The sequence below is a fragment of the Cibotium barometz genome, chromosome 9 (genome assembly GCF_041138505.1).
Source record: "Cibotium barometz isolate CiBa-2024 chromosome 9, ASM4113850v1, whole genome shotgun sequence".
Classification (NCBI taxonomy): domain Eukaryota; kingdom Viridiplantae; phylum Streptophyta; class Polypodiopsida; order Cyatheales; family Cibotiaceae; genus Cibotium; species Cibotium barometz.
The window spans coordinates 34,391,699-34,680,056 of record NC_141054.1 but is presented as its reverse complement, the minus strand read 5'-3'; the positions used below and the strand labels follow the sequence as shown (position 1 = coordinate 34,680,056).

General features: G+C 43.7%; 2 protein-coding genes across 6 annotated transcripts; one reads left to right on the top strand and one right to left on the bottom strand.

Moving 5' to 3' along the window:
• Positions 1-88,555: 88,555 nt before the first annotated feature.
• On the bottom strand, positions 88,556-230,646 carry LOC147635513 (uncharacterized). Of its 5 annotated transcripts, XM_086802814.1 has the most exons (22): positions 230,376-230,646; positions 229,975-230,026; positions 229,790-229,873; positions 229,233-229,330; positions 200,635-200,706; positions 200,423-200,503; positions 200,248-200,343; positions 187,949-188,077; positions 187,678-187,767; positions 181,604-181,756; positions 179,358-179,441; positions 157,478-157,681; positions 146,458-146,538; positions 132,507-132,707; positions 97,990-98,190; positions 97,603-97,875; positions 97,224-97,517; positions 96,304-96,422; positions 95,970-96,180; positions 94,556-94,871; positions 90,003-90,268; positions 88,556-89,613 (listed from the first exon to the last, which is right to left on the bottom strand). In XM_086802814.1, exons 1-22 carry the CDS (start codon positions 230,406-230,408, stop codon positions 89,158-89,160), a joined length of 3,594 nt encoding a protein of 1,197 aa, XP_086658940.1. In that variant the 5' UTR covers positions 230,409-230,646; the 3' UTR covers positions 88,556-89,157. The 5 variants fall into 5 exon arrangements, with proteins under 5 accessions (XP_086658940.1, XP_086658943.1, XP_086658941.1 ...); XM_086802817.1 differs by lacking the exon at positions 90,003-90,268; XM_086802815.1 differs by lacking the exon at positions 179,358-179,441.
• A 41,084-nt stretch (positions 230,647-271,730) lies between these two features.
• On the top strand, positions 271,731-287,275 carry LOC147635512 (mannose-P-dolichol utilization defect 1 protein homolog 2-like). The gene is made up of 8 exons (XM_086802813.1): positions 271,731-272,011; positions 285,179-285,332; positions 285,457-285,529; positions 286,002-286,068; positions 286,192-286,251; positions 286,634-286,694; positions 286,901-286,942; positions 287,046-287,275. The coding sequence occupies exons 1-8, from the start codon at positions 271,859-271,861 to the stop codon at positions 287,141-287,143; spliced, it is 708 nt and encodes a 235-aa protein (XP_086658939.1). The 5' UTR covers positions 271,731-271,858; the 3' UTR covers positions 287,144-287,275.
• Positions 287,276-288,358: the final 1,083 nt, after the last annotated feature.

Here is a 288,358-nt window from a genome sequence, read left to right as displayed (position 1 = left end):
CATTTGCAGGGAAAGCTATATACTCTATGGGTGATCTGTATTCGGGATATGATCAGTTCCAGCTGGATATACAAAGCAGGGACTTGACCACAATGAGAACTCCTTTGGGATTAGTAAGGATGTGTACCTTACCACAGGGAGCCACTAACTCAGTGGCACATATGATGAATGGAATGAATAAAGTCTTACGGGACTTCATACCATAAAAAACTATGCCATTTTTGGATGATGTGCCAATAAAGGGCTGTGATGAGAAAGACAGAGATGGGAATTTGGATTCAAAAGGGTGCCGCAAGTTTGTGGCAGATCATATAAAGGATTGTGACATGATTCTATCCAGGCTTGAAGAAGTGAATCTTACTTTATCTGGGCAGAAATCAGTGTTTGGGGTTGGTGAAGTGCTAATAGTGGGACATCTTTGTAGTACTAGTGGACGCCGTCCTTGTCCAGCCAAGATAGACGCAATACAAAGAATGAAGGAAATATGCATTAATGTTACAGAGCTGAGGAGATTTCTTGGAGCATGCGTCTTTTATGTTATTTGGATCCCACACTATGCACATGTTGCAGATCCTCTTTATCAGCTTTTGAGGAAAAATCAAAAATTTTTGTGGAGTGCAGTACATATTAAAGCTATGCGGAAGCTAAAATATTTGCTCCAATCATCACCCATTTTGAGAAAGGCAGATTATGAGTGTGGCAGGCCTGTGATTGTTACAGTTGATACTAGTCCTACTGGGATAGGATGGGCAGTAGGGCAAGATGATGAGGATGATCATAGGTATGTAATTAGATTTGGAGCAAAGGTATTAAGCTTTCGGCAGCGAAAGTATCCACAGATCAAGAGAGAATTATGGGGGATAGTCACTGCTCTAAAATGTGAAAAAGAATATCTTATTGGGGCATCTGTACTTGTGGAGACTGGTTGCTTGCCACTTCTTGGGATGATAGCAAGTTGTGCCACTCCAGATATTGCTATGCTTAGGTGGATTGCTTATATCAAGTCACTAAATCCTGAGTTTGAGCATATTGCGGGAAAAGATAATCCAGTTGCAGATATGCTATCACGAGCCAGGTATGAAGATGAGGAAGAGATGATTAGTGACATTGATGATGTGGGTACAAAGTTCTATACTACAGCATATGCAAAGGGGGATCATATTTGCCTATCAAATGCACTTGAGTCTTTTATTGAGGAAATATATGAAGGAGATTGGTTGCTTATTGGTCAATATTTGAGCACTCTAACAAGGCAAGAAAATTGGTCTGACTCAGAATTTAAGAGGATCCGCAGAAAAGCATATGGTTACTTTCTAAAGGATGGATATCTCTGGAAGCATCCTAAACAGAGAAATGCTATGCCACAGAGAGTCATATGTGATAAAGAGACTCAAGGAAAGCTTGTGAAAGAATTCCATGAGAGTCTCTGGGCTGGGCATAGAAGTGTGTGGGCCACCTTTACCAAAATAAAGGAAAAATATTGGTGGAGAGGAATGTACAAGGATATTTCCCAATATGTGGAAACATGCATAGTATGCCAAATGTACTCAAATGTGCGGCATCATGATGGCTTGCAACCAACCTACCCACCTGCCATGCACTACAAATGGGTAGTGGATCTAGTTACAATGCCTTTGGGAATTTGGCAGATGCGGTATATAGCACTTGCAAGAGAAGATTTGACAAATCAGGTAGAAGGGCGTGCTCTTAGAACAAAGAGTACGGAAACAGTATGCAAATTTCTCTTGGAAGATGTGATCTGCCGATATGGTTGTGTTGGGAAAATAACAGCTGATAGGGGTGAGCTAGATGTTGAAGAAGCAAGGGAATTCTTCTCTAGAATTGGTATCAAACTGTCTCTAACATGTGCTTACAATCCTGAAGGCAATGGGAAAAGTGAGCGAGGACATCCTCCAATCATTAAAGCTTTGGCTAAGGCATGCAGAGAAAGGATGAGAGAGTGGCCAAAGTTGCTACCATATGCCTTGTGGGCTGACCGTACAACTCATAGCTCAGTGACAGGATACATGCCTGCAGAATTAATGTATGGTCAGAAGCCGGTGATGCCAGTTGAAGAAGTAATTCTAACTTGGAATGTATTGCCCTGGGTGGAAGGATTGAGCAGAGATGACCTCCTTGCATTGCGAATAAGACAGTTGGAGAGGAGGCCTGAAGATGTAGAGCTTGCTAAAGCTCGCCTGAAAGATGCAAGGTTGAAAAATAAAGAAAGATTTGATAGTAGACACAGACTCCGGCCAAAGCCTATTGAAGAAGGTGATTGGGTTCTAATGTATGATAGTAGCCTTGACAACCAATTCACTGTTCAAAGAAAATTTGCAAAAAGATGGTTTGGCCCTTGCATTGTCAGGCATGTGCATGGAAATGCCACGTACACTCTGTGTGAGCTTGATGGAACAGAAGTAAAGAATCTTGTGGCTGGCAAAAGAATCAAGATATTTAAAAGAAGGCATGATGGTGATCCTTTTGATTCACAAGAGATTCAGGATGAGAGGCTTGACAGTGGTAGTATGGATATGGTTGAAGAGGAAGAGGATGATTTTCCTGACAATGCAGATGATGAAAACGACATCCAGCTATATGTAGATCTTGATGATGATTTGGCACATACCAGAGGATGTGCAGGTTTAGAGGGGGTGGATGTCGTGCCATGGCACGTCTATGATATGAAACCGTGCATATGAGGCCGTCAAATACACATCCAGATGCATGGGTTAAGTGCCATGACGAGTCATTATATGATACCATGTACATATGTTCATATTGTATATGAGGTTCAATAAGACAAGCTGAGGCTGAGTCAGATTTAGGAGTTTTTTGTATATGAGTATGGAGGATGATGTTTTTGCTGTTACTCAGAGTTCATGGGCAAGTTAGAAGCATCCAGATATATATGATGGCATGAGGGCATACCAATGCACAAAGGAATGCATTTATAAAGGCATGAAGAAATACTTGAATGGGCAATTGGGGATTTTATAAATCACATGGGCCGATATGATGACTTATAAACTATGAAGGTATCACAGTGCTGAAGAGTTCATTGAATGTTGGGGAAATGTGGCGATAGAAAACTGCACTTGGACTTCATGGATCATCATGTAGAAGCATATGTATCTTACGTATATCTAATGTGGAGAGTGGAGATAGGAAACATGGAGCTAGTAAGCATGTTTTCATAGAGGTGCTAATGCCTTGGGAATCTTGTGGTTAAGACTTAAAACATGGTGCTAATGCCTTGGGAGTCTTGTGGTTAAGACTTGCTACCTTAATGCTAAGGTTTAATGCTACTAGCAATACGTGGCTAGTAGCATACGTGGAAAAGGGGAAAAAATTCATTTATTTAGAATTTTCTGGAGCTTGGTAGCGCAGCCTTTGTAATGGAAACTCCGCATTAATAGTGGGAAAAAGAGGGTGTGGGCACCGAGATCGCCGCGGGGAAAAGAGGAAAACGACCGGAGAGAGACGGCGATTGCACAGTGGAAAGATTTTTTCTGCAGCGTTGGAGAACAGTGTCAAAAAGACCAGACGTTTTTATTTCAAATATATATAGTTTGTGTGTGCTTTGTAGGTGCTAGAATTAGAGAGTAATTCTAGTACAACATAACGATGTAATTATTGAAAAAGCCATTTTCTAAACCAACACTCAGCGATGCTGCTCCAGTTAATTCACCCTCGCATAATCGACATGAAGCTTATGGTTGGTGGAGTTCCACGCATGCAATTCAACAGCTAAGTTTTTTTTTTTTTTATTCTCTTAAAAGTTACTCTCATTCCATACGAATTGAGAGAATCGTTTAACCCATATATATCAAAAGAAGTTTGGAAATGAATAGAAGGATTTTTGGGGAAAAAGCTAAGGAATTTGGAGCTCGGTGAATTATGAAAAATGCATTGAAGTTGAGGGTAATTTGCCTTACTTTCTTCTCATATGGATTTTGGAAATTATGAGTATGTTAAAGCTATGCCAAATGCTATATTTTGCTTGTGAGAAGTTAGGACATTAAGGCAGGTTTTCAGGTGATAAAGTACATCTCGAAATAACGGTTTTGAGGGCACTGGATGTAATGGATGTAGCTGGCCACATGTATATTGGAAAAATTGGAAAGCTTTGTTATGCCCACATGTGAATGGTTCAAAGGATTTCATGCAATTCTGTGCATTCACCTGGAGGAATTCAAGGATGTATTGAGACAAGTTGACACATGTATTTGTCAATGGAAATAGTGATGTTCAATACTCCTTGGGAAATTTTGTGTGTGAGTTTCCTTGTTAGGTTTGACATCAACTCTCACAGCTAGAAGTTTCGTACTTTCCTGGCTACTCCGCACACTTCACGACAGCGTCATCACCTTGAAACAAACTCCCAATATCCTTTTCCCATGAGGAAGTACCTCATCTTGAACTTCCATGCTTAGTAGTTGTTTTTGTCCATCTTGTTACTCATACTAAGGGATAGATTATCAAACATGATTACTTATAGTAACTTACCAAATAGTGATTGCTAAAACATTATACACTTAGCATTAACATGTAATCTACAACATAGTCATCTCTTACAGTAGTGTAAACCTATTATGTATATAACCACATTGATATGAACCAATCACATAACATACATCCACCAATAGCATGTAATCTCAAATTCTTTGCATACACTATCTTGCAACCAAATTTATGTTGCAACTATGTACTGAACTAGAAATTGGACATAAACAATCAAAATTGACACTCTTACAGATTACCTATTATTGCAAAAAAACTTATGAAGCCAAAATGAGGCCTAAAATGGCCTCTAATCCAAATTTTGAAATCGCATATTGTGATGTCTCTCTGCTTCACCATGAAGGGCCACTTAAGATGATGTGGCAATGCACCTTCCTATTGTTCATGTGTTTGTGTAGAACCTCTACTCCTATATATTTATTGAGGATGATTTACTCCCCAACATTCATCTCTTCAATGATCAAAAGGGCTATAAGGTTTTCAAAGTTTGGAAAGTCTTTCTAAGTTCAGAAAGATGTCTAAAACTGATCCAATAGTCTTTGCCAAGCCCTTTCAATAATGTGATTGATACCAAGTCGTCTTGTCGTCAACTAGAGATCTAATAGAGGCAAGGGCACGTGCAAGCTCTTTTCATTTCAATTAGTAATCACTGATATTCATCTTGTTCCTTTACACATTATGCAACTCTTGCTTTAACTAGATATTTCTTGGTATACTTGTGCTATACAAATTAACCAAGGTATTACATGCATCCTATATTATGGCAAATCATAACATCCTACCCACTAACATATAACTAGTAGATCACTTTGTTGGATTTGTCAAGTGACAAGCCTTAAAGGCTTACGCTTGTCGATGCATAATATTATGCTTGTCGATGCATAATATTTCTTCCAGAATCTTTGACTCCTCATCACCTTGAAATAGACTCCCAATATCGTTTTCCCATGAGAAAGTATCTCATCTTGAACTTCTATTCTTAGTAGTTGTTTTTGTCCATCTTCTTACTCATAATAAAGGATAGACTATCAAACATGATTACTCATAGTAACTTACCAAATAGTGATTGCTAAAACATTATACACTTACAGTTAACCTGTAATCTCCAACATAGTCATCTCTTACGGTAGTGTAAACCTATTATGTATATGAACATGTTGATATGAACCAATCACATAAACATACATCCACCAATAACCTATAATCTAAAATTCTTTTCATCTTGCAACCAAATTTATGTCGCAACTATGTACCGAACTAGAAATTAGACATAAATAATTAGAATTGACACTTTCACAGATTACCTATTATTGCAAAAAAATTACGGAGCCAAAATGAGGCCTAAAAGGGCCTCGAATCCAAATTTTGAAATCACATACTGTAATGTCTCTTTGCTTCACCATAAAGGGCCGCTTAAGATGTTATAGTGCACCTTCCTATTGTGCATGTGTCTATTTAGAAGGTCTACTCCTATATATTTATTGAAGGTGATTTACTCCCCTATATTCATCTCCTCAATGATCAAGAGCTATAAGGTTTTCAAAGTTCGGAAAGCCTTTCTAAGTTCAGATAGACGTCTAGAAAACTGTTCATAGTCTTTGCCAAGCCCATTTAATGTGAGTGATACGAAGTAATCTCATCAAGAGCTATATGGTTTTCAAAGTTCGGAAAGCCTTTCTAAGTTCAGATAGACGTCTAGAAAACTATTCATAGTCTTTGCCAAGCCCATTTAATGTGAGTGATACGAAGTAATCTCATCATCAACTAGAGATCCAATAGGCTTTTGCAATCCCATTCAACTAGAGATCCAATAGGCTTTTGCAATCCCATTCAACTAGAGATCCAATAGGCTTTTGCAATGTGACCGATATACCAACTCATCTCGTCATCAACTAGAGATCCAATAGACTTTTGCAATCCCATTCAATGTGACCGATATACCAACTCATCTCGTCATCAACTAGAGATGAAATAGAGGCAAGGGCATCTACGAGATCTTTTCATTTCAATTAGTAATCTCATTGATATTCATCTTGTTCCTTTACACATTATGAAACTCTTACTTTAGCTATTTATTTCTTGGTATGGCACCTATGCTATACAAAATAACCAAGGTATTACATGCATCCTGTATTATGGCCAATCCTGACATCCTACCCCCACTAACATGTAGCTAGTAGATCACTTTATCGGATTTGTCATGAGGTGACAATCCTTAAAGGATTATGCCTATCAAGGAATAATATTTTCTTCCAGAATCTATCACTCCTCATCACCTTGAAACAAACTCCCGATATCATTTTCCCATGAGGAAGTATCTCATCTTGAACTTCCATGCTTAGTAGTTGTTTTTGTCTATCTTCTTACTCATAATAAAGGATAGACTATCAAACATGATTACTTGTAGTAACTTACCAGTCATTGCTAAAAAATTATACAATTATAGTTAACCTGTAATATCCAACATAGTCATCTCTTACACTAGTGTAAACCTACTATGTATATAAACATGTTGATATGAACCAATCATATAAACATACAACCACCAATAGCCTGTAATCTCAAATTCCTTGCATATACTATTTGCAACCAAATTTATGTCACAACTATGTACTCAACTAGAAATTAGACATAAATAATCAAAATTGACACTCTCACAGATTACCTATTATTGCAAAAAACTTATGGAGCCGAAATGAGGCCTAATTTGCCCTCAATTCCAAATTTTGAAATCACACACTATAATGTCTCTTTGCTTCACCATAAAGGGCCACTTAAGATGTGACAGTGCACCTTTCTATTGTGCCTGTGTACGTGTAGAAGGTCTACTCCTATATATTTATTGAAGATGACTTACTCCCTAACATTCATCTCTTCAATAATGATCAAAAGGGCTATAAGGTTTTCAAAGTTTCGAAAGTCTTTCTAAGTTTGGATAGATGTCTAAAAAACTGATCATAGTCTTTTCCAAGCCCGTTCAATGTGACCAATACCAAGTCATCTCATCATCATCTAGAGATCCAATAGTCTTTCCCAAGCCCATTCAATGTGACTGATACCAAGTCATCTCATCATCAATTAGAGATCCAATAGTCTTTGCCAAGCCCATTCAATGTGACCGATACCAAGTCATCTCGTCATCAACTAGAGATCCAATAGAGGCAAGGGCATCTCCAAGCTCTTTCCATTTCAATTAGTAATCATCACTGATATTCATCTTGTTCCTTTGCACACTATGCAACTCTTACTTTAACTAGTTCTTTATTGGTATGGTATTTGTGCTATAAAAATTAACCAAGGTATTGCATGCATCCTGTATTATGGCCAATCATAAAATCCTACCCACTAACATATAACTAGTAGATCATTTTGTGGCATTTGTCATATGACAAGCCTTAAAGTCTTACGCTTGTCGAGGAGGAATAATATTTTCTTCCAGAATCTCTGACTCCTCATCACCTTGAAACAAAATCCCAATGTCCTTTTCCCATGAGGAAGTACCTCATCTTGAACTTCCATGCTTAGTAGTTGTTTTTGTCCATCTTCTTACTCATAATAAGGGATAAACTATCAAAAACATGATTACTTATAGTAACTTACCATGCTTAGTAGTTGTTTTTGTCCATCTTCTTACTCATAATAAGGGATAGACTATCAAAAACATGATTACTTATAGTAACTTACCAAAATAGTGATTGCTAAAAAATTATACACTTACAGTTAACCTCTTATCTCCAACATAGTCATCTCTTATGGTAGTGTAAACCTATTATGTATATAAACATGTTGATATAAAACAATCATATAAACATACATCCACCAATAGCCTGTAATCTCAAATTCTTTGCATACACTATCTTGCAACCAAATTTATGTCGCAACTATGTACTGAACTAGAAATTGGATATAAACAATCAAAATTGACACTCTCACAGATTTACCTATTCTTTAAAAAAACTTACGGAGCTAAAATGAGGCCTAAAATGAGGCCTAAAATGACATCAAATCCAAATTTTGAAATGATAGATTCTAATGTCTCTTTGCTTCACCATGAAGGGCTGCTTAAGATGTGACAGTGCATCTTTCTATTATGCATGTGTCCATGTAAAAGGTCTACTCCTATATATTCATCAAAGATGATTTACTCCCCAACATTCATCTCTTCAATGATCAAAAGGGCTATAAGGTTTTCAATGTTTGGAAAGTCTTTTTAAGTTCGGATAGATGTCTAAAACTGATCCAATAGTTTTTGCCAAGCCCATTCAATGTGACCGATACCAAGTCATCTTGTCATCAACTATAGATCCAATAGAGGCAAGGGCATCTACAAGCTCTTTTTATTTCAATTAGTAATCACTGATATTCATCTTGTGCCTTTAGACATTATGAAACACTTACTTTAACTAGATATTTCTTGGGATTGTTGAATTTGCAGTAATGTGATGAGCTATGGTGGATTAAATGCAAGAATCAACATGATTAGCAAGTAATTAGAAAGTTATTAAGATAAGATTAGTGTACAATTAATCTAATAGTATAATGTAGGCATGGATACTCAAAAACCAACAAACTCTCATTAGGCCAATAGCTCAATTTATAGCTTTTACATCCACAAGGTGCCAAGCACCCACTCCCACTGATTTCTCCTTGATTTGTGCCACTGCCCTTGCCACTACCCTTACATCTGGGGGCACCTTTTCCTAGAATCTTTCCACACCCCTATATTCACTCATGCTACCCTTGATTCTCTCATCCAGTAGATTCTTCTCACCAGTAGATTCTTCTCATCTTTTCACTGCTACCCACTCAATTATGGACTCCCTTTTACAATCTCTAGCTAAGAGCTAGTTCCCACACACACCCCATTCACTTGCATATTTCAACACCTCCCCTCAAGTGAATAATTATAGCACACCTAGACCCTATAACAATTTTTCCTCTTACTTGGTAGCCCGCAACAGTTCCTCAAGTCCCTAACTCATATTCCTTGACCCTCTCTCTCTATTTATCGAAGGCTACTACAAGTGCCCATAACTTTAACTAAAGTGCTCACACATACATCTACCACATGGCCTACATCAGCGGTGGCTCAGAGGTGGTTTTACTCTATTGGGGCAGGCTACATTGGGTTGTGGGGTTTCTCTCTCTCTCTCTCTCTCTCTCTCTCTCTCTCTCTCTCTCTCTCTCTCTCTCTCTCTCTCTCTCATAGAAGATATTCTGACTCCTCTACCCTAGGAGTCTCCATGAAGTTTGCCGATATGCCGATCCTTCTTCATTTGGTTTGTTTTAGACTCTAGCCATGTATCTTGGCTTTCCACAGTTGTGGCAAGTGAAGATCCTTGCTCCTCTCCTGCCTCTTCCTCTTCCTCGTCCTCATCCTTGTGCGAGGCCTCCTCGGGTGGTGTAGAGTGCTTTCTCCTCTCTTGTTGTTGGGTCCAATCCTTTCTTCTCTTTGACCTTGTTCTCTTGCTCTAGTAGAGCTCCTTCTATCTCATGCAACTTCAAATCTGGTACATTCTTTAAGGTTGCCACAATGTTCTCATACTCTCCCTTGTCCACACTCTTTAGAAGCATTACTAGTGCCTCGTCATCTTCTACTTTCTTCCTAATGGCTGCAAGTTGTTGTTTGATGATTTTGTATTTGTTCAAGTGTTTGGTTAGAGGTTCACTTTCCTTCATGTCAAGTTTGTAGAATTGCATTAGCAAATTTATCTTTGAATTCTTTGCTTGAGTGCCAAATAATTTATTAAGTTCATCCCATGCATCTTTAGCTTGTTGCATCCCTCTGCAATGTGGTGAATGATTTCATCATTTAAGCTAAGTGCAATGAGTCCTAATGCTTTCTCATTTATTCTCTTCCACTCATTCTCCCCATTCTCCATTGGACATTCATCTCTTCCCTTAACTAGCCCCCATAGATTCTTCCTCATGAGCAAATACATGGTTTTTGTTTGCTATGTATGGAATTGCTATGTATGGAATTGCTCCCCATTGAACTTAGCTACTTCTTGTGCAATGCTCATGCTCATATGAAGGGGGTCTTACCTCTTGATCCAATTCAAGATTCAAGGGTAGTGTCTATCCTTTTACAGCTCCAATTTGGTGTTAATGATAATTACAACAAGTTTACAAGCATGAATACACCAAAATTTGCATAAAGCCAAGGATAGTTGGCTTGTACTGGATGGTTGGGATATCAAACCAACTTCAAATTGTAATCTAAAGTGATAGAGATCTATATTAGATACCCAATGGTAAGTTTGGACCATCAATTGCACTAAAAATAGTGATTAGTACTAATTAATCACTAATTAGTGAGATTAATCCCATGTTTTTTGTGCAAAAAATAGAGTGTACAAGGAGGCTAGCTTTATCCCACTAATACTAATAGGGACCCGGGCGCTTACAGTATTAACTAAAAATGCTACCACAATCGATGAAGACGCTATAACCTACTACCCCCAAACTTCCTAGTAGAATACCCATTCACGACCTTCGGCGGATGATTTTGTTGTGTATGATTTTGCGGTTCATGGATTAATTTGTTACTAACCTGTGAAGGGTATAGCAAAGCATGGTTCTGTCCCCCTTCGAGTACATCTGGGGTGGTCATTTGGTGTCTTAGAATTCAAATGAGCTCAAATCCTTTCAAGGACATCAATAGTAGTTAGTCTAGTAGAATTCAAATGAGCTCAAATCCTTTCAAGGGCATCAATAGCAATTAGTCTAGTAGATGATCAATACCAAAAAAATAATATTTGACCAAATATTAAATGCTTAATCTCTGTTTTACCAAGGTCACTCAGATTTGATCTAGAGCTTGATGCCACTTCTCCTTGATTAATTTCCCAAATATGAAATCATAGGCGTGTAGAGAACCCTTGAAAACCCTTGGGGATGAGAGGAATTCGGTTAATTCCATTTGTGGAAGAGTAGATCTACAATTTTCTCTAGAAAAAAGGTGCCTCCAAATCGATGAAAATCAGCAACATATCTTAGTGATTTGACAAATTGTTGTAGTAGGCCGATGCATGGGGATGCTACCTAGATGTGGCTTAGAGATTTTAAGCTAATTTAAAGGCTTGAGGGAGATCAAGCCCCTCCACTAGCTGGGGGTGCAAAAGATTAGTTGAAAAGGACTAAAACAAGGATTAACTCCTAATCTATGATTAATAGGATGATTAGACTTAAAAATTAGTTGAATCCTAAGCTTGGCTCTGATACCATGTTGAATTTTTAGCAATGTGATGAGCTATAGTGGATCAAATGCAACAATCAACATGATTAGTAAGTAATTAAAAAGTGATTAAGATAAGATTAGTGCACAATTTATCTAATAGTATAATGTAGGCATGGATACTCAAAAACCAGTAAATTTGTTGAAATGTCAAGCTGGTATACAGCTGGAGGATAGCACATGGGTGCTAACAGAGTGACAGTATGGTAGATGGATATCGTGTGGTGTGTTTATGACCGCGTCCAGCTGGTCATGTGTGGTGTGGACATTACATTAGGTTTACTTTGTAGTGTGGACATAACACTATGTTGTGTTCTCTTTTGAGTTAGTGAGAGAGATGATGACTATGGATTCTCTCCTTCTTTATGATTGATGAATATGGATTAGGGTTTGCTTCTCTTTGTGTGTGCTCCCTCCTTCTTCTGTTTTTTATCATGGTATCAGAGCCTAGAGCTCATTAGTTGTGTTGTGAGAGTGAGTGAGAGAAGAGGGAAGAAGAAGAAGAAGCTGTGAAGATTTCCATTGAAGCTGTGGAGCAAAAGAAATCTGTGGAGCTCACCTCGGTTACAGATCTGAAGCTTGGCCTAACGGGTAAGAGTAGCAAAACTCCCTTGAGCGGATTGCAGGTGCCAAAGAGCAGGTTCAATGAAGATGGAAGTGCATAAAGCAAGTGAAAATTTCTGGTTTTTCTCTAAGCTTTCATGGAAAGCTTGAAGTGAATATACTCTTGGCAAATGTATACACAAAGGCATGTGTATTTGAGCTTGCACATGTATTAGCAAAGTGGGCATAAGCAACATACAAAATCTTGAAGCAGATTGATGCATACAGATTTGAGCAAAATCAAGTGGAAGTGAATTTATGCAAAAGTTTCTGGTTTTTCACAAAAGCAGAAAACATACCCCCCGTGGAGGATGATTGCAGGAGTTAGAGCAAGAATTGAGCCAAACACTTCAAGCACAAGGTATATTAGGTCATTGCTAAGAACCCTATCAACTCAAATGTGAAATGCCCCTCTTCTACAGCCCTCTGGAGCAAGCGGCACTTTTCTGAGTAGAATTCTAGACAGGTTCATCAAATATCATGCCATTCACTCATTCTTACACCATTTGATGCCATTCAAAGCTTGGGGAGTTAAGCAAAGGCATTGCTAAGGCATTGTGAAGCTTGGTTGCAGCTCATTTGATGTATTTGGAGCTCATTGAAGCCAATTATCAGAGATTTACAGGTTTGCAGAAGTTCTATCCAGAAATAGAGCATCACTAATCAAGGCATTAATCCTTGTCTATATCAAATTGGACAAATTCCTTTGGTACAAGCAAAGTCCCAAGATTTTCTAAGCTATTGGTTCAAGAATTTTTGGATTTGGATTAGAATTGAAGGAGATAGAGCATTTTTAGTGAGAGGTGGTACCTGACATTTGCAGAAAACAGCATTACAGAGAGTTGCAAAATTTGGTGGTTCTCACTCAACTTGAAGAATTTGATCAAACCCTTCTAGGATATGTTGGATCAATGTGTTATGAAGCCAATGAATGCATAAACATCAAATTTGAACAAGATTTGAAGGAATTAGAGCAAGATCTTTGACTGGTTCTCTGGCGAGAAAAAAAAACTAGAAAATTTTTTCTTGAAGAAGTATCTCATGTTTTCAACTTTGATCAAGTACACATTGTTGATGAAGCATTGTGGGATGTAAAAGCACATATATTGCAATCATTTGATGTGATTTGGAGAGATTTGGAGCATTACAGGTATTTCATACATTGTGTTCAAAGGGGTGCATCTACTACTTTGCAAACATGGGAGATGGTCCGGTCCAAATTGTTGGAGAGAAGCTTGACAGAACTAACTTTCAAGTGTGGAAGTTTCGAATGAAGAGTTTTTTGAAAGGCAAAGGTTTATGGAGTCTCGTGTTGGATGAAGACCCGGAGCCATTTCTACCTCCTCAACCAAATAATGCTCAGTTGGTGGCTCACAAGCAATGGGTAGAGCGGTCTTCGAAAGTGTTGCATTATTTTTCAATATGTGTAAAAGATGCCTTGCTTATTCACATCCAAGATGCAAATACACCGAAAGAAGCATGGGATATATTGTGCCGAATGTATGAGACAGACACTGGTGCAAGGAAGATACAACTAAAGCAACAGATTCACAGTGTAACACGAAGGAATAGGAGTATACATGAGTATGTTCACGAAATCAAGGGTTATGCAGATTCACTATCATCAATTCATGCTCCAATGGATGATGATGATTTGGTTGCTCTCACATTGCGTGGTTTAGGTCGGGAGTACAAATCTTTTGATACTTCCATCTCAGTAAGGTTGGGAGGAATGCTAGACTTTAATGAGCTTGTGTCATTGCTCATTGTGGAAGAATTAAAGCTTGGACTTGGTGGTATGAATATTACAAATGGTGCATCCTCATCCAGTAATGATGAGCATGCAAGGAATCAGGCTTTTTACTCATCTAGAGGCTCTCGAGACAAGGGGAGATTTGCCCCTCGAGGCCGTGGAGGCCGTGGTTGGAATGACAGGTCTACTCAACCACAATCAAATCAGAATTTTCAGAATTCATAGTCATCATTTGGACCACGTGGAGGTCGTGGATTTCAATCCCATAGGGGGAGAGTTGGAACAGGTGCTCGTGGTAGAGGACGATGGCAAGGTCCTCAACAAAATTTGAATGGGATTGAATGTCACTATTGTGGCAAACTTGGACATATGGCAAAAGATTGTTACAAAAAGCAGAATGATGTCAGGAATGGAAGACCACAACATGGAAATTATGCATCTACTAGTAACAATGATGGGAGTTCAAATCATCTTTTTGCAATGAAGCACATTATGGGGACAATGGATTCTCAGAATGCTGGAGATGAGTCATGGTATATGGATTCGGGTGCCTCAAACCACATGACATGTCATGGTGAGTGGTTTGAAAAGATGCAACCATTGGGTACAAATGGTTATGTGGTCACAAGAGATGATACTCAGCATCTTATAACACATGTTGGCAGTGTGCCTTTGAGGATGCATGATGGAAATGTGAAGAATATGTCAGAAGTGCTATATGTACCATCCATTACAAAGAATTTGGCATCAGTAGGCCAAATGGTTGAGTAGGGACTACAAGTAAGATTCAATGAGAATGGTTGTTTTGTGGAAGACTTTAAGCATGGCTGTAGATTGATTGCCAAGGGCAAGAAGGAAGGAAGGTTGTTCAAATTGGATGCAGGCATACCAGAGTTGAACTCAGCCATGTTTTCTAAAAGCAATGGGATTGTGCAAGACATTGATATGTGGCACAAAAGGATTAGACATGTCAATATACAGAGATTAAAGAACATGCAAACAAGAGGCATTGTTAGTGGATTGCCTAGATTCAAATATGATGGACATATGCATATTTGTGAAGCCTATCAGTTTGGAAAGCAGGAAAGGTTGAGGTTTCCTAGAGAAGGAAATATGAGTAACATGCCACTTGAGATAGTACACAGTGATGTATGGGATCCTGCACAAAACCCATCTATCAAAGGCAGTCTATACTATGTGACATTTATAGATGATTTCAGCAGGATGACATGGATATACTTTCTGAGAGAGAAGAGGGAAGTGTTGGAAAAGGTCATGGATTTCAAAGCTCTTGCAGAAAAGCAATATGGCTGTTGGATTAAATGTTTGAGAACAGATGGAGGTGGTGAATACACCTCAAAAGCTTTTGAGCATTTCTTGAGGAAGCATGGAATAAGAAGACAGTTGACTTGCAGGTATACACCTCAGCAGAATGGTGTGGCTGAGAGAAAGAATAGAGTCATATGTGAAGTGGCAAGGGAAATGCTCAATGAAAAGAGCATGCCAGATTACTATTGGGCAGAAGCATGTGCTACTGCAGTGTATATACTGAACAAAACACCTACAACAGCCATTCATGGAAGCACGCCAGAGATGCGGCTTACAGGTTACAGGCCAGACATTGGACATCTCAAAGTTTTTGGATGCATAGCTTATGTACATGTGCCTGATGAAAGAAGAAGGAAGTTGGATCCTAAGGCAGAGAAATGTGTATTTGTTGGATATGCACAGGATCGAAAGGCATACAAATGTTATAACCCTCAAACTAGACAAGTGGTCATTTCACGAGATGTGGTGTTTGATGAGCTTGCTAGTTGGTACAAAGCAAAAGATGAGGGAGTCATTGAGTCACTTGAGACAGATGTGCCTGTGAACTTGCCACAAGCAAGTTCTAGTTCTACTACTATGTCTGGGCCAGCACAGCAGAAGCTGAGAGTAGCAGTGTACGTCCATGGTCAGGACGTTTGAGGTATGAGAGTGTGAGCACTGGTGGGAGTAGTGCTATGGATAAAGGAAAGAAGAAGGTCGAAGGAATTGGAATCACAGCCTACAGGTTATGAGTCATCTAGTTCAGAGAGTTTGGATAAGGAGCTTGGCATACCTGTTTTACGCACACCTGGTGCTAGGCAGGACAGATATGTGCCACCACATGCTAGAGTTACAGGTGTATAGAGTGACCCGCATGCATTGCGGAGATCCCAGAGAGTCAGATATCTAGTTGACAGATTGACATATCGAGATTTTGCTATGCACTATGCATACATGACATCTATGGTGAAGCATGTGGAACCTACATGCTATACAAAGGCTATTGGAGAGCATGTATGGGAGAAAGCCATGGATGAAGAGATGGATGCTTTGGACAAAAATGATACATGGAAATTGGTTGAGTTACTGAAAGGAAAGAATGCAATTGGTTGCAAATCGGTGTATAAGGTAAAGTGCAAGTCAGATGGCAGCTTAGAGAGACATAAAGCAAGGCTGGTCGCTAAAGGATATGCACAAACTTATGGTCTTGATTATGATGAAACTTTCAGCCCAGTGGCTAAGATGGCTACTGTGAGGTCTATCATTACACTAGCAGCACAAAAAGGTTGGGCTTTACATCAAATGGATGTAAAAAATGCTTTCTTGAATGGTGAACTACAAGAAGAGGTGTACATGGAACAGCCAGAAGGATATGTACATCCAGAATATCCTACTTTTGTTTGCAGGTTAAAGAAAGCAATATATGGTTTGAAGCAAGCACCTCGTGCTTGGAGTGACAAGATCAGCAGATATCTTGTCAGTATTGGATTTAAGGTTGGAAATGCACACTCTTCACTTTATGTGAAGAAGACACATGATGGTATCGTGATGATAGTCATTTATGTTGATGATTTGATTATCACAGGTGATTGTGGAAAAGGCATTGATGAGGTTAAGGCATCTTTATGCAAAGAGTTTGATATGAAAGACCTTGGTGATTTAAGGTTATTTCTTGGCACTGAGGTGATAAGAACAAGCAAGGGTATATGGCTGGTGCAAAGGCAATATGCACTTGACATGCTGGCAAAGTATGGTATGACAGCATGCAAACCAATGTTGACACCATTAGAGCAAAACATGAAGCTTAGGGCTGATTTGGGTGATGAGCTTGATGATATCACCATGTACAGAAAAATGGTTGGTAGCCTTATCTACATGACCATTACGAGGCCAGATCTCAGCTATGCAGTTGGTCTGGTAAGTCAGTTTATGCAGAGTCCTCGTAAACCTCACTTGGATGCTGTGAGACGTATTCGAGATACGTCAAAACTACCGTGCATTATGGTCTTTTCTATGAGGCAGGAAAAGACATGCATGTCTATGGATATACAGATGCAGATTGGGCCGGTAGTGCATATGACAGGAGGTCTACCAGTGGCTGTTTTCAGCCTTGGTAGTGGAGCTGTGAGTTGGAGCAGTAAAAAGCAACCTACAGTTGCTTTATCTACCACAGAGGCCGAGTATCATGGAGCAGCCATAGCTGCATGTGAGGCTATGTGGTTGAAGAAGTTGCTAGACGATGTCAGGTTACAGAGTGATATGAGAGTTGTCATTCATTGTGACAACATGAGTAGTATTCAGCTTGCTAGCAACCCAATTTATCATGCCAGGACCAAACATATTGAAGTCCACTATCATTTCATCAGAGAGAAAGTGCTAGATGGGCATGTTGATTTGACATATGTACAGACAGATGAGCAGGTTGCAGATGTCTTTACCAAAGCACTTGGTAAGGATAAGTTCGAGTATTTCTGTACTAGATTGGGAGTCCTAGAGATGGACATGTCGAGCTTGAGGGGGAGTGTTGTTGAAATGTCAAGCTCGTATACAGATGGAGGATAGCACATGGGTGCTGACAGAGTGACAGTATGGTAGATGGATATCGTGTGGTGTGTTTATGACCGCGTCCAACTGGTCATGTGTGGTGTGGACATTACATTAGGTTTACTTTGTTGAAATATACAAGTGAATAGGGTGTGTGTGGGAACAAGCTCTTGGATAGAGGCTGTAAAAGAGGAGATGTAATTGTGAAAGAACCTGTGAAAAGGTTAGAGGAATCTACTGGGAGAGAATAATGGGTAGCATGAGGGAATTTAGGAGTGTGGAGTTATTCTGGGAGATAATCAGGGAAAAGAGAAGAGGTGGAGAGAATCAGGCAAAAGGTGGAGATATTCAGGGAGTGAATCATGGAGAAATCAATGGGATTTGATGCTTGATGTAAACTCTATAAATTGAGGCATAGCCCTAATGAGAATTTGCTGGTTTTTGAGTATCCATGCCTACATTAATCTATGTGCTAATTATTCACTAATTACGTCTTAATCACTTGCTAATCACTTTGTTAATTATGCTGATTCTAGTGTTTGATCCACCATAGCTCATCATTTAGATCAAATTTCAACATGGTATCAGAGCCATACCTAGAATCAACCAGATTTATGAGCCCATTAGTGAATTAATCAAGATTAGTAAGTAATTAGCAAAAAAAATCAATTTTTAGTGAGTTTTTCATCTTCCCCTTCACCCCCAGCCAGTGGAGGGTCTCTAGCATCTAGCACACTCAAAATTAGTGCAAGAACTTCTAGCACATATTAGCTAACATCCCTAGCTTCAAGCCCATCTACTCCACGCAGCAAACCGTCGACGGAAGCAGCGAATTTTCGCTAATTAGCAGGCGCCGTTTTTTTGAAGCAGTTTGAAGATTTCTACTTGCTCAGTTCAAATGTCTTCAATTCCTCTTAGCACAAAGGGTAATCAAGCATGCTCTACAAGCTGGTGAAGACAGAAATCAATTTCATCAAGTCTACAGTGAGATCCAAGCTCTTCATCAAATCTGCAGGTGACTTTGGTAAAACAGAGATTAAGCTTTCATTATTTGGTCAAATCTTGTGTTTCTTGGCTTAATCCTCTACTAGACTCATTGCTATTGATGCCTTTGAAAGCATTTGAGCTCATTTGAAGTGGAAGGCACCAGATCTGAGCTCCCCGCATACTCTGTTTTCTGCACACAAACCAGAGCATTAATTTGCTAATCAGTGATTAATCAGTGCTAATCACTATACTTTGGTGCAATTGAGGGTTCAAATTAACCATTAGGTATCTGATACAGATCCTTATAACTTCAGATTTCAAATCGGAGTTGGTTTGATACTCCAACCATCCCATACAAATTGGTTACCCTTAATTTAGTGTAATTTCTGGGAAAATTGTGCTGATAAAATTGTGAAAATCATCATTTTGCATTTAACCCTTGGTTAATGCCTGTAAATCTCACTCAAATTCAAGATTATTCACAGCCAGAATTGCATTTGGAATGTGCATGAGAATGAATGCTATACGCATTATGTATTGGGCACATTTTATCAGTGTAAAAATGGGAACAGACACTGCCCTTGTCCAGATTAAGGCAAGAGGTAAGACCTCCCGCATAAATTTGGGTTTGCATTGCAGAATGATACAAAATAAACATAAAAAGCCCAAAGGAACTGTCAGCAAAACATTGAAACATGTTGCTCACATGGAGCAAAATGACCTGACGGACGAGCTCATGGCCCCAGCCATGAAAGAAGAAGAATATCTCTTCCCAAGAAGAGGATCCACACCGAGAAGAATACCTGAAGGAAGACATGGACACGAGAAGAGAAGCTGCCACAAGAAGAGAAGCTGCCCCAAGAAGACTGAAAGAAGAGACGGACGCGTGGAGAGATGCTGCCACGAGAAGAAGACTGAAGACAAGAGAAGATGTGAGGCTCCAAAGAGTGAGGAGCCATGTGAAAATCTCTGAGAGAGAGAGAGAGAGAGAACCCACAACCCAATGTAACCTGCCCCAATAAAGTAAAACCACCTCTGAGCCACCGATGATGTAGGCCATGTGGTAGATGTATGTGTGAGCACTTTAGTCAAGGTTGCGGGCACTTATAGTAGCCTTGGACACATAGAGAGAGAGAGTGTCAAGGACTATGGAGTTTAGGGACTTGAGGCACTGGTCGCAGACTGTCAAGTAAGAAAGAAACTTGATACAGGGTCCAGGTGTGCTGAGATAACTTGAGGGGAGGAGTAGACACTGGTCGCGGACTACCAAGTAAGGGGAGGCAAACTTGGTATAGGGTCTAGGTGTGCTAGGATTATTCACTTGAGGGGAGGTGTTGAAATATACAAGTGAATAGGGTGTGTGTGGGAACAAGCTCTTGGATAGAGGCTGTAAAAGAGGAGATGTAATTGTGAAAGAACCTGTGAAAAGGTTAGAGGAATCTACTGGTGGGAGAGAATAATGGGTAGCATGAGGGAATTTAGGAGTGTGGAGTTATTCTGGGAGATAATCAGGGAAAAGAGAAGAGGTGGAGAGAATCAGGCAAAAGGTGGAGATATTCAGGGAGTGAATCATGGAGAAATCAATGGGATTTGATGCTTGATGTAAACTCTATAAATTGAGGCATAGCCCTAATGAGAATTTGCTGGTTTTTGAGTATCCATGCCTACATTAATCTATGTGCTAATTATTCACTAATTACATCTTAATCACTTGCTAATCACTTTGTTAATTATGCTGATTCTAGTGTTTGATCCACCATAGCTCATCATTTAGCTCAAATTTCAACATACTTTGTAGTGTGGACATAACACTATGTTGTGTTCTCTTTTGAGTTAGTGAGAGAGATGATTACTATGGCTTCTCTCCTTCTTTATGATTGATGAATATGGATTAGGGTCTGCTTCTCTTTGTGTGTGCTCCCTCCTTCTTCTGTTTTTTATCAAAATTCTCATTAGGCCAATGCCTCAATTTATAGCTTTTACATCCACAAGGAGCCAAGCACCCACTCCCACTGATTTCTCCTTGATTTGTGCCCCCTCCTGGGGACACCTTTTCCTAGAATCTTTCCACACCCCTTTATTCACTCATGCTACCCTTGATTCTCTCATCCACCAATAGATTCTTCTCACCTTTTCACTGCTACTCACTCAATTATGGACTCCCTTTTAAAATCTCTAGCTAAGAGCTAGTTCCCACACACACCCCATGCATTTGCATATTTGAGCAGCAGCAGGTATGGTGGTACTTGTGCTATACAAATTAACCAAGGTATTACATGCATCCTGTATTATGGCCAATCATAACATCCTACCCCCACTAACATATAGCTAGTAGATCACTTTGTTGGATTTGTCATGTCATAAGCTTTAAAGGCTTACGCTTGTTGAGAAATAATATTTTCTTCTAGAATCTCTCACTCCTCACATCACCTTGAAACAAACTCCCAATATCCTTTTTTCCATGAGAAAGTATCTCATCTTGAACTTCCATGATTAGTAGTTGTTTTTGTCCATCTTCTTACTCAGAATAAAGGATAGACTATCAAACATGATTACTTATAGTAACTTACCAAATAGTGATTGCTAAAAATTTATACACTTACAACAGTTAACTTGTAATCTCCAACATAGTCATCTCTTATGGTAGTGTAAACCTATTATGTATATAAACATGTTGATATGAACCAATCACATAAACATACATCCACAAATAACGTGTAATCTCAAATTCTTTGCATAGACTATCTTGGAACCAAATTTATGTCACAACTATGTACTGAACAAGAAATTGGACATAAACAATCAAAATTGACACTCTCACAGATTACCTATTATTGCAAAAAACTTATGGAGCCAAAATGAGGCCTAAAATGGCCTCGAATCCAAATTTTGAAATCACATACTATAATGTCTCTCTCCTTCACCATCAAGGGCCGCTTAAGATGTGACAATGTACCTTCCTATTATGCTTGTGTCCATGTAGAAGGTCTACTCCTATATATTTATTGAGGATGATTTAATCCCCAACATTCATCTCTTCAATGATCAAAAGGGCTATAAGGTTTTCAAAGTTTGGAAAGTATTTCTAAGTTTCGACAAATGTCTAAAATTGATCCAATAGTCTTTGCCAAGCCTATTCAATGTGACCGATACCCAGTCATCTTGTCATCAACTAGAAATCCAATAGTCTTTGCCAAGCCCATTCAATGTGAACGATACCAAGTCATCTCATCATCAACTAGAGATTCAATAGAGGCAAGTATCTCATCTTGAACTTCCATGCTTAGTAGTTGTTTTTGTCCATCTTCTTACTCATAATAAAGGATAGACTATCAAACATGATTACTTTTAGTAACTTACCAAATAGTGATTGCTAAAAAAAATATACACTTACAGTTAACCTGTAATCTCTAACATAGTCATCTCCTATGTGAGTAAACCTATTATGTATATAAACATGTTGATATGAACTAATCACATAAACATACATTCACCCAATAAGCTATAATCTCAAATTCTTTGCATAGACTTTCTTGCAACCAAATTTATGTCACAACTATGTACTGAACTAGAAATTGGACATAAACAAACAAAATTGACACTCTCAGAGATTACTTATTATTGCAAAAACCTTATGGAGCCAAAATGAGGCCTAAAATGGCTCGCGAATCCAAATTTTGAAATCACATACTGTAATGTCTCTTTGCTTCACCATCAAGGGCCGCTTAAGATGTGACAGTGCACCTTCCTATTGTGCCTGTGTCCGTGTGTAGAAGGTCTACTCCTATATATTTACTGAAGATGATTTACTCTCCCCAACATTCATCTCTTCAATGATCAAAAGGGCTATAAGGTTTTCAATGTTTGAAAAGTATTTCTAAGTTTAGATAGATGTCTAAAACTAATCCAATAGTCTTTGCCAAGCCCATTCAATGTACTGATATACCACATCATCTCATCATCAGCTAGAGATCTAATAGAGGTAAGGGCATGTGCAAGATCTTTTCATTTCAATTAGTAATCATCACTGATATTCATCTTGTGCCTTTACACATTATGCAAATCTTACTTCTTTAACTAGATATTTCTTGGTATGGTACTTGTGCTATAAAAAGTAACCAAGGTATTACATGCATCCTGTATTTTATGTGGTCAATCATAACATCCTACCCACTAACATATAACTAGTAGATCACTTTGTTGGATTTTTCATGTGACAAGCCTTAAAGGCTTACGCTTGTCGAGGAATAATATTTTCTTCTAGAATCTCTAACTCCTCATCACCTTCAAACAGACTCCCAATACCCTTTTCCCATGAGGAAGTATCTGATCTTGAACTTCCATGCTTAGTAGTTGTTTTTTTCCACCTTCTTACTCATAATAAAGGATAGACTATCAAACATGATTACTCGTAGTAACTTACCAAATAGTGATCATTATACACTTACAGTTAACCAATAATCTCCAACATAGTCATCTCTTATGGTAGTGTAAACCTATTATGTATATAAACATGTTACCTATTATTGTAAAAAACTTACGGAGCCAAAATGAGGCCTAAAATGGCCTCGAATCCAAATTTTGAAATCACATACTGTAATGTCTCTTTTTTTCATTGTGAAGGCTCACTTAAGTTGTGATAGTGCACCTTCCTATTGTGCTTGTGTGTGTTTCTCTTGACTAGTATTACCTGCAAAGATTTTCTTCTAAATTAAAGGAAAAGAGATGGAGTTATCCTTACCAATGTATTGCTTCCTTTGATTTCCTCTTAATCTCTTCACGTGAGCTAACACTCTGATATCATGAAAAGAATATGGGAAAGGGGGTGAGCTTGAGCTCCTTTTACAAGCAAACACACACACAAGAGTAGACAAGCACACACAAGAGAGATGGACAAGCACACACAAGAGAGATGGATGGTTGAATTTTCCTCTATTCTCTTCTCTTCTCTACAATCATAACATAAAGATAAGAGTACATATTATAAGGAAAAGTGATCTCCTACTAAAATATAAAAAGGTTGGTGTGAACCCGATTATGTGAGATGGAGCTATAACTTTACCATAAAAGAATATGAACTAGCACTCTGATACCATGAAAAGAATATGGGGAAGAGGCTGAGCTTGAGCTCCTTTTACAAGCAAACACACACACGAGTAGATAAGCACACACAAGAGAGATGGATGGCTGCATTCTCCTCTATTCTCTTCTCTTATCTATAATCATAACATAAAGATAAGAGTACATAATATAAGGAAAAGTAATCTCCTACTAAAATATAAAAAGGCCGGTGTCCGATTATATGAGATGGTGCTATAACTTTGCCATATCTCTAGTAAACTTGACTACATAAGTTGGCACTATAACTATGCCATATCTCTAGTGAACTAAAGTGGCTATCATGCATCCTATAAACTAATGGCATCATATCACCCATAATCTTACCAACCATGCTAGTGGTATAAGGATAGAGTTATTATCATGGCATGCCACACCCATATGTGCACTAGTTGAGCTCAATGTCTTGAAATTGAGATCCAAGTTTGCAATTCAATCTTTAAGTTTGTGAACACGTCCTTTCAGCCATGTGATTTACTCTAGCAAATAGGTGATTATCTCATTTGGATGAGAGAGAGAGAGAGAGAGAGAGAGAGAGAGAGAGAGAGAGAGAGAGAGAGATTTGTGACTCTAAACAAAAGAGAAAGTATAAGCTATGATTATCTTTGAAGGAGAGCCATGTAGCAACAACTAAAAACCATCATAAAAATAGAGAAATTAAATCTTATGGTTACAATTTTGACAAGTGGATAAGCTTGAAGAGACCATAAGAAGCACATTCTTATACATTTGGTACATAGATAGTGGTGCTTTCAAGGAACATGACTCCATGAAACGAATATTTTAACAGTCTTCAATAATGATGCATCACATATCAAAGGCAAAGACTTTCTGCCAAATAGAAAATTGTAACATTTTAATGAGCTATTATTTGTTCTTATCTTAAAAAAGAAACAAAATTTAGTGCCTACTCTTTATAAATCAAGGTCTTGTTGTTCCTATAACTTGTACACAATGCAAAATTTAATATTTAAAGCATGGTACATTATTAGTGCTTATGGAAAGTCTTGTTTTATCAACTTGAAACATAATAAAGTTATTAATGTGCATGTTCATTTAAAATGGTGAAACCTCCTAAATTTAAAGTAACCATTTTCATAACATGAGGATTACTATTGGAGATTAGGCTCTTCATATAATGATGTGGTGTTGTTAATGGAGATGCTATTGAGAGCCTTGATGAATTGTTTCTTAATGTTATTGCTGAGGTTTTGAATATTATATCTACTTTTGGTGTCAAGAGTGTTATATAGAAATGTTGATCTCATAGGCCTTCTAGTTAGATTTATGTGCAAGTGAGACTTGCCTCATTAGCTCTGAGGTTTTTGTATTTAGATAATCTCAATGGTCCAGAGTGAGAGTGGCACACTCATCAATCCTCCTACTAGGTCAGGATGTACATACTCCTCATGAGCTAACTGTATCATGGTTATTAGTTAATACATAAATCTATATTATAAAAGAAATCATGGTAATTAGTTAATGCACAAATCCATATTATAAATAGAAAACATGAGTGTTACATTTTAGGTAAGCTCCATAGGATATCATTTCGAAAAAAGGTTTTGTAAGAGCGATAAAGCCACTTCAACTTATTCATAGAAGTGATTCCTAAAGGATGATTTTGCTTGTGAATCTACATAAGTTAGAATTTTGTATTTTTTGGATTTGGAAAAAAAATTAAGTTGAGAGACAAGAACTTCAAACTCTATTGGCATGTTTTTTAATACTATTGCAATATCATATGTGACTTGAAAATGATTCCATGAATTCCATTTTTAATCCAAAGAATTAAAATTTCAAGGATTCAGCCATGGCACCAAACACTTTTTCTAATGAGCCACGTGTCCCATGTGATCTTTCCATTGCACAAGTTCCTCTAAAAAAAGCCCTAGTGTGCAATGATGGAAAATGACTTCTTGTCCAATGTGATCCATGCACCCTTTGTTATATATGAGGCAATTTTATCTCTCCTATCCACAATTCCCCATAGACCCTACCTGACATGTAAGAATTAGTCAAAGTGTGAAATCTCTCCTAGTAGCTAAAATTTGTTGATTTAGCCATGGGTCACAAGTGCACATGTTAAGCTTGTGTTACACATTTTGTTTTGTAAGATTGATGTTTAAGCCTTAGGCTTGTGACTCCCACTTTATGAAAGTATTAAATTACATTAGATTAGACCTTAGGTGAGCTTGGAAAGGAGACAAATCGATAAGATTTTTCTTGTTGGATTTCTTATAGCTCATTGAGTATAAGAGGCAAAGGTTTGCAGCCACCTCAAAGGAGACGAGGGCGACACAACACTTAGAGTCACTCTCGATCACACAAAAATAGCTTATGTGATTATGGATATCCAAAATTCTAACAATTTCAGTGCGTAGGAGAATTTGCCTAGGCCATAAAATATTGTGCTAGTCTTCTTCCGTTAAAGAAAAAAAAATTGATTTCTTGAAGTTTATAAATAGTGGGCTATAGTCTCTCACCAAATAGTTCTAGAACTTGAATAAATATGCATAGATCATTTTGATTATTTCTCAAAAACAAGGAGGATTCATTAGGAAATGCAACCAAGACACAACCATGTGGCAATTACAAACCATATAGAAGTCCATCGTTAGTAAATTTATCCATATAAAGTAATAATGGATGAGTTTCTATCACATATAACAAGAAACTCAAAGGGAATCCTTGCCTAATTGTTAAAAATATGGCAAACACCTCATTAGAAATGTTGTATGGGGCACATACCTTGTACATGCACTATCCACATAAAACCACACAAATGTCATAGATATATGGGCAAATGTGTTCAAAGGTTATTGTCTGTCATTAAAATTATGTAAAAGGTTCGATTGGTAGCTCAAATTCAGCCAAAAAAGGTCATGGGTTCATCAGTAGGTGTGATTAGATCAGTCAACTTGAATATAGGAAGGCAGGTCACTTTTAGGTCCATGAATAAAGAAGGGAAGGTGGAGATGATTTAGATCAAGGTTTAACACCTAATTGCAACTTAATATCATGTAATCTAGCCTATATAAGAGGCTCATATCTAATGTAATTGATCAAGCTTCTACGCCTCCAATTATGCTGTAATTATTATGAGCATCATTAGGTAATCATTTTTTATTAGTGTGTTTAATACTTGTGCTTAGCATCATTTCCATTCAACCATGTGTTTAATCACCATATTTGATCCTCCATAGCAAATTTCAACTTCGTATTAGAGCCTAGGTTGATGGTCTCACCTTAGTATTACTTATCTTGCATTAAAGAATAGTATAGGATTAGCATTAATCGAGTTTTTAATCACTTTTTAGTGATTTTTTGCATAGTTGAAAATAGCCCTCTGTTAGAGCTTCAATATCTCTCCATTCCTTTCACCATTGCCCAATCCCTTTTAGGGAATGCTTTAGCAACTCAAGGCGCAGTTCTAGCTCAAGGGGTTTAGCAAAATTCACTACCAGTAGCTTGAAATCGCCTTTTTTGCAGGCGCCAATATTTCTAAGCAAAACCTAGATCTCAACTTGGATATTAAGGTTTTTGGTGATCCCTTCTGGTCTTGGGGGTTTTTCAACGTGCTCAATCCAATGGTGATGTCATTTGGTTCCTCCTTTGCTTCCCACAAATCACTAAGCACATGTTAATCACTTGATTTAGTCTTGGGGGTTTTTCGACGTGCTCAATCCAATGGTGATGTCAATTTTGTCATTTGGTTCCTCCTTTGCTTCCCACAAATCACTAAGCACATGTTAATCACTTGATTTAGCACCAATCTTTGGCTTTGATCTCTCTTGTAAAAGGGTAGACACTGCCTCAAACACCAGAGGTAAGACCCCCTTCATCCCAAATCCAAATGGCCACCAAAGATTCACCGTCTATGTGCTTCAAAGGTCATGGGTTTCACACTTGGCAAACCCAACTCATGAAGAAGGGGCTCTTCTCAACATTGTCAACGGGAAGGAGAAGAAACCAAGGAATGTTGCTGAAGCACCTGCATGGGAAGTTTGAGACAACAAAGCTCGGGTCATCACCACATTAGAGCTTGATGATACATATATTCATCATGTGGATGGATGTGAAACTTCCAAGGAAGTTTGGGACCAACTCATAACTCTTTTTGGTGCTCACTCTCTCTAAAAGTTCAAAGTTTGGCTTGCTCATTGAATTTTTTAAGCTAGACATGAAGCCTGGCATATCTCTAGCCTTACACTTGAACTGCATGAAATGTCTCCTAACATAACTTGTAGGGATAGATCTCAAGATGGATGAAGACATATCCATCAATGTATTACTCAAGTCTTTACCTGAAGAATATGATCATGGAGTCACAACCTTGACTAACATGCCTACCTCAAAGCTTGTGGACATTGAAGCTTCTCTTCTTAAGGAAGAGAGAAAACTAAAGACCAAGTAAATGGAGTCTTCATCATCTACTTTGCCTACTGAACATGCTCTTTATGCAGGATCTAACAAGAAAGGTAAATACAAAGGCAACTCTCACAAGGGGTACAATAACTCTCTTGTTTTGGACTTTTATCACAAGCGTGGCCATGAAGAGAAGAACTATTTTGGTAAGAAGAAGATGCAACGAGCCTATCTCATGATGGAAGAGATGCAACTAAATGAAGACCAAGAGGGAAACAAGGATGAAGACAAGGGCCCCCATCATGAGGCCCTATCTATGACCTTTTTTGAACATTTATTCTAAAGTGCTATTGTAAGCCACTACCCTATACACATGAGTTTCCTCTTCACTCATACATGTAGCCATGTCATTGTTGTCACACTCTTCTAAAGTCATCCCATACCTCTTTTGTACACATGACTAAAGCCTCTGAGTTCACATTGGCATAACCTTGTATGGCATTGTCAGTTAGACCACGTTCATGCATGTTATCATTGAGCACTGGGTAGTTAATTAGGGTCATGAGAGTCAGCATGACCAACTACATCATTGGGTGAATTTAGTGTTTGAGGAGGGGTGTTAAAAATATGGCAAACACCTCATTAGAAATGTTGTATGGGGCACATACCTTGTACATGCACTATCCACATAAAACCACACAAATGTCATAGATATATGGGCAAATGTGTTCAAAGGTTGTTGTCCGTCATTACCATTATGTAAAAGGGTCAACTGGTAGCTCAAAATCAGCCAAAAGAGTTTGTGGGTTCATCAGTAGGTGTGATTAGATCAGTCAGCTTGAATATAGGAAGGCAGGTCACTTTTAGGTCTATGAATAAAGGAGGGAAGGTGGAGATGATTTAGATCAAGTTTTACCACCTAATTGTAGCTTAATATCATGTAATCTAGCGTATATAAGAGGTTCACATCTAATGGAATTGATCAAGTTTCTTCGCCTCTAATTATGCTATCATTATGAGCATCATTAAGGTAATAATTTTTTATTAGTGTTTAATACTTGTGCTTAGCATAATTTCCATTCAATCATGTGTTTAATCACCATATTTGATCCTCCATAGCAAATTTCAACTCCTGACTGATTTTCCCAACTACCAGAATGGATGAGTGGCTATTGCATATAACAAGAAACTTAAAGGGCATCCCTTCTTGGACTGATTTTCCCAACTGCTAGAATACATCTTGCCATGCTACCTTTGTATATCCAATAAATGACATTACACATTTTTTCTCCAAGTCCAAGCTTTTCCATTATTGTTGTAATATAATCCTAGTGTGAACATTATCAAAAGCTTTTACCACTTCAACTTGTAGTAACAATACATCCTGTTCTATGTATTTTGCATATTCTATCCCCACATATACATTGCAAATATTGTCTGGGATTTATCTTCTAGGTACAAAACCATATTGTGCCGAATGAAGACCCATATTCAAGATATTTTTGATTCTATGGGTGATCGTTTGTAGAACACCCTCATCAATGTAATGTGTCTCCAATTTGTAATATTTTGACATATTTATTTTTTTAGCACCAACTTAACCAATAATTCCATGTACCCATGATTGATTAATCATAAGCAAGAAAAATTATTTAAGTATATATCTCAGAACCACAGATGGAATTCAACAATTAAGCTTTCCCATCATGGGGATTTCTATTTACCCAAAGAATTAACCGCATTGTCAAGCTCCAATTCCTCCAATTCCAAAAAAGGAAGTTCAAGGTCTTGCACATCCATAATTCCTGTCACATCGGAGAGTAGATTAGCATGAGCAATAGAACATTTAACTATATTGTCAAGCATTAATTCAAAAAAATTAAGTTCAAGGTCTTGTGCTTCTTGTGCATCCATAATTCATGTCACATGAGAGAGTCGATCATTATACGAGTAGTAGAAAGCAATGTTTGTTAATGGAGAAAGTTTTGCAAAAGCATGTTGGAAAAGAGACACTGTACATTGTTGTTCTAACTGCATGATATTATGTGTCCATTCACCATTTCTCATTTGTAGTCATGAAATGCATTGCTTTTGCCTTCATGTGTGCAAACTTTTAAAGAAATCTTTTGAAGAGTATCCCTTATCTAATAACAAATTTTGTCACGATTGGATCTGCCACTTTTCCAACTTTCTTTGATCATTTCTTTCTAGCTCATGCCTAACATAATACATTCTTTATTCTTCTTTATGATAACATACAAATATGGGTGAGGGATAATATAATGCATTCTTTCTCCTTCTTGAGGGATAACATACAAATATGGGTGAGTTCTTCAAGAACTTGCGGTTGTCTTTTCAACCTAGAAACTCTCTCTTTATTCCTCTAAGTACCATTTTTCATAATCACTTATAATTCCTTGCATGGAAACAACAAAATCGTACCAAGCAACATCAATATCCTCACAAATCTTTGCATTCAGATCAACAATAATATCACCCCACCATATCTTGAAATAGAGGATGAGTGAGATAGCTATTATTTCAAACATAGCCTCTTTACTAGTAGTTGCTCATCATCAACAAAATAGAGACCCATCCATAGAGGAGCATGATCTGAGAGTCCTGGTGAATAATCAACCCACATACAACACGTAATAGGATCAAAGTGATTAACATTCAAAGAGTACCAAAAATCTAATCTAGCATAATATTCAATAAAAGAATTATGATAGAATGTAAAGCCTTTCCTATTTGCACATGTTTCTTTCCACATATCCATGACATTCAGTTGACACATTACATTTTTCCATGACACCTTTTTAGCTTCACTCATATGCAAAACACCTTTGATGTTATCATCTGGTGATGGTGAGTTATTAAAATCTCCCCATAGAAATGTATTTGCCAACCATGAATACTGTAATATTTTATGCCAGCTGTTCGTGCTAAAATTGAGCATAAACCGATCTAAATTCATGTTGAGATATTGAGCTTAACTATTGCTGCGGGCGGACATTGATGACCCGCCTGGGTGATAGCTTTCGCATCTACACCACTAGCATGGTTGGTGAGATTATGGGTGATATGCAGCTAGTGGGATGACAGGCTGTGTGACAACCATTTTGGATTACTAGAGACTGGCATAGTTATAGCACCAACTCATTTAGTCGGGTTCACATTATGGAACAACCCTTATATGTTATATAGTAGTTGAGTACTAACCCATATAGTGTGTACTCTTATCTTTATGTTATGTTGGTTGAGTAGAGAAGAAGAAGATAGAAAAAAATTCACCTATCCATTTCTCTCTTGTGTCTTGCTCTCTCTTGTGTGTGTGTGTGTTTACTTGCTAGGGTTCGAAGCTCTCCCTCTCCCCCACATTCTCTTTATGGTATCAGAGCCTGGTTCGTGTGAGAGCGAAGGAGGCAAGCAAGGAAGGAAGCAGTACTACATGGGTAAGAGCACCATCATCTCTTTCCCCTTCTTGGTTTAGGTACAACACCCCCTCAGTAGATCTGGGAGCTACACATCTCCGATTGAGGAGCTGTCTTCATAGGAGCGAAGCTACAGAGGGTAAGTATATTGTCTTATTAGATAATGATTTTTTAGCCAGATTCGTGTTTCGGGTGCATTACAGGCCCCATTTCATCACTGCAGGGTATTTTCGGTAGTTTTTTGGAAGTTCTGGTAGAGAACTATTTCTGCTCGAAATTTGATTATTGCAGTGCAGCAGTGCATTTTGGAAGTGCAGACAGGGTTTGCACATGTATTGTTGATATTGGGTGTATGTACATATACTCTGGTGTCACACAGGCTATGCTAAAGTACCGCTACTACTGCTGCAACAGCTACATGAGATATTGCTGTATTACAAGTTGCTGTATTACATTTGGTGACACATATGCTATGCTAAAGTACCGCTACTACTGCAACAGTTACATGAGATATTGCTGTATTACAAGTTGCATACAGAAGTTGTATGTTTGCAAGTTATTTGATTGCTGCAAGAAAACATGTCTGATGGAATTAATCATATTGTTAGTGAGAAGCTGGATAAGAATAACTTCCATGCCTAGAAGTTCAGAATGACCAATTTCCTAATGGGTAAAGGATTTTAGGATTATGTAGAAGGAGAAAAGGAGACAATGAGGAGCCTCTAGAGTTATCTGAGGAGAATGTCACTCCTCTAGATATAAAGGCATTCAAGGATTGGAATCAAGGTGGAAGAAAAGTCATGTACTAGCTTTCAACTAGTGTCATAGACACGATGATAAGACACATACAGGATGCAAACACTCCAGCAATTGCATGGCAGAATCTCGTTCAGATGTTCCAAACTAACACAAAGGCAAGGAAGTTGCAGTTAAAGCAAGAGTTGCATACTGTGGGGAAAAAAAAGCATGTCCATCATTGAATATGCCTTAAAGATCAAGAGAATTATTGAATCCCTTGGGTCTATCAATGTATCAGTGGAGGATGATGATTTGGTGAGTATCTGTTTGAATGGGCTTGGCAAAGAGTATAAGCCATTCAAGATCTCCATTACAGTTAGGGAGAATATTCCCAAGTTTTGGGACTTGATATCTATGCTGATCATAGAAGAAAAGGCTTTAGGTGAGGATTCTTCTTCACAAAACAAGAACACATCGGAACAGATCTTCTACTCTAATTCAAGTAGAGGCAGAGGTAGAGGCCGTGGCGGCCAAGGTGGTGGCCGACAAGGAAATCAGAATTCTGGACAACAACAATCCAATGATTTACAACAGCAATCATACACGGGTGGAAGAGGCTAGTCTAGAGGCATGGGGAGCCAAAGAGGCCAAGGTGGTTGGCAAAGAAATCAAAATGCAAATAGCATAGAGTGCTATTACTGTGGCAAACTATGACGCATGACAAAGGACTACTACAAAAAGCATAATGACATTAAAAGTGGAAAGTTGCAACAATGCAACTATGCATCATCTAGCAAACATGGAGGTGATAACGGAACTGAGTAACTGTTTATGATGTAGCACATGCTTAGTTCCATAACATGGGATGTGTCAGGATCTCAAGATATATGGTATGTGGATTCTGGTGCCTCTAACTACATGACCAGTCATGCTGAGTGGTTTAGAGATATGTAAAAAATGAAAAAACTAGGTTATTTAGAAACAGGTGATGATACTATGCATCCCATTGCACATGTTGGTAAAGTGCCATTGTCTATGCAAGATGGAAAAATGAAGTACTTGGTTGATGTACTTCATGTTCCGAATATTACAAAGAATACGGTTTCTGTTGGACAGATGGTTGAGCAGGGTCTACAAGTGAGGTTAATCCTCAAGGATGTTTTCTAGAAGACTTCAAAAATAAGTGTCACTTGGTTGCAAAGGGTAACGTAAATGGTAGGATGTTTACTTTGGATGTGACATGCCTGAGATAAAGGTAGCCATGTTTGCACATGGAACATGTGTCATTGCAGATATTGACATATGGCACAAGCGCATTGGTCATGTGAATGTATAGCGACTGAAGTCTATGCAGGCCCAAAGTATTATTGCAGGTTTACCAAAGTTTTAAGGTTGACGGTATGCATAAGGTATGTGAAGCATGCCAACTTGGTAAGTAGGCCAAACATGCTTTCCCACATGAAAAGCATGTCAGTGCAAGGCCATTGGATGTCATACATTCAGATGTATGGGGAGGATTGACCAAGACTGACAATTGCAGGTTGTAGATACTATGTTACATTTGTTGATGACCACACTAGGAAAGTGTGGATTTATTTCATGAAGGAGAAAAGTGAGGTGTTTGCTCACTTTCAGAGATTTAAAGCCCTGGTTGAGAAGGAAAAAGGCATGCAAATAAAATGCCTAAGATCAGATGGTGGGGGAGAATATTTCTCCAATGAGTTCAACGATTTTCTAAGAAAGTAGGGAATCAAGAGGCAGTTTACATGTAGGTACACTCTGCAACAGAATGGTGTTGCAGAAACGAAAAACAGGCACATTGCAGAAGTGGTTGCAGAAGTGGCACGTGCCTTGATGGCTGAAAAAAATATGCCACATTACTTTTGGGCAGAAGCAGTAGCAACTGATGTGTACATTATGAAAGGACACTCACTACAGCTATTCATGGTATGACTCCTGAACAAAAGTTTATAGGCATAAGACCGGATGTGTCTCACTTGAAAGTGTTTGGGTGTATTGCATATGTACATGTTCTTGATGAAGTGAGAACCAAGTTGGATCCAAAGGCAGAGAAATGCATCTTCATTGGTTATGCTACGGAGCAAAAAGGTTAAAGATGCTAGTGAGATACGAGTAAGCAGAGATGTTGTCTACGATGAGATGAGTAGCCTAGTATGCACCAGTAGTGAAGGCAACAAAAGATGCAGATCTAAGAAGTGTTGATGTTGCACCACATGTAGAGCAGCAATCACAGGTGCTGAGTGGACCTGGGTAGTCCTCGAGCAGTGAATCCAATGTTAGCCCATGGTCAGGCAAGTTGAGAAATGATATCAACAGCAGCAGGTACACATGTATCATGGAAAGGGAAGGAAAAGGTAAATCAACCTTTTGTGCTTGATCTATCAGCAGGTCACTCATATGTGGATGGTGACTCTAGTGGCTCTGAGTAGAGCCTTGATGAGGAGCTTGGCATTCCGTCTGTGGTTACTCCTAATGTAAGGAGAACCAGGGCTATTTTGAGGACACTTGATGAGGAGCTTGGCATTCCGTCTGTGGTTACTCCTAATGTAAGGAGAACCACCAGGGCTATTTTGAGGACACTTGGCAATGATCCAGGTGTACGCAGGTCTATGAGGGCTATATACCCTGTTAACAGGTTGAGATATGATGGATATACAACCCATCATTATGCTTAAATGGTAAAAGCAATACAAGAGGTTGAGCCCACTTGCTTTGAGCAAGCAATTGGGAAATAAAAAATGGAAAGATGCCATGGATGAGGAGATGACAGCATTGGATGTAAATGCAACATGGGAGTTAGTGCCTTTGCCTAAGGAAAAGAAGGCAATTGGATGTAAGTGGGTGTATAAAGTCAAGCACAATGCTCATGGTTCAGTGAGCAGGTACAAGGCAAGATTGGTTGCTTATGGCATAGACTATGCGGAGACATTTAGCCTAGTTGCAATGAAAGATCCATGTCCCCACCGCTCAATGAATTCAGGGGTGCTAGCAGCAGAAGTAGCACTTCTTGCGCAGGGCAGGGTCCCTCACTCGGGGCCTCGCCCATGGATATCCGGACAAGAGACTAATCCCTCGGTTCTTCCAAAACCGAACCCGAAAAAACTTCCCTCGCCCGAAAAGCACGGGCGATTCCTCCAGGATAATTTTACTCTAACATAGTCAAAAGTCTTAACTAACTGAACTGATCTAACAAAACCCGTAAGTCCCATAGTCAGATCAAGGAAAAGATTGCACTTGGATCATAGAGACCAACGCTTTTTTCCTCATTGAGAGGGACAGTCGTTGATTCTTTTCCATAGAATAATTTTTGTCCGGGATTTACTTCATCTATCATACCATAACAGAATTAAGTCTCATTTTAGGGATCCATCAGTCCAGCCTAACCCTATCTAGTCCCGTGGGTTAGCCAACTACCCAACTACTGTAGTGATGGGATCCATTTAAGAATTTGGTTAGGTTTTGTCTCGGGTAGCAAGGAAAAGAGTTCCTAGGCTCCCTAGCCGGATATTCATGCAGACTTAAAACTAGTCACACCACTTACACACCCAATATGAAATTGCCTTTTTCACAGGATCAGCTGCCTTTAAAACAATCAATAAATGAAACCATAGTGTCACACCACTTACACACCCAATATGAAATTGCCTTTTTCACTACATCAGCTACCTTTAAAAGAATCATTTAATGAAACCATAGTGTCACTGATCACAATCCTCCAAAATATCCGGTTGAATCCTAATTTCCAATTTTTTCTTCATCGATGTACCTATGGCATCATTGGCAACTAGAACGCTCACCACCTATCCACTCAAGGGCCTTCTCGATAGTTCCTAGCTCATAGTAACCGGTAATATTTTCACTTATAAAAATCAAAATGGAATCTCTGTTGAAGATGAGCAAGATCAACCAACAGATCCATATAAAAGAGCCATGGACTCATCCGTTGGAGGAGGACCAGCAAGGTCAATCAACCAGATCCATGCTCGAATTCAGAAAACAACTCTTACTCCTTGTTCTAATATCTTCCACGACGCACGTGTGGGTACCTTCGGCGACCCAGAGCTCGAGCACCGTATGGTCAGCACCGTCTAGGATCCTTCGCAGGTCACCTAGCGCTTCACTCTCATAGGCTGCTTCCTTGGTCCCTCATCCACCTTACCCCGGAAGCTCACCATTTAAATCGAATCGAGGTTGGTCAAGACCTCGGCCGACCTTGCTATGCGAGACGTCCTCCATTGACTCTCCGTCAGCTATTGCAACTTTATCAGATTAGGTCTCCACGACCTCATTCACAAGACGATCAAAATGCTTTCCCAGCATTCTTGACATAAAACAATCATTTTGAAAACAGGTCATAAATACAGTTTCTATAGGGAACTCTTGTCTTTCCACATTGTTGCACATCAATCCACCTGATTTAAATCACATCTATTTCATATGTATTTCCATTCTCATCCAATCACATCATTTCATATGTATTTCCATTCTCATCCAATCACATCATTTCATATGTATTCCCATTCTCATCCAATTGCATCATTTTCATCTCATCACATCTTTCCTCATTTATCCTTATAAGATCTCATCCACTCGCATCTACCCATCTCCACATCTCATCCATTCATAACTACCCCAATCCACATCACATCACATCACATCCATTTCACCTCACATCACATTCATTCACATCACATCCATTTCACTTCACATCTCATCCATTCACATCCCAATTCACATCACATTCATTTATATCCATCACATTCATTCTCATCACCATCCCATCACATACATAACATCACATCACATCTATTCACATCATATCTCATTCATACACATCTCATCTCATTCATCCACATCTATCCGATCGTTCACATGTATGACTACCCACATCTATTCATACATTCATATCTATCACTTCACATCCACATATATTCATGTCACATCACATCTCTTTATGTCACATCACATTCTTTCACATACACATCCACATCCATTGTTTCACATACATCCACATCTATTCATACATTCATATCTATCACTTCACGTCCACATATATTCATGTCACATCACATTCTTTCACATACACATCCACATCTATATCCACATCCATTGTTTCACATACATCCACATCCATTCTTTCCCATACATATCCACATCACATTCTTTCACATACACATCCACATCGATATCCACATCCATTCTTTCACATACATCCACATCCATTCTTTCACATACATATCCACATCCATTCCTTCACATACATCCACATCCATTCTTTCACATACACATCCATATCGATATCCACATCCATTCTTTCACATACATATCCACATCCATTCCTTCACATACATCCACATCCATTCTTTCACATACACATCCACATCGATATCCACATCCATTCTTTCACATACATATCCACATCCATTCCTTCACATACATCCACATCCATTCTTTCACATACATCCACATCCATTCTTCACATACATAACCACATCCATTCTTTCACATACACATTTGCATCCATTCTTCACATATACATAACCACATACATTCTTTCACATACACATTCGCATCCATTCTTCACATATACATTCACATCCATTCTTCACATATACATTCACATCCATTTTCATCACATATCATCCACTCATATCCCATATCATTCATTTACATCCTGATTCACATGACATCACATCTCATCCATTCATTCACATCTATCTGATTCACATCACATCTCATCACATCTATTCACCTCACATCTCATCACCTCTATTCACATTACATCCATCCATTCATTCACACCTATCTGATTCTCATCACATCTCATCCATCCATCCATCCATTCATTCACACCTATCTGATTCTCATCACATCTCATTACATCTATTCACCTCACATCTCATCACCTCTATTCACCTCACATCTCATCACCTCTATTCACATCACATCCATCCATCCTTTCATTCACACCTATCTGATTCTCATCACATCTCATTACCTCTATTCACCTCACATCTCATCACCTCTATTCACATCTCATCACATCTCATCACCTCTATTCATCTCACATCTCATCACCTCTATTCACATCACATCCATCCATCCATTCATTCACACCTATCTGATTCTCATCACATCTCATTACATCTATTCACCTCACATCTCATCACCTCTATTCTCATCGCATCCATCCATCCATTCATTCACACCTATCTGATTCTCATCACATCTCATTACATCTATTCATAGAATTTAAACATAGAATTTAAGAGAATTCTAATTTTGATATAAAGATTCTTTACGCATCTATTTATGCATAAAAATCAACTTCAGTGGGAATAACACTTTTATAAAAAATCCTTTATGCATCTATTTATGCATAAAATCAACTTTAATGAGAATAACACTTTTGAAATAAAAATAAATCCTTTATGCATCTCTCTATGCATAAAATCAATTTTAATGAGAATAACACTTTTGAAATAAAAATAAATCCTTTATGCCTCTCTCTATGCATAAAATCAATTTTAATGAGAATAACACTTTTGAAATAAAAATAAATCCTTTATGCCTCTCTCTATGCATAAAATCAATTTTAATGAGAATAACACTTTTGAAATAAAAATAAATCCTTTATGCCTCTCTCTATGCATAAAATCAATTTTAATGAGAATAACACTTTTGAAATAAAAATAAATCCTTTATGCCTCTCTCTATGCATAAAATCAATTTTAATGAGAATAACACTTTTGAACTAAAAATAACTCATTTATGTCTCTTTCTATGTATAAAATAAATTTTAATGAGAATAACACTTTTGAAATAAAAATAAATCCTTTATGCATCTTTCTATGCATAAAATCAATTTTAATGAGAATAACACTTTTGAAATAAAAATAAATCCTTTATGCATCTTTTTATGCATAAAATCATTTTAATATATAATATCAGTGATATCCATGCATATTCATAGTAGGTTAATATGTATATGGAGTAATTAGAATATTTCTTTTAGAATGCACAAACAGTGGGAATTACTCTTTGGAATAATATAAAAACAAACTTTCTTTTTCACAAAATTCTGGAAAATTTTACCATAACCTCCTTTACATGGCTCACCATTTCTCATTTTTCTCATTCTAATTTCAACTTAAATTAACCCAATTTAGATGTATATGACTCTAATCTACTCAATTTTTAGAAATCAAGAGAGTAAATAATAAGATAAGTTTAATTAATTATTTAACTAATCTTTCTAAGATTAAGAAAGACTGAATTATAAAGAAGAGAAGGGGGTGGTCTTTTCATCAAGGCATAGTATTAGAATTTACTTCAATCAACTATAAAACAAGAAAATCAAGAAAACTATAGATTTAAAATTAAAAAGTAAGAAAATTTAGCTTACATGGAGTTGTAAGCTTTTCTTTAGCTTGAGGGATTGAGGGTTCTACTCTTGTGAAGCAAGAGTGGCCACCAATTATGTTGGAGAGGATTAAGCCAAAAACAATTGAATTATCAAGAAATTCAATGTAAATGGCTCAGGACAGGAGCAGAGTAACAGTGTATAAACACCATTAAACTTTTACAAAAGGGGGAGGCTTCTATTTATAGGAAAACGTGAGCCTCTAACTGAAACGGGACCCTTTAATCTTCTTGAAGGGAATAATCAAAAACTCATAAATTAAATCAAATATCAAAACAACTACTTGAATTAAATTAAAAATTAAGCATATAATAAAACATAAGATAAGAGAAAGAAAAACATCACCATCAACACCATGCTGGGTGCAATCTTCCCCCCCTTGTGCGTGGCCTTCCCCCACACAAGAGTATTTTTATTAGCTTTCTTTTCACCAAAAATAGGCCATAGCCCCAAAATATACAAAATGTGCTTTTAGAGAGCACAGCACTCTTCTTTTACAAAAATAGAGTGTCAAATATTGGGACTAGGGTAAAGCGTTAGGCTTTAATAAATTCCACATTTTAAATGTATCTTTCCTAAAGTTCAAAATGGAAAAATCATTTGCTAAGGTTACAAGCTATGCTTGTAAAAATAAATGGGATGCACATAAGAAACATTCTCCTCAACATTATTTATCAATCCTCGTAATCTTTTAGATCCAATTACTAACTTATGAATTTCAATCTGAGTATCAATTTGTATGAATTTCAGTCTGAATACCAATTTGTATGAATTTCATCACATAATTACAACCTTTTACTGCTACTTCATAAATTTTTGACATTTTTGGCTTCTCGGTTGATCCACATTAGCCAAATTTGCTCTGATACTAGTTGAAAGAGCCCTGTCCCCACCACGCAACAAATTCAGGGATGCTAGCACTTCTTACACACGGGGCAGGGTCCCTCACTCGGGGCCTTGCCCACGGATATGCGGACAAGAGATAATCCCTCGGTTCTTCCAAAACCGAACCCGGAAAAACTTCCCTCACCCGGAAAGCACGAGCAATTCCTCCAGGATAATTTTACTCTAACGTAGTCAAAAGTCTTAACTAACTGAACTGATCTGACCGAACTTGTAAGTCCCATAGTGAGATCAAGGAAAAGATTGCACTTGGATCATAGAGACCAACGCTTTTTTCCTTATTAAGAGGCACAGCCGTTGATTCTTTTCCATAGAACAATTTTTATCCAGGATTTACTTTATCTATCGTACCATAACAGAATTGAGTCTCATTTTAGGAATCCATCAGTCTCGTGGGGGTTAGCCAACCGCCCAACCATTGTAGTGATGGGATCCATTTAAGAATTTGGTTAGGTTTTGTCCTGGGTACTAAGGAAAAGAGTTCCCAGGCCCCCTAGCCAGATATTCATGCACACTTAAAACTAGTCACACCACTTACACACCCAGTATGAAGTTGCCTTTTTCACAAAATCAACTGCCTTTAAAATAATCATTTAATGAAACCATAGTGTCACTGATCATAATCCTCCAAAATATCCAGTTGAATCCTAATTTTCAATTTTTCCTTCATCAATGTACCTATGGCATCATTGGCAACCAGAACGCTCACCACCTCTCCACTTAGGGGCCTTTTCGATAGTCCCTAGCTCATAGTAACCGGCAACACTTTCACTTATAAAAATCAAAATGGAATCTCCATTGAAGATCAGCAAGATCAACTAACAGATTCATATAAAAGAGCCATGGACTCATCCGTTGAGGACCAGCAAGGTCAATCAACCAGATCCATGCCCGAATTCAAAAAACAACTCTTACTCCTTGTTCTAATATCTTCCATGATGTAGGTATGGGTATCTTCGGTGACCCAGAGCCCGAGCACCGTATGGTCCAGCACCCTCTAGGATCCTTCGCAGCAGAGCAGGTCACCTAGCACTTCACTCATAGGCCGCTTCCTTGGTCCCTCATCCACCGTACCGGAAGCTCACCATTTAAATCAAACCGAGGTGGCTGGTCTCGGCTCACCTTGTTACGCGAGACGTCCTCCATTGACTCATCGTCAGCTATTGCAACTTTATCAGATTAGGTCTCCACGACCTCATTCACAAGACGGTCAAAATGCTTTCCCAGTATTCTTGACATAAAACAGTCATTTTAAAAACAGGTCATAAATACAGTTTCTATAGCAAACTCTCGTCTTTCCACATTGTTCCACATCAATCCACCTGATTTAAATCACATCCATTTCATATGTATTCCCATTCTCATCCAATCGCATCCATTTCATATGTATTCCCATTCTCATCCAATCGCATCATTTTTATCTCATCACATCTTTCCTCATTTATTCTTATCAGATCTCATCCACCACTCGCATCTACCCATCTCCACATCTCATCACATCACATTCATTCACATCTCATCCATTCATAACTATCCCGATCCATATCACATCCATTTCACCTCACATCACATTCATTCACATCTATCCCGATTCACATCACATCCATTTCACTTCACATCTCATCCATTCACATCACATTCACTTATATCCATCACATTCATTCTCATCATCACCATCCCATCACATACATAACATCACATCACATCTATCCACATCATATCTCATTCATATACATCTCATCTCATTCATCCATATCTATCCAATCGTTCATATGTACGACTACCCACATCTATTCATACATTCATATCTATCACTTCACATCCACATATATTCATGTCACATCACATTCTTTCACATACACATCCACATCACATTCTTTCACATACATCCACATCCATTCTTTCACATACATATCCATATCACATTCTTTCACATACATCCACATCCATTCTTTCACATACATCCACATCCATTCTTCACATACATAACCACATCCATTCTTTCACACACATTCGCATCTATTCTTCACATATATATTCACATCCATAACCACATCCATTCTTTTACACACACATTCTCATCCACTCTTCACATATACATTCACATCCATTTTCATCACATATCATCCACTCATATCCCATATCATTCATTTACATCTTGATTCACATGACATCACACCTCATCCATTCATTCGCATCTATTCTTCACATATACATTCACATCCATTCTTCACATACATAACCACATCCATTCTTCACATATACATCCATTCTTCACATATACATATTTTTATGATTTTTAATCTACTTAAAAATACGGTTAATTCATTTAAGCTTATTTTTATGTTAAGAAAATTCATATTTATTCATTTTAAGATGAAAGAGAACTTAGGATAACATTCTTATAATTATTTTCATAAGGAAGCTATATTTGGGTATTTGTTTTTAAATAAACAAGATGCTTAGATGCAATTGTGCTTAGGTTTATGCATAAATAATTTTTATATTAAAAATAAAAGTTTCACCATATTTTTATGTAATTATGTTTATGGATAAATTTAATAATGCAAAAAGAGAAATTTTCATGATATTCTATCCATAAACATTTTAAATGCTAAAAGAAGGATTTTTGTTACATTTTTGAATATACATTTATAGTATGTATGCATAAATGTCCAAATGATAAAAAGAGAAATTTTTGTTATATTTTAAAATGTATATTCATGGTATGTATATACATGGGTATTTTTACTTATCAAAAGAGAAATTTTCATCGTATCTTTAAATAGGAAAATGTATAATTAATTTTGATATCAAAAAGAGAAAATTTTATCATATTTCCATGTAGATAATTATGGCATGTTGATGCCTAGGTTCAAATGGAGAAGAGAATATTTAAGAATATTTCTATGTGAATATTTTAATAAAATGATGTATGCATATTTACTAAAGGATCATTTAGAAAAAGAAATATCCTTGTTAAATTTTATTATTTACGAGTATAATTTTTTATAATTCTTTTTAGAATGAATTTTGATATTATTGGATGTTTTAGAAATCAATGTTATTTTATGAGATAAATGGAGAAATATCTTTAGGAAATAAATGGTCTAGCAAGTAATTCTGTGCTAGACCATGACTACATGAGAAAGGTGGGGTGGGTAAGTAAGATGCTTGCCCATCTCTTGAATCATAAATTAAGCCAAGACTTGTGACCATTTCCATTTCTTCAATACTAAGAAGGGATAACTATCTAATTTAGATAATTTTTCCTAAGACCTAAAATCGTCTAGAAATTCATTTTAAATTGTAATTAATGAAAAAATCTTACTTACATAGAAACTTTATTTTTGTAAAGGACTGTCTTACGCTAGAATGTTGGAAGAAGCATTTGGTTTATTATTTAAAGCAAGAGAGTTTACGTTGCAACAGCTGGCAGGGAGTCATCAAAGGACGTCTCTCGCAAAACAAAGCCTGCCAAGGTCTTGAGACCAGCCTTGGTATGGTTAAAAATGGTACGCTTCCGGTACCATGGACGAGGGCCGACGAAGCAGTCCCTGAGAAGTGCTAGGACACCTAAGGAGGATCCCAGTGCAGTTGCAAGGACACCCATGCGTATGTCGAGGTAGATATTCGTGGATTGGTGAGAAATTATTTAAGTGAACTAGAAACTATGAAATTAGATCTCGTTGGTTATAACTAGTTGGTCGTTAACAATGGAGAGTCTGGATAATATTTGATTGTAAAACAATGGAAATGGAATAATGAGGATTATGATGGAAACACTATGGCTTTATTGCAGTTTTGTCTTAAAAAGAGATTAATCTAAAAAAATGCAATTTCATATTGGGTGTGTAAATGGTGTGTCTATTTAATATATTTGCATGAGTGTCGGCTAGGGGGACTGGGAACTCTTTTCTCTGGTACCCGGGAACAAAACATAACCAAATTTTTATAAAGAGGGATCCCACCAATACAGTGGTTGGGCGGTTGGCTAACCCATGGTCCAGTTGGGGTAGGCTAGATCGGTGGATTCCTACAATAAAGTTCAGTTATGTTCAAGTTACGATAGTTAAAGTAAGTCACCGGGTAATTCTTGTTCTATGGGAAGGAATCAATGGTTGTGCCTCACTTCAGGGGAAAAAAGCGATGATCTCTATGAACCAAGTGCAAGTCCCTCCTTGATTCGGCCATGTGACCCGCAGGTTCGGTCGGATTACAAAGGATAGTTAAGGCTCTTGACCCCGTTAAAAGATTTTCCTAAAGGAATCACCTGTGCTTTCTGGGCAAGGAAAGTTTTTTCGGTCCCAATTTCGGAAGAACCGCCGGACTAGTCTCTTGCCCGGACATTCGTGGACGAGACCCCAAGTGGGAAGCTCTGCCCTGTGGCGCAAGAGGTTGCTACTTTTGCTGCTAGCACTCTGGAGTTTAATGTAAGGTTCCTTCTCAACCTGTAAAGATGTATCAGTTCTCATTTCAGTCCCTTGTAATCATCCCCTATTTCAGAATGCAAGAAAACATTGTTTTTCTTTGTTTTTGACCTAGAGAGAAAATATTCTAGAGAGAGGTAATATAGTTTTGAGATATTTTTTAAAATAAAGTTATCCTTTAAATTTAAGATGAATTCTCCTTAAACAGAAGTTTAAAAAGAGTTTTCCAATATGCATTAAAAATTACTTGAATATGTGCATTGGACACCTTAGCCTAAGGGTACCCATTTTTAGAAAATTATGGATTAAGGTCCAAAGAGTGTTTTAATGGGCCAATGTGATTAATCCAAGTGTTTGAATAAGAAAAATACAAGAATAAAAGAAAATCTACCAAAAAGGAGTAAATTCTCACATAAGATGAAGAGTTGACTAGTATTAGGACTTAATAGTAAAAAAATGAAAATTTTGACACCTCAAGAGAGGATGAGTGGAGCTCATGAAGAAGGTTCCTAGAATCTCATCATTTTTTCTAATTTTTAATTTAAAAAAAAGAGATATTTTATCTCTTCTCTCTCCTCTTTCAAACTAGATTGGAAAAGTAAGCCTAACTGGTCCAAAACTTGTCCAAATCGGATCAAACTGAAGTTAGAAGCCTCTAGATCCCAGTTGGACGTAGATGGTGGCCTCCCTCTCCTATAACTAGAACCCCATTCCTTTGTATTTTTATCTTAGTGTATTTACATGCTAGTGTAATTTTTAATTTAGTGTAATTCCATTATCCCTCTACCTTGCCTCTCCATTGTGAAGATTTGGAGCTTCACTAATCCTCTTCTTCTCTTGGAGATTACCCTCTTCTTCTTGGTGGCCAAGCTTCTTCTTTGAGGGCTATAAAGAATCAAGCCAAAACCAAGGGTAAGCCTTAAAAAATGATGTTTTACTCTCTTCTGGGATGGTAATCTTCTTCCCAACCTCTCTACATGCTTGGGAAGCATTCTAATTCATGGTTTTTTCTTAAAACCATGCCCTTATTGATTTATGTTGTTTTGATGAATTAATGTTAATCTCTTATGCTTAAATGTATTGTTTTTGATTTGTAATCTCTCTTTTTGAGATAATACTTACTTTTATTGTTAAATCCTTCTTGGAAGGATAAGCTTTAATACTAATCTCATTTTCTTACCTAAAACTCTAGGCCTAAAAGGCTAGAGATGCTAGAGATGGAGATTAAATATTTTTATGATTTTTAATCTACTTAAAAATGAGGTTAATTCATTTAAGTTTGTTTTTATGTTAAGAAAATTCATATTTATTCATTTTAAGATGAAAGAGAGCTTAGGATAACATTCTCATAATTATTTTCATAAGGAAGTCATATTTGGGTATTTTTTTAATAAGGAAGTTATTTTCATAAGGAAGTTATATTTGGGTATTTTTTTAAATAAATAAGATGCTTAGATGTAATTATGTTTATATTTATGCCTAGGTTTATGCATAAAGAAATTATATATTAAAAGAGGAAGTCCTACCATATTTTTATGTAATTATGTTTATGCATGAATTTAATAATGCAAAAAGAAAAATTTTCATGATATTCTACGCATAAACATTTTAAATACTAAAAGAAGGATTTTTATTACATTTTTGAATATACATTTATAGTATGTATGCATAAATGTCCAAATGATAAAAAGAGAAATTTTTGTTCTATTTGAAAATGTATATTCATGGTATGTATATACATGGGTATTTCTATTTATCAAAAGAGAAATTTTCATTGTATTTTAAATTAAAAAAATGCATAATTAATTTTGGTATCAAAAAGAGAAAGTTTCATCATATTTCCAGGTAGATAATTATGGCATGTTGATGCCTAGGTTCAAATGGAGAAGAGAATATTTAAGAATATTTCTATGTGAATATTTTAATAAAATGATGTATGCATATTTACTAAAGGATCATTTAGGAAAAGAAATATCCTTATTAAATTCCATTATTCACGAGTAGAATTATTTATAGTTCTTTTTAGAATGAATTTTCTTATTATTGGATATTTACCCTTACAATTAGAAATCACAGTTATTTTATGAGATAAATGGAGAAATATCTTTAGGAAATAAATCTAGAAATAAACTCAAGTAATTATGTGCTAGACCATGACCACGTGAGAAAGGTAGGTAAGTAAGATGCCTGCCCATCTCTTGAATCGTAAATTAAGTCAAGACTTGTGACCATTCCCATTTCTTATGTACAAAGAAGGGATAGCTGTTTGATTTAGAGAATTTCTCCTAAGACTTGAAATCGTCTAGAAATACGTTAGAAATTCGTTTTAAATTGTAATTGATGGATGGATCACCGAGGTACGAGATTCGTGATTTTCATTGAGAAATTTTGGTTTTGAAAAAAGGGTCTTGTGAAATCAACACTAGAGATGTTTTCTCATGAAATGGCTTTTCGTGAGAGGAAATCAAACTCAATGGAAAAATCTTACTTGCATAGAAACTTTGTTTTTGTAAAGGACTGTCTTACACCAGAATGCTGGAGGAAGCATTTAGTTTATTGTTTAAAGGAGAGATTAAATTGCAACAATTGGTGGGGAGTCATCGAAGGATGTCTTTCGCGAGACAAAGCCTGCCAAGGTCTTGACTAGCCTCGGTACGGTTAAAAATGGTACACTTCTGGTATACGCTTCTGGTATACGATGGACGAGGGCCGAGGAAGCGGTCCCTGAGTGAAGTGCTAGGACACCCAAGGAGGATCCTAGAGGTTTCTGACCAGCCAATGCATGGGCTCGCGGTTGCAAGGACACCCATGCGTATGTCGAGGGAGATATTCATGGTTTTGGAGAAATTATTTAAGTGAACTGGAAACTATGAAATTAGATCTTGTTAGTTGACTAGCTGGTCTTCAACGGAGAGTCTGGATAACATTTAATTGTAAAACAATGGAAATGGAATACTGAGGATTATGATGGAAACACTGTGGCTTTATTGCAGTTTTGTCTTGAAAATAGATGAATATGAAAAAATACAATTTCATATTAGGTGTGTAAGTGGTGTGTCTATTTAATATATTTGTATGACTACCGACTAGGGGGCCTGGGAACTCTTTTCCTTGCTACCCGGGACAAAACACAACCAAATTTTTATAAAGAGAGATCCCACCAATACAGTGGTTGGGCGATTGGCTAACCCATATGGTTGGGGTTGCTGGATCGGTGGATTTCTATAATAAAGTTTAGTTATGTTCAAGTTACGATAGTTAAAGTAAGTCACGGGATAATTCTTGTTCTATGGGAAAGAATCAACGGCTGTGCTAGTGATGATCTCTATGAACCAAGTGCAAGTCTCTCCTTGATTCGGCCATGTGACCGGCGGGTTCAGTTGGATTACAAAGGATTGTTAAGGCTCTTGACCCGTTAGAAGATTTTCCTGGAGGAATCACCTGTGCTTTCTGGGTGAGGACGGTTTTCCGGTTTTGGTTTTGGAAGAACCGCCGGACTAGTCCCTTGCCTAGACATGTGGGCGAGGCCCCGAGTAGGAAGCTCTGCTCTATGCAAGAGGTTGCTACTTCTGCTTTGCTGCTAGCACTCTGGAGTTTGATGCACAGAGAGGGCAGGGGTCTCACACCTTATATGTTGTAGTAGCTCAGTACTAACCCATATAGTGTGTACTCTTATCTTTATGTTATGTTGGTTGAGTAGAGAAGAAGAAGATAGAAGAAAATTTACCTATCCATCTCTCTTGTGTCTTGCTCTCTCTTGTGTGTGTGTTTGCTTGCTAGGATTTGAATCTCTCCCTCTCCCCTACATTCCCTTTAATTCATAAACTATTCCATTCAACAAGCACTGTACAATGATAAGACAACCATTGGCTATAGTTCATGTCTCACACGTACATAAATCCTAGAAAAAGTATCGATTCTTACATAATGTATGTCATAACCATGGAAAAAATCCATTTGCTTAGCTAGAGCATGCTGATTATGTTTTTACAAACACTCTATATATGGTTTCATTCTATAATACCAAACAAGTCTCCAAGTTCTTGGATTATTCAAACGTTGTACATTATATGACATGCATTACATTGTGACATTCACTATGATGATGAAGAGAGCAGATATTTGAGCATGTCAAGTGTTGGTCATATCAATATTATCATGCAAATTCTGCAATTTTAGCATTCCTCCTTTAACCACTCGAGTCCAAAAACCTCCCCTCTCATCATTTTTAGAAGTAGAATCTCTACTCTGAGGTGTTGTCGATTGTGTCCATGTTCAACAATGCAATGGTGTTGTCGATTGTGTCCATGTTCAACAATGCAATGGTCGAGGTTTAACAATGACTACTTTACATGCATTTGAAGTTTGCCATCCATCTGCATCTGGCACATTTTTATCCTTAGAGGATTTTTTAGTTAATTGAGGTTGAGTGTTCAATTGTTGTACAGCTTTGTCTTGAGTCTCTAGAACTGTGCTTATTTATAGTAGGACTTAACACAAGATTAGGCATCTTATTAGGAGGAGGAGGCTTTTGGGTAACTATATTTTTCCCCAAAACAAGAAGGATAGCATTAACAATTGGTTGTAGTTTCAAGGTTGGACATTCCGTGGGGTTAGGTGTCCAAACTTGTGACATGTGTAGCATGCTCCTACAAAGACATCCCATTTGAGCTCAAAACATTTCTCACCCATATGCACATTCTCTATTTTCACACATATAGAATCTGGGATGGGTTTATCAATGTCCCATAGTATGCAAAATCTATTACGGTTTCCCATTATATGTGGGGGGCATATCACTGGCAAAGCATCATTAAAAACTACTGAAAAGTCCACCACTTTTACCCATATAGGGAAATGATGCTTAATCAATGCCTAATAATCCACAGTGGGAGTCGAAGGAAGCACGTGAACCATCTACATGCTATAAAATAAATGGGACTCTTCCAACAACAAATATTTTTTATGTATCATGTCAGGTAACACAGCCTCCAAAAAGCCCCTAGTAGCATAATACACACTCTCAACAAAGCAACCTCCCAACAGATTTTTCAGCCATTGAGCGACATCATTTGCAAAGGGCATTCTGACAGGAAAGAAAAGTATCACCGCTCCCTCTGAAAATTTATTGAACTTGGGCAAAATCATTTGCACCGGAATTATGCATTTTGAAGTGGGTTTAGGCTTATCCCATGTAGGTGGATTTTCTTGAAATTTCTTATGTAAAACATCATACAAAAATTATGCATCAAGATCAACATGATGAGTACCAAATTGTAATGTCTCTTTCATTCTCTTCAAATCTTAAGCATCAGGTGCTTTTTCTATTCTTCTTGAATAAACATTATTAGGAGACTCCATGAAAAAAACACAGAACAATGACACACACAGAGACTTTTCTATAAACAGAATTGGTGAAAAGGCCAGCAACAACAAACAACATGCGAGAAGGGGGAGATTAGCAGAAGAAGTAGACGGGTAGCTCTAGAGCAGACGGTCAATAATTGGTAGAAGTTGAGAGAATCGACAAGAGCTGAGATAAGAGAAGAAGTACATGATGAAATCAATGAGGCCTGACACCACCAAAGGCAGGAACTGAAGATAGAAGAGCGGTAGCATAGTTAAAGGTAGGATCACAGGATGGCAACATCCACACAAAGCACCAACATCAACAACAACACACGACGATCGTAGTGATCTTATAAGCGTGCACACACACACCATCTCTCTCACACACACAAACCCCATCTCTCTCTCTCTCTCTCTCTCACTCACACACATGCACGCACGCACAGACATGTATACACACACACTCCCCACACTTTTTTTTTGTGAAAGCATTGATTTGTTTATTAATTAAATGTACAAAGGAGTGTGTCTCACTGCAAGACACACACTACTTAGAAAAAATGATAAAAACACCTCTAACTGATTGTAAGGAAGCTCTCCAAGACCATGGCAATCTTGAAGTGATAGAAGAAGAGATCTCTTGAAGTAAGTGAAGCAAGAGAAATCAGCAGTATGAAAGATAAGATGATTCCGGGCCGTGTAGATGGTCCACAAAGCCAAGAATCTCATCCAAGTAAAAAAGGGTGTATAATCTAGTAATGGTGGTGAAACTATGGAAAACAGCCAGACGTCTCGACTGAATCTTTGACCTGAAAATCTGATGCATAAACGTGTCGAGAGATTGTCAAAGGAACTGACGACCAGAAGGAAAAAACCATAGCAGTGGGGGACTATTTCCTGTGTTCAAGAGCATCTTATACAATCCAATGATGCAATGCACCTATGGGCTGAGAAAACCCCAACTCGCAATGCTCCCACCACACATCTCCATAGAAAGACCTTTTTCTTAAGAGAGATTACTTTTCCAAATACGTGAGAGCAAATCATGCCACCACCTTTGAGGCTTGTTTAGATGCCATAAGCAATTGCCATGTTGCTGAATCCATGGTTGGGGGGGTGACAAGTGATATGCTTTCGCAACAAAAAGAAAAGGCATAGGAAAATGGTGGAGTTGAGGCCTCAGGAGGCACAGGCTGTAATGGGGCAAGCAATTCCACTAGTGTATTCCAAATCTACTTATGATGCATACCCAATCCAAGTCGTTGCCTCACTTTAGGGAAGGAAAGTAGCATGCCATGCATATCAACCACTTCATCTATGATGTGGAATCCATGTGCGTAAAGGAAGTAAGATCTGCAAGGCTCTAGAGTAGCCAAAGGCTCTTGAAACACCCTGATCCAATGAATGTTTTCGAGGTGTAAGGAATTATTGATTGATTGTTGCTGCCCATTCCAATGTAGGTATTCTAGAATAACTTGCCTATCTTGAATCAACCCGGTGATATATGGGCAACCTTAGATTCGTCCTCTAAACTTTCCAAAAACTATCCCTTTGTAAGAAGTAGACCAATGCCCAAAAGCTTTGGTTTTCATGACTGTCACCAAGTGAGAAAGCATGATGGCCCAAGGTTGCCATTTGACGTAGAAATTCCAATATAAGGGTGCTTTTAGAGCAATGAGATGGTAGATGAATACCAAGGTATGTTGAGTCCACCATGCATTTTTGGAGTGCAAACCAATTCCTTTTTGAGAAGACAGAGAGGTTTTCGATCTATACTTGTGCACCAAAGACAATCTAAGGCCTTTGACATAAACACATCCAAATCTAATTTTATCCAAGGAAATAATGGCAAGTGAAACTGAAAATATGCAATGCGAATGGATTGTACAATTCTCAGACGCACATGCAAGGGCCACATGTAGATAGCTTCTAGTAGTCGAGAATCTGTCTGAGTTTTTGGAGCACCCATTGCCTTTATTGCTTAAGGAAAACATGCCAACCAATAGGATATCCCAAGTGTTACAATTTCTGTGGGTGGGAAAATCTGTCATGGCCATAGAACACTATGTCAGTCACAGTAGTTCAGGGGAAAGATCTTGGATTTCTAAAAATTCACAAAAAGGCCAGCAGCCAATCCATATAGATGCAAGGCATCCACGATATTTTGAAGATATGTTGGTGTGTTTTTGGGAAAGAAGGAGTCATCGGCATACGCACTGGCAAAGTCTCTTCCTCCAGGTATGGTGATACCATCATGTAAGTTGCCATTCTCTACCAGCTTATCTATGTATAATAGTATTGGGTGCCTTGCAATAGCATAAATAAGAGCTCTAAGTGGATCGCCTTGTCTAATAGAACGATCCATCTTCCAGGGCATAGATAGACCATTCTTGATGATGCATTGTACTTGGCCATCCTCATAAAGCTACTATAGATGACATTCTTCATTTTATTGCTAAACCCCATCCTTTCCATGACCAAGGCTAAAAAATCCCAATGGATTCTATCAGAAGCCTTTTCAATATCAATCTGCATGATAAGCACATCTTGGTTTGTATATTTAGCATACTCAATAACCACATAAGCATTTGCAATGTTATGCATAATTTGTTGGCGTGGCACAAAGCCATATTGCCTCAGGTGAAAACCATAAAAAAGAACGTCTTTGATGCAGTTGACAATCATTTTGGCTACCAATTTGTAGATCATAGGCATGAGTGAGATTGAGCACCAGTCTGATAAGCGATCACATAACTGCTTCTTAGGCAATAGACGCAACAAGCCGTCCTTCTAGCATGAAGGGAGATGACCAGTAACCCGAGACCGATTGATCATAAATAACAGTTGATTTTTTAAGAGATCCCAATAAGCCACAAAGAATTCCACATTGAGACCATCCCAACCTGGGGATTTCCATTTAGCAAGAGAACGCAATGCAAAATCCAATTCCTCCATGGTAAAAGAGGACTCCATTTATTGTGGTTGGCAAGCAATCCATAATCGGATTAACATGATCAAGCATGGCATTTCGAGCATCCACGACTTGTTGATTTGGTGAACTGGGTGTAGCAAAGAGGCTTTAAAAGTGACTATGGACTTCATTTTATAGCTCAAGAGAGTCTTGAGTCCATTGATGATTAGATTTCTTTAGCCTATGGAGAGAATGCATTCTTTGTGAAGTGTGAAGGCTTTTGAAAGAGAAACCTTTATCCACCATCAGAGACTTTTGTCTAGATCTAGCTTGCCATTTAAGCAATTTTCTTTTATCATTACTCTAAATAAAAAGTTGAGCTCTTGTCAATGCATCAATCTCATGAGGAGCAAGCCCTCGAATAATACGACTCACTACTGATAAAACTTGCAAAGTGTGCTTTGCATCAGCCAACTGATTGACTTTGTACACTCATAAAATGACGTCCATAATCTCACATGATATACTGCATGTGGATGACAAAACATCACCATTCCATATCAGTGTCTACCAGCATGCATTTGTAAAGACTCAATCCCTACAACAACCATACAACTGAAATCATCATACGAAAGATAAACATTATTCACCAGCAAGAGTCTTTTGCATGGTAGTGGCCAAACATTAACATTCATTTCAAAATACATATTCATACACAATGGATAGTGATCAGATAGGTAGAGAGAGAAATCAATGGACATGTTATAGGTGAAAGCATCAAATTGAGTGGCATTAAGCATATACCATTAGTCTAGTCTAACCCAGTAATCCAATGCATTATTCTTATATGTAAATCAAGGAGCCCAAGGCATTAGGTACTTCCACAAGTCACTAGCATTCATGAAGGCCATTGCATTTACTCCATCACGTTTTTCAGTAGCAATCAGTGCATATGGTGAGAAGTGCTATCACCAAAGGCCAAAGAATTATTGAATTCCCCACACAAAAAGGCATTTGCAATCCACGAATAAGCAGCCAGTGACCTCCACATGATTGCTCGTTCCATAGAGTTTTGTGAGGCATATAAGGATGCAAATTTGTAAATCTCACCATTTAGCATACATTGTATGACTAACCATCTACCAGTGAGATCATTGAAGGCCATAATTGACTGAAGCTCATGTCTTAGTAGCATAACAACACCCAAAAATGAACCTTGTCCAACATTTAATGTATGGTAGCCTGCAAAGAAGCCTTGTCTACCAGCAAAAGCATTCTGGTTGTGCTCTTGAAGACAAACAATATGCGGTTTGGTTTTTTTCACATAATCCCAAATAAGCCTTCATTTATTGGCATCTTAGAGGCCACACACATTATAGGAAACATGCTTGATTGGTATATACATATTTACATCAGAGATGTTGATGAAAACAAGCGTGAAAATCAGATGACCATCTGAACATCTACCAATCCATCTTCACGAGTGCGGGACGATTCTGTAGGGGAATCATTTTACATCTCATTTAGAGAAAACTGATTGGTAGGAGCATCAACATCAATACCATAATACATGTGAATTGATTTCCCATGTAATACAGTTGTCCACATTTTGGCTACACCAGCAACTCCTCTAACCACATCCGAGAAAGAGGCAGAAGTGTTTGACCCATTTTTAGAAACATTTTCAATCCAATTCCTTTGGACTACTGGTCGAGGTTTAATAACTTTTTTAGGTGTTTGCCAGGTATTCAATTCATGAGCTTCCTTATGTTTATCCTTGGACACTAATGGTGCATTATTCACCTTGGCTTTGACCTTTTCCATGCACATAATTACCCTATAACATAGCTTTGAGCCACGAACCAACATCGAGCGTAGCTAGCATACGACCTAGGAAGAACAAGGCAACCGCCTTCTCAGCCAAATCTAGAATTGGAGCGATCAAAGCCTCGCTAGGAATATTGATTGTGAAAGATGGTAGCGAATTGTTTGCCCATGCACGATTAATCTCTGAGAAACCTTCCTGTAAAGTGTTCACAAAAAATGCTGCACAGTTGAATCATCATAGGTATGATTGCTAAGGTCTAAGTCGAGACACCTGAAGCTTTCATCTTCTTAGATCATAAACATGAAGAACTTCAAAGGAACCACCAAGAAGATTCTGCGCGCATAGGATTCCATTCTAAGCTTCACTATACACAGACCCTCTCTCTCTCTCTCTCTCTCACACACACTTTTTTTTTTAGTGGAATCATAAGTATATTAGATTTACAAGATGACTATCCAAAGTAGATAGTCCCAAAGTACATCAACTGAAGATGTCAATATAAGACATATATACATCATGATCTATTTGGTCAACTTGCATGCAATCGAAGAAAGATTGATGCAGGGAGTACCAAAAAAAAGAAAAAGCAGAAAAAACCGCATCACCGAAAACTGTATGGTTGCGAACTTTCCATAGTGTCCATAAAGCCCAGTAGCGCACCCATGAGAAGAAAAGAGAGAACTCTGGTCTGGGCAAATGAAGACCAAATAGCCAGAAAAACTTTCCAAATATCATATTTGGAAATCTAGCCCGCATAAGCTGGATGAGAGGAAGAAAAAACTGACGAGAAGAAGGACAGCTCCAAAAAATATAAAGAATGACTGTCTCCCTGGAAGCAGAGCATCTATGGCAAGTGGATGAGGATATATGTCTGCATGCCAGAAACTGTCTTGAGGGAATAACAGCCAAAAGAACGCGCCATAAAAAGAGCTGTTGTCGAAGAGGAAGCTTCGACTGCCAAAGAGATCGCAATCGTCTTTTCCACCACCAAGATGACCGATGTATATGCCAGAAGAGATTTGCCCGTTTAGAAACCCAAGGCAATGGCAACAAATGTTTATACAGACCAGCAACTGTAATATCAGATAGCCTCAAGGGATGGCATGAAGAATCAAAAGAGGAGATAGTCCAATCCTGCAGGCGATCTCGAATTTCCAACAGTGGAATCGGCAAAAAAGGTTGAAGCATCTGAATTATATCACGCCAAAGACGACGATAATGAGGTCCCAAGCCATAATGTGTAGCAGCCTGTGGAAAAGAAAGAGGGGAGCCATCAGGATGGATGACCTCCCACAAAGGTAACACCCTTTGAGTGGAGAAAATATGAACGCCAGGGTTCTTGCACCGCCAAGGGAACTGAAAATGCTTTGGACCAGTGGATGCTCTCAGCACGGAGAGAGTTGCCTTGTAAGGAGTCGCGACCATTCCATTTTCAATTTGAAAGGACAAGCTTCCAATCAGCAAGTAAGCTAGAAATGAGAGGACAGCCCTTAATTTTGTCAGTAATGTAACCAAGAATAAAATCCCAATGAGTAGGTTGCTAATGGCCAAAAGCCGAAGTCGTCAGATGAAGTAACAAATGACGGATCATCGCTGTCCAAAGCTGAGTGCCTTCCAGAAATTGAAGCATCAGTTTACCTCTGTGGGCAAGAATATGCACTTGTAAATTAAGGATATTTAAGCCTCCATGCATTTTAGGGGTGCACAAACGATTTGCCGAAAGCAAACGTACACTCTTTTTCCACTGCTTCGACCTCCAGAATATCTCAAAGATGGTGGACATAAATAATTTCAGCTCCCCCTTAGAAAACCTGATGAGAGGAAGGTAGAACTGAATATAGGCAACTAAGATGGATTGGAGAATCTGTAAACGAACATGAAATGGCCATGTTGCAAGTTTCCAGTATTCCAACTTTTTCTTGAGCTTTGCCAAGACCCAATCTGTTTGTTGACGGCGAGTGACTGACCATCCCAAAGGATATCCCAAATGCCGAATCAAATGAGTGGAGTGAATTATTTCTCCTAGCCATAGCAAATTATGCCACTGTTTTGAATGCAGAGGCAACAATTTAGATTTCTGAAAATTGATTTCTAGGCCAGCCGCAAGGGCAAACAAAGAAAGAGCCTGCATCAAAGTAGAGAGATCCTGATGTGTGTTTCGAGGAAGAAAAAAAGAATCGTCAGCATATGCCTGAGCAACCAACTGACGTCTATTCTGAATGTCCAATCCATGAAGACTGCCAGTATCAACCAAATGATCTATATAAAGAAGCATGTGATGCGTCGCTATAGCATACAAAAGAGCACTTAAAGGGCATCCCTGCCTAACTGAACGATGCAAAGTCCATGATTCTAAGAGATCTCCTGACAATATACAAGCCGCCTGGCTATCAGCATAAAGCCAGTAAATGATATTCTGCATTTTTTCTCCAAATCCCAGGGCACGCATGGTTTCTTGAATGAAACCCCATTTAATAGTATCAAAAGCCTTAGCAATATCCACTTGCAATAATAAGACATCCTGCTGCGTATATTTGGCATATTCAATGCCAATATAAGCATTTTCAATGTTATCTGTAATGTGCCTGCGAGGAATAAATCCATACTGTGCAGGATGGAGTCCATCATTCAAGCAACCCTTAATGCGATTGACAACCATTTTACTGATAATCTTGTATATCACCGGCATAAGGGTAATTGGTCTCCAATCTGCCAAAGACTGACATAAGTGTTTTTTAGGCAACAGCTTCACTAATCCTTTTTTCCAGGAAGCTGGCATTTGCCTTGTCTCCCAGGCAATGTTTACCATACGCAGCAAAGGTAATTTGAGGGTGTCCCAATATGCAAGAAAAAATTCAACTGTAAGGCCATCCCATCCTGGAGCTTTCCATCGGCCACAAGACCTGATTGCATCAGACAGTTCTTGTTCAGAGAATTTTGTTTCTAGTTGTTGCGCCTGAGTAGCAGAAAGGATGGGGGATACATGCTGTAATAACCGATGACGTGCATCACACACTTCCATGGTGTGAGAATCGTCTTCACCAAATTGAGAGGAGAAATGGGTAACACAAGTCGCAGCCAATTGTGCTCGGGTGGAGGTCCACGTGTCATCTGAAATTAAAGTGCGACATATAGATGCAGCTTGTTTTCTGGAATGTAAACTCTTGAAATTTTTTTTGGAAGAGCAGCCTTTGTCCAAAAGCGCCTGTTGTCGTGCCCGTATCTCCCATTTGACAAGCTTCCGGTGATCATTTACCTAAATACAGTGACGAGCTTGACATAAAGAAGTGGCTTCAGCCAAAGTTAGGGAGCGAAGATGACTAAGCTCGATTAACGATTGGCATGTTTGCTTAGCATAAGCAACAGTCTGTCTCCAACCTTCCAGATACTATTTACCATAATCACGGATGACTGATTGCATGAGAGCAATAAAAGCTATCCATGCATAACCCAAGTCAATGAAAGATTGAGGAAAGAGTGGCTGACAGGCCTCAAGTATCAGTGCTTTGAATGCATCATGCTCCAAGTAACTATTATTGATGATAAGCAACCTTTGAAGTGGCAATTTGTCATCAGGCATGTCGTGCAGATGAACTCTGAGGCATGTCGTGCAGATGATCTGAATATGTAAATGTATAATCCACCCACAATTTGGTCGTGAGAGTATCATAATGAAACGGATCAAGCTGATACCATCGATCCAGGCGAGCTTTGTAAGTGGATTGTGCATTATGTTGGAAGGTATACCCAGGCATCAAGGGCTGAGATTCTTTCCAAAGATCAATCAGATTAAGCGTTGCTACAAAATCTGCCCACGAAGACGTCTCAGTAGCAAGCATATGTGTACGACCGGATGTATTATTACCAGGTTGAGGGGCATTATTGAAATCTCCATATATGAATGCTTTCTGTCTCCAAGGGTACAATTTCATTTGTTGCCATATCTGTCCTCTAGCCTGAGAGGATTGAGGTGCATATATTGATGCGAATTCAAAGATTTCACCCTGAATAAAGCACTGCATAACCATCCATCTGCCTTGGAGGTCATTAAATGCCATGACTGGCTGTAAATGATGTTTCACAAGAAAAAGTACACCCGAAAAGGCATAGTGGCCTACATAAAAAATATCATAACCAGCATAATGGCCTTGCTATCCAGCGTAGTGATGTTGATTGTGTTCTTGAAGAGCAACGATATCTGGCTGCATACGCTTCAAATATGCCCAAACCATCTTCCACTTTTTAGGGTCACACAAACCCTGTACATTGAGAGTCAAAACTGTGATATATGACATCATATTTATAGTGTATATACAGTATGAACAAAAAAGTAGCTCAAGCTTGCATTTCCTCCACAGGGTCTGCACCCCGATCAGGAAGAGGAATATCTATGAGACGGGTGGCTAGCAAGCTAGCAACCTCTTCTTCGGGAAACAGAGTACGACCTGCACTTACAATAGCCCAGGTGATGCCAATTCCAGAATTTTCTTCTGGGGTATGCCCACTAGAGGAGGCTCCATTCCAAGTTCTAGAAGGCAAAGGACGCCTGGGGATAATTGTCCTGCGCGGTGGCTGAGATGTTTCTTGAAGTGTCTTTTCTTTTCCTTTTGGTGAAGAAGTAGAGGGATTAGCCACAGCTACATTCATATTAGAAGAGACTGGCATTTTGCCTTTTTCTTGAGGCATAACAGGAGTCTTTAGACTTTTGTTTTTAACCCCTGAAGGACCAGGAGTGTCCTTATTCTGCATTAGGATGGGCAAGGCATCAGGCAGCATCTTATGGAGGACCAGAGGACATTGAGATGCCATATGTCCAAACTTTTTGCACTCAAAGCATGCGCCTGCAAAAAGACCCCATTTGAGTCTGAAAAAAGCACTCCCCATGGAAACGTTATTTATGGTAACAGCATAAGATTTCGGAGTGGGCTGATCCGTGTCCCATAAAATACAGAATCGATTTGAGTTGCCATTTGGTCTAGGAGGGCATACAACCTTTCCTAGAGATGTTGCAATTTTAGGTAACAAGGAGGCCAAACATTGGGGGAAGTCCACCACTTCTACCCAAACAGGATAGCGATGCTTAATCAAAGCCTGATAGTCTCTGGTGGGGGACCATGGCAATACATGAACCATCTGTTGTCCATAGAAGAGAGGGGAGTGCTCTAAAAGCGTTTGCTTATGGTGCTCATCCACCATAATGATTTCAAAGAAACCTCTTGCCACATAGTGGACTTTGCGAACAAAACAACCACCCACCAATGTCCGTGTCAACCAATTCCCGACATCAGCAGCAACAGGCATCCTACCTGGAAAAAAAATAATCACAGCATGCTTCGCGTATTCTCGAATGGGATCTATGATTTCATCCACATCCACTGCAGGTCCCACCATAGGAACAGGATCTTTCCAATTCTTGCGTGTGTCCTGAAATCCTTCATGCATTACCTCATAGATCAGCCCAGCCTCGGGCGTTTCATGCACAGGGTCATCCTGACCTACAGCCTGCTTTTGTTTTTTATGAGCATAATATTTTGTAGGAGAAGCCGTGATGAGATAATAGGCACTAGGTAAAGTCGGTGCAGAAAGGCGATATCAGGACAGCTGGACAGAGAATCGAGGGCGCTGCAAAGGCACCAGCGAATAGTCGCAGTGGACCCACGAGTAGGGACGGGCACTCCAGAAGCAGAATCCGACGGCGACCAAAATACAGAACTGGGTGATTGGGATAATGGCGAGGCAGTCTGCTGAGCAATTTTGGCGACAAATTGAAGCTGCGAGGGACCAGGTGCTCACGGGAGCAGCAAACGATGGAGTCGAGTCGAGGCTGATGGACCACGCAGGGTCTCTCTCTCACAGTATACACACACCCACGCACGCGTACACGCGCGCGCGCGCACACACACACACACTCACACTCCACACACACACACTCTCTCTCACACACACACACGCGTGCGTGCGTACGCGCACACACACACTCACAAAGGGTTGTATAGAGAAGAGGATAAAAAAACAAAAATTGGGTGGAGGAAAAACAACACTAAAAAAGTATGATAGCTAGAGGAGTCAACAAGCAATAGGTTGCAAGCAAGCGACGAGCAACAGTAAGTGGCTAGCGTTGCAAAGGCAACGAAGGGCAACCACGCATCCAAGTGTGCTGATATATACCAGATCTACATCTCCTGCTAGAACCCTTTCTCTCACAAAGTGATAATGCACCTCAATGTGCTTTGTTCTAGCATGATATACTGGGTTACTGGCCAACTGTATGCTGCTCATGTTGTCACAATATATGACAACTGTCCTATCCACGGGCTCTCCCATGTCACCAAGTAGCTTCTAAAACCAAGCTACCTCACAAGCCGCTATAGCAGCACCCCTGTGCTCTACCTCAATACTCGACAAGGCAATTGTTGGTGGCTGCTTCTTATTTCTCCAACTCATAGCAGCACTCCTAAATGAGAACATAAAACCACTAGTAGATCTCCTATCTGTAATACTACCAACCCAATCAGCATCTGTGTACACATCCATGCAACTGTATCTCTGTACTAGCCTCATAGAAAAGTCCATAATCAACTGTGGGACTTTATGTACCTGAGGATCCGTCTAGCTGCATCCAAGTGTGGCTTCCTAGCAGCCTGCATAAACTGGCTCACAAGTCCAACAGCATAGCTCAAGTCTGGCCTTGTAATGGTTATGTAGATCAAACTACCCACTATGCACTTGTATGTAGTGGGGTCCTCCAAAAGCTCACCTGTATCTACGGAAAGCTTTGTGATCTGCTCCAATGGCATTGAAATAGGCTTATAGCCTGTCATACCATACTTGGACAAAATGTCCAAGCCATACTGCCTCTGTAATAGCAAAATGCCACGAGGTGATCTCACCACCTCTATGCCCAAGAAATATTATAGCTCACCCAAATCCTTCATCTCAAACTTCTACTTCAAAAGTATCCTGACATCATGTATGTCTACATCACTATCACCAGTGATAATCAAGTCATCCACATAGATGACTAATAGCATGATCCCTCTATTTGTCTTTTTCACATATAGTGAAAAATCTACATTGGATATCTGAAATCCAAAGGTAACAAGATACTCCCGATCTTGTTTGACCATGCTCTGGATGCCTGCTTCAAGCCATACAAGGCTTTGCGTAATCTGCACATAAAATTAGGATGTGCATCACTCTCATAACCTGGTGGCTACATCATGTACACTTCTTCTTGCAAATCACCATGCAAGAAAGCATTCTTTACATCCATTTGATGTAAAGACCAACCCTTTGCTATAGCCATAGCAATGACAACTCTCACAGTTGCCATTCTTGCAATCGGGCTGAATGTCTCCTCATAGTCTATGCCATAAGTATGTGCATAGCCATTGGCAACCAATCTTGCCTTGTACCTACTCATTGAACCATTTGACTTTATACACCCACTTACATCCAATTGCCTTCTTTTCCTTAGGCAAAGGTACTAACTCCCATGTTGCATTTGCATCCAATGCTGCCATCTCCTCATCCATGGCATCTTCCCATTTCTTATTTCCAATTGCCTACTCAAAGCAAGTGGACTCAACCTCTTGTATTTCTTTTACCATGTAAGCATAATGATGGGCTATATATCCATCATATCTCAACAGGATATCTAACCCTTGTAGACCTATATACACTTTGATCACTGCCAGGTGTCCTCAAAACAGCCCTGGTTCTCCTTACACCAGGAGTAACCATAGATAGAATGCCAAGCTCCTCATTAAGGATCTTCTGAGAGCCACTAGAGTCACCATCCACATATGAGTGACCTGCTCACACAGATCAGGCACAAAAGGTTGATCTACCTTTTCCTTCCCTTTTAGTGATACATGTGTACCTACATCATTCCTTAACCTGCTTGACCATGGGCTAACATTGGATCCACTGCTCGAGGACTCCCCAGGTCTGCTTAGCACCTGTGATTGCTACTCTACATGTGGTGCAACATCAGCACTTCTTACATTTGCATCTTTTGTTGCCTTCACTACTGGTGCATACCAGCTACTCATCTCATCCAAGACATCCTTTCTTACTTGCATCTCACGAGTGGTAGGGTTATCGCATCTATAACCTTTTTGCTCCATAGCATAACCAATGAAGATGCATTTCTCTGCCTTTGGATCCAACTTGGTTCTCACTAAGAACATGTACATATGCAATACACCCAAACACTTTCAAGTGAGACACATCCGGTCTTATGCCTGTAAACTTCTAGTCAGGAGTCATACTATGAACAGCTGCAGTGAGTGTCCTGTTCATAATGTACACAACAATTGCTACTGCTTCTACCCAAAAGTAATGTGGCATATTCTTTTCAGCCACCATCAAGGCACGTACTACTTCTGCAATGTGCTTGTTTTTTCTCTCTACAACACCATTCTGTTGTGGAGTGTACTTGCACGTAAACTGTCTCTTGATTCCCTGCTTTCTCAAGAAATCGTTGAACTCATTGGAAAAATATTTTCCCCCACCATCTAATCTTAGACATTTTATTTGCATACCTTTTTCCTTCTCGACCAAGGCTTTAAATCTCTGAAAGTGAACAAACACCTCACTTTTCTCCTTCATGAAATAAACCCACACTTTCCTAGTGTGGTCATCAATGAATGTAACATAGTACCTACAACCTGCAATTGTTGCAGTCTTGTTCAGTCCCCATACATCTAAATGTATGGCATCCAATGGCCTTGCACTGACATGCTTTTCATGTGGGTAAGCATGTTTGGTCTGCTTACCAAGTTGGCATGCTTCACATAACTTATGCATACCGTCAACCTTAAACTTTGGCAAACCTAACAATATTTTGGGTCTCCATAGACTTCAGTCTCACTGTACATTCACATGACCAATGTGCTTGTGCTATATGTCAATATCTGCAATGACACATGTTCCATGCGTAAACATGGTTGTCTTTAGCTTAGGCATGTTCACATCCAAAGTAAACATCCTGTCATTTCTCTTACCCTTTGTAACCAAGTGACACTTATTTTTGAAGTCTTCCACAAAACATCCTTGAGGATTAAACCTCACTTATAGACCCTACTCAACCATGTGTCCAACAGAAACCAGGTTCTTTGTAATATTCGAAACATGAAAATCAGCCAAGTACTTCATTTTTCCATCCTGCATAGACAATGGCACTTTACCAACATGCGTAATAATGGGATACGCAGTATCATCACTTGTTTTTACATAACCTAGTTTTTTTATTTTTTACATATCTCTAAACCACTTAGCATGACGGGTCATGTGGTTAGAGGCGCCAAAATCCACATACCATATATCTTGAGAGGTTTGCCACAGTAATAGCACTCTGCTATTTTCATTTTGATTTCTTTGCCAACCACCTCGGCCTCTTTGGCTCCCCCTGCCTCTAGACTGGCCTCTTCCACCTGTATATGATTGCTGCTGTGTGAATCATTGGACTGTTGTCCAGAATTCTGATTTCCTTAGTCAGCACTACCTTAGCCTCGACTATGTCCTTTACCTCTACCTGAATTAGAGTAGAAGGCATGTTCCGATGTGTTCTTGCTTTATGAAGAAGAATCCTCACCTAAAGCCTTTTCTTCTATGATCAGCATAGATATCAAGTCCCAAAAGTTTGGAATATTCTCCCTAACTGCAATGTGTGAGAAAGAAGAGATGAGAGAAGAGACAATGTACTCAAGAACTCATCAATGAACCATTAGCCAACTTGATTAGAAATGAACTACAATGCCTCGTATATATAGGAAAGTTCCTCCACCCTTTCCTCTACCCAAAAATGTGTGTAAATAGAAAAAAAATAGAAATGAATGCTATAAATCCCAAAAATGCCTAGAGGCTAAAGAGTGTGTCACTAGCATGACACCATTTGGAGATGACACCTATCCAACACCTCCTCTTCAGGTCCAGATGGGAGGACCAACGCCAATGCGCTGAAGAAGATAATCCAAGGTAGGTCGACGAAGAGGCTTAGTAAACAAATCAGCAACATTATCTTTGGTAGGACAATACTCAAGCTGAATGCGACCTTCAGAAATCCAATCACGAACAAAATGAAAATGAACATCAATGTGTTTGGATCGTCCTCGAATAACTGGATTTTTGGCTAAAGCAATAGCACTCTATGAATCTAAGTAGATGAGTGTCGGAGTAGATGAACATCCAAGGTGATTCAGAATTTGCTGAAGCCAAAGTGCTTCAAAAGTGGCATCAAGATATGACTTGTACTCTACTTCGGTCGATGAAGAAGAAGTAATTCGCTGCTTTTGACATTTCCAAGAAACAAGTCCTTTACCAAGCATAAAACAATAGCCTGACATGGAATGCCTAGTATCAATAAACCTTGCCCAATCAGAATCTGAGTAACCAATAAGTGTATCTCCACCTGCATAAGAAATGCCATACTCAAGAGTTCTATGAAGATATCGAAGAACCCTCAAAGCTGCCTGTGCTAATGAGATCGACGAGGCTGTGAAGAGAATTGGTTTTTGAGAATACTCATAGCATAGGAGAGATCTGGCCGAGTGTTAACCAAATAAAGTAGAGAACCAATAAGTTGGCGATACTCTGTAGAATCAACCTCAGGAGAATCATCATCTTTGGATAATTTAGAATTAGGACCCATGGGACAAGTGAGTGATGCATAATCATGCATGCCATATTTCTCAAGCAACCTTAAAGTATACTTCTTTTGACAAAGAAAGATGCCAGAAGCAAATTGCCAGAAGCAAATTGCCACACTTCTAAACCAAGAAAATAGTGGAGTAGTCCAAGATCAGTCATGGCAAATGATGTTGTGAGTTGAGTTTGAACCCATTTGAGTAGATCCAAATTAGAGCTAGTGAGTGTCAAATCATCCACATAAAGCACAAGAATGCATATATCATCATCCACAATAAGCACATAAAGATTAGGATTTGTATAAGTCCTCTCAAAAGGAGAAAACTGTCAAACTTTTGATACCAAGCTCGAGGAGCTTGCTTATGACCATAAAGAGCTTTCTGTAATAAATACACATCATGTTCATGACCCTGTGCAATAAAACCTTCAGGTTGTTCCACATAAACTTCCTCCTCTAAATCTCCATTCAAGAAGGCAGATTTAACATCCATTTGATATATAGGCCAGGCATAGTGAGAAGCAAGAGCAAAAACAACACGAATAGTAGAATATCTGGCAGTAGGAGCAAAAGTTTCATCAAAGTCTTTACCTTCTTTTTGAGCATAACCTTTAGCAACAAGGTGTGCCTTGTACAAGAGTACCATCAGAATTAAACTTGACTTTGAAAATCCACTTAACACCAATGACCTTTTTATGTGAAGGTTGTGGAACTAACTGCTATGTGTTTTTAGATTCAATAGAAGAAATCTCTGCTTGCATTGCTTCACACCAATGTGGTAAGGAAAGAGCTTCCTTAACCGTTTCAGGCTCAAACACATCACCAATATGAGACATCAAGGCAATATTTACTGAAGGGCGTGTACGTAAGACCCCGTGTACGTAAGACACGTGTAGTAGATTGTTGAGCATCTGAAAGTGATATACCTGAATCTTGAACTAGAGAGCGAACCCATTTTGGAGGACCAGAAGTCCGTGTAGAATCTAATGAATGAGTAGGTGTCGCAATCGAAATGGATGAAGGGAATGAAGTAGGAACTGATGGTGTAGATGAGGATGAGACTGTAGCGACGAATGAGAGAGGCCCAAGCTCAAGAGATGGAAATGGATCTGAGAGAGATGTAGAAGGTGGTAACTCATCAAGACCAAAAACATGCTCATCAAAGATGGCATCACATGAAAGAACAATATCCTCACGAGAAGGATCCCAAAAACGGAACCCTTTGGAGCGAGAAGCATATCCTGTGAATATCATAGGTTTGGACTTAGCATCAAGAGTCCTCCTCTTAGAAGAAGGCACATGCACATGAGCAACATAACCAAAGACATGAAAATGAGAAACAGTAGGCTTGTGGCCTGTGAAAGCCTCTTCTAGAGTCATGCCGTCCACTGCTTTCATAAGAGAGCGATTGAGAAGATAAACTGAAGTAGCTATAGCCTCACCCCAAAAGGAGGAAAGTAGCTTCGCATGATGTAAGAGGGAGCGGGCCATTTTCTTTACCGTTCTATTCTTTCTTTCAACCACACCATTCTGCTAAGGAGTGTAGGGTATGGTGGTTTGTCGTTGTATGCCTTTTGAAGCTAGAAAATCCTCAAATGCTATAAACTCACCTCCTTTGTCAGTCTCCTGAGAAAAGATACCTTTTGACTTTCTTGATTCTCCATTTGGGCAAGCCAAACCTTAAAATGAGAAAGAGCATCGGACTTCTTAAGTAAGAAATAAACCTATGATTTGCGAGAGAAGTCATCCACAAGAAGCATATAATACTTGGATCCACCAAGCGATTGTACTTCCATAGGTCCTATAAGATCAGCATGAATAAGCTCAAGTATGCGTGTGGCCCTATGAGTAGCCTCCTCTGGAAAAGAAGCCCGATGTTGCTTTCCTTGAGCACAAGAAGAACAAATATGATGGTGAGGTTTCTGAAGCTTTGGTAGACCTGTAACCATGTCATGTGAGACAAGATGTTGCAAAGTAGCAAGAGGAACATGGCCAAAGCGAAAATGCCATAGATCACTATCTTCATTAGAAACAAGTGCTTTAGGAGAAGCAAATAATTGATGAAGATGAGACTCATGTGGTAGCAACTGTGCTGTAAAAGAGCTTATATGATAAAGCCCAGCATTTTGATAATCATGTGCCACACAAGAAAGTGATTGTCTATCAATGATTTCAATCACTTCATTATCAAAGTAAACCCCAAGACCTTTAGAAGTAGCCTTAGAGATAGAAAATAAGTTGGCAGACATCTTAGGCACATGGAGAGACGAAGCATCACTAATGTGTACTGATGAAGAGATAGACTTATAGTTTTCCAATAAGGAAGAACTATTCGTCATGTGAGAGGTAGCACCACTGTCGGCAATCCACTCATCCGTAGTATGCGTATCAAGATCTTTTATTACCACAAGTGATGTGTCACATGAAGAAGTAGAAGACATAGCAACATATGCAATCTTGGCGTTACCGTCTTCCGTCTTGTCTTTGTTTTTGTCGTTTTGAGAAGATGTTGATGTAGAAGAACCCTTAGATTTGGATTCAAGTTCAGCTTGTACCTTCTTGGATGCCGCCTTCTTAGCAAAACAACGATCCTCCGTATAGCCACTACGACCACAGAAAGTGCACTCCTTGGAAGAATCCTTTGATTTGTCCTTGTCGCCTTTGGTTGAAGAATCTTTAGCATTGAAATTAGAGCCTTTGCGTTGATCATTCCCCTTGCCTTTGCCTTTGCCCTTGCCTTGGCTTACAAAAGCCGAGTCCTTTTTGTTTTGCTTGCGAGTAAGGCACTTATCATGAAGAAGACCCATAGTCTCTTCAAAGGAAGGGAAAGGAACTCGAAGAAAGATGTTATCTTTGAACGATTCAAAAGAAGAAGGTAATTTACCAAGTAGCTTGTGGACCAGATTGCTTACCAATGTACCAAACTCTTCAAGTTACCGTTTGATTCGATTGAATTCTCCAAGCTTCTCCACTATGTTGTCGGATTCAGAGATAGAAAGCTTATCCAAATCTTCTTCCAACTTAGCCATCTTAACCGTTGAAAGCCTTTCATATTGCATTTGTATAGCGTGCCATAATTGTTGAGCCGTACTCCTTGTAGAGAGAAATTGAGACACAACCGATGTAGACATGCCATGCATAAGCCTATCATAATGTCAGTGACACTAATTGAAAGCCAGTATGACTTTTCTTGCACCCTGATTCCAATCCTTGAATGCCTTTATATCTGGAGGAGTGGCATTCTCCTCTCAGATAACTCTAGAGGCTCCTCTCATTGTCTCCTTCTACATAATCCCAAAATCCTTTACCCACTAGAAAATTGGTCATTCTGAACTTCCAGGCATGAAAGTTATTCTTATCCAACTTCTCACTAACAATTTGATTAATTCTGTCAGACATGTTTTTCTGCAGAAATCAAATAACCTACAGACAGACAACTTCTGTATGTAACCTGTAATACAGCAGTATCTCCTCTAACTACTGTAATAACGATACTTTAGCACAGCCTGTGTAATGTGACCAGAGTACATGTACATGCACCCAGTCTCAACAATACATGTGCAAACCCTATTTGCACTTCTAAAATGCACTGCTGCACTGCAATAACCAGATTTCGAACAGAAATAGTTCTCTACCAGAACTTAGAGAAAACTGCCAAAAATACTCTGCAGTGAAACGAAACGGGACCCGTAACGCACCCGAAACACGATTCTGTGGCGGCTGAAAAATCTTAGTCTAATAGACAGTATACCTGCTCTGTAGCTCCGCTCCCACGAAGATAGCTCCTGTAAACTGCTGTAACAACGGTACTTCAGCATAGCCTGTGTCACCAAATGTGACCAAAGTGCATGTACATACACCTAGTCTCAACAATACATGTGCAAACCCTATCTGCTTTTCTAAAATGCACTGCTGCACTGCAATAACCAGATTTCGAACAGAAATAGTTCTCTACCAAAACTTAGAGAAAATTGTCGAAAATACTCTGCATTGACGAAACGGGGTCCGTAACGCACCCGAAATGCGATTCTATGGAGCTAAAAAATCTTAGTCTAATAAGACAGTATACCTGCTCTGTAGCTCCGCTCCCGCGAAGATAGCTCCTCAATTGGAGATGTGTAGCTCCCAGAGCTACTAAGGGGGTGTTGTACCTAAACCAAGAAGAAGAAAGAGATAATGGTGCTCTTACCCGTGTAACCTCTTCCTTCCTTGCTTGTTCTTGCCTCCTTAGCTCTCACACGAATCAGGCTCTGATATCATAAAGAGAATGTGGGGGAGAGGGAGAGCTTCAAATCCTAGCAAGCAAACACACACACGAGAGAGAGCAAGACACAAGAGAGAGATGGATAGCTGAATTTTCTTCTATCTTCTTCTTCTCTACTCAACTAACATAACATAAAGATTCTTCTACTACAACATACAAGGATTGGTCCATAATGTGAGCCCGCTAAATGAGCTGGCGCTATAACTATGCCAGTCTCTAGTAATCCAAAATGACTGTCACATAGCCTGTCATCCCACTGGCCGCATATCACCCATAATCTCACTAACCATGCCAGTGATGTAGATGCGAAAGCTATCACCCAGGCGGGTCATCAATGTCCGCCCCATAGCCTTAGTTGAGCTCGATATCTCAACAATCATGCAAGAGAATCATCTAAATAGACTTCTATTTAGTAATGTAAAATCATACAAAGGGAGATCTCAAACCAAAAGATAGGGAGATCTTAACCAATCAAGGATGCTATGCTGCCATAAAAGCCTTGTAGTGGAGGAGAAGAAAAAACCATGGTTTTACTCTATCATAAATCTCTTGTGTTTTCTAAGTAATATAGATAGGATCACTCCTCGATCTGCCCAACACCTGGACTATCGATACCCAAATTCTTTGTGCTCCTTTGGATTCCCATAAGCAGTAATACACTCTTAGATGGAGATCGGCATGTAGAACAAGAGAGGTTGATGCCCAAAATAGATCTTCACTGGTTGGTGGGAAACCACCATGTAGAAACAACATAAGAAGAAGGATATCTAGCTCCTCATGTACGAGTGCCAAAGTCTCTTCTAGAATATCCTCTAAATGGAGTATTTAATGTCAGACGCCTTGTAGTGAGGCCTAAGAGTGGGAACTCTCTAGGTCTATCCAAGGATGAGAAACCTAGCATTACACACAGTGTAGCTAAAGAAAGTTATGCTTGTCATGGGGGTTAGTCACATCAGTCCATTGACACTTACCAAGGCCGCAATGTAGATATCTGATAGGGCATCCACCATATAGTTATACGCACCACGCACCACGGACCACGGAGCATGAGTAATGAGCTATTTTGCATGATGTTGACTACGAGCTATGTGCGTCTGGTTCCTATGACTGTCAACACGACCTTATGTTTTTTTGGAGCCACGACATTTACCTTTAGGTGCATCATTTACGGTGTATGGTTTTTGGCTATGTGACTCGACATTCATATGCACTTGTGGCACATCCTAGTCTTGGCCTACACAATGGTTCTTTTATGCCAGGACGGTTTATGCCACAACGGTTCAACATTCCAACCCATGAGTTTCGAGCTCATTTTGTGGATATCTTCAGTGCCGGATTTACATTACGACTATGAGGATGGACTAGTTGTTAGTCTTTCCTTCGACCCAGGAGGATTTATGGCTAGCCTCACCATCGACATCGGTCTCCCATATTTTCCATTTGATCGAGTGGTTGGAGGGCCATTTTTCTGGAGTTTGTATGGCTCAAATTCCTATTTGATCTAGGTGGTTACATGATTAGTTTCATCTTCAATAACATACCACCTTCCTTTCCATTTGACCCGAGGGGGATTATGAAAATTTTACATCAACATCGCGTGACTTACATTTTTGGCATTTACTTGCTACAATATTGACTCTTATTCATGATGTTGGCTTTTACTTGCTATGATATTGACACTTAGTCATGATTTTGGCTTTTGTATATAGCCTTCAATATGTCTCTTTTGTGCATGACCAGCCTTCAATTTCAAGAACTAAATCATTGTAGGAGGGGATGGTTTGTAACAAAGTGGATTTTCGGATACACAGGGCCAAGGCACATGGAGCTTAGGGACATTTACACATGTGGTGCTAGGGCATGTGGGCCTTGGGACTATAAAAGGCATAACCCTTTATGACCTTTTGATGCCTTTTGACTATTATGTCTTTACTTGGAGCTCATGCTTCTATGTTTGGCTCATGACAGTCTTTCCATGTTTAGGTGGCTACTCTGTATAACGAGCAGCACTCCATGCTAAAATGAGTGCAACCTTAGATTCCCTTCATTGCATTTCCCAAGCAACTCTAGCCATGGTATTTGATGCACTATCAAGCCCTAACCATAAGAAGTTGTGAATTACACTTTGCAGTTGTCTAATGCATTCACTATCATAACACCAACAAGAAGTGACGTACGAAGTTGTGGCAAGCAACAACACTTGGTTTACCACCAGGGCTCTAAATGCCAGATGGAGCTTCCTGGAGCTCCAATAAAGAATATTTTTCTTTATGCTCATGACCGTAGGAGCATATTGCTCGACAAGTTTAATGTATATCCCGACATGGCATCCAAGATATCCCGACATGGCAGTGTCTAAATCCATGTGAAGCCAACATCTACGCCCTGATCAATCCTCTCAAGGTCACTAACTCAAAATCCCAGAACCTTATGCCAATTTATAAATGCCATTGCAACTAGACAAAACTCTTCGAAGACAATGCAAAATGAGAAAATACACGAGTAAGATGTCTCGAGAAACATCTCTATATCATCAACCAAACTTAGAGTCCAAAATTTGTTGTTGCTAGATAAAACTCTTCGAAGGTAATGCAAAATAAGGATGCCTCGAGAGACACTGTTATATCATCAGTCAACCCAGAGTCGAAAATCTTCTCCTCTGTGCATCGTGGCAATCTCAATCTAGATACTCTAGCATTGGAACGTTGAAAATGCTCAAAGTTTCGACAACAATGAGACAAAACAATGGAGCTAAGGGGCATCCCTAGCAGCCCTGTCGTATGGAGCAAGAGATCTAGAAGTGCTCACCTTGACCTCCAAAAGCAAGCACACTATTGTGACCCTCCCAATGAAGGCAAGAGGCACCTCTGATCCAACCTTGAGAAACTTCCATACGTGAGATTTTCCTCGAAGAAGTCTCAATAATCAACTTTGTCATAGGATTTCTCAAAATCAAGTAACAAGATTTTTAAGGACTAATTACTTACCTTGGCCCACTGTACTGTCTCCTAAAAGGAAAAGGTGTTATCAAAGATGCTTCTTCCTTAGAGGAATCCATTCGCTATCATGAATGACTATCTGTAATATACTAGTTGTAATCTCATGCTCATTACCTTGGCAAGAATTTTGTATCTTATCCCAAGCAATGTGATAGACCTCCATTGGGAAATGTTCATCTTATGACCACCCTTAGGGATGAGATGTATAAGACCCTCCATTAGAAAACGAGGTATAGAGCACGTGTTCCACATATCTTGTATTGCCAAAGTGATCTCATCCCCAATGCCATCCAAAGACTCGTAAAAAACATGCGAGAGAGGCCATCATTCCCATGACATTTACCATGTGGTAATATGCCTAAATCACATGTCTAAGCACATCCGTCAAAAAAAGGGGCATCAAATAATGCACACATGTCATCTGAAATCAGCCTCGATAGGTATTCCCAAACCTTCTGGTGTGCCCTATCCCTTTGAGGGGAGTGAGTCTCTGTAGATAACAAGCGATCGTAAAAATCAAAGACAATCCTCTTGGCCATGTGAGGCTTTGAGTGGACCACTCCCTACTACGAATCTTGCTACTATCCAATGCATTCCTTGTTATGGGTGTAGCAATCTTGAATGCCCAATAAGACTATAAGAAATGACAAGGTAAAAAATGTGCACTAATGGAGCAAAACTTGAAATGTATAGCAATTATCATCGATTGAAGGATACATCAACAGAGGCATCACATCCCCTTTTTATATAAATGAAGGGCCGTTCAGGAACCTTTACACCCATGTGCATATGGGATGAACTCACACACACCTCTTTCTTACTCCTGCTCCCCATGTGAATGAAGAAAATGAAACCAAGATGATACCTCATAAACATGGGCATCTACTTCTATAGTCCCTGTAAAGCATACACTAGATGATACACCCTGCGACACAACAAAGAAAACACTCCGTCCTCCACAACTGTCACCAATGAAACCTTATCTTCTGGCTTGACCTCCAAGACATACCCACTAACATTCCATGTTGTGGTGCCATCTACTCTTTTGATGGCTACAAAGAATCCTCTTCGACAGTCTGCTTTAGCCTCTACTGCGTGACTAGCTGTTTTTCACCAATCAGATGTATTCTTGGATGGTCACTAGACTACCATGCATGTGTTTTGACAACTAAAATATCCCACAACAGGAGCTTGACAGTGGTAAAGATAAAGCATGGCTAACACCCACCTACATCATCTGGTCAATCTGGGCATGGACATCTAGTGTAACCAAGGTAGACAAGCAGATGTATAAGTAGCTTTTGCATGATAAAACCATCAAGATGGACTATACTATTCTCAGCTACACATGTAAAGGCTCCGTAGGCAATTACCAATATTCCAATTTTTCTTTTATCTTCTAAGGCTCGGTAGGCAATTACCAATATTCCAATTTTTCTTTTATCTTCTAAAGGACCCAGTCTGTGGCATCACTAATAGATACATTACACTCCAATGGCTAACAATATCTCTTGGTGGAAAAATCTGTCCAAGCCATAAAACATTTATCCAGGCCATAAAACACGGTGCCAATCCAATGCTCTAAGTGGTAGTAGGGTGGATTTGCAAAAATTGATGAACAATCATGTAGCTTCTTTAAGTAATTGAAGAGCCCTCATGAGGGTTTGCAAATCTTACGGAGTGTTTTTGGGAAAGAAAAAGAAATCATTAGCATAAGCCTGCGCCACTAAATTACGACCATTTGAGAATTGGAAACCATGCAGAAGTCCATAATCTATGAGATTATTATAGAAGCAAAGGGTGAGTGGCAATTTTATATAGCAATGCACTCAAAGGGTAAAACTACCTGATTGATTTAACCAATATCCAAGGAGAGGACCATCCTTTGCCCAATATACAATGTGTTGTACTAACTTGATAGATCCATTAAATAACTCGCTGCATTTTAGTTCTAAAACCAAGTTTAATCATCAGTGCAACTATGAAATCCCATTGAACTGTATCAAAACCCTTTGCAACATCTCTCTGCAACAATAGTCTATCATGTGAGTATTTAGCATACTTAGTGCCCACATAAGCATTACAAATGTTATCTGTGATTAGCTACGAAACCATATTGGGCTTGGTATAATTCTCTGTGTAGTATTTGACTCTCCGAGTTATCATCGTAGTGATGACCTTATAAATAACATGCATAAGAGTGATCAGACGCGAGTTTGAAAGATTCTCATAAAGCTACTTCTTTAGCACTAATCTGACTAGTTCTTCTTTCCATGATGATGGCATAACATGCTGTTGCCATGATTGATTGATCATAAGTAATAATTGATCCTCAAGCAAGTCCCAAAATTGCAAAAAGAATTCCATAGTCAACCTATCCCATCTACAAGATTTCCATTTTGCCTAGAGCCTTAACTGTATTGTGTATCTCCACATAGATGTAAATAGGCTTTCTAGCTCAAAGGCTTCCTGCACATCCATTATTTCTTTGACATTTTGAAGCAATTATATACGAGCGTGTACCCTAGTAGGATTTCAGCACAAGATAATGCAAAAACTTCTTGAAAGTGAGTCACATTCATACTCCAGCACAATACATTTTGCATCCACTCTCCATTATCGTTTTGAACTCATGAGATATATTATTTTTGTTTGGTTACATGTAAGCTTTTAAAGAAAGATTTAGATGAGCAACCCTTATCCAGAACAAGTTTCTCCCTAGACTTGAGTTGCCACTGTTATAACTTTCTATAATTATTCAATTCAAGCTGATGCTTGGCATAATATATGTGGTCCTCTTCTCGAGAAGACAAGGGACAACATCGCTAGTTTCTTCAAGAGTTTGAGGTTGATTTTTCAACTGCTCAATTTTCTCTCTCCTCGCCCATATAATCTCTACTAATTACCCCTTGCATTCGAGATGAAAAATGGTACCAAGAAATATCCATATCTTCATAAATTTCAGCTATCAACGCAAGGACTACATCAAGAACTATGTCTCTGAGCATGATAGAGTTGCAAAGAGTAATCGACCCACATTTTACATGTAAAATCAAATCGAGAAGCATTCAACGAATACCATTTGACAAGACTCACCTTGTAAGTTGTATAAGAATTATGATGAAAGGTATACCGTCTCTTATCAGGGACTTGGCCAAGGATTTGTCAAGCCTTACCTTGTAAATTGTATAAGCATTATGATGAAAGGTATCCATATTATGTAAAGTTTGCATTCCACCTTAAATTACTGCAACCCAAAGCTTTCCTATATTAACTTCTCTTATGACCTCGTGAGAGAGATGATTCGATCCACATTCTGGATTGTAACAATCGTGGCCTAACAAATATAACCTTTCTAGAGTTTGGGGTTTGCCAACCCTCCGCATTTAATCACATTCTTATCCTTATTTGCAACATTTTTGACAATCTGTTCAATTCAACAAGCATATGAGTTGGCTATCCTTCTCTTGCTCTTATTTGCACACTTCTGATAGCAACAAGCATTGTATTTGTTATTTTAGCAAGAGTAGGCTTTTCTTGCCCTATTTATGTTTCCACAATCCGAGTTGGAGGGATAGAATTAATTGGAGGCCACAATGTAAGAATAGGACAATCACAGGCCAAATGTCCAAACTTATGACAAGTGTATCATGCTCCTACAAATACTCCCCATTGCAATTTATAATATTTTCTCCCATATAGACATCATGAGCCTCCACTATAATGGATGGTGAGGTAGGTTTATAAAAATACAAAATCTATTTCTGTTACACAATATGTGGGGGATAGATGACATGCGAGCCAATTTGGCAATGCATAAGAGAAATCTACCAAGAAATTAACCACCTCAACCCATACTGAGCATTGATGCTTTAAGAGGGCTTGATATCTTTCATGGGTTTCCATGGAAGCACATCCACCATCTGCCGGCCATAAAACAATGACAACTTTTCTAACGATTTTTGCTTGTATATTGGTTCTGAAGCCACTATCGCATAATAAATCCCATCATCACCACAACCACCAAGCAAGTTCTTAGCCCACCAAGCAACATCATTTGCACTATGCATTTTCCCATGGAAAAAACCAAATGACTGCACATTCTAGGAATGTCTTAACTTTCGACAGTATAGTATGCACAAAGATAAGTGCATGCACTTGAGAGGTAAGTGCCGATGCCGAGAAGTTTCCATGATGCAAGAGTGGTGTTGTGTTGTATCACCATAGTTGTCGGATCACACGTGAGGTAGAGGATAAGAAGATAGAGCAACCAAGATAAGGAAGGGGGAAAGAAAGGAATATGAGAGAGAGAGAGAGAGAGAGAGAGAGAGAGAGAGAGAGAGGAAGGGGGAAAGAAAGGAATATGAAAGAGAGAGAGAGAGAGAGAGAGAGGAAGGGGGAAAGAAAGGAATATGAGAGAGAGAGAGAGAGAGAAAGAAAGTTATACTAACATCTACGGAAGACCCCAAGGGCCCATGAGACCAAAAGTAATACAATGGTACCATGGATATACTGAGCCATGGAAAACTGAAAGAAAAAGTAAAATGAAAACATCTGACAATAGATGTGATCAATAGATGATCTTGTGTACAGTGAGATATGCTGTGATTAGCTAATGACGATACCCGCCTCGGCTAGAACCGATCTGATGGTGGAGTGAATGTTAGGCCTCTGTGATGGGAGCGTGTCATATCGGCAGAGAACCTCACGAATCCGTATGTGTGGTGGAGGGTCCTGAAGCTTTGGGTTGGGGATGTCTGGCTCGCAAAATGGATCGAACTTTTGATAAGAACTCCTCTGGGGGGGTGGAGCTGGAGCATGGGCTCTGATGTCCTAGTAGAGAAACTGTTGTGGCAGTGGATTCCGATGTGGATGTGTCCTATCGGAGCCGCGACTGTCTCTCAGCATGCTGCCTCAACACTACATCCCTATGTCGTCTGAGCTCCATCAAGTACATGGCCAAGCATTCTGATCCTCAAACTGTATCACACCTGTGAGTGGTCCGAATCCCTCTCCGAAGAGGTAGTGGAATCTTCCCCGTATATAATAGTATGCCGGGCAACTGAACATATAATGGGCCTCATCCTCTACTGCTCCTGTGGTGCATACTGTGCATGTCCTCTCCTCATGTGGGATATCCTCAGCTCTGCCAGTCTCTACTATGAGGCGGTGGGAGGATACCTTGAGCTGGCTGATCATGATACGCATAGCATGAGACATGTGTATCTGTATGTATCGTGGGATCTCAAAGAATCCATCCTTAGAGAGTCTCAAGAAGTGATCTCTGTAGAACTCACTCTTCTTACCAATATCTGACAGAGCCATGTTTGGTGTATGTGTGGCCCAAGTAGATCTAACCGGATGATCCGGTTGATATCCTGTCATTAGAGATCAAGGTAGGGCGAATCTTGGCTATATTGAAACGGGGAGAGACAGTCCATCTGTATGCCATGTGCATGAAACCACTCGACTACCTCAGAGTACCATGCATGTGTCGGTAATGGTGGTGGTCGTGTCGCTGAGGAGGAGGGCAGTCCAGCTCGTCTCAATCGCTCCCTCTCCCTCTCGTTGTATAATTGCATAGAGGACTCTAGTGCTAATCGTGGGAGGCAATCTATGTCAAGCGTGTGTTGAATATAAGTGACAGTCTGAAAAAGGGCATCTGATCCTTCCCTAGGCTTGGCCCCCAAAAGGCTGCACCATACATAGTTGCTAGTCATACTAGAGTATCAAAGAGCTAGCACTTAGTGCGAGGTTCTTGGAAATGTGCTTGGAAACACTCTCTCTCCATACGGGCTAGGGAGGCATGCCCCTCGCAAGTCGGTCAGTGGCAGCTGTGGTCATGAAGAACAAAGGGCTTGTAAAAGTGACTCCTAGATATACATACTTCTGCACAATCTCCACTGGGGTATCTCTGTATATGAAAGAAAATCGTGAGGCGACTACATAAGATGTGTTGAAGACCATAAAGAGAGAGAGAGAGAGAGAGAGATATATTAACGTCTCCTAAAGGCCGAAATGGCCCATGAGACCAAAACAAGGTACAACTGATGATGATGATGATGTCTCATCATAACAAATCTGAAAGAAAGAATGAAAATAGTAACATCCTATGAGAGCTAAGAGCTGAAAGCTGAGCCGCTGAATCGTCGCGGTAAACTCCTTCGGTGGCGGGCAATGATGGCTCGAATCTACCGATGGTGAGGGAGTCGTGCACGCGATCCTCATGGTCGTGGGCGTCTTGCTTTATAGATGGCAATGGCTCTGTCCAGGGTGACTCCTCTGGAGGGTGGTCTGCCCGGTAGGCATGTAGATGGGGGAGTAGAGGTTGGTGGGGTTACAATGCTGGCTCTAAAAAAATCTGTGAGGGCTCTCTGTCTAGGCGGCTCTGGTCCCACTGCCCTCCTGTCCCTCAATAGGCTCTCTCTGTGGCGTCTAAGCTCAAGTATGAAGAGCCCTAAGCGCCTTTGGTCCTCAAAGTCCATGATCCGACGCAAAGGTCCAAAGCCTTCATGGAACAGGCAGTGGTACCTCCCTCGGATCTCATAGTAGACAGTACAATGACATATATAGTGTTCCTCCGACTCCACCTCCTGATGGCAAAGCTGGTATATGTAATCCTCTAGTGATATATCCTCATATCGACCTGTCTCTATCCTCAGCCAGTGTGAAGAGGTGCGAATCTGTCCAATAGCACTCCGAATACCATGTGAGAGGTGTGTGTCCATGTAAACATGGCGTATAATAAACCCGTCTGAAGAGAGGTGTAGAAAATGACTGGTAGTGTGCCATTTTCGTGCCCAACAGCTGCGGGGGCCTGACCCATGTCCTCTGTATCTAGTCTCACAATGTCCATCCTGATCACCCGATTCAGCTCTGAACGGCTGAGATCTAAGAACGGGCAGTCCAAGCTATAAGCAAAAGGCGGGAGTGCATCAATTCTCATGCCATGCAAGGCCAGCCATGTGCGCATCTGGGTATACCAACACTGGGTGTCTCCCTCATCTGCAAGCTGTTTGGAGGAAGTGAGTGCTAGGTGAGGGTATTTCTGCTGAGGGAGCTCCCATATTCTATGGAGAAAAGTAACTGCACGGAACAAAGCCTCAATAACCACTAGGGCAACCCCCATCTCTGCCCTGATGATCTCATGTGGTATAGATGACTTGCTCCGAATCATGCGTGCAATCATCATCACTAATGGCCTCTCCATATGCTGCCATCCATCGTAATAGCCTCTCTGGGGTCTGTCCTGCACTACCAATGGCTCCTTCCTCTTATGGAAAAGACTAGCCCCCCATATCTCTGCTTCATAGAGAAGTGTCGATGTAACCAGAGTATCAAATAGCCATAGTTTCGTGCCTGGCTCCTGAAACTGCATGTCTGCGCACTCTCTCTCAAGTGCCCCCAAAGCTGCAAATCCTCGTGCTAGTCTAGCCTCTGCTGCCTCCCTCATAGAAAACCACGGCCCTCTAAAGGTCACCCCTAGGTACATATAGGATCTGACATACTCAACTGGCTCTCCTCTAAACGTAAATTGCGTCTGTGTTCTAGTCACCCATGCTTGTGTGGTATTAAATGTCATAACCTTAGTTTTACCAAGGTTCATTGTGAGATCTTTGTCCACACAAAAAGACTGCAATGCATCCAAGTGTCTCTGTAGTTTCTTAGGAGTGTCTAAGATAAGCACAATGTCATCTACATATAGTAGGATGGTATCAATACCCCAGCTAGACTCGCCCCTAGGCCACCCAATCTATCCACATAGTCTGAGACCTCATCAATGTATAGCCCAAAGAGCGTGGGTGAAAGCGGGCAGCCCTGCTTCACCCCAATAGAGTACTGTTCACTGCATCCGACGAGCCCCCTGGGGCACATACTCTGCCTATCACTACCTCATACAAACTGTATACTCCCCACTGCACCTCCTCAAGCAATATCCTGTACTCTCCTCATAAGCCTGGCACGTGGTACCGTATCAAATGCTTTGCGGAAGTCCACAAAGCAACAATATATCCTCCGTCCTCGTGCTCGTCCCTCCTCAATAAGAGCTTTGAGGGTGAGTATATGTCCAGTGTGGTGTATCCCTTCCTAAAACGTACCAAGTCTCAGGTGCCGTGATCGGGGTAGGTGGCTGCCTCTCCTGGAACATTTTCCAAGCCCTCTTACTGTCCTGACTCAAGAATAATTGGCACAACTCTGCCTCGAGCTTTGCCAGGTAATCCCGCTTCTTCTTTCGCATAAAGCGTCGGAAGAGCGTCCTGGACTGTCTGTGTGTACGTGCCCCAAGGGCGACCTCTCTCTCTAGCTGAGCTCGGGTCTCTCGGCATTCGTCATCATACCACCTATTCTGCAGAATAGTACTGCTCAAGGGCTTAGAGGCAGCTATAGTATATGGGAAAGCATATGCTACCGAGGTATGTAGTACCTCTGTAAAGCCTCTCGTAAGCTCCTCTAGAGGGCTATCTGGGTCGAGTGAAAAGGCCATCGTAGACTGCACTGCAATAAACTCCAGCAGTCTCTCGTGTAAAATGGTATCTAGGGTGGCGAGAGAGAGATAATGGCGATAACCGTCTTTGGTTCCTGCATACCACTGTGAAGCAGAAGTATGCATGATCTGCCGCTATCCCAATCGGCCTGTCAGAAATATAGAAACTCTAGATATCTAGCATCAAAGTAGGGGATCCCATCAAGTAGTCCACTGTACTCGCGCCCTTCTTGTTATTCCAGCATGTAAAAGCACCCAAACCGGGCCATCGTGACAAACCATTATAAGTAAGCAACCCATGAGCACTCCCCAAAGCCAAGAGATGTGTCCCATACTCTGTGATCTCACCCATATCCTATGATGTCCTCTGTATGCCCACTTCATCCACTTCAAGCTCTCTATATAAAGGCTCCTCTGTGTCATAAAGTGTTGATTACTCATTGCCCGTACGAGCATTGAAGTCCCCCACCAAAAGAATGTCTCCCAAGTTAGCAAAGCGTATGATGTCCTCATACAATGGCAAATAAGGTGACTCACCCTGCTGTGCATATCTCAAGTAGGTAGGAGGAAAATACCATACGGCAATGTATATGTCCTGTAGCTTCTCTGTGGCAACTCTAATCCACATATATCGTGCATCTGCGTCTCTATGTACTACATGAACCATATCTCGAAGATCCTCTCTAAATAACACAGCCACTCCGCCTGATCCTCTAGTACTACTTGGTGTACGTGGGTGGGGGGCGATAAACCGACTCCCATGTATATCCGCACACTGTCGGGAGGCGACTCCCTGCACACTAATGGGTCTCCGTATAGAAGACAATGTCTCTATCTTTGAATGTGTCTTCGAAGTATCATGCATCTAGACGTAGAGATCCATTACAATTCCATACTGTCATCTTTAGGGTCCCATGGGCCGCGCACCGTCATGTGGATCGACGCTCTATAATAATCACCCTACCGTCCCTGTACACTGCCCACTTCCCTTCCTCTGTGCTTCATATACCCGAGGCATATGCTCTTTTCTGTGTGCTACTTGGGTTGGTGTTAGATCCTCATCCAAATAAATCTTCTCTCCCTTGACAGCCATCCTTTTTGATAAGAAGGCCCTCTTCGATCCCATGTCTAGGAACTTCAAGATCAATGCTTGTGCCTTTGTAACATCCTTGCCCACTCTCCAAGCATCCACTATGGGGAGCTCAGATACTCCCATTTTAGTGCCAAGATCTTTTGCATCCTCTTTCGGGGAGCTTTTCTCATTCCATCCAGTAACTCGCACATGTAAGGCCCTGGCACGTCTCTTAGCCTCCTCCTCCAGAGTGGCATTCATTACCTCGACTTTATCAACAGACGCACCCTTGTGTTTCTTCACTACATCAATCCATTTGGTATTCTCTTCAACATGTGCTTTTGTTTGCTTTGTCACCTCAGCAAAGGATCTGATCTCTTTCTCAACGTGTGCTTTCAACTCCTTAATTTCATCAGCAAGTTGGGGTGTTACCCGCCCCTTTTGCCCTTCTAGCTGTTTTTTGCATGCCAAAAGTTCTCCTTGGAGTTCCTTGATCAAGACATCTTTATCTGTTATGCATTTCTCCATCTTAGTTTTCCAGGATTCGACCTCAGCCATTGCATCACTAATTTTTTTATACACCGCAATTTCCATTACATTCACTTCTGTTCTCAAGAGGGCCTGCATTTCCCCTTTCAGTGCCGTATACATCTCAGTCTGCAATTCCGTTAGTATTTCCTTATGCAACTCCTTCCTCATGCATGCATACATGTCGTTCTTCTGGGCTTCCATAGCCTCATACATTTCCTTTTCCAAATCTAGTCGCATGTTGTTCAATTCCGCCTTGATCATAATCTGCACTTTTTCATACATTTTCCCCACCCTAGATGAGCCCGGGGAAGGCGTACTTTCCCTCATTCTTCTGCGAAAAATGAGCCGTGCTTTAGGCGGTGTTTGGCACACCCCGGTCATAAACATTGCACGAAGTATCCATTTCTCAGAAGCCCACACGATGCATACATGCATTCAGCTGGAATCACTGGAATAGAACCTCTGAAATGCTGCAATAGTTTGCTCTTGGGACCAAAACCCACACTATGTATACATAAAAGCTCACGGCTTGAACCTGCACACTTTCAGCTTTCAGTTTTGCACGCCTGCACACTTTGTACCGCAGGCACACAGCACTTCCAACCAATAGCTACACTTTGCATACACTTGTCCACCATGCACTCTGCACTTGGCATTTGCTCCTGTACGTACTGTGAATAGCAGTGTGCTGCACAGAAAAGCGCCGATTCAGAGGTGCGTAGAGCCAGAGCCGATGCCTGAGAGAGAGCACTAGCTTTCTTGCTTAAAGAAGACCGGCTTGTTTAGTATGCTTTCTTGCCAGGATCCATACGTTAAACGAAAAGCCACATTTCTGATAAACAGACAAAAAGAGACAAAGAGACACCCTAACCAGGGACGAAAAAAACTATGCGCTCAATTCCCAGTGACCAAACAGGGTAATGAGCTCTCCTTCTTCTGTGCCGATCACCCGCGATCTTCAGAGGTGAGCAAACCTTAACCGCTGCAGAAGATCTCTGCCCCTGCAAGCGCTAGGTTTCACACGCTGCAGGCGAACACTGGTTTCTTCATGGAGGAAACGCTCCGATGACGTAGAGAGTGTCTTGACCACACTATGAAATAGAGAGAGAAAGAGACCACTATGAAATAGAGAGAGAAAGAAGAGAGTTCACCATGAGATAAGAGGTAGGATTGTGACACAGCGGCTATTTCAAGAAGCCAACAGGTAACCGGTGATGGTGCCGAGAAGATTTGTAAATTGTTGTGGATGACCTTGTTGCTGCTTCATTTCTTTTCCCATGGAAATGACACATACCCATGTCGCAGTTGAGTGTTGGCGAGCTCAGCTGTAGTTCAACATAACTTGCAAAATCGACAGAGCTTGAGCTGGATCCCTGCTTTCTCTCCGGTAAAGGGGCGATTAAGGGTCATACTGCCCACATGAACGTGCTCCACGATGTCCCCTGGTAAAAGCTTGTTCTCCCCAGTGATAATGTGGGGGAGTGGCGAGGTGTATAAATGGAGTTGGGGTGGAGGTGAGCAGGAAAAAGCCAGTAAGTTGGATGGCGACGAGGTGGAGGTTGGGGGGGGGGGGGGAGATAGGTGGTAGGAGGGGCCGATACGTGCAGTGGGAGGCATTGGGCAATACGATAAGAGGAGAGAGGGCAGTACGTGCGCATGTGATAGGCTGGGCGGTGGACGGGCGGTTCAATACTAACCGTTGCGAAGGCACGCTGACCAGGTGAAGGAACGCTGCGTAGTAGGTGTGACATGGCGCCAAGCACTGAGAAGAGCTGGGAAGTGGATAATGGACGACTCCACAGTCTCGTAGCTGTTCCGCTCGATGTCTATCACCACAAGCGGGTGGACGGGTTCGCTAGAGGGGTTCAGCAAGTATGGGAAGACACCCCGACGTGAGTCTGAAGGGCGAGCAGAGGTGCAAAGCAAGAACAGCGGCAACCAGACTGAGATGACACGCGACATGACCAGCGGTTTTGGAGCAAGCGACGGCCAGGCAATGGGCAATACCAGCAGGCCAATGTAAGGGAGGTGCTGCCTGGGCTACACGAATTTTCAGGCGGTAGCACAAGGGTCTGCGCACACAGAGACGTAGGAAGGGGAAGTGATGGAAACTTGACCCCTTCCACAGCAGGATCGCCAAAAACAGTGCTACATCTGTAGCAACCTTGAATGCCCAAACAAGACTAGAAGAAATAACAAGACAGAAAACGTGCATGCCCAAACAAGACTGGAAGAAATAACAAGACAGAAAACGTGCACTAATGGAGCAGAAATAGAAATGTATAGCAATTATATCACGTCCCCTTTTTATATAGTGAAGAGCCCTTTAGGCACCTTTACGCCCATGTGCATAAACTCTCAGACACCTCTTTCTTACTCCTTCCACTTCCCAAGTGAATGAAGCAAATGAAACCAAGATGATACACTCATAACCATGGGCCATCTACCTTTACAATTAGAGAGGCCTTGAGGAGCAAAGAAATGCATGTTACATCTACCTCTCATCTGAAATCCAGAATGACTCGTGCATGATAACGAAACTCTACTCACTGTTCAAAAGGGTCCTACAATTCAGCCTAACAGTGCATAATGCATCTGATTCACTGAGCATCAGGGTGTTTCTCAAGTTCCCTCTACAAAGTACACATCTTACGCCTGATGGATCTCTCTCTATCCAAGATCTTTTACCTCTTGGCTAGGGCCACACTATGATAAAGATCACTACTACTCTCTAAGGCAAGAGCAACTCTTTGCCTAGAGTCAAGAGCATCACAAGCTCTCCAAACATCCATCACCTGCTGAGATAACTCTGCATTTGAGTAAAGAGACTACGGTATGCATACTCGGGGAGAATTCTGGCTCCCCAGATCTCTGATGCACAAAACTACAGGACAACGGTCTGACTCTGAGGTGCGTGGGGCAATGAAGATAGTGCCACCACTATCAAGTGCCCAATCAACATAATAGCAGACCAAGTGTGCATAAATGTTACTTACACCACTCCTGTGATTACTCCAAGAAAACAGAAATGAATCTGGCTTCCTATGGAAGTCATCCTCTAACCAACAGTCCCTGCCATAAAAGAAAAAGATAAATCTCTCCCAGGATGCCCTCTCAAGCAGGTGAACGATGTCTTCATGTCCCCTCTTCCCATCTGCGGGTTGCTCAACCATATTGAATTCAACTGCAACGTTCCAGTGATCTGCCTGAGGGAGAGTCCATGATGGCATTCCAAAAAAGAATTCTTTCTCCTCTGAGGTTAGGAGCATACACATTCGCCACACCAATTTTCAATCCACCCTGCATAAGCATAATGCATTGTGCTCTGGAAGGGATAATAACTCCATGACTAGTCATATAAGGAATAATTGCAGCTGTGACTGAAGCACATACTCCACCTCTAGTTCCATCTGGAGTGGACCAAAAAGCATGCCCCAGATAAAAGCTTGCCAGATCTACTACACTGGCCGGCATCAAGCTTATGCTCCTGCACGAGTAAAATATCCATGGGACTAAGGTGAAACTGGTTCCTGATGACGTGCTTCCGACATGCCACCAAGGCCCAGCACATTCCATGAGACACCTCTCATGGTAAAGAGGAAGGAAACATGGCGCGAGATTTAGTTTAGTGCCTCTCATAGGTCTGCACTGCCTCTATGATGTGATGGCAATCAAGGAGCATGGGGCATCATCGTCAGCAGATTAAGTGCTAAAGGCTTGACAGAGGTTGTCGTCCCCGACTGTGTTGTTAGGAGTTTCTGCTAATGATGCTGCCACCGGGTTGAAGGTCTATCGAAATATGCTTCGAAGAACCCCTTTCAAAGGGCCGGGCATAAGTAAAATGTGAGGCAAGCTCTGTGGGAAGTGCTGCCAAGATCCAATCCTCAGTCTGAGAGCGGAAAGGATGAGACCCGAAAATCTTTCCAATGAGTATGGTTTTGACTTCTTTATCAAAATCTGCATGTAAGGTCCTAAGCTCGTCTTCGAAAAAAATGATTGTTCTCCCGACCGGTGGGGGTGGAGGATGATTGGCCTGGCCAGAAGCCATAATGCCAATAAAAGGGCGGCTGGCCGACTTGAACACAGTAAAAACTTTTCCGTATGTTAATGAAGGCAAAGAAACGGGAGAGGGAGGAGGTGAAAGAAGTCTTATTCAAACCACTGCAAACAATTTCAAAGTAGGGTTTCGTTAGGCTGCTCATTGTGGATCAAGCTCCTAGTTCCATTCTGTTTGTAAGGTTTTGTAACCCTATTTCATGTGTCTTTTGGGCCGTAGTCTGGCACACTCCTGGCCGCACCTTTCGTTAGGCTGCTCACTGTGGATCGAGCTCTTAGTTCCATTCTGTTTGTAAGGCTTTGTAACCCTATTTCATGTGTCTTTTAGGCTGTACTCTGGCATGCACTCCTGGCTGCACCTTTTGTGCAAGCTCAAAACAGAAATTCCCAGTTCCCACTGTCTTAGCGCCTGCAGAGGTTCCCGAGGGCACCAAGGCCTCGGGCAGTTTGGGCGGAGCTGTTGGTGAGCGCAAATTTTGCGAGAGAACCATTCCCATCCCTTACTAAGGCAAACTTCAGCATGGGGCAGAGAAAAGTATCCCCAAGTATGTATAGGAGTCCATCTCTGTTCATTCCCCTTTGTCTGCGAATTTAGGCTTGCTCCATCCCACCATAGCGGTATAAAAGATCATCAGTTTTGTTTTCTGCTCACAAAAGGTCCCTAGTGCGCGAAATTTCTTTTGAACCCCTTTTACTGAAGAGGGAATCAGCACAATATCATTTGCATATAGCAACAAGCCACCCCCCCCCCCCCCCCCCCCCCCCCCGCGCCACACACACACACACCCACCCACCCCAACAATGTCTCTAAGAAATCAGCCACCTCATGAATATAAAGCCCAAAAAAGGTTGGAGATAATGGACAGCCCTGCTCGTCTCCAATAGTGCTTTTAATCTTCTCAAACATATTGCCCTCTGCTGCTTGAACTTGCAAGTTACTGGGTCAAGACTTTTGAAAAACCTTGATTTCAAAGCTTCATAACCACTTTGTCTGCATGGATGTTTTATGCACTGTAAATCCAATCACAAACATGAAAACTTTGAATAAAAAGGCGCACGAGGGAATGGCAATACAAGATGTCCGTTTGCAATACATATGAATACCATTATGTTTCATGTAATCTTGTTGACAAAGGCGCATGAACCTAAACTACAAAACTGAGCTTCATGGTTAGAATGTGCCTCTAACACAAATTCAGAGTCTTGAATACTTTCGGACTATTTTCTCCAGGGAGACTTTTGCCACCCCAAAAGTACACATGACCATCTTATGCATCGGTGGACCTCAGAAATAGAGGAGCACATGCCCTGATAAGTAAATTAGCCACTCTTATCTTTGGCACAAAGAGTGTTGTAGAATCATATGTTGGAAACTATAAGAAAGACCTTGTCCATGACGTTGAGCACAGACATGAATCAAAGTGTCTAGAATCTGGATGCACAATGTGCCTCGTCTCCAGCCTTTCTTTTTTCTCATGCTGCTGCTCTATCATCATTACATGAGCTTGTATCAGGTGCTTATGATTTATCAGAGACTGGATGAAAATTGCTTTGGCCAGCACGCTCTGCAAGAAATACCGGGGGTGGCAAGGCTAGACAAATATCCGCTTGTACGTGCAGAAGTCATACACAATGTTGTGGGATGCTGGAAACACTCCAACTTGGTGTTTTGGAGCCTGAGCTCCTGCAGAAAGGGCAAGATCCCTCTTGCAGCACAGCAGCATCCCATTCCTCCTGCTCAAAGAACTGGTTGCAACACGTACATTGACAAATTGCAAATGAAGGGTCTATCACGTAGAAGTATCGTGACTGTTCCATATTTGAAGCATTTTGTACAATGATCTGTCTTGTTTGAAGACTGCAAAGTGTATTTTCATTTGCACAAAGAGGTCCAGGTTTTAGTTTTGAGTTTGAAATGAAAAAATGACTTTGCAAGATGGTCCTCCAGTGAGCCTGGTTAGATTCGACATTATGTTCATTTGATCCTTCGAAAGATTTGGAATTGAGGTTGCATGGCCTTGATTTCAAAAGTTTTCTTGCAGTCGCATGTGTGATGCCATCCTCTAGGAAGAACTCCACCTGAAAAAGAAATTGTGTTAAACATAAAACTGTCAAAAGCATGTTGTTTTTATGGAAGAACATCCTGCAAAATGCTGATGTATTTCTCTATGGCCTCCTGGAATCTTTGAGAAAATGGAATGGCCCTCAGTCTGCAGTTTGCAGGAAGATGGTTCCCTGCTATCGTGAGTCACCATCTACATGCAAACCTGCATCCTGAGGTCCATCACCTAACTACCCACTTCGTATTAGGTAGTGTAATTCCATTCACAAGCACACAAACATTGAAAATATTTGAGAGACTTGTGAAGGCAAAGCTCAGAAAAGCCACTTGGTATTAAGTAGTGGAATCCCACTTTTAAGAACACAAGCATTGAAAACATTCAAGAAACTGTAAAGGCAAAGCTCACAATTGGTAGTTGGTCAAATGAGACAAAGGATCGAAAGACAGGTTGTGAGCAGAAGCCACATGCATCATTCCATGAAGAAGAAATAACTGGTAAAGGGGATGCACAGCAATAACAGCAAGGGCACTCCAATCTCGGACTTGACTCGTCAGAAACTGCAGCCCGGGCTCGAACAGATAAAGCAGCTACATCAAGTTTGTCCATCCAACTTGCAGGTATTCTCAAACCTTGCAAGCGTCCATAAGCAGATCGAGCAGCCTTATAACACCCTAACAAACAAAATTGTAGCACGATGAACGCTTAGACTGAATCAAAGAAACTCAAATGTTTAGACTAATTGTCAAAACTTATATAAAACTACCACATAAACCAGACACCCAGCAATTATAAAAGATGGAACTGGCAATCTAGAAAAATAATACTACAGAGATTTTCTTCCTGAGCCTCACCAATTTAGCAATTGAAGGCAGGATACTGTATAGCCTGAAGGTGGTAAAAAATGTGCAGTCAATAAAATCCTGGAATGGATAATTCCAAGATCGCACAACAGATGTCAGAAGCCAATTGCATGGTTCCGTATGGTAAGCTCCACTGCAGTGCTGTCCCACTCTGTCTCAGAGGAAATACTCAACCTGTATGCATGAGTCGCGATGGCGAGTGCGCTTCTGTCCATGACCGATGGTGGGCCCGCTTCTTTCATTTTGATTACACCATTCCTTGGTTAGGGAGATGAGTTTTTTGTAGTATTCTTAAGGACTCATGCATACAGGTTGAGTGTTTTCTCTGAGACAGAGTGGGACAGCACTACACCGATTGAATCACACCCCACTTCACACACAGGTGCCCAGCTGCTGCTTCATTCTACGCTGCCCGTTGCTTGTGCTACATTGCTTGTGTACTGCCCATTTACCCTTTAGGCCTAAGCGTGTGCTGCTGTTTCTGTGCGCACTCCAGTTGCTGCAGTACCACTGGCTACGCCACAGTGCCACCACCTCTGCAAAACAGCGATTGCTCTCTTGATCTTCATTGACTCTGTAACTGTGCGTGTCTCTCTCCTCTGCAATCTTGCCAATTGCCTGTTGTTACTGTCTCGTGGGTGCACATCGAGCATAGTGTCTTCCCAGTGTGTGTAAGTACATAGTGGTAAACTGATGCTTCAATTTCTGGAAGGCACTCAGCCTTGGACAGCAATGATCCGTCATTTGTTACTTCATCTAACGACTTCGGCTTTTGGCCATTGGCAACCTACTCATTGGGATTTTATTCTTGGTTACATTACTGGCAAAATTAAGGACTGTCCTCTCATTTCTGGCTTACTTGCTGATTGGAAGCTTGTCCTTTCAAATTTAAAATGGAATGGTCGCGACTCCTTACAAGGCAACTCTCTCCGCACTGAGAGCATCCACTGGTCCAAAGCATTTTCAGTTCCCCTGGCGGTGCAAGAACCCCGGCGTTCATATTTTCTCCACTCAAAGGGTGTTACCTCTGTGGGAGATGTCATCCATCTTGATGGCTCCCCTCTTTCTTTTCCACAGGCTGCTGCACATTATGGCTTGGGACCTCATTATCGTCGTCTTTGGCGTGATATAATTCAAATGCTTCAACCTTTTTTGCCGATTCCACTGTTGGAAATTAGAGATCGCTTGCAGGATTGGACTATCTCCTCTTTTGATTCTTCATGCCATCCCTTGAGGCTATCTGATATTACAGTTGCTGGTCTGTATAAACATTTGTTGCCATTGCCTTGGGTTTCTGAACGGGCAAATCTCTTCAGGCATATGCATCGGTCATCTTGGTGGTGGAAAAGACGATTGCGATCTCTTTGGCAGTCAAAGCTTCCTCTTCGACAACAGCTCTTTTTATGGCGCGTTCTTTTGGCTGTTATTACCTCAGGACAGTTTCTGGCACGCAGACATATATCCTCATCCACTTGCCATAGATGCTCTGCTTCCAGGGAGACAGTCATTCATATTTTTTGGAGCTGTCCTTCTTCTCGTCAGTTTTTTCTTCCTCTCATCTAGCTTCTGCGGGCTAGATTTCCAAATATGATATTTGGAAAGTTTTTCTGGCTATTTGGTCTTCATTTGCCCAGACCAGAGTTCTCTCTTTTCTTCTCATGGGTGCGCTACTGGGCTTTATGGACACTATGGAAAGTTCGCAACCATGTAGTTTTCGGTGATGCGGTTTTTTCTGCTTTTTCTTTTTTTCGGTACTCCCTGCATCAATCTTTCTTCGATTGCATGCAGGTTGACCAAATAGATCATGATGTATATATGTCATATATTGACATCTTCAGTTGATGTACTTTGGGACTATCTACTTTGGATAGTCATCTTGTAAATCTAATATACTTATGATTCCACTAAAAAAAGTGTGTGAGTACATAGTGGAGCAGGGCAGTGTAGCTGCATATCTCCCTAGCCAAGTAACAACTCCTGGAGGCATACTGCCATAGAGTAAACCCGTGACACTCGCATCAAACAGCCCCCATCAGCAACTTCTACCTTCATCACCATCCATCTGACCTCGTCAGCCTGCTCGGCGTTCCACTTCGACATGGCTACCCCAACCACTTCCGCCTCGATTCCGGCTCCCACAATTGCCCCTTCTTCATCTTCAACCTCCCTTGGTAGCTTCTCCTCCCCCTGCCTCCCTGGGTGCTGGTACTGCCACGACCGCACCACCCTTGGTGGCCACATGCCGCACCATTTCCTCAGTTACACCAGCTTCACCTGGGCCTCACTCCCCCATGTCCTCCTCCGCTTCCGGCTTTGGCTCTGGCTCCGACTCCAGCTCCGCTGAAGATGATCCGTCTTATGCCCCGGTCCCACCTCTCGGGCTACCAACCGTTCCGCATCTTCCTCTCAGTTGTCCATCCCTTGCTAGATCGCTCCATCTCCCAGCTCAAATCACTGTAGCTTTCTCATATACCTCCAAGAGCCCTCCTCTCAGTCATGGCACTCCCTTTCCACCCTCGTCACCGCCACGGACCTCTCTGCCCAGGGTCTCACCAACCTTGCTTCTCTGGCCGCCATGGCTACCCCTAACGTTGACATCTGTTCATCTCACCAATGGAGATCTATTTTTGGCGTGGATCCCTCGTCCTCAGCTCCACCTAGACATTGTATCATTGCTTATGGGGGAGTGCAAGGAGCATAGAGGATTTGGGTATCTATATCCCATCTCTTGGGCAGATTGAGGAATGATCCTATCTATATTACTTGGGGTGCTATTCAATGGTTGACTCAGTCTGGCCCACAGCTTCTTTCTCAAGGTAGGGGTGCAGATCTTGTTATTCTTGTGTGCAGCGGCATAGCTTAGAGATGTTTGCTTCAGGATATCCCCCAATTACGGTGTGGCATAGACCAAGGCGCTATGCACACCACCTTCGCTGAGTATTGACACCGCCTGGAAGATTATAGTTAGTATCACGGCATGGCATATCTCATCCGGAAGAACAGATGCTCAAGGGCGTTCGATGGTATTCATGTTTATGACACCCAATGTATCTGCAGTACATGGAGTGGTGACATCTTTTATACTCTTTTGACCACCTGAGCCCGTATACAGGGATCTTCTAGAGCTGCGCAAACAAAGTGCAGAAGATTTATGAGAGTGGAACCATGATGTTTTCTTCTCCTCCACTACAACGGGGCTTTTATGGCAGCATGGCGCCCCCAATTGGTTGAAATCTCCCTACCTTTTGGTTTGAGATCTCCTTTTGTATGATTTATATTAGTTAATAGAACTCTCTTTCTGAAAAAAAAAACAGCTTTCTCTCTCTTCGCTGCCACCTCTCTCCTCGCTGCCTGCACGACAGCCTGCTGTGTCTTTGCTGCCCGTCTCCCCTTTTTCTGCGCACCCTTCTGCCTGGCCACTGTCCCGGCTTTGTTGTGCACAACTTTTTTCCCATGGGCCTGTGCCACCTCTACCGCTAGTAATTAAAAATGGGCCTAGGGGTAATACTGACCTGCCTCCAGCTAAAAAACTTATAAGAAATGTCTTAGTCCTCAACCAGGATCGTGCACATGCGCGCCCACAGGTTCCAAAGTGGGAATGTCCACACTAGAAAATAATTTCACGCATGCAAACATGATGTTTTTGACACAGCAGGCACACCACCCACATTAATCCAGATCTTGATTCCTCCAGAGACCTCAATTCCTTGTAACGAAAGCTATACCTAATGTCAAAATATCTATAATATTAATACAAGATCATTTTTCCCCAAAAGACTTAAAGCCAGAGGTTACCAGAATATACATGTACAGCAAGGACTTGGGGAGGTTGACGAAGCACAGTAGTGCAAACAAGGTAAGAAGAGGAAGAAAAAATGCAGAGGGTTTGCATTAATGATTTATTTCATGGTGATTTGTGTAGGCAGCATCAAATTCAAGATAATCTCGATCATCAATAAAGAACTTGGCAGCACATATCTTGTGAAAGATACCAGATACATTGATTAATCACAGCAAAATTGTCAGATCCGTACTTCTAAAAAAACACTAGGGAGTCAAGTTGTCAAAGTGATCATATAAAACTCTTAATGAACATACCAAGCTCCTCTCCATGCTTTGCCAAAGTAACCAGTATATTAACCAGAGATATTCCAGGTAAAGGTTGCTTGGTGTTTCGACCAAGGAGAAAGAGTGTGATATTGAACAAAGTTTCAGAACTGGATGCTCTAAATGGCTCATTGATAGATTGATCGATGAATGAATAAGCATAATACATCTCTGCTTGCCTCCAAAAGCTAGCATACCCTATCTGTACATTGTTATGTCCACTGCAATCTTCAATAGAAAGATCCCTTCTATCAGAAAAAAGCTTAAGGCTGAGGAAAGATGCATCCTTGAACCTTTTTTCCTTCACCTGTGAATTATGAGCACATCATCATCAATATTGGTTGTTCTTTTTGAAATAAAGGTATGCATGAAAGTCATACATATGCACCTGCATCTAAGCTCTCTGTGCATTGAAGTCACACAACAAGAGGATATCTTTCTGTTTGGCGAACTCCACAATATTGGAAACATGGGTGAAGGACAGGCGGGCAGCCTGAGGTGACGGCAAAGGGCTGGAGCCTGGAAAAGTGTGAAAGCGGAGGCCAACACGCGGACCCGTGGGGGGTGGGGGACCAAGAAACTGATGACGGGAGGTGTAAGGGGCAAGGGTGACACTCAGTGGTGGTGCAAGTAGGCCCAGCACCACAGTGCAAAACAGATGGAGGGAGGGGGAGGCCGGGCGAAGGGGAGAGGCACGAATCAGAGAGGGAGGACAGAAGAGAGTGACTCAGTCCCACAGCTTTTTTTCGGGGCAAGGGATCAGATTCTGTTATATACTTGTCCGTACGGGCATAGCTCAAAGATGTTTGCTTCAGGATATCCCCCCATTATGATACACCATCTTCGCTGAGAAGTGACACCGCCCAGGAGATTATTGCTAGCATCACGGCATGGCATATCTGGAAGACCAGATGCTCAGAGGCTTTTGAGGGTATTCAGATTTAGGACACCCAGTGTATATGGAGTGACATCATTCCCACTCCTTTGGCCACCTTGGCCTGCATACAGAGATCTTCTAGAGCTGTACAGACGAAACGCAGCAGATTTATGAGAGAGTGGAACTGTTGCCTTTTCTTCTCCTCCACTCTTACGGGCCTTTTATGGCAGCATAGTGCCCCCGATTGGTTAAGATATCCCTACCCTTTGGTTTGAGATCTCCCTTTGCATGATTTTATTTTACTTAATCAAAGTCTCTTTTCTGAAAAAAACCCAAAAAAAAAACATCATATTAAAGAAGTCATCCATTTCTTGTTTTCCTGAGACGATTTTCTTATTCCATTCTTGGAAAATGAAGATTTATAGATTAAAAAAATATAATGATGGAGATCGTCCAACAAGGGTCGTTAAGTACTAACATAAAACTTCAACCGCAAGACATGGAAACAATTTAAGAAAGAAACCTTACTGCATTGTTCATAAGGCTTTGAAGCAGGAGTATTAAAGACTCTTGTCGGCCTGCTTGTTTATATGCTAGTCGTGCTTTATCATATTGTTCCTGGGACACTAGCCACTCAGCATATGGTGAATAGACGTTAATGTCTAGTTCAGGATGCAAAGTCTTCATTGCAAAAGCATCATCCCATTGTTGCATGTCGATATGCAGTGTTAAAACTGACCTGAATCATGTCATTGCATGGTAATTTAAGAAACCAAATCAGACACAAAGAATGAGGTTTACATTCTTTCACAAAGAGCTCTGTTGTTTCGAGTTTGAAGGGATGCCCTCTATAAGAGATTACCTTAAATCACCCAGCTTTGTGTAGGTCTCCAGAGCATGTGTATGCAGTCCATGAAGCTTCATGAGTGTTGCACACAGAGACAACTCCTGAGTGTCTGTTTTTTTAAATCTTCTTGCTACCTGTCTCAAGAAAACCAAGCCGTTAGAATATGAAGAGATGTAAGTCCGAAACATTACTCAAAAGTTCACGCAACAACCCTTTTCCCTCTCCACATACACATGCGCATCCTTGAAGGAAAACTTCACAATTGCCTTGCATTCTGCATATAAATTACTGTTCCCACTAGCATCAAGATTCTTTTATTCAGATCTATCCCACTGCACAACTATTAAAGAGAACAGAATGGGATAGGATGGTAGGTTTTTTTTCTTATGCTGGGGGCTGAACATTTAATAGCTGTGACTGGGATAGTTGGATATGGCTATGGAGGGGATGTGAAGTTTTTTAATAAAATGGAATATAAAAGGTGAGGAACTTTTAATAAGTTTGGCAGGTGAAGGGGATGGGGTGAACTTTTAATAACCTTGACTAGGATAGTTGGGTATGGCTATGGATAGGGTGTAAAGTTTCAATAAAAATGACTAAGGAGTAGGGAGATTTTGTTAAGTTTGAAAGGGGGAAGGGTGCATTAAATGTGGTTTTTCGAAGATTCAAAGTCAATAGCTCTTGTTTACAAAGAGAAAACCACTAGTGAGCAGGCCAAAAAGGACCCCTGAAAAAATGACTCACGTATCCTAGAGCAGGTGCCATGGTTTTAAAGAGTTTTCTCCAAAGCTCAGTTTTATCTTATTGGCATGACCCCACAATACATCACAAGGAAGACAGCTGTAGCCAGTTCTTTTGTTCTCACAAGTACTCGTGGAAATTTTTGCTAGTCATCACTAAATCCCTCATCCATGATTATGATGCCAGACAATTACCTCGATAAGTTTTGATGGTGGGCCGTGCTCAGCAACCAATGCAAGAGCCTTCTCAGGTTGGCCCGCGATAAGGTACATATCAGCAGCAGCTGCATAATCATTCTTTTCTTCAGTCCATTCTGCTTGTTTCTGAATGATCTCTTGCACTTTAGCTTGAGACCTACTGTCTACAACATATGTTCTCTCTGCTAAGGCTTTTGCTTCATCAAACATATGCAGATCTGCAAACATCTCCAAAGCCTTCTGAACCTGACCAGCCTCACAATAAAGTTGAACTGCTTCTTCAAACCTGCCCTGGACCGACTAGGTCTGTGAGATTTTGTTAGTTTACCTAAGAAACGGGTAAAGCAAAAGAACAGAAAAACTGCCAGAAGGAAACCTGGTAAGCACATATAATGGCTAATAGTGGTAGCTTGTCCTGGGCAGATATAAACCCTTTTTCAACTTGGTTGAGAAGATCCAGATAGCACACATCTTGAAGACGTGAAAAGCATCCATGAGCAATATTCCAAGATTGGGCTTGAAGAGATTCCAAACCAAGAAATCTCCAATTTGCTTCTGTCACACCGAGGCAGGCCACTCTATATGCATTTTCATAGTCTCCATTGTCAACGTAATGCTTCATACTCCAAGAGAGTGGAAGATCTAGTGTCTAAAAATAGTTAATTCAAAGATTCAGAAGCTTCAAATGGGTTATGTCAGTAGAGTGCATTGACCAACATGAGTTCAAAAATTACATAGCTCGTAGTCCAGAAATTACATATACCTGCATAGAGTACTCATGGAGGCAAAACAATCTAGACCCTTGGAACCCAACCACATATCCATGAAAGTTTTGGTGATGCACAGGAAAACCGGCAATTCTGATATTTAGTGTGCCACTTCCTGCATAGCAAAGCATTTCCTCCATTTGGGTATTCCAAGCTACTGAGCTTGCATATTTCTCCTCAAAAACAATCTGTTTTCTCTGCAAACTCATTGTAGGCAACGGTGGTTATGCATTTCAAACACCATTTAAAACAGTAGGTTATGCATTTCAAACAGTGGTTTCACCCATTTAATCTGGGTGAAACTGTACATAATTTTACGTTAAGAATTTGTACCATGACAAGGTGAGAGGTTTTATCCTGAGAGAATTCCTCGACAGTTTTTGCTCACATGCGAGTGAGGACAACTTTAAATTATTATTATTATTATTTGCTGAAAGTAGACTTCTATTAAGTATAAATAGACCATAAAAGATCATGGCTAGAAGCCAGAAAATCCTCATCCCAAAATGTATGGTGATATCAACCAATATGAGGCACAATGGTGCCGAGAGAGTCCTGTGGGGAGGATCGATAAGAAAAAGATCCCATGATCCCATGCTTTGCTTGCACAGATCTGGATGGTCCCTGTATACGAGCCCACATAGCCATACAAGTGAAAAATATATCCAATCTGAGGCACAATGGTGCCGAGAGAGTCCTGTGGGGAGGATCGATAAGAAAAAGATCCCATGATCCCATGCTTTGCTTGCACAGATCTGGATGGTCCCTGTATACGAGCCCACATAGCCATACGAGTGAAAAATATATCCACAAAGTACAAATGCACTGAGGGTCGCATATCTGAATGCCCTCAATAGCCTCTCTGCATCTGGCCCTCCCAATCTGCCAAGCTGTGATACTGGGCAATGATCTCCCAAGTGATATCAATCCTCTTCATAGGTGGTGTATAGTCACTAGTGTGTCTAAGAAATATCCAATAGCATGCAACATTGGCCCACACCTTTGCATATCATTATGGCGGTGTCCAAATACTTGCCCTCAAAAAATATATGTGGACTAGACTGAGTGAGCCAAGAAATAGCACCCCACGTAATATAAATGGTATCTCTCCTCAATCTGCTCATAATCTTAGCTATAGAGAAATCCTTTGAGTAGCTCTACACCCCCATGTGCAATATTGTAGTGCGGCCGGAGTTTAGGTATCCTCTGAATCTATCCAAGTAAAAAGAGCCAGGCATTGCAGACATTGTAGCTAAAAAAAGGCTGACTTGGTTGCATCAATCCATTCCCACTCACCAGAATCCCAATGAGGATATCTCATAGGACATTCCCCTCACAGCAATAAGCATCAAGACCTATGGGTCACAATATCAACGGGAGGGTCAATATGCGGGTGCTTCCCTGAATGATAACTACTCACCATTACACGTGGAACACCGAGACGAACCTCTCAAACCCACGCTGTCGTTATGACTAGAGCCCTCCCCCATGCCTCACTTATATAGAGCCGGCTTAGGCTTGCTTTAAAGCAAGTTTTGCTTTTAAAAACCAAACGAAAAGCAACTTTATTGACTTTTTATGCCAAAAGTCATCCTCCTAAAAATCTCTCAAACCACTTTAAATTACAAGATGCTGTAATAGAAACAGCTGCTTCTCTCAACGAGCTCTTTGCGATGACACTAACAAATCTTCATTCTGACAATCTTGAAATTAGGGTTAGGATTTCCACCGAGGCAAAACATGCACTGTGGTGACATCACATAGGTAGTGGCGTCACTAGTACACCTGAGCCAGCGGTTGGCACAACGCATTTTGAGTTAGGGATGCTCATTCTCTCCTCTTGTGGGGAGCACCCTTGGTCACATTGCATCAAAGAAGAGGAATCGACTAGGCACACAAAAAGCCAGTGATCTTATTTTTGTGAGTGCAAACTTGCGCCTTCATACCCAGATAGCATGTCCTATGCCAGAGGCATTTGTTGAGTTACCTTCTTCTTCCTCCGAGCCAGAGTGTGATAATCATGGACATGAGGTGGATAGTGGATCTACAGATATTCATAGCAAAGTATGCCCTTCAGGAGGAGGAGGAGGAGGAGGATATGACGAGGCCTTTGATGGCAACTTGAGTCCACATGTTGCTGTTGATATAACTATGCTTGAGTCTTGAGTCGACTCTTGACATTTTTTATTTAGCTCTTTGTACTTTCATTGAGCATTGTACCTTGTTCTTTTTTTTCTTTTTTTCTTTTTCAGAAAGAAACTTCTATTAAGTATGAGAAAAACATACAACAATCACAGCTATAAGCCGGAAGAGAATAGAATCACCCCAATATGTAAGGTGATTTCAACCACTGAGGAGCATCATGATGCCATGTAAGACCTGTGGTACTAGAGGAAAAGAAGATGCCATGGTCCCATTCCCGCATAAATATCACACGCTTCGCCTGCGCGCAGAACGAGAGGGCCCCTGAATGTGAGCCCAAGTAGCCATAAGAGTGTGGATGATATAACCCCATATAGTACTAATGCACTGAGCCCCAAAAATCTGGACAACCTCAATAGCCTCCGTGCATCTAGCTCTCCAGATCTGCCATGCTGTAATACTGGCAATAATCTCCCAACTGGTGTCAATCCTCTGTCTAGTGTTTGTATAATCAGAGTGAGGAACATCCTGCAATAAACCATGCTGGGCAATACCTCTACGAATGAAAAAAACAGAATCTGTACCACTGCCCTCACTGGGAGAGCCAAGCAACTGCCCCCCAAGTCACATGCAAGGCTCGGCCACTCAATTTGCCCATAAGTTAGGCTACAGGACCCCAAATCTGCTATGCAATGCTGCACCCCCATAGACAATGCTGTACAGACTCATTTCAAAGGATCGAAGGCATCAATCCACTCCCACTCTCCTGGATCCCACTGAAGATATCTGATAGGACTGCCACCATATAGCCACAAACACCAAGAGCCATGAGTCACTATTTGAGGAGAAGAGTCAATGAACAAATGCTTCCCCTAGCGACCAACAATCCTCACTGGACTAAGCCTAGTGTTTGGTATGATCTCCTCCATACATCATCTCCTCAATCTCCCACCAGGCATGATAGAATACATGAGGAAATCTATATCCTCCTGGCCTGGTAGAGCAATGACCTGCAGAGGTATGCCTATCCTCGAAAAAACTCCCAACCAACTCGGATGATAATCTCCGTGAAAGGTCCCAGAAAGCCACTCATGCGGAATACCTGCATCAATCTGAACAATATGAATGTGAGAGCCCCTAAGATGCTGAGTGGATGCAACTCTCCGATCCTCCGAAAGACTCTTAAAGGTCTTCCAAGCAAGAACTATGTATGCGCATCTCTCCCATCCTGACCATTGCATATAACGAGATGCACCAAGTGGCCGACCAACCTCATCCCTAATGAATTCGTTCCACATAATAGGTTGTCGGTCAGCCTCGTCCAAAGACCTAGGAAGCCTTTGTCGCAAAAAATATCTCATGCTTCTCCATGCTCAGACAATGGCTGCAATAAGAGGGGAAGATGGTGCCCTAATATCAACCTCTGTGAACAAAAAACATGTGTTGGGCATCCAGTCTTTCCCGACCCTGGGTGTACATCTGGAAATCTGAGACAAGAAAAAATCCTTCCAAGGCTCAGTGCCTGGTAGGAAACCTCTGACCACAAGCTTACAAAGCAATGCCCTGCATTGAACATCTAGATCGATAATATTCAAACCCCCCTCTCTTTTGGGCTGAATAACTGTGAGCCAAGCTACCCTGGCACGAGTGTCTGAGGTGCCATTCAAGCCCGACCAGAGAAAATTTCGGATCAATCTCCACAATTGGCCAATGCACGTACGAGGAAAGCACCAACAAGAGGCAATAAACCAAGCTGAGGCAAGCAAAACCTAATTAGCCACCAAAGCTCTGCAGGCTAAATCTAATCTCATGGAGCTCCAATGGAGGAGCTTCTTCCGGATACTCATAAGTACCGGAGCAAACTGCTGTGCAGGAGAAATATCAATCCCAACTTGGCATCCCAAATATCTAGCAGTACATCCTCCGCTGATCCAAGCAAAACCAAGCTCTGCACCCCAATCAACTCTCGGTGAATCACTAACCCAAAAACCAAAAGATTTGTGCCAATTAATGAGTGCCCCTACTACCAAACAGAACTCCTCTAGTGCTACCCGGAAGGAACATAAGCATATATGTGAAGCCTCCAAAAACAGGGCTGTGTCATCAGCTAACTCAGAGTCAACCAACTCCTCATGACTACGAAGAGGCAACCTCAATCCTGAAATACCACCAGTGGAGCGGAGAAAGATGCTCATGGCCTCTGCAACTATGATATATAATAAAGGGGCTAAAGGACAGCCCTGTCGTACTCAGCGAGAAATCTGAAACCGCTGTCCTCTATCACCACAAGCAAGAACTCTACAGTGGGCATCACGATACATGCATGAAACTCCCTTGATCCATCTCTGAGAGAAGCCCATATGACTAAGAGTACCCTCAAGAAAGTCCCAATCCACTCTATCATAGGCCTTCTCAAAATCCACGAGCAGAACGGCTAAGGGCTGATTGCTCTCTTTAGCCCATTCGACGGCCTCCCAAAACGAGAAAATGTTATCAAAGATGCTCCTGCCGTGTAAGAATCCATTCTGAGTATCATGAATAACATCCTACAAAATTGGCTACAATCTGATGCTCACTGCCTTAGCAAGAATCTTATAGGCAGTCCCAAGTAAGGTGATAGGTCTCCACAGGCCAATCAATGTCTTATCCCCGCTCTTAGGAATAAGATAAATAAGCCCCTCAGTGAGAGAAGAAGGCATAGAACCTATGTCCCACATCTCCTGCAAAGCCGATATTATCTCAACCCCAATCTCATCCCAAAAAGGAGTGAAAAAAACAGGGGAGAGGCCATCCTGCCCTGGACACTTACCATGAGGTAAGGCATGAAGAGCATGACTGAACTCCTACATAGAAAAAGGGGCATCCAGAGCGGCACACATCTCCTCCATGATCAAATGTGGCAATGCATTCCAAACCTTCCTCTGTGCCCTGTGTCTCAGATCAGAATGCGGCTTAGCACTAAGAAGCTGGCAGTAGAAATCGGTGGCAATCTGTCTAACCATGAGAGGATCTAAGTGAAGAGTGCCATGTGAATCCTGCAACTGCCTGACACTATCTCTGACATGAGATGGGCCGTGAGAAGCAAAGAAATGTTTGTTACATTTGCCACCCATCTGTGTCCAAAAGGATTCCTGGGCATGGAAACGATACTCCGCGAGCTGCTCAAGAGAGTGATGAAGTTCTGCTCTAATAGTACATAAAGAATCTGCAACCCATTGAGCATGAGGATGTTTCTCGTGCTCTTTCTCCAAGGCAGCCAATCTACGTCTAATAGCCCTTTCTAAGTCCAAGGTCTCTTGCCTCTTAGACAGGGCACGTGTGTGATAAAAGTCACTAATATCACAAAGAGCAGAGGCCAAGCTTTAAGAGGCCTGTAAGAAGTCATGAGATCTCCAAATATCAAGCATACGACACGATAGTTCTGCATCTGAAAACAAATGATAAGGGATGCGTACATGGGGTGCTGATCCATGGCAATTCGGATCTCTAATACATAAAACCACTGGGAAATGATCCCATTTGGAGGTGCCTGTAGCAATCAAAGTATGTCCACCTCTGGCAAGCACCCAATCATCCACATAAAATTTGCCTAACCGTGCATAGATACATCCTACGTCTCTTCTCCTGTTAGACCATGAATAAGAGTGGATGGACTCCTCAAAATGTCATCCTCATGCCAACAATCTCTACTATGAATGGAGAATATAAACCTCTCCCAAGACGCTCTTTCAAGAGGATGCACCAAGTCCTCATGTCCACCTCTTTTATCCGTTAGCATCTCAACCATGTTAAAATCCCCACCAATAATCCAATGGTCGGTAAGAGGCATCAATGTAGTGAGAGATTTTCAAAAGGCAATCCTCTCACCTCTATGGTTAGGAGCATAGGAGTTGAGAATACCAATGCGTGTAGTACCCTGCATAAGAAGGATCCAGTGCGCTCTCGCAGGCAAAATGACACCATGTCCAATGATGCAAGATGGTCCCTGTAGTGACATAGAACCCATAAGACCCGGTGGCTAAGAAGAAAGTGAAACCAAGGCAAGATCAAAGCTGAAACAGAGATACAAACACCACCCTTGGTACCAACAGCCGGTGACCAAAAGGTGTGTCCCGAGAGAAGCTTGCCAATCTCCCACACTGACTAGCATCCAGTTTATGCTCTTGCAAGAGCAATATATTCATAGGTCTACCTGTGTGACTGCACAATGAAGCTGGGTTTTTACAATTTGTTTCCATCGACGTGGAAAAAAACCCCCAAGACCTTGAATGTTCCAAGGGACAATCCTCATAAAGACTCAGAGTAGGAACGACCAGATCTCGTGGTCGCCCTTTAGAGGCGGAAGTACGTCTCGCATAGGTAAGGGAGGGAAAATCTGACGATGTAAACCTTACCGCTCTCTCCCACTCCGGGGAAAAGCCAGGGCTCGTCCTCAAAACTGGAGAGGTACCATGACAATGCGAATGTGCAACATCATCCTCAAGGGTGCAATCATCCTGTAACTGTAATGCAACATCCTCCTGTGAGGGATCCACATCATGTGCCTGCAAGGCCTCATCCTCCAAAAAAGGATCAACATTCTGTGAGGCAAGAGCTGCATAGGGGTTTGGGTGCTCCACAGGGAGTGTGGGTGAAGGGGCAGGTACGGGGGTCCGAGGGTTCCTGTGGCAAAGGAGCAGCTAGAGTCTCGACATCTGCAAGAGGCCTCTGATGGGCAGGACCACGCCGCCTTCTAGCATGGCCCCTCGATCTGGGACAATCTCTAGCAATGTGACCCTGTCGACGACAAATCCGACACTGGTCAGGTCTGCCTGCAATCTCCATCCTCTGGCGGAAATGAGATCCGTCAGGTCTCTGAAGCATAACATGATCATCAGTAATCGATGGATTAGGAACAAGCACAAGGACCCGGGATACACCATCAAGAGTGGCGGTAACGGCCGCAGAAGCTGAGGCTGGAGAGCTCGGGAGGATTGGTATCTCTAGAACCTGGCCAAAGGATGCCCCTATGGAAGCTAAAAGCTTCCAACAGGACAGAGGAAGAGAAGGGAACCGTAGTGAGACCGGGATAAGGCGCTGATCCTCCACCACTGGATCAAAGCCCACCTGGTACTAAAAGAAGAAAATCTTCCTAGGACCAAGAGGAAAGGGGCTGCTAGCCAAAGCCTGAGAAGTAGCTTCTGAAGAATGAAAGTCCACCTGGAAGAAGCCTCGACCAAGTAAACGAGTATCCTAAAAGTGCACAATCAGCTCCGAAGGGAGAGCTGCTACAAGCCATTCACGGGCCTGTGAACGAGAAGGGACAGGCGAAGGCAGGCGGGGGGCAGGAAAGGGGCTGACGGGGGCAGACGGGGGCAGCTGAAGGGTAGGCGCTGCAGCGAAAGGGGCGCTGGCTGGGGCAGCAAAAGGGGCAGGCGAAGGCAGGAGGGGGGCAGCAGAGGGGCTAGCGGGGGTAGCTGAAGGCCAAGCGGGGACTGAAAGGCTAGCGAAGGGCAGAAGTTGGGCAGGCGAAGGGGGGTGCGAAGGCAGCAGAAGGGCAGGCGAAGGCAGCAGAGGCAGGCGGGAGCAGCAAAGAAACAGGCGGAGGCAACAGAGGGCAGGCGGGGGCAGTAGCGCAGGTTCACATCACTTCAGCACGTCGTCACTTCAGCAGCGCAACGCACAGTATTCGCCATTTCACAGATTTCCCTTCAGCACCTACAATGAGCATTTTAAACCTTCTACAGCTCCTAGTTGTGAATCAAGGTTGAGATTTGGTCCTTGTACTTCTTTTCTTCATGAGACATCAGTATTTTCATGACAGATCAAGACTTGGAAAGTTAGATGAGTAATGAATCATGAAGTTTCATTTCTATTTAGTATTTTGCTATGTATCTTGAATCTTATTTCAAGGTTTCTAAATTCTAACATTCGTAATGTGTAATGTGTATCTTGTAATGTATCTTATTTTGCAATGATGTTTCCGCGTTTGTTTCCTAGTTTTCTTAACCAAGTTTCAAGTAAAAGGCTATGTTGTTTCCTACCCGTTTTCCTTCCCTATCTTCGAACCATTTCCATTTCCGTTTCCGTTTTTGGTAACTCTATGACCTTTTCCCAAAATGCATCTGGCAGTGCTATCTCAATATAGCCAATAAATTATGTTCTGCATTTTTGGACCGAAGTGTGTAGAAGTGTTGATTATCATCATTATGGTATGTAGTTGTAACATATTGACCCATTTACTGTGTAAGTAGGAAAGGATGTGTGTGTGTGTAAGCAGCAAAGGCGCTTGGTAAATGGTGTAGCCACCAAGGGTGCCCACACTGGACGAACCACCGTAACAATGTCACAGCGCCACAACATAACAATGTAAAACCGTCACATTGCCACAGCGGGTCAACCCACAGTACCACCTTGGAGCATTCAGTGGACCATCCGGAAGCAGAGGCGCACCACAAGGGACACAAGGAGTGATGCACGCATCGGCATTGAAGGCACCGACGACTGACACTCCAACGGGCATCTCCCAGAGGTAGGAGATTCTACCAAAGGCTGCCACCTCTGGGCATCTACCAAAGATAGGAGATGCCACCTACTCCACATGTCTTGCCGGATTGCTTATATGGTCCCTCGTCGACTCATCCTGAAGAACATCCTTCATGCTTCATCCTCATACTACATTCTAGCCTTAGCCTTGGGTGTTGTGGTCACTTGTTATGTGTGTCATCCTCTTCACTGTGCACAGTATAGTGAAAGACACGTAACAGTGTTTGGAGTAGTGCAAGTGTCGTCGAGTTTCTTGTTCCTCTTGCAATCTTGTGACTTGTGTTGTGTTTCGCTCCATAGAGTCTACTGGTACGTGTGCTGTGTGTCGCGCTTGGAGCATGGAGGACTCCGGACATACTGTCCAGAGAAGAGCCACCATTTAGTGTGCCGGGCAACCAACCCTACAAATGGAAGACTCCAGGATGGGATGGATTGACTGTGGAGTTTCTTTTTGCAGTTTTGGCCTATGCTTGAAGAGTCACTTTTGCTTATGATCAATGAGGCTTGGAATTTGGGTGTCATGTCTTTTTGCTTGACAAGAGGGACTGATAAGACAGGTATCAAAAAAGAATTTGGGTCAAAAACTTTGTGATTGGTGCCCCATTACCTTGATGCTAGTGATTTATAATGATCACTAATTGCCTCAAAAAGATCTTGAATAGGGGTATTCATCCAGCGCAATATGGTTTTGTGCCTTGTAGACAAATAACACATAATAGTGCTAATGTCTATGCTGGCATAGATTATGCAAAATATACCAAGCAGGATGTAATCTTATTGTAGGTTGATATTGCTAAGGCTTTTGATACAGTCCAATGGGATTACATTGTAGAAGTCATGGCAAAGTTGGGCTCTTTTTCTAGTTTGTTTAGTATGAATATAAAATATGCTATATTCAAAAAAATTATATATACACAATATTTACCGGCTGCATGGAAAAGCATATGGGATCCATGGTTGAGGTATAGGAGCTGCCTAATAAGGTCTAGGAAAAACGCAGCAGAATGTTCGGGTACACGAACAGTATAGTACAAAGGATATTGGACCCTCATTGTTTGTTATTTTAAAATCAAACCAAATTTTCCAAAAAAAAACCTGCACCTTTCCAATTCAACACTTAATCCCGTTTGCAAGGCAAAAAATAATTGTCGCGTATTCCGAGTAAATTTTGATCATAAAAGTGTGCGCTCTTGGCTTGTCCCCACATGCTGCGTTTCATTGGGAACAAAGTACACAGTGTGTGGTGATTGTGTTATCTATTCAAACCAAATCAACCATTCACATGAGCAGGTGAGAAACCAAAACCTACAAGCTGCAGAATAAGTGCTTATTTGAGAAAAAGTATGGCCTTGTACTCCGGTAATGCTTTTGAATGATGCTAAATATTACAAAATGATTTTCTACTGAAGTCAACAAGCCTTCTTTCGTAGGCCAAGAGGTGAGCGTCTGAGAGTTGGGAGATGAAGTGGGGGATACTGTGGCACCATGGATCCCTTGGTCCATACCTTCCTCCAGTTTGAGCTCCTGTGGGCCACACTCTTAAGGAATCCACAATCGGTCGGAGCCCCAATCGTGTAGAACACATGTACTCTGAAGCCATGGACAGACTCTTCCTCCAATTTGAGCTCCTGTGGGCCACAATCTTGAGGAGTCCACAATTGGTAATCGTGCAGAACACCTATACTCTGAAGCCATGGATGACCAATGAGTAATTAGTAGGTCCCTTTGACTTCAGGAAGCCGGATCACGACAAAGTCCTGTAGGAATGGAATCCCGTAGATAACTATAGGGACACCTACTAGGCCGAGGGGGGTCATCTCCCATTGGTCGGCCATCTGAACACAGAAGTTGGCCGGTCGCGTCATTTTGAGAGCTACTGCATGGAGTGTGAATTCTGGCATGAGGTTCACCCAAGAGCCAATGTCCACAATTGCCCCTAGAAAGTGGGGTACCATGAATCTCCACAGAGAGGCGGGGGCTCCGGTAGTTAGTAAGGGAGGGACTGGTACGACTGATACCCCCATGCAACCGGCAACACCTTAGGGGAGTGAAAACTCACCATACTTCCCACCATTAGAATTGGTGGTCATACCATTGAGTTGCTCCAATAGTGTACTAAGATATTGTTGGACACTGGGGCTAATCTGTAGAAGATCAAAGAGGTTCACTAACATTGCATTTTCCTTGAGTAGATCCTCCACGGAGAAAGGTGTAAGTTGTGGTTTGAAATGTGGGAGGGAGGGGGTAGGTGGTTTGTCTGACATAGAGGGTTGGTTGTGGAGGTCCTCGAAGGCTTGCAAGGACTGATCTATGACTGTGTGGGGGAGTGGAAGAGTGTTATCATTGGACCATCCCCTTGTTGCTCTTTAGGCATGACCTTCCTTTGTGATCAAGTGACCATTGTTGGAGGATGGTGGATGCTCATGAGTGGTGTTTGTGGTGTGATGGACACACCAAGGGTGGGAGAGGAAGGGGGGCAAGTGGACGGAGGATGTCCTACAAAGACTAAGTGGGTGGTTGGGACTCGAAATGTGAAGTCAGAGGAAGTGGATGCCCTTTGCTTGGGACAATCTCGGGTATAATGATCTTTGGATTCGGGACAATGCATGTAGGGCACAACACCTTTAGGAAGGGGACAACGGCTTTGGTAATAAGCATATTCCCCACATCTATAGCAGAGGACGTCAAGATTGCGGGGTTGGGGAGGGTGAGTAGGACAGGTCATGGGGGCTGCTGCCATGATGGCGGGTGTAGGAGGATTAGGGATGAGTGGTGGAAGGTAGGTCACGTGAGGAGTGGGTTGGCAAGGAGGAAGTGAAGCAGCGTGGAAGGTTTATGGAACGGCAATGACAGTTGTAGCATAATGGGTAAGGTTGGGGCTGTCAAGGCGGGATGAGGTGTTTGTTGCTGATGAAGTTGATGGAACCCCTTGAGGTAGTGGCGATCTTTGTCTTCATGTCCTCCTTTTTCACAAAAGGAGCAGTACCTCGTTTTTGCATCCTTGGACGGTGTGTCCAAGTGACTGGCATATAGCACATCACAGGCCCTTCTTGGCTTCTTGTTGAGTCTTCAATTCTTCAAACTCCCTTTTGAGTTGGAGCAGGGTACTTTCCTCGCTAGGAGTTTTTTGGATCACTTTGAGTGCCTCTAGCTCTCGCTTCAGCTAAGCCACTGGGTCATCTAGTTGTGTCATTGTTGGATGTATAGAGCCCACATCACGCTCAAACATGAATTGTGTATTTTCAAGTTGATAGGCTAGCTCCTGGAATTCCAACAATGTAGTTGGTGTGGGCCAACTCTCTTGAATTTTCTATTGGGTTGACCTAGGTAAGGCACGTGTCACCCTCAGACGCACCATGAAGTCGCCAGGATAAGTCGGTACACTAAGTGGTGGCTCTTCTCTGGACAGTATGTCCGGAGTCCTTGATTTTCATAGCGCAACATACTAGGCACTACAAAGCATAACACCACAAGAGACAAGACTGCAAGAGAAACAAGAACACTTGCACTACTCCAAGAACACTGATACATGTCCTTCATTGTACCGTGCACACTCAGCAAAGGTCACAGTGAAAGGACGACGCACAGCTCAAGTTGATGACAAGTGACTACCAAAAGCAGGCTACAAGGCGGTATGAAGGATGAAGCATGAAGGATGTCCGATGATGGGTGATGGATCAAGGGTGTCCTTTAGGATGATTCGAGGGACCATATAAGCCGTCTGGTGAGACGAGTTAAGTCAGTGCAGTAGGTTAGTATCTCCTATCTTTGGTGGATTTTGTGAGGTGGCGGCCTTGGTAGAATCTTCTATCTTGCTTCCTATCTAGGTATCTCTTCATGGTGCATATGTTGCTATTATTTTTGGATTGTGTATGGAATTGGATTCAACTCCATGGTGATGCGTCGAAACTCCTTGACTGGCTCCAGGCCATGGAAGGCTTGACATCCTACATGGTGGACATCATGGAGGTACCAACCGACTCCACCAACCCTTCTTTTAAGCACTATGAGGCTGTAGGCCTAGGAGAACCAGTCATGGGTCACCACAAAGGGCGCAAGATGGTCAAATCTCTCTCCCACAAAGCAAACAAGCCTCCAACTGCAAACCCGACCCCTACCCCACTGACTCAGCCATCTTCTCCAGTAGGGGAGTATCCTAAGTCCTAGACGGAAGACCACTACGGCATCTTCCCAATTCACCACCAGCCGGCCCACAACCCCTCTCTCCTCTCAAAAGCAGCTGAGACAGGGGAACCACTTAAACCTTCCATCTTGCCAAGACCCCGTCCAAGAATTCAATCTCGGTTCTTCCAAGGAGCCTTGTCCCATCCTGTTAGCCTCTTAGCTGTGGGACCACCCCACCCTCCTAGAGCAAGTTGTCGCCTTCTTTCAATCTTATAAGGATGTCTTGGACTTGGAAGGGGTTCCAGCCATCATTGGTATTCACACCATACCTCTCCAAGAGGGCACTCGACCCGTTTGTGGGCAGGCCTACAAGCTCAACCCAAAGTATGCAGAGGCTGTCAAGGTGAAGCTGCAAAAGAAGAAGGACACCCAAATCATCTCCCCATTGGAACACTCCAAATGGCTTTCCCCCATGGTCATCTCACCCAAGAAAAAGACCAACAAGATCCATGTCTATGTGGACTTCCGGTCTCTCAACAAAGCAACCATCAAGGATTGATTTCCCCTTCCATTCATGGATCGGGTTTCAGAGGATATTGTTGGGCATGCCCTATACAGCTTTATGGATGGGTTTAGTGGATACAACCAAGTTGCCATCCACCTAAACGACCGTGCCAACACAGCTTTCATCACACAATGGGGTACCTATGTCTACAATCATATGTCCTTTGGGCTATGTAACGCTCTAGCCACCTTCCAATGGCTCATCACCGATATCTTCAAAGGAGTACTTCCTCAGCTTTCTTCGTACTTTCATTGACGATTTTTCTAATTTCACAAGCACTCACCTTGTTTCTAAGCTAGAGGCCTTTTCAGAACATCTCTTAGTTAGCTCTAGTTTTTGCCAAGTGTTGCTCCTCTCGGCTACGCCTCAACCCCTTCAAGTGTCATTTGTTGGTGGTCTAGGGCGCCCTCCTAGGTCACATCATCTCTTCCGAAGGCTTGGCTCTCGACCCTGATAAAATCGTTGCAACTCTTCGCCTTCCTCCTCCAACCAGCCCCATAGGAACCACTTAATCGGACACACCGGCTATCATCGTGGTTTCATCGACATGTATGCCAATGTGGCCCTTCCACTCACCCACCTAGTCAAGCCATCCATCATCTTCTAGGGGTCTGACCCAGCCTCTACCACCTTCTCCTAAGTTAAAAAGCACCTCAACGATTTTTTTTTTTTTTCCCTCTTCTTCCGGTCTTCCGCCTCTTCGTGTGCAGCCCCATTTCTTGCAAGTTTCTCGTTTTCGCCTCGCCTTCGCCTGAGCTTCAGACTCTGATGGAGACTCCTCCCGCCTCGCCTCAGAGGGACTCATCCGCAGCCCCCTCGCCCGCCCCCGAGGACATCCCCATCAGGCTTTCTCTTTCGCCGGAAGAGGAAGCGAGCCTCACCGCAGAGGTGGAACGCCTCCAGGCTCATTCCACCATCTGCCGTATAGTCGGCACTCGCCCCAGCAGAGGGGAGGGGAGATCAGGGATCTTCTTCAGGCCCGCCTTCTAGCAGATGTGGGCAAGATCCTGGATGTACAGCTCTTGGGCCGGGGACATTATCAGATCGAGTTCGAGGCCGCCCAGAGCGTTGCCAAGGCCCTTGCCATGAGTCCTCTGGACATCAGGGGTGCTCGGGCTTTCTTCAGGCCTTGGCAGCATGGATTTGACCCAGCTGCGGCGGAGCAGGGAGAGCGCCTCTTCCATATTACAGTTTGTTTCCCTGGTCTCCGCCGGGAGTATCTTCCGCTCCTCTCCAGGCTCGGAGCATTGGTGGGCTCGGTTCTTGAGACGGGCCCCTCAGCAGCTTCAGTGGTGGCCAGAGCAACTGGGCTACCTTCGGTCAGAGTGTTGGTATCTGACATCTCCTCCCTTCCTAAGGTCATTCAGCTACCTAGGATAGGGGGGGGGTGGATAGATCAGAGAGTGGAGTTCTCGGGGCTCCCGAACCAGTGCTTCATTTGCAGGCAGGTCGGTCATCTGGCCAAGGCCTGCCCTCGCAGGAGACCCCGACCCTCACCACCACAGCAGCAGGCTACTGATGGCCCGCCCACAGATTCGGCTCGGCAGGCTGCCTCCGGGACACCTGCTCAGGCCACAGAGACCTCGGAGTGGCAGCCTGGACAGGGGCGCCGCCGAGGGAGACAGCCACAGCAGCACGCCCAGAGACCGCTGCAGCAGCAGCCACAGTCTCAGCCTCACTGGGTTCCCGTGAGGAACAGCTTTGCTCCCCTTCAGGAGGAGACCCCTGCAGCGACTGAGGACCAGGAGATGCCAGCTCCCCCTTCTTCACCCCCCCCACCCCCGTCCCCTCCCACCGCCTCGTCTCCACCTTCGCCTCCTCCCGCCTCCGCTCCGGTTTCGGCAGCGGCTCCCTCTCCACCTCCCTCGCCTCCCCCTCCTCCCCCTCCGCCCGCCTCACCTTCCCGGGAGACCCTGGCAGTTCCCTGGCGCTCACCTGCAGTCCGGAGAGCGCTGAGCACTGACCTCGCTCGAGCATCACAGAGGAGACCTATGCCGATTAGGGCCTCACGGATTTCATCTATCCGCAGTCGGCTGAGTCGCCTTGGCATTAGACAGCGCTCGGAGGCCTTTGATTATACCTTTACACGGCTTTTTGGAGCAGAGGGCCCCCATGAGCCAGCACCCATTCGAGTCCATGTAGTGATACCTCCGGCCCACGGGGAGGAGGCACTAGACTCAGCGGTGGCCTTCTCGTTCCCTCTATGTGGACCTTGTGATCGGGAGTGGACTCTAGAGCTCGCTCTCAGCACTTTGAAGACTCAAGCAGTTGAGTTTTCTCACCACATGAGCGATCTGGAGGTGACTGATGTGATAGGCCGACTTTGGGAGTTGGCTCATTTTTTCTTGGATCCCGGGAGTGTGGATACCTCAGGGATTCGGCATTTGGTCGTGCGCATAGTGGCAGACTTGGCGCGCGACCCTGGATATGTGAGTATACACGAGGTTTCTCTGTCAGAGCAGGAGGCAGTCGCCATGGGCCACAGCCACTGGCGCCTGATCCGGGATTCTTGCAGTACACCGGGTGGCCAGATTCGCAGCCGTTCAGATGGGGACTACTCTCCATCCAAGCCGCTTGCGAAGGCCCGCCGTACGGCTGAGACAGCATCCACCTCAGCAGGGCATCCATGAGGATCATCTCATGGAATGTACAGGGCCTTGGCGGAGCACACTTTATACGCTATCGAGGTTGCTTGAGGCAGGAGCTTCAGAGATGCCTGGTTGGTGGCAGCATTGACATTTTGATGATGCAGGAGCACCACTTGGGTGAGAGCAGGATCCGGAGATATGGTTCGGTGATGCCTAGTAGATGGGACACTTTTTGGTCTGCAGGGTTTGGTCCTTTGGGTGGACAGGGAGGAGTATGCATGGTTATTGCAGATGTATGGCGGCAGGCCATTGTGGATCGAGGGATCATTGTGCCTGGTAGAGCACAGTATGTCATTCTGAGGATGCATGATGAGCTATTGGGTGTGCTCAACATCTATGCGCCCAATCATGCTAGTGCCAGAGCAGAGTTTTGGACTCAGGTTACAGATGCATTGCCAGAGGCCGCACATTGGTGTGTTGGGGGAGACTTCAACATGCTCGAGGACCCGGCAGATAGGGTGGGAGGCAGTCATGTTACAGTGCATGGCACGGAGCTTGCAGCTTGGGACCGGTTTTGCATGTCACTGAGGATCACTGATGCATGGCAGCATGGGGCTTTCTCCCGGTCTCAGGACAGTCTTAGTTTCTCTCGGTCGGATCGCCGGCAGGGAGGGACTAATCTATCTCGGATTGATCGCTTTTATGTGGGCGATTGGTTAGGGGAGCGAGGGGGCTCCGTCGGCATTCTTGCTGGCACCTCATTTTCACATCATGCGCCAGTTATATTGACATTGGAGGAGGGGACACGGGAGCCCAGCTTGCAGTTGAGGATCCCAGAGAGGGTACTTGCAGATCCCAGTCTCGCTGAGGACATTGAGAGGATCTGGCATGATAGTCAGTGCTCTGACCAGGATGCAGCGGGCCAGTGTGCCCAGGGACTCATTGATCTTAGCTCTTTTCTACATGCTGCAGCTTTGACACGACTGGGAGAGATTCGCGAGCGGGAGCAACGGCTGAGACGCAGCCTTGCTTCGCTACAGCGCCTTCAGGAGCAGCAGCCTGCATGTGAGTGGGTGGCGTCCCAGCTGAGCCAGGCACGCCAGGAGGTTAGAGAGGTAGAGGAGCAGAGACATGAGTTTTACTATCGTCGTCAGGCCTCTCACTGGACGCAGCTTGGTGATAGAGTGACTGGGGAGTTTTTTGAGATCACTGGACCCCGTCATGCGCGAGCAGGAGTTCGCCAGCTTGGTAGACCGGATGGATCGATAGCTACTGAGCTCGGGGAGATCAGAGCCATTGCCACTGCTTTTTATAGTGACCTGTTTTCAGCGGAGCCAGCCACTGAGGATCGAGATGTGTGCAGACAGACTGTGTGGGCCCATGTGCAGAGGAGGGTCACAGACCATATGCGCACAGTTCTAGGTGCGCCTCTGTCAGAGATTGAGCTTGCCGAGGCCTTGAGGGTCCTGCCGCGACATAGTTGCCCAGGGGAGGACGGACTGACGCCGGCCTTTTTTATGCGCTATTGGGACCTTTTGGGGCCAGGCCTCCGCAGGGGCTTTCAGCATGTTTTGGACACTGGGGTGATGCCGCAGAGCTTTTCAGAGGGCTTGATCTATCTTATCCCCAAGGGGGAGGGAGTATCGGATGACATTCGGCATTGGAGGCCTATTACGATCCTCAATACTGTCTACAAGGTCTTAGCAAAGGCCTTGAGTTTGAGGATCCAGCCCTTCCTGGGGGAGTTGATTCATGCTACTCAGACAGGATTTGTCAAGGAGCGCAGTATCCTTGACAACATCTTTACTTTCTGGGAGGCGACGGCCCGAGCTAGGTTTCTTGGCGAGGACTTGGTCGTGATGCTTCTCGATTTTGAGAAGGCATACGATAGAGTTGATTGGGGATTCTTAGAGGGCACTATGCTACGCCTGGGCTTTGAGCCAGGATGGATCAGAGGAGTGGCAGCTTTGTATTCCACAGCGCGCAGCCAGGTGCTGATTGCAGGAGGTCGGGGGCCGAGTTTTGAGCTGACCAGATCAGTCCGTCAGGGGTGTCCTCTCGCCCCTTTCCTTTTTCTCTTCTTTGCGGAGGCTATGAGTATGTATTTGACGGCAGAGGAGGTTGGTTTGAGAGGACTCCAGCTCCCAGTCCGGGGGGAGGATTTGCTTGATGCTGAGTTTGCAGACGACACGGGCTTATTTTTGCATGGCCAAGAGGCCAATCTTATTCGGGCAGAGCAGTCGCTCCAGGTTTTTAGTGCAGCTTCGGGAGCATTGATCAATTGGCGCAAGACAGTGGCCTTTTGGATCAGTAGTGCTCCCACTCCGGCATGGAGCCCGGACCCCGGTTTTAGATGGATCCCTCCAGGCACAGCAGTGCGGTATTTGGGATGCCAGATTGGCCTCGATTTGTCACCTGAGCAGCAGATTGCCCCGCTTCTTCTGAGCATTCGGAAGAAGCTATTGTATTGGAGTACAGCTCGACTATCCTTGGCAGGGAGGGTGGTGGTGGCAAATCAGGTGCTGTTAGCGACTATGTGGTACATTACGTCTTGCTGGATTTTCTCGAGCTCTTGCATCAGCCAGGTACAGAGGCTGATCAGGAACTTTCTGTGGTCTGGGCGGGACGGTCAGCCAGCTCGGGCAAAGGTTGCATGGGCAGTGATTACACTTCCGCTGGCTCAGGGCGGTTTGGGCATTATAGATCCAGTCGATCAGAGTAGAGCCTTATTGGGGAAGCTTATTGTTCGGGGGTTGCTTCCAGGCGCTGAGCCTTGGAAAGAGCTCCTCTTGCAGCGACTGCAGGCCCGGGCGCCTCCTGCAGGGGGTACTTGGGCACCAGAGATTCGCTGGATCTTCACAGAGATGAGGAGGACAGGCCTCAGTAGAGGATGGGAGGACAGATTTGCTTTGAGTATCCTGAGAGCTTGGGAGCTGCTGAGACTGGGGCTCTCTCAGCGGCCTCCTTCTTGCGTTGAGGAGCGGGCCAGGCAGCCGCTCATCTGGAGCCCAGCGGTTCGTACAGAGCAGGGTCATATGCTGGGTTCTCGGCCTCGTCTAGCCTGGGGACCTTTAGCGGCAGGCCCAGCTCGTAGTTTTGGAGACTGGCAGGCTTTCTGCAGTCTACCAGAGGAGACCCAGGTGGAGAGGCTGAGTCACTTCAGAGGGGGGTTGATTATGAGGGATGATATTCAGGAGGCACTTACAGAGGAGTGGTTCACACCTCTCGAGCCAGTGGCCCCACGGTGGATGGGAGCCTTTACACAGTTGGAGATCCTGATTGCTGTCAGAGCTAGCACTGAGGATGGCAGATGCCTCTATTATGAGATTCAGGATGAGGGCAGACTCCAGAGAGTGGAGGTGGAGTCGCCTTTGGTTGCAGAGTGCACCTTTCAGAGGATTCGGGTAGTGGCTGCCGCTTCTCGGAAGTGGCACATTGACCCCGACCCTGCTGACGTGCTCCCGGATTGGCGCATATGGGCATATGCAGCGCGCCCCTTGGCCCGGCTACAGTGGGACCCCGGGGAGTACGAGTGGCATGATCCTTATGCATCCCTTGAGGCCACAGAGATCACCTTTTTCCAGTATACTGTTCGGCTAGGACGGCATATTTTGACGGCGAGGAGGACGGTTTCTCCAGCGGCAGCGGGGCATTGGCGATTGCAGGGACTATCACAGGAGTTCCTGGAGGATTTCTGGGCTCGGCTCTGGGCTAGTCGACAGGCCCGCAGGATCTCGGCTTTTCAGTGGCTGGTCGCCCACAGGGGCTCAGCAGTTGGCACTTGGCTTGTTTACAGCGGTCTTCCGGCGGCCTGCGTCCGATGCGGCCACCCTATGGAGACACAGAGACATTGCCTTTGGGACTGCCCTCAGGCACAGCAGATTTGGCTGCGGATGCTGCGTATTCTGGCCCCCCTCTCTCCAGAGGGTATGTTTACGTGGGGTGCCGCTGCTTGGTCGACTTCGTCAGGGCCTGCTATGGGCTATGAGATGGAGCAGGGCAGTCAGGCCATCAGATTTATTAGGGGCCAGCCTCGCCTGGTTCCGGCACCGGATTTCTCGTCCGCCAGCTGGACACAGGAGAGGGATTTACGATGGGAGCTCCTCAACAGCCTCACCATCTGGTTCACCTGGAGGGCCCGGTGCTTTACGGCCTTTGAGGGGAGATTAGAGCCACCAGCAGAGACTGTTCGGGGGATTTGGCAGGAGTTGATCCACACCCTGCGAGGACAGTACGACCGCATCCGGGGAGACTCGGATGAGGCGATCTTACGGCGCCAGGCCTTTCACACCACTTGGCGCTGCGGCCCGTTCTACATCCTACACACGGGATCCCCCCGTTGGCACTACAGGCCACCTGTTTGGCTCTTCCCCCCCCCTATTGTATGATTTAGCCGCTCAGTTCTTTAGACTGATGCTTGTATTTTGCAGCACCTAGGGAGAGTCTCCCGGGCTGCCATGATGTATTCACTGCTCTTCTCTCTGTTAGGAGCAGAAGAGATCTCTTTTGTAGCCCTACGGGCGTTTTTTACATAACTAATGAAAGGATCTTTTCTCGGAAAAAAAAAAAAGCACCTCAACGAAGCCCCCATTCTTGTCCCACCCGACTGGACGACTATCTTCCATGTCCATACAAATGCAAGCCTCACTGTTGTGGGCGTGGTCCTTAACCTAGTGCGGAATACAAGATGGACAGACCAATCTACTATGCCAGCTGCCTCCTCACACCTACTGAACAAAACTACAACACAACTAAGCGGGAAGGCCTGGTTACAGTCTATGCTTGCCGAAAATTCCGACACTATCTCTTGCGCTCCCACTTCATCGTCATCTCGAACCACCATGCTCTCAAGTATCTTCTCAATAAACTACAGGTGGCAGGTCGTGTCTGGTGGTGGTTGCTGCTCTTCCAAGAATTCACTTTGGGATCCTCCTTCAGCCAGGCAAACATCACGTCATAGCGGACCACCTCTCCCACATTGACACTGAGGGACCTGCAACAACAGGTATTGATGATGATCTTCCTAATAGTGTCCTTTGCAAAGCTGATGCCGCCCCAGATTGGTATGGGGATGTTCTTGCCTTCTTTCTGTAGGACACTTTCCCATTGGTGCTAGCCCCAAGGACAAGCACCAGCTTTTGGTAAAGAGCCGACCCTTCCAAATCATAGTTGGCCAACTCTACAAGGCTGGTCATGATGGTGTTTTATGTAGGTGCGTAAGTCCTCATGAAGTGCCTCACCTGGTCAAAGATGCCCACTCCAGCCCTGGTGGTGGTCACTATCCCGGCCACATCCCGGGCGTTCTTTTGTTCCAGCATGGCCTTTGGTGGCCCACCATGTTCAAAGATTCTATTCAGTTTGCCAAATCTTGTGATACTTGCCAACGGTGTGGGCCCAAACCCACCTGTCAATCTCACCGCCCTCTCCAAATATCCCTCGCTTGGTCTCCATTCCAAAAATGGGGTCTTGATTTCTTGGGGCACATCGACCCAGTGGCACCCCTGAGCAAGTGCAGATACATTCTCGTCACCACCGATTACGCGACCAAGTGGATGGAAGCCCAAGCCACCAAGGATTGCACGGCCAACACGGTGGCTTGGTTCTTATACAAGCGCATCCTTGTAAGCTTTGGTTGCCCATTGGAAGTCACCAGTGAACAGTGAATAGAGGCTCCCACTTCGTCAATGAAGTCATCACCACCTTACTGAGCAGGTACAAGATCTTCCACCGCAAGTCATGTGCTTATTACCCTCGGGCCAATGGGCAGGCAGAAAGCACCAACGAAGTGCTCTGTCACTTACTCTGCAAGATGTACCATCAACACCCTAGTCACTGGTCGGAGGCCCTCCACACCTTGCGGGCTTACAGAACCACCTTCAAAGCCATGACACACCAGAGTCCCTTTCAGCTCGTCCATGGTTTGGAGGCCATTCTGCCCTTCAAATTCAGCCACAAGGGTCATACCGGGTAGGGACCACCCGCCAGGATGACACTACCCACACTGCTTCCGTGCTCCATTTGACCATCCTGATCAAAACCCAAGCATTGGTAAACCAAGCTTTGGAGGTAGAACAAAACCGACGGAAGGCATAGCATGACCGACATCCCAAAAAGCCACAGTTCCAAGCACGCCAACTAGTCCTGATATACCAAGCTCGTTATTGGAAACAGGCAAAGAAGCTCCTCACTGCTTGGTAAGGGCCATTCCTCATCCACTAAATTCTTCCTCTCGACGATGTACAACTCTGTACTTTGGACGGCCTGCTTCTTCCACTTGTTAATGGCTCTAGGATCAAGGCTTATCACCCAGAAGCCTTCCCTGCCGACTTTCCTTAACCATAGTTTACTCCTTCCAATTTTTTTTTAATTTTAAAAGAAAAACCCAATTCCAACCACCCTACTGCCTGTTTCCGTTTTCAACGGAAATAGTTGACGACATGTTTACCCGACAAGGCTTGCCGGGTGAGTTTTGTTCTTATTTTGGCTCTTCCGTTGACGTCCATCGCCTTCTTCTGGGTCTTCTTCCGTCTCTATTCCATCTCCAACTCCTTTCCTCCGTCATCTTCTGGTCACGTCTACCGCATCCTCTCCGACCTCGACCCCCACATCCCACTTGATGAGCTTACCACACACCTCTCAGCCACCCTCCATACGTCCGCTACAGCCGCCTTCCCGCACTCCAGAGCCACCCCTACACCACCGGGAGGGACTGGCCCACAAAATAGCTGGTACGACAAGGAATGTCGTGATACCCAAGCCCGTCTACATCGGGAGATGGCACTAGGATCCACCACTCGCCAGCAGGCGCGAGTGATCTTTCGACGTCTCACACAGAGAAAGAAGAGAGCCTACCTAGCCAAGCATGAGCAAGAGCTATACCAATTATTTCTTGGGAGGGACTGTAAGGAGGCCTGGAGGATCTTCCAAGATCATCGCCTCCCGACTCTGATTACTTCACCCAGCACCTGGCACACCTATGCCACCTCTCTCTACCATGCTGCCGAGCAGCCACCTCTCCCCCATCCACCTGAACCTCATCCCCCACACTCTTCTTTCTTTCACCTAAGCATGGTGAGAGATGCTATTGACAGGATGCAGACTGGGAGAGCAGAGGATCCTGATGGACTCCTCACCGAGCATTTCTCTCATGCTAAGGACACGCTAGCCCCTTTACTGGTTCACATGTTTAACAAGGCTTTATGTGAGGGCTTCCCCGCCAACTGGTCATCGAATACTATTGTACCTATCTTGAAAGCAGGTGACCCCATGGACCACAGCAACTACAAGACTATCATGATTGGTCACACCTTGGCCAAGATTTATGGTTCAATTTTGGAGAATGAGCTAAGTAGATGGTCCGAGGAGCAGAGACTCAGAGCACGGGGGCAGGCAGGCTTCAGGAGAGGGCACTCCACACTAGATCATATCATTACACTACGGGGGATCATTGAGGGGAGAGCTCACGAGCATCGGATATACTACTGCTTTGTGGATTTCCGCAAAGCTTTTGATACCGTCCAATGGGCCAGACTGATGAGGAGACTGCAAAGATGCTTTCGGGGATCATTACACTCTATGAGTCAGTCACAGGCAGAGTACGGGCTCCAGGAGGTGACTCAAAGATCATACACAGCACTATCGGGGTGAAGCAGGGCTGCCCCTTGTCCCCTACTCGATTTGGTCTATACATTGACGAGATCTCGGATTACAAAGACAGACGAGGACCAGGAGCACATTTAGTAGGAGTTACGATACCGATCCTCTTGTATGCTGACGATATTGTTCTTATTTCTGATTCACCAGAGGGGCTGCAGACACATTTGGATGCATTACGTGCCTTTTGCGAGGACAAGGACCTCACTGTGAACCTTGGAAAGACCAAGGTCATGATCTTTAACACCTCCTCACAGTGGATAAGTAACATGTAGTACAGTTTACATGCAGTGGAGAGCATGTAGAGTTGGTTACCTCATATGTATACCTTGGGATCACTTTTGCTGGACCTTAGTTCTGCGGAAGGCAGCCGAAGCTAGATTGATGAGGGGATATGCAACCCTTGGCTCGCTAGAGAGGCAAATTGGCTCACAAATACAGTTTTCAGGAGCCAAGGACGAAGCTTTGGCTATTTGATACTCTAGTTACACCTGCACTTTTGTATGGTGCCCCCATCTAGGGTCCCAGCTTATACCACAGGAGGAGATAGAGGAGAGAGCCGGCCGAGACAGATACAGAGGAGGTATATGATGGGTGGGAGCCGATGGAGAGGCCTCTAGTCGCGATCATCTCGCACATGATTAGGAGTAAGCCATCAGTGCCACATGAGATTATGCAGGCAGAGATGGGGGCTGCGCCGATAGTGACAGAGGCTCTATTCCAAACATTGACATCCTGGCACAGGCTATGGGAGCTTCCACTGAATAGACACCCCCAGCTAGCCCTGGAGTCCTCGAGACAGCTAACACTCAAGGGAGATACAGAGTGCTCGTATGCACACGTAGGCACTTGGTTTGGCATGCAAGGTCTGCATATGGACGCACCCCCCCGTTCCAATATAGCATAGAGGCCCCGTCATTTGCTCTCAGCCGCACAGAGCGGAACAAAGTTATCAAGAAGGACATTGTCAGATTGGATACTCAGAGGACAGGGAGTTCACGTAGTCGTCCACTGGGGACGAAGATGGCCTTCTACAGAGATCACCTCTTATGCCTGACAGAGGATGGTTTCATCATCTGCCCATGCTACATGGACACACACCTATCTTTTGGGGTGAGATGTGCAATCGGCCAGATCCGCACCTCGTCCCACCAGCTGAGAGTGGAGAATGTTAGATATGGGCCTAGGGCGGCCGCACCAGAGGACAGGACAGCCAGCTTTGTCACACAAAGCCCGAGACAAAGGATCATTACATATGCCGATGCCCTGTATACTATGAGATTCGGGGAAGGTTCCACTGCCTCTTCCGAGATGGGTTTGGACCACTTTCCAAGATCATGGACTTCTTGGATCAGAGATGCCTGGGACTTTTTCTTCTAGAGCTCCGTAGACATAGGGAGTCCCAAGTGAGATCCAGATCAGCTGTACTTGCTCGAGGACTAGCACAGAGAGCTCTCACCAACTTCTTCCATACCAACACTCTGAGGGCCGATCCACCCATTATACCCAGACCACAGGCTAGTGTAGGAGCTTGGCCGAGAGGTGTGACACTTGACAGAGCCACTGAGTTATGCAGAGCTTGACGCCCCAGAACCCATGGCCCTCGCCCACGGCCACACCACCACAGGAGGATCCGGGCCATCATCTCCCATCATCGCAAGACCTTCTCGTGCCAACTCAGTTTTAACACTTTAAGTACCATGTCACAGCAGCCCATGAGGGATGTAATAGGGTGATATGAGAGCTCTCTGCTCATGTACCTAGATTAGATTTTATAGTTCTAGATTTTTGTTATCTTTCTTTCTTACTATTTTGTACCCAAGATGATGTACCTCATGGATATGATGTAACCTTTTGGTCTCATAGGTCATTTTGGCCTTTTGAAGACGTTAATACAACTTTCTTTATTCTCTCTCTCTCCCCATGGTGCACGTATGATGTACTACACCCCACCATCTCCATTGGGTGGAATTAGTAGTATACCACTTATCATGATTGTACATCTATAGCATGCTAGACAATGACGGCATAGTGAGCTGCATATGACTAGGATTAGCTTTTCATTTCAGTTTTTCTTTCCATGATACTCAGGACATGGACTTGTTGTACACACATTTGTCTCATAGGCCAATCTGGCCTTCCGTAGACGTTAATATATCTTTTCTTCCTTTCTTTCTTTTCTCCTCTCCTCTCCACGGCTTCCCCTTGGTTTTTTCTTTCCTCACAACTCGTCCGCCAGCCCCCCCTGCCCTCTCGACTCGTCCACCAGCCCCCCTCACTCATCCCGCACCTTCCTTCACACTCGTCCGACAGCCCCTCTTCCAACTCGTCTGCTAGCCCTCGTCTCACTCATCCCACACCTTCCCCTCACAGTCCTCCCGCACCCTCCCCTCATGACTCGTCCCACCTTCCTCCCCTCACGTCTCATCAGACAGCCCCCTCTTCGCCTCTGTAAACTCGCCCGGACAGCCCCCTATCGCCTCCGATAACTCGGCCAAATGCGAGCCCCCCTCTCGACTTGGATAACTCCCCCTCCCCTCTCGACACAGCCAAATCCCAGCCCACTTCTCGACTCGGACAACTCCAGTCCCCCAACCCCAACACCCCCCCTCTCGACTCGGATCGTCCGCCAGACACCCCCCCCCCCAACCCCCAAAAAAAAAGGCGGGGTCTCTCTCTCTTTCGTGGCCCATTCATTCCCTTCTCAGCCCATCATGGCAGACGAGTTACCTAACACTCTAGTTCTGTACTGGCACTCCATTGCTCGCTTCCTCCAACCGGTGGGGCCATCTTCTTCCTCAAAAGTGGCACCTCCCTCTCAGGTATCTCCTCCTGCACAGGTCTCTGCGACAGCGGGTGGAAGCTCTACTGCACCACAGCCCCAAAAGTGGCACCTCCCTCTCAGGTATCTCCTCCTGCACAGGTCTCTGCGACAGCACCCTCGGCAGCAGAAGGTGGCTCCATCAGGCACTGGCTGTACTGCACCACCATCTACGCCTCCTGCATTCGCCATTCCAACCCCTCTAGCTCTACAGGTAACTTTTCCCACCACCTCTTTGGATTACTCCGATTCCTCATCATCCACATCCTCTTCCGACAGCGACCCTCCGTATATTCCCTCTGAGAATGAGGCTGTCACAACCATTTCCAGCCCAACCCCTCAATAGCCTGTTCCCCACCACCCCGCCCGCACTGCCTCTTCTTCCCCTGTTTCAATCCACCCTTTCCCTCTGCCTGCCTCCCCATCCCGCACCACCCCCTTCACCATCAACTTCATTGACCCACAAACATATCAGCTTCCCAAACTCAACCAATTACTTACTCATACCGAACTAGCCACTTTGGGCTTGCAGGGTCTAGCCTCTCTTCCGTCCTTGCCTGCTCTTGATGCCTCTGTTTGCGCCACATTCCTCACCAACTTTCCATTGATGCCCAATGGGCAACGCCTCACATCCGCCTACCTTGCCCACCACATTCGGTTCTTCGTCATCGCTCTGATACTCGCATCGTGGATATTTCCCTAGTCGAGCTCTCTGCGCCACAATCATACTTCTGGTTCTTCCCTCCTCAGACCGCGTACTATACATCTCTATGTTCTGTTCCACTACTATTTTCTACTCCGTGAAATTCCGACTGCTCCGTTGCCCTTCATCTCCACTCACCACACGGAGGCCTTCCACTGTTTATGCACAGGCCACTCCTTCCCCTTCCATCATCTCTTATATGAATCACTCCACCTTTGTTGCCATCACTTTCGTACCAAACTTAGCAAGCCCGAAATCGCCTCTTTCACTTGGCCCTCTGCCCGATTTCTCACATATCTTCTACAGCAGCAGCCCATCCCCCTTACCTCTCCACCACCTCGCCAACCTCGCCAGCCCACCCCTTCTGCATCCCGCATCCAGTCTCGGGTGCAACGTGATCTTCCTGCCTCATCCTGCTGCCGCACTGCTCTCCCAGATCCTCCACCCATTCCACCTACCCCCACCATGAGCGGCAACCGTGCGTCCTCCCAACACACCATCCTCGACATCAGCTATTTCTTCCCTCTCCACCACACCATCCTCAACATGAGCTGTTTCTTCCCTCTCCACCACTCCATCCTCGACATGAACTGTTTCATCCTCCTCCACCTCTCCATCCTCGACATCAGCTGTGCCTTCCCTCTCCACCTCCATATCCTTGACATCAGTTGTCCCCCCCCCCCCCCCCCCCCCCCCATCATCTTCTTTCCTTCCATCAGTTGCTTGGGAGACATCCTCGATGGCGGCCGCCGCCACCCCTACCATGGCCTCAGGAGGGCCATCACTGCGGCCCCCACTCTCAGTTCCCCGCATGAGGTGATTTTCCATGTTGATCGGGAGGAGGACACGAAGTGCATAGAGCTTCCTGATTCCCCATTTTCCTATAGTGCTCCATATATTTTGGTGGGAGATCTTCCCTGCCTACAGTTTCCCGACCCTCCAGAGCAGCTATCCTTCCCACATCCTCATCGAGCTCGTCGTATAATTCGGGGTCTCGATAACCTCTCGGCTAATCTCCGCATCTACTCCGCCTACCCCACCGACTACAGTTTTGAGCTCTCCAATGGTCACCGCCACCAGAGGGATCGCACCCGCTAGGCTACCGACACCATCCGCAGTCTCCAGACTCAGGTGTCCATACTAGAGCAGGGCCTGCAGGACGCAGAGTCTGAGCTCACCAACCTCCGTTCTTTATCTTCCCACAACACTGAGGAAGTGGTGGTATTACGCAATTTGGTGGAGCAGCAGAATTTGGAGATGGTCTCTTTACGGACCCAAGCAACCGAATTCGATACCCTCAGAGAATCCCTCCACCATCTCCAGTTCCTTCTCTCTACTCTCCCCACTTCTTCATCCACTAGTGCACCTAGCTCTACTTCTGGCACCCCTAACACTACTTCTGGCAATACTTAGAAACCCTACTATCATGAGGAGCAGTTTCAGTTTTTATTCTCATTGTAGATACCATCTTTATATGATGTCCTTTTTTCTGCACCATCTTCATAATGTAATCAGTGCATACTGCATCTTTCATAATGTCCCCATCAGATCCTGCATACTTTCCATCTATGTAATACTCCTCAAGGCACAATACTTCTATCCTCCTCACCGAGGATAGTGAGCACTCTAGTGGTGGATTACCTATAGCTACCAAGGGTGCCCGCACTATGGACGGACAGCCGCAACACCGCCACGCCGCAACAACGTGACAGTGTCACACCGCCACACCGCAACAGCGTAACATTGTCACACTCATAGTGGGTCAACCTCAGGCACCAAGCATGGGGACCATCAGAGGCACAGCCAATGGACAAGGAGCGTGCACGCACCGGCATTGAAGGCACCGCGACTGACACTCCAACGGGCATCTCCCAGAGATACGAGATTCTCCCAAGGCCGCCACTTCCGGACATCCACGAAGATAGGAGATGCTACCTACTCCACCGACTCAACTCACCTCACCCGACGGCTTATATGGTCCCGCGACTCATCCTAAAGGACACTCTTGATACCTCACCCATCATCGGACATCCTACATGCTTCATCCTTCATACCACTTTGTAGCCTGTGTTCGGCAATCACTTGTCATCAACTTGAGCTGTGTCGTCCTTTTCATTGTGACCTCTGCTAAGTGTGCACGGTGCAATGAAGGACATGTATCAGTGTTCTTGGAGTAGTTCAAGTGTTCTTGTTCCTCTTGCAATCTTGGCTCTTGAGTTCTGTTACGCTCTGTAGTGTCTGCTGTGTCGCATTGTGAGCACTAAGGACTCCGGACATACTATCCAGAGAAGAGCCACCATTTAGTGTGCCATGCAACCAACCTTGCTACGATTATCTTCTGCAGTAAACGCCATTGTACTCGTTGGGCCCGATAGGCCCTCTTGTGGCTTCTAAATGAAATGGCTTCGAACAATGAGATTCAATGATGACTGACTCTCATGAAACACACACTCACATAGAGTAACCCACAAACAACAAATGATTAAGGACACTCCCATGGAAGGGGTGTAGCAAGTCGGGTTGCCCAGGTACATTAAGAGGATATGGTGGTTCACTCCTGGACAGTATGTCCGGGAGTCACACGACAGAACAATAGGAAGACAGAACAATAGGAAGAAACGATGGCATAACACACTTACTAAAGCAATACTTAATTAAACTTGACAAAAAAGGAGCAGGTAAGGAATAGTGCATAAGAATAATGTACTCCACTTGTATTATTACAAACCAGCAGTTACAAAAACCACTCACTGCACCGTGCACTCAGCAATGTCATAGTCAGGGTTAACCCACTCTGCTTAGGACGGAATGACAATGAACACAGAACTCAAGTGCAGTACGATAGCACGGAGTAACCTGGCAATGGACAAGGTGAAACTACAGAATAGCCTATCTCCCTTTTGAATGGGTAGAATACCTTCTAAATCCGGAGAGTCACGAAGATGCCATCGGTAACCGTGTGAGCATCGCCTATCTTTGGAAAGTGCCAATGCACATAGATGTAGTGGCGCACATCTCCTTTCTTGGGGTGCAATGCCTTAAATGCCTTGAGTGGGGCGCCCCGGAATCTGCATGTTGGAGTGTCCACTCAATTGTCCACTTGGAGCATCTTGGATAGTCCACCATAACACCGCAACATTGTGATATTGCATGGCTACAAGGGGGCTTAGATACCATATTAAAATATAAGCACTAAGATTATCATATGCTAGATGACCCAATCATAGATTGATCATGAGTCACTAACAATCCTTGGCAAGCTTTGTTAGATAGATGCTATCTACTAAAGAGCTAGTACTAATCAAGCATATACACACAATTAACACTAAGCATCACCCATTGCAAGACTTAAAGCTTAACACAATGCAAGAACCAAGATCTGTACACACGCCCTATGGGATGCGTGGACAAAGTCAACTTACTCATTGATAGCACTAGGTGAAGTTGTCTTACTCCATAGTCACAGAAGATGGTGGAAACGGGACCCTGAAACGAGTAAATGTGCCGTTTCCTACCCATTTATGATTCCCACCCGTTTCCGTTTCCGAGGGTACCGTTTCTGTTCTCATTTCCCGTTTCTGGTAACTATGTCTTACTCAGATAATGGTCAACCAACTACGATGTACCTCGACATAGGAGTATTATAATGAGACAACTCTTCATGAGAACCATGCTATAATTTCTGTCTTACTCAGATAATGGTCAACCAACTAAGATGTGCCCCGACCTAGGAGTATTATAATGAGGCAACTCTTCATGAAAACCATGCTATAATTTCTGCACCATTTGTGACACCTCATCCAAGAGATACTCCTCTTGAATGTCCATGACCCAATCTTTGTGTACTTCGAGAATGGCCGATAGAGAGCATAGGCCATTTCCAAGCCAGGACCAATACACAAATGAATGCAATATCAAACAAAAGTATCAATGTCGAGATCGCACCGAGTCGGTGTCGAGGCACAAGATAACTGATGCCGAGCTCACTACGAGGATGACCCACAAGACTTACACCGGGCTAGTACAAAAATCCAATGTTTGATGTTCCTGAATATCCACAAGGCTCTTTGTTCTCAATCCCGACAAAAATAGTGCCAAAAAGGCTTCACACCAATATGGGTATGTATCTCATGTGAAAAGAGCATGGAGGAGCATCTATCATGTGAAAAGAGCATGGAGGACCAAATAGTTACATTTTTCCTCCCTCTTAAATCAGAGTTGTCCTCACCTATGGGATGCATATGATCGTGGTACTAGCCCCATCTGGTGCTCTTGTGCATCTGGTCTTTCCTCATATATGTGGTGCCTTCTGCTCCTCTGGCAACATCTTTATACCTTTCTTTAACCAATGTCCTTGTTCTTGATTGTACATGTTCTTCATAGCCTATAACACGGGTTAGATTTAATAAATGCTTACTCACCTTCTGCAAAAACTAGACACAAGCTAGTCAACAAATAAGTATGCATCATTCGCGGCTACTGGGTATTCTAGGTACTAGCTAGGTAAGTCTGGAGCCCAGTGGACTATCACATGCCATAAATCCAAGCATTGTCCACACATCAAAAACAGCACACAAAGTCAAAGAAATTCAAACATGCATCAGTATGCAATGCACAAGTAATGATCCTCTTGTTCATGGATTGTCCTGTCTAGTTTCATTGAAACCGTGCTGAGCCATCTGGTCACTGGAACCGCTCAATCTACCGTCAAGGCCATTTGGTCACGAGGACTGCCCAAGCGTTCATGAATAGTCATCTCGGCCATCTGGTCGCATTGACCGCGCGACTATGAAACCCAATACAGTCATTTAGGCCTTCTGGTCGCAATGACCGCCTGACATGAACAAGAGGATCATTACTTGTGTATTGCTTACTAATGTATGTTTGATTTTCTTTGACTTTGTGTGTTGTTTTTGATGTGTGGACAATGCTTGGATTTATGGCATGTGATAGTCTACTAGGCTCCAGACTTAAAATGTAACTATTTGGTCCTCCATGTTCTTTTCACATGATAGAACTCATGCCCGGACACATGGAAACAGCGTTCCTAATGCTTGCATTGGAAAAAGCACCCGTCTTGGTCAAAAAGCAAGAAAAAGAAAAAGTCAAAACTTTGTTGACCAAAAACCTGTGGGCACCGTTGGAAAGAGGACATCAAATTGGATCAAAAAGCTAAAAGCCACTTTTGCAATAACCTACTCCAAGGCCAAAAATCAAGGCCCTGAAGATTAGAAAAGAAAATCAAGAACTTTGGCTATTATTAAAATAATATTTAAAAGAAAAGCAAAAGCTAGGAGATAAAGCAAAAGCAAAGTGTGACAAAAAGCATGGTCCCCCATCAACTATATAAGGAGCCAATATCCTGGAGAAGCATAGAAGACTCATGGAGAACCTTGACGGAGAATTTGTGAAGATCCATCACCCACATTATCTTTTCTCCCTGCTTCCTCACGCCGCCCATTGTCTCCACCTCCACCGGCGACAACCGCCCTTGCAGCACCAACATCCGCCGCTGCTCTCCCTCAGCCATCAGCCCGCCTCCACTTTGTTGCACTGCCGCCTGCACTTCAACGCGCCACCCCATGAAGATATGCCGCGGCCTTTGCTGCAGCTAGGCGCCGTCCTAAGAGCTTTGTGCCACCTGTAGCCATCAATAGTGCCAGTAAACGTCAGTGCCGCCAGCTTTTTCTACACTACTTCTACCTGGTTGTGCCGCCACCCTGTCTACTAATTCCACACGTCGCCTGCATCCTCACTGTCGTCTCTACTCCACCCAGAGAGCTGCGCCGCCTCTGCCCAGGGAAGAAGCGCCTGCACCGCCTTTGCCTACAGTGCGTGCCTGCACCATCTCTACCTGTAGCACTTGTTTCCGCCCTTTTGCACTACCTTGTGCGCTATTTTGTACAGTCTACTACCCCCAGACACCGCCAGTGGCAATGCCAACCCACCAGCTCCCACGAAGCTCTGCCACCGCCAGTTTTCCTAAAGCCCTACGAAGGAGGGGATTTCCTTGTGGAGATACATACCCATATTGGTGTGAAGCCTTTTTGGGACTACTTTTGTCCAGAATGAGAACAAAGAGCCTTGTGGATATTTGGGATCATCAAACATTGGATTTTTATACTAGCCCAGTGTAAGTCTTTTGTTGGTCATCCTCGTGGTGAGCTTGGCATCAGTTATCTTGTGCCTCGACATCGACTCAGCCCGATCTCGACATAGACACTTTTGTTTGATATTGTATTCATTTGTGTATTGGTCCTGACTTGGAAAAGCCCATGGATTGTTCTTGAAATAAATTCCTGAAGAGGGGCAGGGCCTGTTCCCCGCACAATGTGGCGCACTCTGTGAAACCCCCTATTCCCATCTCTCTCCCCCTTCTCTCTCTCTATCTTTATCTCTCGTACACGTGGTTGCATCTGTCATTGCACACTCCGTTGGGCTTACATAGGCCACTTGTTCACACATTCTACTTTTTTGGGTTCCACTTTAGTGCCATCTTTGCTCAGAATGTGCCCAAGGTACACCACTTCACAAGCCATGAAAATACACTTGCTCTCCTTTGAATACAATTGATTGGCCCTCAATACCTCAAGTACCTTTCTCACATGCATCAAATGATGCTCCTTCTCCCCTTTGCTATATATGAGGATATCTTCAAAAAATATCTTTCACCCTCTTTCTAGAGGCCTGACATTCACTCCACCATCGGATTGGTTCTAGCCGTGGCGGGTATCGTCATCACTAGCTGATCACAGCATATCTCACTCTACACAGGATCATCTGTTAATCACATGTACTGTCAAATGTTTTCATTTTACTTTTTCTTTCAGTTTTCCATGGCTCAGTATATCCATGGTACCATTGTATTTTTTTTGGTCCCATAGGCCCTTGGGGTCTTCCGTAGACATCAACATAACTTTCTTTCTTTCTTTCTTTCTCACTTTATCTCTTCTTTTCTTTTTCTCTCTTTCTCTTTCGCTCTCTCTCTTTCTTTCTCCTCTTTCTCAAGCCTCCGTGTGTGCAATTCTCTAAAAATTGAAGTACTCTTGGAGGATTCTTGTAATTTCTTTATTAATAAAGGACCTTACACTCTTCAAGTCGCATAAGTTATAACCACATTGATCCCATTTAAAGATCACATTGAACCTAGCACTAATTTCCAAGCAGTACCTAATACTGGGCATGGGCTTTCAAAGTCAACCTGACAGAAGAGATTACATAATGCAAATGAGCTACAAGTATATTCAATCTTTTTTTTATTCTGCATATTAGAAAATGCTGGGTTTACAATCACCACGTTTATGTAAGATTTTTTCAAAGAATTTAGGTTCATCCATGAGACTTCTTCATATTATTCTGACTCGTGCAAAATAGACAGTATTATAGATTACCTTCATATCATAAACAAACACATTTCCACTTTCATCCACTGCAGCCAATTGAGACTGTTCTGCTGATAGATCTAGGCACCGTATGGCACTTGTATGACTATATATACAAAGAGGGAAAAGGTTATTGATCCAGATCCTCACAATTGAGCCATCCTTTAGTCCAACCAGCAAACCTTCACCACCACAAGGTCCTCCACAAACCTGCACTAAGAGATTCAATATAAGAAAGTTTTACCGTTTCCAATATCCTGCATTAAGATACACTTCTCTCTTTCTCTCAGTTAATATTAAAATCTTCCATTACATATTTCTAACACCGATCACAAATAAGAATGCCAAGCTAGCATTACAGCAAGAAAAAATATTAAAATCTTCCATTACATATTTCTAACACCAATCACAAATAAGAATGCCAAGCTAGCATTACAGCAAGAAAGAACAGAACTAGAGAAATGTATGCAGATGATGGCAATGCTAAGGAAGAATAATCCAACTCAAGGAAAGCTTACATGTGATGCAAGAATGTCTGAGAGCTAAAAGAGATGCTTGAAATGCATGCAAAAATGTGTAAGGAAGTGCAAGGGATGCAAGGAACGTATGCAAAAGGGTAGGAAGAGTGCAAAGATGTCTCGCCCAAGTAGCACGTTGTGAGGGGAAACCCGAGCCTATCCTAAACATGGTATATAGGGAGGAGAAATGTACATAAGATGGTGTCATCAATCCAGGTGGCAAAAAAAACGTGGTAATCAAAGTGGATAAGTGCGGATGCATGAAATGAGAATAAAAAGCGTATGGCGACCCAAGGAAGCTGCACGGTGATGCATTCCAAAAGAATCAAGGATGGCGACGCAGGTTCAAGAGGAAAGAAAAAAGTTATTGAACAGAGGGCTAAAGCAGTGGCTGAGAGCAACCACTAGAGACCAAAGAGCGGAGTAGAGTTGACACTAGAGTGAAATGAGTTCCTGCAGGTCAGTTTTGTTTGGTTGTAGTTGGCAGGCTAGAATTCCTGCAATTGTTGAAGTTTGGCAGACAGAAAGATAGTACAATGTGAGGAAGCGTTGTCGTGACGTGTGCGGTATAGCCAGGAAAGTACGAGACTTCTAGCTGTGAGAGTAGGTACCAAATCTAACAAGGAAACTCACACACAAATTTTCCCAAGAAGCATAGGACAAGTCCATTTTTAATGACATATACATGTGTCAATTCAACTCAATACATCCTTGAATTCGTGTACCAAGTGCTTGTCCCTTTCCAAGCATAGATTCACTGGTCCCTTTTTCCAAATCCTTCAAGCCAATCACATGTAGGCACAGCTTAACCTTCAAATAATTCCAACATACATGTAGCCCTTTACATTCCACACATCCAGTGTCATTAATTCCATCAGTTCAAGATGTTCTTTATCACCTGAAAACCTGCCTTTAAATTCTAACATCTCACAAACAAAAGATGACATAGCATATGTACCACATAATCATGTGATTTTTGAAAATTCCATATCTAGCATTCCAAAACCCAGCTGAGTAGAAATTGAAATCTAAACCCCAAGATTCTCCAAAGCAAATTAAAAAAAAGAGCTTACACAAGGCCTTATCCAAAAGCCCTTTGATATAGTGTATTTTTCTTCAAAAAGCCTTACGATTTTGAAAATCGTAGGTGTAAAAAAATTCACTTATCTTTTTTTTAAGGGAAAAGAAGCGAATTTATGATTTTCGCTTTTCTCTTTATTCGCTTCCTTGCTGTAAGCGCCTGGTTCAGAATTCTTCACGTAGTGTGAGGTTCTTTTGAAAATCATATTATCAGACTGCTCTTCATTTCCCCTTCAATTCGAAATCCAAGACACCATGAACAGTCGCCATCCTCAAGAAATAGAAAGCTCTGGTGTTTTTCCGCTCTGGTTATGATTTCTGCACATCTCCCCTTCACAATTGCGCTCCCTCTGGTTTTTCTCCCCGTTCCCGCAAGAGATTCGGGGGCCTTCTACTTTTGCAGCTATTATTTCGAGTTTCCTCCGATTCGAATACACTGGGCCTCCATCATTTTCGCCTATTAATCGGAAATTCCTTTTAAAAAAAATCCACGTAGGCTGCCACCTTGCGCCTGCGCTGAAACTGCAGCGCCCTCTCTATTTTATTGCTTGGAACATTTAGCAGTAGTGAGAGGTTCTCCACTGTAACAGTTTTTTCCTTCATGTATCAATTGAGCTTTTCCTCTCTTAACCGCGAACATGATCTCATGTAGGTAGGCAAGAACTCGCATCATCGTTGAGTGATCTGCAATTGCTCTTGTAACACCCTACCGAATCCACCAATATACATATGTTGAAAGCTTGTAGCCTCTTCGATGATCGAATCTCTCCAACCCACGGAGGAGACCCTTTGAACCTTCCTGCAATGAAAAATGATCTCATGTAGCCCATTGAATTCCCTCTTCAGTCCATATGAGAAGCTGGTTTTGTCTATAGATGTGATTTTGTTTTTAGCCTGCAGTGCCCTCTCTAAGATAGAATCACAATGAAGCATCCTTTCTTTATGCTTAGTTGTTTTCTTTGCTACTATCAAGGTATCTAATGATCATCAAGGCATGGATTGTAAGAGCAGCATCTTATTGAAGTCCTCCTTGTTTTGCTCAATCCGAGTAAGAACAGAAATCATGGCATTCTCAGACACAATGTCATAAAAAAGAGCATTCTTCAAAACAATCCTTACATCATACATGTTTTCACATTTCCATACATGTTGAGAAGGGTGTTCCCTACTACAAGGTCCACCATATGCATAAAACTCCATAATTCACACCACACTCATGTACAGAGGCTTCGAGACCTGGCTCAGCCTCAGCTCATCTTATTGAACCTCATTTACAATATGAACATATGTACTCAAGCATCATATAATGACTCATCATGGCACTTAACCCCATGCATCTGGATTCGTATTTAATGGTTTCATATGCATGGTTTCACACCATAGGCGTGCCATGGCACGACATCCACCCCCTCTAAACCTGCACATCCTCTGGTATGTGCCAAATCATCATCAAGATCCACATATAACTGGATGTCGTCTTCATCTTCTGCATTACCAGGAAGATCATCCTCTTCCTCTTCAACCATATCCATACTACCACTGTCAAGCCTCTCATCCTGAGTCTCCTGTGAATCAAAAGGATCACTATCATGCCTTCTTTTAAATATCTTGATTCTTTTGCCTGCCACAAGATTCTTTATCTCTGTTCCATCAAGCTCACACAGAGTATACGTGGCATTTCCATGCACATGCTTGACAATGTAAGGGCCAAACCATCTTTTTGCAAATTTTCTTTGAACAGTGAATTGGTTGTCAAGGCTACTATCATACATTAAAACCCAATCACCTTCTTCAATAGGTTTTGGCCGGAGTCTGTGTCTTCTATCAAATCTTTCTTTATTTTTCAACCTTGCATCTTTCAACCGAGCTTTAGCAAGCTCTACATCTTCAAGCCTCCTCTCCAACTGTCTTATTCGCAATGCAAGGAGGTCATCTCTGCTCAATCCTTCCACCCAGGGCAATACATTCCAAGTTAGAACTACTTCTTCAACTGGCATCACTGGCTTCTGACCATACATTAATTCTGCAGGCATGTATCCTGTCACTGAGCTATGAGTTGTACGGTCAGCCCACAAGGCATATGGTAACAGCTTTGGCCACTCTCGCATTCTTTCTCTGCATGCCTTAGCCAAAGCTTTAATGATTGGAGGATGTCCTCGCTCACTTTTTCCATTGCCTTCAGGATTGTAAGCATATGTTAGGGATAGTTTGATACCAATTCTAGAGAAGAATTCCCTTGCTTCTTCAGCATCTAGCTCACCCCTATCAGCTGTTATTTTCCCAACACAACCATACCGGCAAATCACATCTTCCAAGAGAAATTTGCATACTGTTTCCGTACTCTTTGTTCTAAGAGCACGCCCTTCTACCTGATTTGTCAAATCTTCTCTTGCAAGTGCTATATACCGCATCTGCCAAACCCCCAAAGGCATTGTAACTAGATCCACTACCCATTTGTAGTGCATGGCAGGTGGGTAGGTTGGTTGCAATCCATCACGATGTCGCACATTTGAGTACATTTGACATACCATGCATGTTTCCACATATCGGGAAATATCCTTGTACATTCCTTTCCACCAATATTTTTCCTTTATTTTGGTAAAGGTGGCCCACACACTTCGATGTCCAGCCCAGAGACTCTCATGGAATTCTTTCACAAGCTTCCTTTGAGTCTCTTTATCACATATGACTCTCTGTGGCATAGCATTCCTCTGCTTAGGATGCTTCCAGAGGTATCCATCCTTTAGGAAATAACCATATGCTTTTCTGCGGATCCTCTTAAATTCTGAGTCAGACCAATTTTCTTGCCTTGTCAGAGTACTCAAATATTGACCAATAAGCAACCAATCTCCTTCATATATTTCCTCACTAAAAGACTCAAGTGCATTTGATAGGCAAATATGGTCCCCTTTTGCATATGCTGTAGTATAGAACTTTGTACCCACATCATCAATGTCACTAATCATCTCCTTTTCATCTTCATACCTGGCTCTTGATAGCATATCTGCAACTGGATTATCTTTTCCCGCAATATGCTCAAACTCAGGATTTAGTGACTTGATATAAGCAATCCACCTAAGCATAGCAATATCTGGAGTGGTACAACTTGCTATCATCCCAAGAAGTGGCAAGCAATCAGTTTCCATAAGTACAGATGCCCCAATAAGATATTCTTTTTCACAGTTTAGAGCAGTGACTATTCCCCATAACTCTCTCTTGATCTGTGGATACTTTCGTTGCCGAAAGCTTAATACCTTTGCTCCAAATCTAATTACATACCTATGATCATCCTCATCATCTTGCCCTACTGCCCATCCTATCCCAGTAGAACTAGTATCAACTGTAACAATCACAGGCCTGCCACACTCATAATCTGCCTTTCTCAGAGTAGGTGATGATTGGAGCAAACATTTCAGCTTCCGCATAGCTTTAATATGTACTGCACTCCACAGAAATTTTTGATTTTTCCTCAAAAGTTGATAAAGAGGATCTGCTACATGTGCATAATGTGGGATCCAAATAACATAAAAGACACATGCTCCAAGAAATCTCCTCAGCTCTGTAACATTAATGCATGTTTCTTTCATTCTTTGTATTGCATCAATCTTGGCTGGACAAGGTCGGCGTCCACTAGTACTACAAAGATGTCCCACTATTAGCACTTCACCAACTCCAAACACAGATTTCAGCCCAGATAAAGTAAGATTCACTTCTTCAAGCCTGGATAGAATCATATCACAATCCTTTATATGATTCGCCACAAACTTGCGGCACCCTTTTGAATCCAAATTCCCATCTTTGTCTTTCTCATCACAGCCCTTTATTGGCACATCATCCAAAAATGGCATAGTTTTTTGTGGTATGAAGTCTCGTAAGACTTTATTCATTCCATTCATCATATGTGCCACTGAGTTGGTGGCTCCCTGTGGTAAGGTACACATCCTTACTAATCCCAAAGGAGTTCTCATTGTGGTCAAGTCCCTGCTTTGTATATCCAGCTGGAACTGATCATATCCCGAATACAGATCACCCATAGAGTATATAGCTTTCCCTGCAAATGCTTCTGCAAACTCATCCACAATCGGACCTGCTCCCACATTCCTGATTGTGACTTTGTTTACAGGTTGCATGTCTTGAATAAAGCGCAATGTCCCATTTTTCTTTGGCACAGTAAACCATCTGTTGGAATATGGGGCACATGATGGCTCCAAAATTCCCATCCTGATCTTTTCTTTTAGTAATTCCATCAGCTTTGGCAAAAGAGCCTTTGGTACTGGAATTGGCCGCAGGTTCCAGGGCACATGTGGAACAGTAAAGATCACCATTGGTGCTGTTACACTTGGATCAACACAGCCTATCTCATGCGGCTGAAAAGCAAAGGCTTTCCCATGTTTTACAAGCATCTCCTCAAAGCATTCCCTTTCAACTGGCAACAGAAAATCCTTCTCACCAATCTTCAGCTCTTTTAGAGTTTCTTGAGTAAACTTATGCCCAATTTTCTTCGGATCTCTAAGATTTGGTTGCATAGAAGCTTCATCTATCTTCTCCTTGCTTCCTGGTGGCAAAGGCAAGGCAACTGGTTTCACCTTCTTTGCAACTGTTTTGTACTTTGTATCAACATGAGCTTCCATCTCGCAATTCATGTTTTTACATTCCACCCTCTCGAATTCCTGGATTATATCATACATCTCCATAGATGACACCTCTATCATTTCATTTCCACCCTGTAAGCATGCTCTTCCCATATCAAAAAGCACATCCATAGTATCTACAAATGACACCTCATCAAGCATCCCTGAAATAAACTCATTCTTCTCCAAAAGACCACACTGCTCAAGACTTTTTTGTTCATTTTGTATGTGTTTTCGCATGCCACGCTTCAAATCCTTGCTTTTTACAAAAACCAGTGACCCATAGCTGGAGAATCCCTGAAAATTTGCTGAAAAACTATTTACATTGATTGAGTCCTGCGAGAACTCATTTTCCCTTGTACCATTGGAATCCCGCTTTACAATGGCACCTGGCCAAAATCCCTCATTTCCCTGTAATTCATGAATTCTCTATTTATCTTTGGGAGTGACTGTGCTTGAAGAGACTCACGATTCCTTTCATGGTTAATGCAAACTGTCAAAAACTGAACAGCTTTTTTGCCATCTTTACTCCTTATTCTTGCATATGCCGAGCCATCATCCAAAACCTTTGTTTCCATCCTCACAGCTGTAATGTAGGGTTGCCCAAGGATAAGGGGATACGATGACATCTCCTGAACAAAGAAGTTCTGATCATCTTTCACATCCCCTATAGTTACCCTTACATTTGGACATGCTGCATAAAGTTCTCCAGATGAGTTATTAGCTGCTTTAATCATCCACCCATGATCCACATCCATCGGCCACTTACATTTGTTATAGAGATTTTTAGCCATAAGATTTATTTCAGACCCATGATCAATTAGAGCGACATATGGCTCTTCCAAATCACCTATCTTGACAAGGGTTTCAGTGGTTGCTCTTGCCCAATGGCTCCTGGAGTAATGACTCTTTGTAAGAACTTCTTTTTCATCATCCTCTTCCACAAAGCGCACTTGTCGTGCCCCATCAGCAGAGTGATTACATTCCACCACATTTTCCCTCTCTTCCTTTTTCTGTACCTGTACTCCATGAGTCTTGGAAGTGCTTGCCTCCCCTTGCGATGGAATAGATTCAATTATGGACTGCCTTTTTCTTCGTATAATATCAATTATCTCATCATGAAATTCTTTCTTTGCAATCCCCAAGACTTCCCCTAGTGTAAATTCCACCCTGCTGTTTAGAATCCTCTCTTCAAGCACCTTTTTGAGATCTGTTGCAGCTTCAATATCAGATTGAAGCTTGTAGAGTGGACTTTTCCCTTTACCCTTCTCCTTCATTTTTGCTGGCACTTCTTCCATTGAAACTTCCTGCGGAGGTCTGCTATGCTGTGGAGGCATATGTGATGACCCAGGATCCTTCTTTTCACTTCCACGTGTAACTCTTTTTGATGGCCCTCCTTCCTCATTTTCCCTTTTACGCTTCTCCTCTACCTGTGCCTCATTATTTTGGCATTTAGCAATGTAGGCATGAACAGATAAAGAATCCACAGGCTCCTCCCAGCCAGTCTCAAGACGTATCCAATCACCTGCCTCATGCAAAGCTTGCTTAGACACCTTCTTTGATGCAATTAATTCCATTGTTAATGGCCAAAAATCCTCATTCTCATAATCTTCATCATTCTCAAATCCCTGCCTTAATTGATCAACCTTTAATCCATAGGTTGCTGCCTCAACCATAGAAATGGCATGACTAGCAGCCATATCCTCAACCAGCTTTTTCATCCCTCCTTTCCCAAAATTTGTACTCAATGGAAGACCAGTCTCTGTAAGATGGATTTTCCCATCTTTGAAAAACACAAGTTGATTTTTAAGAGCTTCTTTATAGCTAGCACAATCTTTCTTTGCATGTTCTGGGTCATCACACCATATGCATCTGTATGTAAACCCTTCTTTGCTTTGAGGCCTTTGCATAGAAGCCTGCCCCAATGGTAGACCCTTTTCTTCAATCCTGGATATCTTCAATTTTAGGTCACGCATACCCTTAATAAGCTCATCCATCGGCCCATCTACCTTTGGAATTGTAGCAGCTGGTTTTGGTAGATTCTCAGGGGTAACAACAGTTATGGGGGTTACAGAGCCCATCACCATTTTATCCCTCCTCCGCTGCCGCTTTGCTAACATGGTGACTGCATCCTCAACATCATTCCAATCACTCTTTAATCCCTGCTCTGTAACCTTATCCTCAAGGAGGATTTCCAATTTCTCTTGGAGATCTTTTCCAGCTGCTTGTAAGAAGAGCTCTGTTTTTTCTCTGTACGCTCTATCCTTGACAGCTGGGCATAGCGCTTCTCAAACTCTCTTAGCAATTCTGTGGCAGAAATTCCCATTTTAGGTTTTGTGACCCATTCCAAGAAAGTTCGTTTGGTCACTCGTTCAGAATCTTCCATGAAATATTCATCCTTTAAAGCAAGCTTGAACTCCTCCCAATTTCTGCCACCATGTGCTGTCTGCAATCCTCTTATGCGCTCTCTTATTTCAGGAACACATACCAGCTCGAAACTTCGAACCATATCCTCCTCAGTCACCCTGTTTAGCTCCATTTCCTTTATGTAATTGCGCAGATACTTTGTGATATCCTTCCCATCAAATTGATCCACTTTTTTCACAATTGATTGTAATGCTTTGGTCGTGGAAATTTGTCCCCTCTCAGTAGCTTGCTGCTGTTGCATGTACATGGTAAACATCTGAAACATCTGCATAACTCCGGGGTCAAAATGAGCCCCCTGACCGTCAGAATTCTCAGCCATAGCTTCCCTGTATATTTCACCACACTCTCACCCCAGCAGTTTCACGTCGGGTTCACCAAAGAGCTGTCGTGACGTGTGCGGTATAGCCAGGAAAGTACGAGACTTCTAGCTGTGAGAGTAGGTACCAAATCTAACAAGGAAACTCACACACAAATTTTTCCAAGAAGCATAGGACAAGTCCATTTTTAATGACATATACATGTGTCAATTCAACTCAATACATCCTTGAATTCGTGTACCAAGTGCTTGTCCCTTTCCAAGCATAGATTCACTGGTCCCTTTTTCCAAATCCTTCAAGCCAATCACATGTAGGCACAGCTTAACCTTCAAATAATTCCAACATACATGTAGCCCTTTACATTCCACACATCCAGTGTCATTAATTCCATCAGTTCAAGATGTTCTTTATCACCTGAAAACCTTCCTTTAAATTCTAACATCTCACAAACAAAAGATGACATAGCATATGTACCACATAATCATGTGATTTTTGAAAATTCCATATCTAGCATTCCAAAACCCAGCTGAGTAGAAATTGAAATCTAAACCCCAAGATTCTCCAAAGCAAATTAAAAAAAAGAGCTTACACAAGGCCTTATCCAAAAGCCCTTTGATATAGTGTATTTTTCTTCAAAAAGCCTTACGATTTTGAAAATCGTAGGTGTAAAAAAATTCACTTATCTTTTTTTTAAGGGAAAAGAAGCGAATTTATGATTTTCGCTTTTCTCTTTATTCGCTTCCTTGCTGTAAGCGCCTGGTTCAGAATTCTTCACGTAGTGTGAGGTTCTTTTGAAAATCATATCATCAGACTGCTCTTCATTTCCCCTTCAATTCGAAATCCAAGACACCATGAACAGTCGCCATCCTCAAGAAATAGAAAGCTCTGGTGTTTTTCCGCTCTGGTTATGATTTCTGCACATCTCCCCTTCACAATTGCGCTCCCTCTGGTTTTTCTCCCCGTTCCCGCAAGAGATTCGGGGGCCTTCTACTTTTGCAGCTATTATTTCGAGTTTCCTCCGATTCGAATACACTGGGCCTCCATCATTTTCGCCTATTAATCGGAAATTCCTTTTAAAAAAAATCCACGTAGGCTGCCACCTTGCGCCTGCGCTGAAACTGCAGCGCCCTCTCTATTTTATTGCTTGGAACATTTAGCAGTAGTGAGAGGTTCTCCACTGTAACAGTTTTTTCCTTCATGTATCAATTGAGCTTTTCCTCTCTTAACCGCGAACATGATCTCATGTAGGTAGGCAGGAACTCGAATCATCGTTGAGTGATCTGCAATTGCTCTTGTAACACCCTACCGAATCCACCAATATACATATGTTGAAAGCTTGTAGCCTCTTCGATGATCGAATCTCTCCAACCCACGGAGGAGACCCTTTGAACCTTCCTGCAATGAAAAATGATCTCATGTAGCCCATTGAATTCCCTCTTCAGTCCATATGAGAAGCTGGTTTTGTCTATAGATGTGATTTTGTTTTTAGCCTGCAGTGCCCTCTCTAAGATAGAATCACAATGAAGCATCCTTTCTTTATGCTTAGTTGTTTTCTTTGCTACTATCAAGGTATCTAATGATCATCAAGGCATGGATTGTAAGAGCAGCATCTTATTGAAGTCCTCCTTGTTTTGCTCAATCCGAGTAAGAACAGAAATCATGGCATTCTCAGACACAATGTCATAAAAAAGAGCGTTCTTCAAAACAATCCTTACATCATACATGTTTTCACATTTCCATACATGTTGAGAAGGGTGTTCCCTACTACAAGGTCCACCATATGCATAAAACTCCATAATTCACACCACACTCATGTACAGAGGCTTCGAGACCTGGCTCAGCCTCAGCTCATCTTATTGAACCTCATTTACAATATGAACATATGTACTCAAGCATCATATAATGACTCATCATGGCACTTAACCCCATGCATCTGGATTCGTATTTAATGGTTTCATATGCATGGTTTCACACCATAGGCGTGCCATGGCACGACAGCGTGGAGCCATCTAGAGCAGAGAGTGCAGGGGAAGTAGAGGATCTTGAAGGAGGTGTGTTCCCTGGGATCCCTGAGATGCAGCTCTGTTAGAGACTTGTACCAGATTTTAGCTTCCATAGGGACATCCTTTGGCCAAGTTCTAGAGATACCAGTCCTTACGAGCTCTCCCGCCTCAGCTTCCACGGTCGTTACCGCCACTCTTGATGGTGTACCCCGGGTCCTTGTGCTTGTTCCTGATCCATCGATTACTGATGATCATGTTATGCTTCAGAGACCTGACGGATCTCATTTCCGCCAGAGGATGGAGATTGCAGGCTGACTTGACCATTGTCGGATTTGTCGTCGACAAGGCCACATTGCTAGAGATTGTCCCAGATCAACGGGCCATGCTAGAAGGCGGCGTAGTCTTGCCCATCAGAGGCCTTCTGCAGTTGCCGATACTCCAGTTGCTCCTTATTAAGAGACTAAGGTTATGTAGAAGGGTGAGAGAAGGGTGTGAGTGTGAATGGACTTGAGGTCCACTTACTCACCTATTTAAAGGTAAGGCCATGAGGCATTTTGTATGAGAGAAAAGCCTAGTTGTATGTATAAGCAACTTAATAAGCAAGATATTATTCTTGTATTTTGTGAGTCTCTCCTCTCCACACACTTGATCTAGCATGAGCACCACGTTTTCTCATCATGGTATCAGAGCACCACGTTTTATCACCACTTAAGAGACTAAGGTTATGTAGAAGGGTGAGAGAAGGGTGTGAGTGTGAATGGACTTGAGGTCCACTTACTCACCTATTTAAAGGTGAGGCCATGAGGCATTTTGTATGAGAGCAAAGCCTAGTTGTATGTATAAGCAACTTAATAAGCAAGATATTATTCTTGTATTTTGTGAGTCTCTCCTCTCCACACAAGAAGGATAAGGAAAAAGTGGATATTTTTGACCTATTTTACACCACAAGTGGTTCAAATCACCTAAGCTCTAGATACCATGATGAGAAAACGTGGTGCTCATGCTAGATCAAGTGTGTGGGAGGAGAGACTCACAAAATACAAGAATAATATCTTGCTTATTAAGTTGCTTATACATACAACTAGGCTTTGCTCTCATACAAAATGCCTCATGGCCTCACCTTTAAATAGGTGCGTAAGTGGACCTCAAGTCCATTCACACTCACACCCTTCTCTCACCCTTCTACATAACCTTAGTCTCTTAATACTCCTTTGCCACAACATACCACACAGCATTGAGTTGTGGTTAGGGATGGCAGGCACCCTAGGACCCCCGTACCTGCCCCTTCACCCACACCCCTTATGGAGCACCCTAACCCCTATGCAGTTCTTGCCTCACAGAATGTTGATCCTTCTTTGGAGGATGAGGCTTTGCAGGCACAAGATCTGGATCCTTCAGAAGAGGGTGTTGCATTACAGTTACAGAATGATTGTACCCTTGAGGATGATGTTGCGCATTCACATTGTCATGGTACCTCTCCAGTTTTGAGGACTAGCCCTCGCTTTTCCCCGGAGTGGGAGAGAGAGGTAAGGTTTACATCGTCAGTTTTTCCCTCCCTTACCTATGCGAGACGTACTTCCGCCTCTAAAGGGGGTCCTTCATCGACCACGAGATCAGGTCGTTCCTGCTCTCAATCCTTATGAGGGTTGTCTCTTAGAACATTCACGGTCTTGGGGGTTTTTTTCCAGGTCAGCGGAAACAAATTCTAAAAACCCAGCTCCATTTTGCAGTCACACGTGGGCCTATGGATGTCTCTTGCAAGAGCATAAACTGGATGCTAGCTAGTGTGGGAGATCAGGCAAGCATCTCTCAGTACACACCTTTTGGTCAGTAGCTGTTGGTACCAAGGGTGGTGTCTGTATCTCTGTTTCCGCTTTGATCTTGCCTTGCATCATTGGACATGGTGTCATTTTGCCTGCGAGAGCGCAGTGGATCCTTCTTATGCAGGGTACTACACGCATTGGTATTCTCAACCTCTATGCTCCTAACCACAGAGGTGAGAGGATTGCCTTTTGGAAATATCTCACTAGAATGATTCTTGTAGAGTATGGTAAACAGGCATACTGAATGTTAGTTTTTTAAAGATAGCACATTGAAAAAACTAATCCAGTTTAAGGCATCCATAAACTTCTGTAGAACTCTTTTGAGAGCATATAGTGAAATTAAGAATTATCTACACATCTAAGAAAAGAGAGTTCCACCAGCTCGTGTTTGAATAGAGATCTTGTGCATCAGTTGACTTATCCACAAACGCTAAAGGACACAAATTCATACTAGAATACATATCCACTTGCTTTTAATCCACAAAAATTGCTACATGACACATATGCATACTAGAACAGAGCTTCACCTATCACATAATCATTGGCAGCCATCTCAACCAGAAATGGCTTACTTGGATCCACAATAAGCAACATACGCCTGTACTTCGATCCACAATAAGCAACATAGGTGCCGTAGTCACTTTGTCCAGATTATTAAAATGTATTGATAAAATCATATAAAATATTCTTCTCTTTTTTTTTGCAAAGGATTGGAACGAGGCAATGAAAATCCATGCAAAGTTTCGAACAAAGGTCTAAACAAAATGTACAAGCCTCCAAAGACTTCACCTTTGTGACAGTTCTTAGAGTTACTCAATTCCATGACAACCCAAAACTATTCCAAGTTTCTGAGAACCAAGATAGAAACAATTCTTGCTTCAAAAACTCGCACTTACTCACCTTTACACAGGTCGCTTCATTCATGAGGATCCCTAAGACAATTCACAAGTGTTTAACATGCTTCCTTAATCTTTTTCGTGAATAAGGATTTCATCCAAAAGAAACATCGATAAACTTTTCCAAACACAAACAATATCCATCATTCATCATACATGAAAGTAGCTTGCACAAATATGAGTCCCAATACAATAAAATCGCAAACTAAAATCAAAATACCGCAAAAAGTCCCATTTGATCTTTTTTTTCAATTAAAGAACTGACCTTGACATACCGAATTGCAGAGTTTAAAAGCCAATCCTTGTCCTTTTTCCCATTAAAGCTAAAAAGCTGCAAGCTCGATTCCTACAGTCAAAAGTTCCAAGAAGAAAAACCTAAGAATCTTGATCACTGAGAAAATTCAGAAATTACATAGCAGAGAATGCTCTTTGCTAAATGCTCAAATAAATATTTATTCAGGAAATCCGTTAATTATTGGACATCAAAATGCTAGTGCGAATTCATGGCTCTATATGATCAAGTTATGCCAATCCTTCTCTAGATCAAATCTTTCAGATACGAGATTGTAACATAATCTTCAAAAAACCTTGAATAATACTGTGCGCTTCCAATAATGTACGAGATGCCTGAGCATAGAGGCATGGATTCGTTTACTAAATCTTTCTCTTGTATTCAATGACTGGGCATAGAGGCATGGATTCGTTTACTAAATCTTTCTCTTGAGGTAGTTGTACTTCATGCTTGACGACATGTACATATGGAGGATGTCCCATGATAGACTCAACCTAAACGGGTTTGGGCGGATGTAAAATAACAAACAAAAAATTTACAATTTTCAAAACATACCATCCAACAACTGAGAGCCTCATTTTTTATTATTTTTTTTCAAAGAAGAGACTTCTATTAAGTATGAAAAAAGGCATACAACAATCACGGCTATAAGCCAGAATAGAATAGAATCATCCCAATATGTAAGGTGATCTCAGCCACTGAGGAGCATCATGGTGCCATGAAAGACCTGTGGGACTAGAGGAAAAGAAAATGCCACGGTCACACTCCCGCATAAATATGCGGGCATGGAACAAGAGGCATATAGTGCTAATGCACTGAGACTCAAAAATATGGACACCCTCAATTGCCTCCGTGCATCTAGCTCTCCAGATCTGCCATGCTATAATACGCGCAACACTCTCCCAACTGGTTGATAGCCTCATTTTGTTTTCATCCTCAGGTTAATTCCTACCTAAGAGAGATAATAGAAGGGCATCTTAGCAATGGCCGGCAGATTTGTTTTTGAAGGACGCTTCGGCAGTCTAAGGGGAGACATGTCATCCTTTAGAACTAGTTAGCACTGAATGGCTAACCTTTACTTAAACAAGAGAGCAGTTAATGGTGATAATTGCAGTTGTCACAGATGCACAGAAAAACTTGAGACCATTCAACATCGCATTGGGAGAGAGGAAGAGACCTGCAGAGTTTAGCACAGAATTTCTCTCCTTAAATGCTGGGTCTTTATACATCACATAGGGATAAGTTGACTGGCTATCGATATGTGGAGTGCAGTTACTTTATTAAGGATCACATGTGGCTATCGATATGTGGAGTGCAGTTACTTTATTAAGGATCACATGCAGATTGCACTCTACATATGCGCAAGGTATGGTTTACACTTCCACTTTAACCCATGTTTCTCCTTGCTTCTGCTACCTCGCTTCACTGGACTCTGCCTGTGGAATTTCTCAAACCGAGCAGATTTCTTGGTCCAGATGTTCAAAAATATTACATGGAGCCCAAATACACCACCATCAGTCTCTATGCATCAACTATCCATACTTGTTAGTTGGAATTAAATCCACAATCTGATGAGCTCGAGGGCTACATTTACTCCTGCCAAGTCACTTTGCTGGATTTCGCATGGAAAACGAAGTCAACCTAGATAAAAGATAACCTCTCATTGCTCTATGGGAGCTGATTGTATTGTTTGATAGCCGTCAATCTTGTTGGCTTGTCCCAGATTCATGTACCTTATCTCAAATGGCACAAAGGAAAAGAAATAGATGGTTGGTTGGGCTGGGTCGGCGGGCTGGGGGCTGCAATAGAAGGCAGCCAATGACGGAGCAGAGGTGGTTTCTCACTTACCGCATGGATTGGCTCCAACAAATCTATGTTGAACTTGATCGACATCCCTTTACGATCCTCGTCATGGTGCTTCAAGTTGCATTCGCTAGCAAACATTTCTGTAATTTTTCATTCGTGTATAAGCTTTTGCTGTTATGTGAATGGCATTTACCCCAACACAAATTATGTATGTATGAGAATGATAAAGGAGCCACACGGTGCTGCGTGGTGCATTAGGTTAGGAACCAAGGGGACAGAGGGTTTGACCCACCCTTGACGCAGTGGGCTCCGATGTGAGTTGCCCAAAAGCCACAAACGGCCAGCCATGGGCCTTAGGCCCAGTCGGCCAGCCTGGGATAATTCAACAGCCATGAATTCTTGCATGATTCAACAGTGAACAAAGCAGTAAACTAAGTCCCAGGACTTGTGCATGCATATCTTCAGCAGAGCACCCTCAACGTGCTACAATCCAAGGCAGACAAAAGTCATTGTAAGCAATCAGCTATCAGTCCTGCATCCCCTCAGCATGGTGTGCATATTGGCACCCGAAGTGGCTTCTAAAGTGCCTTCAGACCACATGATGGTTCAGCCAACGTTTGGTCTTCTTCGTTCTTACATTTGGCATCCCACCGTCAACCATTGTAAGGAAGTTCTTGGTAAAGCCTGCGTTATAAAGAAGTTCTCAAAAGTAATAAAAGCAAATACTCCTACTTGCAGGAGGGGGCCCTTAAGTAGGTAAGTAGGTAGTTGGAACCCCATCTTCTCGTGTTGACTCTCCAACTTCTATCCCTACAGCTCAGTCTTGTTCAAGAATTAAAGTGGATTGCTTAAACTCACTCAAAGATAAAGGTATAAAGAAGGCCTTGTTGTATGTTACACAATTTTACCAGTTGCATGCCAGATTAGTATCAAGCTTCAGGTTGTGCCCTAGCTTCGCTACCTAAAGTGAGAGCATCCCGTGGATGCCGTGGACGGTAGAACTAAGGTCGGGAAAAAGCCATCAAGCCATCCACATGTCAAGAGAAGAAGAAGAGATCTTCAAAGAATACACCACCGAAGAAAAGCAATATAGAAGACACCACCAAAGAAGAAACAACACTTCTCCAAACAGCAAAGATTTCATCCAAGAGCTCATGGAGCAAAACAGACTGCTAAAGCTAAGGCACAAAAGCCTAAAGAGAAGCCTAATGAGCAGGGTCCGATGGAATTCAAACACATGCTTCTCTTGATGGAGCAACCAAGATATTGGGAACTTGCTGAGAAACAGAAGGCCAAGGAATCCAAACGGTTTGATGAAGACTGGCACCATGCAGAGCTCGCGACTTTAGAACATCAACACAAGCTAGATTAGGAAGCCCTGAAACTCTAGCATCAAAAAACACTTGCGACTTTACAAGCCTTTTTTTTTCAGAAAGAGAATTCTATTAAGTATGAAAAAACATACAACAATCACAGCTATAAGCCGGAAAAGAATAGAATCACCCCAATATGTAAGGTGATTTCAACCACTGAGGAGCATCATGATGCCATGTAAGACCTCTGGTACTAGAGGAAAAGCAAAACCATTGTCCCACTCCCGGATAAATATCACGCGCTTTGCCTGCGTAGAACGAGGGGGCCCCTGAATGCGAGCCCAAGTAGCCATAAGAGTATGGATGATATCACCCCATATAGTACTAATGCACTGAGACCCAAAAATCTCGACACCCTCAATAGCCTTCGTGCATCTAGCTCTCCAGATCTGCCATGCTATGCTGGCAACAATCTCCCAACTGGTGTCAATCCTCTGTCTAGGGGGTGTATAATCAAAGTGAGGAACATCTTGCAATAAACCATGCTGGGCAATACCTCTATGAATGAAAACAGCAGAATCTGTACCAGTGCCCTCATAAAAAAGCTGTGGACCGGACTGGAAGAGACAAGCAACTACCCCCCAAGTCACATGCATGGCTCGGCCACTGAATTTGCCCATAAGTTAGGCTACAGAATCCCAAATCTGTTGTGCAGTGCTGCATCCCCATAAACAATGTTGTACAGTCTCAGAATCTGCCGCACACCTAGGACAGGAAGGTGCTACACCGAAAACCGATCTCCACTGGTTAGCCACCATGTAAGAATAACCAGAAGAAATAAGAATTATGGCTCCTTCTGTACGAGTGCCAAAGTCTATGCCAATATCTGTACTGTATCACTGGATAAATATCATAGCTCTCCCAATGAGGCCTAAGAGTAGGGATCCTATGCATCTGTCAAGTGAGGAGAAGCCTGGCATTTCGGACCGTGAAACTGAAAAAAGAAAGGCTTTTCAAAGGATCGTAGGCTAAAATCCACTCCCACTCTCCTGGATCCCACTGAAGGTATCTGATAGGACTGCCACCATATAACCACACACACCAAGAGCCATGAGTCACTATCTGAGGAGAAGGGTCAATGAACCAATGCTTCCCCGAACGACCAACAATCCTCACTGGACTAAGGCTAGTATCTGGGATGATCTCCTACATACTATATCTCCTTAATCTCCCTCCAGGCATGATAGAGTAAATGATGCAATCTATAGCCTCCTGGCCCGGGAGAGCAATGACCTGCAGAGGTGTGCTTATCCTCCAAAAAGCTCCCAGCCAACTCGGATGATAGTCTCCATAAAAGGTCCTAGAAAGCGACTCATGCGGAATAGCTACATCAATCTGATCAACACGAATGCGAGAGCCCCTAAGATGCTGAATGGATGCAGCTCTCCGATAGTCTCGAATTAGAGGTCTTCCAAGCAAGAACTGTGTATGCACATCTCTCCCATCCTAACCACTGCATATAACGAGATGCACCAAGTGGCCAACCAGCCTCATCCCTGATGAGCTTGCTCCACATAATAGGTTGTCGGTCAACCTCATCCAGAGACCTAGGAAGCCTTTGTCGCAAAAAAGATCTTATGCTTCTCCATGCTCTGACAATGGCTGCAATAAGAGCGGAAGATGGTGTCCTGATATCAACCTCTGTGAAGAAAAATCGTGTGCTGGGCATCCAGTCTCTCCCGACCCTGGGTGTACATCCAGAAATCTGAGACAAGAAAAAATCCTTCCAAGTCTCAATGCCTCTGACCACAAGTTTGTAGAGCAACACCCTGCACTAAACATCCGGATCGATAATATTCAAGCCCCCCTCTCATGTGGGCTGAATAACTATGAGCCAAGCTACCCTAGCACGAGTGTCTGAGGTGCCATCCAAACCCCACTAGAGAAAATTGCGGATCAATCTCCACAATTGGCCAATGCACGCACGAGAGAAGCACCAACAAGAGGCAATAAACCAAGCTGAGGCAAGCAATACCTGATTAGCCACCAAAACTCTGGAAGCTAAATCTAATCTCCTAGAGCTCCAATGGAGGAGCTTCTTCCGGATACTCATAAGTACCTGAGCAAACTGCTCTGCAGGAGAAATATCAATCCCAACTTGGCATCCCAAATATCTAGCAGTGCATCCTCTGCTGATCCAAGTAAAATCAAGCTCTGCACCCCAAGCAACTCTCGGTGAATCACTAACCCAAAAACCAATAGATTTGTGGCAATTAATGAGTGCCCCTGCTGCCAAACAGAACTCCTTTAGTGCTACACCCAATTTGATAGAAATGGCACCGGGCGCCTGTTCCTCCACCACCCCATCCATCACCATCATCCGTGCTCAACCGAACATTAGTAAGTAAGATGGTGATAAGTGTGATCATTTTACATTTACACAATATATTCATCACTTAGTTGCATATTTTTCATTGGGGCTAAGATTATAAATACACAAGACAAAGTCCACCTAGCACCACCACATCTCACTAGGGGAGGCCGTTACCTAATGGCAACATTTGTCGAGTCGTCATGTAGATCCACCACAGGGGGCACCGAATTATGTATGGTGGACACCTTTGTGTCTGACCTCAAACCCAGTTTCCCCCCACCCCAATACATGACCAATCATGAGAACGCGTTTTAGTGACTCTCCCAAAAAGGTCACCCGTGCTGACTTACTCCAACAAAATCATTACCACGGCACAACAACAGTTGGGGAAAACCCGCGGAAGAAAAGTATAAGCAGTTCCTCAAGGGAGTTTAGATACCAACAGCAGGTTTACTATAGCAAGACCGGACCAAACAAATAGAAAACTCCAACAGAATACTCTTCTTTTGCACAAGAGAAATATAAAACTGTAGCGGAAGCAGTCTAATTTGCAAATCAATTCAAGGATCTTACGGCACTTGTCCGCAAGGTCCTGAGCTCCCTCCCCGCCTCACGTCGCCTACGTCCCCCCACCCCACCTCCCCGCTATGCACCTCAGCCTTCCTCCCCTCCCCTCTGTCACGTTACTGTTGCCCCTCCTGCTCAACACCCCCCACCCCTTGTTTGCTCATCTGCCCGCCCCCCTCTCTGTGCTCTCCTCTACACCCCTGTTTCTCTCTTTCCCCCCACCACCCCCCCTTTTTTTCTTTCGGTCCTCCTCATTGTTTCTACGCCTCTCTCCTCTCTTCCCTCCTGTGCAGGTTGGTGCTTCTTGGCTTCTAGGGTTTTTAGCTTTATTCGGCAAGCTTCGGCCTATTCTGGTCTTCACATGGCAGTTGCAAGATTCACATGGCACTCTTCATTCAGATCCTCTTATGGTTAGACAGATTGCCACTGATTTCTTTCGCCAGCTTCTTAGCGTTGAGCCTCATTCGGACTTGAGACACAGAGCACAGAGGAAGGTTTGGAATGCATTGCCACATTTGATTACTGAGGAGATGTGTGCCATTCTATTTGCCCCTTTTTCTATGGAGGAGTTCAATCATGCTCTTCATGCCTTACCTCATGGTAAGTGTCCAGGGGAGGATGGTCTCTCCCCTATTTTTTTCATTACTTTTTGGGATGAGATTGGGGCAGAGATCACATTGGCCCTCTAGGAGATGTGGGACACAGGTTCTATGCCTTCTTCTCTCATTGAGGGGCTTATCTTCATTATCCCTAAGAGTGGGGATAAGACCTTGATTGGGCAGTGGAGACCTATCACCTTACTTGGGACTGCATATAAGATTCTTGCAAGATGTCATTCATGATACTCAAAATGGATTCTTACACGGAAGGAGCATCTTTGATAACATTTTCTCGTTTTGGGAGGCCGTGGAATGGGCCAAAGCAAGTAATCAGCTTTTAGCCATTGTGCTTTTAGATTTTGAGAAGGCTTATGATAGAGTGGATTGGGACTTCCTTGAGGGTACTCTTAGCCACACGAGCCTCTCTCAGAGATGGATAAGAGGAGTTTCATGCATGTATCGTGATGCCCATAGTAGTGTGCTTGCTTCCAGAGATAGAGGAGAGCAATTTCAGATCTCTCGATCAGTACGGCAAGGATGCCCGGTAGCCCCATTATTATATATTGGAGTTGCAGAGGCCATGAGCATCTTCCTCCACTCCACTGCTGGCATTTCTGGATCTAGGCTGCCTCTTCGTAGTCAGGAGAAGCTGGTTGACTCTGAGTTACCTGATGACACAATCATGTTCTTGCAAGCCTCACACATATGTTTATGTTCCTTCTGGCTGGCACTGGAAGAGTTTTGTTTGGCTGCACGAGCCCTCATTAATTGGCAAAAATCAGTTGGTTTTTTGATTAAAGACTCACCAAGAGTTGCTTGGGGTGCAAACCTTGGTTTTACTTGGATCACTAGAGGATGCACTGCTAGATATTTGGGATGCCAAGTTGGGATTGATATTTCTCATGCACGACAGTTTTCTCCGGTACTCATGAGTATTCAGAAGAAGCTTCTGCATTGGAGCTCTAGGAGATTGGATTTAGCCTCTAGAGCATTGGTAGCTAATCAGGTATTGCTTGCCTCAGCTTGTTTTATTGCGTCTTGTTGGTGCTTCTCATGCATGCATTGGTCAATTGCGGAGGTTGATCCCCAATTTTCTTTGGTCGGGATTGGATGGCACCACCAGACACACGTGCCAGGGTACCTTGGCTCACAGTTATTCAGCCCAGACACGAGAAAGGGGGCCGAATATTATTGATCCGGATGTTCAGTGCAAGACATATCTCAGATTTCCGGATGTACGTCCCGTGTTGGGAGAGACTCGCTGCCAAGCACACGGTTTTTTGGTCACGGAGGCAAATATTAGGGCACCATCTTCTCCTCTTATTGCAGCCATTGTCAGAGCATGGAGAAGCATGAGACCATTCTTGCGACAGAGGCTTCCTAAGTCTTTGGATGAGGTTGATCGACAAACTTGTATGTGAAACGAGTTCAATAGGGATGAGGCTGGTCAACCACTTGGTGAATCTTGTTACATGTAGTGGTCAGGATGGGAGAGATGTGTATACACAATTCTTGCTTCAAAGACCTTTAAGAGTCTTCCAGTGGATCGGAGAGCTACATCCATTCAGCATCTGAGGGGCTCTTGCATGCATATTGATCAGATTGATGCAGCCATACCGCATGAGTGGCTCTCTAGGACCTTTCATGGAGATTGTCATCCGAGATGGCTGAGAGGTTTTTCAAGGATAGGCATACCTCTGCATGTCATTGCTCTCCCAGGCCAGGAGTCTTTAGATTGCATCATCTATTCTATCATGCCTGGAGGGAGATTGAGGAGATGTAACATGGAGGGGATCATCCTGGATACCAAGCTTAGTCCAATGAGGATTGTTGGCCGTTCAGGGAAGCAATGGTTCATTGATCCTTCTCCTTAGACAATGACTCATGTGACATGTGAGGGATTGATCGTAGTAATCACAACCTTAGGGTAACTAAAACTTCACTTAATGATGCTTAAGAGATAAGACAAAGTTGTCAATGCAATGCAACTATATTAAATGAATGGGTTACAAAGAAGATCTATGAATAGATCTATGTTGTCCTAGATGAAGATCTAACTCGAAGAGAGTGAGATATGCCAAATGTTGATGATGGATGAGTGTTCCTTGCTCCACTGCTGAGGTCCACCCTTTGATGCCGGCTTTCCGCTATGTAGGAGGTAGGAGCTGCTGAGTATGCTGATGATGAACTGCTGAATGAAGATGCTGATCTGTTGTCTTCCCTTTGGAAACACTGAGAAGAGAACATAAGATGCTGACTGTATGCTGAACTCCACTAACGATGAAGAGATAATGCAGATGAGATGGACTGAATGATGCGCTTCTATTTATATCATATGCTTTGCTGCTGGTTGGGTACAGTACAGCAGTCGGCCAGGTGTAGGAGACTCCACAACTAAATAAAATGCCCAAAAACCTGCTGTCGGCTGCTGAATACAGCTGTCAGCTGCCATAAATGCACACGACCTGACGTTACTTAATGTTTACTTGCCTTAAATGCTCTTGTTGTCTTAAGTGCTGATGTGGGTGCTGTAAAAGCCCCAAACACATGCTCATGCTGTGCTATATGCTATAAATGCCCTGGATAAATGGATTAATGCCTGGATAAATGTTTATGGATGCCATGTCACTTGTAATTATTGGTAAGCTCAAGACACTAACTATCAATACTTCTCAGCTCACAGAAAGGTGGATCAAAGATTGGGGGTGGACAGATGGACTTCCCCTTGGTCAGGAATCATCTGCCAAGTTTTATCAGATGTTAATGCAAGAGAAGAGAGATTTTAATAAACATTTCAATACAATATGGAAAGTAGCTTGGCCGGACAAATGCTGGGAGTCCAAATGCAGAAGAATTTGGGGATCCAAACTGCCAACACATGCTCAGACTTTTTTGTGGAGAATCATGGTTGGGGCTCTTCCGTTAGGCTCTAAGCTGATGATCGGAAATATGGCCTCAGGGATATGCCCAAGATGCAAAGCAGCCATTGAGGATTTCAAGCATGCCTTTTGGGATCGCCCGGCATTAAGATCCTTTTGGACATAGCTCTCTAAAGGGGGGGGGGGGGGGGGGGGGGGGGGACATTTTTGGGCTGCAATGTACATGGTCCCATTGGGTTTTGGGTAAAAAGATTGGTCCAGCAGAGGAGAGTAATAGCCTTTTTGGATTTGCAAGATTTACATGCCTGTGGGAGATTTGGTCTACGAGGAACACTCTAGTCTTTGTTAATGATGGCATGCAAAGTGTAGATCCTAAGAAAGTTATTTGTTTAGTGAAAGCTAACATTGCTAGTCTGGTGAGTGTAAACAGATGGGAGTCAGATACAATGAAACTACTCACTAAGAGGATATTGGATTGAGCAGTTTCTGTGGGTAGTTCTTCTCTTGATTGTTTGAGAAGACTAACCCACAGTTTATATGTGCTCTTTTCATATTATTAATATAAATACATCTTCACTAAAAAAAAACTTGTGTATCTAGCCAAAAAACACAAAGGGAAAGGAAGACAAACCCAAAAGAAAGGAGGAGTTCGGTAAAATAACTCTTTAAAAGGTTCTCGACTTCGGCTTTTTTTCCTCAGAGCTAGAGAAACTTTCTCAGCATTTGTTTGTGCTCCTAAAGGTCATGATATAAGAATAAGCCTCCCTTAAACGTAGCACATTCAAATATCCTTCTTGCTTAAAGAAGAATATAAGGCATGATCAGTCGATCTACTCTATAACCCAAAGTCTTCTTTCAGAAAGTAAGCAGACCAGTCTGTAGAAAAATGCATTGGCATTGAATCACTCGAGTAAATACACCTTTTTATCAAAATAGAGTTTTTGTGCTATTGCATACATATAGCATGCAAGAAAAGGACCTTCCTGGTCAGTGATAAAAACGGTACAGAATCTTTCCCCATTTCAAATTGACAAATCATAATATTTTGACCTAGGTATCCCCAAGATGCATGTAATACATTTAGTTCTCATGGTTTTTTTTTTAAAACCTTAGGCCCAAGATCCTCCCGTAGTTACCGTTTTTCACCCGCCTGTAGGCGCTTGTTTAACTGCCCGTAGGCGATGCCACCAAGGAAGCACCTTGTGGGGGTTTGAACCCAGGACATCCTAGTCATAGGACTTGGGCTATCACCTCATTGGCATTTAGTTCTCATGTTTGGCTGCATTCCATGTTGGAAAATACTTGCATGTATCAGGAAAAATGGAAAGTTACAAATCGTAAATGCAGCAGTCTTGAAATCGCCTCTCATACATGCAAAATGAGTTCATCCATCAGGTCATACCATTACAAAATAACCAGCTCGCTTCATAAAGCAAATCTTTGAGATAGAGTCACCTGACATAATGTAATATGATCTGAGGTTAAAACAAGGAGATTACAATCAAGGTCTCCTTTGATTTCTGCACAAACATGATGGCTTTCTTTGGTGTCATTGTGTTCATGTAGCTCATAAATGACAATTCTACTCGGTAATTGAACTGCCACCCTCTTCTGATACACTGCAATTTTGGTTATGTAGTCGTGACACTTGATCCTGACCTGAGACATGGAGAGAGGAAAAAACGAGGACTTTAGAAAGTCATTTTTAAAGTACAAGACAAAAACCTTGCCAGAAAAATCAATTAAGCAAATTTATGATCTTTCTCTAATTATTTTCTTTTGCATCATTGTAGGAATGTCATGAGGATGACAACTGTGCTTAGATACTAATTTTTCCCAGCATTATTACTTCAGGCTACTCTTTTGTGATGCATCTGAAAATTCAAACTGGAAACCTCAGTTAATTTTCTGGATTCCAGATGTTTCTATGCAAAGAAATTGTTCTCTATTCTTCAGCAAGATATTGAGAATGAGCTAGGCAGCATAAACTCACCAACTCCCATGCTTGAAGACAATAACCCTTAAGAGCGTCCCTACCCAAAGAATCACATATTGAACCATGAAAGGTTCATGCAACCACTACTAAGGCAAAAAAATATCAGCCTGCATGTCGGTTGTTGCCACATTTCCCATCAATGAATTCAGGTGTATGCTATCAATAAATCTGAAACAAAAGCACCTCAAGTTTGTATCATGAATGCTAAGATTTTGTAAGCAGATCCAAGCAGAGTTATGGGCCTCCACTTTCTCATATTGGTCTTGTCCCCACCTTTCGGGAAAAGGTGGATAACTTATAAGATCCTGTGTGTGAAAAGGGGGCATCATACCAGTACACCACACCTCCTGCAGTGCAGTAGTAACATCATCACCAATGTAATCCCAAAACTACAAATAGAAGGATGGAGAGATACCATCATCCCCTGGGCATTTGCCTTTTGAGAGGGCATGCAAAGCATGTCTCGTCTCATCCTTCGAAAAGGGGGCATCCAAAGAGGTGCACATATCATCTGTAATAAGCCTGGGCATGCACTCCTAGACTTTCTGTTGTGCAACATCTCTATGCAAAGAGTGGGCCTCTATAGAAAGCAAGGTCCCTCACCTTATTCGGATCAGCATGAAATTCTCCCTTAGAATCCTACAAGCATCTCAACTGTCCCTACTGTACATAGGTCCATGTGCTGGAAAAAACGGTTTGTTGCATCTGCCACCCATCTATGTCCAAAATGCATGATTAGCATAAAACGCAAACTCAGCCGCCTATCCATGCCCACCTATAACTCAGCTCTAATAGTGAACAAGAGATTTGGGATCCAAGGAGACTCGGGATGCTTCTAGTGTTCGCTCTGACGCGCAGCCAACCTACGTCAGAGAGCTCGCTCCTTGTCCAGAACCTCTTCTTTCTTGGCCAAGGCAACAGAGTAATAGTGCTGGCTAGTTCTCTACAAGGCCAAGGCAAGTCTGTCCCCCGAGAAGGGGGGGGGGGGGGGAGGGGGGGGCGCGGGGGGGGGGGGGGGGGGGGGGGGAGGGGGTGGTGTGATTGTTGGGTGCAGGATCATCACAAGGCCTCCAAATCTCTCTAACCTCCTAGGAGGCCTCTGCATCTTGATAGAGAGAGTCTAGGATGCAAACACGGGGTACACCCTTCTGCCTCCCTAGTTCCCTGGTGCACAAGACAACCAAGTAGTGATCTGATTTGGTAGTACTAGGCAAGATGGCAATAGAGCCTCCTCTATGCAGGCCCGAGTCATACACATAATCTATCCAACTGAGCAAAGATGCATCCATGCCCGCTTCTACGGATATGCCATGAGTAAGATAAAGAGTTAGGCCTCCTCTGGAAATCATCCTCTATCCAACAATCCATGCCATAGAAAGAGAGTATAAATCTCTCCCAGGCGGCTCTCTCCAAGGGGTGTGTTACCCTCACGGCCACCCTTTTTGTCCAATGGTTACTCAACCATGTTGAAGTCTCCTCCAAAATCCAATGATCAGCCTGGGGCAGCAGTTTTGTGATGGTGCCCTAGAGGGCCATCTTTATTTTTCATTTTCTGGTTTTTTATCCAAACATTGTGTCAGATCCACCATGATGTAACTTTTTGGTCTCATAGGTCATTATGGCCTTTTGAAGACGTTAATATAACATTTCATTTCCCTGTACATTAGCCGCATGATATTCAAAATACCCAACTTTTTTACTTTTTTTTTCCAGAAAGAGACTTCTATTAAGTATGAGAAAAACATACAACAATCACAGCTATAAGCCGGAAGAGAATAGAATCACCCCAATATGTAAGGTGATTTCAACCACCGAGGAGCATCATGATGCCATGTAAGACCTGTAGTAATAGAGGAAAAGAAGATGCCATGGTCCCATTCCCACATAAATATCACACGCTTCGCCTACGCAGAACAAGAGGGCCCCTGAATGCGAGCCAAAGTAGCCATAAGAGTGTGGATGATATCACCCCATATAGTACTAATGCACTGAGACCCAAAAATCTGGACACCCTCAATAGCCTCCGTGCATCTAGCTATCCAAATCTGCCATGCTGTAATACTCGCAATAATCTCCCAACTGGTGTCAATCCTCTATCTAGGGGGTGTATAATCAGAGTGAGGAACATCTTGCAATAGACCATGCTAGGCAATACCTCTACGAATGAAAAAAAAAGAATCTCTACCACTGCCCTCATAAAAAACTTGCGGACCGGACTGGGAGAGCCAAGCAACTGCCCCCCAAGTCACATGCATGGCTCGGCCACTCAATTTGCCCATAAGTTGAGCTACAGGACCCCAAATCTGCTGTGCAATGCTGCACCCCGATAGACAATGTTGTACGGACTCAGAATCTGCCGCACATCTAGGACAGGAAGGTGCTACACCGAAAACTGATCTCCACTGATTGGTAGGGAGACCACCATGTAAGAATAACCAAAAGAAATGAGAGATCTGGCTCCTTCTGTATGAGTGCCAAAGTCTATGCCAATATCTGCGCTGTATCACTGGAGAAATATCATAGCTCTCCCAATCAGGCCTGAGAGTAGGGATCCTATGCATCTGTCGAGTGAAAAGAAGCTTGGGATTCCGGACAGTGAAACTGAAAAAAGGAAGGCTTTTCAAAGGATCGAAGGCATCAATCCACTCCCACTCTCCTGGATCCCACTGAAGATATCTGATAAGACTGCCACCATATAGCCACAAACACCAAGAGCCATGAGTCACTATCTGAGGAGAAGGGTCAATGAACCAGTGCTTCCCCGAGCGACCAACAATCCTCACTGGACTAAGCATAGTGTTTGGTATGATCTCCTCCATACTACATCTCCTCAATCTCCCACCAGACATGATAGAATACATGAGGAAATCTGTATCCTCCTGGCCTAGCAGAGCAATGACCTGCAGAGGTATGCCTATCCTCGAAAAAACTCCCAGCCAACTCGGATGATAGTCTCCGTGAAAGGTCCCAGAAAGCCACTCATGCGGAATAGCTGCATCAATCTTATCAATACGAATGCGAGAGCCCCTAAGATGCTGAGTGGATGCAACTATCCGATCATCCGGAAGACTCTTAATGCGCATCTCTCCCATCCTGACCATTGCATATAACGACATGCACCAAGTGGCCGACCAGCCTCATCCGTAATGAACTCGTTCCACATAATAGGTTGTCGGTCAGCCTCGTCCAAAGACCTAGGAAGCCTTTGTCGCAAAAAATATCTTATGCTTCTCCATGCTCTGACAATGGCTGCAATAAGAGGGAAAGATGGTGCCCTAATATGAGCCTCTGTGAACAAAAAACGTGTGTTGGGCATCCAGTCTCTCCCGACCCTGGGTGTACATCTGGAAATCTGAGACAAGAAAAATCCTTCCAAGGCGGCTCAATGCCTGGTAGGAAACCTCTGACCACAAGTTTGCAAAGCAACGCCATGCATTTAATATCCGGATCGATAATATTCAAGCCCCCCTCTCTTTTGGGCTGAATAACTGTGAGCCAAGCTACCCTGGCACGAGTGTCTGAGGTGCCATCCAAGCCCGACCAGAGAAAATTGCGGATCAATCTCCACAATTGGCCAATGCACAGCATGAGAGAAGCACCAACAAGAGGCAATAAACCAAGCTGAGGCAAGCAAAACCTGACTAGCCACCAAAGCTCTCGAGGCTAAATCTAATCTCCTGGAGCTCCAATGGAGGAGCTTCTTCCGGATACTAATAAGTACCAGAGCAAACTACTGTGCAGGAGAAATATCAATCCCAACTTGGCATCCCAAATATCTAGCAGTACATCCTCGACTGATCCAAGTAAAACCAAGCTTTGCACCCCAATCAACTCTCGGTGAATGACTAACCCAAAAACCAACAGATTTGTGCCAATTAATGAGTGCCCCTCCTGCCAAACAGAACTCCTCTACTGCTACCCAGAAGGAACATAAGCATATATGTGAAGCCTCCAAAAACAGGGCAGTGTCATCAGTTAACTCAGAGTCAACCAACTCCTCATGACTACGAAGAGGCAACCTCAATTTTGAAATACCAGCAGTGGAGCGGAGAAAGATGCTCATGGCCTCTGCAACTATGATATATAATAAAGGGGCTAATGGGCAGCCCTGTCGTACTGTGCGAGAAACCTGAAACCGCTCTCCTCTATCATCGCAAGCAAGAACTCTACTGTGGGCATCACGATCCATGCATGAAACTCCCTTGATCCATCTCTGAGAGAAGCCCATATAACTAAGAGTACCCTCAAGAAAGTCCCAATCCACTCTATCATAGGCCTTCTCAAAATCCAAGAGCAGAATGGCTAAGGGCTGATTGCTTGCTTTAGCCCATTCGACGGCCTCCCAAAACGAGAAAATGTTATCAAAGATGCTCCTGCCGAGTAAGAATCCATTCTGGGTATGATGAATAGCATCCTGCAAAATTGGCTGCAATCTGATGCTCACTGCCTTGGCAAGAATCTTATAGGCAGTCCCAAGCAAGGTGATAGGTCTCCACTGGCCAATCAATGTCTTATCCCCGCTCTTAGGAATAAGATAACTAAGCCCCTCAGTGAGAGAAGGAGACATAGAACCTGTGTCCCACATCTCCTGCAAAGTCTATGTTATCTCAGGCCCAATCTCATCCCAAAAAGTAGTGAAAAAAACACGGGAGAGGCCATCCTTCCTCGGACACTTACCATGAGGTAAGGCATATAGAGCATGACTAAACTCCTACATAGAAAAAGGGGCATTCAGAGCGGCACACATCTCCTCGGTGATCAAATGTGGCAATGCAATCCAAACCTTCATCTGTGCCCTGTGTCTCATATCAGAATGCAGCTCAGCACTAAAAAGCTGGCAATAGAAATCGGTGGCAATCTGTCTAACCATGAGAGGATCTGAGTGAAGAGTGCCATGTGAATCCTACAACTACGTGACACTATCTCTGGCATGAGATGGGCCATGAGAAGCAAAGAAATGTTTGTTACATCCGTCACCCATCTGTGTCCAAAAGGATTCCTGGGCATGGAAACCATACTCCAAGCGCTGCTCAAGAGAGTGATGAAGTTCTGCTCTAATAGTACATAAAGAATCTGCAACCCATTGAGCATGAGGATGTTTCTCGTGCTCTTTCTGCAAGGCAGCCAATCTACGTCTAATAGCCCTTTCTAAGTCCAAGGCCTCTTCCCTCTTAGACAGGGCACATGTGTGATAAAAGTCACTAATATCACAGAGAGCAGAGGCCAGGCTTTGAGAGGCCTGTAAGAAGTCATCAGATCTCCAAATATCAAGCATACGACGCGATATTTCTGCATCGAAAAACAAATGATCAGGGATGCGTACATGGGGTGCTCATCCATGGCAATTCGGATCTCTAATACATAAAACCACTGGGCAATGATCCGATTTGGAAGTGCCTGTAGCAATCAGAGTATGTCCACCTCTGTCAAGCACCCAATCATCCACATAAAATCTGTCTAACCGTGCATAGATACATCCTACATCTCTTCTCCTGTTAGACCATGAATAAAGCAGAGTGGATGCACTCCTCAAAATGTCATCCTCATGCCAACAATCTCTACCATGAATGAAGAGTATAAACCTCAAAATGTCCGAGGGTTAGGGATCGTTGTGCCTGCCATCCCTAACCACAACCCAACGCTATGTGGTCTGCTGTGGCGAAGGGATGGTTGTGCCTGCCATCCCTAACCACAACCCAACGCTATGTGGTCTGCTGTGGCAAAGGAGCAGCTGGAGTCTCGGCATCTGCAAAAGGCCTCTGATGGGCAGGACCACGCGGCCTCCTAGCATGGCCCCTCGATCTGGGACAATCTCTAGCAATGTGACCCTGTCGACGACAAATCCGACACTCGTCAGGTCTGCCTGCAATCTCCATCCTCTGGCGGAAATGAGATCCGTCAGGTCTCTGAAGCATAACATGATCATCAGTAATCGATGGATCAGGAACAAGCACAAGGACCCGGGGTACACCATCAAGAGTGGCGGTAACGGCCGCGGAAGCTGAGGCGGGAGAGCTCGGGAGGATGGTACCTCTAGAACCTGGCCAAAGGATGCCCCTATGGAAGCTAAAAGCTTCTAATAGGACCGAGGAAGAGCAGGGAACCGTAGTGAGATCGGGGTAAGGCGCTGCTCCTCCACCACTGGATCAAAGCCCACCTGGTACTGAAAGAAGAAAATCTTCCTAGGACCAAGAGGAAAGGGGCTGCTAGCCAAAGCCTGAGAAGTAGCTTCTGAAGAATGAAAGTCCACCTGGAAGAAGCCTCGACCAAGTCAACGAGTATCCTAAAAGTGCACAATCAGCTCCGAAGGGAGAGCTGCTAGAAGCCATTCACGGGCCTGTGAACGAGAAGGGTGGGAACTATAAACTCTCGCAACAAGGGTAGTCTGGACCTCAAGGTCAATGTCGTGCTGAAGAGAGGTGAGCTCGTCTTGTAAAAAAATTGATGATTCTCCCGGCCAGTGGGGGTGATGAGAGATTGGCTGCGGCAGAAAAAGCCATAAGACCAATCAAGAAAAGTGGGCGGCCGACTTGAATCCAGATAAAATAGCTGCTGGGAAAACGGGAGCAGAGGAAGGGGGGGAAAGGCGGGGAGCAGTTGGGGAAGCAAGGGCAAAGGGGCAGGCGGGGGCAGCAGGGGGGCAGGCGGACTGAAGAAGGCAGGGGGCGGGCAGCGAAGGGGGAGGCGGGGCAGCATAAAAGGGGCTGGCGGGGGCAGCAAAAGGGGGCAGGCGAAGGCAGGCGGGGGGCAGCAGAGGGGCTGACGGGGGCAGACGGGGGCAGCTGAAGGGAAGGTGGGGCAAAAGGCGGGTTGGCGGGGGCAGCAAAAGGGGCAGGCGGGGACTGAATGGCTAGCGAAGGGCAGAAGTTGGGCAGGCGAAGGGGGGTGCGAAGGCAGCAGATGGGCAGGCGGGATCAGCAAAGAAACAGGCGGAGGACAGAGGGCAGGCGGGGGCAGCAGCGCAGGTTCACGTCACTTCAGCCGAGAATCCAGATCCCCTGTTTGATGAGGCCAATACCCAACTTTTTTCCCTCGTGCATAACCATGATCCATTGTACTCTAGCAGGTATGATAACACCATGGCCAATAACATGAGGAGAAAGTAATGCTAGCACTCAGATGCATAACCCACCTTTGGTAACCTATGCACAAGACCAAAAAGTGTCTAGAAAGGATCTTACCAATTTTACCACACTGAAGCATATCCAATTTGTAATCCTGCAGAAGCAACACATCCATAGGTCCACTTGTAATGGCAGGATGATGCCGATGCTTAACAAGGCGCATCCTACTGCGCGTGGGATGCTTCCCTAGACCCTGCACATTCCATGAGATAATCCTCAAGGTAAAGTGGAGGTTTTGATTCCGAACCTAAGCAACCACTTGGCTGGAGTCTGGACCCGCCTCCCTAATGCTATAGAAGGGGGTAATCCTTGGAGCGAAGTCCAATGTCTGCATGTTCACTCTATCCTGGACTCTGCACAGTCTCTGCATACGTGCACAATGCATGGGTGCCGTGCAAGACATCATGGCATATATCTTGTTGCACATCCTACAAGGCCTCATAAGATGGCAAGGTGTCCTGTGCATCCTGCATATTGTCTATCCCAAGCAAGGAGGACTCAACATAGTCATTCTACCCTGATGCAACATCCTTCTACGAGAATGACTCTGCAAACTCATTGCTCTGACCCAATACAGCATCACTGTGTACATTGTCTTTGGGAACCTGTGCCCCAGCGTTCCCACCTCGAGTGGCGGCCATGAGAGACAACCCGCCACTCCTAGCGCAAGGCTAGCCGAGACGGAGCATTTGGTTGCGTCGGTTGGGGAGCCCGTTTGCACCGCCTACTACAACCTCTAGCCCTAGGGAAATCTCACGCAAAGTGGCCCATCTAGTGACAGAACCGGCACTAGTCAGGTTTACCTAACGTCACCATACATTGCTTCAAGAGATAATTAGGTCCCGGAAGCAGTACAAAATCCCCAAAGGGCTCACTGTCACGAGCCAACACCTAACCTTGGGAACAGCATCAGCCGAGACAGTGACTACCTAGGTAACATAAGTGGGAAAAGCTGGGATGGTGGGCACCTGTAGGACCAGCTGAAAGGCAGTCCCAAGGGCCTCCAACGATGGCCAATAAGCATAAGGAAGGCCTAGGAATCTGACAGTAATAGGGTAACACTTCCGGTCTTCTTCGACAGGGTCAAAGTAGCTGGTCTAGGGTAGAAAGAAAATCTTCCTTGGGCCCAACTGCCCTTGCGCACTTCTGAGGCTGCCTCCTCTCTGTCAAATTCTACTTGGAAGAATCCTCTCCCAAGTAGCCTTACATTTTTAAATGGAGCACGAAGTTGGAATGCAATGCCGTTAGCACCCAATCACGAGCCTCCATACGTGAGGGGTGAGAGCCAAAGATGTTTCCAAGGGTTCGGATTGCTCCTCATCCGGGTTCAAGTCGGCCTTCTTTTTCGATTAGCATCATGGCTAATCATTCTCCCTCGGCCACGCGAACCACTACTTTTTCCGAAGACGAGCTCACGGTCCTTTTCGCCGAAATCGAGAAAGACTCCAAAACGATCCTCATTGCCAGAATCTTTGGATCTCACCCTTCCCGTCTCCAGGCTCGGGATTGGGACCTGGCAGCTCTGCCTTCCGACCTCGCTCCAAACTTTCGAGATGTCAGGTTGCTTGGAAGAGGTTTCTTCCAGGTGGATTTTGATTCCGAGGACGCAGCCTCATAGGTTTTGAAGGGCAGCCCTTTGAATTTGGGCCCGAGGAAGGTTTTTTTCCCTGCTCGAGCTATTTTGACCCTGTTGAGGAAGACCGGAACCGTTTCCCGATTACTCTCACATTCCCAGGTCTTCCTCGCGCATATTGGCCTATGCTAGAGGCCATCGGGTCCGCCTTTGGGCTGGTTCTTCAAGTGCCCCCCCTCCACGCTTTGCCGACATCTTCTGCCCAGGTGGTTACTGCCTCGGCGGATGCTGTCCCCAGGGTCATGGTTCTTGCCCGTGACTGTGAACTTTTTGAGGACTATGCTTTGCTTCCGGGCCCTAGTGGTCTTTTCAAGCAACGTATTGAGATTGCAGGTAAACCCGATCAGTGCCGGGTTTGTCACCAACAAGGTCACTTTGCTCGAGATTACCCTCGGGATCGAGGTCGCAGGAGGCCTTGCACCTCAGATACACGATGTTTCTAGGTAGAGGGATGTATCAGCTCATGCCTATTTGCAGGGAGATGATATATCATATCAGGATGATTTTGTTGAGTCATCTCAACTTGGAGGGGGCGATATGCAAGATGCTGATCATATATTGCAGGATTTTGAGCATGATGCCATTGCCCCACAGGGCGCACAGGTTTCTCGTACATATGCAGGTACTGTGCAGGGCCCCGGACAAGGGCATGTCAGTGGACTTTGCCGCATGGATTAACCCATCCTCCAACATTATGAGAGGCGTCCTCAGGCTGCCCATCGTCTTCATAGATCGGGGGTCAAACCCTCTTCTCTTCCATGAGAATCGTCTCATGGAATGTTTAGGGCCTTGGAGGGCTTCCCACCCGTGGTAGGAAGCGCCTTCTGAAGGACCAGCTTCACCCTGCTGTTACAGGAGGTTCTATGGATATACTTTTGTTGCAGGAACACAAATTGGATAGATCTCAGTGTGGCAAAACTGGTAAGATGCTTTCTAGCCACACCTTCTGGTCCTCCGCTATTGGGACTAGAGGGGGTGTTTGCATTTCAGTGGCAGCATCTATTATGCCTCATGTTATTGGGCACGGCGTTATCATCCCTGCTAGAGCGCAGTGGATCTTGATCATGCATGAGGGTCAGAAATTGGAAATCTTGAATAGTTATGCACCTAACGTGAGAGGTGAAAGGGTGGCCTTTTGGGACACCATTACAATTGTCATTCCCCAGGTTCATCATTGGATTGTGGGAGGAGACTTCAGTATGATTGGGCAACCTTCTGACAAGAAGGGTGGACGCAAAGGGAGTTTACACCCTTTGGAGCGAGCCTCATGGGAGAGGTTCACGCACTCTTTCTTTGGCAGGGATTGCTGGACTGACGATGACTTCCAGAGAAGGCCAAATTCCTTATCTTTCGCTTGGCGTAATCGCAGGAGCAGAGTTGAGAGAATCTTTGCACGTCTGCACAGATTTTGTGGATGATTTGTCCATGGACAGAGGAGGCACCATTGCTATTATGCCTGGCACCACCAAATCCAATCATTGCCACGTCATTTTGTGTCTCAGGGAGCCTGGGGCTCGCTCGGCCTCTCCCCGTGTCCGCATCCCTGACTCTCTTTATCTAGATGTGACATCACCTTGAGATCAGAGAGAGATGGAGATCTTGTGATGGTTCCGATCCTCGTCATAATATTGCGCTAGCTCTTGAGAGGACCAGCCATCATTATCATAGTGCTGCCTTGTCCAAGAAGAAGGAGGCTCTGGACAAGGAGAGAGCTATTAGGCGTACGATTGCTGCTCTTCAAAGGGAACATGAAAAGCATCCACATGCGTCTTGGATTACAGACCTCTTGACCACAGTTAGAGCAGAGCTGCAATTGGCCATGGACAGGAGGGCTGAGTTCGCGTTTCATGCGAACAAGGATTTTTGGACTCAGATGGATGGCAGATGCAACAAAGAGTTTTTTTGCAGCGCACAGGCTTTCCCATAGCAGGGATTTTGTGAGGTATTTGCAGGATTCACAGGGTGAGGTTCAGATTGAACCTAACAAGGTAAGGGGTATTGCTTCAAATTTTTATTGGTCTTTGTTGATTGCAGAGGTGCCATCTCCTCCGAGAGATGTGGCACAGCAGAAAGTCTGGGAGTGCATGCCCAAGCTCACTACAGATGCTATGTGTTCTTCCCTCGATGCCCCTTTATCGAAAGATGAATTCCTTCACACACTACATGCTCTTTCCAATGGTTCATGCCCAGGGGATGATGGTCTTTCTCTCGCCTTCTTTATTCTTCTTTGGGATCATATTGGAGATGCTATTACTGTTGCCCTTCAGGAAATGTGGCTGTCGGGTATGACGTCGCCTTACCTCACAGAGGGGCTGATTCACCTTATCCCCAAAAGTGGCGACAACACTGACATTAAACAATGGAGGCCCATAACTCTCCTTGGATGTGCATATAAGATCTTAACTAATGCCTTGAGTATAAGGTTGCAGTCGATTCTCCAAAGGACTATCCATGATACCGAGAATGGGTTCCTCCAAGGAAGGAGTATATTTGATAACATCTTTTCTTTCTAGGAAGCTGTCAAGTGGGCAAAGTCTATTCAGCAGCCTCTTGCCATTCTTTTGCTTGATTTTGAAAAAGCTGATGACAGAGTGGATTGGGATTTTTTGGAGGGCACTATGCCACATATGGGGTTTTCCCAAAATTGGATCAGAGGGGTGTCTTGCCTATACAGGGAGGCTCATAGAACTGTCTTAGCTTGTGGGGGGGGGACGGCGAGCGTTTTCAGATGTCCCGTTCGGTAAGGCAAGGCTGTCCCCTCGCCCCTTTACTGTATCTCATTGTAGGTGAGGCTATGAGCAGCTTTCTTCGGGCTGCCCATGGTGTTGTGGGTCTCAGGCTGCCTTTATGCACGGATGAAGAGTTTTTGGATTCTAAGTTAGCATATGATACGACGTTGTTCCTTGAGGCTTCACATGGTCGTTTATGTGCTTTCCGAACAGCCTTGGAGGCCTTCTATTTGGCAGAAGGAGCTACTATCAATTGGCATAAATCAGTTGGTTTTTGGATCAGTTATTCTCCTCTTGCAGATTGGGGTACAGATGTTGGTTTTGCTTGGATTGAGAGAGGATGCTCTGCCAGATACCTTGGTTGTTAGGTGGGCGTTGACATCTCCCCTGCACAACAATTTGCTCCAGTGCTCTTAAGCATTAAAAGCAAACTTCATCACAGCAGTAGGAGGAAGCTCAACTTGGCCTCTAGAGCTTTGGTGGTTAACTAAGTTTTGCTAGCCACGTCTTGGTTTATCGCTTCGTGTTGGATTTTTCATAAGGGCTGCATTGGCCAGCTTCCTCACCTTATTCGGAACTTTCTTTGGTCAGGCCTTGATGGAAATGCACACACCAGGGCCAGAGTTGCTTGGGAAACCATTATGAGGCCTAAGCAAGAAGGGGGATTGAATATCATTGACCCCGAGGTGCAATGTAAGGCTTTGCTCTGTAAGCTTGTTGTTAAGGGCTTTCTTCCAGGCACTGAGCAGTGGAAGGACTTTCTCATGCAGCAGATTACAAAGTGTGTCCCTATTCGCAAAGGTGACTGGACTCTCAGCTCACACTTTATTTTTTCAGATGTAGTTCACCGCTCCCCTTCATCCCCCCTAGATAGGTCCCTCTTAAAGGGGTGGGACTGCCTGAGGAGTTTTTTGGTACACATCCCCCCGCGTTCAGCGGAGGAAGCTAACCCCAGCAGGCCATTCTAAGGAATGATTTGATCTTAGATGGGCATGGTAGGCCTCTTGGGGCAGCTATGCATATTCTCTGGGTTGGCTGGCAGACCCTTTGCCCCACAGTGCTGGCTTGGAAGAGGTTTCAAAGCCTTACCGAGGTGCAAAGATTGGACATCACGCAGCACTTGAGAGGTTCTAGCTGGAGGATTGCAAAGATTGATGCAGCCATTCCCAACCACTTGATTATTGGATCTTTTTTGGAAGGTCGTCATGATTCTTTCTTTGGGGTTTTCTCTGGGACAAGTGTTCCTCTTCAGGTTATGGGTATCTCCTTGCCTAGGGAGGATTATGTACTGATCTTTTTTTCTATACAGGATGGATGGCAGCTAGAGAGATGTGATGTGCAGGACCTTATTGAGGGCCCCCAAATTCGTTCAGTAAAAGTTGTTGGCAAGTTAAGGAAGCACATCTTTGTTGACACCCCCCCGCCCCCCACCCCCCCCCCCAGGGATGATCACAAAGAGTGTTAGCCTTTGGTTGTATGGTGGCTATCCTATCAGACATTTGCCTTGGGACCCCGGTGAGTGCGAGTGGAAGGATGCTTGTAATCCTTTGAAAAGCATGCCTGTTTTCAATTATATGGTGCGGAATGCCAGACATCTTATCTTGGGACACATTAAGAGTGTCCCTACTCTTAGACCCCATTGGGAGTCCTACGGCATTTCGATTGACATTCAGAGGGCATTTTGGCGGAGATTGTGGCACTCTTATAGGAAGCCAAAGATTTCCTCCTTTATCTGGGTTTCCCTTTATGGTGGTCTGGCCACCAATCAGTGGAGGTCTGTTACTGGTGCTTGCCTAGCATGCCCTAGATGTGCAGGAGTTTCGGAGTGAGTTTACCATTGCTCATGGGAATGCAGGGAAGCACAGAGGGTTCGGTCTGCGATTGCACACCTCTTTGGTAGGATTAAGAGGGATGCTATCATTTCTTTTGGTTCTGTCATTTGGTTGACACAGTCTGGGCCTCAGCTGAGGTTGGAGGGGACTGACAGGAGCTTGGCCATTTTGGTTAGGCAAGGAGTTGCTCAGCAGTGTTGTCTTCGAGATTTGCCACTTTCACACTTTGTCCCTCCGACAGCACAGAGGTTAAACAGTTCTTGAGAGATTATTGCTAGCATCTCAGCATGGAATATCTCGAAGGCTAGATGCACTGAGGCCATTGAGGGTACTCCCGTTCTTGTTTCTCAGTGTCTTTGCAGGATTTGGAGTGATATTATTCACACCATTATGGCTACCTGGGCCAAAATCCAGGGATCTTCGAGGGCTGCGGAGAGGAAGCACGCCCAGTTTATGAGAGAGTGGGACATTGGTATCTTTTTCACATCCTCTCATTCCGGACCCTATTGGCAACACAGGTTCCTGATTAGTTGAGATCTCCACCTTGCTTGGTGTGAAATCTCCATTTTGTAAAATTTTTCATACTTGATAGAAGTCTCCTTTCTGGAAAAAAAAAAAAAAAAAAAAAGATGTTTCCAATGAGTAACATATTGGGTCTTTCTCAATTTTGGCGAAGAGGGCCGCAAGCCCATCTTGAGAGAAATGCATTGTTCGCCCGGCCGGAGGGGATTGATTAGCAATGGTGCTAATCAAGAAAAAAGGCAAACTTGAACCTTGATTAAGACTAATCCATGCTTGAGCAAGGCGGAGGAAAAGGGCAGCTGAGAGGAGGGAGGCTGAGGAAATATCAAGAAGGGGAGGAGAGGGCAGCAAAGAGGACAGGTGGCTAAATAGGGCAAGAGGACAAGCAAGACAGAGAAAAAGAAAACAGGGGAAGGAGCAAGGGCAAAGCTGGAATACAGGCACTACATGCTACCCCTCTTTTTGGTAGTCTCGGGTGCTTTCATGAAGCTTTTCTCTACAATGGGGATCTCCCCTTTTCAGTTAAATAAGATGATATTTTTTCAGACTCTCACAAGCATGGCTTACCTTTTTCTCCTTTCATGACATTAGCTCGATTTGACTGCTTCAAACTCTAAACTGTTTATAAAATAATTTCTCTGCCTTTTTAAAATGCCAATAGGAAACTTGTTTTTTTATAATATATGCATAATCACTTTTAAAAATGTTATCAAAATTTTTTGATCTATTTTTTCTTTTTAGAAAACTCCAAAAGGAGAACAAGTCTTTTTTTTGGGAATGTCTATAGGCTCAAGTTCCTTAACTTTGTTGAATTTTTATGAACCACAAATTTCAAAAATATTGAAGATATGGTGTCTTTGCAAAAAAGAGGAGGAATCAAAAAAAAGAACTAATTAGATTGCTTTTGTAAAGAAGTTGCTAAAGAGAGGAATCAAATAGAAACAACAGATTCGATTTCTTTGGTATATAAGTTGCCCCCAGAGGCAAGTTTTTTTTTTTTTTTCAAAAATAGACTTCTATTAAGTATGAAATGAAATGAAATGTTATATTAACGTCTTCAAAAGGCCATAATGACCTATGAGACCAAAAAGTTACATCATGGTGGATCTGATACAATGTCAGGATAAAAAACCAGAAAATGAAAAATAAAGATGATACTACTAGAGCCTAGAAAATGAAACTAGAACTGGAAGGTAAACAGAGAAAAACATACAACAATCACAGCTATAAGCCGGAAGAGAATAGAATCACCCCAATATGTAAGGTGATTTCAACCACTGAGGAACATCATGATGCCATGTAAGACCTGTGGTACTAGAGGAAAAGAAGATGCCATGGTCCCATTCCCGCATAAATATCACACGCTTCGCCTGCGCAGAATGAGAGGGCCCCTGAATGCGAGCCCAAGTAGCCATAAGAGTGTGGATGATATCACCCCATATAGTACTAATGCACTGAGACCCAAAAATATAGACACCCTCAATAGCCTCCGTGCATCTAGCTCTCTAGATCTGCCATGCTGTAATACTCGCAATAATCTCCCAACTGGTGTCAATCCTCTGTCTAGGGGGTGTATAATCAAAGTGAGGAACATCTTGCAATAGACCATGCTAGGCAATACCTCTACGAATGAAAAAAACAGAATCTGTACCACTGCCCTCATAAAAAAGTTGCCGACCGGACTGGGAGAGCCAAGCAACTGCTCCCCAAGTCACATCCATGGCTCGGCCACTCCATTTGCCCATTAGTTGGGCTACAGGACCCCAAATCTGCTGTGCAATGCTGCAGCTCCATAGACAATGTTGTACGGACTCAGAATCTGCCGCACATCTAGGACAGGAACGTGCTACACCGAAAATTGATCTCCACAAATTGATAGGGATACCACCATGTAAGAATAACCAAAAGAAATGAGAGATCTGGCTCCTTCTGTATGAGTGCCAAAGTCTATGCCAATATCTGCACTGTATCACTGGAGAAATATCATAGCTCTCCCAATGAGGCCTGAGAGTAGGGATCCTATGCATCTGTCGAGTGAGGAGAAGTTTGGCATTCCGAACAGTGAAACTGAAGAAACGAAGGCTTTTCAAAGGATCGTAGGCATCAATCCACTCCCACTCTCCTGGATCCCACTGAAGATATCTGATGGGACTGCCACCATATAGCCACAAACACCAAGAGCCATGAGTCACTATCTGAGGAGAAGGGTCAATGAACCAGTGCTTCCCCGAGCGACAACAATCCTCACTGGACTACGCCTAGTGTTTGGTATGATCTCCTCCATACTACATCTCCTCAATCTCCCATCAAGCATGATAGAATACATGAGGAAATCTGTGGCCTAGCAGAGCAATGACTTGCAGAGGTAAGCCTATCCACGAAAATACTCCCAGCCAACTCGGATGATAGTCTCCGTGAAAGGTCCCAGAAAGCCACTCATGCGCATCAATCTTATCAATACGAATGCGAGAGCCCGTAAGATGCTGAGTGGATGCAACACTCCGATCCTCTGGAAGACTCTTAAAGGTCTGCCATGCAAGAACTGTGTATGTGCATCTCTCCCATCCTGACCATTGCATATAACCAGATGCACCAAGTGGCCGACTAGCCTCATCCCTAATAAACTTGTTCCACATAATAGGTTGTCGGTCAACCTCGTCCAAAGACCTAGGAAGCCTTTGTCGCAAAAAATATCTCATGCTTCTCCATGCTCTGACAATGGCTGCAATAAGAGGGAAAGATGGTGCCCTAATATCAGCCTCTGTGAACAAAAAACGTGTGTTGGGCATCCAGTCTCTCCTGACCTTGGGTGTACATCTGGAAATCTGAGACAAGAAAAAATCCTTCCAAGGTGGCTCAATGCCTGGTAGGAAACCTCTGACCACAAGTTTGCAAAGCAACGCCCAGCATTGAACATCCGGATCGATAATATTCAAGCCCCCCTCTCTTTTGGGCTAAATAACTGTGAGCCAAGCTACCCTGGCACGAGTGTCTGAGGTGCCATCCAAGCCCGACCAGAGAAAATTGCGGATCAATCTCCACAAATGCCAATGCACGCACGAGAGAAGCACCAACAAGAGGCGATAAACCAAGCTGAGGCAAGCAAAACCTGATTAGCCACCAAAGCTCTGGAGGCTAAATCTAATCTCCTGGAGCTCCAATGGAGGAGCTTCTTCCGGATACTCATAAGTACCAGAGCAAACTGTTGTGCAGGAGAAATATCAATCCCAACTTGGCATCCCAAATATCTAGCAGTACATCCTCTGCTGATCCAAGTAAAACCAAGCTCTGCACCCCAATCAACTCTCGGTGAATCACTAACCCAAAAACTAACAGATTTGTGCCAATTAATGAGTGCCCCTGCTGCCAAACAGAACTCCTCTACTGCTACCCAGAAGAAACATAAGCATATATGTAGAGCCTCCAAAAACAGGGCACTGTCATCAGCCAACTCAGAGTCAACCAACTCCTCATGACTACGAAGAGGCAACCTCAATCCTGAAATACCAGCAGTGGAGCGGAGAAAGATGCTCATGGCCTCTGCAACTATGATATATAATAAATGGGCTAATGGACATCCCTGTCATACTAAGCGAGAAATCTGAAACCGCTCTCCTCTATCACCGCAAGCAAGAACTCTACTGTGGGCATCACGATACATGCATGAAACTCCCTTGATCCATCTCTGAGAGAAGCCCATATGACTAAGAGTATCCTCAAGAAAGTCCCAATCCACTCTATCATAGGCCTTCTCAAAATCCAAGAGCAGAATGGCTAAGGGCTGATTGCTCGCTTTAGCCCATTCGACGGCCTCCCAAAACGAGAAAATGTTATCAAAGATGCTCCTGCCATGTAAGAATCCATTCTGGGTATCATGAATAACATCCTGCAAAATTGGATGCAATCTGATGCTCACTGCCTTAGCAAGAATCTTATAGGCAGTCCCAAGTAAGGTGATAGGTCTCCACTGGCCAATCAAGAATCCATTCTGGGTATCATGAATAACATCCTGCAAAATTGGATGCAATCTGATGCTCACTGCCTTAGCAAGAATCTTATAGGCAGTCCCAAGTAAGGTGATAGGTCTCCACTGGCCAATCAATGTCTTATCCCCGCTCTTAGCAATAAGATAAATAAGTCCCTCAGTGAGAGAAGAAGGCATAGAACCTGTGTCCCACATCTCCTGCAAAGCCGATGTTATCTCAGCCCCAATTTCATCCCAAAAAGTAGTGAAAAAAACAGGGGAGAGGGCATCCTCCCCTGGACATTTCCCATGAGGTAAGGCATGAAGAGCATGACTGAACTCCTGCATAGAAAAAGGGGCATCCAGAGCGGCACACATCTCCTCGGTGATCAAATATGGCAATGCATTCCAAACCTTCCTCAATGCCCTGTGTCTCAGATCAGAATGCAGCTCAGCACTAAAAAGCTGGCAATAGAAATCGGTGACAATCTGTCTAACCATGAGAGGATCTGAGTGAAGAGTGCCATGTGAATCTTGCAATTGCCTAACACTATCTTTGGCATGAGATGGGCCGTGAGAAGCAAAGAAATGTTTGTTACATCTGCCACCCATGTGTGTCCAAAAGGATTCCTGGGCATGGAAACGATACTCCGCGCGCTACTCAAGAGAGTGATGAAGTTCTGCTCTAGTAATACATAAAGAATCTCCAACCCATTGAGCATGAGGATGTTTCTCGTGCTCTTTCTGCAAGGCAGCCAATCTACGTCTAATAGCCCTTGCTAAGTCCAAGGCCTCTTGCCTCTTAGGCAAGGCACATGTGTGATAAAAGTCACTAATATCACAAAGAGCAGAGGCCAGGCTTTGAGGGGCCTGTAAGAAGTCATGAGATCTCCAAATATCAAGCATACGAAGCGATATTTCTGCATTCGAAAACAAATGATCAGGGATGCGTACATGGGGTGCTCATCCATGGCAATTCGGATCTCTAATACATAAAACCACTGGGCAATGATCCGATTTGGAGGTGCCTCTAGCAGTCAAAGTATGTCCACCTCTGTCAAGCACCCAATCATCCACATAAAATCTGTCTAACCGTGCATAGATACATCCTGCATCTCTTCTCCTGTTAGACCATGAATAAAGCAGAGTGGATGGACTCCTCAAAATGTCATCCTCATGCCAACAATCTCTACAATGAAAAGAGAATATAAACCTCTCCCAAGACGCTCTTTCAAGAGGATGCACCAAGCCCTCATATCCACCTCTTTTATCCGTTGGCATCTCAACCATGTTAAAATCCCCACCAATAATCCAATGGTCGGCAAGAGGCATCAATGTAGTGAGAGATTTCCAAAAGGCAATCCTCTCACCTCTATGGTTAGGAGCATAGAGGTTGAGAATACCAATGCGTGCAGTACCCTGCATAAGAAGGATCCACTGCGCTCTCGCAGGCAAAATGACACCATGTCCAATGATGCAAGGCAAGATCAAAGCTAAAACAGAGATACAAACACCACCCTTGGTACCAACAGCCGGTGACCAAAAGGTGTGTCCCGAGAGAAGCTTGCCTGATCTCCCACACTGACTAGCATCCAGTTTATGCTCTTGCAAGAGCAATATGTCCATAGGTCCACCTGTGGACTGCACAATGAAGCTGGGTTTTTACAATTTGTTTCCGTCGACGCGGAAAAAAACCCCCAAGACCCTGAATGTTCCAAGAGACAATCCTCATAAAGACTCACCGTAGGAACGACCTGATCTCGTGGTCGACGAAGGACCCTCTTTAGAGGCGGAAGTACGTCTCACATAGGTAAGGGAGGGAAAATCTGACAATGTAAACCTTACCTCTCTCTCCGACTCCGGCGAAAAGCCAGGGCTAGTCCTCAGAACTGGAGAGGTACCATGACAATGCGAATGTGCAACATCATCCTCAAGGGTGCAATCATCCTGTAAATGTAATGCAGCATCCTCTTGTGAGAGATCCAGATCATGTGCCTGCAAGGCCTCATCCTCCAAAAAAGGATCAACATCCTGTGAGGCAAGAGCTGCCTAGGGGTTAGGGTGCTCCACAAGGAGTGTGGGTGAAGGGGCCGGTACGGGGGTCCGAGGGTGCCTGCCATCCCTAACCACAACCCAACGCTGTGTGGTCTGCTGTGGCAAAGGAGCATCTGGAGTCTCGGCATCTACAGAAGGCCTCTTATGGGCAGGACCACGCCGCCTCCTAGCATGGCCCCTCGATCTGGGACAATCTCTAGCAATGTGACCCTGTCGACGACAAATCCGACACTGGTCAGGTCTGCCTGCAATCTCCATCCTCTGGCGGAAATGAGATCCGTCAGGTCTCTGAAGCATAACATGATCATCAGTAATCGATGGATCAGGAACAAGCACAAGGACCCGGGGTACACCATCAAGAGTGGCAGTAACGGCCGCGGAAGCTAAGGCGGGAGAGCTCGGGAGGATTGGTACCTCTAGAACCTGGCCAAATGCTGCCCCTATGGAAGCTAAAAGCTTCTAATAGGACCGAGGAAGAGCAGGGAACCGTAGTGAGACCGGGGTAAGGCGCTGATCCTCCACCACTCGATCAAAGCCCACCTGGTACTGAAAGAAGAAAATCTTCCTAGGACCAAGAGGAAAGGGGCTGCTAGCCAAAGCCTGAGAAGTAGCTTCTGAAGAATGAAAGTCCACCTGGAAGAAGCCTCGACCAAGTAAACGAGTATCCTGAAAGTGCACAATCAGCTCCGAAGGGAGAACTGCTAGAAGCCATTCACGGGCCTGTGAACGAGAAGGGTGGGAACCATAAACTCTCGCAACAAGGGTAGTCTGGACCTCAATGTCAATGTCGTGCTGAAGAGAGGTGAGCTCGTCTTGTGAAAAATTGATGATTCTCCCGGCCAGTGGGGGTGATGAGAGATTTGCTGCGGCAGAAAAAGCCATAAGACCAATCAAGAAAAGTGGGCGGCCGACTTGAATCCAGATAAAATAGCTGCTGGGAAAACGGGAGCAGAGGAAGGGGGGCAAAGGCGGGGAGCAGCTGGGGAAGCAAGGGTAAAGGGGCAGGCGGGGGCAGCAGAGAGGCAGGCGGGGACTAAAGAAGGCAGGGGGCGGGCAGCGAAGGGGAAGGCGGGGCAGCAAAAGGGGGGGCTGGCGGGGGCAGCAAAAGGGGGGCAGGCGAAGGCAGGCGGGGGGGCAGCAGAGGGGCTGACGGGGGCAGACGGGGGCAGCTGAAGGGCAGGTGGGGCAGCAAAAGGGGGCAGGCGGTGGGCAGCAGAGGGGCTAGCGGGGGTAGCTGAAGGGCAGGCAGGGACTGAAAGGCTAGCGAAGGGCAGAAGTTGGGCAGGCGAAGGGGGGTGCGAAGGCAGCAGATGGGCAGGCGAAGGCAGCAGAGGCAGGCGGGAGCAGCAAAGAAACAGGCGGAGGCAACAGAGGGCAGGCGGGGGCAGCAGCGCAGGTTCACGTCACTTCAGCACGTCAAAATTTCTTCACAAAAAAAGAGGCAAGTTTTTAAATGTTGCTGGAAAAGAATACTACATGCCTTTTCATTGGAAATCAGATTTTGAACCACCGTGTCGGTCAATGAATCTCTAAAAGCATAACGCTCGAGATGAAGACCGTGTATCTAGAATTTGCATCAAACAAGAAGTAAAATATCAGATGTATTCTTGTCATTTCAAAAATATTTAAACAATTTCAGTCTCAAAAGAAATTAAACTTTTCTAACAATTTCTGTGTAGATCACCTGCTTCAAATTCAAACCAAACATGTTACCAAAAGAATGAAAGGACGATTTCACATGGCGATTATGAAGCAAAATAAATTTCAGATTAAACGCAATACTGCAAATAGCAGTATATTGTTTTATCATCTTGAAAGAAAAAAAAAGCTCCTCTGTGGAAACTTTCACAAAACGTTTCATGCAGGTCAAAACAAGCTAATCAAAAATCGGTTTCTAAAATGCCTGGCAACTATGGTTTGGTCAGGACCTTAGCTCTTTTCTTGAGGTTACAGCAGGCATTCAATGGTTTTGTAATTGCATAGTAGTAGCCTTGCTTTTATCTTCTATTGAAGCTCAAACACAAAGCATGGCAACATCAAGGTAGATTCTTCATGTCATGGAGACACTTTTTACTTATCTCATCAGTGTATTACTAACTTGCAGACAGTTGAGTATCAAAAACTCTCCACATGTGCACATAATCTATCACTTTTCTCATCACTGTATTACTAGCTTGCAGTTTGAGTATGAAACACTTTCCACACGTGCAAATAATCTATCACTTTCGCTTTTATTGTGCAGCGAAAGAATCATTCTTGGATACATGGTCCAAAGATTTACTCTTTTTATCCAATCCTCACAACATAGAAGGAAGTTACTATGCTCCGTTTTGGCTATGCTAGATGTTATTGCTTCAACTGTTAAGATTGATATTCCCTGTTCTTCTGTCTTTAGGCTTCTTTTGTACATGATTTATGATTTATAGAGGTTTGGCTGTGTTATGGTGTCTTGTACCATTCAGAAAGTTTCTCATTCTCAACATACGTTCAACATACGTTCAACATTCATCATTCATCCTCGAGGGTTCGCTCTCCAGGCCTTTAGGGGGTTTGCTCTCCACCCCTTTGGAGGGTGCGCTCTCTAATATACCTCTGCATGACCCCACTCAGTGAAAATCATGGCAGATGAACAAACCATAACACGCCACGATATGCGAACCAGCATACGAAAGCATAGCACTTCTACCTACTATCATGAAAAATCAATTTAAGATGTAGAAAGCATAGAGCATAAAACATAAAATTTTACCAAAAATAAAATTGGATTCACCACAAAATTTGGCAATAACAAGACCTCATGAAATAAATTCATTAAATTGGGGTTTTTTTACAAAAAGTACAGAAGTACCAAAACATCTGGTGTTAAAGAGTTTCCCAAGTTGACCCATGGAATGGATTAAGCATCCCGTCATAATTCTGGTTCTATGAAATCGGTTTTATCAAGCCACTCATGGATCCATGCAACGTGTGTATTCCTATATGAACGTACCATGCATCTCCGAGCACCCAAACAACCATACTCTTTTGGACCAGTGTACAACAACTATCTGCATAACAATGATCTTCCACTTTCCTCTTGCTCCAAAGGTACCCCCAAATCGATAGTGCTTAGATATCCAGCCCAAGATGTGTGCACAGTGAGGAAATTCCGACGTTGCCATCAGTTATTAAGCCATTCTTTCTTTTCGTCTATTGGAAAAAAAAATCCCAAAGGCACAATAAAGATGTTGCATACATTTTTACTCAATCTATCCCTGTGTGCTTGATTCTTGAAGCTTTTGGTTTTTCTAGATTACACATTTAAGTATATTCTTCTTTGCCTCCATGTTGCCCAGATGAAAGTTGACAACAAATAAAGTGATGAGACAAGAAGGCCAATCAGGGTCTACTTTCAAGCTTAGACAATGTGGAATCAAAAAAGGCATTCCAAGTTATATATTGAGCTGAGCGATTATCTGTTCCTCAAGTATTCCATTTCAATTTTGTGACTGGAAACTTTATTGTGAGGCCCAAGTGCAAGGTTTTAGCAGCCACAAAGTGGCTTTTTAAAAGAAACTTAAAAGACTGCTTGCATTCATGTATAAGAGGCTAATTTGAGTACGCAGAATTTCCTGGAATGCACCTGTCAGCATTACTGAGGATAACTAATCCTTTACATGAAAAGAACAAAAGTTTTAATACAGTTGGTGCACTCAATACCAAAAACAAAAGAGGGCCTGAGTGTACCGTCAAAAATACTATCTGAAGCATGGAAATGCTACCATCGTTACTCCCAAGTGCCACATAATCTTGCTTAGGACGGGACCTGACAGCCCAAACCCAGTCAGCAGTCTCACACAAAGTTGCAAGCTTGACACCTTCCTTCGTGTAAAATAACACCTGGAATGCGATTGAACATCGAATAAAATTATGGGTCTAGGTTCTCAGAGATCATCAATACAAATCATGCAGAGAAACATACAGCCTGAATTTCAAACACACTGGAAAAATAATCCAAAAACCTTCCTCATTCATATGATAATTCTCAGGTGCATACTAGTCACTGGGTAGTTAGCCCCTACAGGCACAAAGGCATTGTAGATCTCAAAAATGATATCAATGTCATCAAAAAGGATAAAAAATAGGTGGTTTGATGTATTGGTCAGGATGCCATAAAATCTTCCATTTCCAGCCATTAAATGTACATAACATCAAAAAATAAAAGCAGCATGTGGGTAAGTATGGTGCGTATGAACAAAACAGAGCTATGTAATATTTTAAAGGTGCTAGGAATCAGCAAATAAGACAAAAGTACAACAATACAAGCCCAAAAAAAAAAAAAATCCTGCAGTAAGGCTTACGAATAAAATTTCAAAAAAAAATTATTATTTTTTTCAGAAAGGAGACTTCTATTAAGTATGACAAAATTTTACAAAATGGAGATTTCACACCAAGCAAGGTGGAGATCTCAACCAAAATGGAGATTTCACACCAAGCAAGGTGGAGATCTCAACCAATCAGGAGCCCTGTGCTGCCAATAGGGTCCCGAATGAGAGGATGTGAAAAAGATACCAATGTCCCACTCTCTCATAAACTGGCCGCGCTTCCTCTCCGCAGCCCTCAAAGATCCCTCGATTCTGGCCCAAATAGCCATAATGGTGTGAATAATATCATTCCAAATCCTGCAAAGACACTAACAAACAAGAATGGGAGTACCCTCAATGGCCTCGGTGCATCTAGCCTTCTAGATATTCCAGGCTGAGATGCTAACAATAATCTCCTAAGAGCTGTCTAACCTTTGTGCCGGAGGGACAAAGTGTGAAAGTGGCAAATCCTGAAGACAACACTGCCGAGCAACTCCTTGTTGCCTAACCATAATGGCTAAGCTCCTGTCAATCCCCTCGAATCTCAGCTGAGGCCCAAACTATGTCAACCAAATCATAGAACCAAAAGAAATGATAGCATCCCTCTTCATCCTACCAAAGAGGTGTGCAATCGCAGACCAAACCCTCTGTGCTTCCCTGCATTCCCACATGGTAAACTGACTCTGAAACTCCTACACATCAAGGGCATGTTGGGCAAGCACTAGTAAAACAAACCTCCACTAATTGGTGGCCAGACCACCATGAAGAGAAACCCAGATAAAGGAGAAAATCTGTGGCTTCCTATAAGAATGCCACAATCTCCACCAAAATACCCTCTGAATGTCAATCGAAATGCCGTAAGATTCCCAATGGGGTCTAAGAGTAGGGACACTCTGAATGTGTCCCAAGATAAGATATCTGGCATTCCGCACCGTATAACTAAAAAAAGGCATGCCTTTCAAAGGGTTACAAGCATTCTTCCACTCCCACTCAGCGGGGTCCCAATGCAAATGTCTAATAGGGCAGCCACCATACAACCAAAGGCTAACACTCTCTGTGATCATCCCTGGGGGAGGGGGGGGGGTTCAACGCTCCCTGAGACACAAAACGACGGAGCAATGATCGGATTTGGTGGTGCCAGGCATAATAGCAATGGTGCCTCCTCTGTCCAAGGACCAATCATCCACATAAAACCTGTCCAGACGTGCAAAGATGCTCTCATCCCCGCTCCTGCGGTTATGACAAGAGAAAGATAAGGAATTTGGCCTTCTCTGGAAGTCATCCTTAGTCCAGCAATCCCTGCCAAAAAAGGAAAGCGTGAACCTCTCCCATGAGGTTCCCTGCAAAGGGTGTAAACCCCCTGTTGGTGACAAACCCGGCACTGATCGAGTTTACTTGCAATCTCCATACGTTGCTTCAAAGGGCCACAAAGGCCTGGAAGTAAAACATAGTCCTCAAAGAGCTCAATGTCATGGGCAAGAACCATGACCCTGGGGACAACATCCGCCGAGGCAGTGACCACCTGGGCAGAAGATGTCGGCAAGGCGTGGAGGGGGAGGCACTTGAAGAACCAGCTCAAAGGCAGACCCGATGGCCTCTAACATAGGCCAATATGTGCGAGGAAGACCTGGGAATCTGAGAGTAATCGGGAAACGGTTCCGGTCTTTCTCAAAAAGGTCAAAATAGCTAGAGTAGGGAAGAAAGAATATCTTCCTCGGGCCCAATGGCAAAGGGCTGCCCTTCAAAACCTCTGAGGCTGCGTCCTCAGAATCAAAATCCACTTGGAAGAAACCTCTTCCAAGCAACCTAACATCTCGAAAGTGTGGAGCGAGGTCGGAGGGCAAAGCCGCCAGGACCCAATCCCGAGCCTGGAGACGGGACGGGCGAGATCCAAAGATTCTGGTAATGAGGGTCGTTTTGAGTCTCTCTCTATTTCGGCGTAGAGGACCGCGAGCTCGGCTTCGGAAAAAACAATGGTTCGCCCGGCCGAGGGAGATTGATTAGCCATGATGCTAATCGAAGAAAAAGGCCGACTTGATCCCGGATGAGGAGCAATCCGAACCAAGGGGAAGAAGCAGGCAAGGAAGCGGAGATTTTTTTAAAAAAATTGAAGCCTTATTTTTCTTGTTTTTGTTGGCAAAAAGAAGACTTCTATTAAGTATGAGTAGACCATCCAAAATCACGGCTGTAAGCTGGAACATAACAAGACCTCATCCCAAAAGGTAGGGTAATCTCAACCAATATGGGGCACAAAGGTGCCAAGAGAGTCCTGTAGGGGGTCGTTGACAAAAAGATTTCTTAATCCCACTCCCTCATGAAGACAGTGCACTTTGCATCATAGTCACCAGAAACGAGAAATGGGAACGGAAACATTCAAGGAATGGAAACAGGAAAACGAGTTTTTCGTGGTGGAGACGGCCGTTTCCTATGACAATATCACTTGGGAAACAAGAAATGGCCATGGAAACGGATGGCATCCTGAAACGGAAAAACACGTTTCTAGGAACTCAAACGGCCGTTTCCTGTGACTATGCTTTGCATGCACAGATCTAGATGGTCCCTATATACAAGCCCATATGGCCATAAGAGTGAATAATATCTCCCCATATAGTACAAATGCACTAACTATCGGATAATTGAGTGCCCTCAATAGCCTCTGCCCATCTGGCCCTCCAGATCTTCCAAGATGTAATACTGGCAATGAGCTCCCAAGTAGTATCAATCCTTTGCGGAGGTGTATCAAGCCTCAGCGTCTTCTTGTCCTTGATGTCTGAGACCCAAAAGGTTCTCTTTTACAAGGAATTTCTCAGCTTTCGAGAGACTTATCCGACTGGATGATTGGGAACCTAAGGTCCCACACACCTGAACCTAAAGGAGGAGGATGAGCCATGCTACATGGAGGCTGGAGCCCTCTCCTTCTATACCCAAGACAAAAGGACAGCCGAAAGTTCCCATAAACAAACTGGGACACTTACTTCAGAAGCGACAAAATGAACGATGTGTGACCTATCGTGTATAAAGGAATGACGGTCTGTACGATCTTGGATGATGGTGATGGTGTCTACATAACCACCAAGGATTGTTGGAAAGCCCGTGGAAGTCCACCACTTACAGGCAAAGCCTCATGGTCAAGCTGGACGGGAACACTACTAAACCATTGAGCATCCTCCAAGATGCAAAGATTAAGACGTTTGGGCTATATTTCCACCACACCTTTGTGGTGATGAATTTCTAGAGAAGAGAGCCATACACCATGATCCTCGTGAGATGCAAGTTGGTTAACGATTGGAAATCAATCACATTTACATACACAAAGGCAATCAGTCCTTGAAAATAAGTTCTACATAGTGTATGAGGAATATCCTATAGCATGCAGCATTGGTCACACCTCTGCATATCATTATGATGGTGTCCAAATCCCTGCCCTCAAAAGATATTTGTGGACCAGACAGAGTGGGCCAAGCAATAGCGCCCATAAATGCTCTCTCCTCAATCTGCACATAAGCTGAGCTATACAGCCCCAAATCGTTTTGAGTAGCTCTACACCCCCATATGCATTTGCATTGTCTCAGAAGCTACTCGGCATCTGGGGCAGACAGGGTCTACTCTAAAAATACCCCTCCACTCATTAATGGGAAGGCCACCATGTAAGAATAACCAAAAGAAGTGGGAGATCTGACTCCTCGTGTATGAGTGCCACAATCTCTTTTGAATCAATGGGGTGATGTCATAGCTCTAGGAGTCCTCCGAATCTGTCCAAGTAGATTAAGCATGGCATTACGGACGGTGAAGCTGAAAAAAGGCTTACTCTTCATAGGACTGGCTGCATCAATCCACTCCCACTCACCAAGATCCCAATGAAGATATCTGATAGGACATCCATCATACAACCATAAGCACCAAGACCCATGGGTCTCAATATTAGCCGGAGGGTCAACATGCCACTACTTTCCTGAGTGGCTAACTACTCTAACGGGATGAAGGGCAGTGCCAAGAATAATCTCCTACGTGTCACATTTCATGGCCAGGGCATCCAGCCCCCCACCCAACACAAAAGGCCACAAAATGCATGAAAAAGTGAGTAACAATGCTTCCCAACAAATATCGACCAAAAATCAGAGCACTCTTCCGCCACCCTTGCAAAAAAGTGCTATGCACCATCCTCCTAGACAGACCATAGAGATGCATCAGCCCCTCAAACAACACCCCCCCCCACCACACCACACCCCCCCCGGACGCAGACGCGCACGGGGCCAACAAAAAAGAAGAGAAATTGATCTCAGCACTCAGACCCACGCTCCAGCCAACTAGGCAATCAGAAAAAAAAAAAAACAGCCACCTCACTTTCTTCCCCAACCCAAAGAAAAGACTGAAAAGCACCAAACTTCATGCATGAGAAAAGCACATGAAGTTCCCAAGTGGGTCTACCAAATGAAGCAGCCCCTTATCTCCCAACCAGCTCCTGCAAGACAAATCACATATACAAACCAACATAGCTATGGTGCCGGTGGCTCACCACCCAACCATAGCTCTGTCCGGAGCAACCCCAAGCTATAAGGCTAGGCCAACACCGTGACCAAAAACCCCAGCATCCCATACCACCGGAGCCCCACCCACCATCAAGGTGTGTTGCTCAAGCCATGGCGACGGCCTCACTTGGGTCTTGATCCCCTCCCTAGAGGCGATGTGCACTTATGAGACACTGACTAACTTTTATAGGCTTGGGCTAATAATAAAGGAACAAAGCACACTGATTAATAAACATAACTGATTATGGCTTTTCACATTAACCCTTGCCAATAACCGCCCATAAGTCACTTATTCCCTATGTGTCCCATCCTTGGCCCTAGGTATAAGCCTAACCTCAAAATACCACGTTATGACATTTTCGGGTCATTACAATTTTGATGCTATAAATCTCGGCTTTAGGGAGAAGAAATAACTGTAAGACGACAAAAGCCAAAACGACTTGAAGAAGGCTGAGGTAGACAAAATGAACAGGACAAAGCAGACTTATAAAGGCTACTTATACAGGCTGGAAGAGTAAGATACGACAAAAGAGAACCAAATGACAAGTAAAACCTGGAGAGCCAGCAAAAACAGGGATGCTAGAACACTAACTTTCAGGGGCTGCAAATATAAGGGCAGGGATTGGAACAGACCAGGCATGGTATGGAAGGAAAAGATGACACAGTCAAATGCTGCAATTCACACCGAGGGATTGGTCTAGCAAGAAAGGAAAAGACTGCTCGAAGAATTTGAATGGGGTAGCAACTGACAGTGACCCACAGCTGTGAGACAAAGTGCTGATTCTCCAAAACCTTGAACAACAAGTAGCGTAAACAGGCACTGTATATCATAAAAGTCTCACCTGATTGTTCAATTTTTTAGCAAACCATCTGGTCTTCTAAAATAAAATGTATTTAAAGAATCTGTAGATAGTTTGTCCTTTACTACCTGCTTATTTGACCCTCCAATGCACAGAAATTTCCCATTATGATAACTGATTGAGCAAGGGTCAAAACCCAGATGATTATCCTTGCCAACCTGCAAGGTATCATACAGCAGCCAGCAAGCTACGAAAATTCAGATTCCTCTGGAGAATGGTTGGTTTATAATAGCCTCCTCTCCATTTTCCCACTCTCCATGTCTTTTTTGTCTTCCAAGTAGGCATCAAAATTAGCTTTTAAAAAATTAAAGGCCAACTAAAAAAGCAAGTCTTGCAAACCTGCTTGCCTGATAAGTTGTAGAAGGAGATGGTTCCATCCCAACAACCAACAGCTAATGTGTCGGATGTCTTGCTCTGTGTCATATTCCACTGTAAAGCCCAAACTGGAGCACTTCGATCAATCCTCATCTGTTCCAGTTTCACCAGTTGAAAAACATAGTAACTTTCTGAGAGCAAAGCAATGATATCACCAAACTGTTTATACATGCATTCAATGGCAAGGCTAAACTACTCTTTTTCAACCATACGAAAGCTGAAGGATGGCCTACCATTTAACATTTTCAAAAAAAACTTCAATGTTTCTTTAGAGTAACACTTCAATCCATATTTTTAGGCATAAGAGTTTCAAATATGTATTGTTAAGAGCTCTAAGCATGAAATCATCACTTCAATCCATATTGTTAGGCATAAGAGTTTCAAATATGTATTGTTAAGAGCTCTAAGCATGAAAAAAACACCACCAAAGAGCTCTGAGTTTGAAATGATTTCAAGATATTCGAGTTCACGATAGGTGTCATGACACAAGCCATGATGTGCACAAGAAAGCAAGCATTGCACAAGAAAGCAAGCATTGGATTAGGTCAATGAACATTTTAAGTAGACAAAGATGAATCTGCTATATGTGAATAATAAAAATATCAACAAGGAGGTAAGCAGTAGAGCAATTGCATGTGGAAGTTGGAAAAAACGCGCTGCACTCTGGAGCTCCCCGTACAGCTAGGCGAGCCAGTGTGCACCCCCCTCTACTGGAGCATGATGTGCCCACATGCTTCATATTCTCATGTACTCCATGATGAGACTCTCTTGTACTAGTGCTTATACCCCATGTACTTCCCCATGATCATTGTATCAGCCTCTATTTGAGAGCGTTATGTTATTTCTACTTGTTTTGTTTTTCTTTTCCATGATGAGACATACCATGGATAGCATTGTATCACTTTCATCTCATAGACCCATTGGGTCTTCAAGAGATGTATAATGTAACTTTCTTTCTTTCTTTCTGTCTTTCTCCTGCCTCCTTTCTCCTCACAGCCCCCTCTTCGCCTCCCCTCCTACCCGCCCTTCACCTGCCTACTTCACTCCCCATAGTCACAGGGAATGGGCATTTTTAGACTCGGGATGGCAGCATCTTCCCGTCCCATGTCACTCTATAGTCACAGGGAATGGCCATTCTCAATCTTTTCCGTCCCCGTTCCCATTTCGCGTCCCATGTAACTATGTCACTCTCGCCTCCCTATTCCTGCCTCCCACCATCCGGCTCCCACCCTTCGCCATCCCACGCCTCCCACCTTCCCACCTCCCTTCTTTCCCGCCTCTCCTCCTGCCCTCTTCAGAGAATGGACAATTTTATTGTGTTCAGGTCGGCGTTCCCATTCTAATTGGCATTATGGTATCCACCCAAGCCAATCCTTCTTCACCCCCATCGGCCGGGCAAACTATCAACTTTTCCCAAGGTGAGCTCCAGGTCCTCCAGCACAATATTGAAAAGTAAACATAGAGAACCCTTATCAGCCAGATTCATGGCTCTCATCCTACCCACTCTTAGGTACGGGATTGGCTTATGGCAACTCTCCCCATGAGCTGAGCGAGCATTTCCAGGATACTCGCCCACTTGGTAGAGGATTCTTCCAAGTAGACTTTGACTCCCCGGAAGCCACATCCCAGGCTCTAGCCTGCAGCCCTCTTCCCCTTGGTTGAAGTAAATCTTTCTCTTCAACTTTCTCTTCAAATATCGTACAGATTTTGATACCGCGGCAGAGGACCAGCCACTCCTCACCCAGATTGCACGCACGTTCCCATGCCTCTCGCCTGCCTATTGCAAGTTGTTGAGGTCCATAGCTGCTGCTTTCGGTCAGGGAGGTCCCTGCCCTCCCCATCTGCCTCAGCACCAGTCACTGCCAGCGCTCACAGGGTGCCCAGAGTTATTGTCCTTGTCTCTTATCCATCTGTTTCCGATGACCACATCATGTTGCACAGACCCTCATTTCAGACAGGATGGAGATTGCCGGGAAACTGGACCAGTGCCTGATTCTATCGACAGAGCAATGTAGCAGGGTAGCGTGCCAATTGTTGTTTGCATGTAAAAGTGGGCAAAGTTATGAGAAGAGTGTGTGAGTTATCCCACTTCAATCAGGCTGCGTTTTCTTCACAGAGCTGTGTTTTTTCAGCATCCGTGCTGCCATTAAACCTTGGAGAACCATTTCTTTTCTCCTCTACTCGTTTTTTCCCATCCTCCCACCCTGCTTTCCCTCTTCTTCATCCTCATACTAACTGTGCTCAGTTTTTTTTTTTTTCCCAGAAAAGAGACTTCTATTAAGTATGCAAAAAAAATTTACAAAATGGAGATTTCACACCAAGAAAGATGGAGATCTCAACCAATCAGGAGCCCTATGCTGCCAATAGGGTCCCGAACGAGAGGACGTGAAAAAGATACCAATGTCCCACTCTCCCATAAACTGGCCGCGCTTCCTCTCCGCAGCCCTCGAAGATCCCTTGATTCTGGCCCAGGTAGCCATGATGGTGTGAAAAATATCAATCCAAATCCTGAGAGAACAAGAACGGGAGTACCCTCAATAGCCTCGATGCATCTAGCCTTCCAGATATTCTAGGCTGAGATGCTAGCAATAATCTCCCAAGAACTCTCTAACCTCTGTGCCGGAGCGACAAAGTGTGAAAGTGGCAAATCCTGAAGACAACACTGCCGAGCAACTCCTTGCCTAACCATAATGGCTAAGCTCCTGTCAGTCCCCTCGAATCTCAGCTGAGGCCCAAACTGTGTAAACCAAATCATAGAACCAAAAGAAATGATAGCATCCCTCTTCATCCTACCAAAGAGGTGTGAAATCGCAGACCAAACCCTCTGTGCTTCCCTGCATTCCCATAAACAATGGTAAACTGACTCCAAAACTCCTACACATCAAGGGCATGCTGGGCAAGCACCAGTAAAACAAACCTCCACTAATTGGTGGCCAGACCACCATGAAGAGAAACCCAGATAAAGGAGAAAATCTGTGGCTTCCTATAAGAATGCCACAATCTCCACCAAAATACCCTCTGAATGTCAATCGAAATCCCGTAAGATTCTCAATGGGGTCTAAGAGTAGGGACACTCTGAATGTGTCCCAAGATAAGATATCTGGCATTCCGCACCGTATAACTAAAAAAAGGCATGCCTTTCAAGGGGTTACAAGCATCCTTCCACACCCACTCACCGGGGTCCCAATGCAAATGTCTGATAGGGCAGCCACCATACAACCAAAGGCTAACACTCTGTGATCATCCCTGGGGGGGGGGGGGGGTGGGGGGGAGGGAGGGAGGGTCAACAAAGACATGCTTCCCTAACATCATCCTCCCTAGGCAAGGGGAGACCCATAACCTGAAGAGGAACACTTGTCCCAGAAAAAACCCCAAACCAAGAATGATGACGATCTTCCAAGAAAGATCCAGTAATCCAGTGGTTGGGAATGGCTGCGTCAATCTGTGCATCCTCCGACTAGAGCCTCTCAAATGCTGCGTGAGATCCAATCTATGTACCTCGGTGAGGCTCTGAAACCTCTTCCAAGCCAACACCATGGGGCAAAGCGTCTCCCAGCCAGCCCAACGAATATGCATAGCTGCCCCAAGAGGCCTACCATGCACATCTAAGATCAAATCATTCCACAGGATGGGCTGCCGGTTAACTTCCTCCGCTGAACGCAAGGGGATGTGTACCAAAAAACTCCTCAGGCAATCCCAGGCCCGTAGAAGGGACCCAACCAAGGGGAATGAAGGGGAGCGGTGAACTGCATCCGAAAAAATAAAGCGTGAGCTGAGAGTCCAGTCACCTCCGCGAACAGGGACACACTTCATGATCTGCTGCATGAGAAAGTCGTTCCACAACTTAGAGCCTGGAAGAAAGCCCCTAACAACCAGCTTACACAGCAAAGCCTTACATTGCACCTTAGGGTCAATGATATTCAATCCCCCTTCCTGCTTAGGCCTGATAATGGTTTCCCAAGCAACTCTAGCCCTCGTGTGTGCATTTCCATCAAGCCCTGACCAAAGAAAGTTCCGAATAAGGCGACGAAGCTGTCCAATGCAGCCCTTATGAAAAATCCAGCACGAAGCGATAAACCAAGTCGTGGCTAGCAAAACTTGGTTGACCACCAAAGCTCTAGAGGCCAAGTCGAGCTTCCTCCTACTCCAGTGATGAAGTTTGCTTTTAATGCTTAAGAGCACTGGAGCAAATTGTTGTGCAAGGGAGATGTCAACACCCACCTGACAACCAAGGTATCTGGCAGAGCATCTTCTCTCAATCCAAGTAAAACCAACATCTGTACCCCAATCTGCAAGAGGAGAATCACTGATCCAAAAACCAACTAACTTATGCCAATCAATAGTTGCTCCTCCTGCCAAATAGAAGGCCTCCAAGGCTGTCCGGAAAGCACATAAACAAGCATGTGAAGCCTCAAGGAACAATGCCGTATCATCTGCTAACTCAGAGTCCAATAACTCTTCCTCCGTACATAAAGGCGCACCCTGAGACCCACAACACCAGGGGCAGCCCAAAGAAACCTGCTCATAGCCTCAGCTACGATGAGGTACAATAAAGGGGCGAGGGGACAGCCCTACCTCACTGAATGGGAAATCTAAAAACGCTCACCACGCCCCCCACATGCTAAAACAGTGCTATGAGCCTCCCTGTATAGGCAAGACACACCTCTGATCCAGTTTTGGGAAAACCCCCTGTGTGCCATAGTGCCCTCCAAAAAATCCCAATCCACTCTGTCATAAGCTTTTTCAAAATCAAGCAAAAGGATGGCAAGAGGCTGCTGACTAGCCTTTGCCCACTCGACAGCTTCCCAGAAAGAAAAGATGTTATCAAATATACTCCTTCCTTGGAGGAACCCATTTTGGGTATCATGGATAGTCCTTTGGAGAATCGGCTGCAACCTTATACTCAAGGCTTTAGCTAAGATTTTATATGCAGATCCAAGGAGGGTGATGGGCCTCCATTGCTTGATGTCAGTCTTGTCCCCACTCTTGGGGATAAGGTGAATCAGCCCCTCCGTGAGGTATGGAGGCATCATACCCGACACCCACATTTCCTAAAGGGCAACAGTGATAGCATCTCCAATATGATCCCAAAAAAGAATAAAGAAAGCGGGAGAAAGACCATCATCCCCGGGGCATGAACCACTGGAAAGAGCATGCAGTGCGTGAAGGAATTTATCCTTCGAGAAAGGGGCATCCAGGGAAGAACACATAGCATTTGTAATGAGCCTGGGCATGCACTCCCAAACTTTCTGCCGTGCCACATCTCTCTGAGGGGAGGGCACCTCTGCAGTCAACAAAGACCGATAAAATTCTGAAGCAATATCCCTCACCTTATCAGGATCAATCTGAACCTCACCCTGTGAATCCTTGAAGTACCTCACAGAGTCCCTGAAGTTTTAGAGCAGGTCTAGCTGCTTCTAGTCCTATTTGAAGAGGAGGATTCTGCGTTTGGAGGATGTGGCTTCTAGAGATCAATATTCCAACTTTTGTAGACTTCTTTTCTCTTCCCTATCCCCTACCTCTCAGTCTACCACTTCATCGGTACCCTCTCCCTCCAACCCTTTGGTACCACTTCTTCTCTTGTTTCTCCCCTCCCTTAGAACGCCCACATCAAGCTCAAACATGAGACATGCATTTTCTAGTTGGGAGGCTAGCTCTTGGAATTCCAACAAGGTACTTGGTGGGGGGCGACTCGAATCTTTTGTTGGGTGGTCTTGGGCTACTAAGTTGGGCAACCCATTGACGCCCATGAAGTCCAAGAGTAAGTCGGTAGTAGGCGGGCCCACTAGCATTGTGGCCCATGTCATAAGTTTTGACACTCTCCCTGGTAGCAGTTGCAGCTTCCCTGGCTCCTAGAGAAGGCGGTCCTCATAGTTACCAGGACAGAAGGTGCGGAGGAAGGCGTTCTTTAGGGTGGCCCAGTCTACAAAGTGATCAGTTGGAAACTGACTGAACCACTTGTTTGCAGAGCCTTCTAGAGTGGACAGAAAGAGTACCAAGAGGGCATCCTCCCGCTCAAGGCCTCCGCTCTTGCACACAAAGCCGGATGTGGTCATCTACATCTTCAGTGGTGGATCCTCTAAAGGTGGGAAGCTTGACATTCACTCGGCCCACTGGTTCGCACCAGTAGGGTTGGATGGGTCAAGAGGATTGGCTCGGCCTTGCACATTGTTAGGGAGGGGTGGAAGGGGATCCTTGGGTGGTACATAATTGAGCCTCTTCCGACTCTAGCAACGTATTGAGAGGATGCGCTGACCGGACTACGTGCATTGGGCATACAGAGGACACAGAGGTAAGAGGTGGGCTAAGTGGACTCCAAGTTTCGAGAGTCCCACTAGGCGTGCCAAATTTTTAGTGTACATGTAGCAAGGTCAGTTGCCCGGCACAATAAAGTGGTGGTTCTTCTCTAGATAGTATATCTGGAGTCCAAAGTTCAAGCTACCATGTGATAAAATAATGGGCTGTGGAGAGGAACCTACCATGTGAGAGATGTCAGCCCTGCGAGACGAGGTAAGGGTTTGGTGGGACAGGGAAGCACAATACACCCCAACTAACCTAGGTGCAATGAAGCAAACCCAAATATTAACTCTTCCAAGACTTGAACGCACAGACCCCAAATATTATGATACATTTTTGGGCCTAAAAGGAAATCTACATAAAACTTTTTTAAAATGCAAGTAACGCGTGCCAAAAAAGAAAAAAATTTGCAAGATCCCTAGGCTCTAATACCAATGGTAGTACACTTGTGCCTATGTGTAGGGTTTTCTAGAGATAGAAAGAAGAGGGCGGCGGAATCACACATACAACACACACAAGAGTCCTAAATTACTACTTTACGTTTTGTACAAGAAAGAAGTAATACAACTGAAATGTAACATGCGTTGCAGAAGTGTGTTCATGATTAACGCTAAGCAAAGAAGATTAACGCTAATCCTATGTTTAGCAAAGACAAAGAAGAGAAGGAGACATAGATTTAACCTACTGTATATTGCCAAAACAGGCTATATACACAATGATCTTGTTCATTCACAGCTTCATGCAAATGATCTTCCTAATTCACATCTTCATGATACATACAAAAGATCCATGCAGCCCTCTACTTGCAATCCGACAAGAGAAGCTCCTGTTGATCCACCACTGTGTCCTTGCTGCCTTGCAAACTCTGACAAATGGATCCTCTTGATCTTTGAATGCTGATTCTAATGAATGCCTAATGGTCCTATTTATAGAGAAAAGGTATGAATTCGTAATCAAGTCGGTTTTGCCTATTTTTTCCACAAAACATTGTCCAAAAAGTCATATTTTGTGTCCAAATTATGCCCAAAAGGTATCCCAACCATTCGGCTATGTCTTGGGCACTTCCGGGAGCCTGTAGGGCTGCAAAATCCGCTCAAAATCTGCCCATATATTTTCTAATGAGAATATACATGTGTATGAGAATTGGGATTAACGGATGCACATGACATCCCCTCCTGCTAAGCTTGGAGCACTAGGGTAATCCATACCCATTTGCTTCGAGTCCGTTCCATTCCAATTGAAGACCGCACTTCATATCCATCAGCTCAATCTCCAAGCTCTCTGACTTGGTCTTCAAGCTCTCTCGATCGGTCTCTGGATCTTTTGAATCACATGTAGTCTCTTCTTCCTCACAAGATTCAGAGAGATTTTCTAGACGCTCCTCTAAAACTATCTGGACGACCTCATCCTCCTCCAAGTAGGATTTGGAGAGATCCACCTCCTTGAGAACTATCAAGTTGACCTCATCCTCCTCCAAATAGGATTTGGAAAGATCCACCTGCATGATCTATGGTTCTGATTGTGGTTTGGCTTCTGGCTCTAGCTGTGGCTCTGGTTTTGGTTCTAGCTCTGACATGTGCATCCGGGTAATGGCACCTCCTCGGAAACACCTCTTTGTGTGATCACGTCTCCCGAGAACTTTTGTCTTAGAAGCTCTCTTTTCGTTGCATCGACGCTCTCAGTCTTGGGCTGCTTCATAACCCAACGTGATTCCTCCTTGGCCTTTGTTGATGCTGGCATGAACTGTGTCAAGGTTTCCTTCAGGTGTACCGAACTTTGCTTGTACAAAAGCTAGCCTTTGTTAGAATATTGCATCTTTCTTTTTATGCTGTCGGCCTATTTCCTACAGCCGACTGCTTCATGCACAAGTATATAAGAGTTGCTCCCTTTATTCATTCTATCACATCATTCATTGCCCTATTTGCTGGCTCTTGTACTCTATAACCTTAAGCTAATAAAGCTCAGTTCTTGCTTGCAATCTTTCTCTCTCATGTTTATTTGCTTCCGCTTGTGCACACTCTTTCATGGTATCATTCACCTAGGCTCTGGCTGCTGCACAATCTGTTTCTCTCCGTTTTCTGCTTTCCTAGATTCTCCAGGCTGTAGATCCTTCAAACAGTGGCTGCGTTTCTCCTTTCTTAGCTGCGTTTTTTGCTCTACAACCTCTCCAACTGCTGTCGGCCAGCCCCTAGGCTGCGTTTTCTTCTACAAAGGCAAGTGGAGGAGGTCTAGCTGCAGATTCAGTAAGTGCATCAGACAAGTGGCACATCAGCTCTTCTCCCTCCAAGATCCCCTCCCTCTTCCGGTAGGAGGTTCCCGGTGGTGTGTTTTTTTTGGGTTTCTTTTGCTGTTGTCCAGCCTGCATCTTCAGAGGGGGCTACTAGTTCCTAGTTGGATCCTGTGGAAAGGTGCTTGAGAGAGCACGTGGATTGCTTAGCTACTGAGGTTGTTTGAGACATAGCTTGTTTGAGGTAGACATGCGTCCCCCCCCTGCACGAACAAGGAGGACAAGCTCAGTGGTTCAAACTATGATCACTGGAAGCTATAGATGAAGGTCTGGTTCACACACGAGGGACTCTGGGAGATTGTTCAGGGCCACGAACGAAAGCCCGAACGTCCTACCAGCTCTAGGAAGTGGACTCAGGACCAGGAGGATGCCTTTCTCGCAGAACTTTCAGCTTGGGAGAATCTCTGCACTTGTACGAGCCATCTCACCAGAGGTCTCCCCCACCGTGCAAACATTGGATTGTGCTGCCTCTGTTTGGAGAAAGCTGACAGATCTATATGCACAGGACTCTACAATGCGGACTATCAACGTATTGGGTCAGCTCTTCTCCCTGGAGTTTACAGCAGGGACTTCCATGCAGTCATTTGTGATGAAGGTTAAGGTAATCCATGACCAATTAGTGGCAATGGGTACTGCCGTGACCTCTTCTCAATTAGCTGCTCTCCTCCTCATCACGCTTCCTGCAGATTATGACATGGTTTCCCGAGCTTTGCGAGTTCAGATCACAGCACGTTCCCTCAAGTTTGATGATCTGTGTACTCTCCTCTTGGAAGAGGAATCTATCCTAGTTTCAAATCGGGTATCTCGGGCTGCTTTTGAGGCATCCAGACAGCTTGATGAGGAGGGACATACCTAGTCATGGTACTCCCAGGTGGTACAGTGGATATCATCACACAGGATTGATATTGACAGATTACCACCCTTACAGTATAACCTAGCTGCACCACACAAACGCCTCTCTCAGACAGAGAGGAACAAAGTCATGAGACATGACATTTGGCAGGGCCACATACAGGAGACTTGGCTATCTCCCAGTCAGCCAGTCCCGACGAAGATGCTCTACTACAGAGACCACTTCTTGAGCACCTCCATAGACGGCTTCATCCAGCGACCACGATACTTGGAGGTCCACTTATCACATGGAGCCAGAGTAGCCATTGGGCGACTAAGGGTCTCATCACACCAACTAGAGATCGAGACTGGGAGGGCGGCTACACCACAGAGAGATCGCGGCCATCCGGTGTCGACACCAACAGGAGGTCCAGGAGCAGCTTGGCACATTTTCGCTCTGATCCAGGACGCATGTTCCAGACATTTACGGCATCCTCAAATCGGATGTATGACATATTGTACCCAGACTATGGGACTGGATGGAGTTAGGAGTAGATAACATATCATACTTGTATCACCCCTTCAGCATATAGAGATGCATTAGTAGCCCTAGTACTCCATCCACACCCTCTTGTTTGTACACCACTATTGAGTCCCTTATGGTTGTGTTGTCATACTTGTACATTTTATTCTCACTCCACATTTTCCTCTTGATGACTGGAGGAACATCATTGTACTACTTGTTTGTCTCATAGGCCAATTTTGGCCTTTTGCAGACGTTAATATATCTTTCTTTCTTTCTTTCTTTCTCTCTTCGCAAGCAGGTTTTGTTTACGAGATTAGGATGCAGAGGATCAAGCTATATATGCACAGGATGATGTTCTTGGAAGAGATGTGTGTTGCTCTTCGACTTGGACCTATGTGTTTTCAAGGATTGCTTGACACGTCCTCTATCTCTCTCTCTAGGTTTTTGGCACCGTGATTGGATGGTGCATATGTGGATTTATCTGTCATGGAAACAGGACATTGGTCTTTCGAGAAGAAACAGGACTTTGGTAACGAGGATACAGGCCTATGGTTATGGGATACAGGTCTACGGTTTATCGGATACAGGTCTTTGGTTTCATATGGAGAGCATGTCTCTGGATTCATGTGGACAGGTTCTAGTTTTCTGGAGGTTACATGCAAGCTGTGACTATAGGAAGGACATGAGGTTTGGTACAGCCCTACTGCTGTTTGGGAAAGGTTGTGGGATCTATGATAGAGATGGAGAAGACCTTTTCAAGCAGGGAGGTGTCGTACAGGTGTGCCTTCTCTATGGAATGCTTTGTTGTGATAACGAGAGTTCTTATTTGGAAGTCCTAGGTGAAAAGCTAAAAGGAATCCTAATGGTAGAGGATTCGACAAGTTGTACTTTGTACTCAAAATTTGTTCAAGTAAAGAAATACCACAAGGGGCGCCACTGCGTTTTGGGGCCAATCGGTGTCCTTGTAATATTTGCAAGAGCACTCTAGCTCGCCCTGTTTGTTTCCCTTTTCCAGGTTCCCATGGGTGATGAAGTGTTTTGTGTGCGAGTGTTTGTTCCACTGCCCGTCAGATTTCTGAAGGCCGGTTTCACCCACTTAAGGACCCCCTCCCGCAAGCAAGAATATTTGCTTCATTACTTTGAAATCTCTACTGTTACAATGTAGAGAACTTATTGAGTATGACTGATGGAGACTGCCAAATGCAATGATGCTGTAGACCGGACATCTGTTGCTCCATCAACAAGGTTGAAGACAACTTTGACGCCACATCAAATAGCCTTATGCACACCCTGATCTGCTAAGGGAGATGCACTAGTGAAGGCGGGATGCTGAAGCAAAGCTTTGGGCTGCCTTGGGACTGAAGCACTAGGTTCTTGGCTGAGAATTATGCATGCAAAAGACTCTCCATTGGTCAGCCATAAGGCATGTTACATGCCTTATATGTGATGCTATACATCATAGGCAGCCCGTAGCTCTTGACCGGCCAGCCTTAGGGGCTGTAAACAGTCATTTGCAGCAGGATATACCAGTCGGCCAGCATCAGGATATGCCATGTCAGCAAATCACCACACATGTAAATATGCACAAGCATCAAATGCTTATTTTCATCAGTCATGGGCATTTAATACACGCCGACAGCAATATGCATCCACCGGCCAGTAGCCTAGTCTCATATATAAGCAGCCCCACATTCCCTTGCATAAATCATCTCATTCTTCATCTAGTTCAGCAATAGAAAAGTGCAGAACATGTGTAAAGACTCATGTACCTATAATTCTACATGCTTTCATATGCTTTGTGTATGCACCTAAAGTACCAACTTCTCATGCCCTAACCTCAGATGACCTAAATGCTTGTTCTCCAAGTGGGTCAAGGGACTAACCCTAACACCTAAGGCTGGGAGACTGACCTACGTAGCTCGTGCCTAACATGTCCCGGGTTGGGGCTCACAATGGGCTCATAGCGAAATATTCCTAAAAAGGTACTATTTTCTGTATAAAGTATAGCATCGATGCTGAGCTAGCGTGTCACACTGCACTTCGGTGCATGGGTGCATGTGACACTGGAACATGCTATATAAAGTCCAAGATATTTTGTACCATCATACACATCACACAACATGACATGGAATCACGATCGATATTTATAAACTTTCTTAGGCACTTACACCCTTGTGGCTAGGGGGTACCCTCGAGATAACCAAACCTCCAAAATTCCTTAGCTTAAAAGCACAAACAATATATGTGGTGGAAATGTTCCACATCTATCTATGGGAGTTTTGATTTCAATAAATTTCATTCCTGCTATGCAATAAAACTCACTTGCTCAATGCCACTTTTATCACATATGGAAATTTGTCCATGGTACATGCCCAAAGCTAAATATTGTCCATCACCACTCCAAGCAACTGACAGCACCTGCATATCAAACCTTTGTTCTAAGCATAATGAAAAGATTTCTCAATTTTTGCAAAAACAACCACAATCAACAGCCCACCTTTGAAGAAGCTTTACGCTTTGAAATGGACTTTTGCTCTGGAGACCATATTCCAAAATCACTGGCAGTTCCACTCACCAGCTATATGCCGGTGGAAAAAATAATGAAGCTGGTATTAAAGGATTGATTTCCCAAACTTCATGCTTGCAATATAATCTGGATGCTGAGAAACCTCTATTGTAAAGTTGTGGCTCACAAAGAACAAATTTCACCTGCTGAGTGACAGGATTGTATGCAAGGCATTGCACGGCATCGTTATGACTAAACTTTAAAATTCCCTCAGCCTGTAGAGTCACAAAGAAGCTTGAATTGCGCTCCTCACTCATTAGAAAATGGTTCTCTTGAAAATTACAACCACCAGCTGATAAGAACTTCGAAACTCTAGGCAGTTGCCCGAGTTCAGATCAACTCCAAAAAAAAATTACTACGACCACTGACAACCTCTTCAAACAAATGACTAACTAACACTTCATACAAGCCATGAATCTGCCTTTCAGAAGGAAAACTTTTACATGTTCTCCATTTAAAGAGTTTAAAATGTCTTTACTGAATTGTTTAAAACAGGGTTGATTGAAAGCAGACATTATTATCATATGCCTAGCTTCGTACAGCACAAATGCTTACCTTTGCTTACTTTGCCCCACTTCTCTACATATTTGTGGCAAAGGCCATGAGCTACTTCTTGAGAGCGACTGATGTCGTTATTACTAGTTTTTATCGTCCTACCAAGAGTGAACAGGAACTTGCTGACATCAAGTCTGCAGATGACACTGCAGCCTTCCTGGAAACCAAGGAATGTATACGTTTTCCGGCTGCCTTGGACATCTCATCCTGCTGCAAGTGCTGTCATCAACTGGGATAAATTCATTGGATTTTGGATTTCAGACGGTGAAGACCTATGGGAACTACCAATACTTGAGTTGCGAGGCAAATGTGGACATCACTCCTCAATAACAGTTTGCACCCACACTGGATCACATTCACAAAAACTACTGCATTTGAAACTTGGCTTGGCATCCACAGGGTGGTGGTTGTGAATCAGGTAGTACTCGTTGCCACAGCTTCGTACATTTTCTCTTGTAGGGAGATACAGAATGCTGGTATGCACAGGTAGGCACTTGGTTTGGCATGCACGGTATGCAGATGGAGGCACTCCCCCCGTTCCAGTACAGCATAGAGGCTCCGTCATTTGCTCTCAGCTGCACAAAGCGGAACAGGGTTATCAGGAAGGACATTGTCAAACTGGATACTCAAGAGGACATGGAGTTCACCTAGTCGTCCACTAGGGACGAAGATGGCCTTCTACAGAGATCACCTCCTATGCCTGACAGAGGATGTTTTCATCATCCGCCCACGCTACATGGACACACACCAATCTTTTGGGGTAAGATATGCGATCGGCCAGATCTGCACCTCATCCCACCAGCTAAGAGTGGAGACTACCAGATATGGGCCTAGGCGGCCGCACCAAAGGACAGGATATGCCAACTCTGTCACACAAAGCCCGAGACAGAGGATCATTACATATGCCGATGCCCTGTATACTATGAGATTCGTGGGAGGTTCCACTGCCTCTTCCGAGCTGGGTTCGGACCACTTTCCAAGATCATGGACTTCCCGGATCAGAGATGCCTGGGACTTTTTCTTCTAGAGCTCCGCAGACACAAGGAGTCCTTAGTGCGATCTAGATCAGTTGTACTTAATCGAGGACCAGCACAGAGAGCTCTCACTGACTTCTTCCATACCAACACTCCAAGGGCCAATCCACCCACCATACCCGAACCACCTCTAGCGCAGGAGCTCGACTAGAGGTGTGACACTCGACAGAGCCAATGAGTTATGCAAAGCTCGATGCCCCAAACCCCATGGCCCTCGCCCACGGCCACGCCACCACAAGAGGATCTAGGCCATCATCTCCCATCATGGCAGGACCACCTCGCACCGACTCAGTTTTACGACCTTGAGCACCATGTCACAGCGGCCCATGAGGGATGTATTAGGGTGATATGAGAGCTCTCTACTCATGTACCTAGATCAGATTTTATAGCTCTAGATTTTTGTTATCTTTCTTTATTACTATTTTGTACCCAGGATGATGTACCTCATGGACATGATGTAACCTTTTCGTCCCATAGGTCATTTTGGCCTTTTCAAGACCTTAATACAACTTTCTTTCTTTCTTGCTCGTGCTTCTCACAATCATGTGGGGCAATTTACAAGGCTTTTTTTTTTTGAGATTATCTACTATCATAGGCGGGCACGTGAATACAGAAAACCGGTGGTCCAAATCATAGCATACATTAAACATCCACCACAACATGAGCATGAATCAATACATCTATCACAAGCATCATAAACATATACATCCTGAAACCAAATAAGATAATCTCGCACATGACACAACACTAGGGGCTGAAGTTGGGCCAGCACCCCCCCCCCCCCCCCCGAGCTATCCTTATTACCAACAGAGTATCTCTTGTACAGGATGCAGGTGCTCGAGAGTTCCACTCCTCTGCCAACACTAGATTTATCCAAATTTGTGAAAAACAAAGAAATACAAGCTCTCAGTCACCAACCAGAGCACAGCAATCACCAACTACTCAATACAAAAAACAAACCCTCAGTCACCAACCAAGGCATAGCAATCACCAACTGCTCTTCAAAGAAAGCAAGCCCTCGGTCACCAACCAGAGCCAAAGCAGCCACCACCTGCCTTCTAGTGAAACCAAGCCCTCGGTCACCAACCAGAGCAAAAATTGTATCGATTACGACCACAAAAACCCTTGATATCTGTTAGAATTATGTTGTAAATCAGCACAGCCAAGCTATAGAGCAAGAGAAACTGCCGACCAGCCCTAGACAGCCTGTATGCAACTAGTATGCATGTGATGGAAAATGTTTTGGATGTGGTAGTAAAGATCATATGTGTTTTAGGTGCCCACGAAACCTGAAGAATGCAGATAGTGGCACCAAAAAGCCTCGTATAAATCCTGTGCCAAATGAGGAAACACTGCACATACTTCAGCTGAGAGACTCATATGTAAAGCACAGGGACAGTTAAAAGATCAACCTGCACTATTTCTTTTTGACAATGCACTCACGGACAATTTCATTTCTATGCAGATGGTTGCCGCCATAGGGTTGCATGTATCAGATTATGGCACTCAAATGGATGCAAATGCAGCTTTTGAGGGTAAAGGAGTGAATGTAACGCAAATCATTGGAAAACTCCGTATTCACATACAAGCCTATTTTGATCATGAGAGTTTTATGGTTGCTCCTCTCACAGGCTCTAACATTTTGTTGGGAATGCCTTGGCATGCTCAATTGGAGCCAAAGAAATCGTACAAAACAAAGAAGATCAGTTTCATGCATAGAGGTAGAGAGATTGTTATAGATGTTGGTACTCCAAGAAGTACCATACCTATTGTCGGTAATGTACAGGTCAATAAGGTAATAGAGAAATCATCTTGCTCTTACTTGGTTTTTGTAAGAGAGAGTGCTAAGCATGAAAGAGTGAATGTTGATCAACTAACTCAAGAGCGAGTAGATTTCCTACATCGCTATAGTGATTGTTTTCGAGATGCGTTGCCTGCTGAGTTACCACGTGAGCGTCCCGAAGATCACCATATTGATGTGTTACCTGGTAGCACACCGCCCAATTGGCCTCCATACATGGCAAGTGCTAGTCAGCAAGAAGAGATTATGGTGCAAGACTCAAGTAAATGACTTACTTGAGAAAGGATTAATACAACCCAGCTCTTCTCCTTATTGTTCGTGTAATTGGTGCAAAAGAAGGATAGTACATATAGAATATGTCTCGATTATTATGCCCTTAACAAGGTGACGATAAAGAACAGATTTCCCATTCCGCACATTGATGACATTCTAGACAAGTTGGAAGGTGCAACTTGCTTTAGCCGAATTGATCTTAAGAGTGGCTATCATTAAATATGAATGGCACTGTAAGATGTACATAAACTGCTTTTCGTACGTAATTTGGGCTCTATGAGTTCTTGATAGTGCCATTTGGACTTACCAATACACCGGCCACGTTCAACTGCTTGATGGACAGGATTTTCAGAAAACACAAACAATTTACTAGTACCTTCTTTGATGATATCATTGTGTTTGCCAAAGATGAGGAACAACACCGAGAACACTTGGCTATAGTGTTCGAAGAGCTTCGTAGTCACAAGCCCTACATTAACAGTGAGAAGAGTGAATTCTTTCTATCAGAAATCCACTATCTTGGTCACATTGTATCAAAGAAAAGGGTATGTATTGTATTACCATCCATTTATTAAGCACTTTGCTGAAATTGCTTCGCTATTACATGATCTCACCAAGAAAAAGGCTGTATTTAAGTGGGGTGATGTACAAAAGAAGGCTTTTCATGGTTTAAAGCAAGACATCACACTAGACTGGTTTTGATGGTGCCAAATTTGCGTAAACCGTTCTTTGTTGAATGTGATGCATGTGGAGATTGTATTGGTTTAGTATTAAACCAAGGACATGCGGTAGCATACAAAAGCCGCTAGTGGCAACACGTGGAACTCCATTTGTAGGTTTATGAGAAAGAGCTTCTAGCAGTGATTCATGCTCTCACAATGTGGAAGCATTATTTGTTGGGAGCTGAATTTACCATTAAGACGGATCATCAAAGTCTTTGGTACTTTCTTACACAAACGAAGTTATCTGAAAAGCATATGAGATGGGCAAATTTCCTCTCTATGTTTCATTTTCAGATTTTGCATATTCCCAAAAGAAGAATGTAGTGGCTGATGTGCTTTCCCGAAGGCCTCAAGTTCATGCCATTACCATGGCCTATCATTAAGATCTCTCAGATATGCGTGATGCCTATCACACAGATGATGATTTTTAGCATATATGGGCTGATTTACAGCAAGCTAATTCAGCCCCGAATTATTCCATATGTGATGGGTATTTGATGATGCACAACCGCCTTTGTGTGCATAAAAACTTAAGGCAAAAGGTGTTGGAGGAATGCCATATACCACCTTATGCAAGACATAGAAGAATTCTTGCCACTATGCAGGCTTTGGAGAAGTATTACTTTTGGCCTCGGATGTGTAACGAGATTGATGATTATGTACGCCAATGTTTGGTTTGCCAGAAGGTCAAATTTGACACGCATAAGACTCCAGGGTTGCTTCACCGTTGCTGATTCCAAATCAGCCTTGGGAAAGTATCGCCATGGATTTTATCATGGATCTTCCAAAACACAACAAGGAAATGATGCAATTTGGACTATTGAGGACAAGTTCAATAAATAGGTACATTTCATTCTAGTATGGAAGAATATCAAGCCAGAGCATGTGGCCAAGATATTTTGGTCCCAAATCTTCAAGCATCATGGCATGCCAAAGATAATCGTGGGGGACCATCATCCTCCCACCACTAGTCTCTTTTGGCGCGCACTATCGTTCCTAAAAGGTGAATTTGGGCATGTTCCTGGATTCATCTAGGCATATATAGATAATATGGGAACCAAGGTAAATTTCTCTTTGGCATATCATCCACAGATAGATGGGCAAAGTGAAATTGCAAATTCAATAGCGCTTGATTTGCTAAAATCTTATGTCTCCAGTGCAGTTTGCCGTTTCCTGGCTTCTGGGGTTTTCAATTTTACTCAGCAAGCTTCGGTTTATTCTAGTCTTCACCTTCAAGAGGAATCCATGATAGCCGCTCCGTCATCCCCGACCGAAGCCGCCATTGCTTGCATTTCCTTCTCCGAAACGGATCTACAGGTTCTTGCCACAATTGTTGCCTCACTCAACACCTCCACCTTGGTCTGCAAAATTGTTGGTAGCCACCCTGCGTGCGGACAGCTCAAGGATCTCTTACAAGCCAGCCTCATCGGTGAACCTGCAAAGATCACTGATATTCACCTTTTGGGGCGCGCATACTACCAGGTGGAGTTTGACTCGCCATCGGCGTGAGACCGAGTCATGCAACTAAGTCCCCTTGCACTACATATGGCGCAGGCCTTCTTTGCACGATGGCAGCACGGGTTCGATGATCCAGTGTCTGACCCATTGGCTGGCGTTTCCGGCTTCCCATGCCTTAGGAAGGAGTACCTTCCTCTTCTCCCGGTGATTGGTAATGCCATCGAGAGAGTGATGGAGTCCCCACCCCCACGCGCTGCCTCGGCCCTCGCGAGGGCAATTGGGATTCCATCCCTCCGTATCTGTGTCTCCTCGTCGCCGGAGTCAATACCGGATTGTATTTCTATTCCTAGCCTCCGTGGAAACCCCATACAACAGCATGTGGAGTATTGTCATGTGCACAGTGTGTGTCTACCGTGTGCTACATGCACACAAGACTAGCTTCGAGGTTGGGGAAGCTTGGAGTTAGGCAGGCTGATTGACGAGCTGAGTTAGGGATAGACTAACGGGCTAGCACCCAAGTATGGATGGGCGGGCACCCAAGTGTGGATGCCCGATGACCGGCCAAGAGCCTATAAAAGGGTGGCCAAGGTTAGTCATTAGTCATATAGAGTCTCGCATGTCTTTGTGAGAGCTCTATGGTCAGGAGCCTGGATCTAGTGCGCAGACGTGCACCTGCTTTATGCAGCTGAGGCCGGCAGCAATCTCGAGGCGCGCAAGGATAGCTTCGTGGCGGTATGGGACGTCACGAGGTAGAGACTGGTCGGTACGTCCATCTAGTTGGCTGAGCTCGTGGCTCGGTGGGGACAGCCAAGACTTGTGGGCTTGCCCACGGCTGTCAAGGTTGGGAGGTGAGTCAGACCTGCACCCCCGTCATGTTTGTTTGGTTTGTTTGCAGGTTTCGAGTCTTGTACCAGGAGCATTCTACGAGGAGATCCTACGGGGATTTGACAAGTATTATGGCCTCCCAAGCCAATGGTTCATTTGTAGACAGATGGGTCACTTAGCTAGAGCTTGCCCTCAACGGCAATGTAGGAGACCGCCTCCAGTGATTTCTCCCCCCAGTTCTTGTGCTAACCCTCACCAGGGGATAGAGAGAGGGACATGCCCTCAGGCAGCAGAGGACCAGGCCCCGACTCTGGGTGACCCAACGGACATTGAGTGGCGGACGGTAGGACCGCACCCCGGCCGCCAGACGACCACCAGAGCCGAGCGCCACCGCAAAGCGCGCCAAGCTAGTAGATCTCAAGAGGATTCGATTCTGTCAGAGACCCGTTACGAGCATTTATCCCAGCACTTTCTCGTTGGTGACGCCCCCTCTTCAGTCCTGGAGCGGGCCCCTCCGGCCCCACTAGTATGGCAGCCGATCCCTCGTCTAGACCCCCCCCCGACCCTCAGTGTTCTAAGAGGCAAGCCAGCCTCTCTCAGCCCCCGGCGGGCCCCTCCCCCAAGCTTTCCTCTCCGATGGATCCCCCTCAGCAACACCCCTCCCCGGCCTCTCTGCCACTCCACCCTCTCTCGCCGCTGCCTCCCCCTCCTCCTCCCTGAGTCTCATCACTGACTTTACCCGCCGCAGCACACTCCGCCCCTCCTTTATCATCCAAGCCCCCCCTCCCTCCCCCGCCTGCCTCTCCAGAGCACTTAGGTTGCCCCCCAACAGCCCCTAACCCGGTGCGGAGGCAACCGGCGCAATCAGTCCGTCGCTTGATTCACCAATTCTCCGATCGAGTAGAGATGACCATCGCTGCCTCCCCGGTAAGCACTCTCCCGCCAGAGTCTCCAGGTGGGGCCCCATGATCCTAGGATAGTCTGTGGACTACAGTTTCTTCCAGTGTCTGCCGACGGAAGGGACTGACATTTTTGAGGAGACAGTAGCCCTTGTTCGAGTATGTGTGGTTTTTCACCACTCCATGCCCTCTACGCCAAATAATGGCACGATGACTTCTCTTTCCCCTTTAGTGTAGCCCCCAGGACAGTGGGATCCTAAGTTAGTGGCAACGGCCATTCAGGGTCAGGCAATTGAGCTCTCCCACCATCTCCACGATCCCCGCATCCTCACCCATGTTTGGCCTCTGGCTAGGATGGAACTTGGAGGCTCAGCCCATCAAGGCCAAGACGAAGAGATGGCAGTCTCCAGTCTGGAGGTGCTGCTCTTCGTTTTCATGCATACCTCTGCTACGGTACCTCTTCCCCCCTCTTACAGATACCTTTACTGTGATCGATGGAGTCCAAAGCATGCATATGCGCGTGTTCATACAGAGTGGCATCACATGGAGGACAAGATTACTGCATGCCTGGCACGCCTTCGCCCCCCCCACGGATTGTGATTATTCCCCGTCTAAACCCTCGCCCAAGACTCCTTCGAGTGGAGGGCAGTTCCGCTAGTGCCGCATCACACCGAGATTGATATGCGGATTGTTTCATGGAACATTCAGGGTTTAGGGATGCCTCAGTGCTTTCTGAGATGAGGCGACCTACGAGGCGAGCTTCAAAGGGCCATAGTGGGGGGACCCATAGACATTCTTTTCCTCCATGAGCATCATCTCTCAAAGGGGTGCACCCGCAGATGCGGGAAGATTCTTCCAGGCAGGAGTCATACTTTCTGGTCTCCATCCTCTGGCCCCTGAGGGACGTAGGGAGGGGTGTGTATTTCTATCAGTGAGCAGTTGTTGCCGACAGTGACTCGCTCAGGAGTTATTGTCCCAGGGCGAGCATAGTGGATTACCATTTCTATTGGAGAGGATAGCGTTGGCTTCCTCAACATCTATGCTCCGAACGCTGCTGCAAGTAGAGCCCTCTTCTGGAGCTTAGTACGGCAGGCCCTCCCTCAGGCTGACTTTTGGTGCTTGGGCAGTGACTTTAACATGATTGAGGCAGCAGAGGACAGGCTTGGTCTGGTCCCCATCCTCCGGCCCCTGAGGGACGCAAGGAGAGGTGTGTATTTCTGTCAGTGAGCACCTATTTTGCCGGCAGTGACTAGCTCATGAGTCATTGTCTCAAAGCAAGTACAGTGGATTACCATTACTATTGGAGAGGATAGCGTTGGCTTCCTTAGCATCTATGCTCCGAACGCTGCTGCAGGTAGAGCCCTCTTCTGGGCTCAGTACGACAAGCCCTCCCTCAGGCTGACTTTTGTTGCTTGGGCAGTGACTTTGACATGATTGAGGCAACAGAGGATAGGCTTGGAGGTGGCACGGCCACAGTTTCAGGAGCAGAGTACTCAACCTTAGAGGAGATGATTCTTGCAGTTAGGGGACAGGACCCTTGGCATCTTCCAGAGTTTGGGCGTAGCCCTGGGAGCCTTTGCTTCTCGAGATCAGATAGGAGGGGCACCGGCCCCAACCTCTCTAGATTTGACAGGTTTTATGTTGAAGAGTGGGCTTGCAGCCGAGGCGGTATGACTAGTATTTTGGAAGGTACTTTCTTTTCTGATTACGCCCCGGTTATTTTGGCCTTAGAGGACCCCTGGAGGCATGACAGGCATGTGAGCTCGAGGATTCTGGACAGCCTCATTCAAGACCCAGAGATATGCAGCGGGATAGAGCAGATATGGGCAAGACTGGATTTCCTTTGAAACTCTGCTGCATGCACATTGGATGAGGGCTTAGGGGAGATCAGCAGTTTCTTGCAGGAGGCAGCCCAGAGTAGATTAGAGGGTCTCCAGGAGCAAAAGAGGAGTTTGAGGAGGAGTCTAGCCTCTTTACAGTGGCTTCAGGAGAGGCCCCGGATAGCCACTGGATCAAGAGTCAGCTCGCCGCCGCTCGCACGGAGATTAGATTCATAGAGGAGAGGAGGGTGGAGTACAGGTATCATACTAGGGCCCCTTTCTCGACACAAGTAGGCGACAGAGTCACAAGGAATTTCTTTGAGATAGCTGGACCCCACAGGAGGAGAAATGGTATTCGCAGGTTGCGTGGCCAGGATGGAGCTATTGTTTCAGATCCCCCCTGGGTGAGAGCCATCGCCACATACTATTTTCGATCCCTCCTCACTGGTGCCCCAGCATCTTCACAGATGATGGACACAAGCGAGAGAGGATCTGGAGGCATACGAGGTAAGTGGTTCCCCCTTGTCTTCGGTCATTTTTATTGACACCATTTACTGCTGAGGAGTTGGCAGAGGCATTGACGGCACTTCCCAAGGGCAAATGCCCAAGGGCGGAGGGGTTCTAGTCTCCTCCTTTCTTCACCATTGGGACCTCATTGAAGGTGGCCTTCGCCTTCAATGAGATTATGATTACAGGTGCCATGCCAGAAAGGCTCTCAGAGGGCTTGATTCACTTGATTCCTAAGGAGGGTGGGGACAGATTGGAGATCCGGCAGTGGAGACCCATCACTCTCCTTGGGACAGCCTATGAGATATTGGCCAAGGCCATCGGCTAGAGACTTCAACCTTTTCTCCCATACTTGATCCATGACACTTAGACTAGCTTTGTTCAGGCTAGGAGCATCCTGGCCAACATATTAACCTTCTGGGAAGCGACAGCTTCGGCCAAGATGCGGCAACAGGACCTCATTGTGCTTCTCCTAGATTTCGAGAAAGCATATGATAGGGTGGATTGGAGCTTTTTGGAGGGCACGATGAGATTCCCCATGGAGTGGATTCATGGGGTTTAAGGTCCATGCCGAGCCGAGCGGGAAAGGGGAAGGCTCCCTAAATGAGGACCTGGCTATGCGAGGCTGAGTAGAGTTGTCCATTGGCACCTTACCTCTTCCTTTTCGTCGCCAAGGCCATGAGAAGTTTTCTCTCTACCCAGGAGACCGAGCTCCAAGGATTGCGTCTTCCCCTCCGTACGTAGGAGGAGTTGCTTGATTCAAAGTTCGCACATGACACAGCCTTCCTTTCAAGAGATGTTGGGAATCTCCAGAGATTCACGGAGGCGATTGAGATTTTTTGCCGCACATCAGGAGCGCAGATCAACTCGCACAAGTCATGTGGTTTTTGGGTAGGTTCAGCACCCGCCCTGACTTGGCGAACAATTGAGGCTTCCAGTGGATCCCAAGGGGCACTCCACTTCGCTATCTCGGTTGCCAGGTTGGCATTGATCTCTCTCCCGAGCATCAGGTCGCTCCGCTTCTTCTGAGTATTCGGAAGAAGCTTTTATATTGGAGCTCGATGAGGCTCTCCCTAGTAGGCAGAGTGGTGGTGGTGAACCAGGTACTTGTAGCCACCATGTGGCACATCACTTCGTGTTGAGCCCTTTCTCGGGCATGCATTGGCCAAGTACAGCAATTGATCCGGAACTTCTTATGGGCCGGAAGTGATGGAAGGGCACCCAAGGCCAAGGTGGCATGGCGAGTGATCATTGCCCGCCCTCTATAAGGTGTTTTATCATTTTTCCACACTCCCAGTATTTTTCCGTATTTTTTCCCATTTTTCCTAGTGGTGGGAGGGTTGCCAGAGGATGCCAGGAGCACTCCAGTGCTTGCCGACTGGATGTTCATCAGTCATGGGCTACTAGGCTGCTGGCCGACTGGATTTCATCAGTCATGGGCATTCATCTGCTGGCCGACTGCATTTATGCAGTCGTGGGACTTTTTCTAGCAGTCGTGGGCACTTTATCTGCTGGCTGACTGCCCTCTCTGGGTTGTATATATAGCCCCTTTTCCCCCACCACTTCCTCATTCAGTTTTCTCGGGATCTTGTGTATAGAGAAGAGTTTACACACCTCTCTCTCTGTGTTTCTTGTGCTGTCTATTTTCTGCAGTCTACTTGCTCTTGTCTACCCAAGTTTGGTTATCATTTCCGCTGCATATTCTGACATGGTATCAGAGCCATAGGCTCTAGACGAATCTTGGGCGTTTTTCTGAGCAAGAGGGGGAGCGTCAGGCTACTGATTGGTGGACTGTTTTGGGCGGATCGGGAAGAAAAGGTGCAAGAGGAAGGCGGGCCAAGGTGCTGGACAGCCACTTGCAGGTTTACAGATTTTTTTTCCCACCCACCCACCCTTTCAGGTTACTCTCCGCGATGGCAGATTTACTAGAGATGGCTGAGAAGCACGTGAAGATTCCGACTCTCCCCACGTTCCCAGTGGATCGTCAGTTGGACGGGTCCAATTACGGCATCTGAAAGGTCATGATGGAGTCGAATCTGGAGTCATATGACCTTGCTGATTTTATTATCATCGGGGTGCCACGGCCAGAAGCTGAGGAAGGGGAGTTATTATCAACGAGGAAGGACCGAGAGGCACAGGCACACATGTGGGATCGTATCAACGCCAGGGTCCGATCGTTTATTTTCCTCAATTGCACACCACAAGTGATCAATCATGTGAAGCACATGACGCTGGCGAGAGGCATATGGGAGCACTTGGCTTCTTTGTATAACAGGGTGTCACCCATGAAACGGATCTCCTTGGAAGTGCAAATGCAGGTTATGAACCCTACAAAGTCTTCGACGATGCGGGAACACATTAACAAGCTGCAGGCCCTTCAGCAGGAAGTCCTACAAGCTGGGAAGAGATATCATCTGAACATATGGCCATCATTTTGCTTTCCCACTTGCCTGGTCAGTATTCTGCTTTCTATTCCTCGTTGATCACGAGTGGCAGGCTCAGCATCATTACTTGGGAGGAGCTTGTGCCAATGGTCTTGGACCAGGAGGAACGTTTCACGAACCCTCCTCACGGCGGAGGTTCGGAGGCCTTAATTGGCCAACGATCGAAAGGCCGGAATTCCAACAAGGGCAAAGGGAAGGCTTCACCGGAGAAGTCTTCTGAGAAGAAGCCTGATCCAGAACGAGAGAAGCTAAAGACCGAAAGATCTTGTAATGATTGTGGCGAGAAAGGCCACTACTGAAGGAAGTGCCCTAAGCGGACAGGGAAGAGTGCTGATTCCTCAGCCTCAGCTGCGAAGACTCCGGCATTTGTGCACTTAGAGATGGTGGACTCCGATGCTTCATCATCTTCGAGCGAGGAGGTAGTTGGCTTCACCGCGAAGGATACCCGGGAATGGATTCTCAACAGTGGTGCTTCCAGGCACATGACTCCATCCCGTGACTTCTTTCTGGATCCGAAACGGCAGTCAAGTCGTATCTTTATTGGCGATAACTCCACTATTCCGATACATAGTGAGGGCCGGATGGAGATTATTCCCGACGGCAAGGGGGACAAGCATGCTTCCCGTGTTCTTTATGTCCCTGCTCTGGGTTTTCATCTTCTGTCAGTACATGAGGTATGCAAGACTGGCTTTCGGGTGGAATTCGAGGAGCATTCAGTTGCTCTAAGGGACCGTGAGACAGGCAAAGTTGTTTGGGAGGGCGGTGTGGAGAATGGCATCTACAAGCTCTCTGCACTCTCCTCATTGACAGGCTCTCAGGTCGGAGATTTGTGGCACTTTCGTTTTGGCCACTTAAATGTGGATGCTTTGCAGTGCGCCTTCCGAGACCAGATGGTGGTTGGCTTGCCAGATGTTGGTCATAGACAAGGACGCTGCAGTTCTTGCATACGTGGTAAGCAACACAGGGAATCCTTTCCGAAGCAGGCTTCCAGGCGGCTTCGAAACCATTGGAGTTGATTCACACTGATTGTGTGGACCACAGCAGATACCATCCTTGGGAGGATCTCTCTACTTCATGCTGCTCGTTGATGATTGTACCAGATTCAGTGGGTCTACTTTCTTTCCCAGAAGGACCAGGCTTTTGCTCGGTTCAAGGATTGGCACGTGATGGTGGAGAAAGAGTCTGGATATCAGGTTAAGACTCTCAGGGCTGATAAAGGAGGTGAATTCTCCTCGATTGTATTTTTCAGGTTTTGTGCAGACCATGGCATAAAAAGGGAATTGGCCAATAGATCGCCTTCGGAGAATGGAGTTGTTGAAAAATAAGAACAGAACTGTGGTAGAGATGGCGAGGACCATGTTGGAGCATCGTGATCTTCGTCGTCCACTTTGGGGTGAGGCTGTGGCAACGGCTGTCCATACCATTAACCGCTCTTCGACGACTTATGTACCCCATATGACTCCATTTGAGGCATATTTTGGCAGGAAACCCAATGTCTCACACTTCCGTGTCTTTGGGAGTGACGCATATGTACATATTCCGAAGAAGCAGAGAGGGAAGCTTGACTCCAAGTCCCGCAAGCTGGTATTTGTGGGGTATAACTCTCTTTCCAAGGGATAGGAGCCGCCACTTCTTGGAGATCCAGAGGAGTCTGATGATGATTCCCAGTCTTTCATTCCAGTTGATCCACCTCAGTCATCACAGGAGGTTGAGCCCGCAGCTGGAGTTGAGCCCCCGCGACCACAGGAGGCTCCGCGATCTGTTCGAGTGCCTAGGTGGTTAGTAGACACCCTTCGGGAGTCAGGTGTCACGGAGCTACCCTCCGAGTGGACCACAGAGGACGGCCCTCGAAGATCACATCGAGTCCGAGATAAAAGCAACACGGCGGAGCTTCTTCAGGTGAACTATGCTTTGATGCCTCGTATCATGCGGGACAAAGAGCCCACTTCCGTAAAGGAAGCCCTTTCACAGGATACTTGGAGGAAAGCCATGCAAGTGGACCTTGATGCCATCGAGAAGAACAACACTTGGGAGTTGGTACCGAGGCCGACAAAGCGGTCAGTCATTGGTGTCAAATGGGTCTTTAAGACCAAATACGCGTCTGATGGGTCGGTGGACAAACACAAAGCCAGGCTTGTGGCTAAAGGTTATGCTCAACGGCCAGGCATCGACTACGAGGATACCTTTGCACCGACAACGCGGATGACCACGATTCAGACCGTTCTTGCCCTTGCTTCTTCTCAGAGGTGGCCCGTGTATCAGATGGATGTGAAATCTGCGTTCCTTAATGGTGACCTGCAGGAGGAGGTGTATGTTGAGCAGCCTCCCGGCTTTATTGTTGCAGGATCGGAAGGGATGGTTAACAGGTTACGTAAGGCCTTGTATGGTCTTAAACAGGCTCCCAGGGCTTGGAATCAGAAGATTGATTTCTTCGTTATTCGGACTGGATTTCAGAGATCGGTTGCAGATCCGAACCTGTATCTCTTTCGGGAACGCGGCATGGTCACACTCATCATCGTTTATGTGGATGATCTCATTCTCACCGGCGGTCATGTGGAGCACACTGGAGTGACGAAGGCTGCCTTGTCAAAGGAGTTTGAGATGACCGACTTAGGCTTACTCGACTTCTTGGGATTGGAGATCTGGCAGACCCAGAGGGGGTTTTTCGTCTCTCAGCAGCGGTATGTTCATGAGTTGCTTGAGGCCTTTGGAATGGAGAACTACAAGCCTATTACTTCGCCGATGGACCCGAACACAAAGTTAACCGTTACAGATCCTAGTGAGCCAGTTGATGCCTCGCAGTACCGGAAGTTGGTTGGTTCATTGATCTGGTTGCTGAACACCAGATTGGACTTGAGCTTCTCCGTGGGGCTGTTGAGCTCTTTTATGCAGACGCCATTGAAGACTCATTGGGACGCAGGATTGCGGATCTTGCGGTATCTGCAGAGTACGAAGGATCTGGGACTCTTTTACACAGGAGGGAATGGAGTCAAGCTCCAAGGTTGGAGTGACTCAGATTGGGGAGGAGATCCAGACACGAGGAGATCTACTTCAGGATACAGTTTTACCCTCGGCTCAAGAGCAGTTTCTTGGAGCAGCAAGAGGCAGCCAATTATTGCCCTTTCTTCGACAAAGGCATAGTATCGGGCTGCTTGTGGTGCTGCTTGTGAGGTTGTATGGCTGCGGAGGCTGCTAGGCGAGATTGGGTTTCCACAGAGGGAGCCCACAGTCATCCAGTGCGATAACCAGAGTTGTATAGCTATTGCTCGGAACCCGGTTTTCCATGCCCGGACCAAGCATATAGAGTTAAAGTATCACTTTGTACGTGAGAAGATCTTGGCTGGTGACATCTTGCTACTTTATTTTTCGACGGAGGACAATGCGGAGGACCTCTTCACAAAGTCTCTACCTCAGGCTACGCTCAGGCGGCACTCCAGCTCCCTTGAGTTGGTTTCACAGCCAGGAGCTGAGAGGGGGTGTTAGAAGTCATCTCCTGTCTATATTCATACACCAGGGCCTCTGTTGTGGGTGTGCCCGCCCTGTATAAGGTGTTTTATCATTTTTTCACACTCCCCGTATTTTTTCCTATTTTTTTCCATTTTTCCTAGTGGTGGGAGGGTTGCCAGAGGATGCCAGGAGCACTCCAGTGCTGGCCGACTGGATGTTCATCAGTCGTGGGCTACTGGGCTGCTGGCCGACTGGATTTCATCAGTCGTGGCATTTATGCAGTCGTGGGACTTTTTCCATCAGTCGTGAGCACTTTATCTGCTGGCCGACTGCCCTCTCTGTGTAACTCGCGGCGGGTGCCCGGGGAACTAGGGCCTTTGACACACTTGTTGATACCATCAATGCATATTAAAACATTTAAACATGGCCACAGCCTTAACACATATCCATCATCACTTTGCATAAAACATAAAGCTGGACAAAACATCCACAAATGCTGAAAATGGAGCTTGCACGTGTGACACCGCATAGAGGCCGGAATGGGCCCACCCCCCCCCTTGGAGTATTTTATTACCCAAGGAGAATAATATCATGTACAAGCTTTGAGGGCCTTACTCTCCCCACGGGAGATGCCGGATTATCCATATACAAATGCCATAACACAGCCCAACACGAGGCAACCAAGCCGGAACATAGGCTGTAGAAATGTTGAGCCAACAATATAATCCATATACCTCCGTGTGGGTACTGATTCTTCCCCAAAAACCACAGGTCTTCATGCAATAGAGAGGGTACAGCAAGTACAACTCTCCATTCAGCCGGTATAGCAGGTACAATGGCTGGTACAGCCGGTACAGTGGCTGGAACAACTGGTACAGTGGCTGGTACAGCAGGTACAACAAGTACAGAAGCTGGTACAGCCGGTACAATGGGTGGTGCAACAAGTACAAAAGCTGGTACAGCCAGTACAAGGGCTGGTACAGCAGGTACAGTGGCTGGTACAGCCGGTACGATGGCTGGTACAACAAGTACAGCAAGTACAGAAGCTGGTACAGCCGATACAATGGGTGGTATAGCAAGTACAAAAGCTGGTACAGCCAGTACAAGGGCTGGTACAGTAGGTACAGCAAGTACAAATGCTGGTACAACAAGTACAATGGCTAGAAATCATAATAAATGATTAAATTGCCTTCAGTATTTCTTCGCGATGGAAGCCTCCAAAAGAGTCCCCAACAGCCGGTATTCTTCATGGGCAGCCTTCAAGTGCGAGAGAAAGAGAGTAGCCATCATTAGGGCAACCTGTAACGGTGGTAGAGGCTAGTGTGGAGCAAGAGAGCCTCTATTAATGAAGAGAGAGGGCTCCAATTTATAGATTTGGACCTCCCATGAGCTAAAATGGCAAGAGAAGGCTACAATGACAAGAGGAGAGCCACACAATAGCTGAAGTGACAAGTGTGAGGCCACTTGTCTCACTTTGATCCATTTTCTAACAAGTGTCAGGCCACTTGTCTCACTTTGGTCCACTTTCTTGCCACATGTCCCAATCTAAGAGATGGGTCCTTCCATAATCTTTACCTCTAAAAATATCCCAACTGGTAGACATTCTGTCATAGGCACTTTGCCAACTCTTGGTATCTGCTCAATTCCAGATGTAATGACGCGAACAGAATTTCCATCGGAGTCGGGCATAGCAACTCTCCTAAATTTTAGGAGTGCGGTCCTTTGTATTCTAGGATAATCCCCCATTCCCAAAGCTTGTACTTTCCAAATATTTAAACATCCTGGAGTCCACCAGACCCCTTTCAGACTGGGAAATGTCCAGGTTGGTGACATCCTCCCCAGCTTCTTAAAAGTTGTCCGCAACTTTGAGCTTCAAGCCATATATTCAAGATATAATCATGTCCCATCGATTGGGCGAGACGAGACAGTCTCAAAAATGCAATATAACTGAAGAATCCATGTCCGAAAGAAATGGGCGAGACTAAATAAGTCTCCATAATACCAATATCAAAATCATGTCCCAAGATAAATAGGCGAGACAAAAACAGTCCCATAAGTCCAGATATCATAATCATGTCCCAAGATAAATGGGCGAGACAAATCAGTCCCATAAGTCCAGATATCATAATCCATGTCCCAAGTAAATGGGCGAGACAAAACAGTCCCATAAGTCCAGATATCATAATCCATGCCCCAAGTAAATGGGCGAGACAAAATAAGTCTCCTGCCAACAAGACATCGGTCCACATGACCCTTGGCATAGACATAAGTCCCGTCATGTCCACTTTACCACTTGCACTCCGTGTTGGTACTCTGACCACACACCTTGGATGAGAGGTGGGCTCAAGTAACAAGATAAAACAATCACTCGCAGGCATAGATAACCTGGTGTTCCATAAGCATTTCTGCTACATATAGTTTATAGGCATTTCGGCCACCAATAGTTTGTAGGCATTTTCGCCACCAACTCACACTACCCTCTCAAGTGCCCATGTTCCCATCCATCAGCTCTCTATTATTCCACACCCACATGGTAGAAACAATCTTCAAGAGAGCACGTAGGACAAGAGAACACTACACAGGGTATGTTGTGCTTGTCACTACCCTTTGAAGTGCCCATGTTCCCTTCCATCTGCTCTCTATTGTTCCACCCTCACATGGTAGAAACAATCTTCAAGAGAGCACGTAGGACAAGAGAACACTACACAGGGTATGTGAATCATGAGTTTCATAAGTCCAATGCATCCCAAATAAAGGGAGCCAAAATGAATAATCCATCCCAGTAAAAGGGAGTCATAAACATAATCCATAAACCTGAGGATGGATCCAAATCCCTAGAAAAGAAGTCCAAGAATCCATAGACTTGTATACCATAACTCTTACCACATACTCCGTGCTAACCACACACCTTGGAGTAGAGGTGGACTTTATCCATAAAAGCATCATATCCATGAGATAACCAAAGATTTCTTCTCTATAAACTCGGACAGATTCGTCCATAGAAATTGCCTGTTAAGCCCAATATCTATATAAATCTCATCCAAGAAAGAAATCTCCATAGATATATTCCATCCCAATAAAGGGAGCCATGAAAAGAATTCATCCCATTAAAGGGAGCCATAAACAATGTTTCCCTGAAACCATCTCAAGGCAAACAACAACACCTTTCTCCTTGCATAGCTATACAAGGGTTAGTGAACATCAAAAACACTTCATAGCAAAAGCACTAACTTTGCAAACTCAAAGTATACTTAGCTTTTCTTTGCCAGGTTGGTCATGAAGCCAGAAGAAATATCTGGTCACCATATCCTTAAGATATCCTAAGATATATCTCCATATAGCTTGCCTGTAAGCTTGATAATATAATGCACAATATCCATATGGAAAGAGTGCTAAACGTGTGCACATAAAGCCAACTTCACACTTCCACGATAAAATTCTATGAATTCATAAATCCTTAGATCAACAAGCTGTCTACTGCTCATGCTCTTGCTTCATAAGCTATGAAGCGGCTGGCCATGCTTAACAGCAATGATGGTAAGTATGGTCCCCACTTGAGATCTTTTCTCTTCCTTATTGATAGAAGGAAGCCTCCGCTTCCAAGAAAGCCTATGCTCTGATACCAATGTAACTCGCGGCGGGTGCCCGGGGAACTAGGGCCTTTGACACAATTGTTGATACCATCAATGCATATTAAAACATTTAAACATGGCCACAGCCTTAACACATATCCATCATCACTTTGCATAAAACATAAAGTTGGACAAAACATCCACAAATGCTCAAAATGGAGCTTGCACATGTGACACCGCATAGAGGCCGGAATGGGCCGACCCCCCCCCCCCCCCCCCCCTTGGAGTATTTTATTACCCAAGGAGAATAATATCATGTACAAGCTTTGAGGGCCTTACTCTCCCCACGGGAGATGCCGGATTATCCATATACGAATGCCATAACACAGCCCAACACGAGGCAACCAAGCCGGAACATAGGCTGTAGAAATGCTGAGCCAACAATATAATCCATATACCTCCGTGTGGGTACTGATTCTTCCCCAAAAACCACGGGTCTTCATGCAATAGAGAGGGTACAGCAAGTACAACTCTCCATTCAGCCGGTATAGCAGGTACAATGGCTGGTACAGCCGGTACAGTGGCTGGAACAACAGGTACAATGGCTGGTACAGCAGGTACAACAAGTACAGAAGCTGGTACAGTCGGTACAATGGGTGGTGCAACAAGTACAAAAGCTGGTACAGCCAGTACAAGGGCTGGTACAATAGGTACAGCAAATACAGAAGCTGGTACAGCCGATACAATGGGTGGTATAGCAAGTACAAAAGCTGGTACAGCCAGTACAAGGCTGGTACAGTAGGTACAGCAAGTACAAATGCTAGTACAACAAGTACAATGGCTAGAAATCATAATAAATGATTAAATTGCCTTCAGTATTTCTTCGCGATGGAAGCCTCCAAAAGAGTCCCCAACAGCCGGTATTCTTCATGGGCAGCCTTCAAGTGAGAGAGAAAGAGAGTAGCCATCATTAGGGCAACCTGTAACGATGGTAGAGGCTAGTGTGGAGCAAGAGAGCCTCTATTAATGAAGAGAGAGGGCTCTAATTTATAGATTTGGACCTCCCATGAGCTAAAATGGCAAGAGAAGGCTACAATGACAAGTGGAGAGCCACACAATAGCTGAAGTGACAAGTGTAAGGCCACTTGTCTCACTTTGATCCATTTTCTAACAAGTGTCAGGCCACTTGTCTCACTTTGGTCCACTTTCTTGCCACATGTCCCAATCTAAGAGATGGGTCCTTCCATAATCTTTACCTCTAAAAATATCCCAACTGGTAGACATTCTGTCATAGGCACTTTGCCAACTCTTGGTATCTGCTCAATTCCAGATGTAATGACGCGAACAGAATTTCCATCGAAGTCGGGCCAAAAACAGCAACTCTCCTAAATTTTAGGAGTGTGGTCCTTTGTATTCTAGGATAATCCCCCATTCCCAAAGCTTGTACTTTCCAAATATTTAAACATCCTGGAGTCCACCAGACCCCTTTTAGACTGGGAAATGTCCAGGTTGGTGACACTCTGGGTTGTATATATAGCCCCTTTGCCCCCACCACTTCCTCATTCAATTTTCTCGGGATCTTGTGTATAGAGAAGAGTTTACACACCTATCTCTCTGTGTTTCTTGTGCTGTTTATTTTCTGCAGACTACTTGCTTATGTCTACCCAAGTTTGGTTATCATTTCCGCTACATATTCTGACAAGCTTGGCCTCATCGATCTTGTTATTCAGAGCCGTGCCCTGCTGGGCAAGTTGATTGTCAGAGGACTCCTTCCCGATGGTGAGCCCTGGGAGGATTTCTTATTGGCCCGAATTTCAGCCCGCACTCGGAGCCTTGGGGACCCACGGCCATAGGGTACCCAATGGATTTTCACAGAGATGCGAGCCCATGGTTTTAGCCAAGCTTTTGAGGACAGATTTGCAGCGAATTCAATTCGGGCTTGGGATCATCTTAGGCCAACCCCCAGACAAATAGTTCCAGTTGCCTCAGAGGAGCAACTCCGGCGCCTTTGGTCTGGAACCCCATGATCCGTTTACCCAGTGGCCACATGTTAGGGACCCGACCGCATGTATCTTGGGGAGCCTTGAGTACGGGACCACCCAGGTCTCTTGGAGGTTGGATTGCACACAAGCAGTTACCCCTGGAGGAGCAAGAACGAAGCCTGACAAGGATCAGTGGTCGAGATAGGCTCAGCATCGACATTGACTCAGCTATCCCTCAAGAGTGGCTGATGCCTATTCCAGACACCCCCCCCCCCCAAAAGTGTGGTTAGGAGTGTTTACCAGACACGATATCCTCATGGCGGTCCACGAAGCAAATGAGGACGGTGGTCTGCTCACTTTTTCTATTGGAACCTAGGGCAAACTAGAGAGATCAAAGCTTCCCTTGGAGGATTTCAAAGGCTACACCTTGCAGAGGGTGAGGGTGATCTATTTTTAGGCACGAGAATGGCATATAGATCCAGCACCGGCCAAGGTGGCCAAGGAGAGACTATGGCGGCTATGGATTTGGGAGTGCCAACCTCTCACACGGCTACAATGAGACCCAGGAGAGTGGACTTGGCATGATCCTACGGATCGGGAGGAGACTCTAGATGCCCCCTTCTTTGCATATACAACGCGGCTAGGCTGCAGGATCTAGATGCCTGAGATAGATGGCACACCAGCAGCAACAGCAGCACATTGGCAGTCACAGGGCCTATCACAGTGCTTCCTTTCAGATTTCTAGAAGAGGCTTTGGGACAACTTTCGACCTAGAAAGATCGCACTCTTTCTTTGGAGGTTAGCACAAAGGAGTTTGGCAGTCAGTACTTGGCTGACACTTGGAGGTTGGCACAAAGGAGTTTGGCAGTCAGTACTTGGCTGACACTTGGAGGTCGGTCAGCAGCTTGTCCGCGGTGCGACCACCATCAGGAGTCTCAATAACATTGCCTTTGGGATTGCCTCAAGGCTCAGCAGATTTGGCAGTGAATTCTCCGCATCTTTGGATCATCACTTGGGGCACTGAGGCTAGAGTGATCACGATTCACAGCCTATGAGGAGGATCATGCCAGAGATGGGAGATTTGCAGTAGCATCGCAGCCTAGCACATTTGGCGTGCTAGATGCAGCAGGCCATCGAGGGTACCAACACTCCGTTGGTTGAAACCATCAGGAGCATATGGCTTGATATCATTCACACTCTCCACGGTCAGTGGGGAAGTTACAGAGAGGTTTTGACTGCATGCGGAAGCGACGGGAAGCCTTTCTGAGACTTTGGAGACCTTGCCCTTTCCTCACAGATAGAGGTGGTGACCCCATTTGGCATTACAAACCATCTATGTGGTTGTTCCCCCCTCACCTCCTCCTGTATGAGAAAGCCTTCTCCTCACAGAGCGGCCAACCGGAGGAGAAGCATCTCTTCCCCTTATGATAACTTGTTTCCCGCCCTCATATGAGGCGAGTTTGTATTTAGCCCTTCGTTGGTGTACTTAGCCCTTTGTGGCGGTTTTTCTCTAGGATCTTTTTCTCGGGAAAATAAAAATAAAAAATCTTGTGTCTCTGATCGCAAGTCAGATTGGGAGAAGTATCTACCACTTGTTGAGTTCGCTTACAACAATTCGATGCATACTTCTACCGGAGAGGCACCCTTTGAATTGTTTATGGCAAAGTTGTTTTGCCTCCTATCCTATGCACAAAGGATGAAATATTTGCAGCAAATGAGTATGTCAGGGATCTTGATACTACCTTTTCACAAGTAAGGACAACCATACAGAGATCCCAGGAAAAGCATAAGAAAGATGCTCATAAACATCGGAAACAAGTGCAATTTAAGGAGGGTTATTGGGTTTTATTGAAATTCCAAAAAGCTTGCCTCAGTAAGAAGATTGGCAAAGACAGAATGTATCCCAAGCTATCTTGCAGGTATTATGGACCATTTCAGATCTTGAAGAAGATCAATGAGATAGCTTTTCGATTAATGTTACCAAATCATTGGCGGATACATAATGCGTTTCATGTCAGTCTTTTAAAGTCCTATGTTGATCCTCATCCCGTCAAACCGGTAGTGGAGGGCCAACCTGAGATTGATGAATTGGAAGAAATCATGTAGCCTGAGCAAATTGTCTTTCAAAAAGAACGAAAAGCGCCTCGTGGCAAGCTTGTTAGTAGATATTTGGTTAAATTCAAAAACTACCCAACACTTGTCTCTGCAGGATTTGGAGTGATATTATTCACACCATCATGGTTGCCTGGGCCAGAATCCAGGGATCTTCGAGGGTTGCGGAGAGGAAGCGCGACCAGTTTATGAGAGAGTGGGACATTGGTATCTTTTTCACGTCCTCTCATTCGGGACCCTATTGGCAGCACAGGACTCTTGATTGGTTGAGATCTCCACCTTACTTGGTGTGAAATCTCCATTTTGTAAAAAAAAATTCATACTTAATAGAAGTCTCCTTTCTGAAAAAAGAAAAAAACTACCCAACACTTGATGCAAAGTAGGTTAATGAAGAATATTTTGAGTACCCGGATCTCCTTACTGCATACATGGACACTTTTCAGTTGCCGACAAGTAATTAGAAGCCGAGGGGGATGTCACAATCCTCCAGAGATCTGTGACATGTGGAAGGATTTCCTAGAGGATGATGGATTCACTCATACAAGTGTTGGTGACTCTAATGAGTGATTAGAGTTGGTGACTCAGTAAGAAGAATTTATGCACTCATGCAAGGGTTGGTGACCGTAGTGAGTGTGTAAACTCATGAAAGGGTTGGTGACTCTATTCAGTTAGTATATGAACTCATGGAAGGGTTGGTGACCCTAGTAAGTTAACTGGACTCGTGCAAGGTCAATTGCTCTAGTGAGTAGAGTATCGGATCCAACATGGGTGGTGCCCATGGTCGCAACTGTTTTGGTCTACAAGATGGCAAGTTGGGAGATTTACTCCAAATCATCGCGCACAAGCATTTGCCTGTGAAATGCACTTGCATATGCGTGACTTATGTTTGCTTGGATATTGCTTGGTAATTTGCCTATGAATGTCCACGGGCATCAGGGACGCCTGGACGCGTGTGAGCACACGTGTGAGCACACTTGTTTGGGACTACGACGGTGAGTTTTGCAGGTGGTAAGTGTGCACACTCAACCTTATTTAATTATTATTTCCTTTGTCTACTAAAGTCTATGGTTGCAAGTTCATACTGATTAAAGTTTGGGTGAACAAACTTATAAATTATAAGAGAGTTCACATCGGGCTGGACTTTATTAATGAACCAGGACCAATTATTAGTGTTGGGCACCCGGGCACTAGACCAAAAGCCCATGAGTTGCTGAAAGTGGCCGAGGAGGTATTTTTATGGCACACGAGTTGCTTTTGTGGGAGCCTAGTGTGTTGAACAAGTCAGAACAGCCAAAAAGAGCAAGTCACCTTCTTCTGGAGGCATCTTAGGGCTTTTGGACAGCAGTGAGAAGAGACTTGAAGCTAGCCGACTGCTCCTACTGGTGTTGGACAGCTAGTCGACTTCAAGAATACGTGCTATAGGGCTGGTCGACTACTAAAACATGTGCTGCTGAGCTGGTCGTCAGTGATTTCTCTCTTTTCTTGTGCTAGCTAAATTGAATACAAGACATAGGGAGCCGATTGAGTCAATCCTCTATCGTCTTGACAATCCATGATCATTACGATTGCCCCACGCCTTCTTGAATGAACATTCCTTTGTATTTTGGGCATCTTTCTGAACACTTTTTAAGGGCTGTCCACCCTTTTTTGGGTCATAACCAGCCCTCTTCTTGCCCTTAAAAGAATCTAAAATTGGCCTAGATTTGTCTTGTTTTATGTGTAACTTTTGAGCTACACCAATGAGGTGATAGCTCAAGTGGTGAAGGTGTTTGCCTAGGACCAACAGGTCCTGGGTTAAAAACCCCCCTTGCGACTTCCTTGACGGCATCACCTACGGGCGGATAATTAAGCATCTATGGTGGGCGGGTGCCTACGAGCAGTGGAAAATTAGTAACTACATGAGGATCTTGGGCCTAAGGCCAGTTGGGAAAAAAAAAACTTTTCAGCTACAATAAGCAAATGTGTTAACTGCTGAAGAGTTTGACTTGGATAAACTTCAAGACTCTCTTGAATAATCGGATGCAATCCAGACTCAAACTTTCTTTTCTTCTCCTCTTCAGAGAGTGTCATGAAGGGAGTAACTTTCAACAATATCTTCCAATATTTAGCAATGTAAGTCTACACTGACTCCCCTTCTTCCTGTTTCAGCCAATCCCATTCTCTATGCACATTCTTAGCAAAGTTTGGCAATGAGAATGATCATAAAACTGAATTTTAAATCCAGCCCATGTGCAGGCAGCACTATGATCCAAGAGTTTGGCCATCCACCAATCACTAGCCATTTCTCTTAGATGCATACCCACATGCCTCAATTTAGACTTCTCTGAGAAGTCTTCGTTGCAAAAAGCAATCTCAAATTGCCAAATAAAAGCAAGAGCTTTGGTAATTTCCATCTTCCAAAAGAATTTTCAAACTTGATGTCCTTATCCCTTGACTTGAACTCTTTGGCTTTCTTCTTTGAGTGAGATCTACCACGCCCATCAGTTTTAGCATTAGGGGACTCATGTCGAGCTCTCTTTCCACTATCCCGAGCAGTACCCATAGATTGAGTGGAATTAGCATGATGAGAACGCTCTCAGTATGGAACAGTATGATGAGGATGAGATATGGCCTCTTCTGAATCATCAAAATCTCCATATGCTTCCCAACCAGAAGCCCTTCTTCCACTGAAGTCCTCGAATACATCCTTTTGTCCTCTCAAATAAGGCTTGACCAATTCACAAGGATCTTTATATCCCTACTCCATTGCCATGGCCTCAAAGGATGCATCATGTGGAAAAATTTTCCTTGTTGTACTTTTTGCATATCAGGAAATTTTCTCAAAGATTGCCACTCTACTATCTCATCAATAACGTCTAACTTGGCGTCTCAGGGCTTAAAACTCAGACCTTACATCAACAAGATCTGTATGTGTGGTAGCAATAGTCTCTCCTACATATGCCCTCTCTTGCTCAAGAGGAGTATGAGCAGTTCCAACAAGTACCTCGACATGTGCCCTCTCCTGCTCAAGAGGCTCAACTTGAGTGCTCATGTTTTCTATTCTATATGCTTAGCCAAAATTTTGTATGCCCAAAAACCATCCTTTCTCAAGCAAAGAAATAGACCTTCGCTCTGATACCAATGTCACAAGCGAGCACGTGAATACAAAAAACCAGTGGCCCAAATCACAGCATACATTCAACATCCATCACAACATGAGCATGAATCAATACATCTATCACAGGAATCATAAACATATACATCCTTAAACCACATAAGATACTCTTGCACGTGACACAGCACTAGGGGCTGAAGTTGGGCCAGCCCCCCCACGAGGTATCTTTATTACCAACAAAGTATTCTCTTGTACAAGATGCAGGTGCTTGGGAGTTCCACTCCTCCGCCAACACGAGATTTATCCAAATTTGTGAAAAACAAAGAAATACAAGCGCTCAGTCACCAACCAAAGCACAACACTCACCAACTACTCAATACAAAAAACAAACCCTCGGTCACAACCCAGGGCATAGCAGTCACCAACTGCTCTTCAAAGAAAGCAAGCCCTCGGTCACCAACCAGGGCCAAACTAAGCACCAACTATCTTCTAGTGAAACCAAGACCTCGATCACCAACCAGAGCACAAACTGTATCGATTCCAACCACAGAAACTCTTGATATCTGTCAAAATTATGCTGTAAATCAGCATAGCCAACCTGTAGAGAAGCAAGAGAAATTGTGTGCACACACGCGTCCACGGGGTGTCCAAGAGTCCCCGATGCCTGTGGACATTCACAGGCAAATTACCATGCAATGTCCAGGCAAACAAAACAAGTCACACATGCAAGTGCATTTCACAGGCAAATGCTTGTGCGCGATTTGGATTAAATTTCCCAACTTGCCATCTTGTACACCAAAACAGTCGCGACCATGAACACCACCCATGCTGGATCCACATACTATACTCACTAGAGCACCTGCCCTTGCATGAGTCCAATTAACTCACTAGGGTCACCAACCCTTCCATGAGTTCACATACTCACTGAACAGAGTCACCAACTCTTTCATGCGAAGCATGCCCCCACTTTTCAGTTTTCTTGCTTGTGCTTTTGCTATCCTTAAATCCAGATGAGACTCCAGTGAGTAACGCATTTGGCATCATGGCATTCTCTATCATCTATAACATATTTGTTACTCAAGTCTTTATGCAATAGTCACGCACTTCCTTGGGCAACCCACAACAATACTTCTCAACCTGCTTAGACAATAGCACTGCACGATAAGAAGTAACTGGGAGTAAAGCTTCCCAAAACTTCTTGTTGTAATCCTCAAGATTCTCACATTTCGATGAATCCAACTTGTGCCATGTTGTCATTACATCCACCTCAAATGTAGATGTGAGCCACACAGAAGAGAACACCTGTTTAAACTGTACCCAAGTAGATGGTGCTATGCCCCACAAAAGAAGAGTGGACCACCACTGCAATGCATTGCCCTTGAGAAAAGTCGCGGCTTTTCTCACTTTCGAGGATTCTGTGTAATTTCCACCAGAAAAAGCAACGTCAAACTGCTGTAAAGAGGTAAGTGCCTTGAGCTTGTCTTTGGCCCCACTGAATGTGTCAAATTTTACTCCAGCTCCCCCTTCCTTATAATCCTTCGCCTTCCCCATAGGCGTTAGATTATCATAAGGAAGTGGCCTCACAAGATTGCTACCCCCTGCATTCATGCCCATCATAAGGTCAACATTGCCAGTTCCCACACCTTGCATATCATGCATTCCTGCTGATCCTCCCATGTTTCCAAATATACCACTATGCATACCAGGCTGTTGCATACCAGGCTGAAAATTAGCTCCAATATTCCCTTGCATTCCCATGCCTCCCTGAGGGTTAACCCCCAGTCATAGATTGGAACACAGAACCACCGCCAAAATAGCCTGGATGCATAGACTACTGTGGAATACGTGGCTGTCCGAAAAAGGAACTCTGTGGGTTTGCACCATAAGTATTGAAGGTACGCTGACCTTCAAAGCATGTGCAGATCACTAACAGTTTGTCTGCTATATGGAGCACCATTCAAGGTAGCTCACAACAGCTGAGCTCAGGAGGGAACCATTTATGAGGATCTCAATTATAAGCCCCTTCCTTTGTTTGAAATTGGCTCTGCCTGCTGATGTGATATGATTTTCGGAGGCTCATTCCCATGCTTTGCACTGATTCGACATACTTAAACATAAGTGTAATTCTTGGATAAGAAAAAATCCAATTTATGCATTTTACATACAAAACCAAGATCAAGAAAAGATTGCACAAACCTTGTAAGTCCATATAATTACAGTCTTGTCAGCTCCTCCTGATGCAAACCTTTTTCCATCACGTGAATAGGCCACACAGTATACAATATCTTTATGCCCTGTAGTGTTCACAGTCAGATTTTTTGACTACCATCCGGCTGCTTGAAAACAAAGAATATTAAGATTTCAACTGGTATGATACAAAGACCATAAGCAGACCAAACTCCACTTTATTTGTGCTTATATGACCTTCCTTTAGTAGAAAGGAAAGGCCATATAATCTCTTGCGCTAATTACAGCTCTAATAAGCACGACGCTTGAGGACAAGCAGTCCAAAGGAAAGTGTGACCAAAGTGCATAGATTACACATCACCACTTGCAACTTGTAGTGGTGAAAGTTGCAAGTGGTGACGTGTAATCTGTGTCACTTTGGTCATGACTGCTTGTCCTCGAGCATCAACTAACAAGTGGTGACATGTAATCTAAGCTGCTTTGGTCATGCTTTCCTTTGGACAGCTTGTTCTCGTGCGTCTTGCTTATTAGGCTTATAACATAAATCATCCAGGTGTTCAACTAACCCTTAAGGGAGTGAAGAAGGTCCCCTTCGGCTGCATCATATACAAGCACATGAGCCCCAACCGCAGCAATCAGTTGACTCCCATCTGAGTCAAGCGAGCAGAAACTGATAGTTGACACCATACGGAAAATAACCCAAAAAGAAAAAAAAAACACAAATGGTAAAGCATATGTATGAGTGCTCCACCTGGTCGAAAAGCAATATCATAGCATGCGCTTCGGGTACCATCATGATCAGGCTGCAATATATAAAAAAAGGTTCTCAAGGATGAATCTTGAAGCCTTGCAGGTGCAAGGCTGACAAGGAAACTGTTGTACAATCAATGCTCTCTCTCTCTCTCTCTCCCCTCCACCACACACACACACACACATTTACGATCCATATACACATTGTTATGATTCATTTCGAGTACATCTTAGGCGCAAGGACTCTGTTTTGCAGAAACTGTAGTACAATTAACGCTCTCTCTCTCTCTCTCTCTCTCTCTCTCTCTCTCTCTCTCACACACACACGCGCACATTTTTATGGTCCATCTTAGAGGCAACGACTGTGTTTTGCAGAAAGATATAATATTCTGCGAGCTTTACCCCACGATCGGACCATGCGAGCACTGCCCTCATCGAACTCCGTTTAGCTTGTGCCAACTTCCCGCAAATGACTGTTCTCTCTTTCACGTGAAACCTCTTTCGCGCGTTGAAGAGGAAACAAGGTCCACGCGCAGCCTTGGTGTGTGACCCGAGCTCATAACATGGCTAGATCGTGTGCAAGGGAGTTCTCAGAAAGAACTTAACGACTGCTGTCACCAGAGAAGAAGGTTGGTTTCTTGGTTAAATTACACCTTAAAAACATTTTATTTCAGGTCATGTTATGCAAATATATATAATATTATTATTATTATTATTCTCTCTCTACTCATCTCTACCTAATTTAAAACCATATGAATTTTTCTCTTCCCTTTTAATTGAGTAGCTAGGAATTCAGGTAACAAAAAGGAGCCATTAAATGCTCCCTAAGGCCTTATTAGAATTTAATTTAAGAAGTTTTCAACACTCTAAATAAAGGAAGGGTTTTATCTAGCATGTAGGTTTTTTTTCAGTTTATACAATACATAAAAATTCAAGGAAATATAAGATGGGTCCATAAATTATTACGTTGTGTTGGTATATTTTTGAAAATTTTCCCACACTACACAAATTTCAATGTGAGAAGAAGGAACCCGAGTTTAGTTTAATTGCAACTTTTAAAAAAATTAAAAAAGCACCTTCAAAATCAAAGTTAAAGATCTCAAAAACCACAGCTATGTTGAAGAAAAAAAACTTTTTTTAAAACCAGTGAAACTTTCTTTGATTTAAGATGTTGAAATCATAATGCATGATCATGGTTAGTGTAATGCAAATCAAATGGTTGCATGCTTCAAGATTGTTTAGAGTGGTGACTTGTAGCCTTAGAGTGGTGACTTGTAAAAGGCTACGAACACTCTAAAATGACTTGTAAAATATTATGGAGGGGAATGCTACACGATTGGCATTTTATAAGCAACACACTTCACATGGTATATGTTTAATCATTACAACTATAAGTATGTATGTACCTTGGACTCTGTGGTTTTCTAATGCAATAAGCTCTTACGCATTAATCTTTGATTACCTTATTAACCATGGATTCTAACACTTTCTTTGAGCCTTTCTAGACACCATGATTCTTGCCATGGCATCAAAGCCTCCTAAGGGTAGATCAAAGTTACGTATTTTATTCAAGATTAAGAAATGTTTAGTGTATAGTTAGTTTCCTTCTTTCTAGGTTTAGGGTTTGTCCATTTTGAAACCATCCCATATCTTCCATAATCATGTCTTCTTTTTTGGGGAGCAAAATATATTTATATTTATAAGATAAAAGCTACCATGTACAAAGGATCTCTTTTTACACCTGTCGCTATTAAGAATATCACAGATTTGGTCTCACCTCTTCTCCTCCCAAACAAAAGATGAATGCTCCCAGAAACATGATAACCCAACTGCATACATGCCACAAGTAGAGAATCAGAGGTACATCCCTTAGGAGTCTGTTCTTCAAAATAATCTCCCTTTGTCCAAATTTTCACATTTGGCCTCATGCCCAAAGGATTTTCAATCAAAGCCAAAAAATGTATACACCGGATGCTTCTTCTTTTGGTACCATCTTCGAGTTTTGGGTCCAAATTTAGGGTACTTCTATGTGTAGTTGTTGCCTCTTGTAGCTCTATGCGTGTAGAGAAAGATTCATCTCCATTGCAGTGCTTAGGATTAGAGAGAGCATATTGTGTGAGGAGAGACATTGTGTGCATCCTTATAGCTCACACTTCTCCCTCTTTGATGCATTTCTCCCTCTTTGATGCAGTTTCTATAGTACATGTTACTTTAAATGCAATTGATATTTTAAGGTTGATGATATTGTGGTGTTTGTTGATGCTCATAATGTTTATTACAGACGCATGTGATGTATGCACCCATGATTATGACAATGAAACATAATTTGCGAGAGTGCAAGTTCATGCATTTCCCTTCTTATGTTGGAGTTTCTATGGTACCATCACTTGGGTCTTGGAAGTCTCACTCACATAGAAAATTTCACAAAATGATGGTGCATGAGTTTGCAAGAGTGTTTGATTTAATTACAATTATGTTAGGCACTAGGACCAAGATAATGGACCCAAAGAGTAGTGCTTGATTTAATTACAATCTCGTTAGGCACTAGGACCAAGATAATGAACACAAAGATGAGTGTTTGGTGATCTTAGTGTGCTTGTGAGCCCATGTGAACAACTTCTTGAGAAAAAATATGTGCATAGACATCATGTGGACCAACTCTTATTTACAAGAACTCTACACCACCATGAACAAGACCTCTAGCTTGTAAAGTACTTTAGAATATAAACACTCTCTTTAATTTAAGGTCCCTTCACACCCAAATTAAGGTTCTTAACTTAGAAGAAAAAAAACATTGATTTTGTTTGAAGCAAGGGGTACTATTATGTGGTTGCAACATATGGAGGCAAATGCTTTGGAACTATGTGTGGAGGTTGTGTTATTGGTGGAGAATGTCACAACATTGCTTCGTGTCCAGCTAAAAAAGAAATTGACATCAAGCTCTTGAGAAGGTATGTTTGCTGGTTTGCATCGAATACTAAGGTGAGAAAGACATGGGCTTGGTTGGGAATAGAAACTAAGTTGGAAGAATTGAAGGAGCCTTGATTTTTGGGATGTGAAGGTGTGAAAGGATTGAAGTGCTGAGCTACTAAACCAAAATTCCTGCTACAAATGTGATTGTCAAGGAAATGACAAGCATGAGTTCTTTGATGCTAAGGATGTTGCTTGTTTTTTGTATGAAGGACCACCATTTTTTAGTGCTTTGTTTGTTGTAGTTTCAAATAGCTTATAACAGAGCTACTACACCTACTATAAGAAATATGAAGAGGAAGCCCTTAATATGCCAACAGAGAAGATAGAAAGTGTGGAGATAGAAAAGTGAAGAGGACGCCCTTAATGCCCTTAGGCAAGGAAGCTACTCACATAATTTCTTAAAATATCAATTGCATTTAAAGTAACAATATCCAAAGCAATGTTTGAAAACTAGCCCCACCAAAGGAGGACTATGATGGCCCTTCCTTTCTTTCTCCATGGTTCAAGGCATCTAAAGATGCAAAATAACATGAGGATAGTCTAGGCAAATTAGCCAAACATAATGCCCTACATCAAACTATTGAACTAACCCCAACTCTACATTAAGGGGGATTGTTCAAATTACAATGTTGAGTGTATTCATAGAATAGAGGAGGAGCTTGTTACTAATGTTCAAGAGATAGGGTATTGCGTTGAGTAGTGGGCATATTTCCAGTTTACTAAGGAGATGAGCCTTGTAAGGAATGTATTGTGTCATTACTAAAGGGATTCATGCTACTTGTGTATTGAGTATTACCTATTTTATGTCGAGAATATAGCTCTGTATATGCACTTTCACTCATGCATTGTGGTGGGCATGTAAATGAGCACCAGAGTTCATGTAACTAAGTCTTTCTTGCACTATGATTAGTAGTAAGCACTCTTGACTCCTGTCCGAAGGAAGCCTAATGTACTATTCTCTGGCTCATTTGGACTAACCTCCAAAATGCCCTAGTTCATGCAAACTAGTGCTGTGGGCACAATTTGCCCACTTATAGCATTGGGCATAGATGGATAGCTTGGCTAAATGGTGTCGACTAGACCACTAAAGTGTTGGGTCTTGATCGGACACAACAACACTTTTGACCTGCATAAGCATGCATCCTACTTGGCAGAGTGCCAAGTCTACATAAGCTATCTCCTAACCATCTAGCCACATTTGGCCACCGTTCAAGTGCCTAGGTGCTCACAATAACAGCTCCTCCTCATAAAAGGCCCCTTACAAAATAGAGCACATCCATCACCCACCATAGTAACAACACAAGGGTGGGAGCATTGAGAAAATGCTTTTCCAAAAACCCCCTCAATGTCCTATTGAACTACCTCTTTGGTCCAATGCCAAGTCAATGAAGATAGCGCTCCAACAAATCTCTCCCAAGATTATTTCTGAAAATAGCTACACAATTCTCTGTCATTGGTAGTAGATAATCTCCACCTCTCTATCCATGATAATCTCACTCACATAATGATAGTATATCTCAATGTACTTTGTGCGAGCATGAAATACCAGGCATTGGGTAGTAGATAAGCTCCACCTCTCTATCCACGATAATCTCACTCACATAATGATAGTATATGGCAACTCTGCTTTCCACATAGCATTAGTGTTGCTCCCTTTTGAGCAACACCCACGTGTCTTAAAATCCTTCTCATGTAGACTACTTCTTCACATGAGGCAAACCATGTTGCCTTGTTATACCTAGCTTTTGTAGAAGCTAAGCATGATGCCTTGCACTTTGAAGAAGAAAGGATGTAATTTGAGACCGAATAAGAAAGCAATAACCAAAAACATATTTTCTACTATATCAATCTCGTGCTCAATCTAAGTCACAAAACCCAGTCAAGGTATTGTGAGATGTGTAAGTGTACTTTAATAGATTCTTTTGCGCCCTTTCCTCCTCAATAATGGCTCAAAGATTATATTCAAGACTCTTTGGCCTTGTCTTCCTATTGAGCAAGTGATTCTTTTGTGCCCTTTTATCCCTAATAATGAAGAGTATTTATATGATTACACCTAAATTCTACTTAGCCAAAGACTCTTTGGCTTTGTGTCTCTACTTAGCAACAATTGATGTTGTCCTCCAATATTGCCTCGTATACCTTAGCCATTGTATATGTCCTATCATGATGGTCTTGTAGTAGTTGTTAAGGTCAATGGAGTCTCCTATTTTATGGATGGATGGCATTGGTTGTCCAAAATGGTGGGAAGTCCTCCACCACAATGCCTTATTAAAGAGGTATACAAGAATGGGGGCTACAATGCTATGCCAACAAGAAAAATGTTTGGCATAAAGGTCCTTGTGATGCTTAGCTCAAAAGCTTTAATAGAGCCCTAGTGACATTAGTAATGTTAAAGAGGATGGTTGAGGTAGGGCGCGGCATGTGTGGTCAAGGTGTGGGCTGGTTTGGCATATCATAGAGATGTCAGGCATAAGTCTCCCATTTAAGTGGATTTGTGATGGGTGTGGTGGTCTCTTTTGTGATGATGTGATGGGTGTGGTGTTCTCTTTTTATTAAGAATGTGCCATGCCCCTAAATTTGTGCTCAACTAAGAATGCACACTTTTTTCGACGAGTAAGGTGGTGCAAGCCTTCTCCTTTCTTGTGTAAAAAACCACACACTTTTTTCTAGTGAGTAAGGTGGCTATTTTCTTCCACATGATTGGGGTGAAGTTGTGTGTTCTTGCATTCATCATCATACCACTGTGAGAGCCCACAAGGGGCCGACGATGAGGTAGGTGGTGTGGGGGAAACTAACCCACATTGATTCTTGAATGATGAAAGAGGCTTGTGTTGGAAAAGAGTTGTGATTGTTAGGGTGGATATGGACATTGTGAGATCAAGATTAGAGATGAGGCATGATAGGTAGACAAGGTTGAGGTCATGGTGGAAATGAATGCAGGTGAAAGTGAAGATGGGGGTTTTCAAGGATGTGTAGGAAATGGTGAAAGTTTAGACCACGTTGTCCATGATGTGTCATGGTTTTAATATCAAGATTAGGATCAAGGGTTGTCCAACATTTATGCCTAGCATGCTTTCTAGAGTTGTTAGCATCCTTGGAGGAACATATATTTGTGCGAGCGTGTGGAGGCTCTAGCATGCTAAGGCAAGTCCCCACTCTACCTAACTAGCCCTCTAGTCTTCCATAAAAGACAAGATTGGGGGATTTGAAGATAAGAAGAGGGGTCTCTTTAGACTATATATACCCTTTCATCTTCCACACTACCTTTGTATGTGGGATTAGTTGGTTTCCCTTTTCCTATCTTGCAATCCCCACCACCCATGCAAGATTTGCACCTCTGACAGGATCAATGGGGCTACCCAAAATTTTACTTTCTAAAGCCGCTAACACCCCTGGGGAACACATCTTTCAAATCTATGCTTAGGTTCAAGAATAATCTTTTTCATTTTACCAAAAACTATTCAATGCTTTATGCTATGCATTCTCCACCTTCACAGTGCCCTCGGATTAGAAAGCGCTTTGCACTTTTCAGAGCATGGCACTCCTTCAATCCATTGTATTGAAGCAATCTAGAAGGAACAATCTAGGTAATATTCAATCCTTTCCACAATTGTTATGGCTCACCCTAACCCTCCTTGAAACACATCCAAAAAGAGATTACCTAGTGAACCGCAACTGTCGTGAGGATCTTTCCAATGGCCAAGCTTGTAACCCTTGAGGTCTCCAAGCTCTACAACTCCTTGAGAAGCAATTCCACCGTGTCTCCCACGAGTGTTGTCACACCACCACATTGCACTACGGTTCCTTGTCCCTCCTCTCACCTCACTTCACTCACACACACTCACTAGCATGCGTTAGGGAGAGAGATTAGCAAGAGGATTAGCAAAAGCAAGACTCAATTGCACAATGGAAGAGTATGTTGTATTATGAGAGAAATTCACTTATATACATGGCCATAAGTGTTCACACTCAAACTATGGCCGACCGGGTACTTTAGGCTCACAAGAGGGCTAATGCTATTACAATGACTACTCTCATGATATATCCATAAAGTACATCACTTAGGACTTCATCCTAACTTGCTACCACACGCTCTTGAAACGGGACTCACCATAAATACTCCGTCACACCATTACGGGCGCCGTCCAAGTTGTAGCTTTGGCTTCATATCATGAATGTATGACCCTTTGGTGTATCTACCGTGACTCCTTGATGTAAGATAATGGCGGTAGCTCTTGTTAATCCTAGAATTGGATTAAAATTCCCCCCTTCCTGATGATCGCGTTCGCGTGATCACATTGAAGACCTTTGTGTGGGGAGAATGAACAAGCTTTGTCGATGGCTTTGATGTTGAATGATGCTCAATGGTCTTTGTTCCTCCGGAAGGAATAAGAAAAGCTAGTTAATGAATGAAGAGGTTAGTGGTGTATTAGGAATTCCTAACGGGGTGGGGGGTTTTTGCGAATGATTACATTTTTATATTTGCGTGAGCCCCTTTTGTTTTTTCTTTTCTTTTCTTTTCTTTTGGCTCATTTTTTTTAATGCAATCATCGGCAAGGTTACATGTGATTTTTGTTAGTGGGGTACACTAAGAGATGTTAATAGTGGGAGAGAAAAGAGAGAAGGATCCGGAGGAACGTTGCCTTAATCATCAAAACGAGATGGTGATTCTCACTTCCTCATTTGATTCATTGAAGTGACATTCATCATTTGAAGTAATTGGCTTGTGATGATGTCCCTTTGTGTGGCAGGATTCTTATCAAATTTAATTGGGGTAGCAAAATAGCTTATCAAATCATATTCACATGCACTTGAGGTCTGGAAAGCTCATCGGAGATGACCTCACTCTTGATGATAGTGCATCAAATCACCCAAGATCTTCCTATCAAAAGAGTGTGGGTTTAGGCCACTCAGTAAGCCCTCAATTGAGTGTCTTAAGGAATCTGACCACCGTTGAAACTAGTAGTGAAGAATCCATGAAAGAAGGGTTACGATACTCTGGGTTTGGGGAAGAGGAGAAACCACCCTCCCCTACTAGATCTAGTGGTATCATTGATATAGCCTGGGGATTTTTTGGTCTCCAAACTAGTAATGACAAAGAAGCGTAATCCACAGGCATGGGTCCGTCAACCAGCACTGGACTTGGTCCAAGGCAAGAAGTGCCTATCTAAACTTCAAATTCGAGGCTGTCAAACACTGGCACCCCCCTGAATGAGAAGAGACATGGAAAGTGCGGCCAGGACAGGTCAAGTATTCTTCCCAACCTCAGAGCGAGAATTGAGCTTAAGGAAACAAGAGCTCAATACTCGAAGGGCTAGAGCGAAACAAAAGGACATGGGAAAAGTAAACTTACTCCAATCATTCACGGGACAAAGATCCAGAAATAGTCATGGCTAGACATGAGGGAGAAATTCCAAACTTAGACATTAATGAAGAGCCCAGAGCGGAGGAAGGGTTATAACCCTATAAGAAGAGGATAATCTACCAAGAGCAGTGGGTAAAGTGGAAGATCGCCTGTACACCAAAAAGGACATCAAGCAGATGATCAATCATCCCACGTTCCTACAGGACATGGAACTCTTAATTTTGCAAAGACATACAGAGTCGGCTAATGATGAGCCATTTCAAAATGAAGTGGCAGGACCATCCCATAGACCGGAGATGCCTAGAAGAGCCAACATATGAAGAGAAAGAGGTCTAGGTAGGGGGGGAGAAATTCCTCAAAGACCAAGGGTGGATCCAACCATCGATCTTAATGCAGTCGCAAGGACGGATCTATTGAATATGGCTATGGAAATGGGCTGAGGAATGGTCAGGGAACTAGGCACTGCTCTAGAATCTCGATCCTCCCAAATGAAGCCATACATCATTTCTAAGCTCGTTCAAAAATTCTCTGGGGAAGGGGATCCTGTTCAACATTTAGAGATTTTTGAATCCACATGCGAAACCTGCAGAGGCCAGTCAGTGATGTAACAATGATTCATGCTTTCTCACTGACCCTAGAAGGGAAAGAGCATCAGTGGTTCCGAACCCTCAAAACCCTAAGATAAGGTTAACTTCACACAACTCAAGAATGTGTTTGTGCCCAGCTTTGCCATAAGTGGCGACAGATGGAGTCTTGTGGCACAGCTGCACAATATCAAACAAAAGGAAATGGAGTCGATGAGAGACTATGTGTCTCGACCAAAGCACTTAAATTCAAGGTGCAAACTACAGGAAAGGCTAACTGACGATCAGTTATTGCCTTGATTCCAAAGAGGAATTAAGAGACCACAAGATGCATGATTATCTTGTATTAGCCTGATCGGCTACTCTAGATGCATGTTGCGAACTGGCAATTGAATATGAAGATAATATGCTAGAATTGCCACAATCGAAAGATGTCAGAATATCTTTGGCAGCAACGACTTCGCGTGTTTTAAGTCACCAAGAGATTGGAACTCGGAGCAAGCAAGTCAGAAACATGACTGTGGAATGACTGTGGACAAGCTTAATAATGCCATACTAGAAAAATTAAAGGTAAAGGAGGAAAGAGAAACATCTGGGCATGGGCATACCCATCTTTACCCCCGTAGGGAAGTGGTGTGGTGCTCTATGTGCAGATTGAATCACACTACCACCGAATGTCCACAGTTAAGAGCAAGGCCACTACTCTATTGTGCACACTGTGTAAAATTAGGAAATCATGACACTTCCATGTGCAGATATCCAAGGTTCCAAACAGTTGCACAGCTGCTGCCGGGGCACCTAGAGCTCCATTGGCCTTACTAGCACCACCTATGCAAATCACTGTAACTGCAGGATAGCCCAACTCTTCCTATTTACCTAGGGAGATGTTTCAGATATAGGACACTTCACCCCTACCACCACCTCTTCTACCACCACAGGCAAAAATCAACCAAGTATGGATTGAAGATATTGATATGGTGCGTGAAGTAGAACTTAGTGGAGAGTACTATGAGGAAGCTGTGGAGATTGCACTAGAATTCTATGTCCTACAGAATAACACGCTAGTACCTGTGTTTCAAACCATGGTACAGTGGAAGGGTAAGGATATAAACTCTAACATGAGGAGAGGACTGCTACAATGTTTTGGTTGCGGTGGGCCACATCGAATCGCTGAGTGTCCAAACAAGAATGTGGTTCATACGCACCAACAATTGACTACTCCACCCAATGACATTTAGTACTTACTTGTGTACTAAATGTGGCATTGATCATTTGATCAAGGATTGTCCATACCAAAGCAAGTGGTTCCACTTCCACTTCTAACCAGGCCACCATCCGGACCATTAGTGTGCAACCTAGAAATATCATGCCACTCAATGTCCTAACACGAGCCCAGGCCCAATTGTGGAACAAGGGGAAGAACTGAGCAGATGCAACCACTTCCGAAACTGGATGGAGAAGAAGAGTGAAAAAAGTGGGCAAGGGTGACACCAGGGTCACAATCCAAGATGGATCCGAAGAAGATACGATTGACACGGATCCACCCAATCAAGAGAGGAAAGGGATCAAGCGGTCAAACCAAAAGAGCCTGACCTAGAGATGCGAGGGGAAAGACCATCAACCCCTAAAGGAGTCAAGGAATACCCAAATGCCGACAAGGAGATAAGGAAGCTCAAAGACGCCAGGGCCTTAGTAGAAGAATGTCAGCCATGTTAAGGGCTAACTGGGTCAAGGATACAATGTATCCAAGAAATAAGCCAACAAGGGAAAGAGAATTGGACGTACCTACTCCAATTTGAGAAGAGACGGAAGAGGGATCTCAAGCAAACATAATGTCAAGAATGTTTGAGGAAGATGCATAGGGTGAGTCCATCCATTCAACCCCTAAAGGAGTCAAGGAATACCCGAATGCCGACGAGGAGATAAGGAAGCTCAAGGACGCCATGGCCTTAGTAGAAGAATGTCAACGGCTTCATGAAGCCATGTTAAGGGCTAACCGGGTCAAGGATACAATGTATCCAAGAAACAAGCCAACAAGGGAAAGAGAATTGGACGTACCTACTCCAATTCGAGAAGAGACGGAAGAGGGATCTCAAGCAAACACAATGTCAAGAATGTTTGAGGAAGATGCGTAGGGTGAGTCCATCCATTCATTTCCTAGGGATGGATACGAGACACACACATGGAAGGAACCCTCAATTGCCAGAGAACCCATAGACATACGCAGTCTCGCGGCTGTACTGTCCACTTCTATGCAAATGCCATTGGGGACAACTGCTACAAAGTTCACCAACATTATGGGTAGACATAAAGGAATGGGTAGAAGGTAGAGTAAGGCCGGCCGACACTACAAAGGATGTTCTGTCACCTTTGGCAGAAAGAACCTTAAAACACACAAGAGAAAGAACAACCAGAGTCGTCAAGATACCAGTTAATCAATTGGGGTGTTATTACAAAAGTGATGATACTAATGCTACACTCCCGATTCATCATAAAGGACTAGGCATTGGCTATCCTGGATGGTGGGGCGGGGGTTAGCATCATCACAAAACGGTATTGGGAAAACTAAGGAAAACCCGATCTAAAAAGAGCATATCTAATCGTTAAAATGGTAGACGGGACATCTTCAAGGCCCATTTGGCTTTTGGACAATGTGAAGCTCAAACTCTTTACGTTTTGCTACCATTATACATTTGTAGTAATGGACTTTCTACGCCAACCAGACTCATATGACATTATATTGGGGAGACCCTTCATGAGGGAATCCAAATTGGTGCACGATTGGGCATTAGATCATGTGTATGTGCGTAGGGATTCACAAATTTTAAAGATAGATCTGAGAATGTGGAGAGAACACCCCATGGAAGGGCAAATGTTTGGTAATGATTCGATCACAACTGAGCGGACCACATCCGTACAAATATGCCAACCTCAAAATTCCAAAGAGGAAGAGGAAATGAAAATGTATGCATCACTTCCTCCTCTAGATTTCAGTGAAAACAAGATGCATGTGCTAGCTACCATAGATGTGATGCAACCCAAAGGAACCCAATATGTGGAATCCAAAACTATTCCCACTACTGCTATCAGTGAAAACTGGATGCATGTGCTAGCTACCATAGATGTGATGCAACCCAAAGGGACCCAATATGTGGAATCTGGAACTATTCCCACTACTGCTATCTATTGTATGGTTAATTGGCAAACCATTGATGAGAAATCGGAAGAGAAATTCCAAAGAGGAAGAGGAAACGAAAATGTATGCATCACTTCCTCCTCTAGATTTCAGTGAAAACTGGATGCATGTGCTAGCTACCATAGATGTGATGCAACCCAAAGGGACCCAATATGTGGAATCCGAAACTATTCCCACTACTGATATCAGTGAAAACAGGATGCATGTGCTAGCTACCATAGATGTGATGCAACCCAAAGTGACCCAATATGTGGAATCCGGAACTATTCCCACTACTGCTATCTGTTGTATGGTTAATTGGCAAACCATTGATGAGGAATCGGAAGAGGAGGTCTCTAGCATAGAAGGGACTAGATCACAAGGCCGTACCAAAGCCCAACATCTTAGAAGATGGCGAAAGTAGAAACGATATATTGCTCGACGAAATGCCCTATTTACGAAGAAAATCCACGGATGCCCAGTGGCTGAGATACCTCAAAGCCACTAAGGTACACGACGAGTTTTCTAAGGATTGGGGTGAGGAATTGAGTAAGATATCACTTGAAGGGAAACATGAGGAGAAAGTCATCCTTTAAGAACCAGAAACGCCTAAGCTTACGAAAGTTGGGCGTCGAAAACGAAACAAAGCTTTGAAAGAAGCTGTGCGAGAGGCCAGGAAAGTTATGGCTAAAGCAAAAAGTGAGAATGAGGATAAACCAGACTTGCTTTCAGTACCAGAGCACTTCAAAACCTACATTGTTGACAAACGGAAAGTGGTCTAACTAACGGCAAAAAGGGTTAAGGAAGATGGGCTGTCCACATCATATGATGGCCTAGCTGAAGTCAAGGAAGTTGATATTGCGGGACCAAGGAAGGAAGCCAAACCTGTTTATATCGCTAAGGACTTGACTTCAGCGGAAGAAAATGAGCTCGTTACTCCCCTTAAGGAGTTTAAGGATTGTTTTGCTTAGAACTACAAGGAGATGATGAAGGGTGTACCACCTGAGCTGGTGCAACATACAATCCCAATCATGGAAGGATCAAGGCTAACTAGGCAGAAACCATTCCAGATGAATCCTAAATATGCAGCGATTGTAAAGGAGAAAATCAATAAATTCATTGTTGCGGATTTCATCCATGAGATAGAACATACGGATTGGTTGTCACCAATCGTAATAGTGCCAAAAAAGAATGGAAAACTTAGGGTATGTGTTGATCTTAAAAAGGTCAACGCAACTACTAGGAAAGACCATTATCCATTGCCCTATACGGAACATGTCTGGTGAAGAAGCTTACAGCGTCTCGGATGGATTTTCAGGCTATAATCAAGTGTTTATAGCATATGAAGACTAGCATAAAACAGCTTTCAATACAATGTGGGAGACGTTTGCATACAAAGTCATGCCTTTCGGTCTCACCAATGCCCCAGTAACTTTCCAATAATTGATGTGCATAGCTTTCAAAGACTACTTGTAGAAGTGGTTGGAGGTATTCATTGATGATTTGTGTGCACACTCTCGATGGGCAGACCATTTGGCTTGCTTAAGGAAGGTGTTTGAGCGATGTTGATTATATCATATATCCCTAAATCCTTTAAAGTGCCAATTTTGGGTCAAACATGGTGTGATATTGGGACACATTGTCTCAAAGAACGGTATATCCACGGATGACACCAAGGTCAAGTTGATCTTAGAACTACCACCACCGACTAATTACAAAGGTGTGCATAGATTTATGGGCCATGTTGGGTATTACCGTCGCTTCATAATCTTCTATGCTCAAATCGCGAGACCATTATACAAGTTACCAATTGGGACCTCATATTTCATGTACATATCGATGCATCGAACTTTGCTATTGGATGCGTACTAACACAGCCTGGTGAGTTTAAATTGGACTACCTATTCTGCTTCACTAATCGTCAATTGAATGTTGTAGAGGTGAATTACACTATCACAGAGTGAGAAGGGTTGGCCATGGTTTATGCAGTCAAGAAGTATCGACACTACCTATTGGCCAACAAATTTGTATTCTTCATGGACCATAAGGCCTTATTATATTTGGTGAACAAGCCTTGTACCATGGGAAGAATCACACGCTGGTTGCTATTACTATTGGAATTTGACTTTACAGTTACGGCGGCGGTAAGAAAGGGGACACAGCACGTGTTGGCCGATCACATGTCAAGAATTCCAAATGGGAAACTGGCAACTAGTGTTGATGAGACGACCTTCCTGATGCTTGTTTGTTCAAACTGGACATGGTGCCCGAATGGAGCGAGGAGATATCCGATTATCTAGCTTATGGTTTTTCGCAAACACCCTTAAACAAAGATAAAATGCGGCGGCTTATCAAGCTTGCTGCACCTTATCAATTAATTGCGGGAGAACTATATGAGCTAGGTAAGGATAATGTCCTAAGAAGATGCGTGAGAGAAGATGAGTTCGTCTCACGATATTAGATGAAGCTCATTCAGGGATAGTCAGCAGAGGGCATTTTGCTGGAGAGATTATGGCTTGCAAGGTATTTCAAGCAGGACTATGGTGGCCTATGTTATTTGGGGACACCATAGAGTTTGTCAAAAGGTGCGAGGAATGTCTGCAATTTGCTATCCTGCAACAAAGGGACAGGATGCCGCTCACTCCTGTTATTGTAAGACAACCTTTCAAGAAATGGGGGATTGATTTTGTTGGACCTATTAGTCCAGCAGTACATCTATCATACAAGCCCCATATGTAATCGCCTCACGAACTATTTCACCAAATGGGCAGAAGCCAGAGCCTCGAAGTGAGCTGATGCACGAACAACAACAAAATTCTTATATGAGCAAATTATCTCGAGATTTAGCTACCCATTAGAATTAGTTGGTGATCGTGGTTCACATTTCATTGAGGTGATTGATCATTGACCTGCTAGATTCTTAACAGTCCATCAAAAATCATCACCTTATTATTCACAGGCTAATGGTCAAGTAGAGAGTAAACCAAGATTTTGTGTACTATCTTGACAAAAACTTTGGAAGCAAGTCGAACGGACTGGGAGCATAAGCTAACAGCAGCCTTATGGGCATACTGAACATCATATAAGGTAGTGACGAGATACACACCCTTCCATCTAGCTTATGATGTTGAGGTAGTAATGCTTATGGAATACCTAGTTTCGAGCTTAAAGATTATAGTGCAAGAACGTCTGTTGGAGAATGCAATAGTAGCTAAAAGGTTAATCGATTTAGAGAAGCTTGATGAGAATAGACTAATTGCATCGCATGGACTCATGGTTGAAAAACTATGAAGAAAACATTAATTTGATAAAAACTTGAAACAAAAAGAACTAGAAACGGGGGACCTTGTCCTCATGTATGGTGTGGGGAGCACCATAAAAAAGAAAATCAAGTACAGAGGCCTAGGACCCTTCCGAGTGTCTAAGATCACACCTTAGGGGTCAGTTAGAATTGAGACGATTGAGGGCGCACAGATGGAGGGTTACGTCAATGATGGGAGCAAACTTAAAACATATTTTGGACCACTGACCCAAGAGATGCTCTTGCAAAGAACATCTCTTAAAACAATAAAAGCAGCTCGCAAAAGAAAAAATCCAGCAAGCTTAAGAAGAGGCTAAGGCAAGGGAGGCCAAAGCCAAATAGATACTCTAGAAGAGAATGTTACACATGAACATGGCTTCACTAACTCTCTTAGACGAAGAGGAACTAAACATTGAGCCAACACAACTCAGGGTGGGACTCTCTACGGCTAAATTTCATGCAACAAGCATTGTATTGATAGATATGGGATCAAGTCATAACCTCATCTCATATGAGACATGGGTAGCCTTAGATGAACCGTACCTTGAAACCACCAACGCACAAGTATGCAGTGTGCACTTGACAACTACGAAAGCTGAGGGATTTTTAAGTGTTAATATTTCCATCAAAAATAATTCCTTGGTTGGGAAGGTGTTTGTCATGCCTGCAAGTTCCATGGAAGAGGAAATGATCCTAGGACGATCCTGGATTTGCGGCTAGCAACTGTAATATCCAATGGGAGAAGAGGACAGCATTGTTGAACGAGGGCAGCAATGTCATATTCGTACCCTTATGGAGCCCGATAAACACAGGGAAGCAGGCCATGATTGAGGAGATAGAAACACCAAGCATGGTGACATCAACTCCCTCATGAAGCAAAAAAGGTAGCAATTCCGCAATCCCTATGCAAAAAGCATCCAAAGTCACAGGGTACACAGCAATGGGTGCCTAAGGTCCAACTTAGAAACCAGCTCTACAAGGAGGAGAAGGGGGTCAATAAGGAATCAACAAGAAGGTTTCAAAAGGGAGACAAGGAATAGAAATGGTCTTCACAGGTAAGTTGGCGATACTCCAGACAAGTCAACACTCCACATAGCATTCGTAAGCAATGGGTCCGAAAGGATTTGCTCATGACACAAGGTTACTACCAGGGCAATACAACAGTATGGGTGCCTAAACTCCACCCAGTGGTCACCGTTGCACACACCTCCGAATACAAAGGGAAGGGTAGTAAAGGCATTCAAAACCAACTCCCAACTAAAACCAATGCTAAGAGTGCACAAACAGTGGTGTGGAGGAGGAAGCCAACCCAACAAGATGGGTTAAAAATAGCCAAACCACTACCTATACCACCTCGATCAAGGAGCTGGACAAGGACCTTGAAAGGAGAAAAAAGAAGGTTCAACAAATGGACACCGATACAAGCTCCAATCCACAGGACTCAGTAGAAAAACTATTCAGTTGGGTGGAACAAAGAATCAAGCACTCTCACACAGAGTTAAAGCGCCTACAACAACACCTACCCAGAAGTGCCAAAGTGCCACCTTGGTTCCCATGGCAATAAAAAGATGAAGGTATCCATTAGTCACAAAATGGATACAAAGGTAAAACTGGGTATCATTCCCTCCTTTAATAAAAGCCGATGGCACCACAGAACAAGTCCTGATTGCTGAAGATGAAGCTTTGCAACTCCCACCACCAGTCAAGATGCATGCACATGCCTTTGACAAGATGCCTTTGGATGCCATGTTGAAGAAGAGCTCCTACAACTCTAATGGAGCTGAATATGAGAACATTAGGGATGAAGCCATAGAGAAGGCATGCAGGGCAACGTCATTAATCATGCAAGTAAAGCCAATGGACCAGTACAATAGGGTATCACTAAACAGAATCGCAAAGGTCCATGAAGAAAAGGAGGAGGACTGGGCATATTATATACACATGGAGATGGAAAACTACCTTAAGGCCCATCAAACAAAAATATGCGACTCGTACACCTGATGACATAGGTACCGAACCATGTGGCTGAGAGGACCCTTCTAGAACCAGAATTAGCAGAGCAAATGCAATTGCCATGCCTCCCAAATCAACCAGTGCTGACTGTTAGAGAGATGTAAGAAGGACAAGCTATCCTCATGGAAACTAAGGCAATAGTGAAGGCCATCAAGCGAGGAAGAAAAAAGAAAATGGAAAGGAAGATGAGAGGTGTACTACCAAATGTGGCTGAGGAAACACAAAGGATTGAGGTTGAGCTCGCACAAGAGATCAAGTCGTACCAACAAGTACTTGAGCAGAAGAGGCCATTGTCAGCGAGGCCACATAAGAAGAAACACAACAGATGACTCCTCCTTAAAGCTCAGCTCAACTAATCTTTAAAAACTTGTCTCCACTCAAGAATTCTACTATGTCAGACATACCTGTGGGGATGTAGCCAAAGACTGGAGCAGAAGGAGTGCCAGCAGAGCGGAAGCACCCCAAGAGCTTGAAGAAGCAACATCGCTCCCGGTGCAAGTCCCAGCAGCGCCATTGGATACAGGTAAAAGGTTAATAGTTGAAGATACACCTAGTCCAAGCAAAAGAAGGCATCTAGAGGACGAAGAGATGATACTAGAGCCGTCATTCCTACAGAATCTAGACTATGAAAAATTCTTTCAAGAAACTGTGGAAGGATTGGATGAGCTACTGAATCTACCGCATGCAAGACTGGAAGGGGCAGCGGGCGGCCCACAAGTGCATCATTGTGGGAGTAGGAGCAACGAGTATGGAGGTGCCATCTCCTCATGACACATATGCTTCATGATCGTAATGCCACACTTTGGAAGCCAGCTCAAGAGTCAAATAACCGAGTATAGATTGTAAGAACACCTAATAGCGGCAGAGGCCACACATAGAGATGTGATCATGAAGAGTTTAAAGGCCACCGAGGAGTAAGAGGCCAGGTACCAAGCACTGGAAAATAATAATTTGGTTGTCACTCAAACTATTGTGCAAAGGATTAAAGAGAGTATGGATCTAAAAGCGCAACTAGAGCAGGCTAAAGAGCAACTTCAGGAAGGAAGTCACCCATAACCAAGAGTTACCAGCCATCCATGCCCAGCAGGTACAGGACACTTCCTTAGCCAAAGAAGAAGAGCTACAAAGCCAGATCCACACGCTATCCTTAAGTCTAAAGGAAGTAGAAAGTCGAGTGACACACTTGCAACAAGAAGGAGAATAGAACAACAAGGCATATGCAGAGAAGGTGTGAGCGCTTAATGACACCATCAGCACCAATCAAGCTGAAATGCAGAGAATGATGATTGCACACCAGGAAGAAATGGCTTAAGTAACCCAACAGCTACAAGATAGTCAAAGATTGGCTGCTACCGAAAAACTTCAAAGAATCATTGAGGCCTAGGGAAGGGAGGCTATCGCCAGACGAGCTCAAGAAGACGCAACAAGGCGCTTCAAGGAGTTGCTGCAAGAATGGTCAGAGAAACAGCCATATCAAACCTCCTCAGCACCAATGACTCCCGTATACAAGAATTGGAACGTCAACTAGCCATACAAGACCGAAGTCAAAGACAAGAACCTACAGATGAAATGCAACTACTCCTTGAGCGAGCCTCGGAGATAGGTCAGTTTTGCAAGTAACTCCTCGGGGCCCCTCCTCAAACTCTTACTCTTTTTTGGTTTACACTAACCCTCTCATTGCTTGAATATGATATAAATCTATCTGAGGACCTAAGCCTAGGTGAACTAACCCTCGTTAAGCAAAATACTGAGCGAGATGCTGATCCCACTATCATTATGGGACTTTTTCAATGGGATGTTGTATTAACTAATCCACATGATATTTACTTTTATTCCTTGCACCCTATTGTGCTAAACCTTCGTAGTTGGTGTCGGGTGCTCCAAAACTCTGAAATCCTAGACAATAGTGTTGAAAAATTAGACCTGTTTGTTTCAGATGATATTCCCAAAACACTGGCCAACTACGAGGTGGTAGCACAGAGTTATCAATGGATTATAAGCCATGGGTGGTTAGAATTCTACAATACTCACCAACTCTTAAACTTATGTGAATCTTCCTTATATCACCCTTTTGGTGTTCTAAAACTATACCATAATATCTACAAACATTTAGAATCCATGTTAACCAATGTCCTCAATTTTGATAAACACATATTGAATATCCTAACATAAGTTTTGAGGATATCACTGAGCTCCAAGATTTTATGAAACTCCACAAACCTAGCCACCCACCCCCTACTAGCTCAGGTCATGGGGTCAAGAAGAGACATCCAGTTCATCATCTAACCCTACTTACCCCATGTACTCTAATGTAGCCAGCAAATTACTTAATCTGTATCCTAATGCTCCACCTACTGACAAGTCTTTACTCTCTTCTCAACATATAGAATTTCCCACTAACCCTCTCACCCCTGAGAAGGTACGTCATACTCTCCCCCAAGACAACATTGAAGCTTTTACTGATGATACTATTCTGGAGTCTTTGTCTGGTGTAGAGTATGAAGGGTTCATATGAGCTGGCAATCCACAACTAAAGCCAAAACTGATGTTCAAGGTGTTAATGCAAATAACACCATTTGAGTCAACTCGAAGGATTCTACTAGAGGCCTACTCAGATGTCACACCAACAAAGAAACATTATGTATCGTACCCTCTTCGAGCACCTCGTCCAGGAATTATAAGAACTGCTACCCTTAGCTGGAGAGGGCACCTTGTTGTCTAACATGGCACGGCACACCAAGTTAGCCAATCCACAATTGGCTGACCTGTTGGAAATCAGAGTGGTAACATTTATGATCAATTATTGCTTCCGCGCAGGTGAAGGAAGGCTCGCCCAGTCCACACAAGAGGGGGATATGCAACAATTATCACACATGATGCACACCCCAAGATGGAAGATTTTGGCATACAGCCAGATTGGAGAAAGGAATTCCTCACAATTCCAGAATACACCCATGAATATATGTGTGCGCCACCAACTCAACGAGTTGATCCCTTGTACATGATGGACACCTCTGGAATTTCAAGAGGCCAAGCAACGAGATTCTCATGTCTGTTATAACTTCCCAATCTTCATGCTAACTACATTTATAGTCATAAGGGAACAACCATATAGGCATGGCGCTGTATTTTGGACCCAGCAATAGTGGCCAATGTTAGATTCTTAAAATTGCTCGTGGTCCTGATCGATCAACCAAAAGAACGATATGATCGGTATGATGCTGAGCAGCTACAATTTGACATGAATCAAGGTCCCTCTGATAGAGGCATGATGCTGTACTATCATTGCCTAAGGTGTCTTCCTGCCTACATGCATGTCACATTCAAGGACATATGGTCGACACCAGGTTCTGGAGATCACACTCAGCATTCAAAACCCCCAAAAAGCTTTAATCACGCTGAAACTTCTATCGTCATGAGTTCGATGACCAGGTCTTTCAACCTCAATAACAGGTTATGAGGACAAAACCTACATCAGGTAGGGGGGATGTTAATACCATTTTGGATTAACAAGTATGCTCCTCCAATTGAGGACATTAATAAGTGTCATGCAAAGGCACTATAAAAGCTGTACATTATGAGATATTGGCCACCTAAGGCCTTAGTTAAGTAAGTTTTGGGTGCCCAAGTGTGAATAAGGGCCAAATGTATATAAGGCATTTTCTCATAATAAAATGAATAGAGACAATCCCCCTTTGTGCTATTGAGAGCTCTTCTTTGTGTCTTAAGATAGATTGAGATAGAGCATTCTAGCACTTGTGCCTCTTCTATTCTTGTATGGCTGCATGCTTGTGTTGGAGAGTGGGAGAGAGTGATTGCCTTATGCGATGGTGCGAGCGACTATACGGTGACGCTTGGAGGTGGAAGTTAACAAGTGAGCTTGGAGGCCTCAAGGGACTCAAGTTCGAAGCATTGGTAAGTGCCCTATGACAGTTGAATCTTGTCTTAAATCTGGCCAACAAAGATGATGCTAGATCTATTCATTGCTATAGGTGCAATCAGAAAGGGCATATTTCTCCCAATTATTGGGAGAAGAACAAGCCAAGGTGAACATGATCGAAGATGAAGAATTTGACGATGACAACTATCCTCCCTAGTGCAGATTAAGCTCCAAAAATGCTAGCAAAGAAGGAAAGAAGGTTACCTAGAATTGATGGAAACCGTATGCTTTTTGGATTGTGATCTCCTAAATCAACACCGAGAAATATTGGGTAACCCCAAAATAGCTTAAAAAGAAGAATGGACAGAGCAAAGCCCTAGGCTCGTCCCCTGGGTAGTGTGGTGCCAAATATATTCAAGTCAAGATCTTACCTTACCCTTGCCAAAGCATGTGTTGTTAGGTCATGCTGAGAGCTGCAAACTATAACTTCCCTATATTGTGCTAACTTGTCCATCACATCCTCACTTTATTGTCACACTTGAATGCTCCTTTGCTAACCTCATAAAACAAGCCATTATGTATGTGATGGAGGCAACAAGACATGATTCTTCGTGATGGTTTTCTCTCACAAAATGTGGGGGAAGAAGAGGCTAATAGATGAGGGAAACCTATAAGCAAACCTATTCAAGCAAGCATTCATCTAGCATGCATGAATCCAATAGTATACAAGAAAGAAGAGGGAAGAGGAGAGGTCATAAGTAAACTATTACAAGGGAATGATTGTTTATTTCTTATTGTAAAAAATGACGTATATAAAAAAAGACTAATTTTCACACTAGGTCAACCAAACTTAAAAATGGTGTAACCTATATTATTAGCCTTAAGCAAGTACGTACACTAAGTCCTTAAACTTTCCCTATTTGACATTAAGGTCTCTTTATAATTTCCAATGCCATCTTACAAAAGATAAATGCCCGTTCTTCAAAGCTGGTAAGATGGCAAAGTTCCTTCTTATGGTAGGTCAGGTAGGTGAAACCATGTTATCCCATGGAGTGGTTAAGCTGATACCCATGTGTGCAGATAAAATCTTGATTGTCCTATCTTTATTTTATAATTATACCTTGTTCTTGCCTTAATCATCATGGATTGCTATTACACCAAGTTATGGATTTACCTTTCTTTGTTTCATAATTATACCAAGTTATACATTAAGTTCTTACCCTAGTCATGGATTACCATTGTAGTCCTAAGCTATGTGGTCTTCCTAGAATTGCACTAAAGAATGGAAGGAATCGGAACTTTGGAAGAACCACCAATGAGAATGTGTACCTTAGACCTGCAAACATCCCTCATCAAACCTAAAGGTTGGACCCTTGCTTAATTAGCTAATTTGTTAATTGCATAATAAATAACAATGGTATATTTCCAGTGAATTGATCCAAATCACCAAGTAGCTTTCCAAGCTGAGCTACCTCACATGTGGCCATAGTAGTCTGCCTTAAAGTAACAGTGGGTTACTTTTTGAAACTCCAAGAAAATACTACTCCTATAGCAGTGGGCTTCTTTTTAGAATTCCAACAAACTACTACACTTTCAAGGCTAACCGTAGTAGGTTTCTTTATAAGGATGGTTGCTGCTGGCTCGATCTTCATAAGTCATAAGCTCATGCCTCGTTATGGCCTCTTGGTCACATAGATACAAATTTTCTACCATCTTTTCTGATACATGGAATGGAACATGCACATAAGAAACACATCTAAACACTTTTAAGTGTCCCACATCCCACATCCCACATCCAACATCCTTATAGTTTGTGAACTCTTCCTTGGGTGTCATTATATCATGCACTGTTAGTTGTATGTGTTCTATTCATTATGTATGAAATGGCATATTCCTCTCATTCATCATGGCTTTATCCACCTTTGTAATGTGCATGTTCTTCCTCTCAACAATCCGAATACCATGACAGTATACCTATACGAATACACAATAGCTGTCACCACGATACAAAGCACTGAATTGCAAAAATAAGAGAGCAAATAGTACTACTGCTTGTAAACTAGATTATAAACTGATGGCATTCGCCCACTCGTGTGCTTGGGTATCGGAAGCTTTGATGGATGGCTTGCTTACAAGAGGGCTTGAACACGATGATCAACTAAGGTTGCCAAACTAGTCTATATATAGCACACCTAGGGTCAGCATGAACATTGGTCGGCCACATTCACTAACCTATGACTTGATCCAAAATGACCAATCGACCATATCATTCGACTAGTACCATATTAGACTACAATTAAGTCCCTACAACCATCTGAGACCGTTTGGACCCTCAAAGGAGTCCCACAGCCCAAGGACATTGTGTCCTTAGTTTATTGTCTAGCACTCACTAATGCGATCATTTAACCCGCACAAGCACACATCCTACTTGGCAGGAGTGCCACGACTACATAAGTTTTCCACCATCTATTGTTAAAATTGGGAACTATTGGGAAATCGGTACTCACCACAATGACCACTCTTTATAAAGGGGGCCTTACATAATAAAGCACATCCATCAATGTCCATAGAGTAAAATATTTGTACACCACTAATGGGAATTGGTGCTCACCACAATGACCTCTCCTCATAATAGGGGGGCCTTACATATTGAGAAAATGCTTCCCTCTCAATGTCCACCCATAGGTGAACTACCTCTTCGGTCTAACTCCTAGTTGATGAAGATGGTGCTCTAGCAAATCTCTCCCCAAAGCCATATCTGAACAATTCTCTATTATTAGGTAGTAGACAAGCTCCACCTCTATAGCTATGATAAGCTCACGAACATATAATAATATTGTATCTCAATGTTTTTCATATAAGCATTAAACACCTTAGCAATTGCCATGTAAATTTGATTATCCCACAGTAACATTATCGCTCCCTTTTGAGTAACACCCATGTCTCCTAAGACCATTCTCAACCAGACTCCTTCACATGAAGCAAAGTACTTGTAGACACTACTCAACCATTTGTCCAACTAAAACCAGGTTCTTTGTAATTTTTGAAACATGAAAGTACATCAACCCATGAACTTCATTTTGCCATCCTGCATAGACAATGGGCACCTTACCAACATGCTCACTAGGATGCACAATATCATCACTTGTTTCCACATATCTTGGTTTTTTTTATTTTCCACATATCTCTAAACCACTCTTCATGACTGGTCATGTGGTTAGAAGCATTCGAATCAACACACCATACATCTTGAGGATTCCTTACATATGCAGTCTCATAGAACATACTATATATCTCCAGGGTTCCTTACACATGTAGTCATAGAACTAAGCATATGCTGCATCACAAAAAGCTGCTCACTTCTATCTTTAGCTTGCCACTAATGTCATGCTACTTTCTATAGTATTCCTTTGCTATATGACTTGGTTTGCCACAATAATAGCACTCCATATTATTTCCACTCTGATTTCTCTTCCACCCACCTTGACCTCTCTGGCTCCCCTTAGCTTTAGAGTGGCCTCTTCCTCCTGTTTGTACGTTAGATTCTTGTTGTTGCTACTACCCATGCTTTCTGTTTCCAAAACTGCCTGCACACCTGGTCCTCTAGATGATGATCTGCCTCTACCTCTACTTGCGTCCATGTAGAACTCCTGCTTTTGCATACTCTTGCATATTTCCAGAAGATGATTTACTCATGACATTTATCTCCTTAATGATAAGAAGGGTTATAAGATCTTTGAAGTTTGAGATTTTTTTCCGAGTTTGGATGGAAGTCCGAAATTGATTATAGTCTTTGCCAAGCCCAGTCAATGTGATCGACACCGAGTCATCATCAACAACTCGAGCGTCAATAAAGCCAAGGGCATTTGCAAGCCCTTTCATTTTTTGTGAGTAATTGCTAATATTCATCTTGTTCCTTTGCACATTATGTAGATAATGCAGCTTTTGCTTTAACTGCATCTTTCTTGCCTTGGTACTTGTGCTTTGGTACTTGTGCTATTCAACTTAACCAAGGTATCCCATACATCTTGTATATGACCAATCATAGCATCCGACACAATAAACAGATAGCCAATACATCATTGCTGGATCTCTCATGCCATGACTTAAAGGCATGTGCCAATTGAGGAGTGATAGTTTGCTCCTTCTTGTCACCTAAAATAAAATCCTCCCTGTATCCTTTTCTCGTGAGAGGACGTTTCTCATCCTGAACTTCCATGCTTGGAAGTTGTTCTTGTCTAACTTCTCGCTCACAATGACTTGTAGGAGCTTACTAAATAGAGCTTGTAAAAACTAGTTTTGCAAAAACTTTTGCACTTATAGTAAACCTATAATCTCTAACACATCAGTAATGTAAACCTGTTATATCACAACTATATGTGAACTTGTCATCTCTAACACATCAGTAATGTAAACTTGTTGTATCACAACTTTATGTGAACTCGTCATATAAACATACATCTGCTGTTGCCAACAACTTGTAAATCTTAGATTATCTGCACGGGCTGACCTGCAACCAAGTTTCTATTGGCAAATTTACATTGAACTAGAATTGGGCATATATAGTCAAAATCAACCCTTTCATACTGTGCATGTGGGAAACTTGCAGAGCTAAAATGGGGCCCGAATTTGCTCAAATCCAAATTCTTAAATGTAATGCCCCTTTGTAGGGTGGCCCAAGATGTGACACTACACCTTATTGTTGTACCTACTTGCCCTTATTGTTGTAATGCCCCTTTGCAGGGTGGCTCAAGATGTGACACTACACCTTATTGTTGTACCTACTTGCCCTTATAGAGATTTACTTCTAAATTAAAGGAAAAGAGATGGAATTACCAGCTTGCATTTTGAGCTCTTCACACGAATCAGCACTTTGATACCATGAGAAGAATGTGGAGGAGAGGGTAAACTTGAGCTCCTTGCAACCGAACACACACACACACACACACGTACGCACACACACATAAAACAGTAGAAAGCATATAAGAGAGATGGATGGCTGAGTTTTCTTCTATTCTCTTCTGTCATAACATAAATATAAGATTACATACTATATGGAAAAGTGCTCTCTTATTATAACATACAAATGGTCGGTCCATAGTGTGAACCCGACTAACTTTGCCATAACTCTAGTAAAACAAAATGGCTATCACATAACCTAACAATGTATCACCCATAATCTCACCAACCATGCTAGTGGTGTTAGTGTGCAGAGCTATCATTCGGGCATGTCACCCATATTTTCACTGTCTCTAAGAAATCGACACATATTTCTGTGAGCATTAGTATTTGTAAGAGCTTGTTAGATGCAAATTTATACATTTTCTCTTAGCAGGGCAAGTACATGATCATGGTCCTTTATGTGTATGACCTTATTTTGAAGAGGAACTATGAGCCACCACTAGGATCCTGTATATATGCTAGTAGATCTCCCCCTTCCTTATATCTTGCATATGGGCCAAAATGTGCGCTTTTGCCGCACAGGTCGTAGCTGGGGACTTGCCAGACACTGTATGCGAGCCACGAATGGCTGCAAGCATACAACCAGGGAAGGAAGCTCAGACAGAATGCCAAAGGGTGTGTCACTCACCGCTCAACCGCCGCCTTGAAGGATTCCCGCGTCGCAGCTGTGAAGGAGGAGCCGCCGTCGCCGCTCTACCGCCTCTCCGCCGCCGCCGTGCCGCTACACAGTGCTCGATCGCTCTCTCACTCACTCTCTCTCTCTCTCACAAACGCAGGAGAAGGAAACCAAAGAGATAAGGCAAGAGCACTCTTGTATTCACAACACATGAGAATGAGGAGTTTAGGGTTACATTTGACTCTTATAGGTGACTTGGCCGTTCACACTTGGGCGCCCATACATGGTCGGCCAACCCTAACCCTTATCCTACTGATATCCAAGGTGCGCCTCTCATCGGCGATCACCAAATCCCTTCATCCTTAACATATGGTGCCGACAAGCCCGGACCATGACTCAGAATATTTAAATTAATGACGTAAAATATAGTGCGTCCGCCATGGGTTAACATGCCCCCCTTCCTGATGTAGATTCCGTCCTCGGAAGCTATGGTATGGTAAGCTCGAGAGGGTTGTTGTGGTAGACCATCTGCAAAATAGGGAAGTAGAGTGAAAGTATGCTAGAATTCAAAAGATATAAAGTGTAGAAATTCAAGCATGTTAGACCACAATGGATGTTGCGATGAGAACTTAGTTTAAGGGTCACATGAATGAGCTAGTGTAGCAAATTAACAGGAGTTTAAAATTATTGAAAGTAAATCAAGAGTCAGCAAGGTGTCAAAGTTTAATCAAGGTTTATAACTGGCCTAAGTCAAGGTAAATAACCAAGCTTAATAAATAAACAGATGACCACACTGTGTCTACTCTAAGAACAAGTTAATACCACGAGTCTAGGGACACAAGAAACATTAGAGTTACAAGAGCCTTTTTCCTTCTTCTTTTTTTTTTTAAAAATGCACGTGACAATTTTTACACAATGGCGACCTTCCTAAGGCAAAACTAACATCGATCCTGGTACCATGTTTAACACAAGGCATTATCCAGGAATCTATTAGCTCACTTTAGGCAAGGCTACCCCCTACCAACCAAGGCATCGGTTTGGAGTAGAATACTCCTCGCCTACCAAGTATCAATAAGGCGATAGGCCAACATTAAAGCACATCATAGACTTGTATTGCCATTTATTGTAGGCTTTTTTTTTAAAATCTATTTCTTTTGATCCTCGCTCTTGAACTATAATTTGTCTTGCATCCTTTCAACAAAGGGGTAATAGCTATGTCCTAGAGGTCAACACACACATGGCCAGGTGTCAAACATTAAGATGGTTTTACCCTAGACCTAAGACAATCGTATTCCAAGGTTAACTAAAGACGTCATGCTGCCTAGGAATATTTCCAATAAAGTTAAGCTCATTAATGATTTACACTAGCATGCAAGCAACTTCAAAAACTAAGTAGTACATTGACAATTTCCATGTGGTCATGCATTATAGTTTATGCAATTGATTGAACAGTAAAAACGAAAGAGAGTGGGTATGGAAGAATTACACCTGTAATTGGAGATCTCCTTGATTTGACGAGACAGCTTGCAATTTGATGTAGATATATTTTGATGAACGTTGCGGTAGTCTCTGGACTTGGAAGCGAACCCACCTCAAACTGTTTAACCTGTACAATTAACTAACAAGCACTATATCTCGAGAGGCACATCATAGACTTGTTTAAGGAATCTGAACTAGAAAAAACTTGAAAACGCTAACCTACCTACCAGTCACCACACTACTACTGAGGATACGGTAAGAGGATGTTGTAGAGTCCTGGCTCTAGCCCTAAGGCTAAGCCTCTATCCGCATCATCCAAACAAATAAAGTCAACCTCACTAGTGCCATGAGTTTCATCCGTCCATTCATCGTTGTCAGATATTTCCTTTTCATTTTCCCATCCACATAAACTCATCAAAAATGTAACCATGCGAGGATAGTCATCTTGTGGAAAAGGAAAGCATTGGGCTATCGGGGATATGTCCTCTACGGAGTAGGGATCAGTCATGGTCAATAGGCGAATTAGCCATTCTAATTCCTCAACATTTTCTTCTCTGGCTAGTACATCTATATGATCCCATTCAGTTTCAATTACAGGATAGCACATGTGGAATATCTGAGAAAGGTATAGATGATACCTCTCACCAAAGGTAGGAGTGGGTGAAGGGTATGATGATCGTGCATCTGCCATATCTGCAAACACAGATATAACATCAGTAGGTTTCTGACAGGTCAAACTAGTTCCAGATATTTCTCCTCTTTTTGTGCTCTTGCTCTTTTTACTATTTTTTGTTTTTTCTTTTCTTTGCTTTTCTATGTATGAAGCTATATATATACATCCCCTTGAATTTGGCAATTGCATGGTCAGGGGAGAAGGTTAAGGAGGAAGCATTAGAATGTCGAGCGTGAGTACATGCTCCCCCTTTCCTTGGTGGGTAGATCATATTATTTGCAATGATGTTGCAGCCTCTTGGAACCAATTTGTCCAGCGGGTCATAGGTTGTGATGTGGGCAGATAGCTTTTTATGACCCTTGTGGCCACATCCAATTGCAGAGATGGTAGTGTACGCTCCCATTGACGAATGGAGGAAATGGTTTCCGATGATACTATTACAAGGGGAGACATAGACTCATCGATTTTTTGTTGGGTGTTGGCAAGAGTAGGTGTAGAGCATGTAGAAACTTCTATATCAGCGTGTGCCTGGCATGAGGAGCTAGAAGCTTCATGTGGCTCCCCCCTTCCTGAGCTAGGTGGTAATGATCGATATCGTTTGGGAATCCAAACTAACTCTGGAAGAAGTGGTGTGGAGCACTCTGTTACCTTTCCCTTACCACGATCTTGAATTATCGTTGGGGTGGCAACAATTGGTTTGTAAGGTTTTACAAGTGATGTAGAGGGATTCAGCTTATGTTTAGGGACCCAAATCTGGTCATTTCCCTCGTAGTACCCTTGGGCTACTAATAATTTTTTTGGGATCCATCGTGATGTTACATTGCCCTTTTTCGGGTGGGTAGCTGCTTTCCTTTTACGAGGCTTCTTGGTGGCTGAAGGAGATTGAGCAGGGGAAGTAGCTGTTAACGAAGCTTTGGGGACCCATTTATATGTACTCTTTGGCATAGTAAGCGAAGCTTTAGGGACCACCTTGCCTGTTTCCAGTCTTGGCGTTGAAGCGTTAGAGGGGTGGCAAACAATCAAAGATGGTTTTGCCACTGGACTTTGTGATTTTTCGTTATCCATCATTTTGTCCAGAGTCGATGGCTTAGGAGCGAGATTTTGAGCGGTCAGACCTAGTGTTGGTTCTTGCGTCGTGACTCGTCTGGTTGCCCAATCGATATTGCATTTGGTGGCCATCATCCATTTACGTCCTAAGTTTACAGTCCCTTCCATGGTACCAGCAGGCATAACCAAAAAGCTTTGAATTATGGTTCCCTTGTCATAAGCAACCGGAGTGTGCAGAATTCCTGAGACAGGGGTTTTCTTCTTGTTGATTCCTTGAACTTGGATAGAGCTCTTGGATAAAGGTGGTTTTCCCAGTTGACACCACACGCCATATGATAGCAAATTGTGTTGAGCTCCTGTATCCAATAATGCATTATACAGCACCTCCCCGTAAGGACTCTGTAACTCAATTGGGTATCTTAGAGGTGGGTCAGATTCCAGTGCATCCTCCTCTGCTTCCTCGAAAAATACTTGCGTAATTCCCAAGTTGGCTTCTCGTTGCCTCCTAGCACGTTGTTGACGTTCTTTGGCTTCGACTCTTGCTTGTATCTTTTTAAGCTCAGCCTGTTCTTTAGCTGCCTTCTTTTGATGGATTGCGTGTAACTCCTCCTGGCTCAGGGGGTCATAGTATCTTTTGAATTTACTCCCATTAAGGAATCCAATGGTTTCAACTCCGTCGAGAGTCTCCACTCTGATGGTACCTTGCGGTGTAATTTCACATACTCTATACGGTCCCTTACCAGCATATTTGAGCTTTTTCTTTTCGTTTCGCACTCCATACATCAGGACTTTATCCCCAACCTTGATGTCCTTGTCCTTTAGATGGCGATCAAACCATTTTTTCCTTCTATCCTTCTCCACAAGGGCATTGTATACAGCCAATTGTCTTTCTTCGTTTAGCCGCTCAAGGATATACAGACGCTCTGCTAAAGGATTACCATCCCATCCCTCTTGAGTAGCAACACGAAGACTAGGAATGACAAATTCCCACGGCATGAGTGCTTCTTGGCCATATACCATTTTGAATGGTGTGCAATTAATAGCCACTTTGTACGCAGTACGATAGGCCCATAAAGCTGTCGTAAGCTTTAGATCCCAATCCGTGCGATGAGCTTCAACTGTCTTTGTCAAAATAGAGATTAAAGTCTTGTTGGTACTCTCGGCTTGGCCATTCGCTTGCGGATAGTAAGGAGTAGATTTATGATGGGATATCATGAAATTTGTTGTGAGCTCCTTAATCACTTCATTTATAAAATGCGTACCATTGTCGCTCACAAGTTCAAAAGGACAACCGAAGCGTGTGATTATATTTTCAAAGAGGAACTTGGCTGTTGTCCTCGCATCTGCCTTACGTGTCGCTTTCGCTTCAGCCCATTTGGTCATATAGTCAGTGGCCACAATAATATAGCGAGATTGTGTGTTTCGGGCCGCTGGACTAATTGGACCTACAAAGTCTAAACCCCACTTTTCAAATGGTTGGTTTACTTTGATCGGATGTAGGGGCATTTGATCTTTCCTCTGGGGTTTCTTATATCGTTGGCATTCATCGCAACCCTTCACAAAGAGTGATGCGTCTTGGAACATAGTGGGCCACCAATACCCTGATTGTAAGATCTTTCATGCAGTTAAGTCGCCTGAGAAGTGACCACCGGCTACGCCCTTATGTGCCTCTTGTAAAATGTATAGATACTCATCCTCTCGGGCACAACGCCTAAGAACGTCATCCTTTCCTCTTTTATAAAGAGTCCCGGCTATCAGGCAATAGGGTTCGCATTCTTTGATCAGCTTCCGAGCTAGATCTTTACGAAGCTCCTTGGGTGGAAAGCCATTAACTAAAAAGTTAACAATTTTCTCACTCCATTCAGGCATTGTCTCCACCATGAACAGGGAAGTGTCAGGTAAGTCATCATCAACCCCCGTAGGAGCCTCACCATTAGGTATGCGAGACAAATGATCAGCCATAACATGTTTCTTGCCAGGTCTCACAACAACCGTGAAATCAAACTCAAGGAGAATCAATAGCCATCGTGTGATTCTTCCTGTGGAGCATGGTTTGTTTACCAGATACAATAATGCTTGATGATCCACATAGAAAACAAACTTGGTGGCAAGGAGGTAATAACGAAATTTCCTTACTGCATATATCATTGCCAACCCTTCTCGCTCCGTAGTGGTGTAGTTCATCTCAGCATCGTTCAACTGGCGACTAGCAAAGCTAATGGGGTAGTCTAGCTTATGTTCTCCAGGTTGAGTTAACACACACCCAATAGCAAAGTTTGATGCATCAATATGCACATGGAAGAGTAAATCCCAGTTAGGCATTCTCAAGATTGGAGCACTCGCCAAGGCCTTCTTTAATAGCTCATAGGCACGGTCACATTCTTCGGTCCAAATAAACTCGATGAGAAGCTTATACAATGGTCGAGCTATCTCGGTGAAGAATAGAATAAACCTTCGATAATAACCAACGTGGCCCATAAAGCGTTGGACTCCCTTGTAGTTGGTGGGTGGGGGTAATTCCAGAATGACCTTGATTTTACTCTCGTCAGTGGAAATCCCATTTTTGGACACTATATGCCCTAAGATAACTCCGTGTTTAACCCAGAATTGGCATTTGAAAGGATTCAAGGAGATGCGATATAATCTACACCTTTCAAATATTTTTCGTAAACACATCCAAGTGCTCATCCCAAGAAGAATGAACACAAAGATCATCTAAGAAAGCTTCACAGAAGTCCCTTAGATATTCCTTAAAGGCCGTGTTTATCAATCGTTGGAATGTTGCAGGTGCATTGGTCAAGCCAAAAGCCATGACGCGAAAGGCAAACACTCCAAACTCCGTGATAAATGCTGTTTTAGCTTGGTCCTCGACTGCAATTGTGATCTGATTGTAACCCGAGTACCCATCTAAAAAGCTATATGCCTCCTTGCCTGCCACTCTTTCAAGCACATGTTCAGAATATGACAAGGGGTAATGATCCCTTCTGGTGGCTGCATTAACCTTTTTGAGATCAACGCACACTCTGAGTTTCCCATTCTTCTTTGGCACGATGACTATCGGAGAAACCCATTCTGAGTGCTCAATTGGGTATATGAATCCACATTTTACCAGCTTTTCAATTTCCTCTTGTACAATCTTTGCGTACTTAGGATTCATTGGGTAGGGACGTTGCTGGACTGGTTTAGCAGTGCTAATCATTGGAATCGTGTGTTGCACCACCGAGGGTGGAACACCCTTCATATCATGATATGTCCATGCAAATATGTCCTTGAATTCTTTAAGAAGCTTCGTAAGTGCAGCTTCTTCTGCCTTGGTGAGGTCTTGAGCAATAAAAACTGGTTTAGACTCCTCACCCGGATCTGCTAAGTCTATCTCCTTAACTACCGCAGGGCCATCGTAGACACCGCTACTCCCATTGGTAGGCGTTCGTTGGGCTTTTGTGTAGACTACTTTACGTTCCCCTGTGGTGAATGATTTGAAATGCTCGGGTGCAGGGTGTAAGTCTACTGGTTCTTGTTGTGCCTGGCTTTTTTCTTTCAATTCCGCTTCCTTTTGTTGCTGAGCCAACTCTTGGTTTTGTCGCCTCCTTGCAGTACGACTTAGTTTTGGCTTCTCATCAATTTCTAATTGGGCGATATCATGAGGTTGCGGAATACACCACATGACACTTTGGAGGTATTGTCCCCAATTATCCGCTATCTTCCGATGAGCATCAATGGCTCCTACATAACTAAGCCATTCTGCAGTGGATCTTTCCTTGTTTATTGCAGTGCGTACATTGGCTCGATAGCGTTGACGCTTATGTCTCGTTTTCTTCTTACCAAGTTTCTGATTTTTGTTTTTATCAGATTCGGACTCACTTGGTCGATCTTCACTTTCGGATGAACTGCAGGAGGTCACCGTCCTAGGCCTTGAGCACCTTGCTTCCACATTTGGGTGAATATTTGATTCATTTTTTCCTTCAGGCTCAGGGTCAGTTTCTTCTTGAGATTCATACTCAGAGTTGCATTGGTCAGAGTCTTCACTACTTTCAGTGTCAGTGGAGTTTGCCACTTTCTCGCCATCAGGAGTCAAGTGCATAACACCTATCATGTTTATTGGCACTAACGGTGGCATATGTTGCCCCTCAGGTGTTACCCAACTTGTGCCTCTATTTCCCCATGTGTCTATGGTTGCCGCTAGGTGTACCCAATCCACGTTATCCGACTCAGTCATACCCGGTAGGACATCCATGTAAGGAGAATCCTTCCCATCATCAGTCTCTTTTTTGCATGTGTAGCAATACCTCAATGGGGCGGAATGAACAGTGGTATCCGATCGATTATCAATGATAACCTTGCTTCCTAAGGGATGCGCACGACCATTCTCAAGATCAACTCGAATGACAGAGTCCTGGAATTGTAGATAGACATGGTTTTTCGACCAGTCATGCACCATTTGTGCTTCCCTCATGAAAGGACGTCCTAAGATCATTTGATATGACATAGGATGCTTGGAGAAATCCATTACAATGAAGGTATGTTTTACCTTATACCCCAGGACCTTGATCTTAAGGTCCCTTAACATTCCAATAGGTTTAGCAATAGTTCCGTTTGCCATCTTAACCACTATGTTTGTGACTTCGAGGTGAGGTCTCCCCATAGATTCCCAACAGTTTTTAGTCACAATGCTCACACCAGCACCACCATCAAGGATTCCCTTTAGAGTTAATCCCTTGGTAGTAATGGGGAGGGTTGCATTAGATTCGTCACCTTCAAAGTACTGTCCCAACTTGTTCACAGGTATTTCAACGACCGAGTCTTCATCTAGGTTGGGTTGTAGATCCCAATGTTCCCCTTCATCTTGAAGCGTGTTGGGTCTATCCATATTTGCAAATTGTGGTAACCCCGCCTTTAGTTCTCCATTGAGAAATGCCCGAAGAGCTAAGAATAGCTCAGGATCTCCGTATAATTTGGATATGATCGTGGTTCTGATTTCAGAGGACATGAAATCCATTAGCTTGGACACATTCAACGGTACTTTTCGAGACATCGCCCCTTGACTAGGGACTGGTGAAGATGGAATCACTTCCTCTTCAATGGGGTCAGGTATTCCCTCACTAAACATTCTTTCCAGCAAGAAGGGTGTTTGCCCACTTCCTGATGTCCTATCCTCACTTTCTTCCCGAATGATACTAGGTATAGCTAACGGTTTATGGTTCCGGTGAGGCTGAACTTGCGTAGGAAACACTGTATCTGGAATTTTGACTTTTCTCGGGTTTGGCTCCAGTTCTCTTTGTGTTTCTTCCACCAAACCTCTTAAGTGTTGCACTTGTTCAATCTCCTCAACTGGGTTTGGGTAAGTTCCAATCTTTTTCTTGAGGGTTTTTGGCCCACGTGGCTTGTCTTGGGGAATCTCAGTCAGTTTGGGTGGTCGAGAGGGCATTAACTGACTTGGTTGTGGGGCCGAGGAAGTCTCCTTCTGTTTTTCCTTATTTAGGTACTCGCTTGATTCTCCTTCATTGAGCTCCCGAGTGGGTTCCTCCTTTAAGGTAGTGGCTTTGGTCCCCATGGTTTCTATTGAATCAGAATCATCTTCAGGATCATTCATATACACGGGGTCGTCTCCTGTCCCTACGTTAGTCCTTGAACTGGGCTTGGAGCTCGTGGCATTAAGCGATCTCTTTCGTCGTGTTTTCTTTTTCTTTGCTTGAGCGATTGATGCAGTATCCCTCTCTTCAAGAATGTAGTTTTGATTTTGAAGCATTGACCGTGTAACTACATTCACGGGTACAATGGGTGTGGTTCCTCGTGCTTGGTTGGTGACCTCAACCAAATTCAATGGCGTAATCTTGGGTGCATTAGGATTATGTGGACATTGAGCGATCAAATGATCTATGCCACAACGATTACATGTAAGTACTGGCATTCCCGATGTGCTCCCTTGATTTGGTTGCATTTGAGTAGCGATCTTCTGTAGCCTATTAGGGCACTCCGCTACACGATGCGGTCCACCACACTCATAGCATTGAAGAGGTGGTCTCCTCGCCAAGGTATTAAGGTTTTGCCCTCTTGTGGCGAGAGCAGCCGCTTGATATACAGGCTTCACTTGCCCGAAATGATCCTCCATGTAGTACTGGGGAATCATTTCAAACGTATCGATCCCATATGGAGTAGTGGGGTCTATCTCCTCTTCATAATCCCCACACGCACTATGTGACTCACAACCCATCTGGTTTATTGGGGTAATCCTTGGATGTGGGGGTTGTGGTCCTAGCACTGGCGGTGGTAACGGCACAGACTGGACTACATTCGGATTCCTTGGAACTATGTGCTGTGTCGGTTGCTCGATAGGTTGTGCAGGCATTAGCGCGGGTACTTGAGGTGTGTTTGACCAAGCTAGTGGTGCCTGGTTTGCCAACATTCGCTTAAGTGTTAGGCAATCTTTAGATTGATGGCCATACTTACCACATGCATTGCAATTCCCATTGAATTTGACTCTGAATGTGGGACATTCACTTGTGCTATATGGTCCTAAGCACACCGAACACCATTGTTGCTCTCTTCTTGGGTACATATGGCTATTCTGAGGAGCTCGATTACCCCTAAAGTATTCTTGGAGAGCCTTAGTAAGATCGGTCACAGACATTTCAGATATCTTGGGCTCCTTGGCAATAGGTTTCACCGTCATTGGCTCGTGCCCAGATACTTGCGAACTAACGGATTTTGTTTCTGAAGACACCTTTTTACCTGCAATCATCAAGTTGTCTTCTAACTGGATTGCATTGGCAGTGACTGCTTCCCACGTTGTAAGACCTCTAATGACTAGGCCATTGTAAATGTCCTCGTGGCGCAATCCTCGGATGAATCTATCGAGGAGTTGGTTGTTATTGAAGCGTTCATCGGGAGTGCAGCGAGAATTTAGATGCTTCAATCGACTTATAAAGTCTCTCACTGACTCCCCTTCCTCGCGTTCAGCTTTTTGGAGTTGAGATGCTACTCCCCAAAGCACACCCTCACGTATGTATTCTTTCAAGAACAATCTCTTGAGAGTGGGGTAGTGAGTGCGCTCTTCAACCCTTAAGGTTCGATACCAATCTCCGGCCTTCCCACTCAAGGTTAAGCCTAGGGCTTTACACTTATGCAGCTCATTGTGCTCTTCCAAGGAATCACACACGTGTTCAAAGACTTCAATGTGCTTCCTAACATCCTCGTTACCACTGAAGTTTTGAGTGAGCTTAGCCACTTGTACTGCCTTGCTTCTAGGTTCTCTCTCAGGAATACCCCGCATGTTTTCTGCAATGGATCGTCCGATCGTCTGAGCAAATGCTGCGAGATCACCTAAGTGAGCAGGCATAGTTGGTGAAGGCACTTCTGGGATAGCCTGGCTGATAGGAGTTGGCGTTGGTCTGAGTAGGTTGGCAAATGACGTAGGATATGATATGGGACTAGGCCTAGCTCCCCTTGGATAATGGTTATGATAAGGCTGTCGTGGAGCATACGCCATTGGCATACTAAGGGCGTAGGAGCTACCTGAGCATGAGTAGCGATAGGTACATAGGGTCGATAGGCACTGGCACGCACTGTTGTAGGTACTGTTCCACTAGGTAGTGGTGTCGTACTAACTACAGCGGTAACAGGTGCACTTTCAGCTATGCTCATCATTGGGGTAGGCATTGCGGATTCCCTAATGGAAAGTTGAGCCAAGGTTGGAAAGCTAAAGTTACTACTCGTGGGCTCAACCTGCATTGAGACTCCAGGCGAAACAACATATGAAGGGTCTATGGGACTCACCGAGGGAGTCTCCAATTGTGATAGGGTTGGTTGTTTGGCCTTGCCCGTATCCAAAAACCTCATAGGGCCAGTGGAAACTAGGTTCACTCCCCTATTTTGCCTCTCAATTTGGATAATTCTATGAATCACCTCACATATCATGTGTTGTTGCTCCTCTAGATTAGTGGCGCTAGATGTAGATCGTAGGACTTCTAACCAACCTACATGGTATGTGTAACCTGTGTATAGGTCAGTTAGAGTCTCTGTGTGTAGATCATATTCCCAATTTTCATTGAGAAATATCCCATCTAGACTTGGTGTGCCAAATGGTTCTCTTGAAGTGGACGCAATGTCACTTCTTAAGGGTTGGCTTCTAGGGACCTCTACTTTAGGAAGAGCATCGGAATGTGGTAGCTCAGTAGGGCCCTCATTAAACGAAGTGGGTAGAATATCCACATGGACACTCTTTGGGAGGGTAGGGTCCATATAAGATGTGAATGGCGAATCTACTACCCCTCCTTCCTCATTTACTTCGCTTGTCGCATGCTCAGAGCGTGTAGCTCTACTAAAGGTCTCTATTAGACGACTAAACATGCTAGATCCGGGTTGTGGGGCCCACACTGGCATGTTTTGGCTTGTCTCCTCAGGGTTCTTGGTAGGGTGTCCTTCCATGGCTTCTGAGTCAGAAGATGAGTCACTATCCACTATTCGTGGATCTTGGGTCGCACTCCCTTGGGTTCCAGCCGAAGGCCAAGATGCCAACGTGGAGGGATGGTGTGAGCCTGCGTAGACTGAAACGCTTTCTAGTGGTTCAGGCTCTAGCACCCGACCAGAGCGTAGATGCATGTGACGTGGGTACCCTACGTGCGTTGGTAACTACCCTTGAAACTCACACAAGTGGTTTCTTAGGTGTTTCGCACCCCGTTTTTACTTGTTTTTGTGTTGTTTTTAACCCGTTTTTGACCCCCTTACTTACAGTCAAACTTGGACTAGGGCGTATGATAGCTCGAAACGAGCGTATCGTTCAAAGGATCCTAGTGTGCTTTACAGCACCGTGTTCGCCTATCTAGAGCTCCTGTAGTCCTCAAAACAGTCCGTTTCCCTTGGGGGGAAGGGGCAAAAGCCTATTTGCTTGTGGAGGAAAGGGTGAGGGCTTTATCCCACATGCTCACTTTACTCCTTGGGGAGTGGGCTACATATAGGGCACGACTTCCCATAAGCTCTCACTTGAGAGAAAGCTATGGAGGCTCACTCTCCTATATATATATATCAAAAGACCGAGGCCGGGGCCGGGGCCGGGGTCGTGGGTCGTGGGTCAATTGGGGTTCTTTCTTTTTTTTCTCCAATTAGAAAATCTTTCCTCTCCACATGTTTGGTTCTTTCTTTGAAAATAAAATTTAATTTTTTATTTTTTATTTTTTTATAATTTTTTTTATTTTTTATTTTCTTTTTTTTTTGTGAGATAAGTTTTCTATGGTTTCCTTAGGGTTCAGCCTTGGCCTCGGCGCAGTTCGCACACACAGCACAGATCTGGGGATTCAGAAATCCCTCTCACACGCAGAAACCAGATAACAGAACGCACGCCCACACGCGGAGCGAAAATATAACAAAAGAAACAGAAATGCAGAAGACAAATTGCAGAAACTGAGATTGCAAAACACAGAAACACCTCAACAACAAACACACAGTCGCTTTCCTACAGTGCAGATTAAACTTCACGCAGCAGCCGAGCTGCAAACTGGAGCTTGGTGCAGGGCAACTCCCCGGCAGCGGTGCCAAAAATGTGCGCTTTTGCCGCACAGGTCGTAGCTGGGGACTTGCCAGACACCGTATGCGAGCCACGAATGGCTGCAAGCATACAACCAGGGAAGGAAGCTCAAACAGAATGCCAAAGGGTGTGTCACTCACCGCTCAACCGCCGCCTTGAAGGATTCCCGCGTCGCAGCTGTGAAGGAGGAGCCGCCGTCGCCGCTCTACCGCCTCTCCGCCGCCGCCGTGCCACTACACAGTGCTCGATCGCTCTCTCACTCACTCTCTCTCTCTCTCACAAACGCAGGAGAAGGAAACCAAAGAGATAAGGCAAGAGCACTCTTGTATTCACAACACATGAGAATGAGGAGTTTAGGGTTACATTTGACTCTTATAGGTGACTTGGCCGTTCACACTTGGGCGCCCATACATGGTCGGCCAACCCTAACCCTTATCCTACTGATATCCAAGGTGCGCCTCTCATCGGCGATCACCCAATCCCTTCATCCTTAACATATGGTGCCGACAAGCCCGGACCATGACTCAGAATATTTAAATTAATGACGTAAAATATAGTGCGTCCGCCATGGGTTAACAGCCACCACTAGGAGCTTGCATATGTGCTAGTGGATCTCCCCCTTCCTCATATCTTGCATGTCAAATATCACATAGATATCTCACTCATTGTGAGCACCTTGCTAGTGCATGAATCTACCTAGATTGCTATCAAAGCTCCTTGTTGGAGCACATGGGTGGGAAGATGCCAACAATTTCTAATTTTGGTTTGTAATAGTAGTTTAACATTATTCTCTATATCTATTGCTTCAAATTATTTGTCTTATGATCAAGTTTCACTTATTGTATTTTCTTACATCTTCCTTCTTTCAAATGTAGACTAAAGAAACAAACTTTTTGTGTCAAGTGATTTGCAATTACCATTGCCCTTAGTATATCAACCTTTTGAATGCGTCTTAGCAAAAGCCAAACATTATTGTCCCACGCCATGGCCTCATCTAATAGCTTTTGAAACATCTCCACGTTGATGCTAGTCTCCCATCTTTATCTTTTCCCTTTTCCCTTTCCACTTTACCTATAGCAATGGTCTCATAGCTAGTGATGGAGAACACATCTTCAATAACCCTTAAGAAGGGAAGATCAATTTGCCTCTCTGGGATGGATATGTTCTCATCCACCACATTGATGAGCTTGTAGAATTTGTCCACCCATTCATTCTCATCTCTTGTAATCTTAGGGTTCTTCTCCAAGGCTTCAAGGGCCGGAAGAGCATGCCAACCACAATGACATCATCCCCAAGGAACTCATATGACGATAAGATCCCCCGAATAACTCAACAAGCTTAATGAACTCATCGTCATCTACTAGATCAATTTTGTAAGGAAGACAACAATGTGCGGGACACCGATTTGTTTCGCATAGGACATGGCACCATTAGCTCTAGAGAACAAGGATGGTCCCATCCATCTGTGCAACACCTGCGATCATATTCTTAACATAGTCATCTTGTTAACCTTAGTTGTTCGAGCAACCAAATTTTCTTTTGCATTAATTAATTAATATGTTGAAGTATGTATTTTTAACCTTAGGAAAGGATGTTGAATTAAATAGCGACGTGAGGCTTCATTAATATGTTGAAGTATGTATTTTTAACCTTAGGAAAGGATGTTGAATTAAATAGCCACGGGTGTATGGTGTTGTAGGGTCAAGGTGAGGCTTCATTTGAGTCATCTTGTGTGTCTCTCTCTCTCTCTCTCGGTGCCAAGACGCGTTGCACGAGAGACGAAGGGGTGAGACGAGGGGTTCATGACAGATAGGCAGAGAGATGGGTAATGCGTGCTAGAAGAGGCAAGGCCTCGACATAGGGCTTGGGTCAGAGAAGGCGCTGGGCAACCTGTGGTGGAAGAGGCAAGGCCTCTGCGTACTACTGAGCGTGGAAGGCAAGAGACAACTGAGAGAAGGGAGGCTCGAGCAAAGGCACCTTAGTGTAGGCTAAGGTGTTGAATAATTAATGGGGTGCGGTAGCACGATTAATTATTTAATGTCCACATAACCTGAATTGTGGCAAGTCTAGTTTGAAACCGTAAAAAAGCCAAGAAGCCCTTTGTTTAGAGATGGAAGAACATAGGCACAATGTATAGCTGTACACGCAACATTGGTTTTTTTCCGTGGTAGTGACGTGCTTAAAAATCATCGCTCAATTTTATTTTAGCCAATTTGTTGGAATGCCACTTTTTCTTTTTGAGCGCAAATAAAGAAAAGGACATAGCGGAAGAGGTTGGACCCGTACTTCGAGACGAAATGGAGATGGAATTCATCGGCATGAACCTCACCTGCCTCATCGTCTCCCTTCAGAGCCTCGAGCTTCCTTCTCGGAGCTGCCTCCTGCCTCTCATCTCCAAGGCACTCGGTTACGCCATCGTAGCAGCTTCCACGATAGTCAAGGTCCCACAGGTACACAGATCTCTCTCTCTCTCTCTCTCTCTCTCTCTCTTTCTCTCTCTCTCTCTCACACACACACACACACACACACACACACACACACACACAAGATTTTCAATCTTAATTCTCATCTTTAATTCTTAGTCAATTTTCGAATTCGTATGTTACATGTGTTGGAAACTTGGTGAAAGTGTTATGTATGTAAGCCTAATGGTCGGTCCGGATTAAAGCTCAGGCTGCTGAGAGATCTATTGGTATGATAACCTTATGTATCAAAAAGGGATATATTTGGTAACAAACTCCATGGCTGGTCATCTACAAAAATTATTTGTATCTAAAGTGGGATATCTGAGGTACATACACAAACCACCAATTGTAACCGCAGAGCTCCACCTAATATACTCGATCCACAATTGCATGTAGCTTATTTGGCAATGTAGAAAAATCTACCTGAGCCTCCATCCAATGTAGAAAAATCTACCTGAGCCTCCATCCAATGTTCAAATGGGGTCTACGAAGGGGCGTTCAGGCTGCTCAAATGTGGCTATGCCACCGAAAGGGACCTAATGAACATGAACTAGCTGGTATCTGTGCAGTATTATATATAGGGGGTGGAGCATTGATTTCCAACAAGACTCAATGACACTTTTGAATATTTGAGAGTTGATAAGAGAATACAGATTGTTCTTTTGAAAGTGCTTTTCACAAGCGTGTTAAGGAAACATCACACGAGGCAGTGTAATATAAAATAGCATCATACCATGTTGGAAGTTTTTAAGTGGGGAAATTGTCAAACCACTGTATAAGACTGTCAAAGCCAAAGATTTATTGGCAGGGGCAAGTTACTACATAGGAGACCATCATACTTGACAAAAAATGCTACCAGTCTCATATGGCTTATCAGGGGCAGGGCTGGTCCTATAAGCTGCTAGTTACTAGGGGAACTATAGTAATTGATGAAAGGCCAACGGAGGTTAGTGTCTATATGGGTGCATGCCACTCTATCTCAAAAGGGCTTGCTGTCATGGAGTGCAGTTAGGTATATCACTAAGTATTAGGAGAAAAAACTTGATTTCTTGTTTCCATATTGGGCCGCACTTAGAGCTGAAGAAGATATTCCTAGATTAGCCCCATGTCAAGATGTGTCTAGGTGGGCCTAGAAGCTGTGCCTAGATCTTAGGTCTATTGCTTAGTTCTATATTGCACTATGTCGCTGGTCTTGTTATAATATACAATTTAATTTGCACACATTTAAACTTCAGAGACACTTTAGTACTTCCAAATTCCAATTTCCAAGTTCAAACTTCCAAGTTCCAACTGGTTACTGATGTTCAAAGTTCAAAGTTCAACTTCAAAGTTCAAACAGTTCAACATGAATTTTGAAATAGTAGCTACAGCCTACCAGCTACAACAAAAATATGAAACTTCAAAGAAATAGCTACAGGGCCCAGGCTACAGCCTAGGTCCTTGGGCCCACACCAAAACATCAATGATCAAACACCAAAATGCATCACACCCAGTGCCACTGGCTAGCATGTTCAAGTCTCAGGCTGCAGCCTGCATGTCACACACATGATGCATCCTCATCATCCACATACTGAAGGCTGGTCATCCTCATCCTCATCAATGCCAGCAACTTCCTCTTCCTCCTCATCCTCATCCTCCTTATCCTCATCATCCTCAGCAGAGTCTTCACTAACATCCTCGGTTGCCTGTTCGCCATGGGACTCGAAAGGAGTGGAGCTACTTGAAGCTGCAGCACCACCCATCCTTCCTGCAACAAAAGGAGCTGTAATCTCCTCGTCTCCCTCTGTAGTCTCCTGCAAAGCAAGCAGCCTGTCATCATCCTTCTCCTTGTTGATCATTTCCAAGGTAATCTCTATCTTTTCAAATCCCCTTTCCTTGATTTTGGAGATGAGACGCAAATTAGTGTGGATGTACACTAATTTCTCCGTATTCTTAGGAAGCAACCTGTTTCTTCTTTTGGTATGGATAAGAGAGAATGTGCTCCAATTCCTCTCACAAGGAGAAGCACATGTGCCCTGCGAGAGCACTCGAAGAGCCAATTGCTGCAATTTTGGTGTGTAGGACCGTAGGAGGTGGAGGCTGTGGCTGCAGCCTGCAAGGCTGCAACTTCAATCGTCGAGAGCGGCACCTTTGTCGAGAAGCGCACCCACAGATGACAGCGACACGACGTACGACTCCAGCCAGAATTGTTTAACACAACTTTATCGGGCACGCCGTTTTTTTCCCCAAAAAAGGCCACGTCTGAAACTGTTTTCCATACGCGTATGATATCCAACGTATCATACGTCTGGAATCTTCAATCGGACGCGTCCGGTTCCAACTATGGTTGGAGGAGCAACAACCAATCCACAGCTCAAAACGCCAATAACAGTGGTTATCAGAAACCCCCCACCTGGAGGAGCTGTCGTTGGTGTAGTGGGGAGCACTATGACAATGAATACCCAAAACGGCCAGCACAATCTAGGGTGAACATAGTAGAAGCCCAGGATGCAGAAGATGACAATGATCATCACAATGGGTATTATCACCATGAGGGAGTACGGATCACAGAGGTTGATGAACCGGAGTGCTCCCACTCAAGAGACGATGCGCCAAATATGCCCCATGTGGGGGTCGTGCAGGCAATGCCGAGATGTATGGCAGCGCAACTGCAGACAGTTCCACATTTGTATTTTCAAGCAGAGATGAACGGGGTAAAGCAAGACATAATGGTAGACACGGGAGCAACGCACAATTTCATGACTCCCGAATGTGCTAAGAGGTAGGGGGTGCAGCTAACTCGTACGGCCACAGCCTTGGAGGTGTCTTTTGCTCAAGGCGCCGACTCCAATGTGCTCATGGCGTACTCCGTGCTGGTCCAAGCGGGCGCATGGAGGGCCAAGATGGACTTCCTTGTGGTTCCGATGGATGCCTTTGAAGCCATTGTGGGACTCTCATGGATGGACAAGTATTTGTTGGCACTGCTGGGAAAAGGGGTCAATAACCTTCTGCTAGACATGCAAGGGACTGGGGTGTTGGTGTCGTGCTTGAGGTCCACCCCTCCCCGCTCGGCTAAGAAGGCCCCGCAAAAGACAAAGGAAACTGCAAGGTAGGGGTACACGGATAGAAGGGCTCCAGTCAAACAGGCGCCAAGGGAAACAACACCGCAATGGCCTAATGACAGAAGGGCCCCAATCAGTCAGGTGAACCCTGCAATCAGTGACAAAGGAAAAAGGGTGATCCTAGAGAACATTAAGCCAGTGAATGCCACCATGCAGAGTCAAGGGAATGCTTGGTCAGACATGCAGGGGCTAGGCGTGCTCGGCAGTAAGCCAGGAAATGTAACAAAACAAAGTCAAGATGGGCAGAAAAAGAGGTTGTCGTGGGATGACATGACGCCAGATTGGTATTGGTATACTGCCAAGCAAGTGGAACGGGACATGAGGCATGGAGCCCAGGCACACTTATGCATTATGTGAGTGGATATCGACGAGGGCACAAGCCAAGTGGTGATTGGGGAGCCGGAGATTAAAGGAGTCCTTGATCAGTTCAGAGATGTCTTACCGGACCAGTTGCCGCCAGGATTGCCGCCGCAGCGGTGAGTGGACCACAAGATTGAGTTGGTTCTGGGGCACACCCCGCGGACAAGGCACCGTATAAGATGGATGCCACCAAACTCAAGGAGCTCAAGAAGCAGCTAGGCGAGCTTATGCAACAGGGGCTGATTAGGCCGAGCAAATCCCCATATGGGGCACCAGTCCTTTTTGTGACCAAGAAGGATGGCACAGCTAGGCTTTGTACAGATTACCGGGCACTCAACAAAGTGACCATCAAGAACAAATACCCTATTCCGGTGATGGACGATTTGATGGACAGACTAGCTGGGGCTCAATACTTCACACGTATCGACCTCCGATCAGGGTACCATCAAATTCGTATCGCAAAAGGGGACGTCCAGAAGACAGCATTCAGGACAAGGTATGGTAGCTATGAATGGCTCGTGCTGCCGTTTGGCCTCACGAACGCTTCGGCTGTTGAGATTCAAGCTCGACGTCAGTGTGAGCCAGCTATGCTATGTGCTGGCATGTTAGGTAGGAACATGTGTGAGACATAAATGACCGCGTGTCCAGCTGGTCATAGTGTGTGGACATTAGCTAGGGTTAGATGTGTGTGGACACAACTCAGTGTGTGTTGTGTGTATTATGGATTATGGCTTTATGCTTTGTGTGAGAAGGGAGATGGCTTCCCTCTATGGTTAGGGTTTGCAATATACATTAGAGTTTGCTCCTGTGTGTGTGTCTCCTCCCCCTCTACCGTTCTTTAAACATGGTATCAGAGCCTTGTGCTGTTTATTAGGGTTTATGAGTGAGTGAAGAGAAGAGGGAGAAGAAGCTATGAAGAGAAGCCGTGAAGCTTGCCATTGGAGCTGTGAAGCTTGGAGCACACCGATTACTATCAGATCTGAGAGCTTGGCCTACCGGGTAAGGTCTTCTAAACATCCTTGAGCGGATTGCAGGTGATACAGGCAAAAACAAAGCAATTTAGAGCAACTCAAAGCAAAGCAAAATTCTGGTTTTTTGGAAGCTTTCCATTAAAGCTTGGAAACACTGATGTATGGTGGAAATACATGTAAATCTAGCAAAAGACATATGTATCTGACAAGGAGGGATGTATTGGCAACTCCTATGCAAGCTTTAAACAAATTTTGGAGCAATTTGAATGCATTTGAATGAGTGGAATTCACTGGTTTTTGAGCTCTCACAAAACAGAGAAAAGGAAGTCACAAATTGATGCATTTGGAGTGTGTTTTTGGCAAAAATCCAACCATTGACTGGTTGCACACATACCTAGGTGTCTTGGGCACTTGTAGACATCATCAATTAATAGTATAACGACTCCAAAATCCCTGTAGAGCACGCGGCGCAGCTCCTACAGAGAAACAGGGCAGTTTTGTGTTCATTTTGAAGCGAGGAGATCAAATTCTCATTGGTTGCTTGTTATATTTCACAATTGCTTTAGCAATTGGTTGCTACACACATTAGAGAAGAGGGCTATGTGATTGGATTGATCAATTATGCTTAATTGAGTTGGGAATGAGCTGATTAAACAGGCTGTCCACTGGTTGCAGAGAAACAGAGCATTTTTAATTGAGCAATTAATCTTTGGTCTTAAACAATTGGACAAATTCCTCTTACATCGAGTTGATGGACACTATTGCTAAGCTAATGAATGCCTGGTTGCTCAATTTGGACAAATATTGAAGAAATTAGAGCCATTTTACTACTGGTTTTTCTGGTTTTTCCCAAAACAGAGAAAGGGGTTTTCAAAAATTGATATGTACACATGTCAGATGGTGTTGATACTCTACATTGAGGTTGTTTAGGTGTCAATGCAAGTTGTCCATACTTGATTGCACCACTACATTGTGATTTGGAGCCTTGGAAAGCGCATCAAAGCAGGGTATCTCGGACTGCGTGAGTCAGTTCATCTTGAATGCATACAGGTTGATTTTCTACATCAAATTTGAAGATTGGTGGTTACTTTGGAGTATCTGGAACACTCATTGGAGTGTGGTTGAGCTGAGGAAGGCTCGGTTACAGATTTGGACGAGTGCGGAAGGTGCACATTAAGCAAACATGTCGGATAATCCAGTACAGATTGTTGGTGAAAAGCTGGATAGGAAGAACTTCCAGGCATGGAAGTACAGGATAAAAAGTTTCTTGAAAGGAAAAGGATTTTGGAATCTCATTACAGGTGCTGAGCCAGAGCCTGAGCTACCTCGACAACCTACACAGCAGCAGCTTATTGCTCATAAGCAATGGTCAGAGAGAGCATTCAAAGTGCTGCATTATCTGTCTATATGTATTTCTGATGCTATGCTCATACACATACAGGATGCTGAGAATCCCAAAGATGCATGGGATACGTTGGTCAAGATGTTTGATACAGATACGAGTGCTCGCAAGTCTCAATTGCGACAGCAGATACACAATGTGAAAAGGAATAAAAGGAGCATACATGATTATGTGCAAGAAATCAAGAAGTTTGCAGATGCATTGGCCACAATAAATGTCCCCATGCCTGATGATGATTTGGTGGATATTACCTTGCGTGGTCTTGGCAAGGAATACAAATCTTTTGATACATCTATCTCAGTGAGGAGTACAGGTTTACCAGACTTTGATGAGTTGGTTTCACTCTTGCTAGTTGAGGAAATCAAACTCAGTGATTCATTTCTGGATGCATCTACTAGCCATGATGATAATGGCAGAAATCAGGCTTTCTATTCTCAGAGAGGCTTTAGAGGCAGGGGGAGATTCACATCACGTGGACGTGGTGGTAATGGACGTGGATGGCAGGACAGGTCATCACAATTGAATTTTCAGCCTTCATATGGTACTCGAGGTGGTCGTGGATATACCCCTCAAAGAGACAGAGGTAATCCTCGAGGTAGAGGACGTTAGCAAGGCTAACAAACATCTATGCAAGATGTTGAATGCCATTATTGTGGGAAATATGGTCATATGGCAAGAGATTGTTTTCGCAAACAAAATGATTTGAGAGGGGGTAGAGCACACAACGTGGTGGTCATTATGGTGAAAATTATGCACAACATGGTGGTGGAAATTATGCATCAAGCAGCAATGATGGCACTGCAAATCATTTGTTCGCCATGAAACATGTTGTAGGATCGATGATGACAAATGCTGAGAATGATGATACTTGGTATATGGATTCTGGAGCATCAAACCATATGACATGTCATGGTGAATGGTTTGAGCATATGAAGCCTATGGATGTAAAAGGCTATGTGGAGACAGGTGATGATACCCAGCATGTTATTACACATGTTGGAAGTGTACCATTGGTTATGCACAATGGTCAAACAAAATCTATGTCCGATGTATTGTACGTGCCTTCTATCACAAAGAGCTTGGCCTCAGTCGGTCAAATGGTGGAACAGGGATTACAGGTTCGTTTCAACGAGCATGGTTGCTTCGTTGAGGACTTCAAACATGGTTGTAGAGTCATTGCTAAAGGCAAGAAAGAAGGCGGATGCTGGAATTCCTGAGTTAAAATCAGCCATGTTTTCTAAAAGCAGAAATGTGGTACAGGACATTGATATGTGGCATAAGAGGATTGGACATGTCAATATACAGAGATTAAAGAACATGCAAACAAGAGGCATTGTCAGTGGATTGCCTAGATTCAAATATGATGGGAATATGCATGTTTGTGAAGCCTGTCAGTTTGAAAAGCAGGCAAGGTTGAGGTTTCCTACAGAAGGAAATATGAGTAGCAGGCCACTTGAGATAGTACATAGTGATGTATGGGGTCCTGCACAAAACCCATCTATCAAAGGCAGTTTATACTATGTGACATTCATAGATGATTTCAGCAGGATGACATAGATATACTTTCTCAGAGAGAAGAGTGAAGTGTTGGAAAAGTTCATGGATTTCAAAGCTTTTGCAGAAAAGCAATATGGCTGTTGGATTAAATGTTTGAGGACAGATGGAGGTGGTGAATACACCTCAAAAGCTTTTAAGTATTTCTTGAGGAAGCATGGAATAAGAAGACAATTGACTTGCAGGTATACACCTCAGCAGAATGGTGTGGCTGAGAGAAAGAATAGAGTCATATGTGAAGTGGCTAGGGCGATGCTCAATGAAAAGAGCATGCCAGATTATTATTGGGTAGAAGTATGTGCTACTGCAGTGTATATACTGAACAAAACACCTACAGCAGTCATTCATGGAAGCACGCCAGAGATGCGGCTTACAGGTTACAGGCCAGACATTGGACACCTCAAAGTTTTTGGATGCATAGCGTATGTACATGTGCCTGATGAAAGAAGAAGGAAGTTGGATCCTAAGACGGAGAAATGTGTATTTGTTGGATATGCACAGGATCGAAAGGCATACAAATGTTACAATCCACAAACTAGACAAGTGGTCATCTCACGAGATGTGGTGTTTGATGAGCTTGCTAGTTGGTACAAAGCAAAAGATGAGGGTGTCATTGAGTCACTTGAGGCAGATGTGCCTGTAAACTTGTCACAAGCAAGTTCTAGTTCTACTACTATGTCTGGGCCAGCAGCAGAAGTTGAGAGTAGCAGTGTACGTCCATGGTCAAGACGTTTGAGGCATGAGAGTGTGAGCATTGGGAGTAGTGCTATGGATAAAGGAAAGAAGAAAGTCGAAGGAATTGGAATCACAGGTTATGAGTCATCTAGTTCGGAGAGTTTGGATGAGGAGCTTGGCATACCTGTTTTACGCACACCTGGTGCTAGGCAGGACAGATATGTGCCACCACATGCTAGAGTTACAGGTGTACAGAGTGACCCGCATGCATTGCGGAGATCCCAGAGGGTCAGATATCCAGTTGACAGATTGACATATCGAGATTTTGCTATGCACTATGTATATATGACATCTATGGTGAAGCATGTGGAACCTACATGCTATATAGAAGCTATTGGAGAGCATGTATGGGAGAAAGCAATGGATGTTGAGATGGATGCATTGGTCCATAATGATACATGGGATTTGGTTGCACTACCAAAGGACAAAAATGTTATTGGATGTAAATGGGTTTACAAAGTGAAGTGCAAATCTGATGGTTCTATTGAGAGACATAAAGCTAGATTGGTAGCAAAGGGTTATGCAAAGACCCAAGGTTTGGACTATGATGAAACCTTTAGTCCAGTGGTTAAGATGGGCACAGTGAGAGCAGTCATTGCTATGGCTGCAGCTAATGGCTGGGAAATGCATCAAATGGATGTCAAGAATGCATTTCTAAATGTAGATCTACAAGAGGAAGTGTATATGGCACAGCCAGAAGGGTATGTACACCCAAGATATCCCACTCACGTATGCAGATTGAAAAAGGCATTGTATGGTCTGAAGCAAGCATCTCGTGCTTGGAGTGATAAGATGAGCAGATATCTTATCTCACTTGGTTTTCAGATTTCTACAGCAGATTCTTCACTCTATGTGAAGAAGACGGAGCATGGGATTGTTTTACTCGTGATCTATGTGGATGATTTGATTATCACAGGTGATCATGGTGCAGATGTGATGCATGTCAAGAAAGCTTTGAGTGGGCAATTTGACATGAAAGACCTTGGTGAGTTGAGATACTTTCTTGGCATAGAAGTGATCAAAGATAATGCAGGTACATGGTTAGTACAGCGCCAATATGCATTGGATATGTTGGCAAAGTATGGCATGACAGGGTGTAAGCCTATGAGTACACCTTTGGAGCAAAATGTGAAGTTGCGGGTTGATTATGGCGAGGAATTGGATGATCCATCGATGTACAGAAAGATGGTTGGTAGTCTCATATATATGACTATCACACGCCCGGATTTGAGTTATGCTGTGGGGCTAGTAAGCCAGTTTATGCAGAGCCCCAGAAAGCCTCATTTGGATGCAGTGAGACGCATTATGAGATATGTTAAGACCACTGCACATTATGGTCTACTTTATGAGAGTGGTAAAAGCTTGGACATACATGGCTACACAGATGCTGATTGGGCAGGTAGCTCATATGACAGGAGGTCTACTAGTGGTTATGCTTTTACACTTGGAAGTGCCGTGGTGAGTTGGAGTAGTAAGAAGCAACCTACAGTTGCTTTATCTAGTACAGGGGCTGAATACAGGGGTGCAGTCATTGCTACTTGTGAAGCTATATGGTTAAAGAATCTCTTGACAGATTTGTGTGAGTCTATTGATGGCAAAGTTGTCATTCATTGTGACAACATGAGCCGTATACAGTTGGCAAAGAATCTAGTGTTTCATGCGAGGACCAAACACATAGAGGTCCATTATCACTTTGTCAGAGAGAAGGTGCTGGATGGTACAGTTGATCTTCAGTATGTGAAGACTGATGAGCAGGTGGCAGACATCTTTACAAAGCCACTTAGCAGGGAGAAGTTTGAGTACTTCCGTACTATGTTGGGAGTACATGGGATGAGCTTGAGGGGGAGTGTTGAGAGTCTTGATATCCCAAGCTCATCTACATCTTCATCGGTAGTACATCATGAGCTTGAGAGGGGCTGTTGAGATTCACGCTCGACGTCAGTGTGAGCCAGCTATGCTATGTGCTGGCATGGTAGGTAGGAACATGTGTGAGGCATAAATGACCGCGTGTCCAGCTGGTCATAGTGTGTGGACACAACTCATAGTGTGTTGTGTGTATTATGGATTATGGCTTTATGCTTTGTGTGAGAAGGGAGATGGCTTCTCTCTATGATTAGGGTTTGCAATATACATTAGGGTTTGCTCCTGTGTGTGTGTCTCCTTCCCCTCTACTGTTCTTTAAACATCGGCCGCCTTCTGTACCCTGATGAATGATACCTTCAAAGACTATCTTGATGACTTTCTCATTATCTACATCGACGATCTCTTGATTTACAGCAAAACCTTCACAGAGCATAAGGAACACCTAACCAAGGTGTTGCAGAGACTCAGGCAATGTAAGCTTTATGCCAAACCAGAAAAGTGTGAGTTTGCAGTATCAGAGGTGGACTTTCTGGGATTTGTTGGAGGAATCACAGTAGACCCATGCAAAGTGGAGGCCGTGGTCAAGTGGCCCATACCTAGGAATGTCAGGGAAGTCCAGGAGTTTGTCGGCTTCACACAGTTTTGCCACAAACACATCCGTGATTTCTCCAAAATTATAACCCCTTTAACAGATATCACCAAGGGCAAAAGAGCTTTTTGTTGGGCAGAAAAAGAAAACACTCCATTCGAAAAAATGAAAGTGGCCATGTGTGGCACTCCCGTCTTGAAGCTACCCGAATTCGACAAGGAATTCGAGATTCATACCGACGCTTCTGACGGAGCTCTCGGCGGGGTGCTCATGCAGGACGGGCATCCCGTCGCCTACGAATCGAAGAAGTTTTCAGATGTCCAACAGAGGTGGCCTACACACGAGAAAGAAATGTATGCCGTTGTTCATTGCTTGGAGAAATGGTGCCATTATGTGCAGGACAAACATACCAACGTCTTCACCGACAACATCTTCCTCAGGTACTTTGAAACCCAACCCAAGCTGTCACCCAAGCAAGCTAGGTGGCAAGATCTCCTTGCAGAGTTTGGCATAGACATAGTGCACAAGCCCGGCAAACAGAATGTAATGCCTGATGCATTGAGCCGGATGCCAGAGATAGTTGCAGTGAATGCAGTGAGTGCAGTGGACAGTGGGGTCTTAGATGAAATCAGAACAGCCATTAAGCAAGATGCTGCAGTGCAGAGGATGTTCAACGACTTACACAAAGGCAAATCAGATGCAGGCTTGTATGACTTTAAGGATGGACTATTCTATGCCCATGGGAAAATCTATGTGCCTGATGTGCCTAGCTTGAAAGCTAGATTGTTGTGGGAAGCCCATGATTGCAAATTGGCAGGCCATGGTGGCCAGAAACGGTCATTTGAGAAATTGAATAGATTCTTCTATTGGCCTAAGATGCAGGATGACGTGGTCGAATATGTAAGGTCATGCCCCATGTGCCAATTGGTCAAGGCGCAACGAGTAAAACTGGCGGGTTTATTGCAAATGATGCCAATACCGTCTCGACCATGGGACGTGGTGAGCATGGATTTCATAGTCGAGCTGCCCGAGTCACATGGGTACACCACCATCTTGGTTGTGGTCGACTATTTTTCAAAACAGGCCCATTTCATTCCCGCCAAGCCGCCCCTCACTGCATATCAAACGGCGAAACTATTCTTCAAACATGTTTTCAAGTACCATGGCTTACCGACGGCCATAGTATCCGATCGGGATGGAAGGTTCATGAGCTCTATGTGGAGAGAACTCTTCAAGCTGCTCGACACACAGCTTCGATTCTCATCCGCTTACCACCCGCAGACAGACGGACATAGTATCCGATCGGGATGGAAGGTTCATGAGCTCTATGTGGAGAGAACTCTTCAAGCTGCTCGACACACAGCTTCGATTCTCATCCGCTTACCACCCGCAGAGAGACGGACAAACAGAGCGGATCAACCAAGGAATCGAAGACTACATTCGCAGCTACGTCAAAGCAGATCAGAAAGATTGGGCAGATTACCTAGAGATCCTAGAATTCCATTACAATAGCTCCATACACAATGCTAATGGGTTCTCACCTTTTGAACTCGCAACGGGTAAAGAGGTGATAACTCCCTTGGCAATCGCCACTGGAGCTATTCATGCAGAGGATCATGATGCAGAACAATTTTTGAGGCAATGGCAGTCATGCATGCAGATAGTTAGGCAAAATTTGGTACAGAGTAGGCAGAAGTATGCCACATATGCCAATCGCCACAGAAGACAAGATGAATTCCAGTCAGCATTTAGGACAACAGTAGCATAAGTATCATCAGCATCATCATCATCATCTACAGCATCATCCTCACCATCATTATCATCGTCATCATGCATGGGAACCAAGTCAATAGCCTTCTCAGGCATCCGTTTATTTCAGCATCTTGTTCTTAATCAAGCTTAGGGCTGTGGATCAGTACAACAAAGGCTTTTGCGCATGCAACATCGGAGATCCACGCTGCCCATTACATACTTACCATTTGCAAAAATCATATGAACATTGGGTAGTGTAGAGATTGAACCATATTTATTAGATCACTCCCGTCTAGGGTATTCTTGGGCATCTCTGAGGCATATGGACATTTCACATACCTTCAATCCAAGCAATGTCCAGGCAAAAAGACAGTTCATGTAGACAAATCATCTCCCAAGAAACGAGCAAGCATAACATATACCATAGGAAACAAATTCCGCCCATCTTGTAAAGATTTGTATCAAAATTCCATGTGGCGAATTCTTAGGAAATGTACTGTTGATGACACGTGGCACACTAGGGCAACGGGTTGCGCCTAGCCAATAGAATTACACCCAGAGGAGGGGGGTGATTCCTGGCTGCTGGAACCTAGTGCGCTGTAAACTAGCCTACAACATGGCTGCAGTTTGGGCTGTCAATACCTCTGAGTGTTTTTTTGCATTCCTGTTTGGACTGTCAACACCTTCCCATGTTCCTTTTCCACGATAGAAACTCATGTGGTACAATTATACAACCATTTCTTGTCATTATCGGTTGGAGCAACACTTAGCATTTCTGTATATGCTACACAAGCATGTAAGTGAGCTGTGTCAGTGTATTTGCAGATCTATCTCATCATCAAAAACCGTAGTGTCAAAGGCCTTAGTCCAACATCATTTGAGCTCGAGGTGGTTGGTTACACAATTGCTTTGGCTTACTGCGTTTTCAAAAAGCTCCCATTTTCAACCTATGGAGAGCTTTCTTTCCTGCTTATACAAGGTAAAAGCTAAAAAAAAAAGAGTGAAACCTATGTCTTCATGCTTCTCATTAGTTCACATTTCCAGATTTAAAAAAAAAGTTTTTTATATTGAAGAAAAGTCACAAAGGTGCTTGGATTTTGCAGCTCTCATTATTGTGGGACTCATCTATAATCTTACCCCGACCCTGGGAGTGAGCTGTTGGGTGAAGGCTGCTGTGTATCCTTTTGCTTCTAGCTGAATAAGTATTAAATTTCTAAAATTGTGTCTTCTACTTCTACTGTGGAGGTTTGTTTGAATATAAGATTAGCCTCACTTGAAGGTTTCCTGCTTTTTTTGCCACAGCGTTTTTTCGAGCTAGCCTTTCCATGCTTTTGCCACTGTGCTTTTAAAGCCTAGCCTCTCTTGAAGGTTAACCGCCCATGCTTTTGCCACCATTCTCATTACAGCAAATGCGAGATAGCCGGCCGTGTGGTGGGCCGTGGCTATAACTTTACTGGTGTATCTACCCTAGATGTTTCAGGGCTTCGTGCTTCAAACCTAGAGCTGCTCCACCAATTCTCGCGGGATGGGAAATCTCAGGCTACTATGTGGCAGTATAGCTTTATGTTGATGATTGGGGTGGTGGGGATTCAAATCACAATATTTACTGTTGCAAGATGAGACACTGTTTTACTGAATACAAGCACAGATATTGTGCCTTAGCTCCAACTGTTCTTGCTGGTGGCCTTAACCCTTTGGTATTTGAAACACTTTATGTGAGTAATCTCCTGCTTTATCTTTGTATGTAAGTTTGAATTTGTGGCCTGGAAAGCTGATATTTTATGTTGACGTTGAATGACACACCTGATCATATGTCTGGTGAGCTGGTTCTATTGCAGGCTTCTCAACATGCTATCTTTTTCTTTTCAAGAATACCTCAAATTATCAAGAATTATCGGGTAAGCAATGAGTTCTGTGGATTATTGGGATAATTCAATGCAGTGACATATGAGCATTACTGTGAGAATATGGGTTTTAAATAAATGGATGGTATATTTTCCAGTTCTCATGTGTCTGTCATCATATCTGCATCTTCAAAGCATACTTATCATTCTTCTCCTAGTTGTCTTCATTAATTTCTAGTCCTATTCATTTATTTGAGTTTTAATAAAAAGAGAGATTATATATATTATTAGTGAAAGAGAATTGCATGTCCAAAAAAAATCCTCTCCAAAAAAAGACAACGGTGCAACTGACAAGAAGTGCGATGGATTGTTATTGCTATAATTTCTGTGGATGTATAACTTTGTAAACAATATCTGCTGGCTTGTGAATTCGCAGAGCAAAAAAACAGGACAACTGAGCTTCCTCACGAGTTTCATGAATTTTGCTGGCTCCCTAGGTATTTGTTTGTTTGTCAAGCTCTTTTTTGCGAGTCGTATATATTATAGGTGTCCAGGTTCAAATTCATACCGCCTGCCGGGCAGTGTGGTATGATAGCCTCTCGGGCTAGAGCCTGCCAACATTTTTTTTAATCAAGATTTAGGGATGTGCTACTTCTGGTACTGCATTATTAGTGTTGTACAAACTATGCTTGTCATTTTGCAGCAAGGCTATTTACCAGCATTCAAGAAAGGGCTCCCACCTCTAGTATCCTTTTATAACTGTTCTGAAAAAGCTCTAGTTTCGCCCAAATCCTATTTGAATTTTGTGTACATAGTGTGCTTTGCATGTATCCTTTACACTTCTGCAGTGGTGGTGGGAAGTGGCCTCGGAGTCATCACCAATGGAATTGTAGTCTCACAAATTTGGATGTACCACAAAAAACCAAAGAGGCAACATAGCATGTGAGGTTTCGGCCATTGCAACGGGCACTCCATGAAGTCATTGATTGAGTTTATCTCATGTCACTGTAAAATCAAAGAAAAGAAACTTGTAGAAGAATTGAGTACTTTTGTGTAGTTTTATGCTGATTTCTGGTAATTTTTGGCCATTCCTCTTTGCTTTGACTTTCTACATGATGTTCAATGAAAACAAGCTGACACATGCAGATGAGGTCTTGCTTGTCACACGTGGAATTCAAATAAATTTAATGACAATAGCAAAATCATATCAATTAGGAAACTCGTGAGATTTTTAACTATGAAGGGGCTATGAAATCATTTTCAAAATGTTTGATCAGGAAAAATAATTGCCTATTATAACAAAAAAAATTCACCTTGATCAAACATGTGACCAAGATTAAATTTTTTATATGCATTAATTAATATATTTGTTCATCATAAACATAGTTGCATAGAAGATTCACAAACTTGCCTCTTGGACGATAGTCCAACGGTAGCGCCCACGTCTCTCAAGGGGGAGGTTGTGGGTTCAAATGTACCCTTGTGACATCTTGCAACTTTTGTGTAATCTTCCTTAGGTTCCCTGGGCTCCCATAGATCTATTGGATGATTTTAGCTTTTGTAGGGTTAGCCTTTGGATAGGCTCCCTGTCCCCTAAGGACACATGGTTGCAATAGTTATCACGATCGGTGTTGATGGGGGTACCACAAGTCATGATATTTGTCAAGTGATCTCTATAATAATCATGTTCATGTGATGTTGCGAGGACCAAATGGCTATTTATTCGAATAGTGGACGGAGATTGCCGGCAGATCGGACAAGTGTTGTGTCTTGGCCACATTGTTATGCATTATCTCAGAGTAAGGGGTCGCACTAGGAGATGACATGAATGCTTCTTCCAGGTGATACAATCTACGGTCCCTCCACCTCTTGTCGTCCCCAAACCTTGTTAATAGAAGTGGATTTGAAGAGAGTACGAGTGCATAAACAAAGAGAGTGAGAGCTATGGTGGGTGGAAGATGGAGAAAGACATACTTAGAGCATAATGTTGACACTAGTGAAGGTAATCAAGATATGAATTAGGACTAATTATATACTCACGTTTTTGCATTAAGAGAATGAGTTTGTTACATCCATTTGTAGCTCTCATTCACATGTTTCATGCACATTTGTGTCATCCATGTGTTTATAAATGCTCACATGCCTTGTGCATCCTTGCACT

Coding starts and splice junctions, on each gene's coding strand:
- LOC147635513 (XM_086802814.1), bottom strand. CDS start 230,408: ATGAGGGCAGTGCTCGCATGGTCCGATCGTGGG. Junction 94,872..95,969: donor AAAGCCTTATGAACAATGCA/GTAAGGTTTCTT, acceptor CATAATTCACAG/GTGAAGGAAAAAAGGTTCAA. Junction 89,614..90,002: donor CATTTGACCAACTACCAATT/GTGAGCTTTGCC, acceptor TTTCTTTTTCAG/GTGGAGTTCTTCCTAGAGGA.
- LOC147635512 (XM_086802813.1), top strand. CDS start 271,859: ATGGAGATGGAATTCATCGGCATGAACCTCACCTGCCTCATCGTCTCC. Junction 285,333..285,456: donor TTCTTTCCTGCTTATACAAG/GTAAAAGCTAAA, acceptor TGGATTTTGCAG/CTCTCATTATTGTGGGACTC. Junction 286,695..286,900: donor GAATTTTGCTGGCTCCCTAG/GTATTTGTTTGT, acceptor GTCATTTTGCAG/CAAGGCTATTTACCAGCATT.